The 288,358-nt window shown below is 43.4% G+C and overlaps 6 protein-coding genes across 22 annotated transcripts in view; 4 read left to right on the top strand and 2 right to left on the bottom strand.

Moving 5' to 3' along the window:
- The window catches only part of LOC124010601 (transmembrane protein 211-like), a 171,713-nt gene extending 127,818 nt beyond the window's left edge, over positions 1 to 43,895 (top strand). The window contains exon 3 of the mRNA XM_046323257.1: positions 40,950 to 43,895. Within this exon, the coding sequence (XP_046179213.1) occupies positions 40,950 to 41,176 (227 nt within the window). The 3' untranslated portion in view covers positions 41,177 to 43,895. The remainder of the gene's footprint in view (positions 1 to 40,949) is intronic.
- Positions 43,896 to 46,067: 2,172 nt separating this feature from the next.
- Positions 46,068 to 49,776, bottom strand: LOC123994563 (spermatogenesis-associated protein 22). Of its 6 annotated transcripts, none has more exons than XM_046297337.1 (8): positions 49,178 to 49,776; positions 48,801 to 48,866; positions 48,585 to 48,738; positions 48,182 to 48,374; positions 47,537 to 47,963; positions 47,144 to 47,270; positions 46,946 to 47,043; positions 46,068 to 46,555 (listed from the first exon to the last, which is right to left on the bottom strand). In XM_046297337.1, the coding sequence occupies exons 2-8, from the start codon at positions 48,828 to 48,830 to the stop codon at positions 46,364 to 46,366; spliced, it is 1,221 nt and encodes a 406-aa protein (XP_046153293.1). In that variant the 5' UTR covers positions 48,831 to 48,866; positions 49,178 to 49,776; the 3' UTR covers positions 46,068 to 46,363. The 6 variants fall into 6 exon arrangements, with proteins under 6 accessions (XP_046153293.1, XP_046153269.1, XP_046153277.1 ...); XM_046297313.1 differs by having other exon boundaries at positions 47,528 to 47,963; positions 49,178 to 49,771; XM_046297321.1 differs by having other exon boundaries at positions 47,528 to 47,963; positions 48,585 to 48,722; positions 49,178 to 49,769.
- A 15,367-nt stretch (positions 49,777 to 65,143) lies between these two features.
- Positions 65,144 to 113,486, top strand: LOC124010579 (clathrin heavy chain 1-like). Of its 7 annotated transcripts, XM_046323188.1 has the most exons (33): positions 65,144 to 65,455; positions 80,888 to 81,095; positions 81,607 to 81,609; positions 85,047 to 85,315; positions 86,445 to 86,606; positions 86,864 to 86,977; positions 90,027 to 90,200; positions 93,735 to 93,932; positions 94,576 to 94,776; positions 95,336 to 95,488; positions 95,801 to 95,923; positions 96,686 to 96,823; positions 96,971 to 97,135; positions 97,975 to 98,155; positions 98,646 to 98,809; positions 100,780 to 100,905; positions 101,077 to 101,219; positions 101,413 to 101,647; positions 101,888 to 102,010; positions 102,238 to 102,383; positions 102,728 to 102,911; positions 103,103 to 103,295; positions 103,538 to 103,695; positions 103,879 to 104,151; positions 104,363 to 104,680; positions 104,882 to 105,013; positions 105,182 to 105,292; positions 105,505 to 105,675; positions 106,156 to 106,377; positions 110,028 to 110,048; positions 112,151 to 112,226; positions 112,543 to 112,563; positions 113,028 to 113,486. In XM_046323188.1, exons 1-33 carry the CDS (start codon positions 65,414 to 65,416, stop codon positions 113,162 to 113,164), a joined length of 5,085 nt encoding a protein of 1,694 aa, XP_046179144.1. In that variant the 5' UTR covers positions 65,144 to 65,413; the 3' UTR covers positions 113,165 to 113,486. The 7 variants fall into 7 exon arrangements, with proteins under 7 accessions (XP_046179144.1, XP_046179154.1, XP_046179163.1 ...); XM_046323198.1 differs by lacking the exon at positions 81,607 to 81,609; XM_046323207.1 differs by lacking the exon at positions 110,028 to 110,048.
- A 2,468-nt stretch (positions 113,487 to 115,954) lies between these two features.
- LOC124010561 (vacuole membrane protein 1-like) lies at positions 115,955 to 233,685 on the top strand. Of its 5 annotated transcripts, none has more exons than XM_046323148.1 (12): positions 115,955 to 116,778; positions 128,508 to 128,617; positions 128,855 to 128,990; positions 138,783 to 138,873; positions 140,271 to 140,381; positions 183,434 to 183,667; positions 189,423 to 189,554; positions 198,034 to 198,114; positions 198,577 to 198,693; positions 201,459 to 201,520; positions 229,321 to 229,423; positions 230,767 to 233,685. In XM_046323148.1, the coding sequence occupies exons 2-12, from the start codon at positions 128,539 to 128,541 to the stop codon at positions 230,908 to 230,910; spliced, it is 1,290 nt and encodes a 429-aa protein (XP_046179104.1). In that variant the 5' UTR covers positions 115,955 to 116,778; positions 128,508 to 128,538; the 3' UTR covers positions 230,911 to 233,685. The 5 variants fall into 5 exon arrangements, with proteins under 5 accessions (XP_046179104.1, XP_046179113.1, XP_046179123.1 ...); XM_046323157.1 differs by lacking the exon at positions 115,955 to 116,778 and adding an exon at positions 126,285 to 126,412; XM_046323167.1 differs by lacking the exon at positions 115,955 to 116,778 and adding an exon at positions 126,651 to 126,830.
- Positions 233,686 to 244,159: 10,474 nt separating this feature from the next.
- On the top strand, positions 244,160 to 265,401 carry LOC124010554 (ribosomal protein S6 kinase beta-1-like). The gene is made up of 14 exons (XM_046323130.1): positions 244,160 to 245,571; positions 248,985 to 249,028; positions 249,399 to 249,519; positions 249,642 to 249,710; positions 253,732 to 253,879; positions 254,005 to 254,062; positions 259,259 to 259,450; positions 259,641 to 259,731; positions 259,891 to 259,998; positions 260,956 to 261,018; positions 261,141 to 261,218; positions 261,338 to 261,445; positions 261,750 to 261,862; positions 262,091 to 265,401. The coding sequence occupies exons 1-14, from the start codon at positions 245,431 to 245,433 to the stop codon at positions 262,344 to 262,346; spliced, it is 1,590 nt and encodes a 529-aa protein (XP_046179086.1). The 5' UTR covers positions 244,160 to 245,430; the 3' UTR covers positions 262,347 to 265,401.
- An 889-nt stretch (positions 265,402 to 266,290) lies between these two features.
- On the bottom strand, positions 266,291 to 273,550 carry LOC123994554 (E3 ubiquitin-protein ligase RNFT1-like). Of its 2 annotated transcripts, XM_046297291.1 has the most exons (10): positions 273,343 to 273,550; positions 273,101 to 273,192; positions 272,145 to 272,608; positions 271,968 to 272,044; positions 271,778 to 271,878; positions 270,617 to 270,770; positions 268,708 to 268,866; positions 268,492 to 268,557; positions 268,212 to 268,313; positions 266,291 to 267,855 (listed from the first exon to the last, which is right to left on the bottom strand). In XM_046297291.1, the coding sequence occupies exons 2-10, from the start codon at positions 273,127 to 273,129 to the stop codon at positions 267,721 to 267,723; spliced, it is 1,287 nt and encodes a 428-aa protein (XP_046153247.1). In that variant the 5' UTR covers positions 273,130 to 273,192; positions 273,343 to 273,550; the 3' UTR covers positions 266,291 to 267,720. The 2 variants fall into 2 exon arrangements, with proteins under 2 accessions (XP_046153247.1, XP_046153255.1); XM_046297299.1 differs by lacking the exon at positions 273,101 to 273,192.
- Between the last annotated feature and the right edge of the window lie 14,808 nt (positions 273,551 to 288,358).

Genomic DNA, 288,358 nt, shown 5'->3' with positions numbered 1-288,358 from the left:
GACAGATGAAGGAAAGGAGGGTCAGAAAGGAGAGAGGAGAGGAAAGGAGGGCAGAAAGGAGAGAGGAGAGGAAAGGAGAGAGGAGAGGAAAGGAGGGGAGAAAGGAAATAAGAGTGTTTCCCTATTCACATAGAGCCTTCATTTAATCTCCTACTGTTTGCTCTGAGATTAGACAAGGTCATTTGCATTTGCAGTCTGATTATTTTACACACTGTTGCCAAGCCCACAGAGGGAAGGCAGAAGGAGATGCAGACGAGCAATTGAGCTTTAAATGAGAAAATGTGTGTGTGTGTGTGTGGGGGGGGGGCACCAATTTTTCAACCCTTGTACTGGTTAGCCTGTTGCGTGCTTTGGTGTGTGTGTTTCCAAACAAGGACCAGTTGCGCTCTGAGGAGGCTGATGTTGGTGGGATTTGAAGGATGATGGAGGCAAGAGGGGAAAGAGCCTCAGATCCACAAAGTCCCTTCCACCAGGTGGCTGATGAGATATGTTGGCACGACTGCCATATTGCATCTCCATCCCAAAGCCCTTGCTTGGAAGTGTACTTCACCAGACTGCCAAGAACCTTGCCCTCATCCAGGCCAAGGTGGCGAGACACGGTAGTGATGACACCATAGTCTTCACGCTTTATGATGTGTTTCAGAACTGCAGTTTCCTCTGCTTGGAGCAACAGTGAAATAGGCAGGGCAGTATGGAGCCTGAACATCAGACAGGATGACATTGTCTCCCTCAATCCGTGCAATGGCTACTGCTATAGGTTTCAGGCTGCTTACCACTCTTTCCCAAACTACATCATCCACGAGGATCCTCTTGATGGGTCTGTCCATGTCGGCAGACTGATCCTTACCCTCCAGGAGACTGTCAAACATGGTGACAACACTACCCAACGGGTGTTGCTGGGCAGCTTCTTTGTGATGCTCTTATTCTTCTCACTTTGCTTGGTGAGGTAGATTGCTGCTATATCTTGATGACTCTTCACATACCTAACCATTTCCTTAGTTCTCTTTTAGAGTACACCCATTGTTTTCATTGCTATGATGTCCTTGAGGAGCAGATTCAATGCACGAGCAGCACAGCCAATGGGTGTGATGTGAGGGTAGGACTCCTCCACTTTAGGACTCCTCCTCCACTTTAAACCAAGCAGCCTTCATGTTCGCAGCGTTGTCTGTCACTAGTGCAAATACCTTCTGTGGTCCAAGGTCATTGACTGCCTTCAGCTCATCTGCAATGTAGAGACCGGTGTGTCTGTTGTCCCTTGTGTCTGTGCTCTTGTGGAATAGTGGTTGAGATGATGTAGTTAATTATTCCTTGCCCATGAACATTCGACCACCCATCAGAGATGATTGCGATACAGTCTACTTTCTCTATGATTTGCTTGACTTTCACTTGAACTCTATTGAACTCTGCATCCAGCAAATGAGTAGATTAAGCATGTCTGGTTGGAGGGGTGTATGCGGGGTGAAGAACATTTAGAAATCTCTTCCAATACACATTGCTGTGATCATCAGAGGTAAACCAGTTGCAAACACAGCTCGAGCAGGACATTCATCAGCATTTCTCTGACTACGTTCCTTCACTGAGTCAAAAAAACGTCTTAAGGACCAGGAGGACCATGAGCTGTTGCTGTCGATAAGGTGTCTGATTCATCATTTTCACCTCAAATAGAAGTAGAGGGACTTTTGTCAGAGTTTGCTTGGTGTGAGTGCTGAGAGAACTTTATGCACTCAGCCAGATTATTCTGCATCTTTGTTTCATTCTTCAGATATGATTCACCACAATATTTGCAAATGTACATAGATTTTCCTTAATCATTAGCTGCAGTGAAATGTCTCCACACATAAGGTGATGCCCATGGCATTTTCCTTTAAAGATGAGAAAAAAATGAGTAAAAAAACCCAAATACAAATCCATGTACAGATAAATAACCAGTTAGATTAAACAACTCCTTTGTAAGATAAATGTTTTACAATGAAACATGTATGAAAACAGGGTAATTAACACTCAGTTAACAGGCTCAATCAAGCTAAAAACCGACATTGTAGCAAAAACTAACTAACTAACTAACTAGCAGAAATTGTTAACAAGTTATAAATGATTTAAACACACTTTGCTGTTTACTAGTTAACAAAAAATAATGTAAGTCATATAAAATATATTCACTCCACCCAGTATTGTAATCAAAACTTACCAGAAAGCATGTAGTCCTTGGCTCAGACAGTGTAGTAGTGTGGGCTCAATAGCACATCATGTGCCCTGGACACCATTTGTGAATTGATTGCCCCCCATCTAGCTTCAGAGTTTGTTCTGTTAGGTGACCTAAACTGGGATATGCTTAACACCCCGGCAGTCCTACAATCTAAGCTAGATGCCCTCAATCTCCAAATACACCTTCGCTGTCTTCAACCAGGATCTCAGCGACCACTGCCTCATTGCCTGTATCCGCTACGGTGCCGCAGTCAAACGACCACCCCTCATCACTGTCAAACGCTCCCTAAAACACTTCTGTGAGCAGGCCTTTCTAATCGACCTGGCCCGGGTATCCTGGAAGGACATTGACCTCATCCCGTCAGTTGAGGATGCCTGGTCATTCTTTAAGAGTAACTTCCTCACCATTTTAGATAAGCATGCTCCGTTCAATAAATGCAGAACTAAGAACAGATACAGCCCTTGGTTCACTCCAGACCTGACTGCCCTCGACCAGCACAAAAACATCCTGTGGCAGACTGCAATAGCGTCGAACATTCCCCGCGATATGCAACTGTTCAGGGAAATCAGGAACCAATACACGCAGTCAGTCAGGAAAACTAAGGCCAGCTTCTTCAGGCAGAAGTTTGCATCCTGTAGCTCCAACTCCAAAAAGTTCTGGGACACTGTGAAGTCCATGGAGAACAAGAGCACCTCCTCCCAGCTGCCCACTGCACTGAGGCTAGGGAACACGGTCACCACCGACAAATCCATGATTATCGAAAACTTCAACAAGCATTTCTCAACGGCTGGCCATGCCTTCCGCCTGGCCACTCCTACCTCGGCCAACAGCTCCGGCCCCCCGCAGCTCCTCGCCCAAGCCTCTCCAGGTTCTTCTTTACCCAAATCCAGATAACAGATGTTCTGAAAGAGCTGCAAACCCTGGACCCGTATAAATCAGCTGTGCTTGACAATCTGGACCCTCTATTTCTGAAACTATCCACTGCCATTGTCGCAACCCCTATTACCAGCCTGTTCAACCTCTCTTTCATATCGTCTGAGATCCCCAAGGATTGGAAAGCTGCTGCAGTCATCCCCCTCTTCAAAGGGGGAGACACCCTGGACCCAAACTGTTACAGACCTATATCCATTCTGCCCTGCCTATCTAAGGTCTTCGAAAGCCAAGTCAACAAACAGGTCACTGACCATCTCGAATCCCACCGTACCTTCTCCGCTATGCAATCTGGTTTCCGAGCCGGTCACGGGTGCACCTCAGCCACACTCAAGGTACTAAACAACATCATAACCGCCATCGATAAAAGACAGTACTGTGCAGCCGTCTTCATCGACCTTGCCAAGGCTTTCGACTCTGTCAATCACCAGATTCTTATCGGCAGACTCAGTAGCCTCGGTTTTTCGGATGACTGCCTTGCATGGTTCACCAATTACTTTGCAGACAGAGTTCAGTGTGTCAAATCGGAGGGCATGCTGTCCGGTCCTCTGGCAGTCTCTATGGGGGTGCCACAGGGTTCAATTCTCGGGCCGACTCTTTTCTCTGTATATATCAAAGATGTTGGTCTTGCTGCGGGCGATTCCCTGATCCACCTCTACTTTCGGCCCGTCATTGGACACTGTGCTATCTAACCTCCAAACAAGCTTCAATGCCATACAACACTCCTTCCGTGGCCTCCAACTGCTCTTAAACGCTAGTAAAACCAAATGCATGCTTTTCAACCAATCGCTGCCTGCACCCGCATGCCCGACTAGCATCACCACACTGGATGGTTCCGACCTTGAATATGTGGACACCTATAAGTACCTAGGTGTCTGGCTAGACTGCAAACTCTCCTTCCAGACCCATATCAAACATCTCCAATTGAAAATCAAATCAATAGTTGGCTTTCTATTCCGCAACAAAGCCTCCTTCACTCACGCTGCCAAGCTTACCCTAGTAAAACTGACTATCCTACCGATCCTCGACTTCGGCGATGTCATCTACAAAATCGCTTCCAGCACTCTACTCAGCAAACTGGATGCAGTTTATCACAGTGCCATCCGTTTTGTCACTAAAGCACCTTATACTACCCACCACTGCAACTTGTATACTCTAATCGGCTGGCCCTCGCTACATATTCGTCGCCAGACCCACTGGCTCCAGGTCATCTACAAGGCCATGCTAGGTAAAGCTCCGCCTTATCTCAGTTCACTGGTCACGATGGCAACACTCATCCGTAGCACGCGCTCCAGCAGGTGTATCTCACTGATCATCCCTAAAGCCAACACCTCATTCGGCTGCCTTTCGTTCCAGTACTCTGCTGCCTGTGACTGGAACGAATTGCAAAAATCGCTGAAGTTGGAGACTTTTATCTCCCTCACCAACTTCAAACATCAGCTATCTGAGCAGCTAACCGATCGCTGCAGCTGTACATAATCTATTGGTAAATAGCCCACCCATTTTCACCTACCTCATCCCCACAGTTTTATTTATTTACTTTTCTGCTCTTTTGCACACCAATATCTCTACCTGTACATGATCATCTGATCATTTATCACTCCAGTGTTAATCTGCAATATTGTAATTATTTGCCTACCTCCTCATGCCTTTTGCACACATTGTATATAGACTCCCCTTTTTTTCTACTGTGTTATTGACTTGTTAATTGTTTACTCCATGTGTAACTCTGTGTTGTCTGTTCACACTGCTATGCTTTATATTGGCCAGGTCGCAGTTGCAAATGAGAACTTGTTCTCAACTAGCCTACCTGGTTAAATAAAGGTGAAATAAAATAAATAAATAAATAAAATCATTAGTGTGCAAGATCTTGAGAATCAGCTGTACATGTGATGGAAGAGTGCACTGTTTATGCAGAGGGTTGCAATTCCATTGAATTTAAGATAGTTTAACCAAAATATGCCACAATACCTAGAATTGCATTATTGTATCACACAAAAAAAGGTTCACAGTTATAAGCTAACTTTTTAATGAGTTTAAGGAAAATTCCCAAAATTCCCAGGCTTAACCTCCCACGGAAAATTTCCGGAAAAATTCCAGAAATGTTCCGGAAAGTTTCCGTCCTTTTGCTACCCTAGTAGATACTACAGTAATGTTCCCTAAATACTACCGTCCGCAAAAACAGTTTGCAAAAACACTACAGTGAATACTATAGTATTCCTACCATAGAATACTGTACACTATAATATTTTTTAATGTGGCTGTTAAATGTATGTGTGTGACCATATATCGGTCTGTATTTGTGTGTGTTTGCATATATTTCCTTCAGGGGTGTAGGAGTGTAAAAGTGAGCAGGCAATTGCCATTTAAAGAAACTCTCCTGCCAGTCCTCTCAGTGTGATTGGCTGGGTGGGTGGAATCGATGGGCCTTGGCCTGCAGGCCAGGAGCATGCACGTCTGCACGCACACACACCTGTCTGCAGACCAGGTACTAAAATCCATATGGAGCGTGGTGAGACAGGACACATATACACACACACACTGAGATGGGACGAGAGCAGGGAGCGAGGGGAGGAGAGAGGGGAGCAGGGAGCGTAGCAGGGACCGAGGAGAGGGGGAGCAGGGAGCGTAGCAGGGACCGAGGAGAGGGGGGAGCGGAGAAGGGAGCAGGGAGGAGTGAGGAGAGGAGAGGAGAGGAGAGGAGAGGAGAGGAGAGGAGAGGAGAGGAGAGGAGAGGAGAGGAGAGGAGAGGAGAGGAGAGGAGAGGAGAGGAGAGGAGAGGAGAGGAGAGGAAGAGAGAAGTGTAGAGCAGGCAGCGGGCTGTCTGTTTGATACTGCCTCTACTCCATGGGGAACAGAGCATCTCCCCACTGTTTAAGGCCCCATCAAGCAAGAATTGCTCACTAACAGGGGGAAGGAGGAGTTCATCAGTCCAGTGGTATAGGATAGTACTGCCAGCGGACTGCAGCATCTGGAGCGCCCCCCTTTGGCTCTGAATTGGAGTGGTGGTCTGGTGGGCATGGTTGGAGGTTGGTGATAACATGATGGGGATGTTCAGTATGCAGTCACAGCAGCATAGTGTGTTTTTAGTGCATGGTGTTCAGACCTACACACCACCAGAGTACATGTATCTCTTTATTAGATTCATCAGAGACAAGGGAAGTGTTTCTTTCACCACCAGTACTGGAACACATTTGTCTACTACTGGTCCTACTAACACACACTCAATACACACTATTTTATTTTACAGTTGACCTTTATTTAACTAGGCAAGTCAGTTAAGAACAAATTGTTATTTACAATGACGGCCAACCAAAAGGCAAAAGGCCTCATGCAGGGACGGGGCCTGGGATTAAAACAAATAAATAAATACAATATAAATATAGTACAAAATACACATCACAACAAGAGAGACAACACACCATAAAGAGTCAACAACATAGCAAGGCAGCAACACAACATTTATTTTATCAGGAAAGTCAGTTAAGAACAAATTCTTATTTTCAATGATGGACTAGGAACAGTGGGTTAAACTGCCTTGTTCATGGGCAGAATAACTGATTTTTACCTTGTCAGCTCAGAGATTTGATCTTGCAACCTCTCAGTTACTAGTCCAACGCTCTAAACACTAGGCTACCTGTCCCCCCCAACATAACAACAATATAGTAGCAAGACAACATGATAGCAGCACAAAACATGGTACTAACATTATTGGGCACAGACAACAGCACAAAGGCCAAGAAGGTAGAGACAACAATACATCACACAAAGCAGCCACAACTGTCAGTAAGAGTGTCCATGATTGAGTCTTTGAATGAAGAGATTGATATTAAACTGTCCAGTTTGAGTGTTTGTTGCAGCTCGTTCCAGTTGCTAGCTGCAGCGAACTGAAAAGAGGAGCGACCCAGGAATGTATGTGCTTTGGGGACCTTTAACAGAATGTGACTGGCAGAACCGGTGTTGTATGTGGAGGATGAAGGCTGCAGTAGATTTCTCAGATAGGGGGGAGTGAGGCCTAAGAGGGTTTTATAAATAAGCATCAACTAGTGGTCAACTAGAGTATACGGAGATGACCAGTTTACAGAGGAGTATATAGAATAAATCCTCCTCCTCACAGATGTCCATGTCCCTTAACTTTTTATTGAAGGGGGTTTATTCTGAAATTCAGATGAATGATGTGCCCAAAGTAGTTGCCTGTTACTCAAGCCCAGAAGGATAAGCATATATTTGGTAGCATTGGATAGAAAACACTCTGAAGTTTCTAAAACTGTCAAAATAATGTCTGTGAATATAACAGAACTGATATGGCAGGCGAAAACCCGTAGAAAATCCATCCAGGAAGTGGGATGTTTTTGATGTGAGTGGTTTTCCATTGAATGCCTATTGATTATGTAATTGGTTTGGGCCCAGATCACAGTTCCTATGACTTCCACTAGATGTCAACCATCTTTAGACATGGTTTCAGGCTTGTTTTCTGAAAAAGGAAGAAGAAAAATACCTTTGGGGAAGCATGCAGTACTGGTTTGCACGCGTGACTGTGTGCGCGCCATTCGTACTTTTCCCTTTCTATTGAATACGCTATTGTCCGGTTGAAATATTATCGATTATTTAGATAATTGACACCCTGAGGATTAGTTATAAACATTGTTTGACATGTTTTGACAAACTTTACCGGTACTATTAGGATGTATTCGTCTGCATGTTGTGACCGCCTTTGAGCCAGTGGATAACTGAACAAAACGTGCCAACAAAACTGAGTTTTTGGGATATAAAAAAGGACTATAAACAAAACAACCATTTATTGTGTTCCTGGGACCCTTGTGATTGCAACCAGATGAAGATCTTCAAAGGTAAGTGATTTATTTTATTGCTATTTCTGACTTTCGTGACTCCTCTACTTGGTTGGAAAATGTTTGTATGCTTTTGTGTGCGGGGAGCTGTCCTCAGATAATGGCATGGTATGCTTTCCCATAAAGCCTTTTTGAAATCTAACAAAGTGGCTGGATTAACAAGAAGTTAATATTTTAACCGATGTATAACATTTGTATTTTCATGAGTGTTTATTATTACTATTTCTGTCATTTGAATTTGGCGCTCTGCAATTTCACCAGATGTTGTCGAGGTGGGTCGCTAGCGGTACGCCTGCGCCAAAGAAGTTTTAAAGTTGATGATGTGGTTGTTACTGATAAGAAGCGCATGGCTGAGCTCTTTAATCACCACTTCATTAAGTCAGGATTCCAATTTGACACAACCATGCCTCCTTGCCTGTCCAACATTTCCTCATCTCCCACCCCTTCTAATGCGACTATCCCCGATGCTTCTCCCTCTTTTTCCCCTGTCCACCCTACAAAGTTTCTCCCTCCAGGCAGTCACTGAGTCCGAGGTGCTAAAGGAGCTCCTTAAACTTGACCCCAAAAAACATCTGGGTCAGATGGTTTAGACCCTTTCTTCTTTAAGGTTGCTGCCCCTATCATCGTCAAGCCTATCTCCAACTTTTTAAAATGATTTTTAACCCGTCTCTGCTTTCTGGGGAGGTTCCCATTGCTTGGAAGGCAGCCACGGTCCATCCTTTATTTAAAGGGGGACAAATCCGTAACCTGAGTGAAAACCAGATTGCATACCCGAGAGAATACTATAGACATAAAGAAAGCCAGTCAGTTGATTATTGACAAGTTTTTCCAACACTTTTGATAAGGGACATGGGCAGCTGTGATGAGAAGGGTTTATTCCTCAGGTCTTTAACCGTTTTCCAGAACTTCTTGGGGTTAGACCCACAGAGAGAGAACTGCCTGAGTGCATGTATTTCTAATTTTCCTGATCGATCGTCAGCCTCAGCCTAAACACACACTCAATACATACTAAACACACACTCAATACAGACTAAACACACACTCAATACAGACAAAACACCCACTCAATACAGACTAAACACACACTCGATACAGACTAAACACACACTCGATACAAACTAAACACCCACTCGATACAGACTAAACACCCACTCAATACAGACTAAACACCCACTCAATACAGACTAAACACACACTCAATACATACTAAACACACACTCAATACAGACTAAACACACACTCAATACAGACAAAACACCCACTCAATACAGACTAAACACACACTCGATACAGACTAAACACCCACTCAATACAGACTAAACACCCACTCAATACAGACTAAACACACACTCAATACATACTAAACACACACTCAATACAGACTAAACACACACTCAATACAGACTAAACACACACTCAATACAGACAAAACACCCACTCAATACAGACTAAACGCCCACTCAATACAGACTAAACACCCACTCAATACAGACTAAACACCCACTCAATACAGACTAAACACACACTCAATACATACTAAACACACACTCAATACAGACTAAACACACACTCAATACAGACAAAACACCCACTCAATACAGACTAAACACACACTCGATACAGACTAAACACACACTTGATACAGACTAAACACCCACTCGATACAGACTAAACACCCACTCAATACAGACTAAACACCCACTCAATACAAACTAAACACACACTCAATACATACTAAACACACACTCAATACAGACTAAACACACACTCAATACAGACAAAACACCCACTCAATACAGACTAAACGCCCACTCAATACAGACTAAACACCCACTCAATACAGACTAAACACCCACTCAATACAGACTAAACACACACTCAATACATACTAAACACACACTCAATACAGACTAAACACACACTCAATACAGACAAAACACCCACTCAATACAGACTAAACACACACTCGATACAGACTAAACACACACTCGATACAGACTAAACACCCACTCAATACAGACTAAACACACACTCGATACAGACTAAACACCCACTCAATACAGACTAAACACCCACTCAATACAGACTAAACACACACTCGATACAGACTAAACACACACTCGATACAGACTAAACACCCACTCAATACAGACTAAACACCCACTCAATACAGACTAAACACACACTCAATACATACTAAACACACACTCAATACAGACTAAACACACACTCGATACAGACAAAACACCCACTCGATATAAGCCAAACACAGACATCAATACACACCAAATCCTGTCATCAACTTTAAAACCCCCACTCGTACGCAAGCATGCACACCAAACACACACACACAAACATACACATGCACACACACACATACACACCCACCCATCAGTTGAACTGTGTGTGATTGTGAGTGATGAATATGACATAGGCTAATGAGTTTGTTGTGTTGTCTTTATAAATCAGCCCAGCCTGGTTCGCACATGCTCAGTCTCAGCGCTTTACCCCTCATCATCAACACCCAAAGATCAAGACCAAATTGAGCTGCTACTTAACCTATAATCATCATGACATGACAGAGACAATCACAAATGACACATGACACCAATGACCATAATCCACATTCCCTTATAGATGTGTATGAGCAATAGCCTATTAATCAATAGCCTATTATCTGTGGATCCCTTAAAGACAAATCCCCTGTAGAAATGAATGTCTGTTGGATAGCAGAGCAGAGAGAAGATAGTAACAGCCCATGCTAAGGCTAATTAGGCTCCTTATGCTTGGAGCTGAATGGCTAATATCATCATTACATGTTGCACAGTGCTCTCTGAGTGTCTGCATTAAGGTGAAGAGAGGAAGCACTTATACAGCACAAAGTGGAAGTCCCTACTCCTCTCCCCTATAATATGGGGGGGGGGGTGTAGATCAGCATTAATATTGCATATAGATTGTGGCTTCATTGTTATCTTAGTCTTTGCTGTGTACACTCACCCAGGGACTCTTCACCCTTCAAGTCTTCACTGTATTTATGCCCCCCACTAAAGTGTTGTTTAAATTGAGGCTTGGCTAGATCTCCTCTCAGATAAGGTTCCAGTGACCCCAGCACTCCATCACCTCAGTGCTGATTTATTCATCTCTCTCATTAGTACTCCTTTAAGTGCCAGTATCTGAGACCACAAGTGTGAGGGAGTGGGCAGGTTTGTAATCAATAACCTCTGTGCACTCTGCATGTATGTGTTTAGATTTTATGCCTAATACCTATGCAGTTCTATCAGTTGTTTGTCATTTGTAAGTCGCTCTGGATAAGAGCGTCTGCTAAATGACTTAAATGTAAATGTAATTGACAAGCTGTGTGTGTGTGTGTGTGTGTGTGTGTGTGTGTGTGTGTGTGTGTGTGTGTGTGTGTGTGTGTGTGTGTGTGTGTGTGTGTGTGTGTGTGTGTGTGTGTGTGTGTGTGTGTGTGTGTGTGTGTGTGTGTGTGTGTGTGTGTGTGTGTGTGTGTGTGTGTGTGTGTGTGTACTGCTGAAACCTGCAACAACTCTCGGGGAGATAACAGCCACATTTAGCCCTGCCTTCCCCTCCACCTCCCTCTCTGCTGATTCTTAGCTCTGAGTCCCCTGGTAGCTAGACACTCTGCTCTGCGCTGCACCACTAGCCAGGCCAGAGTGGGCCAGGGGCCAGTGAGAGCACAGCTGTTTGTGCTCCGACCACAAGCAGGGAAAACTACCAATGTATATTCGCCAATTTATGCCAGGTCACGGTCAGATAGATCCAGCCTGCACTTTTTTCTCTTTTTAGTTTAGTTTAGTAATTGGACCATTTAAAATAAACAAGCACACATACAGTGGGGCAAAAAAGTATTTAGTCAGCCACCAATTGTGCAAGTTCTCCCACTAAAAAATTTTCATCATTAGGTACACTTCAACTATGACAGACAAAATGAGAAAAAAATCCAGAAAATCACATTGTAGGATTTTTAATGAATTTATTTGCAAATTATGGTGGAAAATAAGTATTTCTTCCCCACTGTAAAACATGAAAGAGCCATACATGCACATGAGTTAAATCATGGATAACACACAATAAAGTCTGGGACTTATTTCCATTGTGATCCTCTTGAAACAAGATGACTAGGCAAGATCCAACACAGTTGAACACAGTATGACAGTGAGATAGTAAAACATAAAAACAAAGAAGAAGTACATCTATCTCATCATTGCGTTATCTAGAACCTGAAAGGGTTCTTCGGGTGTCCCCATAGGAGAAACATTTTTGGTTCCAGGTAGAACACTTTAGTCATTTAGCAAATACTGATATCCAGAGTGACTAATAGGAGCAATTAGTCACATCGACAGATTTGCTCAAAGGCACATCGGCAGATTTTTTTCACCTAGTTGGCTCAGGGATTCGAACCAGCGACCTTTTGGTTACCTACCACCCTAAAAAAAGAGAAAGCTTTTTGAAGTCTATGTAGAACCCTTTACAGAGAGGGTTCTTCATGGAACCCAAAGAACCCTTTTGGAACCCTTTTTTTTAAAGATTGTGGAACATTGACATTGACTGCTGAGAAAATGCCCCTTTGGGCTCGCTTCGTTCTCCAGGAAATGGAGTGTGTTTTTTCTGTTTTCCTCACCATTACCCCCATGTTACTCCCTTATCCCCCCATCCACACACCTCACCTCTCTGACCTCATCTCCCTGGGCTGGAGGGGTATTTTTCTCTCCTTGTGACAAATCACTCATTTTAGGAGGATCCTCAAGGAGAGAGGGGATGATGGGACATGATCAAATATAAGCTGTCTCCTACACACACCACACCACCATGGATACTAAAGATATAGAGATGATTATATGGCAGCGCTGATCTTCTACATACAGTATAGCTTCCACAATCATCCCATCACCAAAACCACTGTTTTAGAATGCCATGGCTGTGAAAAGAGAGCATGCTTTCAGGCCCTCCCAGGTCCTTCCCAGTGTTGTTGTTCTTGAGTGATCTGTCTCCACTGCCGTAGAACTGTGATTTCAGTGATTAAGGCAGAATCAATGAGCAGGGAATTCAATCAGGACCCAACCCAGTCGAACCACTGTGCACAGGCTGTCAGTGTGGCTGTAATGGATGAAGAAATGGAGGGACACATTTAAACACATCACTGTGTTTCATTAAAGGGTCAGTTTCCCACTGTGAATGGACAGAGTTCAACCTAAGCTGTCCTGGGTGTTGGTCAGTGTGGGTGGAAGGGGACATAGCTATATTGGGGCCAGTCCCTGGTTATAAAGAGGTCGTTACCAAGGAGGGGTCAGAGGTTGGAGGTCATCATGCCACACAGTGTGTGAGAACCACCTGATTAGACCTGATCAGAGCTGATCTCATGTCAGCAGCTAACAGGTCACAGGTCGTAGCTTTCATCCATGGCGATGTTAACAGGGAACGAGGCTACTCTGATTATTTGATTATTTAATTCATTTTTGTCTCAATAGACCTCAATAGCTTCCTTTCTTTCATTGCGCTCTCTTGATCAGGTCGTTCTTGTAAAAGAGAATGTGTTCTCATTCTCAATGTCTTTCCTGGTTAAATAAAGGCAATTTATTTTCCTCTCCTCCCCTTCATTATCACTGATCTGAAAGAACATGGCAGGTGAAAGCCAAATGCTGGTAACCTATCCAGAAAAAGAAAGGAGCCATGTCATAGTATTGAGACATACTGTAGCCTAGGTCTTTGTTTCAGGGGGGCTCATTAAAAACATCCCTTTACACTCCCCACATCCCGCTCTCCTTCCACCACAAAGGAAGATTCCATTTTCCGGGCTCAACTTCTGGAGGGGGAGTAATGAGGGTTGGGGAGGAATGGGGGGGTCTCTTTAATGTTCTATTGTTGCCGCAGATGACCAGGTGTCTGTCGCTATGTCAGGGTTCTCATCGACCTGTTTGTCCAATGACAGGAGAGGGTGAAGGCGGGAGGGAGTCCCTTGAGACTCCATTAGCGCAGGCAGCCCTTAAGAGCTGTCATTAGACCCAGGTGTGTGTCCGTGTCTGTGTGTGCACGCGTGTGCGTGTGTGTGTCACCATGCTCATCAGAGCACAGGCCACCATATGCAGAGGTGGTGGGCAGGTGATGGAAGGAGGAGAGAGGAGGAGGAGGGGAGGAAGAGGAAGAGGAGGAGGGGAGGAGGGGAGAACCGCTCATCAAAACCATACCATTTCTCCTGTTCACTTACAGCTGTGGTTAACCAGGGGAGAAGAAGAGAGCCAGAGAGGAGGATGTCTGCAGGGATGATCTCTCTCTGTCTTTAGTATAGTTGAAGCCATTGCACCTGTCTGTATTATGAGATTTGACTGAAACCAGAGATGTAGTGGTTAAGTGAACACAATCCAGGGTGTGTCCAATTTGTGAGACCAGTGAACAGGAGCAGGGAGGAGAGGTACTGTATCTGTCTATATGTCCTCCTTTATGAACATACTGTAGCTTTTAGAACCTCTTATACACTGAATCAAGTCAGAAGTCTCCTTTTGTTCACTTTCTCCATATAAACGGTGTATAAAGAATTCTGAACAATGGCCTTGTATTCCCTCATAGTCCTTCTGTGTAGAAAATGATACAAAGCAGACCACAGAGAAGGCTGTGTGTGTACACACACACACACACACACACACACACACACACACACACACACACACACACACACACACACACACACACACACACACACACACACACACACACACACACACACACACACACACACACACACACACACACACACCAGAGAAGTGGAGCTTGTTTACTCTGTTGGAAACCTAGAACAAAGGAAGATGCTCCACTCTTGTCCACAGCATGCATAAATGTGGAGAGGAGGCATTATGACACAATGTCTACACACACACAACACACACACACACACTTTTATGTAAAAAGCCTGTTTGGATCTCAGAGGGGTTTTAAAGTCCTCATCCGAAACGTGACAGAGAGGAAACATCAAATCTCCTCAAAAATTCCCACTTCTCTGGTTTCCATAGCAGCGTGTGTGTCTCTGTGTGTGTGCATGTTTAGCTTAGTTTAGTTTATTTGGATACCCATTAACTGTGAATAAGCCACAGCTATTCTTCCTGGGGTCCACAAGTGTGTTTTGTGCATGCAGTGTCTGCAGCGTGGCTGTCAGTGACCTGTCATTTTTATTTTTTATTATTGGCATTTTTTTACTCCCTTTTTCTCCCTAATTTTGATCTTGTCTCATCGCTGCAACTCCAATGGGCTTGGGAGGTGAAGGTTGAGTCTTGTGCCCACGAAACATGATCCGCCTAACCACGCTTCTTAACACCCGTCCACTTAAAATGGAAGCCAGCCGCACCAATGTATCGGAGGAAACATCGTTCAACTGACGACCGCAGTCAGCTTGCAGGCGTGTGGCCCACCAAAAGGAGTCACTAGAGCACGATGAGCCAAGTAAAGCCTCCCTGGCCAAACCCTGGCCAAACCCGGACAACACTGGGCAAATTGTGCGAGGCCCTATGGGACTCCTGATCATGACAGGTTGTGATACAGCCCTGGATCAAACCCGGGTCTGTAGTGACACCTCTAGCACTGCGGTGCTTTAGACCTCCCATTTGGGAGGCCGGGAGATGTTATTTTTGTTGGGTTTAGCTTAATGTTACTGCTCCAGACCCTGCCCCCCTCCGCAGATGCTTAGCTCTTAATAGTGAGTCCCCTGGTAGCTAGACACTCCGCTCTGCGCTGCACCACTAGCCAGGCCAGAGTGGGGCAGGGGCCAGTGAGAGCACAGCTGTTTGTGCTCCGACCACAAACGGGGAAAACTAACAATGTATATTCGCCAATTTATGCCAGGTCACGGTCAGATAGATCCAGCCTTGCAAGCACACATAAAATGTTAAAGAGCCATACATGCACATGAGTTAAATCATGGATAGCACACAATAAAGTCTGGGACTTATTTCCATTGTGATCCTCTTGAAACAAGATGACTAGGCAAGATCCAACACAGTTGAACACAGTATGACAGTGAGATAGTAAAACATAAAAACAAAGAAGAAGTACATCTATCTCATCATTGCGTTATCTAGAACCTGAAAGGGTTCTTCGGGTGTCCCCATAGGAGAAACATTTTTGGTTCCAGGTAGAACACTTTAGTCATTTAGCAGATACTGATATCCAGAGTGACTAACAGGAGCAATTAGTCACATCGACAGATTTGCTCAAAGGCACATTTTTATTTCACCTAGTTGGCTCAGGGATTCAAACCAGCGACATTTTGGTTACTGGCCCAATGGCTTTTAAGCACTAGGCTACCTACCGCCTTAAAAAAAGGGGGGGGGGTTCTTCAAGGAACCCAAATTAGTTCTACCTGGAACCAAAAGGGTTCGTTTTTTCCCCGTTTTCTTCTAAGAGTGTGGAACATTGACATTGACTGCTGAGAAAACGCCCTTTTGGGCTCGCCTCGTTCTCCAGGAAATGGAGGGTGTTTTTTCTGTTTTCCTCACCATTACCCCCATGTTACCCCCTTATCCCCCATCCACCCACCTCACCTCTCTGACCTCATCTCCCTGGGCTGGAGGGGTATTTTTCTCCCCTTGTGACAAATCACTCATTTTAGGAGGATCCTCAAGGAGAGAGGGGATGATGGGACATGATCAAATATAAGCTGTCTCCTACACACACCACACCACCATGGATACTAAAGATATAGAGATGATTATATGGCAGCGCTGATCTTCTACATACAGTATAGCTTCCACAATCATCCCATCACCAAAACCACTGTTTTAGAATGCCATGGCTGTGAAAAGAGAGCATGCTTTCAGGCCCTCCCAGGTCCTTCCCAGTGTTGTTGTTCTTGAGTGATCTGTCTCCACTGGAGGGAAACAATGTTACAGCTCCAACACCCTCAACTCCCCTCCCCCTCCAGCCCCCATCCTTCCCCTTATCAAACCCCCTTCCAGCACCCCAGGCCCCCTTCCAGCCCTCCTTCCTTCCCCTTATCAAACCCCCTTCCAGCACCCCCTCCAGCCCCCTTCCTTCCCCTTATCAAACCCCCTTCCAGCACCCCAGGCCCCACCTCTAGGCGTGGTGGTGAGGTGAAGGCTGAAGGGAATGTTTTTTATTTCACTTTAATGCCAGCAGGTCAGGAGTCACCTCGGGTCCCTGCTTCATTACAGCAGCGCAGTGGGGCCCCGTGTCTCCTAGGGGGAATTTATTACACTGCCCCCGGCTAGGGCTACATTCTGGATACTACATACTATCACATACACACATGTAGGCACACACACACACACACAGGCGCACACACATACACACACACAGACGCACACACATACACACACACAGATGCACACAGACGCACGCACACACACACACACACACACACACACACACACACACACACACACACACACACACACACACACACACACACACACACACACACACACACACACACACACACACACACACACACACACACACACACACACTTCTTGCAGCAGACTGATTAATGGGAGCTCACAACTAGTTACTGCGCTCAGGTGCCTCTCCTGATCTTTCTCTTTTGTCTCCCTCTGCTGCTAAGAGCAGCCAATAGGACAATAGGAAACAGCTGCTTTGTTCTTCACAACTTAATACAGGGTGGGATGTAATACTGGGACCTTTGTTCTTCACACCTTAATACAGGGTGGGATGTAATACTGGGACCTTTGTTCTTCACACCTTAATACAGGGTGGGATGTAATACTGGGACCTTTGTTCTTCACACCTTAATACAGGGTGGGATGTAATACTGGGACCTTTGTTCTTCACACCTTAATACAGGGTGGGATGTAATACTGGGACCTTTGTTCTTCACACCTTAATACAGGGTGGGATGTAAACTGGGACCTTTGTTCTTCACCACAGGGTGGGAGTAATACTGGGACTTTGTTCTTCACACCTTAAAAAGACCCCAGCCACCACAGTCATAGACTGTTCTCTCTACTACCGCATGGCAAGCGGTACCGGAGTGCCAAGCTTCTCAACAGTTTTTACCCCCAAGCCATAAGACTCCTGGACAGGTAACCAAATGGTTACCCGGACTATTTGCATTGTGCCCCCCCCCCAAACCCCTATTTTACGCTGCTGCTACTCTCTGTTTATCTTATATGCATAGTCACTTTAACTATACATTCATGTACTGTCACGCCCTGACCTTAGAGAGCTTTTTATGTCTCTATTTTGGTTTGGTCAGGGTGTGATTTGGGTGGGCATTCTATGTTCTGTATTCTATGTTCTTTAGTTCTTTGTTTTGGCCGGGTATGGTTCTCAATCAGGGACAGCTGTCTATCATTGTCTCTGATTGGGAATCATACTTAAGTAGCCTTATTTCCCTGTTGCTTTGTGGGTAGTTAACTTTGTTAGAGGCGTCATAGCGCTGTTAAGCTTCACGGTCGTTTCATTGGCTACATTTTCTACAAATAAAAAGGAATATGTACGCTGCACCTTGGTCCACTTCTTACGACGGCCGTGACAGAACTACCCACCACCAAAGGACCAAGCAGTCAGGAGGAGAGGACACGACGGAAACCTGAGAGGCAGCCGCAGATGACTTGGGCGTCGGTGCTGAGGGGTGAGTCCTAGACCGAGGAGGAATTCTTGGACCGTTTGAGCGAGGAGTGGTTGGCAGTGGAGAGGGACGAAAGAGTTTGGAGGGGTTGGAGTCTGGAGCAAGACAGTCGCTTTGAGGAGCGTGTGACCCTTCAGACACCATGCTTTGCAGTTACATGTACTGTGTTGCCGGTGCGCATCCACAGCCCAGTGCGTCCTGTGCCAGCGCCCCACAGTTGCCGGGCTAGGGTGAGCATCCAGCCAGGATGGGTTGTGCCAGCTCTGCGCTCCAGACCTCCAGTGCGTCTCCACTGCCCAGTAAGCCCTGTGCCAGCTCTACGCACTAGGCCTCCATTGCATCTCCCCAGCCCGTTAAGCCCTGTGCCAACTGTACGCACCAGGCCTCCAGTGCGTCTCTTCAGCCCGGTGCGTCCTGTGCCAGCTCTACACACCCGGCCTCCAGTGAGGATCCATGGCCCGAAGACTCCAGTGGCGATCCATGGCACTAAGCCTCCAGTGATGATCCATGGCAAGAAGCCTCCAGTGATGATCCATGGCAAGAAGCCTCCAGTGATGATGCATGGCAAGAAGCCTCCAGTGATGATGCATGGCAAGAAGCCTCCAGTAATGATGCATGGCAAGAAGCCTCCAGTGATGATCCATGGCACGAAGCCTCCAGTGATGATCCATGGCACGAAGCCTCCAGTGATGATCCATGGCGAGAAGCCTCCAGTGATGATGCATGGCGAGAAGCCTCCAGTGATGATCCATGGCACGAAGCCTCCAGTGAGGATCCATGGCACGAAGCCTCCAGTGAGGGTCCATGGCACGAAGACTCCAGCGACCGTTTCCAGTCAGGAGCCTCCAGTGACAGCCTCCAGTACGGAACCTCCAGCGACGGCCTCCAGTCCGGAGCCTCCAGCGATGGCCTCCAGTCCTGGGCCCGCAACGAGGTTGCCCAGTCCGGAGCCCGCAGTGAGGGTGTCCCCAGTCCGGGGTCGGCGACGAGGGTCCTGGACCCTGGAGGCTCCTGACTGGAGACGGTCGCTGGAGGCTTCGTGCCATGGACCCTCACTGGAGGCTTTGTGCCATGGATCATCACTGGAGGCTTCGTTCACCAGAGGCGCTACCAAAGTGGGGTGAGCCAGAGGTGGCGCGGGGTCTACATCCCGCACCAGAGCCGCCACCACGGATAGATGCCCACCCAGACCCTCCCCATATGGATTCTGGTTTTGGGTCCGTAGTCCGCACCTTTGGGGAGGGGGGTGGGGGGGTGGTATTGTCATGCCCTGACCTTAAAGAGCTTTTTATGTCTCTATTTTGGTTTGCTCAGGGTGTGATTTGGGTGGGCATTCTATGTTCTGTATTCTATGTTCTTTAGTTCTATGTTTTCGCCGGGTATGGTTCTCAATCAGGGACAGCTGTCTATCGTTGTCTCTGATTGGGAATCATACTTAGGCAGCCTTCTTTCCCTGTTGTTTTGTGGGTAGTTAACTTTGTTAGAGGCATCATAGCTCTGTTAAGCTTCACGGTCGTTTCCTTGTTTCCTTGGCTACATTTTCTATAAATAAAAAGGAATACGCTGCACCTTGGTCCACTTCTTACGACGGCCGTGACATGTACATACTACCTCAATTTGCCCGACCAACCAGTGCTCCCGCACATTGGCTAACCGGGCTATCTGCATTGTGTACCACCACCCGCCATCCCTTCTTTTTACGCTACTGCTACTCTCTGTTTATCATAGTCACTTTAACCATACCCACATGTGCATACAACCTCAATAAGCCTAACTAACAGGTGTCTGTATATAGCCTTGCTACTCTTATTTTCAAATGTCTTTTTACTGTTGTTTTATTTCTTTACTTACCTACACAGACACACTTTTTTTTGGTTAGAGCCTGTAAGTAAGCATTTCACTGTAAGTTTGTATTTTGCGCACGTGACAAATAAACTTTGATTTGAGGATGGGATGTAATACTGGGATTCCTGATGATATTCAATCCCACATTTTCTATAGAGCTTTTTCATACAGTTTTAAATTGAGCCAGTGAATAATACTGAAAGTCTATTTGAAAATATATTTTTTGCTATCAAGAATGTATACTCTATACCAGTTCCATAGTGCCAACAGGGAATAGCAGGAGGTCCATAAGTGCAGATAAACACATTTGATGAAACAAAAGCAGACACCTGTTTTGGCCCTGTGCCATAACAAAATTCTGCTCACAATATGAGCATGTTTCATGTTGAGTGCCTGACAGTCTGGCACAGTGAGTTTACCTCACATTGAGTTTACCTGTGAAGAGCCAGGGTATGGCTGAGTGCATATGCAGTTTAGCATGACTGTTTTGTGAATGGGGGAGGGGAAGCGATGTGATGTCCTGTTCACATCTGACACATTCTTCACACTCACGTCCCCCTGGGAACACAGGAGACCCACTAAGCCCAGGCGACAGCTACCATGATTGTTCAGCCTCAAGACCAACCAGGTCCCCAAAGACACACTGTCACTGTCACATTGGTAGGCTACACACGCCCGCACATGCACGCACACACTGTCACTGGGCACAAATCCCTCCTAATGCAGCCATGCAAACCAACACAGACAAAGGCTCAGTTCTGAACATATCTGGCCACCTTCTCAGATTATGCTCAGCTGGGGTGAAGTCCAGAGTACACAGTAGAACTCTTAAATTAGGAATGTGAAGTCCACAATGTGGATTTCAAGGGAAAATATGGGTCAGGGGGAAAACATGTATTCCGTTTTTCATCTCGGTTTCTTCTCATGTACACTGCATTTTGTCATTGATTTGTATACTATGCAAATTCAATCTAGCAAGTAGGCTACGTGGGATAGATGGATTTATTGACTCATTCATTTGGGTTTTGGTGAACGTCGCTATCTGTAACATTGAGCTAAACCTTCACGTGTTTTCAAGGACAACCAATTCGTCGGATAATTAAATTAATTTGTGACATTAAAACATGAATAGAGATATAGAAATGAAAGTAATTAAGATGATAGATTGGTTGCGGCACAGAGATTCACATGTCTTCAGTAGGACATGACTAAGACAGAGATTCATGTGTCTTCGGTAGGACATGACTAAGACAGAGATTCACATGTCTTCGGTAGGACATGACTAAGACAGAGATTCATGTGTCTTCGGTAGGACATGACTAAGACAGAGATTCATGTGTCTTCGGTAGGACATGACTAAGACAGAGATTCATGTGTCTTCGGTAGGACATGACTAAGACAGAGATTCACATGTCTTCGGTAGGACATGACTAAGACAGAGATTCACATGTCTTTGGTAGGACATGACTAAAACAGAGATTCACGTGTCTTCGGTAGGACATGACTAAGACAGAGATCCACGTGTCTTCAGTAGGACATGACTAAGACAGATTCACGTGTCTTCGGTAGGACATGACTAAGACAGATTCACGTGTCTTCGGTAGGACAAGACTAAGACAGATTCTCGTGTCTTCGGTAGGACATGACTAAGACAGATTCTCGTGTCTTCGGTAGGACAAGACTAAGACAGATTCACGTGTCTTCGGTAGGACATGACTAAGACAGATTCTCATGTCTTCGGTAGGACATGACTAAGACAGATTCTCGTGTCGTCGGTAGGACATGACTAAGACAGATTCTCGTGTCTTCGGTAGGACATGACTAAGACAGATTCTCATGTCTTCGGTAGGACATGACTAAGACAGATTCTCGTGTCTTCGGTAGGACATGACTAAGACAGAGATTCCGTAAACTTCTTCTTTGGAAGTGCAGTACAAGCATGCACATGTAGTACACTGAAAGATTGTAATTATTTGTCCTTTCTTTGTGTCTTTCATTTATAGGATGTAGGTTAAGTTTTGTCTATAAGCACTCTATACCATCATCCTTATTGTCCTGGAGCCTTCCCGGAACATATGTTAATAGCATTGTAATCTTCTTTATTTCATTCTTACTTTCTTTCTTCCTTCATTTCTTCTTATATCTCTCTTTTTCTTTCTTCCCCCTTTCTTTCTCAATCCTTTCTCATTTGTTCATGAGGTAGAAGAGGCACTGGTACAAGTCTGACGTGTGTCACGGTTGTCTTGACCACATTCAAGCTGAACTAATCACGGTGATAACACAGGGCTATTAGTCCATGGTTCTCTGCTCTCTGATTGACCACTGCTGTTGTGCCCCAGATTGCCATGCCCACTCTGTAGATGGGTAGTGATTCTACTGGGCAATTTTATAGCCCTTCTAATCTCTTCCCTCTCAATGTATTTTCAAGTGCTCCCTTTCCCTCTTTCATGCCTTCCCTTTTCTCCTCTATTATTTTCTCTCTCTCTGTTACACCTCTCTATCTCTCTTACTCTTTTGCCTCCCAAGGTCAACAGGTTTTTCCCATTTCAGAGAAAGAGAGAGAGAGAGAAGCAATCCATAGAATCACCTGTGTGATCACCCTTTTTGCCAACCTATTTCATACAGTCTTAGACATGCAATTTCATCCAGTTAAACGCATATTTGATCCATTCCGAGCACGCTTCCGTTCTCTGTGTAACCTCTTTGTGCTGCTTAAACAGCAGGACAAATGGATTTTTTTCTGAAATCGTATTTAATCTTTTGGATCTTTTCAGTGAATAGTTGTTTCGCTCGGTCTCATTGAATCAGAATTCTAGTACTGTCCTCTCATCTACTTTCTAAGTCACCACTCCTGACTCTCCTCTTTCTATCTTTTTCTTTCTTTCCTTTTCTTTCTCTCCATCCATTCTCACTCTCCCTCCCATCTCTCTCAATGTGATGACATTGAATCAACGTGGAAAACTGATTGGGTTTGCAAAATGTCATCAACATGAGGGAATTTGGTCTCTTTTTCACCCAACTTTTAACCTCAATCCATTGACATTGTCATTTTCTGCTGTTGATTTGACATTGAATTCGTGTTAGTTGACAACGCAACCAAATGTAAATCCAAACTAGACCCACTGGCTCCAGGTCATCTATAAGTCTATGTTAGGTAAAGTTCTGCCTTATCTCAGTTCACTGGTCACGATAACAACACCCACCCGTAGCACATGTTCCAGCAGGTATATCTCACGGATCATTCCCAAAGCCAACACCTCATTTGGCCACCTTTCCTTCCAGTTCTCTGCTGCCAGTGACTGGAACAAATTGCAAAAATCGCTGAAGTTGGAGACTTTTATTTCCCTCACCAACTTTAAACATCAGCTATCTGAGCAGCTAACCGATTGCTGCAGCTGTACATAGTCCATCGGTATATAGCCCACCCAATTTACCTACCTCATCCCCATACTGTTTTTATTTTATTTACTTTTCTGCTCTTTTGCACACCTGTATCTCTACTTGCACATCATCATCTGCTCATTTATCACTCCAGTGTTAATCTGCTAAATTGTAATTATTCGCTCCAATGGCCTATTTATTGCCTACTTCCTCATGCCTTTTGCACACAATGTATATAGATTATTTTCTTTCTACTGTGTCATTGACTTGTTTAGTGTGTTATTAGCTTGTTTATTGTTTATTCCATGTGTAACTCTGTGTTGTTGTCTGTGTCACACTGCTTTGCTTTATCTTGGCCAGGTCGCAGTTGTAAATGAGAACTTGTTCTCAACTAGCCTACCTGGTTAAATAAAGGTGAAATAAAAAAAGTACAAAATTGAACTGACATCTGTGCCCAGTGGGTTCTGTGTGGTACCAGAGATTTCCTGCTATTGTTTTCTCTCTAACGAGCCTCGGCCTAAAAACATATTTATCTCTCTTCCCTTTTGGTGTGTGTGTGTGTGTGTGTGTGTGTGTGTGTGTGTGTGTGTGTGTGTGTGTGTGTGTGTGTGTGTGTGTGTGTGTGTGTGTGTGTGTGTGTGTGTGTGTGTGTGTGTGTGTGTGTGTGTGTGTGTGTGTGTGTGTGTGTGTGTGTGTGTGTGTGTGTGTGTGTGTGTGTGCACATGGGTGTGTGTTCTTGGTTGCATGATCACCTCCAGCCAAATGTGTATAGGTACTAAGGTGATTCAAGAAGAAGCAACCGTTAGCATAATTTCCCAGAGGCACACTGTGCTTAATTATCATCATGGCTTGTGCAGACTGCTGCTATTGCACAGCTCATCACATTAAGATGTGATCCCTCCCTGCTGTTTTATACCCCACTACCCCACTATGTTCCACTCTTAGCTACAGTCCCATTTGAATACCTGAAACACACCATACCACATCCTATAGGTGTAGGATCTTAATTTGATCACTTGTTTTTTTCTGAGAATTTTATTGCGCTGCAGGAAATGCAGATAAGCTTTGATTTACATAAATTCTTTGAAAACGTTCACTAACACACAGGTAGGTATATTAACAGTATCACACTTTTTATGTAGCCTACTTTTGTTCAGCTAATAGCCTAACCACCGATCAAGCAACATTATGGACTAAACAATTGAATATGTCACGCCCTGACCTGAGAGAGCCTTTTTATTTCTCTATTTGGTTAGGTCAGGGTTTGATTTGGGTGAGCATTCTAGTTTGTCTATTTCTTTGTTGGCCGGGTATGGTTCCCAATCAGAGGCAGCTGTCTGTCATTGTCTCTGATTGGGAATCATACTTAGGCAGCTTGTTTTACACCCTAGGTTGTGGGATCTTGCCTTTGTATAGTTGCTGTTTAGTGCCACAGAGCTTTACGTTTGTTTCGTGTTTTGTTGTTTTTTGGTGTCATTTGAAAATAAAGTAAAATGTGCACCTACCACGCTGCACCTTGGTCTTCATCTATCAACGAGCGTAACAGAATACTGTTGCTGCATGATTATTTTGCTCCAACAATACTGGTCAAATTAAGATCCTACATCTGTAGCTGCAAGCAATGAAGTTTAATCTTCATTCCAGAATATGTATCTTCTTGAGCACCTTGTGACATGTTTATAGAGGAATATAGATGTGGATAAAAACAGGTGATTCTTTCTTGGATCAGTAGGCATATCTGCAACACATATTACTTTAAACTTTTCCTCACTCCATGCAATCGAGATTAGTACATTTTGCCATGTTATTTGATATCCACATCACCTTGCCTCTATCTGTGGCACCCCAGTAGCACATAGACATATTCATGGTAGATTGGCATATGAGATGAGAATCCTCCTGTCGTCTCCACAGTCCCTGTTTAATTCCCTGCATGGTCAGACTCAGACAGCATGGTCCGACATGCCTGTAGCTTTAATGTGATGGTGGGCCGTCAGGAACACTCTCCTCTCCTCCATCTCCTTCAGACCAGGGGGAGAGGAGAGGTCGCCTATACCTATCATCTACCTGCCTGGAAAAGAAGACGGAAATGGAAATAGGTTCCGCATGCGAGCGATGAAAAGCAATTTCCAAGAGACACCCGTATCCCAACTACCACCCCTTCTGCTTTGATTATAAAGCTTTATGGTAGGAAATGATAGGAAATGACTTGACTGAAACACACACACAACCACACTCGCACATACAACACACAAACACAGCCACACTCACAGCACACAAACACAACCACACTCACACATGCAGCACACACACACACACACACACACACACACACACACACACACACACACACACACACACACACACACACACACACACACACACACACACACACACACACACACACACACACACACACACACACACACACACACATTGATTTAAGAACAAATCATAAACCGCAAACTTATTTCGTTTATAAAAATAGATACATAGATCTAACAACTGTCAACACTAAATTTTTTGCCACAGAACGGCAGTTGCAGTTCTATTGGTGAAAAAATAGATATGCAAATAGTAGGCAGGATCAAAACACCTGTCCTGTTGTGTATGTGAAGCATCTGTTAATCAAATCCAGGGGAAAGGTAGACAGCAGGAAAAATAATGACTAGAAGGAAAGCACGTCAGAAAAACTGGTTTGATGTATGGCTATGAGGCTGCAACTGTAATTAAACAATATTTCTTGGTATTTCCAGGGCCTACAGCATATGTTTCATGTCACAGAGTTTCATCACTGACAAACAGCGCTTGGCAACACAAACAAATGAGTGCTGTGCTGGCAAATAAAGATGTATTATACGTCGTTCTTTTTACACACGCTCCCAAATATTTGCAAGGAAACACTGCAAGAAGACATCTCTGACAGAGGAGTGAAAATAACAATGTGTTTCTCATTGTAAAGAGGAACAGTCTTTGTTTAGTTACTGTGACACTAGCGCTCAGATACGTGGTTAGGTAAGGTAAGTTCAGGTAACATATGTTTATATCATGGAGAGAACAACATATTGTTCTGTATGTGGGTGACTGTACTGCCCCTAGTTGTTTCAGTGCACAGTAGCAGACAGGTAGAATCCCAATTGGGACAGCTGCCAAATGGAAAGTTCCTTTCAGGACTGAGAGCAGTCACCTGTGGAAAGACACTCTGTAGCATCCTGTACCTGGTCTCTGTGGTTGTTATCTGGGCCTGTGGTGACTGACTTGTTCCAGTCAGGGCTCCAGCTGTGGCTGGTCTCTCCCAGGGCTGGGAGTGTCACAGATGTGCTTGTGGGTCATAGGAGATAAGCGGCCCACGGGACAACATTAGCCCTCATATTCATCGACCATATTTGCTGCAAGGCTGGAATGCAGATATAGGAGTGGAGGGGACGAGGAGAAGAGGAGCCACTCTCAATCCATTAAATCTCCTCTCTCACTGTCTAAAGGATTATCATACTTACTCTGTGGTCTTGTAACTTGTCAAGTCAAGTGTCAAAGCTCCTCCTCCTGAATAAGTGACTTGAGAGTTGCTGTCAACGTTCTCTGTTGTTCCCTTGACCTTAGCTTACCCTCAGATTCACACCAGTGTTTCTAACCATGGGGTAAAACTCTATTGTAGAGATTTGTGTGTTCAGCCATTTGTGCTACTGACACAGTTGAACCCAGATCTGTTACTGAGTGACAGTAATCAGTGCGGGGCGGTAGTTGTAGTCGTTAACAAACAGAGCCAGTGGGAACAGACAGAACAGACAAATGACTGCCTCCAGCCAGGCAGGCCTGGCTACCACCAAACCAGAGGATTAGACATGGGTTACGTCCCAAATGGCAGGCACTAGTAGTGCACTACATAGAGAATAGGGTGCCATTTGGGATGTATCCATGGACATACAGGCCAGGACCGGGAGGGAGCCATCCCATCAATCTCTAATTCAATCCCACGGGCAACTGTCCTCAGTGCTAACTGAGTTAACACAGTCAGTGTTGGGAGGTAATAAAGTTTGATCCAAAGTAGAAATCTTAGCGTTATAATGAATGGCCCTCAAGGCCCACAGCAGCAGCAGGAGAATGGCTTGTAATTAAGCCCTCTGATGGTACGTGGAAGAAATGCAGGATGACCAACAAAGAAATAGAATTACTAGCATGGGTACACTCAACTTGTGTAAGTACAGTCGACATAATGCCCATTCAAGTCATCCATTTCTATGATAACCACATCATCCTCTAAGACTGGGCCACACTCCACCTCACTACTCACTGGTAGAGAGAGATCACTGTATAACCCTCAGCCCCACAGGGCATTGGACTGACTAGACAACTAAAAGGTCATGTGTCACAACCTAACGTTTTCATTTAATGATTCAGCAACAGTGAACAATTTCATTTGAATATGCCAAAAGTATTTGTGCTAATAGATTAGTACTATAGAGAGTGTAAGGTTCACAGTGTTTTATTTTAATGGGTGATGTTTGATGTTGGATGATCCACATCACTAACCTACAGTATCAGAGTGAATGCACACACCAGCCAAAGATATTGGTATGAAGTCTGTACCGTACTGTATCCATGAGATAGTGGTATCATATACTCTCAGTAAGACCTCCCAGTCCCTGTGTATAGCCCTCCAGAGCCTGACCCAGAGAGAGTGAATCAGGACCTCAGTCCATCCTGTGTGATTGGTACTATACAGGTACCCAGCCGAGAGTTAATGCACTGTCACGCGTGGACGCTACCTCATCACACACCTCACTCCGGGGACAGGTCAAGAAGCCAAGAAGTTCTCCTCAAATACCTTCATGAAATGTACTCAATATTTTTCTCATTCTCACAGCTGTGCAATTCAGTATCATCTTCAAGGGCGATGTGGCATGTCTCACTAGTTCATTGAGAAGGGTGAGCAGTCAAGGGATGAGAGAGAGAGAGAGAGAGAGAGAGAGAGAGAGAGAGAGAGAGAGAGAGAGAGAGAGAGAGAGAGAGAGAGAGAGAGAGAGAGAGAGAGAGTTTATAAAACCTTTATTTTTTACTCAAGTGTTAACATAAAAAAATTGACACACTGCCTTTTTAGAAATGAAACAACAAATGTAATTCCTAAACAAAAATAAATACATAACATATACATTCAACTTATTTCATCAGCAAAAAATAATTTCCCCTCTTCTACAAAACAAAGCGCTCTTTCGTAGGCCCACTTCTCCTCAAATAATAGGAGATCTTTTACAGCTGAAAAGAACTCAAAATCTACTTTTATTCTTGCTTTCACTAATCCTTTAAAAACACATCTTACATCCTTCCCATATCCCGTTTCTATCTTATGTTTTCTACTCTTCTACACCTTAGCTTGTCCCAAAATAAAATTTAACATTTGACATTTTCTTTTCTGTTGTTTACTATATTGAAAACCCAAAATAAAAACAGTGTTATTGAAAAATTCCCCTACAGCTTTAAACAAAGATTCCAGCACTTCCAATAGAGGTTTTATCCTCTCACACTCCATAAAACAGTGAAAAATGGTTTCTCTTATATTACAAAAAGGACATCCATCTCTAACATCTGAATTAATAACAGATACAAAAGCATTAACTGCAATGATGCCATGTAAAACCCTCCATTGCATATCACCCAGTACCCTTTTGTAACGGTGGTTTGTACAGTGCCCTCCATGCTGGCTTTACCCTATCATCAATACCCAATTTTACCCTCCATGGAGTGTCTTTTCTATTTTTCAATTTATCTTTATTCAACACCTTGACACATCCCCTATACAGGTCCTTCCCATTCACCTCATCCAAACCCACCTCCTCCAACCCTCTCAAATCCAGCAATAACGCCTTTCTTTCTGGCTCTGGGATATTTGGTGTAATCCCTAGTCTTGGAAATGAGACGTCTTCATCTTGTACCTTCTTCTTGTGGCTACTAATCATACCCCATTCTTCCGCTGACAGAGCCTTCCTACAGCTCCCCAGCATTTGTCCGACAATCCTTTCCGACCTCATCCCCAAATGTTCTGCCACCCGTCTTCCATCCATTAAGGCGGGCCCAGCCATGGCCATTAACTGTCTTAAGGTGATGATTTTCCCCTTCACCAGAATCTTGGAGAAATGTGGAACAGCTGCAGTTGTACAATCCAGTCTTGCCCCATACAGAGGTTCCTCCAACAGCCAATGCACTGACTCCGCTGGAGTTCTTCTGGTCACCTTCATTATGCTCCACACTCTGAGAAGTCCTCTGTAAAACGGAGGTACTCCCTCCCTAGAAATCTGGCTACTATCAACCAGGAATAAATCCTTCTTTAAACCTAATCCTCCAACCCGCTGTAATATAAGACCTGCCAACCCTCTCCACACCACATTTTCCGGTCCATAAAGCAACCTTTGAATAAACTGAAACCGGAAAGCAGCAGCCCTACTAGCAAGATGTACAAGACCTTGTCCCCCCTCTTCTTTTGACAAATACAAAACACTTTGTGGAACCCAGTGATATTTATCCCAAAAGAAATCCACAATAATTGCCTGTATCTTAGCCAAAGGCCAGATGGTGGTTCTAAAACTGACAACCGATGCCACAGTGCAGATGCAATCACATTGTTAACTATAATAGTGCGCCCCCTATATGACATACGAGGTAATAACCAACGCCATCTCCTCATCCTCCCTTCCACCATTTCAACCACCCCACTCCAATTTTTTTCCATAGTCCCCTCATCTCCTAGGTACACTCCCAGATACTTAAAACCTCCCTTACACCATTCTAGCCCCCCTGGCAAAGCCATGATCCCTCCAGACCATTCTCCAACGCACAACTCTTTTCCCAATTTACCTTTGCAGATGATATTCCCCTAAAACGATCAACCATTAGACTCAAGCTATCCACCTCCGCTTGATTTTTCACTAGCACAACTACATCATCAGCATAGGCTGAGAGACGAATAGGAGGAATATCCTCTGAAAGGCACACCCCTGCAATGCGACTTCTAATGCTATTTAGTAGTGGCTCTATAGCAATGGCATATAACATCCCTGCCTAATGCCTCTACACACTTTAAAAGGAGCACTCAAACCACCGTTAACTTTCAATACACTTTCAATGTCACCATATATCACCTTTATCATGGCAATAAAACCAGAGCTGAACCCAAACGCCTCAAACGTGTGCCATAAATATTGATGTTCAACTCGGTCAAATGCCTTTTCCTGATCAATTGAAATTAGACCAGCATTCAACCCAATAGCCCTAGAGACGGCCAAAAAATCACGAATCAGAGAAATGTTATCCCCTATCTGCCTGCCAGGAACACAGTAGGACTGATCCGTATGTATGATTTGCCCCATCACCTCCCTCAGCCTGTTGGACAAAGCTTTTGACAATATCTTATAATCAGTGCACAATAAAGCCACCGGCCTCCAGTTCTTCACCTCCCTCGGGTCACCCTTTTTGGGCAGTAGGGTGAGGACAGCCCTTCTGCAGCTTATTGGTAGTAACCCTCCGGTTAAACTATCATTAGCTACTTCTAACCAATCCTCTCCCAACATAGCCCCAAAAAGACTTTAAAAAGTCAACGGGAAGCCCATCAATGCCTGGTGCCCTTCCATTTCCCATGCCTTTTAACGCAGTGTATAAATCCTGCAAAGACAATGGTTGCTCAAGCTCAACCTGAGCTTCTGCAGCCACCTTTGGGAGCCCATCAAAGAACTGCTGTGTCACTGTTTTATTCTCTTTGTACTCACACTTGTAGAGCTCAGCATAGAACTCTACTGCCCTCTTTCTAATTTCACTAGGGCTAGTGAGCTCTTGTCCAACAGCTGATTTCAGACAATTAATAATTTTTCTTTGTCCATTCTTTTTCTCCAAACCAAAGAAAAATTTGGATGAGGCATCCATTTCAGATATTCCCTGAAATTTACTTCTCACCAGTGCCCCCTGTGCTCTGATACCCAGCTGGTCTGCCAATGCAGTTTTTCTCCTCTTGAGGGCCTGAGTATGGCCTCGATCTCCTGTGGTCTCGACCAACGTCATGAGTTCCACTATTTCAATCTCTAGGGCTTTCATTGATCTGGTGATATCTTTGGTGACATTCCTCGTGTATTGATTACAAAATTGTTGAATCTGGATTTTCCCTATATCCCACCACTGTTGAATGGATACAAAACTGGCCTTTTGAGACCTCCACCTCTTCCAAAAAAACTGAAACAGTTCCTGAAGTGAGCATCACTCAATAAAGTTCTATTAAAATGCCAGTATGCACTTTTGGGTTTTACATGGTTAATGAACACCACCTCTGTTATTAAACAATGATCAGAAAATCCCACTGGAGTTATCACACTTGATTTACAGACCTGAGATTGATGCTCAAAAACATAAAACCTATCTAACCTGGCCATAGAGATGATGTTCTCTCTCACATGCGCCCAGGTGTACTGCCTTGTTCCTCCATGTTGACTCCGCCACATATCACACAATTCATTTGTTACAATGAGGCGTTTTAAAAACATCCTTGAGGCTATATGGGGTTCTTAGTTATTTCTATCTAAATCACTAACTGTGCAGTTAAAATCCCCAGCAATAAACAAATAATCTTCTTTGTTACATTTCTCAATGGTATTTGATAGTGTCTCTAAAAAAACATACCCTCTCAACTGTCACCACTGGGGCATATACATTTATCAGACACATAGTGATGTTTTCATACCTTGCTCTAACTTTTAATAACCTCCCCTCAACTACCTCTTCAACCTCATATGACAACGGCAAAAAACCCTTTGAGAACAAGATAACCACACCCCCACTTTTAGAGTTTTTATGACTACACACCACTTTCCCCCCACTCCTGTTGCCACATAACTTCATTTTCCAAATTACTGTGCGTTTCTTGTAGAAAAATTGTCACTTCCCTTTCCCTAATTAACTCATACACCATGGCTCTTTTTTAACATCTCTTGCCCCATTTACGTTTAAAGAAGAAATCTTAAAACTGCTCATGGATTAAAAAAATATACAGAGGAAGATCCAGCCACCACATCTCTTTACAGAGTTAAGACTGCAACTGAACTCTTTCATTTTCTTTAGAATTTACATCACTTATCACTCTTGTGACCACTTTCTTGAGTCTAGCAATTTCAGGGCTTTTCAAACCTCCCCCTGTAATTTTTGACATCAGAAACTTTGCTGATTCAATAAACAATTCACGTTCAGGGGAAAAAAATCAGTTACATTGTAATCCTGCATATATTTCTTCCCTTTTGTCAACTTCAAAAAATTACGTATCCTCTCGATCCCATACCTCCCTTCCACCCCATTTATCTCACTATATTGTTGTGACGCGTCAGATGACTCACTCTCACAATCTTCCCCAAAAGAATACTCCACCATCTCTATACCTTGTTCATCTTCAATTGATTTATCAAACTCTACCTTTCTCTTAGCATTAGACCCTTCACCACCCCTTAAATTCTTCCTTTTACTCCTCGGTATTTTGAAAACATCAGCTTCCTTTTCCATTATTTCAATCTCCTCTTGACTCCTAATTTCATTTTCCAGCACCACCTCAGCGACGGCAGTCGCAATCTCAACTACTGTTTCCTCTCCCTCTTTGTTCTGATCTACCACAATTGCCCCCGTATCCACACTGCCTCCCTCTCCTGCTTTTCCAACCACATCTGCCCACCTTCTCTCTTCTCCTGTACCCTTAGCATGTTCATCCCTTCGCGGTGGTGCGTTAGTTTCACCCGCACTAAATCTACTACCAGGCTCAGCGCGCTCATTTTCGGGACAATTACGCACCAAATGCCCCTCTCTTCCACATCCAAAGCATTTATTCGATTCAAGACATAATCAAATCCATCAATCTTAAAGCTAAATGCTAAATTCAGTTCATCTCCTTCCTTTAAAAAAATCATATGCACTTGTCTCCTATGAGACACAACATGTTTCAACAACGGAGATTTGCATCCAAAAGGAACCTTCTTTATTGTAGATACTATTTGACCATGGCGAGATAACTCTCGCTCTAACACTTCATCTCTAACAAATGGTGGCACGTTAGAAAGCACGACTTTCTTCTCCGGATTCATAAGCGGAAATACCGGCGTCTGTGTCTCCCGCAACACAACACCCATCTCAACTATTTGATTCACCTTTTCAATTGAATCTAAGAATATCACTACAGCGCTATTCATCCTTGAGGCTGATTTGATGCTATCATACCCAATGATAGCACCCACAGCCAAGCTACATTCTTCCACTGAACACCCTGTCGCAGCAGGAATCTTTACTCCATGCCTCCGACTAAGTTTTTCAAACTCTCCATTTTCACGAGTGGCCATAACAACCAGCCCCACCCGCTGGTTGTGCCCTCGCGAAAAACCAACCTCAAAGATCCCACCACCCCTATACGTACTTAATGATAGTTTAAACAAGATACCCTTAAAACAACTAAACTAATCAATTTATATATATATATATACATATAACAACCCGATAGAGTGAAAAAGAAATTCCATTCGCTCTCACAATCACCCCTGCTTGACGACTCACTCCCAGCATGCACTCCGACGAGAGAGAGAGTGAATCAAGGCTGAGCTATCCTATCTTCTCCTCTCCTTCTAACACTGCTTCTTTCCTGTCATATTTTCAATGAAGAGTCCAGGGAAAAGACAGAGGAGAGTCAAGGCTGCAGTACACCTCGACTGAGCTTTGCCAGTCTTCTCATCACATCTCCTCTCTTCTTCTCTTCTCCTTTCCTCTCTTCTCTTCCTGAATCTGATTGAAGAATAAACACACTCTTACAGAAGTATTGATGTTTATTTTAGAGGTTTAACTACGCTAAAGGTTCAGTGATAATCACAGACCCTTGGCCTGCTGACTTCCACAGCTACCTGTGGAAATTAACAATGAAACAAAGTGCTTCTGCACTTGTCAACAACATCTGGAGAGCATGATGTTACCATCTGCAGAGCATTTCTCTGCATCTCTCTCACAAGTTGTTCTCCACAAGCAATTATCCCCATTGCGAAACATTCCCCCAAAAAATCCATGATTTTAAACTTCAAGGATAACCCTGCCAGTGGTGTAACCACAGAGGACGGATGAGCCTGAGCAATAACAAGACAAAACCATATGGATAAACTCATAGAATATTCCCAAGCAGCATATGTTGCTGAAAAGAGAGGCAGGCATCTGTTTTGGCTGGTGATTTACTATCATTAGCATCACGTCGGCTCTGCTGTTGTATTCAGACAGACAGGCTGCAGTAAAGAAGCATTAGCAGTGATGTGGGTGCTGCAATGTCTCTTCACCATTTGTCTGTGTTAGGCCTCCAAGTGATCCCAATTACTGTATCTATGTTTAGGGGCTGCAGGGAAAGCATCATCAGTGATTCTTTACTGTTTCTACATGCTCATTTCTCACTTGCTCTGCTGTACATTTTCATCAGGATCTAGAGTGACACGTGTTGTTATAACAATACAGGTGGAGTTCAGCAGGTGATGGTAGTCATCTCCATAGGTGTCACTGCTCCATAGGAAGTGTCCGTCTGTGTGTGTATCTGCATGTCTGTATGGGAGTGGGGTGTATATGCAAATGAGACACATTCCCCATTGTTAGCCCCTGTGTGACCTACACTATCCTTTCCCCATTGTTACCTCTGTCTGTCTCTTCCCCATTGTTACCTCTGTCTGTCTCTTCCCCATTGTTACCTCTGTCTGTCTCTTCCCCATTGTTACCTCTGTCTGTCTCTTCCCCATTGTTACCTCTGTCTGTCTCTTCCCCATTGTTACCTCTCTCTGTCTCTTCCCCATTGTTACCTCTGTCTGTCTCTTCCCCATTGTTTGTTCTGATGGACTCCGTCGATCCTTCCTTCCCTCCCTGCAGTCCCACCTGATTGCCATTGGATAATCTCCCTCTCTCTCCACATCATGCCATTGGATAATCTCCCTCTCTCTCCACATCATGCCATTGGATAATCTCCCTCTCTCTCCACATCATGCCATTGGATAATCTCCCTCTCTCTCCACATCATGCCATTGGATAATCTCCCTCTCTCTCCACATCATGCCATTGGATAATCTCCCTCTCTCCACATCATGCCATTGGATAATCTCCCCTCTCTCTCCACATCATGCCATTGGATAATCTCCCTCTCTCTCCACATCATGCCATTGGATAATCTCCCTCTCTCTCCACATCATGCCATTGGATAATCTCCCTCTCTCTCCACATCATGCCATTGGATAATCTCCCTCTCTCTCCACATCATGCCATTGGATAATCTCCCTCTCTCTCCACATCATGCCATTGGATAATCTCCCTCTCTCTCCACATCATGCCATTGGATAACTCTCTCCACATCATGCCCCTCCACATCATGTCCACATCATGCCATTGGATAATCTCCCTCTCTCTCCACATCATGCCATTGGATAATCTCCCTCTTCTCCACATCATGCCATTGGATAATCTCCCTCTCTCTCCACATCATGCCATTGGATAATCTCCTCTCTCTCCACATCATGCCATTGGATAATCTCCCTCTCTCTCCACATCATGCCATTGGATAATCTCCCTCTCTCTCCACATCATGCCATTGGATAATCTCCCTCTCTCTCCACATCATGCCATTGCCAGCAACCTCCCCATCTCCCAGAATGTACATGGTATGTGTGTGTGTGTTTGTGTGTGTGAGTGCATATGTGCACATGGGTGTGCTGTGTGTGTGTAAATGGTGCAGGAAGCACAGTAAACGGTACCTAATAGGAACAGGAAGGAAGAAGAAGCTGCATGTTTGAGTGCTGTGCTGAATGCTTTTTACTGCTCTGCAGCTATTGAGGAGATGGCTCTTTAAACTCCTGTAATTACATTTTAACGGCCCTTCCTCATGGCTAACTGCCTTCATTACTGCTGTACCTGCCGCCCAACTGGCCAAGTGGACCTTTAAGAATCCCCCGCCCACTCCCGATGGATACTCAATGTGTGTGTGACCAGTTCCGAGACGCCCATCCAAATGACCACTGTTGTTTTAGGATTTAGATCACGCTTGGTGCTCTATGTGCAGTTTACAGTCTATAAGTCAGTTCAACGGTTGCTACATTGTTGACTTTTTATGCTGTGAGGTTACCATGAGCAGTTTCACAGTATCGCATCATTTTACACCGCTCCCTTCGTCTCTGTACGTCCCCATAGGATTATACCAGTGGAGGCTGCTGAACGGCTCATAATAATGGCCGGAACAGAGCAAATGGAATGGCATCAAACACCTGACATCCATGTGTTTGATGTATTTGATACCATTCCAATGATTCTTCTACAGTCAATAACACAAGCCCCTTCTCCCCAATTAAGGTGCCACCAACATCCTGTGGATTACACTGCTATGGAAGCTTCTATCGTCATGAGATTGAGTTTCCATTGTGGGCTGCTACCATGTGCTCTCCAATTCAGTTTTCACCTTTTACTCGAGATTGAACACGAGTCAAATCAGGAAATGTTATGTATATGCATGTATGCATACAGTACATCCTCAACAGCTAATCCATCATATATACAGTATATAGGTGTATCATATCATAGACTACACGTTTGAATCATTGCCATGCAAGAAGAATCAAAGGCAAATGATTTAGTTGAATATCTCCAGTAGTCCCATACAATAACACAGTTGCTAGTCTCTAAACTGAATCCAGGTGGAGTGTGTGTGCAGCAGCCCTCAGCTCCCGATACTGAGTCCAGGGTCATCAGGCTTGTACGTCTGTTCCATTAACAGAGCTATGCAGCCTGGAGAGACCATATCGACCTGAGGCACAGGGCTTATCTGATGCAGCTTATCTGATTGCTCCCTCCCTCCGCATACCCATACTCTGTCGATGAAATCCAATGATGCTCAAGGCTCTCGTGCCACTTGGTTCAAGTCTGTGGGGTTTGATTTCATTCCTGCATCGATTATTTGGCGAGTTTCTTCATTATTTATTTGGATTTTGGTGGCTGGGGTGCAGGCAGGCTGTGTGTGACTGCTGTCATATCTCTGTGTGGGAGGGAACAGCGAGGGAAGGGCCTTGAAAAGGAAACCCTGCCTGTCTTTGTTCACTTTCCACAAAGCCAATGAGAGAGAAGGCCCTTAAAGTGTTATTAGCTGGGCTGCTTTGAGGAGCCAGGTACCGACAGATAAACAGGTGGCCATTCTGAGCAGGACAGAGACAGAACTCTGGGTGGGTTGGGGGATATTTAGCAGCCTCAGCTTCCACTCTGGGTTGGGGCTCCAGCAGCCTCATCCTCCACCTCAGAGATAAATGTAACGAGCTGACGCTGGGACATAGTGCCCCCACTACCCACTCACACAACCTTCTCCCCATTCCTTTTGTCTTTCTCCCTTTCCCCCCTCCATCTCTCTCTTTCTCTTCCTTACCAGCATGATCCTCAGCAGTCACTCTCAGGGGGCTTTTTTATTTATCTAACTACTCTCTGAGATATGCATGGGAATTTTCTAAATGTACAGCCCCCCTTACCAAAAAATCCATCTACACTACCGTTCAAAAGTTTGGGGTCACTTAGAAATGTCCTTGATTTCCATAAAAAAAAACATAAATGAAATGAGTTGCAAAATAAATAGGAAATATAATCAAGGCGTTGACAAGGTTATAAATAATGATTTTGATTTGAAATAATAATTGTGTCCTTCAAACTTTGCTTTCGTCAAATAATCCTCCATTTACAGCAATTACAGCCTTGCAGACCTTTGTCATTCTAGTTGTCAATTTGTTGAGGTAATCTGAAGAGATTTCACCCCATACCTCCCAGAAGTTGGATTGGCTTGATGGGCGCTTCTTACGTGCCATACGGTAAAGCTGCTCCCACAACAGCTCAATAGGGTTGAGATCCAGTGACTGTGCTGGCCACTCCATTATAGACAGAAATCCAGCTGACTGCTTCTTCCCTAAATAGTTATTGCAGAGTTTGGAGCTGTGCTTTGGGTCATTGTCCTGTTGTAAGTAGGAAATTGCCTCCAATTAAGATCCGTCCACAGGGTATGGCATGGCTTTGCAAAATGGAGTGATAGCCTTCCTTCTTCAAGATCCCTTTTACCCTGTACAAATCTCCCACTTTACCACCACCAAAGCACCCCCAGACCATCACATTGCCTCCACCATGCTTGACAGATGGCATCAAGCACTCCTCCAGCATCTTTTCATTTTTTTCTGCGTCTCGCAAATGTTCTTCTTTGTGATCCGAACACCTCAAACTTTGTCTGTCCATAACACTTTTTTTCCCAATCTTCCTCTGTCCAGTGTCTGTGTTATTTTGCCCATCTTAATCTTCTATTTTTATTGGCCAGTCTGAGATATGGCTTTTTCTTTGCAACTCTGCCTAGAAGGCCAGCATCCCGGAGTCGCCTCTTCACTGTTGACGTTGAGACTGGTGTTTTGCAGGTACTATTTAATGAAGCTGCTAGTTGACTTGTGAGGTGTCTGTTTCTCAAACTAGACACTCTAATGTACTTGTCCTCTTCCTCAGTTGTGCACCGAGGCCTCCCACGATGCACAACACAGCATTTTACGAGATCTTCAGTTTCTTGGCAATTTCTCACGTGGAATGGCCTTCATTTCTCAGAACAAGAATAGACTGATTCTTTGTTTCTGGCCATTTTGAGCCTGTATAATTGAAGTCACAAATGCTGATGCTCCAGATACTCAACTAGTCTAAAGAAGGCCAGTTTTATTGCTTCTTTAAACAGAACAACAGTTTTCAGCTGTGCTAACATAATTGAAAAAGTGTTTTCTAATGATCAATTAGCTTTTCAAAATGATACAACGTGCCACTGGAACACAGGAGTGATGGTTGCTGATAATGGGCCTCTGTACGCCTATGTAGATATTCCGTTAAAAAAATCTGCCGTTTCCTGCCACAATAGTCATTTACAACATTAACAATGTCTACACTGTATTTCTGATCAATTTTATGTTATTTCAATGGACAAGAAATGTGCTTTTCTTTCAAAAACAAGGACATTTCTTAGTGACCCCAAACTTTTGAACGGTAGTGTACATTACAGCACAAAACTATTTCATATTTGACATCCCCATTACCTTCTCTCATGAATTCCCTATTACACTCCCATCAACCCTGCTGCATCACTGTCCTTGAAGATCTGAAATCAATACATGAACAAAAGATGATACGTGTTTAATGTGTTCTATAGACAGACAGTTACAGATAACTGCTTATTGTCCAAATCCATACTCTATTTATTATCTCCTTTTATCTTAAAAGACACACAATGACATTCCAATATAATGGAAATCTAACCTTTTGTGTTTTTCCTGAAATGAGTAGTAATGATGATACTCAGCAGTCGATAGATGCTTCTTGGCAGCACTGGCTGGCAGACCTGACTCCATTTTTAAACTGAGCCACTCTCTCGCCATCGCTACATCGAGCACGGAGGATGTGATACTGTCTGTGAAAGTTGATCGATGTGTATTAAAGTGCTGGGCTCTTTTCTTGTGGCCGTCAGTTTGGCATGAGAAGTGCTAATGGATTTTGGGAGACATGATTCACTTTTCATTAGCCAGACCTGTCAATCAAGAACCATCAGGGGTCTTTTTTAATATATAAAAGCCCCATACACCCTCTCCTCTATCAGTCCTTCCTCCATCACTCCCTGGCTGAGTTGACAGACTCAATCTCAATAGTGATTTATATTCCTACTGGGGCTATTCAGGGTACAATAAGGCAGATGGTGAAGCTCCTACATTACACTGTTGACCGTATCTGTGGGCTGTCTTTGCGCTGTCAACTCATAATGCAGAACCTCTAGTTCCACCAAGTGGCCAGGAGTCAGCATTACCAGGATGTTCCAGGAACACTTCCCAATCTCAAAGTAATGAGCCAGGATGGACACTTTTACAGCTGGATTTAGTTCAGTTGGAGAAAGAGGGACATTAGAAATGTTTTTTGGAAGCTGAACAAGAAGGGATGTTCAGTGCTCTCTCAAGATATACTCAACAATGAAATCCATGACCAAACACAACACTATGACATGTCTTACATATTTGAGTGTATCCCTGGTTGTAACCAAAGCCTCTTTCATCCCTCCTCTCTCTTCCAGTGTTCATCATGGGGTCTGGGCTGCTGGTCTATCCCTTTGGGCTGAACTCCACCCTGGTGAGGTCCTTTTGCGGGGACTCAGACATCTACTATGCCGGGGACTGCCAGATCGGCTGGGGATACATGCTGGCCATCGTCGCCGTCATGCTCACACTCTTCCTACCCTTCTTCGCCAAATACGCACCAAAGGAGCATCTGTCCCCAACCCCACTGCCCACTCTCTTATAGGACAACAACTGGCCCCACCTTCCCCAACCTCATCCAGTCAGTTTGCTACAGTACTTCCTACTTCCCTGTATGATGGAGATGGGAGAAACCCCTGCATCCACTTCTTCAGTAGGATGCCATTTTAAAAAGCCCTGCCTCTGACATACAACTAGGCTATACCCAACTGTGAACAACATTTATGTACTGTCTTCCTTCATACAAAAACTATTTCTTTGACCTAATGATTGACCTAATTGAATGGAACTGTGTTCTGTTAAAAAAAATTCTCCCAATAATGTCAAACGTTAACTCATATTGTTATGACTATTAATTCACATTTACTGTCAATTTGTGACTGCATTTCTGGTTAGACTTATTTCATATTCAGTATCTTTTCTGGGAAAAAAATACATTTGAAAGAAACACAAGGATTGACAACAAATCCCTCTGTTCAGATGGACAGAAGTATACAGCGTATAAACATTCATATCATGTTATACATACAACGTTGGTTTAATATCACTGTAACCGGACAGAGGGTGATGGTCAGGACTAGAACCATAATATGAATCTATGGTGACATTAAGTGGGCAATAAGAGTGGTCATTAAATATATCATTCCAGAATAATCAGGGAGTTGTTTCCAAAAAGAGAACGTGTGAAAATAAGGAGAATCTTAATGAGAAGGTAAAGTATGGCCTGAGATTAACAGACAATATGAGACATTTCTACAGTTATCAAAAAACATGGACATGCTTCTATCTCCAATGGATCAATGCGGATTTGGCAAACAGTAAAGACAATGAGAGACCCGTTTGACATCAAGACAAAGCGAGGATTAGAAAGGATATGAACACGGACTCAGGTCTCAACACAGTGAGCGCATCAAGGATTCTGTCCAGTGGAGTTTGAGGAGAGTGGATTGTATAAAGGTTTAGATCCAGATGCTGTTTTTATCAAGCATTGAACACTGACTGAAGGGATGTCATAAGATGGACATGTAACACAGTGAAAAATGACCCTTGGGGACTCACCATCTGACTTAGCCTACATCTTCAACATGGTTTTAAATTGACTATTGGACAGTAAAAATTCTAAAGAAAGAGTTGAATAAATATGTTTCAGTGAAGGAGCTGTACCAAACAATATAGAAGCGTCTGACCTGCCTTTAAGACAAATTCATATAGATAGGTGTGCATAGTAATAATATAATACTTGTCTGATAGTTAACTTTTGAAGACATATGAAAAGCATTTGTTATACATTTTATGTTGGGATGACATGACATCCTTCTACCAACCTTTTCCCAGAGTTCCTAGTGTTAATATGGTTGTCTTGTTAACCCAAGTCATTATTGTTTCAGTTTTTACACCACACAATACCAGGGTTGGGGTTAATTCAACCAATTCTAATTAAATTCCCTTTCCCTGTAAATTATATTTAATTAAATTTAAAGTCCAGGTCGTTAATTCCAGTCCTTGAATTTAGAGAATTCAATTCCTTTCAATTCCAATGTTAATTATTAAATTCCCTATCCAATACGATCCTCAACAATTCCACAAATTCTAATTCAATTCCCTCAGGCTGATCATGTCACAGTTCAGACCGCCCAGCTAAACTGGAAATATAGAAATACAAGTTGAAATGATTTAAAACAAATAATGCAGTCAATGTTTGATACTATGTGCATTCATTCCATTAACTGGGAAATGTACAAATATTGAATTCCAATTTAATTAAATTCCAAAGATTAAATGTTTTTACAATTTGAATTCAATTACAATTCAAGCAGTCCAACAGTCTAATTCAAATTCCATAACTTGAAGATAGTTGAAATTCAAATTAAATTCAATGTAAATTCTCCACTTCATGAGTGAATTCAAGAACTGAAATCGAATTTCACATTAAATTGGAATTGACCCCAACACTACACAATATTAGCTATACCCTATAATTCAGGACTACATTAAATCAGGCTAAAGGCAATTAGATAAAACAGCATTGTCTAGAAATGATTGACTAGAGTGCAGATGAAGTTGTGGTTAGTTAATAGTAAAACAGTTTATCTAGATTAGATGATCTGCTCTGACCATACCAACGTGTGCCTTTATAACAGAACCAAGACAAGTTACTTCAATACTATTAATATCAGGTTACCAGGTTGCTTAAACTGTGGATATTGTAGTGTAAAATAGTTGTAATTTTGTTATTTTCTCTGTGTGCTGTACTTGTCCTGTATGTGTTTCAAGATGTGCTTCTGAACATTAAAATATTCTCTAGAAGAAAAGAAACGTATGTCTTCTAAAATCTTGAAGGTAATGACAGATAGAACAAACTGTACTTGTGTTGAATTATGCTGCTGACACTTTGCCAGTTTATTCACAAGAGGTAAATAACTTTAATCACTAAATTAAAAGGTTGCGACATATATGTAGGATTTTTGATTAATTTATTTGCAAATTAGAGTGGTAGAGCTTGAGAGCTATACAAATTTAACTTAGCTCAAAGTTATCAGTGTTCAATTGACACATTAACCACGTAATATGTGAAGCACGACTTAAAATAATTACATTCTGAGATAAGGTAATGGACTAGTGTTTTTGCCATCCCATTCCTCCTAATATAATGATTTTATTCTAGTCATGTTTCAAGGACAAATTGTATAATTTCCTCCACTACACAGCCAATGTAACAAATATTTTACATACATACTGTATTCTAAAGTGTGTGTGTGTGTGTGTGTGTGTGTGTGTGTGTGCATAATGCTGGTGTGAACTTTGGAAATTGCCAAATTACTTACAAAGAGGGAAAAGTCTTGATTTAAAAAATTGTACTTGTGTTGCCATGTTTTGAAAAGAAGACCAGGAAAGAAATGTTGGTATTTATATAGGACCTCGTACTGTGCTTGATATTGGGAAAGACTGGGATTCACTTGCTGCACAGGATTTGTTACCCGATATGTTGAAACATTGTGTGTCAAGTCTCAGCACTGGTGAAAGTGTTTTTTTGTAGAGAGTAGTATTGGGTTTTCCATTGTGATATTGTATGTTGATTGTAAATAAACTAATAACTGTATGTGGGTTCACTTTTCATCCAAAACAGCCCCCCATTTTTGAAATACATATTTTGAGATATTACTTCATCAATGTGTTTGTTTAACCTGAAACTAGTCTCTTGACAAAGTTTGCTGTTCTGTGAATATTCTTTATAATAAAATGTTTCATAAATGAGGAAGAGAAAGGGTTTTTATTTGTGTCCCAAAACTGAATGACACATATGAAACATTGGAAATATGTGTATAAGACTATATAAAAATGGGAAGAAAAATAATTAAATATATAATCTGCTAATATATAGATGCAATTATATAATTTAACATTGTGAAATTAATAAACACAATCTTAATTTGTTGTCATAAACAGATAACAAGCAGATGAGTTCTGACTATTCTTTCAAAATAATGGGGAATCATGTGCTACTCATCCCTGGAAGAATCTTCCAACATGTCAAGTATCAACAGTGCCTTCGGATAGTATTCAGACCCTTTGACTTTTTCCACATTTTGTTCCGTTACAGCCTTATTCTAAAATGGAATAAATTATTTCTTGTTTTTATAAATCACATAATGCCCTACAAAGCGAAAACATGTTTTTAGAAATGTTTGCAAATTAAAAACAGAAATACCTTATTTACACAAGTAGTCAGACCGTTTGCTGTGAGATTCAAAATTGAGCTCAAGGTGCATCCTGTTTCCATTGATCATCCTTGAGATGTTTCTACAACTTCATTGGAGTCCACCTGTGGTAAATTCAATTGATTGGACATGGAAAGGCACACACCTGTCTATATAAGGTCCCACATTTGACAGTGCATGTCAGACAAAAACCAAGCCATGAGGTCGAAGGAACTGTCCATAGTGCTCAGAGACAGGATTGGGTCAAGGCACAAAAAAAAAAATCAGCATTGAAGGTCCCCAAGAACACAGTGGCCTCCATCATTCTTAAAATGAAAGAAATTTGGAATCACCAAGACTCTTCCTAGAGCTGGCCGCCTGGTCAAACTGAGCTATTGGGGGAGAAGGGCCTTGGTCAGGGAGGTGACCAAGAACCAGATGGAGCTCTAGAATTCCTCTGTGGCGATGGGAGAACCTTCCAGAAGGACAACCATCTCTGCAGCACTCCACCAATCAGGCCTTTATGGTAGAGTGGTCTCAGTAAAAGGCACATGACAGCCCACTTGGAGTTTGCCAAAAGGCACCTAAAGGACTCTCAGACAATGAGAAACAAGATTATTTGGTGTGAAGAAACCAAGATTGAACTCTTTGGCCTGAATGGCAAGCGTCACGTCTGGCACCATCCCTGCATGGTGGTGGCAGCATCATGCTGTGGGGATGTTTTTCAGCGGCAAGGACTGGGAGACTAGTCAGGATCTAAGCAAAAATGAACAGAGCAAAGTACAGACAGATCCTTGATGAAAACCTTCTCCAGAGCGCTAAGGTCCTAGGACTGAGTGACGGTTCACCTTCCAACAGGACAACAACCCTAAGCACACAGCCAAGACAACACAGGAGTGGCTTCGGGAACAAGTCTCTGAATGTCCTTGAGTGGCCCAGCCTGAGCCCGGACTTGGAACCTGAACAAACATCTCTGGGGAGACCTGAAACTAGCTGTGCAACAAGGCCCCCCCCCCCCCCAACCTGACAGAGCTTGAGGTTCTGCAGAGAAGACTGGGAGAAACTCTCCAAATACAGGTGTGCCAAGCTTGTAGTGTCAAACCCAAGAAGACTTGATGCTGTAATCGCTGCCAAGGGCGCTTCAACAAATACTGAGTAAAAGGTCTGAATAATATTTCAGTTTTTTATAAATTAGCAAACATTTCTAAAAACCTGTTTTTGCTTAGTCATTATGGGGTATTGTGTATGTAGATTGACGAGTGGGGAAACTATTTAATCAATTTTAGAATAAGGCGAACGTAACAATTTAGAAAAGGTCAAGGGGTCTGAATACTTTTCGAAGGCACTGTATATACAGCAGGACATTATATAGGATCCTTCAGTTTCTAATAAAGATGACAACGCTTGAAATATAGGATCCCGCAGTTTCTAATGAAAAGGAGAACACTTGCCATATAGTGATATTCACAAGGAACCATGGACAAAAACAATTGTATTGCCCTTGAATTGCCCTTCACGTGTTTCTGTGCCTCTGATCAGACTTCACTGAGTGATTTCACCAGGCCCCTCATCTCAGCATCCGATGCTTTGACAGACTCCTGTGCATTCATCTGCTCGGAGTGCAGGGCAGCCCTGACAGACATGCAGGTGAGTGTGTCCCTGGTGCGGTCGTAGTTTCCCACACAGCGGTGCACCTGTCCTCTGATCAGCCTGGGAAGGTCCAGCTCCTGGTGGGGATGGAGCAGAGATGGGTCAGACACAAAGGGTATACATCCTCCACAACACTGTAAATGTAACATAATGGGTATCCACCCTGGAGATACAGTATGATTTGAGAATCCATATCCTCCAGTCAAAACAAACTACTGCTTTATAATGCTGATGATCAGTAGCAGCTGGTAAGAATCCTGTGGAAAGAAAATTCTAATCTACAAAGTTCTTTATGTTTAAAATAGCTGCCTTTTTAAGATTACATTTTTTATCGCCTTAAAAAACACTCAAATTCATTTGGTGAACATGAAGTAATATAATGTTGTCCTCTGACTAACTCTACAGCCCTTGGCCTGCTATTGTATGTCTCCCTTTCCTATTAAAGAGGAAGTGTTTTTCTTACTCACATTTTCATAGAAGACACACTGCACCACCTCTTTCCCATCTCTCATGAGGAAGTTCTTAGCTCCATGAGACCCGGCGGTGACTGCAGAGTCAAGAGTAGCTGTGGGACGAACATAGAGTAGAATAAAATACAAACATTTTGTAAATACAGTACAGGTAATGGTAAATACAATGTTAGTGAAGAGAAACTGAAAACTAACCGAAAATCTCAAATAGGTACGGAGCACTGTCCTTGAACTGGCTCCAGTGTCTCATGCCATCGATGACAGCAGTCAGGATCCTCAAAGAGTTCTCAGTTGCTGGTTTGATCTGGAACACAGGTGGTGTCTTCCCAACATAGGAAACATGAATGCTTTAATACCTGCCCTAGCATTGAATAACAACATTTACAAGGCTCGCATAATAAAATATATTAAGGATGCAATGTTACTGTATGAGCTGTCATTTTTAACTAGATTAAAGATTTCCAATTGGGTTAAATATGAAAGCTATATCAAAGTTATTTTATGGTAAGTAATCAATGAAAACCTGAGTTTTCCTGCAGTATGTTACACTATAAGTTACAATTAGCACAGATTACTTACATGTTGTACCTGAGACTGAGAGGTATTTTGAGATTGAAATATGTCTCTACTGTCCATCAGCTGTTTCTGTAGCACAGTGTTGGTGGTCATTTTAAACTTCCAGGATGTGTCCTGCTTCTGCTGCTGTGGTCCAGGTCTAGGAGTTGGTCTGTTTGGAGGGCCAGGAGTTGGTCTGTTTGGAGGGCCAGGAGTTGGTCTGCTTGTTGTGGTAATGGGTGTAGACTGCTGGGAGCAGAAAGGAGGCTCTGGTGGGTTGGCCTGTCCCTGTCTGTAGCCAGACTGCTGCTGCTGACCCATATGAGAGTAGCTACCTGGGGGTACTGGCTTGCTCTGTGTGTTCCCACTGCTGCAAGGGCCGTTGTAGTTGCTCTGTCTGGGGTTTATAGGGGCTCTGGAGTCCTGCCTCACTGGTGGCTGTTGCTGTCCTATCTGCGGACTGAACATATGCAATATAAGTAATACGACTGGTTTATGTGTTGCATAACCACCAGACAACCCCAAAAAAACATCTCTAAAACTGTACTTACTATACAATATATAGACCCTGTTTATCTGCAGGTTAACTTTTAAATGTGCACTGCAAACATTTTTTAATTATGCATCTATAATAACTGCCTCTACAGAGAGCTACAGAGACCTATCAACTGACCATACCCTGTATTCACAGCTTTATATGGGTGTGGTAGAGGTGCAAAGTTTCTTCTCACGGGTTCAGGTGCAAGTCGACTGTTTGGATACTGAAACTGTGGTTGAGACTGATGCTGGTTGCCTTGTCTGTTCCACTGACTGTTCTGAGCAGCAGGTGCAGGACAGCTTGGGTCTTGATCTTGGAAATATTCTGTGTTACCTGAGCAGAGGTAGAAAGTATTATAAAAAATGTTATATTAAAGCATTGATATGAACAGCAAAATTGCATTTTTCCTCACGTAGTGCCATCAAGTGACTTGGATATCTCTTTCGCTTTGAAAATCCAGAATAAATTGATAACAGCCACATTTATGAATCGCACATGATTATAGCTAATACTGAAAAACACGAAGTAGCCTATTTATCTTACCAGATATGTTGTTGGATGAAACAGCGCTGTGTGTGGACATGTAGTCATTGCTGGAGCAGAATTCATTCTCAGAGGGATTGGATGTCAAAGGCAGCCTGCTCCTTTTCTTCTGGGTAAACAGAGGCACAGAGAGGCAGCCTGGAAAGGAAACAACCTATACCTGACAATCAGTTTATTTCATGAATGCAGCCCAACTCTCATTTCAATTTCACAAACCTGCAGTAGGTCTGGCCTGCTGCATTTCATATCTTCTCATCTTATTGCAGTGTCCACTCAAAGAATCTAATGAATTCATAAAATGTAAAATAGTTAGAACTAGCTTGCCAGCCACCTGTAGCCACAACATCAGACCACTTCTTGCTAATGTTAGCTAAGGTTAACAGGGCCTAACTTAGCTAGCTAACGTTACTGACCTTAGCTAAAGCAATTGTTATCAATAGCTATTTCAGTTTTAGTAGCTAACTTAGCTAGCTAGATAAGCAACAACTAAAGCATCGTCCTCAAACAATAATTAGTTTTAATGAAGTTACATTAAATTAAATTATGTATTTTCAGTGTACACCTGTGGTTGCTGTTCCAATGTAACTAAATACCTGACTAGCTGGTGAGCCAGGTCTCCTCCTAGCCAGTCAGATGGTCACGCGCAAATGCCCGCGATTTCTCTGGTAATGACGTCTTGGCTAGATAGAACACTTACCTAGCTACTAGTGCAGTGCACCAGGACAGGGAGGCTGCACATTAGCTATATAAATATGGTAGAAAGAGAATGTGGCCTTTTCTGTAGCTTACAGGCTGGAGATAAAATGTAATGAGAGGGACACTTTTTACAATCAAATAGCCTAACCTAAATGACGCTCAATCAAAACAAAAAAAGGCCTGTTATGTTAACAAACCACATATCCTAAAAACAGCACATGTCAAATTAAAATGGACAATATGGAATGGACGATAACGACTGTTGTCCAGGAATTTCACCCCATTGTCATGATCAGTGGTTTGTATCCTTCAATTTTTTGACAAGCCGATTAATTGGGGCGGCAGGTAGCCTAGTGGTTAGAGCGTTGGACTCGAATCCCCGAGCTGACAAGGTAAAAAATATGTCGTTTTACCCCTGAACAAGGCAGTTGATCCGCTGTCATTGAAAATAAGGATCTCTTCTTAAATGCCTTGCCTAGTTCAAATTCTGAATTTCCCACTGTGTAAACACATTGCAAATAGGCTCGCGAATACTGCTGATAAAATTGGGTAGCCTAATGGATTATTCACAGGAATCAGGACTGATAATGCCATGCCCTGTTTTACAGACGATGGGCATTCATTCATAAAATTCCATTGTGGTCTACACTACAGTAAGCACAAGCACGTCTTTTTTGGTCCTTTCCGGGTGTCGTTTTTTGGTGGTAATGTAGGCTTACCACATATAATTCAATTTCAGGTAATACTGTTAGGATACACCTCAATAAGCATGGATCGATGCCTACGCCTTTTGTATGTGTTTGTTTTTGTATGTGAAGTTCCGGACCGGCCTTGATTTCCACGTCCACATTGGTTTTTGGTCCGGACCAAATCTGAACGCATCATAGACGTCTATGTTTGGTTCAGATTTAGTGCAGTCCAGACCGGCCTTGCTTCCATTCAGCCACAACAGCATTATTAGTGAGGTAGGGCATTTATGCCTGGCTCGCAGTCGGCGTTTCAATTCATCCCAAAGGCGTTTGATGGGGTTGAGGTCCGGCTCAATGCGATACGCAACATCCAGGACTATCATTAGCCTGGTAGTGGGAAATGGTGTTTCATAATGAACATATGGATATTTCCCCGTGTTTTTCACCTTCTCTTCATTAAATCGAGTTAAGGAGGACATCAACGCCTTTGCTGCCTGAATTGAGAATGTTATGTATGAACTTGCATAAACAATTCATGTTACTCCTCTTGTGTGTATGTGCAGGTAATATGAAACACTTTGATTCATTTGCCCTCCTATGTGAAACAGCGCTTGCCACAGATCTACTAGCTGAGAACCGGCTCATCTCACATTTCATCAGGACCTTTCTGTTACATTTTATTTTATTTTATTAGTCAACACAGCTCCATCCTGTCCATTTCCCAAGCACTGTAGTAGTACCTCTTCTGACACAATGACAAACCAGCTGCTTACTCAGCTAAATCTTGAGATGTGAATGTATTGTTCATTGTAAATAAGTAGGGGGGAAATTACCCGTTTTTAAGTGGTTGAATGGTTTCTACCAAGAGTATTTGCACAATTGATCATCCAACTCAATAACAATCCAAATTCTCTTGGATCCTGGATCAATATGTTTGTCTACTGATGTCCTTATCATAACATACTGCTTTGTAAATGGTGGACTAAACATCCAAGTGACCATTTCCTCTTTTACGTGGCCACAATCTGCATAGTAACTGGGTTTAGTAGGCTATAATTGCACAATAAAATAACTAGGGTTAGGAAAGATTTCCTTGGAACTTGAGTGTGAAGCGAACCTTTTAGCAGTGCTGCCATTTCATCAGGAAGATGCTGCAGGCCAGGCAGCTGAGCCTGCAGGAATGGATCAGTCTGCAGAATAAATTGAGGAGGCAGATGCTGGCTAACTAATTAGTGCTCAGGAATAAGATAATGGAAAAAAATATATAAGTTTATTAAAGAAGTTGAATCGGTTATAATTAATTTCACAATATATCCTACCGATCCCTGACTTTGGCGATGTCATTTACAAATTAGCCTCCAACACTCTACTCAGCAAATTGGATGCAGTCTATCACAGTGCCATCTGTTTTGTCACCAAAGCCCCATATGCTACCCACCACTGTGACCTGTATGCTCTCGTAGGCTGGTCCACGCTACATATTCGTCGCCAAACCCACTGGCTCCAGTTCATCTATAAGTCTTTGCTAGGTATATCTCCGCCTTATCTCAGCTCACTGGTCGCCATAGCAGCACTCACCTGTAGCACGCTCCAGCAGGTATAGTTCACTGGTCACCTCCAAAGCCAATTCCCCCTTTGTCCGCCTTTCCTTCCAGTTCTCTGCAGCCAATGACTGGAGCGTGACTGGAACGAGTTAGTGAGGGAGTCATATCTCCCTCACTAACTTTAAGGTCAGCTGTCAGAGCAGCTTATAGCTGCTGTATAGCTGATCGCTGCAACTATACACAGCCCATCTGTAAATAGCCCATCCAACCAACTACCTACCTCATCCCCGTTTTTGTTTTTGTGCTCTTTTGCACACCATTATTTCTACTTGCACATCCTCATCTGCACATATATCACTCCAGTGTAAATTGCTAAATTGTAACTACTTCGCCACTATTGGCCTATTTATTGCCTTTACCTCCTTACTGCACACACTGTATAGAGATGTTTTCTTTTTTGTTATTGACTGTATGTTTGTTTATCCCATGTGTGCCCCTGTGTTGTTGTTTTTGTCGCAGTGCTTTGCTTTATCTTGGCCAGGTTGCAGTTGTAAATGAGAACTTGTTCTCAATTGGCCTACCTAGTTAAATACAGTGGTGCAAAAAAGTATTTATTTAGTCAGCCACCAATTGTGCAAGTTCTCCCACTTAAAAAGATGAGAGAGGCCTGTAATTTTCATCATAGGTACACTTCAACTATGACAGACAAAATGAGAGAGAAAAACCCCAGAAAATCACATTGTAGGATTTTTTTATTTTTTTATTTGCAAATTATGGTGGAAAATAAGTATTTGGTCAATAACAAAAGTTTATCTCAATACTTTGTTACAGACCCTTTGTTGGCAATGACAGAGGTCAAAAGTTTTCTGTAAGTCTTCACAAGGTTTTCACACACTGTTGCTGGTATTTTGGCCCTATGATGAAAATTACAGGCCTCTCTCATCATTTTAAGTGGGAGAACTTGCACAATTGGTGGCTGACTAAATACTTTTTTGCCCCACTGTATATTGTTTGGATCCACCAGTAGGCAGTTAGAGTTTGTACTTCAGAAGAGTTGTTTACAACTGGCCAGTTAACTGCAGATGTCTGGCAGGAAGTGCCTGGTGTCACCTGCTTTGACTCTAAAGAGCATGAGAGGTGTCTCTGAGGCTTAAAAGTTGTGTTCCAGCAGCACTGAAAATACTGATCTCATTTCAGCAAAGTGTTTGCAGCACAACTGGTCCAACACATCTGGAAATCCACTGCCTGACACAGGCCTCTTTCAGCCGTGTTCTCACAGAACAAGCCATTATAATTTACAGTTCTTTCCCATAAGGCTTAAACCCAATGCAAACCCATGCAAGGGCTGTTTCCTGACTGAAGCTGCAAACACATGTAACACAAAAGAAACTTATTGCAAATCATGGAATTGAAAACTATGTAAAATGTAAGTGAATGACTCATGCAATAATTTGGCCCCAATGCATAAGCCAGTGTCAGTACAGCAGAAAACTCTCTCTCCCTTCATGAGTTTTATTGACTCTTACGATAATGGACGCCATGGAAATGCAAATGAAACTTTACTTTCAACTTTATTGGTATGAATACACAATGTGACACTCTTGCTCTGAGCCTGATGTGTTGTGATATAGAATTCATGTACGGTCTCCTTTGCACAAAACATTCTGCTAAACTTTATGGAAGAAAATTATCAAAGTCAAGTTGAGAAAATGACAGGAAGTCATAGGTAATAAATGGACAAGAATTCAGTATGTTTATTACCTTACAATGGTCTTATCTCTAAAGCAGCTTACCCTGCACATGGACATCCTCAATAATAGAGCTGTAAAAAAATATAAATATTAAATGACATGCAGAATAGCGTGATCAAAATCCTAAAGCTAATTGAAGTGTATTTTTACAACTGTATTTACTTGAAGATGTCTCATTGTAATTCGTATTTACTGCATGTTAGTATGGCCCTCATCATCTTCACATACACATTCATAAGACTTTTATAACTGCTCTCTAACAAGCACCGCTAGAACAATGCAACTATTATGAGTGCAAACAATTAAATGTCCTTCATTGTATAGTGCCGTTGCAATGTTGCTATTATTTCATGAATATCTTTCTGTATTTATAGTACCACAGAAAAATGGTGTGATTCATTGGGTTGATGATATTTCTTGTCAGAGATAACAATGGTGGTGCATTTCTCATACCAAGTGGTGATGGAGCCAGTCAAGATGCTCTCGATGGTGCAGCCGTAGAACTTTTCGAGGATCCGAGGGCCCATGTCAAATCTTTTCAGGGGGGAAGAGGGGTCCTCATCACGACTGTGCGGACCATTTTAAGTCCATAGGGATGTGGACGCTAAGACAGTAGAAGCTCTCAACCTGCTCCACTACAGCGATGTGGATGGGGGTGTACTTTCCCATCTTTCTCCTGTTGTCCACAAACAGATCCTTGGTCTTATTGACATTGAGGCAGAGGTTCTTGTCATGGCACAACAGTGCCAAGTCTCTGACCTCATCCCTGTAGGCTGTCTCATCGCCGTCGGTGATCAGGCCTACCACTCTAGTGTCGTCAGCAAACTTGATGATGGTGTTGGAGTCGTGTGTGGTCATGCAGTCGTGGGTGAACAGGATGGGACTAAAAACACACCCTTTGAGGGGCCCCAGTGTTGAGGGTTGGCGTGGCAGAGTTGATGTTGCCTACCCTCACCAGCTGGGGCTGTTGCGTCAAGAAGTCCAAGATCCAGCTACAGAGGGAGGTGTTCAATCCCGGGGTCTCCAGCTTGGTGATGAGTTTGGAGGGGACTATGGTGTTGAATGCTGAGCTATTGTCTATGAAAAGCATTCTCTCACAGTTATTTCCCCTCTTGTCCAGGTGGGAGAGGGCAGTGTGAAGTGCATTTGAGATTGTGCCATATGTGGATCTGTTGGGGCAGTATGCAAATTGGAGTTGGTGCAGGGTGTCTGGGATGATGTTGATGTGTGTCAGGATGACCAGCCTTTCAAAGCACTTCATCATTACAGACAGTGGCGACCCGTCATTCAAGGTTGTGATTCCCACCTTTCTAGCTAAAAAAATTAATATATACCTTTTAAAATATTTTTTTTGTTTTTGTTTTGGGATTCCTGTTTTGCATGTTATTTTGGCATTAATACCTGTCACATATTAATTTGCAAACAATGTCAAAAAATAATAATCTGTGAGTTAATAAAGTTGCATACAAACATGGTCTCTTTTTTTGTTTTCTTGAGGAAGGCAGCTCCAAAATGCAGGTGTTACAGCCTAACTCATTGTTTTATGTGGTGATGGGCAAGGAAGCAGAAAATACGGAGCGTAGGGGTCGGTAATGTTCTCTAGTTGCGCTGTGATTAGCTCAGTGTTCTGTCACTCATTGGGACACTACGTCACTGCCAAATCTACGTGGAGAGCTCGAAAATTCAAGCTTTTTTGGTGCTGCCATAGAGTTACATTAGAAGTGCCCTGATCACGTCAACATCATACTTTCAAAATCTTAGTTAGCACTCTAGCAGTCATCATCATAATGAATAAAGTCGCCAATCTACTGGAAAATCCTTTTTATTTCTTGTCATATAAGGAGAAATAATGAAGAGAAATTATAGATATAATGTATAGGTGCTCATCGGCCATGGACATAAACATTACACAACAAGTTGAAAATCGTAAATTCAACAATGAGTGGTTTGGAAGGAATCAGTGGCTAACTGCAAGCATCGCAAAGCAATCACTAGCCTGCTATTCAGTGGAGTGGATATGTGGGTTTAAGGGTCTCTTTTCCAGGCTTAAAAGGATAAACATTCAACATTGGCCATGATTTCAATCCAGCATGACTTCTGCTGCACTCAAAACAACTGGAAACTCAGAACTGGGAAATCTGATTTCAGTGATCCAAATCAGAGTTGCAAGTCTGGAACTCTGGTCTCTTTCTAGAGCTCTGACCTGAATGAAGTTCACTGACATCATCATGATTCAACCTTGTTTTTTCCATTTCCCAGTTGTCTTGAAAGCACCATACATCCAGAGAATGCCAGACTTTGATGACAAAGTTTGATGTCAAAGACCACCGCACCACCTTCCTGTTCAAGTGAGCACAGCACAACAAGGTGAGTCCAAAAATGTCTTCTATGCTGCTGCATCAATGATGTGATATGCCAGGGAGATATGTATACTGTAGTTAAGAAAGTAATACAAAGTGTATGTTGTGTATAGTGTTGCACATTTTGGGGAATATTCAGAGATGGAACATTTCCGTGGGGGTTAACGGGAATATATGGGAATTAAAAGAAATATATGCAAATTAATATTAATACCATTTAAAATTAGATGTTTTTTGCATCGGATATATTTGCCATATTATATGGAGACAGAAACATAAACCTTTTACCTCAAGCTTGTTGAGGATGGCTCGTTGTCAGGCTCAAAAAGCCTCAAATTTGCCCGGATGGCCACCAATTATTCAACCCTTGTATTGGTAAGCCTGTTGCGTGCTTTGGTGTGTGTGTTCCCAAACAAGGACCAGTTGCACTCTGCGGCGGCTGTTGGTGGGATTTGGATTTGAAGGATGATGGAGGCAACAGGGGAAAGAGCCTCAGATCCACAAAGTCCCTTCCACCAGGTGGTTGATGAGATTTGTTGGCACGACTGCCATATTGCATCTCCATCCCAAAGCCCTTGCTTGGAAGTGTACTTCGCCAGACTGCCATGAACCTTGCCCTCATCCAGGCCAAAGTGGAAAGACACGGTAGTGATGACACCATAGGCGTTGTTGATCTCTGCACCGGGTGCTCTTGCCAACATACTTGGGGTCCAACATGTACGCTGCGGCGTGTATGGGCTTCAGGCAGAAGTCTTCACGCTTTTTAATGTATTTCAGAACTGCAGTTTCCTCAGCTTTGAGAAACAGTGAAGTGGGCAGGGCAGTACGGATTTCTTCTCTTACATCGGGAAGCAGAGTCTGAACATCAGACAGGATGGCAACGTCTCCCTCAATCCGTGCAATGGCTACTGCTATAGGTTTCAGGAGTTTCAGGCTGCTTACCACTCTCTCCCAAAATACATCATCCAGGAGGATCCACTTGATGGGGCTGTCCATATCGGCAGACTGTGATATGGCCATTTCTTGGAGAGACTCCTTCCCCTCCAGGAGATTGTCAAACATGATGACACCACCACCCCAATGGGTGTTGCTGGGCAGCTTCATTGTGGTGCTCTTATTCTTCTCACTTTGCTTGGTGAGGTAGATTGCTGCTATAACTTGATGACTCTTCACATACCTAACCATTTCCTTGGCTCTCTTGTAGAGTGTATCCATTGTTTTCAGTGCCTTGATTTGTCCTGACTCCCAAGAGCTACGATGGAGACCTCGGAGCTTGCCGAGCATTTTTAGTACAATGTTCACTAGTATTTGAGCAACAGCCCTACTCTTATGTTAGAGAACTGGCCAAGATTTCCTTCCTGATTGGCTGCCTCCGTGGAGCAGTGCTTACCTGGGCCACGGCGGTATGGGAGAGACAGTCCCCCATCTGCTTCTTCTACTCCCGATTCACGGAGGAGATGAGGAATGTCTTTGACCACCCGGTCTGTGGTAAGGATGCCACTAAATGACTCCTGTCCCTCCGTCAAGGCCCCCATAGTGTTGTTGAGGTGGCATGTGAGTTTCGCACCCTCGCCGCTGAGAGCATTCCAGAACGCGCTCACTGAGACTATTAAGGACAAGTTGGTGTCCAGCGATGAGCCTGATGGACTCGCTAAACACATCTCTCTCGCCATCCACATTGACAACTGTCTCCATGAACGTCGGAGGGTAGGGTTGCATGCGCCATAACATCAGATTCCGCGCCTTGTCCTCCTCCTGCATCCCTCTCTTCCTGATCCTGAACCATTGCAGCTCGGCCGGACCCGTCTCTATCCAGAGGCGAGGCAGCGGCGAATTGGCGCTAGGAGCTGCCTTTACTGTGGCCAGGTTGGTCACTTTGTCTCCAATTGTTCCCTACGTCCAGCAAAAGAGGAGGCTCGGCAGTAGTGGGTTGATATACTGTTGAGCCAAATCGCCTGCCCATCTTCCCCAGACCCCTGCTTGAAGGCAACCTTGTGTGGCAGAGCCAGGGTTTTCCTGTCTGCTCTCATCGATTCGGACGCCAATGAAAGCTTCCAGGACGGAGGTGTCGTTACCCAGTTGGGCCTGGACACTGTCCAACTTGATTCACCCCTCAATGCCAACGCTCTCAACGGACAGCTCCTCGCCCGTGTCTGTGGAAAAAAACGCCCCTGTTTCTCTGGAAACCACCAGGAAAAGATCAGTTTCCACATAATCGACTGTCCTTACTCACCCCGGTTCTTGGCCATCCATGTATAAAGCTACACAACCCATAGATTGACTGGACCGCCGGAAAGGTAACCACTTGGAGATAATTTTGTCACTCATTGTCTACATTCTGCCCTTTCCCCTGCCTTTTCTGAACCGCCGCACCTGTCATCAGTTCCTCCAGAGTATCACAACCTAAAGCCTGTCTTCAGCAAGCACCTGCCGCCTCTCCCCCAGTACTCCCCCCCCCTCTCTCTGTGTGATTGTGTGGGCGGAGACAGGTGTGCTGGAGTCAGAGTAGATCCCCACCAGCTGCAACCTGTTTCTTAATCAAGACCTCTACAAATACTCAGCCCTGCCACTTCCACACTGCCAGATCGTAATCTCTGCTCAGACAGTATGGTTCTAGCTGTTTTTTACTATTCAGATCCTTTGTGCCGGTTTTTCTTGCCTAACGCTCTTTTCCCCTCCGCTACAGTTCCGCCAGCTCGGACTCTGGTCCCTGTCTCCAGTCCCACGTCTCGTCATCCTGCTACTGTCCTGGATTCCACTCTACTACTCCCTTGGATTCCCCTCCGGACCTGCTTACCCTGTCCCAACCCCTCTCGCTCCAGCCTCAGCCTCCTAACATGGTTTCCTGCAACCCGCCCGAGCTTCCCCTGACCTGCACTCCATCTCCCCCTGTGTTGCAATAAATAACTTGGTTACTTCATCCCAGTTTCCTCATCTGAGTCTGCTCTTGAGTTCCACTCCGCGTAACACATATACCACAATTGATGCAGTCTGAATCAGCTATATGAATAGTAGGCTACACATAATGCATTTCCAATGCCATGACTAGAGCATCACTGATTTTCAAGGGTTTTTGTATGTTTTTGCCAGGCTGATGTTTTCAGGTGACGTTATAGACAGCATACTGATATCCACCTACTGCAGCCTCCCTCAGAGTTATTTCAACAACTGTGTCCGCTGCCCTTTAATTCTTTAATGGGAGGGACAGGGGGCAAAGAACATCTACATTGACATATCCCCACAGTCAATTGGTGACTTCCGCTCAGCTCCAGACCATAGGGTGCATGTTACTGCAGAGCAAACAATGGGACACTTAAAATTGGTATAACATTAAGAAACAGAGACTGTGCCGAAGTAGATTAGATTGGTGTGTTCTGTAATGTAATTCAGAGGAGATAATTTTGGGGGGGCCTGTTTCCAATCACTTAGCTGCCAGTGAAGGGTGCTTGACATGCTGGTAATCAGACAAGGGGAAGGATTGTTATGCCAAATACATTATTTTTGATGGGGCTGTCACTGCATTCTAATTTTATAAATAAAAGGTGATGATGCTTTTGGATCACAAATGGTCAAATTGATTAAGGTTAGGGTTAAAGAGGTATATTATTGTCCCTTGTTCATCCGGGATAGAACAGCTGTAGTGGGATCTGCACATAATGGAGCACTTGACTGAAGTGAAGTGACACTGACAGTCTCACATGGTCACAATCAAGCGATCAAGGGTGGAGCTCCAGGAGTATGAGATGACTATATTATATTACAAGCTGGGCTATTATCTTAGGAGGGGGTTATTTGTTAATGTACTATATCAAGGTGGGACAAACAGTGTATGAAGGGTGTAGTGCCAGGTCATGGCCAATAGTAGGCATACACATGAATTATTCACAGTGGATTAAATGCCAGAGTGAAGGAGAGAGAGAGAGAGAGAGAGAGAGAGAGAGAGAGAGAGAGAGAGAGAGAGAGAGAGAGAGAGAGAGAGAGAGAGAGAGAGAGAGAGAGAGAGAGAGAGAATGTCAGTGAATGTGTGTGTGTGAGCATGCGTGTTCATATTCCTGCATTAATTTGTGTGTGTTTGTGAGAGCATCTGTACGTACGTGTGTGTGTGTGTGTGTGTGTGTGTGTGTGTGTGTGTGTGTGTGTGTGTGTGTGTGTGTGTGTGTGTGTGTGTGTGTGTGTGTGTGTGTGTGTGTGTGTGTGTGTGTGTGTGTGTGTGTGTGTGTGTGTGTGTGTGTGTGTGTGTGCATGCGTGGGCAATCAAATCAAATTCATTTATATAGCCCTTCGTACATCAGCTGATATCTCAAAGTGCTGTACAGAAACCCAGCCTAAAACCCCAAACAGCAAGCAATGCAGGTGTAGAAGCACGGTGGCTAGGAAAAACTCCTTAGAAAGGAGTGGCAATGAGCCATAGACCCTCTATAGGACTTACTGTGCGAGCTCCAGCTCCCTGCACCGGATCCTAGTGTCAGTCCAGTCCATTCTTTATAACTGGGGGAATCCTTCAGCCCATTAATCTAGCCACAGAAGGACACAGAGCTCACATCTGCTGCTAGAGCCCTGCCAAAGAGCCAACGGTTACTCTTACATAATGTCTGTGTAAGACCAGAGAGACGGCTATTTTTCTGTTTAGATCTTTTCTTCAGCACATATTCCTTACAATTTTAGGAAGGCTTAGATGTTTAGAGAATCAATGGCAAAAATCTAAGCGGTGGATCTGAGCCTCTTTGGATCCCTTACTCTGCACTGGAATAGGAGGCATTGTCATGTGCATGGTAGTGGTGTAGTGAAAATAAGAAATGACCAGGGTCAGGGCTGTGTGCGTGTGTGTGCGTGCGTGCGTGCGTGCATGCATGCGTGTGTTTGCTCTGCAGAATCATGCACCCAGTGTTTCTCTAGATTAGCTCTGGGCCAGAGGGTAATCGCTGACTCCTCAGTGTACCTGGGACATACCCACAGTGAGTCCGAAGGCCATGCTTTTATGACACACATGGCTTCTCTATATGAGCGTCTGTGTCTCGTGTTTCCAGGGTCCCTGCCTCTATGGCAACGGAGATTTGCATTTTTTTTCAGTGGCGACCCGTCATTCAGGGCAGGTGGGGCAGAGCCCCAACTGTTTAGCTAAAAAGATATATGGAGACATTTTTACGTATATGTTGTTTTTTTCCCGGTTTTGCAGGTTGTTTTGGATTAATACATGTCACATATCAGTTTGCAAACTGCATAAAGCTGCATACAAACATGGTCTCTTTTTGCTTTCTTGAGGAAGGCAGCTCCAAAATGCAGGTGTTTCAGCCTAGCTCAGTGCTTTCTGTGGTGGTGGGGAAGCCAGCGGAAAATAGTAGGGGTTGGTAATACTCTCTTGTTGCTCCGTGATTGGCTCTGCGTTCTGTCACTTATTGGGACACAACGTCAACGCAAAATCTATGGGGAGAGCTCGAAAATTCAAGCCCCTTGGGTGCCACCATAGAGTTACATTAGAAGTGCCCATCCAAGAAAGCTCAAGGTTATTGGCCACAGATCAAATTGCGTCAAATCACCTTATATCTATAGTATCATTGATTGGACTGGTCATATCAATATCATATTTCCAAAACCTTAGCTAGAAAGCTACATGTAGCAGTCATCATCATGAATCAAGTCGACAATCTCCTGGCAAATCCTTTACAATCCTTGTCATAGGAAGATAAATGATGAAGACATATTATAGATAAAACGTATCGGTGCTCATCAGGCATTGGACATAAACATTACACAACGAGTTGGAAATCGCAAATTCAACAATGAGTGGTTTGGAAGGAATCAGTGGCTAACTGCAAGCGTTGCAAAGCAATCACTAGCCTACTATTCAGTGGAGTGGATGTGTGGTCCAAGTCTGCTGTCAATCCAGCATGACTACTGTCACTTTCAAAACAACTGGAAACACGGAATTGGGAAATCTCAGACTTCATTGAGTTTAAGACAACTGGGACCTCGGAAAAAAACAAGCTCCGACTGAGAATTTTTAAAATATTTATTATTTATTTCACCTTTATTTAACCAGGTAGACTAGTTGAGAACAAGTTCTCATTTACAACTGCGACCTGGCCAAGATAAAGCATAAAACAACAACACAGTAGAAAAAAAGAGAGTCTATATACATTGTGTGCAAAAGGCATGAGGAGGTAGGCGAATAATTACAATTTTGCAGATTAACACTGGAGTGATAAATGAGCAGATGATGATGTGCAAGTAGAGATACAGGTGTGTAAAAGAGCAGAAAAGTAAATAAAATAAAAACAGTATGGGGATGAGGTAGGTAAAATTGGGTGGGCATGGGCTACTGGACCGAAGGGCGCTTCTGGATCGAAGGGCGCCTCTGGACTGAAGGGCGCCTCTGGACTCTCCAGACTGAAGGGCACCTCTGGACACTCCGGACTGGAGGGCGTCACTGGAAGCTCCTGACTGGAGGGTGACACTGGAGGCTCTGGACTGGAGGGCGTCACTGGAAGCTCCTGACTTGAGGGCGACTTTGGAGGGAGGAGACGCAGAGACAGCCCGGTGCGTGGGGCTGCCACAGGGCCCACCAGGCTGGGGAGACCTACAGGAGGCCTGGTGCGTGGAGGAGGCACCGGATTAACCGGGCTGTGGGGGAGCACTGGAGCTCTGGTGCGCAGCCTTGGCACCACTCCTCCAGGCTGAATGCCCACTTTAGCCCTGCCCCTCCAGAGTGCAGGCACATGTCGAACCGGGCTGTGGGGGAGCACTGGAGATCTGGTGCTTAACACTTGCACCTCTCCCTTAGGCTCAATGCCCACTTTCACAGGCATAGGGAGAACTGAACCCTCCCAGCGCCCCAGAGACACAGTACGCAGAGCCGGCGCAGGATATGTTCGGCTGAAACGGCACACCGGAGACCAAACGTGCTGAGCTGGCACAATCCACCCTGGCTGGATGCCCACTCTTGCATGGCACTTGCGGGGGCTGGCATGTAGCGCTCCGGGCTATGAGCGCGCACTGGAGACACCGTGCGCTTCACCCCATAACACGGTGCCTGACCAGGACCACGCTGCTTCCGGTAAGCACAGGGAGTTGGCTCTCTCTTCTGACTCCGCAAATGTGTGTGCCCCCCAAAATGTTTTTGGGGTTGTCTCTCGTGCCTGTTGCGCTGCCTTGCCTCATATCGCCACCTCTCAGCTTTAGCTGCCTCCAGGTCTTCTTGCGGGCGGCGATATTTCCCAGCCTGTCTCCAGGGTCCCTGTCCATCGAATATCTCCTCCCATGCCCTGCTCCCTGTTACCACGCTGCTTGGTCCATTTGTGGTGTGTAGTTCTGTAACGATTTTCGTTGTCAGATGAGGAAGAGTAGTCGGACCAAAGCGCAGCGTGGTAAGTGTTCATGTTTATTTATTGAACTGAACACTAATACAAAATAACAATAACAAGTCATAGTCGGCCGCCTAATGAGCGGGCCGGCCATGGTATGTATGAACCGGTCCATGGGAACTATAGCTGTGTTACGTAACTAAGAGTGGTGGGGGCGGAGTCAGGTGCAGAGAGCAGAGGTTTAAGGAAAACCATATTTATTCCGGTGAGAAAAGGTCATGCCAAAACAACAGGCGAATAAATAACCGGCCCAAAACAGGACACAAACAGTCCGTAAAAATACAAACAATAGCATCTACAAAACAGAACAGAGAAACAAGCCCGCACAAAAGCAGGCGGGCATAACAGGCTTAAATAGCCCTAAACCAAACCCCAAACGAGAAACAGGTGAAACCAATAAGACATAACCAACAGAAAAGGAAAAGGGAATCGGTGGCAGCTAGTAGACCGGTGACAATGACCACCGAGCGACGCCCGAACAGGAAGGGAAGCCACCTTCGGTGGAAGTCATGACAAGCTGTTTTTAAACTGGGTGGTTCGAGCACTGAATGCTTATTGGCTGACAGCTGTGGTATATCAGACCATATACCACGGGTATGACAAAACATGTATTTTTACTGCTCTAATTACGTTGGTAACCAGTTTCTAATAGCAATAAGGTACCATGAGGTTTGTGGTAGATCAAATAAAATAAAATTTGATTAGTCACATGGGCCGAACAGGTGTAGACCTTACAGTGAAATGCTTACTTATGTGCCCCTAACCAACAATGCAGTTAAAAAAAATATATGAGTAAGAATAAGAAATAAAAGTAACAAGTAATTAAAGAGCTGCAGTAAAATAACAATAGCAAGACTATACACAGGGGGGTACCGGTACGAGTCAATGTACGGGGGCACCGTTTAGTTGCGGTAATATGTGCATGTAGGCAGAGTTATTAAAGTGACTATGCACGTGCCTAAGAACAGCCCTTAGCCGTGGTATATTGGCCATATGCCACACCTCCTTGTACCTTATTGGTTAAGTATAGCCAGCTGCATAGATTCCCTTTGGACTGTAAAATTAAATAACTCAATATCGCCATCTTCCGACATTTGGGCTAGCATCAAGTCTAGTTGAGGAATAAAGTCTAGTTATAGAAAGTGAGTGGTTTGAAGATAAAGCAAATACACACAACATCGACCAGATAAACAAGTGAATTCAAGAGGCATACAAAACTGTAATATCATGCTTTTATTATAAGGGCTACAACCCTTTCAAAGCCTTCAACGGTGGGGAACCGGCAGTGGTGGCAAAAGTACCCAATTGTCATACTTGAGTAAAAGTAAAGATACCTTAATAGAAAATGACAAGTAAAAGTGAACGTTACCCAGTAAAACACTACTTTTGTAAAGGTCTAAAAGTATTTGGTTTAAAATATACCTAAGTATCAGAAGTAAATGTAATTGCAAAAATATACTTAAGCATCAAAAGTATAAATAATTTAAAATTAAGCAAACCAGACGGCACAATTTTCTAGTCCCCCCCCCCCCCCAATTTACGGATAGCCAGGGACACTCTCAAACACTAAGACATAATTTACAAATGAAGCATTTGTGTTTCGTGAATCCTCCAGATCAGAGTCGGGGGATGACCAGGGATGTTCTCTTGATAAGTGCATGAATTGGACCATTTTCCTGTCCTGTTTGAGCATTCAAAATGTAATTACTTATTTTGGGTGTCAGGGAAAATGTATAGAGTAAAAAGTACATCATTTTGTTTAGGAATGTAGTGAAGTAAAAGTAAAAGAAGTCAATATGAATAGTAAAGTACAAATACCCCCCAAAACGATTTAAGTATAACTTGAAAGTATTTTTACTTAAGTACTTTACGCCACTGGGAACCGTAGCACGCAAGTAGGAACTGACGTTCATTCACGAGGACAAATGATGTGGCAAAAATCAAAGGGCGAATCGCAAAGAAATAGTACCAATGTATCCTTAATCGCCCAAATTGTATGCGCCCTTTGCACTACATTTTAGTAATTTTTCTTGGATTGTATAAAAATGAATAGTTTTAAATTGTGAATATTATACATAAAATGCTAATCGTGATTGGAAATTACACTTTTTGAAACATAAATATGTGTATTCGTCCGCCCCACTGAAGTACACTGCCATTTCCGGATTGTTTCTCTCCCGAGCAGCCTCCACCACCGCCATTGAAGGTCCAGTGTGTTCAGTGCAGCGGTATCAGACCGTCATCACTGGGGAAGCAAGTAAACAGCAAAAGGACAATTACAATCACCAGTATATTGACAACACATTGTCATACAAGTCTAACCAATTGGACTTTAAACGAGCCTTTTCCTGGCTGTCCGGCTAGGATCTGAGAAGAAGCCGTAGTGTGTTAGCATTAGGAGAATCGGGAGGAGAGCAAAGGAACCGCCATGGCTCAGATCCTGCCTATTCGCTTTCAGGAGCACCTGCAGGTAACGTTATGTTGAATGAATGGTGATATTTCTGAAAAATTATAATGTATTACTTTCCTCATTCATTGTTCATTAGGATACTAACATAACCGACGAGTAACAAGCATCGCTTATCTCTGAATGAAAATGACCTCAACATAATGTTGGCTGAGTTAGCTAGGTAGCTAATCATGACATCGCCGCCCAGCTCGGTGGGACGCTGACGATGGATGACATTAGTTAACTAGATACAGTAACTATATAGATATAGTTTCTAACTAGCGAGCAAGTTGTCTTACCCATTGGTATGGACGGCGAAGTCGTTAGTAGGCCAATAACTTATTGTTATAGTTGGCTAACGTTAGCTACAATATAGATAGTTTGCCAACTAACCAGTATGAGACCAGCTAACGTTAGCTTAGCCTAAATCTACTAGCCAGCTGCTCACAAATGTGTTGTAGCTAGCTAACTACATGAAGGAAATACATTCATACCAATTCAGCAATAAACCATCTGTCGTTAATTAGAGCTATCGAAATGTGATGACCACTTAACCCGGATCACATATTAGTAAGCTAAAGTTAGCCAGCCACCTATAGTAGCTAGTTTAGCTAACATTCTTACTGTCACAGATCTGAACTATCAGGCGAGTTGAGTTACATTTCTATTTACACCTGTACTTGCCTTAGTTTTGAATAAGCAGGTCTAGCTCAGCCGGCGGTGTGAGTTCACTAGTTAACACCAAGCCTGATAGTCATTTCCCTCAATGTCAGTACTGAAGAATAGGCAACGTTTCATTCTTTTTCCTTCCCTAAGAGTATCATGAATATCCTTTCATTCATGCAGATTAGGTTAAGTGGGCTGCCTGCCTCATGATTCTTAATTGACTTTCCTAGTTAAATAAAGCATGTCATCAGCAGGTGTATAACACATCTTCACACATAATTAGATAAGGCTATTTCATGTACTTTTGTATGAATGCACACTGACTAATGATTTTCCATCACAGATAAGTTTGATTACTGTTCTGTTAATGAAATGAGTTTAAACTCTTGGGCAGTTTGGGTGTAGTTTATTTTCAGTGAACAATGTATTTAGTTTAACCTTTATTTAACTAGGAAAGTCAATTAAGAACATTCTTATTTACAATGAAGGCCAAACCCGGACGACGCTGGGCCAATTGTGTGCTCCTCTCTGGGACTTTCAATCACGGCCGGTTGTGATACAGCCTGGATTTGAACCAGGGTCTCTGTAGAGATGCCTCAAGCACTGAGATGCAGTACCTTAGACCGCTGTAGCTCTTGAGTGCTCAAAACATTTACCTCAAGCACTAAAAAGCTACACAAATGACATCTGACCAATGAAAAAGTCTTCCTCTATTAGGCAATATATGTGACTGGGAGTGTTTGGTTTTGAATGACCACACCTTAGCCTGACATAGGCTACATCACGTCATGGTGACTATTAAACTCACAGTAGGTCAAGTTGAGGAAGTGGAAAACATTTATGCTCCTTGGAGTGCATGTATTGTGTCAAGACTGCTGGCTTGAAAGATCTCTAAGTGAGCTAGCTAATGAATAAATCAGTCTCTGGTCTTTTTGTGGAGCCTCAGATTCAGAACGAGACATGCGATCTGCCTACATCTTGGTTTCTGAAAAATAATTGGTTTTACATTGTGTTGCTAGACACGATGCAAAGTTGGTTTGTTTTAAAGCATGACTCATAAACAACTGTTAGGAGAGGTGGAAATATGTAGTATTTATTTTTCAGTCAGAATAATAGCTTTACTACAATACTTATAGACAAAGCGCTGCATGTGACTGAGATTCACTTTTGCTGTTAAATTGTGCAGTTTTGCCTCTACATCTGGAGTAGTGCTGTTTTTGCTATTACATTGATTCTAGTTTTTCTTCTCTTTTCTCATGGATATTGTATGGTGTCTGAGGGGAATTGCAACTGTAATTTCTCAGTATTTCAATCTGTGGTGTAAAATGATAGGATATTCTCCAGAGGATTATGGCTAACCACAGATGTTGGAGAGGTGAAGGGATGTCACTGAGCCAATGTTGTTGGACTGTCCTCTTTTCTTTCTTTTTTTTCTGCAGACGGGAATGGTGATAACACAAATTAGCCCTGCAGGCGTAGTCCCCAAACACTAGACCTAGTATCCACTCCAGCCTTTACTGCTGCACAGTGCATTCACAGCAATAGCCCTTAGTGCCAGGATGATATCAGTATCGCTAGATTTTTTTTCCATGGCTAAAATGAAAACACAAAGCAGACCAAACTCTTTGGTCCTTTAAAAACCTGCTGTATGTAAAATATGATACAATCAATTGTGACTCTGGATGACAACATAATGATGTTTGTTTCCAACGTTGGGGCTGTTTTCCTAAAGAAGTTAAATCCGTTTTTTTTTTCTTTGCCACGATACTAACAATTATCAAGATATTGGTAGCGACCCGGCCCTAATAGCACTCCATATCACTAATGTACCTGTACTGAAGATAAAGTTGACTAATCAAATTAATCTAAATATAGCTTTAGTTATTCATACATCACGTCTGAGGTTGACAAGCCCTTGTAAAGTCCTTTAGTTTGTGGAATTATAATCTACAGTTTATGGTGAGTTTTATGCCCTTGAAGGGTCTCTAATTGCAGGAGTGGGTGTTTCAGAAGATAGAGGAAGGTGGGACTGTTTAGATAATGCACTGGCTATTCTGTGAATTGAGATTGAGCTAAGCTGGCACTGTAGTTTGTAGCTGTAGGGTGTGAGGCAGGGGTGTTGTGCACCACATCCACCATCTTTCTCCTGCATCTTGAGTGAGACTTAATACTAGTACTCTGTCTATGAATTACCAACACTGTGTGTAGAATTCACATTGACCTCTGGTGCATGCTCCTGTTTCTTAAGGCTGTGTCAAGTTATTCTAGACATGAAAGCATTTTCAGCGCAAAGCTAGAGAAGGATATTGTGCTCTCACTATGCATTGCATTTATTTACTAGTTTCTGTTGCCTAACAGCGCCCGCAGCTCACAAATTTAGTGTAATAAGTATCCTCTGATTTCTGTGTCATTGGCACGTCCGTCATTGTATGTGACCGATATATACCCTGGGAAGTCCAGCTGCCATCACTAATGCTTTACTTGCATATGCTGTTTCATGCGTGTTTCACGGATGGTATAGAGCGAGGTATGAGCAGTGGATCATGCAGAATATTTCCCACACATTGTCCTTCAACTGGGCCATTCATGGTGTGCTGTAATTGGAAATGAAGACCCAAAGGTTCAACGTATAGGCCCAGTGGTGCAGCTCACCATGAGGTTCCCTCAGCCTCTGGGGTCAGTCTGGGTGAACATAAGTGTGCTTTAAAGCACCCATTTACACATTTAGGTCACCCATTTACATGATGAAATGCAAAGCAGAGGCTTATGGGGCGACAGGTAGGCTAGTGGTTAGTGTTGGGCCAGTAACCGAAAGGTTGCTGGATCAAATCCTCGAGCTGACAGGGTAAAAATCTGTTATTCCCCCCTGAGCGAGGCAGTTAGCCCACTGTTCTCCAGCCGCCGAAGACGTGGATGTTGATTTAAGGCAGCCACCCGCACTTCTCTGATTCAGAGGGGTTGGGTTAAATGCGGAAGACACATTTCAGTTGAAGGTATTCAGTTGTACAACTAAGTATCCCCCTTTCCTTTCTATTGTGATCATCTGTCATCCTCCCTGTTGGGTTTATGTCCACACTCCCTCTGGAGTGTCTTCATAAATCTCTGCTGGGCTGTCAGGTATCTGGGCCGGTAGGTATACGGCTCCATACACACAGGAGAGCTAACAAGCTCCCAGGAAACTACCAGGGCCTCACTTTGAGCCAATTGTTGCAGTATGGTCACATGATGTGAGTCAGTCACTGACTCCTTTAAGGTTCGCCTCTCGTATCTGCTTCTGTGACATCACGGTGCTCCAGTAGGCAGGCGATGGATGTTTTCTCACACACATATACAGCCCAGTACTGCTGTTCTAATACAGTACAGAGACTGAGCCAGCCAAACTCAGTCAGGTCCATTACTTTTTATTTTATATTTAACAAGGCAAGTCGGTTAAGAACAAATTCTTATTTACAAAGACGGCCTACACCAGATAAACGCTATTTGTTCAGCCAGTAGCAGCAGTCCGATCTGCTTTAAAGCACACTTATGTTCACCCAGACTGACCCCAGAGGCTGAGAGAACCTCATGGTGAGCTGCACCACTGGACCTATACATTGAAGCCTCCCATCCACTTTATTTGCTCTCCCTCTGACGGTGTCCTCTGTCCTCACTCATCCGAGGCTACTTGCATAGCTTGCATTTTTATAAATCAGCCATTTATACAGCTGGCTGTATAGAACTGGACTTTTCCTCTCTCGGAGGTACAAGGGCCCTGACTGTTTTTCCAGGCATTGTTTTTTTACTCACCACACACACTTGGTTTTCCTGGGAGTTGGAGCTAGTGTCTTGAACATAATGCATGTTGGACTCCTATTCACTGAGTGAAGACATTGTTCCTGGCCCTGTGTTGACAAAGGTTTCCCTTGCTATTAGTATTCTGTAACAGAGGGTGTGAGGAGTCAAGTGCCAAATGTTTGTTTATATTGAGAGGTTAAACTGGATATGTCAATAAATATCTTAGTGCTTATCAATATCATATCTCGGCAAAGTTTCACTTCAATAAGGCCACTCACTATCTTTATATTCCTTCCCACTTTATTCAAGAGATGGCTAGTTGTCTCTTGATAAAATGTTTTTGATTACATGGCAGATGGTCCTGGGAGCATCTGTAAGAACATCTATCTGCTTGATGTGACTCTACATGTAGTCATCTAGTATTATCCTACTAGGGCTGCTAGCAGAGAACAGAACATGCATCTCATTCTCTCCATTTATGCAGCTTGAACAAGTTACAACAATGTAACCAGTTCAGCTGAAAATTAGATGCCCTACTCAAGGTCACATACTGTACATTTCTCCTCCTACATGACTCTGCTCACTGCTTGAAAGTCTTTATTTATTTTACCACAGCAATAACTGTTGTCGAATGGCATTTAAATGGAAGACATTACATTTTACCCCACCACTAAACTCTGTTTATTGCGTAATAGGTGTTAAGAAACTTTATGCCTGCGTTCTTTAAAACCTCACCTTCAAAGGTTTGTGTGGGGAACTTTGAACTCTCACCTGGTAAGCAGCTGATATCTCGTGACATGCTTGTGAGGATATGGATTTGCTTAACACTTGACATTCCTCAGTGTAGGACACCTGAACATACAATAAAGCAGCAAAGCATTTCACAAAAAGGAAAAGCCACTAAACTATCTGGAATCCAACCCTCAGTCAGCAGAACTGGCTTGACCAGTGGCTGGACTCTTTTTATCTCTCCTTTTCCTCCCCTCTTCCCTTATATCTGTCAGACCAGAGGACCCGTCTTCCTTACCCCTGGGTTGGTGCTGGTCACATGTCCCCCAACCCGTGGTCAATCTGTGAGACAATGGGCTCCTGCTTCCTGTTGTGGAGTAATAGAGCAGTTTGGAGCTGGGACCCCCTGCAAGCCTCAGCACATTCTGTCCTTCCTTGAATCCCTGCAGGACGCAGGGGCTTTTGTGCTGAGCAAGGTGCCCTTGTTCCCTTGAAGGAAGAGAGGAAAAGCAAACCTCTTAAATCAGCAGATGGATGCATGGGTCTGCGGCTTGCTCAGGTTGAGAACGCTTCACATGGGGTTCGAGGGAAGTGTCTGATTTGCATTTTAGCCTATTCATCTTAACATAAGCTTTGATTCTAGCCAGAGACAGAGAGTACAGTTGCATCTTTCCTTGGAATGTCATTCGTTCCACACAGTGTATCACTACTGAACTACTTTCTGCCAGTGAGGCTGTAGTGTATTGGGTATCCATTTGATCCAGCCACTCCAGTGCACCTGGAACCAGGAGCTGCTAATCTATTATAGAGCTGCATCTAGATTTCCTGTCTGCTTCCCAGTGTTACGTAACAGAAGTATGCAGAGCATACTCCACTGTTGTGCCATTTTAAGATCTAGTTCGGGGGTTTCTTGTGATTTGTGACAATGATAAGAGAGACATGGTTTGTAAAGGTAGTGGTGATGGTAATGGATGATGAGAGGTCTGATGGCTGAGGAGTGACTCACTGTGGCCTTTGTCTGTTTCTTCCCACAGCACAGAGTCAATTTCCGTGGCTGGTTTCATTACTCCTTTTAGGAGGGTAGACTATCATGCTCCCTCCACCCTTCACTCTGTAAAACTCTTATCCTTATTTTTGTATCCCCAATCTCGCACTCTTTCTCGCTCTGTTCCCTCTCTCCTTTCTCTCATCGTGCTGCCGTGGCAAAGTGAATTCGGACGAGAACACCCGTCAGATAAATAAGCGCAACACTTTGCGGCAGCCTTGGCGCTGACAATCATTCCCTTTTACATCTCTTCTGTCAAGTGTTGCTCGTGCTCCCCTGCTGTCAGTTTACATGTCATAGTTAACCTCTAGCGACGAGCAATCCCGTATCCGGGAGCGTAATCATAGCCTCAAGCGCATTACCATAACGCAATGTTTCCTATTCATGAAAATCGCAAATTAAATGAAATAAATATATTCAAACACAAGCTTAGCCTTTTGTTAACACTGTCCTCTCAGATTTTCAAAATATGAGTTACAGCCAACGCTAGACAAGCATTTGTGTAAGTTTAGCATGGCATAATGCTATGCTAGGCTGTGCTGGCAGCAGGCAACATTTTCACAAAAATAAGAAAAGCAACCAAATTAAATCATTTACCTTTGAAGAACTTCAGATGCTTTCACTCAGGAGACTCCCAGTTAGATAGCAAATGTTCCTTTTTTCCAAAAATAATATTTTTGTAGGCGAAAAACGTCACGTCACGTTTGTTCATCCTGCTTGGCTGAGAAATCGACCGAAAATACTTCAACGATAACGCCAAACTTTTGTCAAAATTTGCTCCATAATATTGACAAACACGGCAAATGTTGTTTAGGATCCATCCTCAAGGTGTTTTTAACATATGTATTATATAATATATCAGTGGAGGCAGTTGGGTTTCTCATAAGAAACGATTGGAAAAATGGCTACCTCAGTATTTTACGCAAGGTTTTCTCCGGGTGACACTATGCGTCCACTCGCCCTATATGGTCTCTTACAGCCATTCTCCAATGGAAATGCCTAAAAAGACGTCACAATGCTGCAGACACCTTGGGGAAAACGTAAGCTGACTCCTAGCTCCTTCACAGCCATATAAGGATTCATTGGCATGAGGCGATTTTTAAAAAATGCGGCACTTCCTGATTGGATTTTTACCTGGGTTTCGCCTGTAACATCAGTTCTGTGGCACTCACAGACAATATCTTTGCAGTTTTGGAAACATCAGTGTTTTCTTTCCAAAGCTGTCAATTATATGCATAGTCGAGCATCTTTTCATGACACAATATCTTGTTTAAAACGGGAACGTTTTTCCTCCAAAAAATTAAAATAGCGCCCCCTATATGCAAGAAGTTAATGCAGTGTTTCAAAAGCATCTGGAATAAAAGGCCTTGAGCTGGAATGTGCCCAAACCCACCAGTCCAGCTATTGCCATGGGGTAGTTAACTCAACACCAGGTCTGTGAGGGCAGAGGACACAACCTCATGACTAAATTAGTGAGTTTCCAGCCTCCTCCATGTTGGTGTGTATGGTGTAAATTTGACTTGGTTTCTCACACATTCCTTCTCAGTGATGTCATGCATGCCTATGTGGGGCGGCTATGTTAGTGCCTGCTTAGTGTGTGCTCATAATGTTAGCCAAGGAAATTCGTTGTGGACAGACAAATCATTTTGCTCTAGTTCAACATCTGTCTCTGAACTGAATTATTTGTGTTCCGGTCAGTGTAACACATTCATTGTGCAGTGGAGATGGAGGGCGCACTGGGGGCATGCCTGCTGGACTTTAAGTTCCTGTTTTATGGCTGTTTTCATGTTGAATCAAAAGCTTTTCCTCCAGCCGCCAGCATAGAGAGACCTCATGGATGATGAAGAGCATGTAAATCTGTCTAGACCATTGTGGAATGACTGTTATAGGACAGAAGGACACTCCCATTGAGGGATTTCTGTCCACTGTCCACTCAGTAACATCGGTCAGATATACAACTTCCTCAAATGCTTTGGCATAGGCATCATGTCTAGAGGTTCCAATGTCAATCCAGTATACATACATTCCCTTTGATTTGTCAGCCATGAGTTTATTTTTTGTAGAGTGATATGCACTGTTCATTTTGAAGAACATTGGTGAACTTCTCCAGGGCCTTGTCTGACAAGGCATCAGTGTGTCTTCATTTTTACAAATATCACTACAAATGTCACCATAAATGTCCAAGCCTCCAACCAGGTTTGTTTCAAACACAAATCATTATAGTCCTGTCATCAGTGGGATCTCTTCAATAATGGCCTTGCATATCTTGAAAAGTAGTGGTAGTATGTGTTCTGTTCTGGGCTTGGATAAGGCCAAGCTTATCTTTAGGGAGATAGTAACATTTGTAGTGGGTTTTTGTGTGAGTCACCCACAGTGGCCAGGCAGCTCTAAATGTAACGGAGTGTCTTTCCTGAGTGATGGATCGTGTTTGGCTGTAGGGCTGCTTCTGCAGCAGAGCTCCATTGTTTACTGTTCAATTCAGTTGTGGGTCGTTACTTCTTACGCACTGCCTACAGAGTTCCCTTCCACCAACCAATAGCAGCAAGGTCAGGGCATCCCTCCAGCCAATGAGTGATGGTTATGCTGCAGTGATGTCATCAGTGCTATACTAAATGCCGCCCTAAACTGGAGTGTACAGCTATCTGTGTAATAGAATAGAATTGCGACCATATAATTAGATGGGTAGCTAGCTCTCTTTTTTGTCACTTCTGTAATAATGATACAGGAGAGTTCCTGCTTATTAACTCCAATAGCCCTTTTAACGTCTTTGGGATATGTGGGACACTAGCGTCCCACCTAACCAGCAGCCAGTGCAATTGCAGGGCGCCAAATTCAAAACAACAGAAATCTCATAATTAAAAGTCACAAACATACAGCCATTTTCCAAAGAAGGAGAGGTGTCACAACTGAGAAATAGCGTTATAAATATTCACTTACCTTTGTTCTTTGTCAGAATGCACTCCCAGGAATCCCAGTTCCACAATAAATGTTTGTTTTGTTCGATAAAGTTCATAATTTTTGTTCAAATACCTCCTTTTTGTTCGCGTTTAGCCCAGTAATCCAAATGCATAGTGCGTGAGCAATTAGTTCAGACAAATTCAAAGTTATATTACAGTTCGTAGAAACATGTCAAACAATGTATAGAATCAATCCTTTAGATCGTTTTTAACATAAATCTTCAATAATGTTTCAACTGGACAATTCCTTTTGTCTTTTGAAATGAGAAGGAACGCAGCTAGCTCACGGTCGTGCGCCTGACTGAGCTCATGGCATTCTGCCAGACTGCTGACTCAAATAGCTCTTATTCTCTCCCTCTTCACAGTAGAAGCCTCAAACAAGGTTCTAAAGACTTGACATCTAGTGGAAGCCTTGGGAAGTGCAATATAACCCCACAGACACTCTATATTGGATAGGCAAAGACTTAAACTACAAATCTCAGATTTCTCACTTCCTGGTTGGATTTTTTTTCTCAGGTTTTGTTAAATGAATAATGAATGAATAACTGTAGGCTATTACATTTCTGTGTGTGCAGTGGTTCTTCCTTTTAAAAATTGAGCTGGTTTGTGACAGATTGTGGTAAATTGCATCATTCTGTCATTGCGCCACACTATCACAAGGGGGAGATATATCAGCATTCTATCGGTAGTATAAACGGTGCACAAGTTGACTATCTTTTCATAAATTAAATGGAGGTGTGAATGTTTCAGTTCGAGAGTCTCTTCTCTGGCACTAGAGTCCTGCATCAGGCAACAACAAGAACAGTTTCTGGCGGTGTTCCTGGAATTTTTAGAGAACTTCGGTAAATACAATGCCGAATTACACTTGACATATGGACTGACGATTTTGGGAAAAATAGGCACGGTGGGCTTTTGCTTTCTCTCCCTCTAAAAACCAAAATAAATAATTGTAAATAACAAACGGTCTTTGTTTACCACAGTGTGAAAGGGTGATAGCTCCTCTATAGAAAGTGAGCATAAAGCTGAGTGACTCACTCATTTGTGGCTTTGGATCAAAAATAAATAAGTACCAACATTCTTTGATGGTCAAAACATTTATTAACGACGAAGTTAATCTGCTCATGTGTGCAATTATTTGTGACATTGTGGTTACAATGAAGAATGTAAATTAAAATAAATCCTGTTCATAATGAATAATCAAATGTGTTGCAAGCTTGTCATTGTTCCCTATTTTATAAGATTTTATTTGATATCTTTAGGCCATACAAAATATACAAACAACTACTACACACCTGCCCAGACCCACCTGCTCACACCCCCATCTAACTCTCCGCCTCAAACTGCACCGTTTTGTTTCTCTCCATTGCCCACACTCACTTTCAACATTTGGATAATAAAGCATTTAAAGGCTGACATTTGGTTTATTTTTAATACTTCTGACAGCCAAATGTCTAACTCCTCATGTAACTTTTGGACTTTTTTAACATTCCCACAAGGCTTTGATTATTATAACATAATGAAAATGTACCAGGTAATTTAAATTACTGCAGACCTATGGGTTTAACCTTCTGAATAAAGGATTATATTGAAGAAGGACTGAAACATAAACACCCCCATTAATTTACAAAAGGATAGTCTAATAGCTTGGCTAGATGTGACAAATTCCCCAATTTGTACCACAGTTTAGACTACTGATAAATGCTGCAGTCAGAGTGGAGTCCTTTTGTAAAGTGTAGCCTAATGGCCAAAAATGGCAAACTTACAATGTATTCGATGCTTAAATCTAAAGTTGTACAGTATTTGTTCATCAACATCTTTTATGCTTTTGTTAATAAAATAATGATAAACATCTGCATTTTGAAAGTCTTTTTCAGCTACTGTACATCTCAGTTCAATTTTAGTTGCGCTTCCACCCCCAGCTCCACGACCATGGGTAAAACCTTGCTGAGATGGCCTCCCGAGTGGCGCAGCGGTCTAAGGCACTGCAGTGCGTGAGGTGTCGTTACACACCCGGGCTGTGTCGTAGCCGGCTGCGACGGGGAGAGGCAACGCACAATTGACCCAGCGTCGTCCGGCCCATGTGTCTTACTAGTGAACCTCTGAGTCTTCATTAATACTGTGTCTCAGAGGTTTCTGTCCGTGACCGACGCAACCTGAAAAGCGTTAATTAAAGACCAAGTTAATGTGTACTTGAGGTCACTGAGAAAGTCTGGTCATGTCCTGCTCTCCCTTGTGTGAGGAATTAGGCACTTTACTATGTAGGCTACAGAAAACATTGTCCTGTTGCTTTTTGTCAGACTGCACAGTAGCCTAATAAACACATACGTTTACAAAAAAAATCCAATTCAATAATACAGTATATTTGCACCACTGCAGATGCTGTGTATTTATTTTTATAATACTGTTATCGGTTTACAGTAGTGATGGACAGTTGGAGGCATTTTGAAAATAACATTTTAAAACACTTGTTTTTCACAAGTGTAGCAGGTTGAACTCTGCAAACAATGTTTTCACTTTGAGAATGGCAAATCACTAATGAATACATTCAATACATTGGAATACAAAAGAATCCATCCACCCATGATGGACTAACAGGACAATACTCTTGCCAAGAAGGACATCAAGTAGGAGGACCATTGTATTAAAAGACACTGCACAGTATCCTAATAAACATGCGTTTACATTTTCTTTCTTCGAAATCAATCATTTCAAATCGTCACATGCGCTGAATACAAGTGTAGATCTTACTGTGAAATTCTTACTTACAAGCCCTTAATCGACAGTGCAGTTCAAGAAAGAGTTTATTTGGTAAATATTTTCTTAACTAAAGTAAAAGAGATTTAAAAAATAACGAGGCTATATACAGGGGGCACCAAGTAAAATGCATTTGAATTTTTCTTGGAATAGAAACACCATAAATCCCATAGTCTTAACAAAAAAATGTTTTTAAAGTCTCCTAGTAAAGCCAATATTATACTGTCAAATGCATTCTTGAATTAAATCGCTTTAGCCGACATGTTGCGGTTTATTCATTGTTTAATTGTTCAAGGCTCCCTTTTGTTGTTTTGTTTTTATAACAAATGATTGACTGTATTTAAAGACATGGATGACTTGTTTGCTTTGCCAATAGGAAAGTTAAACACCTACAGCAAGCAGGACTCTTAGGCCTACAGCTCCATGTCATTTCAATAACTTAGCTTCTCAAATATGCCCCCTGGTGGTCAAACTAGCACTAAATAGCATGAATTGCAACAATGGCTGACAGTTAAATAACTTAAGAAGTCTGCGGCACTCCGCAAGCCGTTCTGCAGTATGACACAACTTTTAAAGGAAGAACCACTCTGTCATTGAAAGGCACCTAGGCTGCTACACATGAGTGAAAGAATGCGGTGCTGGCCGGTTGGGGTTGTGGAGGGTGTGTCTCACCATTGATAAAGATGTGGGACCTTCCTGGAAATGTGGTTTGTGTTAGCTGATTAGCAGTGGGCCCAAGTGTTTCAAATTGTCTGGCCTAGGCTACATTGTTTGAGTAGGCTACATGAATTAAATCAAGTTAAAAAAATAAAAAATCAAAAAATCAAATGTTATGCATTTTGGCCAGTAACCTGTAAAGCAGGCCACTGGTTTTGATTTAACCTGCACTTTTATAGAATCAATGGCATTATCAGGCCACTGGTTTTCCAAGATTTGAATGACGTGTCCTCCAAGATTTTACGTGTCTCGTGTCCTGTTTGAAGCTTCATCATGTGCACAAGATTTTTATAGAATCAATGGCATTTTATCTCCAAGATTTGGAAACGTGTTCCAAGATTTGGAATGACGTGTCCTCCAAGATTTGGAATGACATGTCCTCCAAGATTTGGAATGACATGTCCTCCAAGATTTGGAATGACGTGTCCTCCAAGATTTGGAATGACGTGTCCTCCAAGATTTGGAATGACGTGTCCTCCAAGATTTGGAATGACGTGTCCTCCAAGATTTGGAATGACGTGTCCTCCAAGATTTGGAATGACGTGTCCTCCAAGATTTGGAATGACGTGTCCTCCAAGATTTGGAATGACGTGTCCTCCAAGATTTGGAATGACGTGTCCTCCAAGATTTGCTTTGTGAGGAGGAATAAAATACAATCTGCTTACATTCCCAAATTCTATGTTTGGCCTTTGTGTAATACAGATTTATTTAAAGAAACTAAGGAATATGCCATCTGATATTAGTTGAAATGTCTTAATGTGGTGAGGCATGAGGGGTTGTGCCAAACAGCTGCGTACAGAATAGTTCTGTAGCAGTGTGTTTAAGCTTGGGGCAGCAATTAAAACTCTTCAACCCCTACCCTGTCCCTCTCTCTGTCAGACTCTATTCCTGTCACTTGCCACCTCTTCTCCTGCAGCTGGTATGGTAGCTCAGCCCTGTGTCTGTCTTGAGGGCAGTCCCTGTTTTTTATCTTCAGTTTAAATTCAACTCCCCTCAGTGTCATGTATGTGATCTGAAAGCAAACTCAGTTTTGGCTGCATTTCAAGTCTGAGGAGCTAGATAGATCGATAGATGGATGGAGGATTCTCCCTCAGCCCCTAGTAGCTGTGGAGGGAGAAGGAGCTCCCTGGCCTGCATCATTAATGAGCCTCAGCCTAAACAAATACCTGCAGGTTGTAGTCTAGCTATTACTCTCATAATCACAGACACGTTATGCCTGGCAGCCCTAATCCAGTAAACACATGTACAGCCCCACATTACACAACTAGAATATGGTGAGAAAGTAAAACGAGGAAAAACCTGTCCGACTTATCCTCAGAAACGCAGTGCCACCAAATGTTACCATGACCCTTCTCAGTGATAAATGGGTCCATGGGCACAGTATGCAGCACTTCCCTGCAGACAGCAGGTTGTTGCTGTGTCAGGGTTTGAGAGTCAGTATGAGTTTGAGGCTGGTCTATAGGTACTGTGCTGGCCAGGCCTGGCAGACAGACTGGGTGACAGAGTGGTGCTGTTAATCTAGCGTCCCACAGGTCTTTATTGGAACACCAGTTAACCCCTTGTGTTCCTCCTCATGCAGGTTGACTATACAGTCTCTGTGTGTGTTGTCATTGTGAGTTCAACAACCGGTCAGAACAGGATAGGGAGTCTACAGAATTCCGGTGCTTTTAGGGTGGTATAGTCTGTTCCCCTGCGGGAACTTTCTGGAACATCTATTTAAAGCGTCCCAGAAATGGGGTGTGTTAGCATCACCACAATGCCTTGTCATTGCATAACTTAGTGGAATTAAATTGGTGCATGTGTATTTGATTTGTTACACACGCACAGTGTGCAGAGTCTAGTTTGAGGAGCGGAATAGTCTGCGAGAGCACCTCGAAGCTGGTACTGGAGTGAAACAAAACAATTCTAAATGCAATCGTTTGTTAAACTGTTTTGATGGCCACGATTCAAAAGAGCTACAACACTGAACAAAAATATTAACGCAACATGTAAAGTGTTGGTCCCATGTTTCATGAGATGAAATAAAAGATCCCAGAAATGTTCCATTCACACAAAGCTTATTTCTCTCAAATTGTGTACAAATTTGTTTATATCCCTGTTAGTGAGCATTTCTCCTTGACCAGGATAATCCATCCACCTGACAGGTGTGGCATATCAAGAAGCTGATTAAACAGCATGATAATTACACACTTTGCTATGTTTTACTTTGGCCAAAGATCACCTCCCAGCCCCTCTCCCTTCTCCGGGTCTCCCCCCCACCCCAGTCCAAGAAACCATGCAGCTCTGCTCTGGTCCATCTCTCTGGAGTGCTACTCAGTGTCAAGCTCAATGACATCACCAGTCAGTCACACAGCAGCATACTCCTGAGCTGATGTTAAACCCCTGACATAACACTAGTTTAGCCATAGCCTTTCATTCATCCCATCTAATGGTGCAGATAGGCCTACTGTACAACCTGCAGTTTTGTCAACCTTATTACCTTCTTGTAACTAAGTTACAAAATGTAGAAGTTATGACCCATTGACAAATGTGTCAGTGTGTTGTATTTTTTCAATTGAATTGACCCTTTTCCCATGTTCTCTTCCCACCTGTCATTCTGTCTGGCACCAGTTGTTGGTGAAGTCCAATAAAAATGTTGATCTTCCTATAATAGCAGTTTGAGAGAGAGGCCTACTAAGGGTTTGACCTTATTGCTATTTATTGGCTTATTTTCGAGCCCCTCAAAGTGTTTCTGTTTCAGCTGGTTTCTTCTACTTCCCAGGTTATTGAACGCTAAATAGCACCCAACTTTTCTCCTCTCCCTTCTCTCAGCTCCAGAACTTGGGCATTAACCCAGCCAACATTGGGTTCAGCACCCTGACGATGGAGTCTGATAAGTTCATCTGTATCCGGGAGAAGGTGGGGGAGCAGGCACAGGTGGTGATCATCGACATGGCCGACCCCAACACTCCCATCCGCAGACCAATCTCTGCAGACAGCGCCATCATGAACCCTGCCTCCAAAGTCATTGCACTTAAAGGTACGCCAATTGGAACTGACAGCCTGAATTTTGTTTAGCCTTCATTAAACCAGGATAAAATCCCTTTGAGGTTAACCTCTGCAGGGAGTTATTTGTACGTACAAGAGTTATCATACGTAGGCTTACATTCCATCCGCTTAAGGTTGTGTTGATGTTTTTATGGATGGAGTATAGCCGCATTTAACCCTTAATGGGCTTGCCTATCTTCATGATTCAGTTTTTACATGTTTGTGTAATGTAGCCAGCAGATTTGTCAACATTCAACATCCATTCAGTGTAGTCAACATCTGTTTTAAGTCCACATACAGCTATTTATATTTAGTTTTGTAAAGTCATTTAGCTCCGGCCTAGCCGGAGTCTTGCCAGACATTTGGTTTACTGATCTGTGACCCAACAGAAGTGTGATTCTTTTTTTTACGTTCTTGTTCAGCAGCCATAATTGCTTTGTCTGTTTTTGTTTTGTTTTTGTTTCTCTGTTTTGTTTGTTTACTGCTTTCTTATGTGTACGCAGACGGTGAGTTACAATTTCAGTACACCTGAGTTGTGCAAGTTTTAAATCCTGTTTTTAAATCCGGATATTAGGGTCAATAGAAAACACCCACACCAGTCTCTTCTTTCATATTAGATGCATAACCAAGCTCTTAGCACCATGTTATCCTCCAGCTGGAGACTGATTCCCATTGTGCCAGTCCCATTGTACTTTATTTTCCAAACCCTGTCTGCATATAGTTGAACATCAATTTGGCAAAATACACTGATTTTAATATGGAATCAGGACAAATCCATACACATTTTTAAAAAATACATATTATATTTTGTACACGTATGTCTAACTATTAGGCCATCTAAACAGGATTTGGCTTTCACAACCATCTAGCTTGAATGTTGGCATTACATCAATCATTTTCTTAGAAGTACCAGTGATTTAGTATCTGTTTTGGGGGTGGAAATATTGTGAGTCAAATTATGATTTTAGCTACATTTCTATTTACACAAATTTGTATGCCATTCGGATTCCCTGCCCCAGTTCCTCTGTGTTCAAGAGTAATGTTGGCCAACCCCATGGTTGCCTACAGGTTTCACTATCGTTGACATAAGAGCTGTGTAATTTTCATTGCTCTAAGCTTAGGTTATTTAATCCTGAAACAAGACTACATAAGATTGAGGTAAAGCAGTAAATAGACATGAGCTAGGTTACTTGGGATGTTTCATCTTTTATTAAAACGTTTAGAATTCCTTCATAGCTAGCCAACTCATGGTAGATCCAAAGTTGTAGGCAGTGAACGTGCCCTGGGTGACGTTGAATCAGTGTTCATACTCTGATGGTTGCTCTGCTCCTATACTACTATTGATTAGATGATACACAGTGCATTCTGAAAGTATTCAGACCTTTTGACTTATTCCACATTGTTACATTACTGCCTTATTCTAAAATTAATTAAATAGTCCCCCCCTCACCTAAAAAAACATCACATTTACATTGGCAGTGAATACACCCTCCAGTGTTCTTGGGTATGACACTACAAGCTTGGCACGCATGTATTTGGGATGTTTCTCCCATTCTTCCCTGAAGATCCTTTTAAGCTCTGTCAGGTTGGATGGTGAGTGTCGCTGCACAGCTATTTACAGAAATGTTAGATCGGGTTCAAGTCCAGGCTCTGGCTGGGCCACTCAAGGACATTGAGACTTGTCCCGAAGCCACTCCTGCATTCTCTTGGCTGTGTGCTTAGTGTCATTGTCCTGTTGGAAGGTGAACATTCGCCTCAGTTTGAGAACCACCTCCTGAACGCTCAGGACGTCATCAAGGATCTCTACATTGCTCCGTTAATCTTTCCCTCGATCCTGACTAGTCTCCCATTACCTTCCGCTGAAAAACATCCCAACAGCATGATGCTGCCACCATCATGCTTCACCGTAGGGATGGTGCCAGGTTTCCTCCAGACATGACACTTGACATTCAGGCAGAAGATAATCTAGTTGTTTTTCATGATCTGAGAGTCTAGGTGTCTTTTGGCAAACTCCAAGCGGGCTGTCATGCCTTTTACTGAGGAGTGGCTTTTGTCTGGCCACTCTACAATAAAGACCTGATTGGTGGAGTGTTGCAGAGATGGTTGTCTTTCTGGATGGTTCTCCCATCTCTAGAGGAGCTCTGTCAGTGACCATCGGGTTCTTGGTCACCTCCTCGACCAAGGCCCTTCTCCCCCGATTGCTTAGTTTGGCCGGGCAGCCAGTTCTAGGAAGAGTCTTGGTGGTTCTACACTTCCATTTAAGGTTGACTGAGGCCACTGTGTTATTGGGGACCTTCAATGCTGCAAAAACATTTTGGTGCCCTTCCCCAGATCTGTGCCTTGACGCAATCCTGTCTGAGCTTTACAGACAATACCTTTGACCTCATGGCTTGGTTTGGAGCTCTACGAACAATTCCTTCGTCAAGTCTTGGTTTTTGCTCTGACTTGCACTGTCACCTGTGGGACCTTATATAGACAGGTGTGTGCCTTTCCAAATCATGTCCGATCAATTGAATTTACCACAGGTGGACTCGAATCAAGTTGTAGGAACATCTCAAGAATGATCAATGGAAACCGGATGCACCTGAGCTCAATTTCGAGTCCCATAGCAAAGAGGTTTGAATAATTTTGTAAATAATTTTTTAAATATTTTTAATACATTTGCAAACAATTCTTAACCTGTTTTGTCATTATGGTGGTATTTGTGTGTTGATTGAGAAACATTTTAGAATAAGGCTGTAATTTAACAAAATGTGGAACGAGTTAAGGGTTCTGAATGCTTTCCAAGTGCACTGTACGTGTTCAGTAAGACTATCCTATCAGATGGTAGTGGCTGTAGTAAGTGAACATTTCAGGCCAGGAGTATAGAGATGTTGAATAGGGCCATCATGACTTTTGTCATTCCCAATCATCTGTGTTATAGCTACTGTTGGACAGAACTAGTGGGAAACGCAGGGCCGTGGTCACTAGCATCGTAGCATTGCTAGACACCTTCTTCCTATTCCCTAATATGGATTCAGACAGGGCCTCCCCTCCCTCTCAACCACTATGCTAAGTCTGTCATGTGACGGTTTAGTCACCCTGTGGGATGGGAACATCAGAATACACACTGTGTGTGCAGATTCTCACCATGCACACTTTCAATTGCTTAATCTGTTCCAATCAAAATTCACCTTGTTGAATTTAAAATTTGGCTGCCTATGCTATTATTGGTCCACTGCAAACTGGTCTGATGCTGTGATTATGAATCAGCGGCTGTCACTAACACGGCAAAAATAATTCTGCAGCTTTTGGAAGTTAATTGCTTTTTGTGATTTACAGTTAGCTTTCGATGTGGTAAATGAACAGGAAATGCATGAAGGCTTTAGCTTACCTAGTTAATGTTTAATCACCCAAAAATAATCAAACAAAACACAGGTGAGTAGCCTTTTCTAACCTATCATTGATATATTAACACTATTAAATAACATGTAGCAACGCACAGTCTTAATCACTATTGAGAACCCCTCTTCTCCATTAGTTTAAGTGGTTTTATTTGCCAGTCCCCAAACATTCTGCAACACTCTTTCCTCTCCCTTTAATACTGTCCATAAGTATTCATTACTCCTCTCCTCTTATATTTGACCTTGATGCAGATATGTAAGATTTGTGGTTCTGTAAACATTTTGCTTTTCATTTCTTAAACTCTGACTGGTGTTTTAGTAAGTCATGGTGACCTCCTTGCCTGATGCTCTCTGAGCCATGACTACCAACATTTCGATCTTGACTCTCGTTATTCAAGTGGAATTTGGTATTTACCTTTCCCTCAGTCCGGTGTGTGTGTGTATGTGTGTGTGCCTCTCTAGAACTCTGACCTGTGTGTGTTGATTTAGCTCTCAGATTAGCCACAACGGGTTGTTCTCCCATGCGATGCCCCTCTCTCTCCTCCCTCTGCCCCTCTCAGCCGCCAAAACCCTTCAGATCTTTAACATTGAGATGAAGAGCAAGATGAAGGCCCACACCATGACTGATGACGTCACCTTCTGGAAGTGGATCTCCCTGAACACAGTGGCACTTGTGACTGACAATGCTGTCTACCATTGGAGCATGGAGGGGGACTCCCAGCCAATCAAAGTCTTTGACCGGCACTCCAGCCTGGCGGGCTGTCAAATCATCAACTACCGCACTGACGCCAAGCAGAGATGGCTGCTGCTCATTGGCATCTCCGCACAGGTTACTGTCTTAAACACACACTCATGCATATTCATGCGAGCGCACTCACTATATTATGGTTGTAAATGTGGGGAAGAGGTCTGTCGGTGATAGAGATGCTCTGATTTTTTTGACGCCACACTCCACAAAGCAAGCTAGTTTGCAGGGACTTGTGCTCTTGCATGATGTCTACTTTGATGCTAGGTAGCATTTTTGGATCTGAGAATAGAGCCAAATATAATAAGTCATCTTGTCTGAGAGATTTACATGGTTATCAAAACGTCATGCCAGGGTAAGCCTTCACAAAACACAGCCCTTATTTGAAGTGTTTCTAAAATTCCCTATGGTGAAAAATGAATGGTGGAATAATGTTTGGAACCATTTCCCTATTTGTCTGCTAGGTTTTATAGGTATTATGATCTGCTTTATGGTCTGGTGCTGCTTTGAAGGACCTAGTTAAGCTGCAGCAGGCCCAGAACACAATGGCACATCTTGCTCTTCACTGTAATCAGAGGGCTAATATCAATACTATGCATTCTAGTATCTCTTAGCTAAGAGTTGAGGAGAGACTGAATGCATCACTTATTTTTATAAGAAACAATGTTGAAAATCCCATTGTTTTCATAGTCAACTTGCACACAGCTCTGACACACGCCCACCCACCAGACTTGCCACCAGGGATCTTTTCACAGTCCCCAAATCCAGCACAAATTCAAGTTGACATCCAGTATTATATAGAGCCATTATTGCATTTAACTCCCTTCATCTCAAGTTGTTGAAATTAACAACAAACCTGGTTTGAAAAAACACTGCACAACGCCTGTCCCCTTTTTGACCTAGATATTGTGTGTATGTACTGATATGTAGACTGACATTTTAAGTATATGAAGGTCAGGCCTTGAGCTGTTGTCTATTAATGTCCTGTATTATGTCATGTTTTGTGTGGACCCCAGGAAGAGTAGCTGTTGCTTTCGCAACAGCTAATGGGGATCCTAATCAAATACAAAACCTCCATGATAGTGAATATCCCTGATCACACACGTGGCGTGGCCTTAGTATGCATCATCAAACTCCATCGACTGACTGCCAAGCAGAACATTGCATACCCTGTTGCTCTGTAGTTAACGGGTTTCTGTTTTCTCTGCTGCAGCAAAACCGTGTGGTGGGTGCCATGCAGCTGTACTCTGTGGACAGGAAGGTGTCACAGCCCATCGAGGGCCATGCCGCAGGCTTCGCACAGTTCAAGATGGAGGGCAACACAGAGGAGTCCACACTGTTCTGCTTTGCTGTGAGAGGACAGGCTGGGGGAAAGGTAGGACAGGGGAGGAGAAGAGAAGAGGGAGACAGGGCTGGCAGGTTAAAGTCTATTGTGGTTGGTAGATATATTGTTTTCACTTGACAATACTCAGCGCACAAATCTGGTTTTAAATAACGTAATTATAACCAGATTACGACTAAGTGGTTGAAATCTGGTTGTACTGATGTCATTGCAACCAGTTTTGCCCGTTGGCTAAGCACTTTGTAGATGACCGTAAATGACATTGCTCTCAATGATCCTCTCTAATGTAGTTGCACATCATTGAGGTGGGCACCCCAGCCACAGGGAACCAGCCTTTTCCAAAGAAAGCAGTGGATGTGTTCTTCCCTCCAGAGGCTCAGAATGACTTCCCAGTGGCCATGCAGGTACATAATAGCTATGTATTGTACGTATAACTGTTATACCCATTTCACACTACTGAGCCATGCCAAGCTGTGCTGCAGTGGCCTGGTTACGGATTCACCATAATTGCATGCTAGAAAGGAGAATGTGAAAAAATATCAGACTCGGCACAATATTGTGAAAAGGGCATTCGTGATGGCAGTCAGGAACCATGGACTGTACTTTTCACTGTTTGCCCCTGTTAGACCAGGGCAGCCTGACATTGTGACTCTGACTGCACATAGTGAAGAGGGGCCTGGACATCGCTGATGACCTGAAATGGTCCATTTACACAGTGTGGTGAAGGTGCAAAAAGTGCCACTTCAACCTCAGGAGGCTGAAGAAATTTGGCTTGACCCCTCTACAGATGCACTATTGAGAGTATCTTGTCAGGCTGTATCACTGCCTGGTGCAGCAATTGCACCGTTTGCAACCGCAGGGCTCTCCAGAGGTTGGTGGGGTCAGCCCAGTGCATCATTGGGGGCACACTTCCTGCCCTCCAGGACATTTACAGCAACTGGTGTCACAGGAAGGCCAAGAAGATAATCATGGACCTCAGCCACTGCATGTACACCCCACTACCATCTAGAAGGCCAAGACTGTATAGGTGCATCAAAGCTGGGACCTAGAGAATAAAAAAACAGCTTCTATCTCCAGGCCATGAGACTGTTAGTCGCCACTCGCTGGCCTCCGCTCAGTACCCTGCCCTGAACTTTGGTGACTGTTACTAGCCGGCTACCACCCGGTAATATACCCTGCACCTTAGAGACTGCTGCCCTATGTACATAGTCATTGAACACTAATTGTATTAATGTTTATGTGCTGTTTTAGCCACTTCATATGTACAGTGCCTTTGGGAAAGTTTTCAGACCCCTTGAATTTTTCCGCATTTTGTTACGTTACAGCCTTATTCTAATATTCATTAATAAAAACAATTCCTCAGCAATCTACACACAATTCCCCATAATGACATAGCAAAAACAACAGGTTTTTAGACATTTAAAAACAAAAACTAGTGGATATCACATTTACATAAGTATTCAGACTCTACTCAGTACCTTTGTTGAAGCAGCTTTGGCAGCGATTACAGCCTCGAGTCTTCTTGGTTATGACGTTACAAGCTTGGCACGCCTGTATTTGGGGAGTTTTTCCCATTCTTCTCTGCACAGCTATTTTCAGGTCTCTCCAGACATGTTCAATCAGGTTCAAGTCCGGGCTCTGCCTGGGCCACTCAAGAACATTCGGAGACGTGTCCCGAAGCCACTCCTGTGTTGTCTTGGCTGTGTGCTCGTTGTCCTGTTGGAAGGTGAACCTTCGCCCCAGTCTGAGGTCCAGTGCTCTGGAGCAGGTTTTCATCTGCTCCGTTCATCTTTCACTCAAACCTTACTAGTCTCCCAGTCCCTGCCTCGGAAAAACATCCTGACATCATGATGCTGCCACCACCATGCAGGGATGGTGCCTGGTTTCCTCCAGACGTGACGCTTGGCATTCAGGCCAAATGGTTCAATCTTGGTTTCATCAGAGTATCTTGTTTCTCATGGCTCTGAAAGTCCATCAGGTGCCTTTTGGCAAATTCCAAGCGGGCTGTCATGTGCCTTTTACTGAGGAGTGGCCTTTGTCTGGCCACTCTACCATAAAGGCCTGGTTGGTGGAGTGCTGTAGAGATGGTTGAATTCTGGAAGGTTCTCCCATCTCCACAGAGGAACTCTAGAGCTCTTCCAGAGTGTCTATTGGTTTCTTGGTTACCTCCCTGACCAAGGCCCTTCTCCCCTGATTGCTCAGCTTGGCCAGGTGACCAGATCTAGGAAGAGTCTTGGTGGTTCCAAACTTCTTCCATATAAGAATGGAGGCCACTGTGTTATTGGACCTTCAATGCTACAGAAGTTTTTTTGATACCCTCTACCAGATCTGCGCCTTGACGCAATCCTGTCTTGGAGCTCTACGAACAATTCCTTCGTCAAGTCTTGGTTTTTGCTCTGACATGCACTGTCAACTGTGGGACCTTTATATAGACAGGTGTGTGCCTTTCCAAATCATGTCCAATCAATTGAATTTACCACAGGTGGACTCCAATCATGTTGTAGAAACATCTCAAAGATCAATGGTAACAGGATGCACCTGAGCTCAATTTCAAGTCTCATAGCAAAAGGTGTGAATACTTAAACCATAAGTACCTTATTTACATTTGTTTAATACATTTGCAAAAATGTCTAAACCTGTTTTTACCTTGGTATTGTGTGTAGATTGAGGAGTTTATTTAATCACTTTTAGAATGAGGCTTAAACGTAATAAAATGTGGAATAAGGGAATGGGTGTAAATACTTGAATGCACTGTATATCCACTTAGTACAAAACGTCTATCAATGACATACACTGACCAGGTGAATCCAGTTGAACACTATGATGCCTTACTGATAATCCACTTCAGTCAGTGTAGATGAAGGGGAGGAGACCTGTTAGAGAATGTTTTTTAAGCCGTGTGACATGGAATGTGTATGTGTGCCATTTGGAGGGTGAATGGGCAATGTGAAGATGTAAGTGCCCTCGAACGGGGTATGGTAGTAGGTGCCAGGCGCACCGGTTTGTGTCAAGAACAATGCTGTTTTTTTCACACCGAACAGTTTCCTGTGTGTATCAAGATTGGTCCACCACCCAATGGACATCCAGCCAACTTGACACAACTGTGGGAAGCATTGGAGTCAACATGGGCCAGCATCCCTGTGGAATGCTTTCAACACCTTGTAGAGTCACCTTGTGTATTACTTAACTGTTGAAACTAGAAACACTAATTTCGCTTCACTTGCGATAAACGTCTAAAAATGTGTACGTAACTGTTTTTTTTGTTTTTTTTGTCTGTTGATTAGGACAGGGATATATTGGCACAGGAAGAGGAGTGCTCTATATATCCTTTCTTTCATTCATCAATGAATGATAGAAACCTGTACAGCCCTTGGAGGATTCTTTTTTTCAACCTTTGAGAATACTTGGCTTTTACATTTTTATACATTTGGTTTTTCCACCTTTTCCTCTCAGATAAGCTCCAAGCAGGATGTGGTGTTCCTCATCACCAAATATGGCTACATCCACCTGTATGATCTGGAGACTGGCACCTGCATCTACATGAACAGGATCAGCGGGGAGACCATCTTTGTTACGGCCCCTCACGAAGCCACTGCCGGCATCATTGGGGTCAACAGGAAAGGACAGGTACAGATACCACCTCTCCCACCCTCCTCTATTCCAAACCTACTTCCTTTATCCACACCTCTACCCCCAGTGGTCTGAAGTAGAAATATGGCCTGATTGAACGATTGACTTCACAATGTTTGAGTTTCGAGTTGAACAATGTAAAGAGAACCTTCACCTCATCCTCCAATAATGATTAGATTATTTTCCACCACCTCTACTGTGTATCATGTAATATATAGCCTAATACATTGAAATCCATTCAGCTAGTTGAAACCCTAGTGGTATTTCTGTTGATGTGCTCCACTGTAACCCAACCCAGTGTGTTTCGTCCTCATTACTGTACCACTGCTGGGCTGATACTGCTCTGCATTCCATACATTATACAGCCTATGGTACCGCTGATTACTCAAGCAGTACCATGGAACATGCCACCCACCACCACCGCATCTAACACCCAATAAGACAATCACCACATTACACCCTCTTTCATATTTAATCATGTTTTAATGAGCAACACAGGGAAGTGGATCAATGTTAGGTGGACGAGTGGCGTTGAGCGAACAGGATAAATAAACAATTCTCCTGGCCTGCCGTTGTCAGGGGGCTCAATCTAAGCCAGGAGCTGTGCGTTCATTATTAATAATCCAAGGTGTCACAGGTGAACCAGCGAGAGAGCCCCCCCCCCCCCCCTCCAACACACACCCTCCACTGTGAAGGTATTACAGCAGGATAATGGGATCCATCTAGCTGATGAATGTTCCAGCCAGGCCACAGACCCCATGAATTATTGAGTGGAGGAGGGAAAGTTGATCTGAGAGACACACAAACTGGAGCACACAGCATTAGACATTGACTGGGGGTTGCCATAGAGCAGTGAGCACAGACTGGCTGTGGTTTGTGTAGATAATGGCAGAGACACTGGCAGGGTGTGGCTTCTAAACAGTACAGTGGTTGGGCTACAGCCTCCACTTGACTAGGGCTCAGGTGAATGAATGGCATTGGATGTATTTAGGCCTAATCCTCTTGTCAGTGGAATGTTTGATAAGTGAATGAATTTGCTTCCCGTTGGCTGCTGAAGATGTAGCCAAGCTAACTGGAGTTGTAATGGAGCAACAGTAGTCTTGTGTAGTTTGATTGCTCATTAGTTGGAGTGTCTTAGGAGCATAATGCTTTGGTAATAGGGATGCCTGCTGGTTAAGCAGGTCCCTACAGTGCATTTCTTCTCCATCGAGTCCCACACAGGGAGCTGTAGGGCTCACATCTTCTCTTCTGTGTGTGTGTGTAGCGTGCGCCGTCCGTGTCCAAGATGCTGCGTCTGCAGCCTGGCACTGGCTGACCGTGATGGAGGAGGCACTGCAAAAAGCTGCACAAAGCTGCCCTTCATAAATTGGAGAGATAAAATAGTAAAGTGAGAGCGAAAGAAGGAGAAAAAAAGCCACTACCCCTCTCAGCAGGACATGATGTTGAGTGGGAGGCACCAATCCTCTTACTGCTAACTGGGAGGAGAGGCTCTGTCAGCCAATCACAGCCCCTAGAGTCACCCTGCATCACAGGACTCTGTCATCTTTGTCGTCAGTCACAACTGTGTGTGTTGATTCAAGGCCACTGTAACACCGATACTACGGCTCGTCTCATTGGCAGCGCAGTGTCTGAGCTCTATTTTTTAGATGTGGTTGTCCTAATGATATAAAAAAAGGTTTTCTTGGTTGAGGGCCAAGATGTGATGACTTCCACTCTGTCAGAACCAGTTGTGGATGATGTCAGAGCTCTCTGTAGTCTAAGGGTTTGACTCACCGCTCATCCCCTCCTGCCCCTGGGTCGCTTTCTCTGCAGCCTCTCCCTCCTCCCCTACACACACACATGCCCTCTCTACCATAGAGAGAGAGTGTGTATCTACACTAAGAGCTCCACTGTATGTTTTCTTTCCCTCCATCCCACCCACCCTTTATTGGCCCACCCATATTATTTGGGGATGTGGTCTCTGACCCCTCTGAGTGAAGGGGAGAATGGGGTGCAGTCATGCCTGTTAACAGCTGTGGCCTGCTGGGCTTATCGCAAGGCCCCTCTCCTCTCCCCTAGTCAAATCAAATCAAATTTATTTATATAGCCCTTCGTACATCAGCTGATATCTCAAAGTGCTGTACAGAAACCCAGCCTAAAACCCCAAACAGCAAACAATGCAGGTGTAAAAGCACGGTGGCTAGGAAAAACTCCCTAGAAAGGCCAAAACCTACGAAGAAACCTAGAGAGGAACCGGGCTATGTGGGGTGGCCAGTCCTCTTCTGGCTGTCCCGGGTAGAGATTATAACAGAACATGACCAAGATGTTCAAATGTTCATAAATGACCAGCATGGTCAAATAATAATAAGGCAGAACAGTTGAAACTGGAGCAGCAGCACAGTCAGGTAGACTGGGGACAGCAAGGAGCCATCATGTCAGGTAGTCCTGGGGCACGGTCCTAGTCCCCCCTATAGAGCCTCTCCCACCAGAGGCACACCATACACTGACACACTAATGATGTATTTATTACCATACCAGCCCCTACCCACAACCTGGCTCAATGCCACCGCAACAAATTATAGTGTTTAGCCCAATATGCCCAGATTGCCCTCGACGTATTTCAATTCTGTTTTATCTCCATGCTCAAAGAAGTTCAAACGGTGTGTGCTTCACTGCTTGCCGGAATATATATGCGACGCAGCGGAGTCTATGGTGCACTATGCAGTGTCCGTTATAGATGGTTGTCACGGAGTGCACTCACGCTGTAATGCTGATGGCGTTTGACAGGCCCTAAATCGTCTGCCTGTTAGTGAGACTACTACAGACTGAGGCCATTTTAAAGTGGTCCATTCAGGGCTCTTGTTATATATTTGCCCCCCACCTCCCCCCTCTGACCTCACTGTCCCTCTCCCCTCTGATTGGTTGCTTGTCATTTAGAGTATTCTTTGAACAATGTGGCCAGCTGGTGCCTAACTGGGTTGGTGCAGGAGAAGTACAAAAAGTGAACAAATTAACGTTCCCCTCCACATGTCTGTGTCCTTTGTTTACTTGTGAAGTTGTAGCTTGGATTACCTCTGGCCTGCCATTCACTGTCCTGTCTGTCAGTTACCTGATCTGGAGTCTATACTTTCATCTCAACATGTCTGTCAATGGGAACCGTGTGTAAGAACAGAGGCCATTGTAGCTAGATAGTAGATACAGCCCCCTGTCAACAAGTTAGAGCAGTAAACACTAGTGAGATGGTAGAGTGCAATGTTGTTGTTTTTAAATTTCTCCAGTCATGTGATAGTAGTTCTTAAGTTGCATGTTTAAGTAGTTCTCAAGCTTTTTTGTGACCCTATAAATACTTCAGATTTTTCCTTAATTCAACAAAGGCCACAATCCACTCTTAATCTGCAACCCACAAGTAGAGACTTGCTATGACCCACAGATCCAACCTACCATTTGAAAAATGATACTAAGCAATACCTTTGACATCTGTGAAATGTTCCCCCTGTGCTGTGTCTAGGATAATGTCCAGAGACTCTTCTCTCTGTGTGTCTCTGTCTCCAGGTTCTGTCAGTGTGTGTGGAGGAGGAGAACATCATCCCTTACATCACCAATGTGCTGCAGAACCCAGACCTTGCCCTGCGCATGGCCGTCCGTAACAACCTGGCCGGGGCCGAGGAGCTGTTCGCGCGCAAGTTCAACAACCTGTTTGCCGGCGGAAACTACTCTGAAGCTGCCAAGGTGGCCGCCAACGCACCAAAGGTAACGGACACATCAACGGTACAAGGCCTCCCTCCAGGGGTGAGCTGATCACATCATTGTGATGTCATTTAAGTCAAAGTAACTGTCTAGTTTTTCCTGACTACTATGAATATGACCCTTAATTAATCACATTATGAGTGAAATGGTTTTCCTTCCAATAAATATTAATGACAAGTAAACAGCTGCTCAGCCAATGAGCCAGCGTGACGTCACATGAGGTAGTGGCAAGCCTTTTTGAAACGGTCTGTTTGAGATACAAGTTTGAGGTGGGTTTTTGAAGTGTTTTATAAAAATGTAAAAAATGCTTTGGCCACATGAGTATATTTTAAAAGTTAACTTTAAACTGTCCAGTGAAAATCTTTATCTACATCTTTACAACCAGAGTGCATTTCCTTCCGTTTGTTCTTGTCTTGTAATGTCAATACACTACAAAAGTGAATAATGGGTCATTTGATCACTGGAGTCCATAGTGTAGATATGCAAATCAGACGTGTCCCCCAGCATGTACAATATGTCACTATGTGCAGTATGTTTTTTAGCAAAACCTTCTCCAAAACATATCAGCAGTATCTCAGTCTGTGTGTATAAACTGCAGCTGACCCCTCCACACGTCTTGTTGTGCCGTCTCTGCTCTCTTCTCCAGGGCATCCTGCGTACTCCAGACACCATCCGTAAGTTCCAGAGTGTGCCAGCCCAGCCGGGCCAGACCTCTCCCCTGCTGCAGTACTTTGGCATCCTGCTGGACCAGGGCCAGCTCAATAAGTTTGAGTCTCTGGAGCTGTGCAGGCCCGTCCTACAGCAGGGACGCAAGCAGCTGCTGGAGAAGTGGCTCAAAGAGGACAAGGTGTGACTGTGTGTCAGACAAAGGGGGGAGAGATGGGTATCTGACCTTCTATAGGAAGAGGTCTTTCCTAAGCTGTGTGTCTGTCCATGTTGATAACAACCCAGATGACTGGGAAGATAATCCTTTCAAAATGAGCCAAATCTGTTTGTTTTGCTGAGCATTTAAATATTTTTTTGCCCCTCCAAAGCATGCTTGGTGATATTAGCATCTCCTTTGTCAGTCGCAATGTTTCCCCCCAGAGCTTTCTGCTTCACACTAATTGTGAATATTAAAATGTGTTAACCCAACACCTGATGGTAATTACGCACATTCCAAACATAACGTTTCAGCAGTGTTTTCTCATTAGGGTCATTTACCTGTCGGGCACAGGAGGTTGGTGGCACCTTAATTGGGGAGGACGGGCTTGTGGTAATGGCTGGAGCAGAATATGTGGAATGATATTAAACATGGTTTGATGCCATTCCATTGACTCTGTTCCAGCCATTATGAGCCGTCCTCCCCTCAGGAGCCTCCACTGCTCTAGGGTAGTTGTGGTGAAACCTACTTTGTCCCTTATTAGCTGGAGTGTTCTGAGGAGCTGGGGGACCTGGTGAAGTCAGTGGACCCCACCCTGGCTCTCTCCGTCTACCTGAGGGCCAATGTACCCAACAAGGTCATCCAGTGCTTCGCTGAGACCGGACAGTTCCCCAAGATAGTCCTGTACGCCAAGAAGGTAGGTTGTCACTCTGAGACAGAGCTTCGTTGCTGTTCTTGTTTCCTTTCCTTCGTTTGGTTTCCTCATGACACAGTTGAGGAAGTGGATGAGCTGTGTCTTAGTATCCAGAGGGGTGCTTTAGAATGGGTCTGGGGCCAAATGGGGTTTGCAAGGAGGGTTTTTGCTTTTGTTAGCTAGATGTGTGAATGAAAAGTGTCACATTGACAATTACATTTTTTTTTGTGGGGGTATGTAATATTACAAATATGCACGTTGAGGAGCGGGATGGTGTATTGGTGGTTGTAACTGTTGCTCTTCCTGTGTCTGTAGGTGGGCTACACTCCAGACTGGATCTTCCTGCTGAGGAACGTGATGAGGATCAGTCCAGAACAGGGCCTGCAGTTCTCCCAGATGCTGGTCCAGGACGAGGAGCCTTTGGCTGACATCACACAGGTTGGTAGGAGGGATGGATGGAGAGGGAGGAGGAACAGGGGAGGGAGAGATGAGAGGTGGAGGAAGGTTTAGGATAGAGGGGATGAGGCCCCTCGACTAGAGCATGCTATCTCTCTCATCTGTCATTTACGCTCCACTATTATGTTCCTCCTGTCTGGACTTGACAGGACTGTCTGCTCTGAACTCTCATTGCTCTGAGAGTTCAGTTTGCCTGGTACAATGGAACCAATCGATTAGTCCCAATATTGCAAACACAAAGCTCAACCACACGTGTTTCTAAATACCGGGGTCACGTTAATACAGAGTTTCACGCAGAAAAATAAGATGGAACACATAAGAGATATCTTGCTGCGTTTTGTAAAGCAGATCTAACCTGCCAGGTAATGTCATTTCTGCTTGATATCAGCATACAGCGCTCTGACTCTGTAGCTTTTCTCCGGTACTTTTCCCAGTGTTTTTCCTGTAAAATGCAAGATTAACTTCAAGCAAAACATTAGGTAATGCAGCTCGGCTACATTCTTCCTATGATAAACATTAGAAATGTGATGGCCATGCACTGTTTTTGCAAAAATGCATTGCTTTTTTTCATTCTGAGCTCATTAACTAGCGTTGCATAGAAAACACAGGTGAAATGGTTTAAAACGCAGATATTTAACGTTTTGAAAAGGCAGATTTCTGAACTGTAATGCAACCCCTGAACACTGTGTAGTGGCTGTCTTATGTTGACCGTTGTTCCTTTCTCTCTGGCCCCTGTCTGTTTAGATCGTGGATGTCTTTATGGAGTATAACCTGATCCAGCAGTGTACCTCCTTCCTATTGGACGCCCTGAAAAACAACAGGCCTTCTGAGGGGCCGCTGCAGACATGCCTTCTGGAGATGAACCTCATGCACGCCCCACAGGTTCTCTCTCTCTCACACACACACACACAGAGGGAGCGCTTACATTTTGAGAATATGCCAATTTAATATTTGTTTGCGCTCAAAGCAAACGTGACTGTAAGTGACATTCACACGTTAACACTGTTCTATTCTTATCCTTCTCTGTAGGTTGCTGATGCCATCCTGGGCAACCAGATGTTCACCAACTACGACCGTGCCCACATAGCCCAGCTGTGTGAGAAGGCTGGTCTGCTGCAGAGAGCTTTAGAGCACTACACTGACTTGTACGACATCAAACGGGCCGTGGTGCACACACACCTTCTCAACCCAGAGGTAGTAACCCTACAAATTCTAGAGGCACCCCCCCCTCAAAGCCCTCTATGACAGTAGTACTCAGGCCACTCCCCTCTCATATGTGCCAGCTTGTGTGTGAAAAAACAACCAGATTACATTCGTTTCAATTAAATTCTAAATCATTCATTTGATTTAGACATTTAGGACCCTTGTATGTATAAATAAAAAAATCTGTATAAATGTATTTGATGAAGGATTGAATTTGGCCTTACCTGCTAAAAAAATGTATAAAAAGGAGGCATGTTTGAAAGTGTCCTATATCTGAAGCTCTGGAAATTATCATTTTTGTTACCCATATTTAACCCCTTTTTTGAGGGGCACTTAAGTATTTCCATATACTGTACTTCCATAAAATATTTTAACTGGTACTGGCCTACCTTCAGATGAGTCCTGTGCTGCTCGTGTGGGTCGTAGAGCAGAACTGATTAAAAGTGGGGTCATTATTAGTTTGTAGGCCAAACCATTCAGACCGTTCTGAACTCTGGCTAGATGAACATGACTGTCATGTATTTCCTCATGACATTATCTAGCTCTGCTGCTGCTTCTACCTCTGTGCCCCCTGTCTTTCTCCTGTCTTTCTTTCCTCTCTTAATTCAAAGTGGCTTTGTTTTTGATTAGCCAGTAATCAGACTTTACCAGTTAACATTAAATACACTAAAGTTTTAAAAGAATAACATGTTATATTATAAACGTTTAAAATGTTATGTAACGATTATAATGTTTTATAATTAGCTGTGTACAAGGTTGTGACAACGTGCAAATAGTAGAAGGTGGGAATGGCTATTAGGAAAATAAATTATCTTTCTCTTTCTCCTTAGTGGCTGGTGAACTTCTTTGGCTCCCTCTCAGTGGAGGACTCTCTGGAGTGCCTGAGGGCCATGTTGTCTGCCAACATCCGTCAGAACCTGCAGATCTGTGTCCAGGTGGCTTCCAAGTACCACGAGCAGCTCTCCACCAACTCTCTAACGGAGCTCTTCGAGTCCTTCAAGAGTTTTGAGGGTGAGACACACAGCCACACTATTTCACACGTATGCTTCATAGATCACTCTCTCTTCCAGCAATCACCTAAGTAGGCCTGAGGCAACAGTCTGTCCATAGGCTCTGTAGAATGTCCTGGAGTGGAGGGGTGGCCACTAGGACAGGCTGCTGGACCTCTTTAAGCCCAGGGTAGACTAGATGGTACAGCTCAATAAACTAGATGAGAGAGACGCTGTTCTCAATTGTCCAAATAACTTTGCAAACAAACACGGAGCCTGAAGTGTGGTGTACATTTAATTAAACCAGGGGTGATGAGATGGCAACAGTAGCCATCCGCTCCGGTCTCTTGGGGTATAGTTGCCAGCCACCTTACTGTAATCACTGTTCTATATTCCAGCCAATGGCTCACAATTGAATTTGACTGGATGTCCTGACATGCCAGACTGGCATGGTGTCTGGTACTGTATTTCCTCTTGACTGACATTGTCTCCATGGTGATGCTTTGTCCCAGGTCTGTTCTACTTCCTGGGTTCCATTGTTAACTTCAGCCAGGACCTAGAGGTCCACTTCAAGTACATCCAGGCAGCCTGCAAGACGGGACAGATCAAAGAGGTGGAGAGGATCTGCAGAGAGAGCAACTGCTACGACCCCGAACGAGTCAAGAACTTCCTCAAGGTAAAAGATGGAGGGAGAAGGTATCTAGAGGGAGATGAAATGCAATGGACTAAACATACTCTTTGTTTTTTAAAATCCTATCTTTAGTTTAACTTTATTCTATTCTCTTTCATTCTCACACTATTTTCTGTCCTTATCATTTATTTTGAAATTGTATTGAATTTAAATGACAAAATCTGACCTTCTGTCCATCCTATGAATACGTAGATGTGCCTGCTAACACTAGCATTCGTGAAACTCTTTCATTTATCCTTCATTGGTAAGAAGTTCCTGATGGCAGTTATCTCTTGTGCTTTTCCCTGTTGTCTGTGGAATGGCAGGACATGTACCAGGTAAATCTATCCCCGAGTACAGGACTCCCTCCTTATTTTAGTTTCACTGCCACCCCTGACTTACTTGTAGAGATGCAGGATTAAACCTGGGATTTGTATGACTAGTACAATGACACAACCCGTTAATGTACCCACAAACCATTCATCCATGATGGGGTGCACCAAACTCTGTCTGTCCAAAACCTGCAGTTTTACAGTTCGCTGAACTACTAGCAACAGGGTGTTGTGAGTGTACTTCTGTTTTGGATTCGTAACTGTGCATATACAGTGGGGCGGCAGGTAGCCTGGTGGTTAGAGCTTTGGACTTGTAACCGAAGGTTGCAAGATCGAATCCCTGAGCTGACACGGTAAAAATGTGTCGTTCTGCCCCTGAACAGGCAGTTAACCCACTGTTCCTAGGCCGTCATTGAAAATAAGAATTTGTTCTTGACGGACTTGCCTAGTTAAATAAAGGTAAAATAAAAATATATATATACCTAGCTGTTATCTGAGCTGAAGTCAAGTTAGGTTTTGGTGTTACAGTTCTGTTATCCGTATGTAAGGTCTAGCCAGCACAAATGAACTCAAGTAAGCATGGCTATTGTGGTGCATTTAAATTTGTTTTCCTATGTGAATGGATTCAGAAACTAATTTAACGTCATCCAGATAACCTGGTATGCCCACATACTGTAACAGTCTTCCTGGCTGTGCAAGAGGAGTCAATGGGCCTCTTCATATACTGAGTCCCAAATAGCACCTCATGCCCTATATAGTGCATGGGCCCTGGTCAACAGTAGTGCACTCTGTAGGGAATAGGGTGACATTTGGGATTGAACCATATAGTTTCAACAACATGCTAAAGCTAGATGTCTTTTTGGTGGCAGACCCTTGGAGTGCTCTACAGGGCTGTGAGGTACTCAATCCCAGTGTATTTATCCTGTAGGAGTGTTGATGGCAGTCAGCCAGTGATCACACACAACACGCACAGGAAACACAACCGCAAAATACGCACTGTGTTGAGGGTCTACTGTTGTGGGCTCCAGTAGTGGGAGTGTGTGGCAGTACCTCAATAGTACCTGCAGAGGGAGACCTACGTCGGTGTACATGTGTGAGTGAGCTGTGAGTGAGCTGTACTGTACTAGATCATTTTCTTGTTTCTTTCCTTTTTTGCTTCTTTCTCTGTCCATACTAGTAAACAATGTTTTCAATACCTAACCATCTTCTAATCTCTCAAAACGTGACTCCTTCCATTTGTCGTCGTAGTTGAAACATTTTTGTTTACTTTTTTCCTTGATTGTGACATTTTTCAAATCACATGAGCAGGATCATTTTAAACTGGAAAATGAAATCCCAATTTCATATTCAGTGATTCGAATATTTATTTTGTCATTGTACATTAGTGGTTGTATGAGCCCAACAAGATTACAGTCAAACCTCTAGCTTTTTTTAAACTACTTGCTTAATTTTGAACAACTTTCTTAAACGTCTACACATTCAGGTAGTAACAACAAAAAAACACTCAACTTTGCCATTACGATCCGTGGTTAAACCCAACCCTTACATGTCAGGTTTGGCTGTGGTCATTGGTGGGCTCTGATCAGATGTTCCGTCTCATAACCATGTCGTGCTAACCTTGGCCCCTGCTCTGTGATTGGACAGGAGGCCAAGCTGACTGACCAGCTCCCACTCATCATTGTGTGTGACCGCTTCGACTTTGTCCATGACCTGGTCCTCTACCTGTACCGTAACAACCTGCAGAAATACATTGAGATCTATGTGCAGAAAGTAAGTGAACGTGGTCACACACTTTTGCTCAAACACACACACTGTCATGCATCCTAGTTGTCAAAATGTAGATATCACTAAGTTTCATGTTCACCTAAACTAGTACAGGCTCAAGATATTTGCCCCACAGTGAAAATGCACAGTGTCCAAGAATATTGACGTGTGTGTTAGGTGAACCCCAGCCGTCTACCAGTGGTGATTGGAGGGCTTCTGGACGTGGACTGTTCTGAGGACGTCATTAAGAGTCTGATCCTGGTGGTCAGAGGACAGTTCTCCACTGATGAACTGGTGGCTGAGGTGGAGAAGAGGAACCGGTACAGCGCAACTCTTTTTCATCAGATGGCAGAAAGAAACTACTAGTTAGAAGGGTTAATTGTAGCTGTTATAGCACCCCAACCTATTTAAACACTGTGGTATCATGAAATAAAGTATTACTTAGTCTTTTTTTAATACTAGCTGTGATATCAGCATCCGTAGTTGTCAGCAGGCTCATCTCCCTCTCCACAGACTGAAGCTTCTCCTCCCCTGGCTGGAGGCCCGTATCCATGAGGGCTGTGAGGAGCCCGCTACCCACAATGCCCTGGCCAAGATCTACATTGACAGCAACAACAACCCCGAGCGCTTCCTGCGTGAGAACCCCTACTACGACAGCCGCGTGGTGGGCAAGTACTGCGAGAAGAGGGACCCTCACCTGGCCTGCGTTGCCTACGAGAGAGGACAGTGTGACCAGGAACTCATCAACGTCAGTAGCTTCTCCCTTCCTCTTCTTATAGGAAGTAGTTTCATATAGGTTAGAATGTAGATCTAACTAAAAACATATGAGTGTACATTTTAATTCTCTGCATTGCTATGCATTAATATTAACTGACATTCCTTGTTTACAACAGCAATACTGGGAATAGCCTACATATGAAAGTACTGTTTCAGAATGTGAGGTGAGAGCCTAGTGGACGAACAGTGTGTGCGCTCTGTTTCCCGTCAGGTGTGCAATGAGAACTCCCTATTCAAGAGTCTGTCTCGCTACCTGGTCCGTCGCAGAGACCCGGACCTGTGGGCCAGCGTGCTGCTGGAGAGCAACCCCTTCAGAAGACCACTCATTGACCAGGTAGGTAGTCCCCATACACATCAGTCTGGACCAGCTCTGAACCAGTATTGGGATCAACTCCATTCTCAATTCAGTCAATCTTCAATAAAGGTTTTTCAATTTAAGAACAAACTCGTTGAGCTACTGGAGAAGATCGTACTGTATAACTCAGCCTTCAGTGAACCTTCTGAATTGACCCAAACATCTACTCATGACCATATCGAAATCTATTTCCCCCTCCCTGTCAGGTGGTGCAGACAGCCCTGTCTGAGACCCAGGACCCAGAGGAGGTGTCAGTCACAGTAAAGGCCTTCATGACTGCAGACTTGCCCAACGAACTCATTGAGCTGTTGGAGAAGATCGTACTGGATAACTCTGTCTTCAGTGAACACAGGTAACAGAGCTACTAGAGCTCTGATACCTGTGCTCACTGTAGGCTGGGCTGTCCATTGTGTGTTTTCTCTCTAGTTCACTTCCGCCATCTTTTTTATACTTTTCCAAATCAATCAAATCAAACTTTATTGAAAATGCATTTAAAATCGCAACACACTCTACAGTAAATGTAAAGTGAACTTTACAAGATCGTAACTTGACACATACAATTGTAAACTTAACAAAGCTTTACATATACAATTGCTCTACATATACAATTGCTCAACTTTACAGCTTGATTTCCGGGATGATTTGTGATTATTTGGTGTTTTAAGTATTGATTCTGGGGGTTGTTTATTTATTCAGAAACCTGCAGAACCTGCTGATCCTGACGGCCATCAAGGCAGACCGGACCCGTGTGATGGAGTACATCAACCGCCTGGACAACTATGACGCCCCAGACATTGCCAACATTGCCATCAGCAACGAGCTCTTCGAGGAGGCATTTGCTATCTTCAGGAAGTTTGACGTCAACACCTCTGCTGTGCAGGTGAGATGAACCCTGACCCACCCCCAACACCATGTGGTATTCATATCACCCTAACACCATTTCAATCTCTTGAATAGGGAGGTCTCAATGCCAGTAGACTTGTAGAGCTTCCATTCCCTTTCTCCTTACCTTCAACATGATTGATAGTGTCTGACTTCCTGTCATGGTATAATGTTGTCTCTTCTCCCCAGGTTCTCATTGAGCACATTGGGAACCTGGATCGAGCCTATGAGTTTGCCGAGCGCTGCAACGAGCCAGCTGTGTGGAGCCAGCTGGCCAAGGCTCAGCTGCAGAAGGGCCTGGTCAAGGAGGCTATCGACTCCTACATCAAGGCTGACGACCCTTCTGCCTACATGGAGGTGGTACAGGCCGCCGACCAGAGTGGTAAAGATGGTGGGGCCGGCTTTAGCCGGGATAGGGGGTGGCAGGATGGGCTGATGGGCATTATAATGTGTAAAATCTCCCAATGTCAGCGAATATATGTCCTCAGTGTGGGATTTGTCCAGCTGTTTTTGGTGACTTTCTGTAATCATCAGCGGCTCACTGACTGACCTCAGGATTTAAAGTCGTGTAACCTCCCAGCTGCTCTTAGCTGACTGTAATGGTTGTTCTGGTGTGTGTGTCAGGTAACTGGGAGGACCTGGTGAAGTTCCTTCAGATGGCCCGTAAGAAGGCCCGGGAGTCCTACGTGGAGACAGAGCTCATCTTCGCCCTGGCCAAGACCAACCGCCTGGCTGAGCTGGAGGAGTTCATCAATGGACCCAACAACGCCCACATCCAACAGGTACTGTTACTGTAGTCCAGACTGATGTATTAAACAGTACAGGTTATTGTATTCCAAGTCAATGAGAAATAAACAGTGATGTTCTGTGCTAGTTCACCAGGAACTGATTTTCTATGTTGTCGCAAACAACTCCCTATGTAAGACATTGATTGACATTCATACTCTTTCCTGCTCACAACGAAGGTCGGCGACCGCTGTTACGACGAGAAAATGTACGACGCGGCCAAGTTACTGTACAACAACGTGTCCAACTTTGGCCGTCTGGCGTCCACCCTGGTGCACCTCGGGGAGTACCAGGCGGCTGTGGACGGGGCCCGCAAGGCCAACAGCACTAGGACCTGGAAGGAGGTGTGCTTTGCCTGCGTGGATGGAAAGGAGTTCCGCCTGGCACAGATGTGTGGCCTCCACATCGTGGTGCATGCTGACGAACTGGAGGAGCTTATCAACTACTACCAGGTAAGACTCACACACAGCCCACTTTGTCTCGGTGTACCTTATCCTCCTTGCTGCTAGATGCTGGCACAGTTTGTATGAAATTTGTATTTTCTCTAGTCAACATGAAAAGTTGTTATTTAGTCCACCTCTCTACACACTCTCTTGATTGACAATCACATTTGGTGCTTTGGAACCCCTCAATGCTGTACCCTCTCGCTCTCTCTGTGTTCAGGACCGTGCTTACTTTGAGGAGCTGATCACCATGCTGGAGGCAGCCCTGGGGCTGGAACGGGCTCACATGGGCATGTTCACTGAGCTGGCCATCCTCTACTCCAAATTCAAACCCCAGAAGATGAGGGAGCACCTGGAGCTCTTCTGGTCCAGAGTCAACATTCCAAAGGTTCTGCGGGCGGCGGAGGAGGCCCACCTGTGGGCGGAGCTGGTGTTTCTGTACGATAAGTACGAGGAGTTTGACAATGCCATCATCACCATGATGAACCACCCCACCGACGCCTGGAAGGAGGGCCAGTTCAAAGACATCATCACCAAGGTAACCCAATCAGTAATGTTTGTCTATAATGACATCATCAAGGTAGCAGTCATTGCTGTATATGATCTATTATGACAAAGCTCAATTTGATGTGATATTGGTAAGTGTATATTTTAAAGTGCATTGAAACATCTCAATACACTTTACAATTGTAATACATGACAATATATCTCCTTTTATGCCTTTCCTGTGACTGTGTAGGTGGCCAACGTGGAGCTGTATTACAAAGCAACTCAGTTCTATTTGGAGTTCAAGCCGTTGTTACTGAATGACCTGCTCATAGTGCTGTCCCCCAGACTGGACCACTCCCGTGCTGTCAACTTCTTCAGCAAGGTAAGACGAGCTCTGTCCCCTCTGATCTGCCAACACAGGAAATTGAAGCTGTGTGACACCTGTTGTAGTTGTTAATCAAAGACTGTGACGTGTATTTCTATGTACAGTGCACTCTGCTTATAGTGAATGCAGTTCTAGTAATCAACGGTGTGTGTGTGTGTGGTCCAGGTGAAACAGCTGCCCCTGGTCAAGCCCTACCTGCGCTCTGTACAGAACCACAACAACAAGTCTGTCAATGAAGCACTTACCAACCTCTTCATCACAGAGGAGGACTATCAGGTTTGTGGTCAATTTTGGTTGGTTGTTACATTGTCAAACAATGAAGACAGGCACCTTTGTTTTACCCTGACTGGGTTTAATATGGGTTTGGGAAGCTGGCCCTATGACAGTTCTAGTACCTTGTTTACTTGAAAGTTGTTTTTTTACACCTCATTGAACAACAGTTACTCATCCACCCATCCTTTCTTCCTTCCCTCTCTCTGTGGACTCAGGCTCTGAGGACCTCTATAGATGCCTATGACAACTTTGACAACATCTCGCTTGCCCAGCGCTTGGAGAAACACGAGCTGATTGAGTTCAGGAGGATCGCTGCCTACCTCTTCAAGGGAAACAACCGCTGGAAACAGAGTGTGGAGCTCTGCAAGAAGGACAAACTCTACAAGGTATTCATTCTCTTCTCCTTATTCAGGCCTGTTTCTCCTCTGACTGTCATTATATTGTCATTGAACCTATTTGGTTAGTAGAGAGAGGAGGATAATGGGAAATGTTTTGTCTGATTAAGATTAGTGTTTATGGGTGGGGTTAGTGGTCAAAATCCCATTGTGGAGTGAAGGTTTTCTCCCATGACCAAGATACGGCAGGGTAGCCTAGTGGGGCGGCAGGGTAGCCTAGTGGTTAGAGTTGTACTAGTAACCGAAAGGTTGCAAGTTCATATCCCCGAACTGACAAGGTACAAATCTGTCGTTCTGCCCCTGAACAGGCAGTTAACCCACTGTTCCTAGGCTGTCATTGAAAATAAGAATTTGTTCTTAACTGAATTTGCCCAGTTAAATAAAGTTCAAATTAAAATAAACATACCAGACAGTGGCTTGGTGCCAAGTTCCTAACAAACAAACCTCCATCTTGTTTCCATCTTCCTCCAGGATGCCATGCAGTACGCGTCAGAGTCCAAGGATACAGAGTTGGCTGAGGAGCTACTGGGCTGGTTCCTGACCGAGGACAAAAAGGAGTGCTTTGCCGCCTGCCTCTTCACCTGTTATGACCTGCTGAGGCCAGACGTGGTGCTGGAGACGGCCTGGAAGCACAACATCATGGACTTCTCCATGCCCTACTTCATCCAGGTCATGAGAGAGTATCTCTTCAAGGTGGGTTGGCTGTCTGGACATGGCTATGTCATGTTGAGTGGGCTAAACCAAGCATGGTGGTTCTATTCTACACGTCCAAGGATGTTGTTCATTAGGGCATCCAACAGAATTTCAGTTGTGGCTAATGAACACAACCCAGGTCTGCTTTCAGTGGGAGTAGGGTGAACTCTCCCCTAGACATTGATCTAGGGTCAGTTTGACATTTCTAGCTCCAAATGGTTAAGATTGGGTGAAAGTAATCTCATCCTAAATGCCACTTTTACACAAAGCCCTTTCCAAACATGTTGTGCAGTGATCTTCTGTTGCTCAGTCAAATGCTTTTTGCAGTTAGCCACTTTTGAAAAGGCATTTAACTATTCAGTAGCACAATGCCTTATTTTTATATGGCAAGTTGCTACCAGAGATTCATCAATGATTATATTATAACTCAGTCCAGCAGTATTGACTTTGCAGCAGAGTGTGGCATCATATAAATAGATTTACTGGAATCAGTATAATAGAATAATTGTATTTCTATGTGGAGTGCCAATAGTCCTCATACTCTATACAGAAAGACAGTTATTTGTTTTTTGTTTTTCTATCCACCTTTTCTTTTTAGTGCCTTGTTTCTTCGGTGTCTGAGTTTGATAGAAGCTAAACAAACCTCTCAGCTGCTTTTCCTTATATTCATGTCATTTGTTTGTTTCCCCTCTTTTGTTCACCATTTTACAGCTTTTTGTTAACCTTTTTCCATATAAAAGACAGTAATTGCTCTTTTGTTTAATGCTCTGACTAAATGTTACTGTACTCAACAGATTACAGACAATGGGTACAGTACAAGTGTTGTGTTAATGCATTGTTTCAAGATGGTGGACCCTCTGAATATCAATGACAAGAAAACAAACTATTGGACTCTATAGAGAGGAACTCAAGATCTTTAGTTCCTCTCTCTAGTGTCCAGTAGTTTGTTTTCTTGTCATTGATATTCAGTGCCAAGTAAGTGGAGCTCGTCATTGTATGCTGCGTGACTGCATGTGGGACTGCTGTGACTGAACCAGAGTCAGCATGTCTGGTCTGCTCTGCACACCTCACATACATACATACATACATACATACATACATTTTTTTTCACCTTTATTTGACCAGGTAGGCAAGTTGAGAACAAGTTCATACATACATACGAATGAAAATTACATATATGGATGTTGCCAAAACAAATGATTGGTAAATGTTGAATTAATGTGGAAATGACTAAAAGTAACTCTACTACATGTAACGGTTACACACACACACACACACACACACACACACACACACACACACACACACACACACACACACACACACACACACACACACACACACACACACACACACACACACACATATATATACATACATGCATACACATACATACAGTTGAAGTCAGAGGTTTACATACACCTTAGCCAACTACATTTAAACTCCGTTTTTCACAATTCCTGACATTTAATCCTAGTTAAAATTCCCTGTCTTAGATCAGTTAGGATCACCTTTATTTTAAGAATGTGAAATGTCAGAAAAATAGCAGAGAATGATTTCTTTGAGCTTTTATTTCTTTCATCACATTTCCAGTGGGTCAGAAGTTTACATGCGCTCACTTATTATTTTGGTAGCATTGCCTTTAAATGATTTAACTTGGGTCAAACGTTTCAGGTAGCCTTCCACAAGCTTCCCACAATAAGTTGGGTGAATTTTGGCCCATTCCTCCTGACAGAGCTGGTGTAACTGAGTCAGGTTTGTAGGCCTCCTTGCTCGCACACGCTTTCTCAGTTCTGCCCACAAATGTTACGGGATTGAGGTCAGGGCTTTGTGATGGCCACTCCAATACCTTGACTTTGTTGTCCTTAAGCCATTTTGCCACAACTTTAGATGTATGCTTGGTGTCATTGTCCATTTGGAAGACCCATTTGCGACCAAGCTTTAACTTCCTGCCTGACTGATGTCTTGATATGTTGCCTCAATAGATCCACATAATTTTCCTTCCTAATGATGCAATCTATTTTGTGAAGTGCACCAATCCCTCATGCAGCTAAGCACCCCCACAACATGATGCTGCCACCACCATGCTTCACAGTAGGGATGGTGTTCTTTGGCTTGCAAGCATCCCCCTTTTTCCTCCAAACATAACGATGGCCATTATGGCCAAACAGTTCAATTTATATTTAATCAGACCAGAGAACATTTCTCCAAAATGTACAATCTTTGTCCCCATGTGCAGTTGCAACCCGTAGTCTGGCTTTTTATGGCGGTTTTGGAGCAGTGGCTTTCTTCCTTGCTGAGCGGCCTTTCAGGTTATGTCGATATAGATATTTTGTACCTGTTTCCTCTAGCATCTTCACAAGGTCCTTTGCTGTTGTTCTGTGATTGATTTACACTTCGCATCAAAGTACGTTCATCTCTAGGAGACAGAACGTGTCTCCTTCCTGAGCGGTATGACGGCTACGTGGTCCCATGGTGTTTATACTTGCGTACTATTGTTTGTACATATGAACGTGGTACCTTCAGGCATTTAGTTTATCCTTGGAAGCAATTTCCAGATTTGTGGAGGTCGACACTTTTTTTTCTCAGGTCTTGGCTGATTTCTTTTGATTTTCCCATGATGTCAAGCAAAGAGGTACTGAGTTTGAAGGTAGGCCTTGAAATACATCCACAGGTACACCTCCGATAGGCTAATTGACATAATTTCAGAAGCTTCTAAAGCCATGACATTATTTTCTGGAATTTTCCAAGCTGTTTAAAGGCACAGTCAACTTAGTGTATGTAAACTTCTGACCCACTGGAATTGTGATTAAATGAAATCTGTCTGTGAATAATTACTTGTCATGCACAATGTAGATGTCCTAACCAACTTGCCAAAACTGTAGTTTGTTTACAAGAAATGTGTGGAGTGGTTGAAAAATGAGGTTTAATGACTCCAACCTAAATGTATGTAAACTTCCGACTTCAACTATACATGCATGCATGCATGCATGCATACATACATACATACATACACACATACATACACACACACACACATACATATACACACACACACACACACACACACACACACACACACACACACACACACACACACACACACACACACACACACACACACACACACACACACATATTATATGGCTTTGAATGGAATAGTAGTCCAGCAGCTCTCTAGTCTAGTCAATGACATAGAGAACACAAGTTCTACCATATGTCTATCAATAGATCAGGACTAATGCAGTCTATACTGCTCTGCTCTCTAGTAGTGTAGTAACTTAGAGTTGAGTTGACTGGAACCTATAGCCTACTAAATGGAAAACAGTTCAATATTTTACTAGCAGCTGTATTTTTATGCATGCAAATGTGGTAGGTTAATCATTGTAGCGAGACCTCGCTATCTTCAAAACAATGTTTCTTAGGATAGAAACAATAAAACTAGAGAAATTCAAGGCATTTCAGAGGAATGCCAGACTACCTTTTTGACAGGAGTGTGTTAGTCTTTTCTTTAAAAAAAGTTTATTCTACTGTGTGGATATTTGGTTGCCCATCTTTGTATGCTGTCTCAGCCTGCTCTCTCTTGGTCTCTGCACTATGGTAAACTGATTTCTTATTTTCTAAGCTGCGCTTCTTGAATTCCCTTCCAGGTTGATGCAATTAAGGAAAAGGTGAAAGTCTATTCCTATATTCCATCTCTATCTTGCTGTTTTTGTTTGTTAATTTAGCCTGGAGCACTGCTACCTCAGGAATCTGCATGAGTTTTATTTTACTTCTCCCATATGTCAGTTACACTGCTGCTTTTACACACACACACACACACACACACACACACACACACACACACACACACACACACACACACACACACACACACACACACACACACACACACACACACACACACACACACACACACACACACACACACACACAGTAGTGCCTTCTCAACTGGACTCTCTCTGACTGGACAGCAGAGCACTTTAGTAGATCTGTAGTTACTCACCAATGACAACCCTTAGTCTGAGGAAGTCTGTCAATGATGCCAGTCTGCCATTGGTTCCCAGTCCTGACCCTTGAACCCACAATGACATTAATGTGCTTTTGATGTCCCAAGAGTGTTAATTTTGTAGAATAAATAACACTCATTAATGAACTCAATCTTGAAGCTTCTGATTGCTGGCATATAGCTAAGACCCCCTCTCAAAACAGACTGCAAACCAGTTGTAGACTGCATTTAACCATAGTACTAAAACTGTAAGCCAAGAAATGCATTGTATGATCAAAGTTTGTGAAGCGAATGCACTTTAAGTTGGAAAGTAGCATAGTGGTTAGAGCATTTGGCCACGCCGACAAGGTGAGAAATTAAATATGTCTGCCCTTGAACAAGGCACTTAACGTAATTCTTTTCAGGGGCACCGTACTACTATGGCTGCACCTATAGGCTGGGGGGTTTTCTTCTCCACAAAGGTTTCAGTAGTGATGCCATTTTGTAGTGATGAAATTCTATATTTCTCATGACTGACTTCATTCTCATATTGAAGTCTTGACAGTGAAATACAACTTGTGCTGCAGCACTAGAGGCAGAGAAAATAAAATCTGTCTTTATTAATTCATATTGAAGTTAGTAAATTTGCACGGGCAGTAGCTGAAAAGTGCATTCCTTCACAGACCTTTACACTGTATCCGAGAGAGTATGTATGAAAAACAGGTAATGGTACCTGCACTTTGGGAAATGTTCTCTGGTTTTAATATATGCACGTGATTGAGCACCTGCCAATGAGAATCTAGCGTCACTGCGAGCCTCTAGGAGACATTGATGTTGTCGGCTGTGCCTTGCTGTTGGTTGATGGGCCTTGAGTGGCTGGACTACGAATCATCCCGGGCTTTGACTCCCTCTGCGCTTCAGTACTTTTGCCTCTTTTTCATGCACATTATTTTAACCAATTGTAACACCACTACTGTAGCATGTTCTCCTTTTAATGACGCCTCTGTTTGTTGGAAGAGATTTACTCATTATTTTTAATGTTCTTTACAAGAGGTACGGAGGGAACTGAACCCACTTTCAGCACTGAGAAGCACAGAAAGATAGTGAACAAAATTATGAAAAGTAGTTTTTTACTAGCATCTTGCCTCTTACTGCAACTTTTAAACACAATTACGTTTTCTTCCTAACAACTTTTGGAAATCTGCTTCTGCTACGCTTAAGGTCACTCATTGGAGTTACAGTAGACTGATATTGCTGAGCTAAAACTAAGCATGTTTGATTTAAGGGAAAGGGTGAATAGGTCCTAGATAAATCCTAGAAAAAATACCGCCTGGCAGTTAACATCGCTACATTAAAATAGCTCAGATGACAAAGGTCAAGTGTTGATCATGAGATTTTGTACTCCTGTTGCATACTTGATATGGGTTTGGTTCTCTGCATACATAGCAATGTTAATATATACTGAAAACATCACTTCAAGAGTGGCTGAATGGAGGGACCAAATTTCATTAAGTATTTTTCCTCACATCTTAATGGTCATCTCTCATATTTCTTCACTAGTTTTAAATGTGTGGCGAAGGGGCAGCTCACAGCAGCCTTGTATGTGTTGCAAAGAATAATCACCTAGAATGCGCACACTTCACACACCTGGAACAGTCCTATCCATCAATCACTTAACATATTCAATGACTAAAGGAAAGAAGAGTTAATGAAGGCTTTTCCAGCATGTCTTCTCTGGCCTGCCTGCTTGTAGCTGTTTATCATGTTCTTTCTGACCTCTTCCAGGTGGACAAGCTGGAGACCTCTGAGTCCCTAAGGAAAGAGGAGGAGCAGGCGACAGAGACACAACCCATCGTCTATGGTAAGTGCCTCATGCATCATTCACAGCCAAGAATCTGACACGGCCAATGAGAACAGACATTCACACCAACTCACTCAAACGGTGAAGATGACTCTCGTAACCCAGCCTTTTGTGCTCTAAGTAGTAAAGATAGGATATAAGATGTAGAGTAAAGAGATTGATAAACTGTAAAGGTTTTTAATAGTGACAAGTTTGACATTGGTGACATGCATGTGGCTGTCCCTGTTTTGATATTCGTTTCAGATGTCATTTCTAACGAATATTCGTATAGTCTGCTGTACCTGTGCCAAAACTCTGGTATTTCTCATCCTAATAGGTCCTGATAACTTAGTAAATGGTGAGCAAACATGTTTTCAGCACTTATGTCCATAACTGATCAACACTCGCTTTCTCGTGGCTCTCTTGTCCCTCTGCAGCAGACAGGCTGTAGTCTTGTGAACAATGCATCTAGGCTTCCGTGTGTGCCAGTGGCTACTGCCTCTGACCTTGGAACACTTATGGCCGTCAGCATGGGTTTGAATCCGGCCGGCTGCCCTTTGACTTAATCTCCTCAACCTGTCTTCACTCTGCAGTCTGCTGTTCAAAAGAAAAATCATTCAAATAAAAATTAAGTTGAGCTTCCTTGGCACTCTGGAATGTTAGAGTTGAGCTGTGGCTTGTGTTCCATGTTAAGATAAGTTTAAAGTTTAAATATTCAAATCAATCGGCATCAAATGATTTGAATCAGTAAATTAATCGAATCCGAATAGATTCTAATCTTTGGTGTCAGCCCAACATGTGAAATGCCTCTCTTTCCTCCAGGCACACCCCAGCTTATGCTGACTGCTGGCCCAAGCGTGCCCGTGCCCCCCCAGCAGGCCTATGGCTACGGTTACCAGGCTCCTGCAGGCTACCCCCAGGCACCTCAGGCCCAACCAGGCTTTGGCTACGGCATGTAAAGGTCTCCTGGCAAGCCCTGGAGCCCATCCATCTCTCTCAGCTCAGTCCTTCACTAGGCTTTTACCATCTTCTCACAACATTTAGTGGATTCAAACAAGCAGTTTTTTTTTATGTTTTTGTTTTCCTTAAAAAAAAAAAACCTCATGAAGGACATTTTTCTGTTATCAAAGAAAAAGATTGGCTCACAATTATTATAATTTTTCACATTCCATTATATTTACTAGATGTCATTTTTTTAAAATGGGGAATGGTTTATGTACAATGAGGGGGCTTGTGGGAAGAGTGAGTCCTCTTCTTAATTAAAAGGTATGTTGTGAAGCATCTGATTTGCACTCTGTAGTGAAGAAACTAATGTAGAATCTCTTCATTTTGATATGTGTGAGCAGCTTGTTCTATCAGTCTGTAAAATGCATTTAATTATTGTATATTCAGAAAGGGAAAAAAGCTACAATGTTCTTTTATATTTGAACATGACTGCCACTTCCATGACCCACAAACTAGTAACACTATGTACAAATACCAGTAATGACCTACACAGGGTTAAAGGGGTTGTGTAGCTCTAGAGAGATTATTTTAAGATCCATTCAGACATGATTTCCAGACGTGAGTTTCATCCTTCCCAAGCCTATGCAGGCTCTCCAGTTAGTCATTGAGTGAGACCGTCTTTGCGTCTCACTCAGCTGCGTGTAAGACACTTTCCTTTCCTCATGCTGTAAAGTGCTCTTGTGGGACTATTCTATTTGGAGGGATTGATTAGGAGAATTAAAGAAGCTCTGTTCTTCAGTTTAGTCAGATGTGTGTTACACTTTTCCCCCCTCCCCTCGTGCTGCGGTTGGTTGGTAATATGCTGGATATGTGGTGTTCTAGGTCACTGTTCTTGATTGTACAGAAGAGGATATAAAACCTAATAGCCTTGACGTCCTGCCAGGTTTTCTTTGTGGCCAAAATGGTACCCTATTCCCTATATAGTGCACTACTTTTGACCAGGGCCCATAAAAATTGTACTGCACTATGCAGGAAATAGGGTGCCATTTGGGACTCAGGACCTATATTTGTCTGATCTAATTGAAGAGACTGGTAATTGTGTTTTTATCAAAGGCTTGTGTGTGTTATACAAAGAAAATCATTAACTCTCCCTATACTCCCAAAACAAATGACTAGATTTAAGCGTGCACTCATAGTTGATTGTGCAGGATCTGGATCATGATGATGAATGAAACAGCAGTTTTCTTTACCACATAAAATAAAGGCTTCTTGTTTGTCAAGAAAAGTCTGGTCAGGTCTGTTGTTCCCTTCTCAACCTTGTTTTGTCATCATGTTTGTAAGGATGATAGACTAACACGTCGGCCATGCACAGGTGTCAATGATTTGTGGCGATTCAACTTTTAATGGCCAGGGAATTCATTGCAAATGACAGCAGTCCTATTGCGTCGGCTGTGCACGGCCAACGTTTGTTCGTCTACCTTCACTCTTATGAACCTTTTATCAAGGCATCCTTTAGGGAAAATCCATATCACTATGGATTTTTGCCTGTCAAATGAGGGATGTATTAGTGTTTTAATCGCAGGCTCAGGTGGATTTGGGGTAGTTTAAGTACAAGTGCACATTCTAAATACAAAAAGATGTAGGTCTATTGGGTCTCTGGGTATCAGTTCTGCTAGGATGACATGGTTTTTAATGTACACTGCTCAAAAAAATAAAGGGAACACTTAAACAACACAATATAATGCCAAGTCGATCACACTTCTGTGAAATCAAACTGTCCACTTAGGAAGCAACACTGATTGACAATAAATTTCACATGCTGTTGTGCAAATGGACACCCCCAATAAAGGAGTGGTTCTGCAGGTGGTGACCACAGACCACTTCTCAGTTCCTATGCTTCTTGGCTGATGTTTGTCACTTTTGAATGCTGGCGGTGCTTTCACTCTAGTGGTAGCATGAAACGGAGTCTACAACCCACACAAGTGGCTCAGGTAGTGCAGCTCATCCAGGATGGCACATCAATGCGAGCTGTGGCAAGAAGGTTTGCTGTGTCTGTCAGTGTAGTGTCCAGAGCATGGAGGCGCTACCAGGAGACAGGCCAGTACATCAGGAGACGTTCTGCTGCCAGCAACATCCTCCAGCATGACCGGTTTGGCGGTGGGTCAGTCATGGTGTGGGGTGGCATTTCTTTGGGGTGCTGCACAGCCCTCCATGTGCTTGCCAGAGGTAGCCTGACTGCCATTAGGTACCGAGATGAGATCCTCAGACCCCTTGTGAGACCATATGCTGGTGCGGTTGGCCCGGGGTTCCTCCTAATGCAAGACAATGCTAGACCTCATGTGGCTGGAGTATGTCAGCAGTTCCTGCAAGATGAAGGCATTGATGCTATGGAATGGCCCGCCCGTTCCCCAGACCTGAATCCAATTGAGCACATCTGGGACATCATGTCTCGCTCCATCCACCAATGCCGCGTTTCACCACAAACTGTCCAGGAGTTGGCGGATGCTTTAGTCCAGGTCTGGGAGGAGATCCCTCGGGAGACCATCTGCCACCTCATCAGGATTATGCCCAGGCGTTGTAGGGAGGTCATACAGGCACTGAGCCTCATTTTGACTTGTTTTAAGGACATTACATCAAAGTTGGATCAGCCTGTAGTGTGGTTTTCCACTTTTAATTTTGAGTGTGACTTCAAATCCAGACCTCCATGGGTTGATAAATTTGATTTACATTGATAATTTGTGTGATTTTGTTGTCAGCACATTCAACTATGTAAAGAAAAGTATTTAATAAGAATATTTAATTCAGATCTAGGATGTGTTCTTTTAGTGTTCCCTTTATGTTTTTGAGCAGTGTATATACATAGTTCCCAGATGACCACTTCTCTGAACCAGGATTATCCTACTTCCAATACAGTTAAGTGTCCACGAGTAAGGGACCCTGGTGCTATCTGTGTCCTCCCTGCATCTTGGAGCAGAAAGACCTACTTTGGCATGGGTTAGCGGTTCTATCAGACTGTCCTCATACGGGGCTTTAACAACTATTTCGGCTGTCCACAGTACTCCCATTGCATCAGTAGCTCGGGGTTTCTGCGCTGGACCTGCTTGTAGGCTGACAGCGGCGTGTGAGCACTTGGCTGCCACTTTCCCCATACCCATTTTCAGCTCTGATCGGGACCACCAGAATCATTTTGAACTCTCCCATGAAGCTGGCTTCTGCTTCGCCCCAACTGCCGTTCCCCATCGCTGCTCCGATCCCGTAAGTGCCTGCCTAGGCGAAGTCCACAGCCCACTCCTTCCAATATTCAAATGTCTACCTGGCCGTACATGGAATACATTTTGATACTAGTCAAACCATTACTTAGAAAAACCCGTCGATAGTCACTTATTATTAGTGAATATCGACGGAGTATTTTGAGTTGTGCCGTTTCACGCGTATCTACCCTCTCATTGGCTAGAATGGTCCCACCTGATCTGGCTTCCATCTTTAAAGGACATGTCTTTCCCCTGTTAGAGAGGTCACTCGACCATCTTGTCAATATAATAAATAATCTTTGATCAAATAAAATACAGGTCTGTTTCCTGTGCGTCAGGCTGCGGCTTTTGACAGTTCGAGAGTGAAAAAGGAGAAGGTAAGGGGACTATTTGTTCGGTTGATGTCTGTTCATTGCCGTGGTGTTTATAACAGTAGTAGCATAATATTAGGCCAAATAGTCTATCCACATTTGACATTAGGCTATCCTCTATCAGCATGTATTTGTAAAATGCTAGTTTACTGACGCGTGCCAGGTTTTGTCAAGCATATAATAAGGTTGATCATATTGCTATAACCTAATATTTTATTTTGAGCCTCTGTAATTTTGACCGAGTCCTTGATGAATGAAAATGGTCTAGTGTCTGGTGGAAAAACATGCTTTCGTAACAGTAGGATCTAATTAATTAATGCTATCGTGTATGAATGAAGCTAGGTTAGTGTGAATTAAAGGTGATGTGGATTTGATGGTTTGGGGAAAACAAAACAAACGAATCTATTCTATTGCATATTTGTTATTCTTTATAATCCACCTTGCATCTACTTACTGGTCTGTTTTGTTCAGGGTCAATTTGTTAACTTCTTGACTTTTCATTGAGGATCTTTTGCTGGATATCTGAATCATTTATTCTCAAGAGGTGCTAGCTGCCAAATAAAAAGTGATCTATGGTGCGATTGAGGCTATAAAAATGTACTCTTTAAAAAGGGGTAGCAACTCCTGTCCTGACAGAATGTTGGGTTCTAGCTTGAGAGCAAGGTCACATTCTTGGTGCTTTGAAAAAACGTTTATCAAGCTTCAGTCATACAACAGGTCATTGATATTTTCACACAATTATTTTTGTCCTACTATACAGAGCTTGTCTGACAGCTGCTCTCAATTCAGAGTAACATTCAATATCTTTAGAGCTCAATGGGTGTCATGCTTTACAAAGTTAACATTTGCCATTTGATTTAGATTTTGGATGTAGGCCTATTACAATAGCATGCAATGTATTGCATTATAATGCAACTGTAGAAACCCCCTGCCTTATATCACTTATTGGGTGCCTCACTCCTACATGTCTTCCCTTTAGTCATTATATGGTTAATTTGTTCATAAATCTATATTAAACAAAACGCTACATTAAGTGAGAAGTAAGCTTTGGTCTGAAGCTGAAAAATAAAATCCACATGAGCATCAAAATGCCTACTTCACCCATATGCTCTGCCAAGGTTTTCCAGCACACAGCTTTTACATACTACAGAAGCTGTTTAGGATTCAAATCTTCACAAACAGCCTAATTCATACTTAGAGGTGCTGCTCCCACAATGTGATTTGTACTGCATACAAGGTAAAGTATTGGATTCTTTACAGAATACACTAAGACATTATCCCTTTCCATGCTCTTTTTAATTGTATGAAAGCATACTTAGTTTTTATACTTACAAGACCACCGGCTTGATTGAGTGAACTGGTTTGTCTTGTAGTAATGTGGTGCCTGCCTGTATTTCCTTAAACCTTTATTTTAGCTATACATGTCATTGTGACATGTATAGAGCTGGTCTGTGTTCCCGATTTCTGTAACCGTTAGCTTACCCGTGTACAATTTAAATAAGCTTAGAACCACTTGTTTTGCAAACAGTCCTGATTAATCAATTGCTGTGCTGATCAATGGACAGTTCATTACATTCATTTGACAGAGGTTGTCTAAAGTTATGTTTGTATTTATTTTGGCAATAAAGATGTTGACGCTACAATAATATACATGTACAATAGGCTGGGCATGGAAGTGAGCGCACCCATAACCACCAGGACCAGCAGACACACTGCTCACAGCCTGAAACTACCCATAACCACCAGGACCAGCAGACACACTGCTCACAGCCTGAAACTGCCCATAACCACCAGGACCAGCAGACACACTGCTCATAGCCTGAAACTACCCATAACCACCAGGACCAGCAGACACACCGCTCATAGCCTGAAACTACCCATAACCACCAGGACCAGCAGACACACCGCTCACAGCCTGAAACTACCCATAACCACCAGGACCAGCAGACACACCGCTCACAGCCTGAAACTACCCATAACCACTAGGACCAGCAGACACACCGATCACAGCCTGAAACTACCCATAACCAGCAGACACACTGCTCACAGCCTGAAACTACCCATAACCACCAGGACCAGCAGACACACTGCTCACAGCCTGAAACTACCCATAACCACCAGGACCAGCAGACACACTGCTCACAGCCTGAAACTGCCCATAACCACCAGGACCAGCAGACACACTGCTCATAGCCTGAAACTACCCATAACCACCAGGACCAGCAGACACACCGCTCATAGCCTGAAACTACCCATAACCACCAGGACCAGCAGACACACCGCTCACAGCCTGAAACTACCCATAACCACCAGGACCAGCAGACACACCGCTCACAGCCTGAAACTACCCATAACCACTAGGACCAGCAGACACACCGATCACAGCCTGAAACTACCCATAACCAGCAGACACACTGCTCACAGCCTGAAACTACCCATAACCACCAGGACCAGCAGACACACCGCTCACAGCCTGAAACTACCCATAACCACCAGGACCAGCAGACACACAGCTCATAGCCTGAAACTACCCATAACCACCAGGACCAGCAGACACACCGCTCACAGCCTGAAACTACCCATAACCACCAGGACCAGCAGACACACTGAACACAGCCTGAAACTACCCATAACCACCAGGACCAGCAGACACACACTGCTCACAGCCTGAAACTACCCATGAACACCAGGACCAGCAGACACACACACTGCTCACAGCCTGAAACTACCCATAACCACCAGGTCTAGCAGACACACTGCTCACAGCCTGAAACTACCCATAACCACCAGGACCAGCAGACACACACACTGCTCACAGCCTGAAACTACCCATAACCAGCAGACACACTGCTCACAGCCTGAAACTACCCATAACCACCAGGACTAGCAGACACACCGCACACAACATAAATAACTAAACACAAAACATACAATAATCACATTCCCATCCTCCCCCCTGATTGGATGACCTCAAACGTGTGTATGTATATGTGTTATATATACACACACACACACACACACACACACACACACACACACACACACACACACACACACACACACACCCTTCAGACAGCCACAGATCAACCCATTCCTCCATTCTACCATGGCGTCTCACTAGGGGGCTTGCACCTTCCCATCTGCAACATTGCCCCTGGACCTTCAAATCCCCCAACGATACAGTTTGCAGAGCCAATATAATTGATTTATTTAGCTAGACAAGTCAGTTAAGAACATATTCTTATTTACAAAGACGGCCTAGGAACAGTGGGTTAGAACAGGGATTGGATCTGGTTACTGGCCCAACGCTCTAACCACTGGGCTACCTGCTGGTTACTGGCCCAACGCTCTAACCACTAGGCTACCTGCTGGTTACTGGCCCAATGCTCTAACCACTAGGCTACCTGCTGGTTACTGGCCCAATGCTCTAACCACTAGGCTACCTGCTGGTTACTGGCCCAATGCTCTAACCACTAGGCTACCTGCTGGTTACTGGCCCAATGCTCTAACCACTAGGCTACCTGCTGGTTACTGGCCCAACGCTCTTACCACTAGGCTACCTGCTGGTTACTGGCCCAACGCTCTAACCACTAGGCTACCTGCTGGTTACTGGCCCAACGCTCTAACCACTAGGCTACCTGCTGGTTACTGGCCCAACGCTCTAACCACTAGGCTACCTGCCGCCTCTATTATGACAACCATTCCTGGACCTGACTCCAAAAACCTGGCACCGATGGACAGTACCAAAAGAGATGCCCTAATGAGTCGGTTTCCGCATGGCAGTCTGCAGAGGTCTGACTGTCCAATGCCCCACATACTGAGCATTCTTTTTGTAGCAAGAATTTAATATAATAGATTTAATTGAAAGTGACAGACTGATGTGTCAATTGTGGTTTTGTATAGCAGTTCATGAAAATCTGTTCCTAACTATCTTGAATTGTACACGGTTGTCAACCCTCTTGACTGCAAGTGAAACTGATACATTTTAACAATTTAGAATGGCTCATTGGAAGCTATTTCTGATTTTTAATTGGTGGCAGACAAAATAACTTATTCCTTTCATTTAAGTAATTTCCTGTTCCATTTTTGTGGCAAGAGGTGCAATGAGTTGGTTATAATTTTTTTTATAGAGAATACATCTCAATACAATTTGATTAATTGCTTGTGTGACAATTTTACCATCGTTGTTTGCAATGTCATTCATAAACATAAAATAAACTTCCTTATACATTATCTCCAATAAAAGTGGTGTATCCTCTATCAGTACATTGGAGTTTAAACATTATTTGTAATAAATGTTCTTCCTCTTCTGGAGGAAGAGTGGGTTACAAATTGGAATTGTAGCCCACTCAGTATGGCTTTATTTAAAAAGACAGGGTTTTATTGTCAATCCACCAGAAATGTATCGTTTTAGTCTGTATAACAGCAAAGAGGCCCCTTTCAAACAGATGTGTCCTACTGGAAAAACAGTTACTAGATACAGTTTTGGCATTGAACCTTTAAGTCAGTTAAGAACAAATTCTTATTTATAATGATGGCCTAGGAACAGCGGGTTAACTGCCTTGTTCAGGGACAGAACGACATTTTTACCTTGTCAGCTCGGGGATTCGATCTAGCAACCTTTCGGTTACTGGCCCAACACTAACCACTAGGCTACCTGCCGCCCCAGGGATAATATAAGCTTTAATATAGGTTTAATGCCTTGATATGTAATAGTTTTATCCCTCTACACTTATATTGATTATATAAATATACCCTTTTAACTTCCTGTTTTATTACAAATAAAATATTGTTTGCTCACGTGACTTATTAAAATATTTTCCTGGAGTGGGTAGAGCCATGAATAGATATGTAAACTGTGATATCATTAGAGAATTAATCAGTGTAATTTACTCAGAGGTTTCCCTTTCCAAGGTTTCAAAATCCTATCAAAATGTATATTTGCAAGATCATTAAACTTATGGGGTTGGTCCCCCTTTGCTGCTATAACAACCTCCACTCTTCTGGCAAGGTTTTTCATTAGGAACATTGCTGCGGGTACTTGCATCCATTCAGGCACAAGAGCATTAGTGAGGTCAGGCACTGATGTTTGGCGCTTAGGCCTGGCTCGCAGTCGGCGTTCCAATTCATCCAAAAAGGTGTTCGATGGGGTTGAGGTCAGGGCTCTGGGCAGGCCAGTCAAGTTCTTCCACACAGATCTCAACAAACCATTTTTGTATGGCCTCGCCTTGTGTACGGGGGCATTGTCATGCTGAAACAGGAAAGGGCCTTCCCTAATCTGTTGCCACAAAGTTGGAAGCACAAAATCATCTAGAATGTCATTAGATGCTGTAGCTTTAAGATTTTTCTTCACTGGAACTAAGGAGCCTAGCCAGTAGCATAGAAAACAGCCTTAGACCATTATTCCTCCTCCACCAAACTTTTACAGTTTGTACTATACATTGGGGTAGGTAGTGTTCTCTTGGCATCCGCGAAACCCAGATTTGTCAATCGGACTGCCAGATGGTGAAGCGTGATTCATTTACATTTACATTTACATTTAAGTCATTTAGCAGACGCTCTTATCCAGAGCGACTTACAAATTGGTGCATTCACCTTATGACATCCAGTGGAACAGTCACTTTACAATAGTGCATCTAAATCTTAAAGGGGGGGGGGGGGTGAGAGGGATTACTTATCCTATCCTAGGTATTCCTTAAAGAGGTGGGGTTTCAGGTGTCTCCGGAAGGTGGTGATTGACTCCGCTGTCCTGGCGTCGTGAGGGAGTTTGTTCCACCATTGGGGGGGCCAGAGCAGCGAACAGTTTTGACTGGGCTGAGCGGGAGCTGTACTTCCTCAGTGGTAGGGAGGCGAGCAGGCCAGAGGTGGATGAACGCAGTGCCCTTGTTTGGGTGTAGGGCCTGATCAGAGCCTGGAGGTACTGAGGTGCCGTTCCCCTCACAGCTCCGTAGGCAAGCACCATGGTCTTGTAGCGGATGCGAGCTTCAACTGGAAGCCAGTGGAGAGAGCGGAGGAGCGGGGTGACGTGAGAGAACTTGGGAAGGTTGAACACCAGACGGGCTGCGGCGTTCTGGATGAGTTGTAGGGGTTTAATGGCACAGGCAGGGAGCCCAGCCAACAGCGAGTTGCAGTAATCCAGACGGGAGATGACAAGTGCCTGGATTAGGACCTGCGCTGCTTCCTGTGTGAGGCAGGGTCGTACTCTGCGGATGTTGTAGAGCATGAACCTACAGGAACGGGCCACCGCCTTGATGTTAGTTGAGAACGACAGGGTGTTGTCCAGGATCACGCCAAGGTTCTTAGCGCTCTGGGAGGAGGACACAATGGAGTTGTCAACCGTGATGGCGAGATCATGGAACGGGCAGTCCTTCCCCGGGAGGAAGAGCAGCTCCGTCTTGCCGAGGTTCAGCTTGAGGTGGTGATCCGTCATCCACACTGATATGTCTGCCAGACATGCAGAGATGCGATTCGCCACCTGGTCATCGGAAGGGGGAAAGGAGAAGATTAATTGTGTGTCGTCTGCATAGCAATGATAGGAGAGACCATGTGAGGTTATGACAGAGCCAAGTGACTTGGTGTATAGCGAGAATAGGAGAGGGCCTAGAACAGAGCCCTGGGGGACACCAGTGGTGAGAGCGCGTGGTGAGGAGACAGATTCTCGCCACACCACCTGGTAGGACGCAATCCAAGCATGGGCCGCGCCGGAGATGCCCAACTCTGAGAGGGTGGAGAGGAGGATCTGATGGTTCACAGTATCGAAGGCAGCCGATAGATCTAGAAGGATGAGAGCAGAGGAGAGAGAGAGTTAGCTTTAGCTAACTCCAGAGAACCCGTTTCCAATAGCGGCACACTACACAACTCCAGCCAATGCTTGGCTGTGCACATGGTGATCCTAGGCTTGTGTGCGGCTGCTCGGCCATGGAAACCCATTTCATGATGCTCCCGATAAACAGTTATTGTGCTGACGTCTTCAGAGGCAGTTTGGAACTTGGTAGTGAGTGTTGTAATCTAGGACAGATGATTGTTACGCGCTCATGCGCTTCAGCAGTCCCGTTCTGTGTGTGAAGTGGCCTACCACGTCGCAGCTGAGCCGTTGTTGCTCCTAGACGTTTCCACTTCACAATAACAGCACTTACAGTTGACTGGGGCAGCTCTACAAGGGCAGAAATTTGACGAACTGATATGTTGGAAAGGTGGCATCCTATGACGGTGCCACATTTAAAGTCACTCAGTGCTTCAGTAAGGCCATTCTACTGCCAATGTTTGTCAATTGAGATTGTATGGTTGTGTGCTCAATTTTATACACCTGTCAGCAACAGGTGTGGCTGAAATAGCCGAATCCTCTAAGACCTCTCCATCACGGTTGACAACTCCACAGTGTCAGCCTCCCAGAATGCAAAAAGCCTTGGCGTGACCCTGGACAACACCCTGTCGTTCTCTGCAAACATCAAAGCAGTGACCTGCTCTTGCAGGTTCATGCACAACATCCGTAGAGTACGACCCCACATCAAATCAAATTTTATTTGTCACATACACATGGTTAGCAGATGTTAATGCGAGTGTAGCGAAATGCTTGTGCTTCTAGTTCCGACAATGCAGTGATAACCAACAAGTAATCTAACTAACAATTCCAAAACTACTGTCTTATACACAGTGTAAGGGGATAAGGAATATGTACATAAGGATATATGAATGAGTGATGGTACAGAGCAGCATACAGTAGATGGTATCGAGTACAGTATATACATATGAGATGAGTGTGTAGACAAAGTAAACAAAGTGGCATAGTTAAAGTGGCTAGTGATACATGTATTACATAAGGATGCAGTCGATGATGTAGAGTACAGTATATACATATGCATATGAGATGAATAATGTAGGGTAAGTAACATTATATAAGGTAGCATTGTTTAAAGTGGCTAGTGATATATTTACATAATTTCCCATCAATTCCCATTATTAAAATGGCTGGAGTTGGGTCAGTGTCAATGCCAGTGTGTTGGCAGCAGCCACTCAATGTTAGTGGTGGTTGTTTAACAGTCTGATGGCCTTGAGATAGAAGCTGTTTTTCAGTCTCTCGGTCCCAGCTTTGATGCACCTGTACTGACCTCGCCTTCTGGATGATAGCGGGGTGAACAGGCAGTGGTTCGGGTGGTTGATGTCCTTGATGATCTTTATGGCCTTCCTGTAACAACGGGTGGTGTAGGTGTCCTGGAGGGCAGGAAGTTTGCCCCCGGTGATGTGTTGTGCAGTCCTCACTACCCTCTGGAGAGCCTTACGGTTGAGGGCGGAGCAGTTGCCGTACCAGGCGGTGATACAGCCCGCCAGGATGCTCTCGATTGTGCATCTGTAGAAGTTTGTGAGTGCTTTTGGTGACAAGCCGAATTTCTTCAGCCTCCTGAGGTTGAATAGGCGCTACTGCGCCTTCTTCACGACGCTGTCAGTGTGAGTGGACCAATTCAGTTTGTCTGTGATGTGTATGCCGAGGAACTTAAAACTAGCTACCCTCTCCACTACTGTTCCATCTGTGGATAGGGGGGAGTTCCCTCTGCTGTTTCCTGAAGTCCACAATCATCTCCTTAGTTTTGTTGACGTTGAGTGTGAGGTTATTTTCCTGACACCACACTCCGAGGGCCCTCACCTCCTCCCTGTAGGCCGTCTCGTCGTTGTTGGTAATCAAGCCTACCACTGTTGTGTCGTCCGCAAACTTGATGATTGAGTTGGAGGCGTGCGTGGCCACGCAGTCGTGGGTGAACAGGGAGTACAGGAGAGGGCTCAGAACGCACCCTTGTGGGGCCCCCGTGTTGAGGATCAGCGGGGAGGAGATGTTGTTGCCTACCATCACCACCTGGGGGCTCAAATCCAGGCACTTGTCCTCTCCCATCTGTATTACTGCAACTCGCTGTTGGCAGGGCTCCCCACTTGTGCCATTAAACCCCTGCAACTTATCCAGAATGCAGTAACCCATATCTGGTTTTCAACCTTCCCAAGTTCTCTCATGTCACCCCAATGCTCCACTGACTTCCAGTTGAAGCTCACATCCACTACAAGACCATGGTGCTTACCTACAGAACAGTAAGAGGAACTGCCCTTCCCTACCGTCAGGCTATGCTCAAACCCTACACCCCAACCCGAGAACTCCATTCTGCCACCTCAGGTCTCTTGGTCCTCCAACACCCATGGGAGGGCAGCTCCCGCTCAGCCCAGTCCAATCTCTTCTCTGGCACCCCAACGGTGGAACCAGCTTCCACCTGAAGCTAGGACAGGAGTCCCTGCCCATCTTCTCGAAAACCCTGCCTCTTCCAACAGTATCTTAAATAATCATCCTCCCCCGCCCTACTAATAATATATATATAACTAAATTGTACTTGTGTTCCAGGAAAGTGATCTGAATATATTTTTGGAGCTTTAAATTCGTTTTTAACTCTTGGGATAGTTACTGCAAATGGTGAAATGTCTCATTTACTTGCCACCACCCCCTCCGCTGCCCCCGACTATCCTTCTAGTGCGTTATCCCTTTCTGTGCCCCCACCACACCCCGCACTAGACTATAGTCGTGTAGGTTGTATAATTATATTGCCACCGGAGCTTGAAACGGTGGTTTTTGGCATATTGCTAGCACTCAAGACATCTCAGTATGGTAAGTTGCTCTGCCTGCCTCGAACATTGTGCATTACTTATTGCGTACCAAGAGATTCATGACTTTTTGGTACTGTTGATAGGCTACTTTAAAAACCAGTGCGCACTGCGTGGAGAGGGAGTGATGCTAGAACTGCTTGTCAAAAATAAATCCCATTTAATTCGACGCGATTGTTTAACATGTTACTTGAATTATAATTTATCCCCTGGTGAAGTTTCACAACCATAGTTTTGCTTTCGAAGCGTAACGGCACAAGTGGGTTCACAATAGGTCTCAAACACGCAGTCTGTTTATTGAAGGAAGTTATTGCGCAATCGAGTCCTTGGCTCTGTGCGCGCTGCTGGATCTAGGACACGCGCTGTTTTGTTCTTTTCTGGCATCAGCCTTGAATTTGCGGATTGTGAGATCAACATTACAGGTAAATCAAAGATTCTGCTCTTTAAATGATGAAGCGTAGTGGGGGTTCCAACTCCCGTGTACTGACAAGCTGTGATGCTACTTATTTGTCAACGTTTTGCACCAAGTTACGTCACACAGCCAAACAACAGTCTTGTTGATGCACGAGAGTAGACCAGACAATATATTAAAGGGTCAATCCGGAGTTCAAACAATAACAAAAAGGTACACCCTGCCTCTTGTTTTGGTAAACAGCTGAGGGATGGGGCTTGAGAAATATGAACACTCAAATTCCTAGAGCTGTGGCTGCAAGGACTGACCATCCATGAGATCAAAATGGTAATGTTAACCATGTTTTGAACCTATACAGTGTTTGTTTACATGGTTTACAAACATAGGAGTAAAACAAGCTTATTTTGTGGGATCTTATGGGATATGACATTAACTCATGAAGCATTTACAAAAGTTATTTTCTTCAAGAATCAATGGCTATTAATTTAACTGACCAAAAATGTATGTAGCAATTCCAGATTGGCCCTTTAAAGGTGCTTGACTAGCTCTGCAATGCAGCTGGTTTTGATGCATGATGCTTATTGCTCTCCTTTTTGGACAGCTGTCAATACACCGTATATCCAAGCTGTTTTGTCTCAGCCAAAGTGACTTCTCTCACAGAAAACATTCATGGTATGATTAGAGGCAGCAGTTGAAGTCGATATGGGGCATCCAATACCTTTACTCCCCCTAAACTTTACACGACTAGCTTAACTGGTAGGTGTAGGAACCAGTCTGTGAACCAGGACACTGCATTATTGAGCATGTAGGTGTAGTAGGCTATTATCTCCTACTACACTGAATATTATAGCCTAAACTCAACACTGACTGAGTGATGATTTTAATGCTACAGTATTTTCAGCCCAATAAATAACATTTTCCCAACCCTTTTCTATCTCAGTATTTGTATTAGAAGGAACAGGTAACTTTTTGTAAAACATCTGTTTGGCTACTTTTTTGTAGTGTTGATTGTAAATAACTTGCTCATTCACTTACTAGGAGGTTTGAATGAGCAGTGATGAACCTCTGGATTTAGACCTATGAGCCACCTTATACCGTTCAGTAGTAGGTTGTCACTGTCCATGTGTGTTCCAGAGGCTCGCAGCTATTATTTCTCACAACAAAAACAACCCTACTCGGGCCTCAGTCAGCATGTGTCCATAGAATTCCTATCTATAATAGAAAAGAGCCATCATGGGCCCCTGTAAAATCCAACGCTGTACTGTGTCTGCAGTCTGTCAGCCCAGTTAATGTGTACATTTGTAAACTGAATACAGGGGCCCTCCTGTAGCAGAGCCAAGGGTGCTGGATAGAGGGATTATCAGGCTGTGTGACACTGACACTTCCACCAGAGCTGAGCAGCCTGCGTGCCTGTATGTCAGAGTCCCAACTCGCAGCTCTAAGCTGTCTCTCACACACTGTTCTGTGTCCTGCAGATTAGTGGTAACCCGATAAAGCCCTATGTATGACCTAATGATACCATCACCTTCTGCACTCTGATCATCACTCTGCCATGACTAGACCTGCCAACACTACACAGTCTGTCCAATATCTTGCTGCACTTTCCTCAACACTCAGTCGGGGCCGACAGTCCCCTAGGTCTGCTCTAACCAGTCTGTCCTCTCTGTTTTTTGTCATTCCTCTTCAGGTGTCCCCCGGTCCAACCACTACTCAATGAGATGGCAAACAATGGGGCAGACTGCGAGCTACCTCAGAGGCGCCTATCAGCCAGAGAAAAGCACAACGGCCAGTCTGCAGGTAGGGACCGCTGAATGAACCACAACATGACCATGACCAGTTAATGAAGTTAATGATTGTTAGTGTTGACGTAACATACGGTGATGTAGGCCAAAGTATTTGTTCACTGAAGAAAAATAAAAACCAGCACAGTATCATTTGAGTTGATTTGAGCTACAGCCTAGTAGTTCACATTGACTGACATGTCTTTAGAGGTGGTAATGGTAAAACCCACTGTGTGTGTGTGTGTTTTTGAAGACTCCTTGTCGCTGAGTGAGAGGAAGCAGAGGGACCGCGAGGAGCGTGTGTCTCTGGTGTTATGGAAGAAACCGCTCGTCACGCTACACTACTTCCTGCGGGAGCTGCTCACAACCCTGAAGGACTGGATGTGGAGGTGAGACACACACTTCAGTCCTCATCTCCTCCATCTTGGAAGTGTTGAATATAAAAAGTGTTGACTAAAGTGTTAAAATATAAAGTATTTCTGTTTCTCAGTGTGGAAACAGAGGTTATGTATTCATGAATCTCCCCAATACTGCGATCCATTGCACTATGACAGACTAAGCAAGTATACAGTCGAGCTGGTGGTGTGGAATAAGACAAAGGTCTGAGCCCACACACACACTCCCTACTGCTGTGGCCATGTTATGGCAGCCCAGCCACAGACCGACGTGGAGGCAGCAGGGTCAGAGTCTACAGTAGAAGATAGAGGCTCTTTCTCAATTCGTCTTTCCTCTATTCCTCGCTGCCTCTGTCCTCACCTCCTTCTCTAACTACATTGGGGGAGAAGAGCCAATGTCCTTCTCCTTCAAAGTGTTTTGAGAAGGATGCGAGGAGAAAGGACGTGCAGACAGGAGACCTTGAAACTCTACCTGCTGCCCTCCTGGCTCGCTCCCCTGTAATTCATCCTGTGTGCCTGGCTCTACAGTCAGACCAAACAAACACAGGACCATTTATTAAAACAACTACGTAAGCAGGGAGTCGTTTTTGCCATTAATCTTCATTGATTTTGCTATGAAGGATGCTAATTAGATGCACTGCCCAAATTATATTTTTACCAGCCCAGTTTAAAAAGTGTTTAGAAAATGTTTATTATGTGTTCAGTTGAATAATACTCCCACACACTCCGTATCATTGCAGGCTCAATGTTGATGGTAATATAGAACCGGTTTCTGATATGAATAACCTTGTCTCAAGGGTGATCCCCATGATGTTTTCCCTGTTTTTAGTCACCTAATTGTCTGTTGACATGTACATGATGACATGAAGTCAATGTGCACATTGAGCCTCTTGTGGTTGTGCATGAGGACATAATGTTTATTTTCTAAATGACAAGAGGATGTGGTAAACCACAAGACAAGTAGCTTGCTGCCAGAGTAAGAGGCTGCTTAGTTCAGGATAGCACAAGTTGTTTTCATAGGCTCCTGAATGGCGCAGCGGTCTAAGGTACTGCCTCTCAGTGCTTGAGGCGTCACTACAGACACCCTGGTTCGATTCCCGGCCGTGATTGGGAGTCCCATAGGGCGGCGCACAATTGGCCCAGCATCGTTTGGGTTTGGCCGGTGTAGGCCGTCATTGTAAATAAGATTTTGTTCTTATTTGACTTGCCTAGTTAAATAAAATGTAAATGGTGAGAGAGAAGTGTGTGTGTGTATATGTATATATATATAAAACAGCTAGTGTGATAAGTTATAGTACAGATAATTATTTGTAGTATCAAAAGCTTTATAAGCAGACATGTGGACATGAAGCTAGGTGTAGGAATATGGTTAGGGTTGAGCTAACATGTGGACATGAAGTTAGTGTTAGGGTAATGGTTAGGGTTGAGCTAACATGTGGACATGAAGCTAGGTGTAGGAATATGGTTAGGGTTGAGCTAACATGTGGACATGAAGTTAGTGTTAGGGTAATGGTTAGGGTTGAGCTAACATGTGGACATGAAGCTAGGTGTAGGAATATGGTTAGGGTTGAGCTAACATGTGGACATGAAGCTAGGTGTAGGAATATGGTTAGGGTTGAGCTAACATGTGGACATGAAGCTAGTGTTAGGGTAATGGTTAGGGTTGAGCTAACATGTGGACATGAAGCTAGGTGTAGGAATATGGTTAGGGTTGAGCTAACATGTGGACATGAAGTTAGTGTTAGGGTAATGGTTAGGGTTGAGCTAACATGTGGACATGAAGCTAGGTGTAGGAATATGGTTAGGGTTGAGCTAACATGTGGACATGAAGCTAGTGTTAGGGTAATGGTTAGGGTTGAGCTAACATGTGGACATGAAGCTAGGTGTAGGAATATGGTTAGGGTTGAGCTAACATGTGGACATGAAGCTAGTGTTAGGGTAATGGTTAGGGTTGAGCTAACATGTGGACATGAAGCTAGGTGTAGGAATATGGTTAGGGTTGAGCTAACATGTGGACATGAAGCTAGTGTTAGGGTAATGGTTAGGGTTGAGCTAACATGTGGACATGAAGCTAGGTGTAGGAATATGGTTAGGGTTGAGTCCGCATGTTGACATGAACTCAGGGCTACTGTTAGGGTTTGCTTTATAATCTCATATCTGATTGAATTGACTTTCAAATTATTAACAGAAAACCCTCAATAGGGTCGAAAGTAGTGCACTATGTAGAGAATAAGGTGCCATTTGGAAAGCAAATGGCACCTTCCTGCAATGCAGGAAATTTAACTTGTGAATTTCCACTTTGAAATTTCAGACTTCATTCTTTTTATTAATCAACCCCTACAAAAGCCATTATCCACATTTCCTATGGCTGCAGGATTATTTTCCTGCTGTAGCAAACTGTCTCAAATTAAGATATCTGTAATATCCTGTGACACAGATTAATAAGTGGGTGAAGACAGGAGAGGAAGTGAGTATAAGTCCTTTAATAAGGTTACCAAGGATCAGGGCCTTAAGTCCTCCAACAGACCTCAGCCTCAGATGCCCACTTAAACACATTGGGATGGGATCAGGGGGGGGGGGGCTGTTTAGAAGCCTTTTGGACCTAGACTTGGCTCTCCGGTACCGCTTGCCGTGCGGTAGCAGAGAGAAGTCTATAACTTGGGTGGCTGGAGTCTTTGACAATTTTTAGTTCCTTTCTCTGACTCCACCTAGTATATAGGTCCTGGATAGCAGGACGCTTGGCCCCAGTGATGTAACATGTGTAAATATTTGTATGAACATAACAAGATTCAACAGACAAACTGAACAAGTTCCACAGACATGTGACGAACAGAAATGGAATAATGTGTCCCTGAACAAAGAGGGGGTCAAAATCAAAAGTAACAGTCAGTATCTGGTGTGGCCACCAGCTGCATTAAGTACTGTAGTGCATCTCCTCCTCATGGACTGCACCAGATTTGCCAGTTCTTGCTGTGAGATGTTACCCCTCTCTTCCACCAAGGCACCTGCAAGTTCCCGGACATTTCTGGGGGGAATGGCCCTAGCCATCACCCTCCGATCCAACAGGTCCCAGACGTGCTCAATGGGATTGAGATCCGGGCTTTTTGCTGGCCATGGCAAAACACTGACATTCCTGTCTTGCAGGAAATCATGCACAGAACGAGCAGTATGGTCCCCTTCCTGCAGGCACATCCTGACATGACCCTCCAGCATGACAATGCCAGACAATGATGTCTTCCCTGTAACTCCGCCCCAGACCATGACGGACCCTCCACCTCCAAATCGATCCCTCTCCAGAGTACAGGCCTCGGTGTAACGGTCATTCCTTTGACGATAAGCGCGAATCCGACCATCACCCCTGGTGAGACAAAACCGCGACTCGTCAGTGAAGAGCACTTTTTGCCAGTCCTGTCTGGTCCAGTGACAGTGGGTTTGTGCCCATAGGCGACATTGTTGCCGGTGATGTCTGGCGAGGACCTGCCTTACAACAGGCCTACAAGCCCTCAGTCCAGCCTCATTCAGCCTATTGCGGAGAGTCTGAGCACTGATGGAGGGATTGTGCGTTCCTGGTGTAACTCGGGCAGTTGTTGTTGCCATCCTGTACCTGTCCCGCAGGTGTGATGTACCGATCCTGTGCAGGTGTTGTTACATGTGGTCTGCCACTGCGAGGACGATCAGCTGTCAGTCCTGCCTCCCTGTAACGCTGTCTTAGGCGTCTCACAGTACGGACATTACAATTTATTGCCCTGGCCACATCTGCAGTCCTCATGCCTAAGACGCGTTCAAGCAGATGAGCAGGGACCTTGGGCATCTTTCTTTTGGTGTTTTTCCAGAGTCAGTGGAAAGGCCTCTTTAGTTTCCTAAGTTTTCATAACTGTAACCTTAATTCATTGCCGACCGTCTGTAAGATGTTAGTGTCTTAACAACCGTTCCACAGGTGCATGTTCATTAATTTATGGTTCATTAACAAGCAAGGGAAACAGTGTTTAAACCCTTTACAATGAAGATCTGTGAATTTATTTGGATTTTTACAATTTAAGATATTTTTACTATTATCTTTGAAAGACAGGGTCCTGAAAAAGGGACGTTTCTTTTTTCGCTGAGTTTATAATCTGCATTCACTTCATGCTCAACCCCAGAGAGACAGGCTCCATTGAAATCCATACACAAAACATTCCATTCAAAAATCTTAAAGGCACAAAGCACACTTTTCTGCAGACACAATTTTATAAAGTAATAATTTTGACTCTTACCGACGTCACCTCACCCATGATATTCCTTGTGATTTCAAACAGATCCCCCTGGTAACATTGAGCCAAAACCCTCACTCAGACTATAAAATAATCTAGGGATTTCTTAGCTTCCATCACAACTTTACTTCTTTTGTTTCCTTTCTTTTACAGAACTGTAGCCCACTAACTCTCTCATCACCCAACATCAGCTTCAAATAGAAAATATGTTTCCTCCATCTTTTCCACACTTGCTTCAAGGAGCGGTCTTCCTTCCACTCCAAACATTCTGGCACACCCATTTTAAAATGCCAGGTGACCTAGTTACTGAGCTGAAACACCTGCGTCAATTAACCACTTAATTAGCTGGACCTATGGAAAACAAGAAATGCTTGATAATGAACACCAGTCTGCAATTGGTTGAAAATTAGGGGACAGGTCTAGAAACTGAAATGTTTGGTAAACCCACATACTATGTGGGTTTACAGGCAGTTAACCCACATGTTCCTAGGCCGTCATTGAAAATAAGAATTTGTTCTTAACTGACTTGCCTGGTTAAATAAAGGTTAAAATAAAACATTTAAAAAAAGATTCATGTGTAGTGCTTTATAATTTTGTAATATAATGGAAATACCATACTACACACTAGTATCCCCCTTAATCATGTAGTGCTTACGATAGAATTTCGTAAGTATACTGGAAAATACCATACTACACACTGTAGTATCCCTTGATCATGTAGTGCTTACTTTAGAATGTTGTAGAATACTATACTACATACCCATTGTAGCATTCCTTGATCACGTAGTGCTTACTTTAGAATTGTCTGATCGATTGGACTCCTAGCTGGCTTTGTCGATGCTGTCCTTGGGGAGCTCATGCAGGGGATCTCCTCTGAGTTTCCCTCTTGATCGTGTAGTGCTTAGTATAGAACGTTGTAGAATACTATACTCCATACTGTAGTATCCCTTGATTGATTTTATATGACTATATGAAAACAATAAAAACACAAATGTGGATACAATGCATTTAGAAATTTGTCGATAACACAAAAAAAGTTACACGTATTTCCTTTGTGGTCCAAGTTCAAACATGTTACACATTGACAGCTAACCCATATGAAAATACTATAGTATACTATGTTCTAAATAAATGACTACACTCACTGTATTGTTTTTTCCAGACTTTACTGTAGCATACTGCAGTATTAACTGTAGTGTTTTTGCAGTATGCTGCACCTCTCTGATTCAGAGGGGCTGGATTAAATGCAGAAGATGCATTCCGTTGTACAACTGACTAGGTATCCCCCTTTCCCTAAAGTGTTTTTGCCGACATGACTGTAGTATATTGTAGTAACGCCTGCCGACTATGGTTAGCTAAAATGGCACAACTACTGTTTAATGAGGAGAACACCTCAACCAGAACATAACACATACACACGTTCGTGACAGGCCACCTATTGAGTTGGTTCTACATTTCTGAGCAATGAGCGGATCAGACAACAGCAGAAATATACATGTTTTATTACAATTGTAACATCTAAACATTAGACAGGTTCTAGGCCGATTTAAAGGGAAACCGTACAAAAGCAGATAAAGAGCAAGCAAAGTATTAAAGCTTAGAGGATTAGGTTTGCTTGTTTGACACAGATAACACATTAAGAAGAGTACACCAAAATGACTTGCATCTGTTACCTCCACTAGATAGCTTTCTGAAATACATCAGTGCTTTCAGAGATTCAGCTGACCAAGTTCACAAGATGACAAACCATACTGCACTTCTGATGGTAGAAACCAAACAGTTTGTTTACATAATCAATAGATATTTCTGAAATACTACTTTACTTATTGGAGGGTGCTGCCAATAAACTGCCACCTCCACCTCGGTGTTTAAATTCCCAAAGGATGGGACATGTTGCTGATGTGTGCAAAGGGAAAATGAGCTGTGCAAGGTGTGGTGGGGATCATGAGTACGGAAAATGTGGACCTGATACTAAAGTTAAGTGTTGCAACTGTGATGGTGAGCATAGTGGAGCATATGGGGGATGTGAAGTAACAAAACAAGCCATGGAAACGCAGAGGTACAAGGTAACGAATAATGCATCCTATGCAGAGGCTGTTTGTGAAATGAACAAGCCTTGTGATTGAAATGCTGGCTCCAATACATCAGTGGTGGCTGCGTCTAGGATGACTGTAGCCCATGGCGCCTCAGCCTGGTGCAATGTGATATGCAAGCAATAATGTTTGGTTACAGAGAAATCGCACAGAGAAATTGTAAATCGTATAGACTTCATAGCGTTCTTGTGTAGAGCAATCGATATGGGTCAGAAGAGGAGCAGGACTGCACGAGCAATGGAAGTAGTGAAGAATTGCAGCTCAAGAATTACTGAACATTACTTAAGCTTCAGTACCATTGATACATCAGATGTTGAATCATAATCCGGATGATGACCAGAATAAGTTTGATGTATTATACTTTTTTAGCATCCTTTAATGGAAACTAGAAGCCTTATTGCAAATGGTCAAGAGTTTAAGAAACATGTGATTGATTTAGAGATTAGAGAGACGTGGCTTAGACCACATGTTGATTTTTTTTATTCCTGTTTATTGTTCAGTCAGATCGGACAGAACAGCTGATCAGGGTGGAGGATGCGCTACGTTCACAAAGGAAGGGCTTGCATATCGTAGCATTTCTGTTCCACCTGAATATAAATGTGATGGTTGAAATCTACGGTAGGGCTAGTAATATTAAGCTGTCGAAGTTGTACAATTCTTGTCGTGAACTATCTGTCGTGATGTTTGATGAAATATCAGGAGAATTGGGCTCTAGGGAGATGGTACAGCGACTTTAATACACATAATAGTTTATGGGGAAGCACACATACTGATGCTAATGGTATGATTGTCAAGGACATGATGGAAGCAACAGCATTAGTATATCTTAATGATGGATGTGGTACAAGAGTTGATGATGTTAGAGGAGTGACATCCTGCCCGGACCTCACAATGGCTTCTAATGCTGTTGCAGCCATGTGTGAATGGAAGGTAATGGATGATTCTGCTATTTGGAGTGATCATTTCCCAATTGCCAGTTTCTCCCATTCTTCTCTGGAGATCCACTTAAGTTATGTCAGGTTGGATGGGGAGCGTCGCTGCACAGCTATTTTCAGGTCTTACCAGAGACGTTCGATCGGGTTCAAGTCCAGGCTCTGACTGTGCCACTCAAGGACATTCAGAGACTTGTCCCGAAGCCACTCCTGCATTGTCTTGCTTAGGGTCGTTGTCCTGTTGGAAGGTGAACCTTCACCCCAGTCTGAGGTCCTGAGTGCTCTGGAACTGGTTTTCATCAAGGATCTCTCTGTACTTTGCTCCGTTTATCTTTCTCTTGATCCTGACTAGTCTCACAGTCCCTGCCTCAGAAAAACATCCCCACAGAATGATGCTGGCACCACCATGATTCACCATAGGGATGGTGCCAGGTTTCCCCTAGACGTGACGCTTGGCATTCAGGCTAAATAGTTCAGTCTTGGTTATCATCAGACCAGAGAATCTTGTTTCTCATGGTCTGAGTCCTTTAGGTGTCTTTTGGCAAACTCAATGCGGGCTGTCTTGTGCCTTTTACTTACGAGTGGCTTCCGTCTGGCCACTCTACCATAAAGGCCTGTTTGGTGGAGTGCTGCAGAGATGGTTATCCTTCTGGAAGTTTCTCCCATCTCCACAAAGGAACTCTGGAGCTCTTTCAGAGTGACCAGCAGGTTCTTGGTCACCTCCCTGACCAAGGCCCTTCTCCATCCGATTGCTCAGTTAGGCCGGGTGGCCAGCTCTAGGAAAAGACTTGATGGTTCCAAACTTCTTCCATTTAAGAATGATGGAGGCCACTGTTCTTGGGGAACTTCCATGCTGCAGACATGTTTTGGTAAAATTCTGTCTCGGAGCTCAACAGATAATTCCTTTGACTTCATGGCTTGGTTTTTGCTCTGACATTCACTGTCAACTGTGGAACCTTTATATAGACAAGGTGTGTGCCTTTCCAAATCATGTCCAATCAATTGAATTTACCACAGGTGGACTAATCAAGTTGTAGAAACATCTCAAGGAGTGGCGTAGTGGTCTATGGCACTGAATCGCAGTGCTAGAGGCGTCACTACAGACCCTGCTTCTATCCCTGGCTGTATCACAACCGGCCGTGATCGGGAGTCCCATAGGGCGGCGCACAATTGGCCCAGCATCGCCCGAGTTAGGGGAGGGTTTGGCCGGGGTAGGCCGCCATTGTAAATAATAATTTGTTCTTAACTGTCTTGTCTAGTTAGATAAAGGTTAAATAAAAAATTATAATGGAAACAGGATGCACCTTAGCTCAGTTTCAAGTCTCATAGCAAAGGGTCTGAATACTTAGGTAAGTAAATTCTTTCTGTTTTTTATTTTTAATACATTTGCAAACCTTTCTAAAAACCTGTTTTCGCTTTGTCATTATGGGGTATTATTAGAATAAGGCTGTAACCTAACAAAATGTGGAAAAAGTCCAGGGGTCTGAATACTTTCTGAACGCACTGCCCCAAGTTATGATAAATTGTGTTATCAGGCAGATGCTTAAACATTGCATGAGGTCATAAATATTATCCAGGGTTTATTTACACAAACCAAAAATATAAATGCAACATGCAACAATTTCAACAATTTCACTGAGTTACAGTTCATATAAGGAAATCCGTAAATGTAAATAAATTCATTAAGCCCTAATCTATGGATGTCACATGACTAGGCAGGGGCGGAGCCATGGCCCACCCACTTTGGAGCCAGGTCCATCCGCTGGGCAGCCAGGCCCAGCAAATCAGAATGAGTTTTTCCCCCAAAAAGCACTTCATTACAGACACAAATACTCTTCAGTTTCATCAACTGTCCGGGTGGTTGGTCTCAGACGATCCCGCAGGTGAAGAAGCTGGATAGGAAGGTCCTGGGCTGCCATAGTTACACATGGTCTGCGGTTGTGAGTCCGGTTGGACGTACTGCCAAATTCTCCAAAACAACGTTGGAGGCAATTTATGGTAGAGAAATTAACATTAAAATCTTTGGCAACAAAGATCTGTGGCATTGTGTTGTGACAAAACTGCACATTTTAGTGGCATTTTATTGTCCCCAGCACAAGGTGCACCTTTAAACAGCATGATCATTACAATCAGCTTCTTGACATGCCGCATCTTTCAGGTGGATTATCTTGGCAAAGGAGAAATGCTCACTAACAGGGATGTAAACAAATTTACAGGGATGTAAACACATGTTGTGTTTATATTGTTGTTTAGTATAGATAACACAAAAAAAACAAAAGCAGGCGTAGAGGCTTTTGCCCACCTCTCTCTCACAGATTGACGATCATCACTTGGCCCCACCTGTGTGCTTATCAAGGCTTCACAAGGCTTTTCTGGCAGAGCATTTGGCTTGCTGCTGCCCTCTGGGGATGGAGTGTAGAAGTGGTAGTGTAGTATCTACTAATGCTCCTAAGACCTAAACTACCTAACCTATTCTAAAACACTTCTTTCACTCCTCTCTTCTTCCCTCAGGTTATGGCGGCAGAGACATTCAGTCTTGTCTCTGCTGGTGCTGGTCACCCTCTTCTCCATCGCCTACTCTGTTAAAGGAACACATCAGAAGGTGATGTGTGTGTGTGTGTGTGTGTGTGTGTGTGTGTGTGTGTGTGTGTGTGTGTGTGTGTGTGTGTGTGTGTGTGTGTGTGTGTGTGTGTGTGTGTGTGTGTGTGTGTGTGTGTGTGTGTGTGTGTGTGTGTGTGTGTGTGTGTGTGTGTGTGTGTGTGTGTGAGCAGCCCTGTCCACACATCATCAGGGGTTGCTAATTAACATCCCTAAGACTTTATAAAGCTGTTGTCTCCCAAGACCACAAGCTGAAAAAGAGTATTAAACTTAACACTCACTTACCTTCACCTGACCTATTTACCACATCATGTCCACATGCCCTATTTAATCAGTACATTAGCTGTACCACATGAACAGCTAATATGCTGAGTGCAAACACACACGTGCGCCCTGTACCAAGTTAACAACTAATGTACCACAGCAAAAGTGACTCAAGAGATCCAAACAGAATTGCTTTAAAGCTGCAGCAATAACCATATTATTTACCATATTAGACTCTTAAGCTCTAGTCCTAAGGTGTTGGACATGGCTGGCACTTCCCACCCAGGCTTTTTACTAGGTGATGAGAGACACTGCTGCTGCTGCTGTTTTCCCGAGTTCACAGGGGTTTGCTGGGAAATAGAGTTCCGTGCCAAAAAAACCTCCAGTGTTCCCATAATCTACACCATCACTGGCCCTTCCAGAAAACAACCTGCCTGTCCATGCTTGAGGAGGAGGTGTTGCTCCATATATGATGGAGGGAGAGATGGGCAGCAGAAGATGACGGGAGAAAGGGAGAGGGAGAAAGGGAGAGAGAGAGGGATAAATGGAGAGAGGGAGAGAGAGAGGGATAAAGGAATAGAGCAAGAGAGAGAGAGATGATGAAGAGTAGGGGAAATAAACTGGGTAAGAACTGGCTTCCTTGAAGAAGAAGAATGATTCTGTTCTTCTCTGTTTGTGTTGTTCTGAATCTGAACATTCCTACCCTACGGCCCTGTCCTCTAAACTCTCAACAACAGACACCAGCTTATATTCTCTATCTTATATTCCCACTCCCTCTCTCTCTATCACTTGCCCTCTCTCACCCGACACCCTCTGCTCCTTCTCTTTCTCTCTCTCTATAACTTGCCCTCTCTCACCCCCTCTGCCCCCCCCCCTTTCTCTCTCACTTGCTTTCGTTCCCCCTCTCACCACTGCTCCCCCTCCACTCTCTTTCTGTGGTGCACTTTGACTTTCTGCCTCTCACGCTTGGCACTGCCTCCTATTTCTAGGGTAGGGTGCACACACCCACCCTCCCTCCCTCCTAGTGTCTCTCCTACTTACATTTATTTCACTTTGCCTGAGTCTCTCATGGCTGACAGTCTCTCTGTCTCTGTTTGTCCTGATGTGAAGCTGACACTGTCTGTTCCCTGTGTACAGTATGTGCAACACATGGAGAAGAGGTTCCTGTGGTGTGCCTACTGGGTAGGCTTGGGTATCCTGTCATCTGTGGGACTGGGGACTGGCCTGCACACCTTCCTCCTCTACCTGGTAAGAACTCTCTAATTTACCATGCAAATACATGCATCTACCATCTGTGCAATACATGATAATGCATAATTTGAGACTCTAAGAACATGTGTATATATACCCTACAAATGCATGTTCATATTTAAATAGCATAAGAGCACCTAAGAATGTTTCATATACCATGCAAAATCTATTCATACTCGAGTTGAAATATCCCCCATGGCTGTTTTTAAGTATATTTATATATTTTTTGTTTCTTACTTTTGAACCCTGCATTGTTGGATAAGGGCTTGTAATTAAGCATTTCCCGGTAAAGTCTACACCTGTTGTATTCGGTGCAAGTGACAAATAAAATGTGATTTGATTTGACGTTACTCAAGACATTCACACTGTGTATGATGCCCATCTCAAACTCAGTGTTGATGTTTTGTGAGTTGCTGCTAAGAGACGAGAGTCTGTAATAGGCTGTAATAGGAGGTTGGAACATGGCTGAACGTTCAAGGAGATTCCCTGTGTCTCAGAAGAGAGTGTGTGTGTTTGTGTATGTATGCGTGTGTGAACGTTTGTGCGTGCATGCGTAATGTGTGTGTATGTACGCTAGTGTGTGTAGAACATTGTGGTGTTAAGATCTCCCCAGTGAAAAGGCACACACTGCGGCGGGGCGGGCGGGTAGCAGTAGAGTTTTGACAGGCAGTCCAAAAAAGAACGAGCGCACTCAGTGACCCCACTGACTGAGTGCATGTGAGGCTAGCCAACCTTTCTCTCCTCCCTCCCTTTATTTCTTTTTCTTCTCTCTCTCTCTGCTTCTCTGTCTCTCTCCACCCCTCCCTCTCCCTGTTTTGAGTGGCAGTGTGGAGCAGAGGAACAGGGTCTGGCTGGCTGTGCTGCAGATCTGGGTTCCCAAACATCTGGTAGTCTTTACCACTCTGAGAACACTATTAACACTGAGCCACCCATCTGTCATTTGAGAGCAGCATAGTCACAGTCCCATTGCATAGCCAGTGGAGCTGAACTGGAAACTGTTAAGTGTGTCCTCCATTCTGTGTTTTTGAAAGCCAACTCTCTCTGTGCTCCCATATGTAATTTGAGAAGTTTTTATTTTGTTATTGTTTTGGGTGACCTGATTTACTTTCCTAGAGGCCAGTCTGTTTTAAAGGAGGATGTCGCCATCTAATGGTATTTTGTGGTAATGGATCAGCAGTTTTTCAGTGCGGTTTGAGGAATCAGTTAGAGTTGCCTGCTTTAGAATGTGAAGCTGATTCACGCTGCTGTATTTATGGTGGCTATAGACGGGTGGGTTGTTCAGCAACACGTCTGATCCGTGCGCAACTTTGGGGCAAAACAGAGGGGTTGGCTCATGCTTACATTCAAAATTCATTATTTGACAACATGTAAACTATATTTAATTTCCAAATGTTTATTGACAACATAAATACAAATGCATCGTTACAGTTGTTGGTTAGCTAGCTAGGGAATTTTAGCCATATAGGATAAACGTGACCTAAGTCGAAACACCTCAAAACAAGACATGGTATCAAGAACAAGATACAACTAGCTGAAATGAGCCACTAACTATTCCCCACATGGCAGCTTATTGTCATTGTTGCTATGTGATGTTCAGAATCATAAAACACACAGCAGTATTTCCCCCTGTATTCATTTAACAGCGGCGCACCGTCAGAAATTCCTTTTCGGGGTGGAAAAACGCTGTGTGTGTAAACTTAAATGACTAAAATTGCTTTTAAACTTCAACATTTTCTGTCAGCTCCATGACAAAATGTGTACAGTCGTGGCCAAACGTTTTGAGAATGACACAAATATTAATTTTCACAAAGTCTGCTGCCTCAGTTTGTATGATGGCAATTTGCATGTACTCCAGAATGTTATGTAGAGCGATCAGATGAATTGCAATTAATTGCAAAGTCCCTCTTTGCCATGCAAATGAACTGAATCCCCCCAAAACATTTCCACTGCATTTCAACCCTGCCACAAAAGGACCAGCTGACATCATGTCAGTGATTCACTCATTAACACAGGTGACGAGGACAAGGCTGGAGATCACTCTGTCATTCTGATTGAGTTCGAATAACAGACTGGAAGCTTCAAAAGGAGGGTGGTGCTTGGAATCATTGTTCTTCCTCTGTCAACCATGGTTACCTGCAAGGAAACACGTGCCATCATCATTGCTTTGCACAAAAAGGGCTTCACAGGCGAGGATATTGCTGCCAGTAAGATTGCACCTAAATCAACCATTTATCGGATCTTCAAGGAGAACGGTTCAATTGTTGTGAAGAAGGCTTCAGGGCGCCCAAGAAAGTCCAGCAAGCGCCAGGACCATCTCCTAAAGTTGATTCAGCTGCAGGATCGGAGCACCACCAGTACAGAGCTTGCTTAGGAATGGCAGCAGGCAGGTGTGAGTGCATTTGCACGCACAGTAAGGCAAAGTTTTGGAGGATGGCCTGGTATCAAGAAGGGCAGCAAAGAAGGCACTTCTCTCCAGGAAAAACATCAGGGACAGACTGATATTCTGCAAAAGGTACAGGGATTGGACTGCTGAGGACTGGGGTAAAGTCATTTTCTCTGATAAATCCCCTTTCTGATTGTTTGGGGCATCTGGAAAAAAGCTTGTCCGGAGAAGACAGGGTGAGCGCGCTACCATCAGTCCTGTGTCATGCCAACAGTAAAGCATCCTGAGACCATTCATGTGTGGTGTTGCTTCTCAGCCAAGGGAGTGGGCTCACTCAGAATTTTGCATAAGAACACAGCCATGAATAAAGAATGGTACCAACACATCCTCCGAGAGCAACTTCTCCCAACCATCCAGGAACAGTTTGGTGACGAACAATTCCTTTTCCAGCATGATGGAGAACCTTGCAAAAGGGGAAAGTGATAACTAAGTGGCTCGGGGAACAAAACATTGATATTTTGGGGCCATGGCCAGGAAACTCCCTAGACCTTAATCCCATTGAGAACTTGTGGTCAATCCTCAAGAGGCAGGTGGACAAACATAAACCCACAAATTCTGACAAACTCCAAGCATTGATTATGCGAGAATGGGCTGCCATCAATCAGGATGTGGCCCAGAAGTTAATTGACAGCATGCCAGGGGGGATTGCAGAGGTCTTGAAAAAGAAGGGTCAAGACTGCAAATATTGACTCTTTGCATCAACTTCATGTAATTGTCAATAAAAGCCTTTGACACTTATTAAATGCTTTTATTTATAGTTCAGTATCCATAGTAACATCTGACAAAAATATCTAAAGACACTGAAACAGCAAACTTTGTGTAAATTAATATTTGTGTCCTCAACTTTTGGCCACGACTGTACAATTCCCAAAAACTGTTTTAAAATTGCAACATTTCCTCTCAGCTCCATGGAAAAATGTATAGAATTGCAGTTAAGTAGCTTCTTTTTGAGGCATAAAAAAGCTTTCTTATTGCTAAAAGCACACCTGCCTGATAATATGGTATGGTGCCACAGGCAATGGTAAAACATTTTTTTACAAATATGTTATTAGGCAAATTTCTTGGGTGGTTTTATAGATTGATGGTATCGGCAACATTTGATTTTAACAAATGTTTTAGTTAACCCTTTTACGCTACCCAAACAACTACCTCTTTCCCAACTGTATTTAATTTATTTATTTATTTTGCTCCTTTGCACCCCATTATTTTTATGTCTACTTTGCACATTCTTCCATTGCAAATCTACCATTCCAGTGTTTTACTTGCTATATTGTATTTACTCTGCCACCATGGCCTTTTTTGCCTTTACCTCCCTTCTCACCTCATTTGCTCACATCGTATATAGACTTGTTTCTACTGTATTATTGACTGTATGTTTGTTTTACTCCATGTGTAACTCTGTGCCGTTGTATGTGTCGAACTGCTTTGCTTTATCTTGGCCAGGTCGCAATTATAAATGAGAACTTGTTCTCAACTTGCCTACCTGGTTAAATAAAGGTGAAATAAAATAAATAAATAAAAAACGCTTTGAATCAGCCTATAGGTATTATTTGAAATGTTTCTTATTGAAGAAATATTAAATGCATAACCGTGGTAACAATTGGAAGGGATCAGTTTTGAGATTATGGCAAAATTATTAGACCAAAGGTGAGGACACAACAGTTCACCAGACTGAATCCAAACATTACACTGTTGATTTAATGTGAATTTTATAGCTACTGTACTTTTGACCTCATTTGTTTACAACAAAATCTGAAAATTCTCTGATGATAAGAATATTCCTGTACAATGTGGGGTAGTTGGTGCAACATAAGGCAATAACAAGGGTTTGAGTGAGAGGACTAACTGGTGTCTCCAAGTGACTGCACACCTCTCTAAAGTGTACACTTATTAAGTAATTTCAATGCACTTTTATGACTCAGAGGTCTTCAACTATAAGGTGTTTTGTTGAGCTCTCCTAGCTTTGCCAATGAGGAACTGAAGCAGGCACACTTGTAGTTGTTTTATTTGGAAAACAACCGCACATCCCCTCCCCCACACAATTAATGTTGTTGTTTACGCAATCCAAAAACGGTCCGTTATAAATTACAATCTGGGTCAGGTGGGCATCATTTGAAATTCTGTTCTATTGCTAACCTAACTAGCTAAGTTATAAAATACAATATTACAGTGTTAGGCTTTCACAATGCAGTTCAGGGATACAGATCATCATTTTGGTGCACATAGAAAGGAGTCATGATTGCATTCAGGTGCTTGTGCCGTGACTAATTTTCTTCACAGTAGACAAACAGGCTCATTCTGTTTCAGAACTACCAAGGGTATGACGCCATGTCATCTGGAAATGTGATATGGAAGTGGGAAGTGCACATTTGGACTCATAGATGTTTTGTTTGCTTGTATGACATCAATGGGTATTTATTATAATCCTCAATGTCTTCTCTTTCAAAATTCATAGACTCCTCTTAATTTACAGCGTTTCCCTCACTCAGACATCAAAGAAGTTGCCCAATTAGAGGGAGGAATGGGGCAACTGCTTGTCACGTAAGGTGCTCAAGTTCAGAACAGCTGTCAGTCAAAACACATACAGCAGTGTGAAGCGCAGAGGCAGAGCTCTGACATCATGTAAAGCATGTTACTGTACAGACACTGCGTTTCAATGTAGGAATTATGCCAGTCTTATAATTGTTTTGTTTTTAAAGCCCCTGTGACACCCCCTTCCGTGACCTTTGCCACTGCTGCAACAACAATAAATCTATGAGAAACACTGCATAGCCTTTTTCCTATTTGCGTGCATCATTTTTGTGATATTGCGTCGGAAGATTTGAATCATTGTGGGTTTGTGCTCTCCTACTCACAGATGCCTTGGTAGAACCATAGACTTATGGTTAGAACACTTTTTCTTATCTGATCAATCTTGTTCTGACTACTACAGAAAATGTTCACTACTACAGGAAATCATATGTATGTCGGTTATGAGTTTTGCAATGTTCGCAATGTTTGATGGTTGCATTGACTTATTTCCCCTTTCTAGATAGTGTCTTCTACTTCACAATGGTTGATGCATCTTTCCTGCTTGGGTTCACAGGGTTCACTGTAAACCCACGTTTGTGAGCAGTAGTGGGCACCATTTGTCTGTGAATGTGAATAAGATGCTGTATGCAGTGCATGTAGAGCAGGGATGGACAACCCTTTCGTAGGCCTGCAGACCAACTAATTAAAAAATATATACAGTGGGGCAAAAAAGTATTTAGTCAGTCACCAATTGTGCAAGTTCTCCCACTTAAAAATATGAGAGAGGCCTGTAATTTATCATAAGTACACTTCAACTATGACAGACAAAATGAGAAAAAAAAATCCAGAATATCACATTGTTAGATTTTGAATGAATTTATTTTCAAATTATGGTGGAAAATAAGTATTTGGTCAATAACAAAAGTTTATCTCAATACTTTGTTATATACAGTGCCTTGCGAAAGTATTCGGCCCCCTTGAACTTTGCGACCTTTTGCCACATTTCAGGCTTCAAACATAAAGATATAAAACTGTATTGTTTTGTGAAGAATCAACAACAAGTGGGACACAATCATGAAGTGGAACAACATTTATTGGATATTTCAAACTTTTTTAACAAATCAAAAACTGAAAAATTGGGCGTGCAGAATTATTCAGCCCCTTTACTTTCAGTGCAGCAAACTCTCTCCAGAAGTTCAGTGAGGATCTCTGAATGATCCAATGTTGACCTAAATGACTAATGATGATAAATACAATCCACCTGTGTAATCAAGTCTCCGTATAAATGCACCTGCACTGTGATAGTCTCAGAGGTCCGTTAAAAGCGCAGAGAGCATCATGAAGAACAAGGAACACACCAGGCAGGTCCGAGATACTGTTGTGAAGAAGTTTAAAGCCGGATTTGGATACAAAAACATTTCCCAAGCTTTAAACATCCCAAGGAGCACTGTGCAAGCGATAATATTGAAATGGAAGGAGTATCAGACCACTGCAAGTCTACCAAGACCTGGCCGTCCCTCTAAACTTTCAGCTCATACAAGGAGAAGACTGATCAGAGATGCAGCCAAGAGGCCCATGATCACTCTGGATGAACTGCAGAGATCTACAGCTGAGGTGGGAGACTCTGTCCATAGGACAACAATCAGTCGTATATTGCACAAATCTGGCCTTTATGGAAGAGTGGCAAGAAGAAAGCCATTTCTTAAAGATATCCATAAAAAGTGTTGTTTAAAGTTTGCCACAAGCCACCTGGGAGACACACCAAACATGTGGAAGAAGGTGCTCTGGTCAGATGAAACCAAAATTGAACTTTTTGGCAACAATGCAAAACATTATGTTTGGCGTAAAAGCAACCCAGCTTATCACCCTGAACACACCATCCCCGCTGTCAAACATGGTGGTGGCAGCATCATGGTTTGGGCCTGCTTTTCTTCAGTAGGGACAGGGAAGATGGTTAAAATTGATGGGAAGATGGATGGAGCCAAAAACAGGACCATTCTGGAAGAAAACCTGATGGAGTCTGCAAAAGACCTGAGACTGGGATGGAGATTTGTCTTCCAACAAGACAATGATCCAAAACATAAAGCAAAATCTACAATGGAATGGTTAAAAAATAAACATATCCAGGTGTTAGTATGGCCAAGTCAAAGTCCAGTCCTGAATCCAATCGAGAATCTGTGGAAAGAACTGAAAACTGCTGTTCACAAATGCTCTCCACCCAACCTCCTTGAGCTCGAGCTGTTTTGCAAGGAGGAATGGGAAAATATTTCAGTCTCTCGATGTGCAAAACTGATAGAGACATACCCCAAGCGACTTACAGCTGTAATCGCAGCAAAAGGTGGCGCTACAAAGTATTAACTTAAGGGGGCTGAATAATTTTGCACGCCCAATTTTCAGTTTTTGATTTGTTAAATTTTTTTGAAATATCCAATAAATGTTGTTCCACTTCATGATTGTGTCCCACTTGTTGTTGATTCTTCACAAAAAAATACAGTTTTATATCTTTGTTTGAAGCCTGAAATGTGGCAAAAGGTTGCAAAGTTCAAGGGGGCCGAATACTTTCGCAAGGCACTGTACCCTTTGTTGGCAATGACAGAGGTCAAATGTTTTCTGTAAGTCTTCACAAGGTTTTCAAATTAAATCAAATCAAATGTATTTATATAGCCCTTCGTACATCAGCTGATATCTCAAAGTGCTGTACAGAAACCCAGCCTAAAACCCCAAACAGCAAACAATGCAGGTGTAAAAGCATATTATATATTATATATATAATATATATAATATATATATGTCGGTCGTTTGGACACCTACTCATTCCAGGGTTTTTCTTTATACAAATTTCTATTTCTACATTGTAGAAAGTAGTGAAGACATCAAAAATATGAAATAATACATATGGAATAATGTAGTAACCAAAAAAGTGTTAAATAATTCAAAATATTTTATTTTTTAGATTCATCTAATTTTTTATTGAACTTTTATTTAACTAGGCAAGTCAGTTAAGAACCAAATTTGTATTCACAATGACTGCCTACTGCAGGGACGGAGGGCTGGCATTCAAAATAAAAAATAAATTAAAGAAAGTAGAGACAACAATACATCACGCAAAGCAGCCACAACTGTCAGTAAGAGTGTCCATGATTGAGTCTTTGAAGGAAGTGATTGAAATAAAATTGTCCAGTTTGAGTGTTTGTTGCAGTTCGTTCCAGTCGCTAGCTGTTATGTCACAGTTATGAAAACTTAGGACACTAAAGAGGCCTTTCTACTGACTCTAACACCAAAGGAAAGATGCCCATCTGCGTGAACGTGCCTTAGGCATGCTGCAAGGACACATGAGGACTGCAGATGTGGCCAGAGCAGTAAATTGCAATGTCTGTACTGTGAGACGCCTAAGACAGCGCTACAGGGAGACAGGACGGACAGCTGATTGTCCTCCTGTAACAACACCTGCACAGGATCGGTACATCCGAACATCACACTTGCGGGACAGATACAGGATGGCAACAACAACTGCCCGAGTTACACCAGGAACGCACAATCCCTCCATCAGTGCTCAGACTGTCCGCAATAGGCTGAGAGAGGCTGGACTGAGGGCTTGTAGGCCTGTTGTAAGGCAGGTCCTCACCAGCCTTCACCGGCAACAACGTCGCCTATGGGCACAAACCCACCGTCGCTGGACCAGACAGGACTGGCAAAAAAGTGCTCTTCATTGACGAGTCGCGGTTTTGTCTCACCAGGGGTGATGGTTGGATTCGCGTTTGTCGTCGAAGGAATGAGCGTTACACAGAGGCCTGTTACACCGAGGCCTCTACTCTGGATTGATTTGGAGTTGCAGGGTCCATCATGGTCTGGGGTGATGTGTCACAGTATCATCGGACTGAGCTTGTTGTCATTGCTGGCAATCTCAACGCTGTGCGTTACAGGGAAGACATCCTCCTCCCTCATGTGGTACCCTTCCTGCAGACTTATCCTGACATGACCCTCCAGTATGGCAATGCCACCAGCCATACTGCTCGTATGACAGGAATGTCAGTGTTCTGCCATGGCCAGCAAGAGCCCGGATCTAAATCCCATTGGGCACGTCTGGGACCTGTTGGATTGGAGGGTGAGGGCTAGGGCCATTCCCCCCAGAAATGTCAGAGAACTTGCAGGTGCCTTGGTGGGAGAGTGGGGTAACATCTCCCAGCAAGATCTGGCAAATCTGGTGCAGTCTATGAGGAGGAGATGCACTGCAGTACTTAATGCAGCTGGTGGCCACACCAGATACTGACTTTCTTTTGATTTTGACCCCGCCTTTGTTCAAGGACACATTATTCAATTTCTGTTTAGTCACATATCTGTGGAACTTGTTCAGTTTATGTCTCAGTTGTTGAATCTTGTTATGTTCATACAAATATTTACACGTGTTAAATTTGCTGAAAATGAACGCAGTTGGCAGTGAGAGGACGTTTCTTTTTTTGCTGAGTTATATATATATATATATATATATATATATATATATATATATATATATTTTACTCTGGGGTCGCAACTTACTGTTTACAGTTAGAGTGCAATTTCAAAATTTGGTGGGCATCAGCCATCACTAAATTAGCGCATATAGGCCAATTGGGAAGTTAGTCTAGTGAGCCACTCATGATGAGTTCTGTTTTTTTTGTGGGCCCCACCACCATCAAAGTTGCCCATTTCTGATGTAGTGGTACTCTCTCCTTTAGGAGGTAACACCATTGGACTCAGTTATAGCAGTCCTATAGGAAGAGTCACTGAGAGGTCATGATGTCACAGGGATTCCTATCAAAGCCAGAGCTTCCTGTGGACATTGTACAAAATAAGATGCTTCCTAAGGACATAAAGGGCTCTGCTTATGAGGTGTCTTGTGACTTGAGTGTCATCATGTGACTCTCACTTCCTGTGTTTGATATAGTGGCATGAGATGAGACAGAGGCCTCTGTTCTAAAAGGCAATGTCTTTTCTATTCATTTATGTCTGAAATGTACAGGATGTGGTGCTCTCCTGATCACAGTGGGGATTCTGTATAATATCCCAATAGTGTGTTGTACCATCAGCACTCGGCAGAGGGAGATAGAGTCCGTTCTGAAGTTGTCCTGATACTGACTCACTCAGACAGTGAAGAGGAGGATCTCCTTCTGCACTTGTCTCCTTTGTGTTTGTGTCCCAGTGAGACTGTGAGCTATTGAGTATATATGGACAAGAATGGCTATTGGATTAACACACACATGCCTCCTCTGGGGGAGGAAGGAAGGGGGGAGGCGCTGTGACTTGCTGAGGCGTGGTTCTCCACTAACTGGATCTCTGACACAACAGTCTCCACTCCCAGGGGGTTTAGGTCCCAGAACACATCCTACACACACTTCTACGTCGTTGTCCTATACCTGAGCCCATCAGCAACTATGATGAAAGTGGTGAGGATGATGATGATGAGGATGATGATGAGGACTATGAGTGATTACCCTCTTGTCACAGCATCTAGAGTTGTTTTGTTTGTCTGTATCATGTGTTTTCTAATGTCAAACACAACTGATGTGTCAGTATACCATATGAATCCAGTTTTAATGGGCCTGGGTGATGGATGACTGGGACTTGGGGAAATCTAGGCAAAGCTGTAAATAGTTTTGACGAGAGCTCATTTGAGTCAGCCACCATTAAGTTGCATTAAAAAATGGCTGTTGTCATTAAGTAATTATGGGAAGCTTAGAAAATTCCTGCGATTAACAGTAAATCAACAGCAACAAAGTATTAAAAAAACATTATATTCGAAGTCGAACAAATTTGTGTTTGGATAAAAGAAATCATGTGCCCCAGGGCCCCGACCTCCAGCCCCCGCCCCCCAGATAGCATATGAACATGTCATAAGCAAAGGCAATGTGGAGAATAGCTGGAAATTAGCTTTAAAACTGCAAAGGTTTCTCTTATGACATGTGAAGAATAGCATGAGATGAGCTATAAAATAGCACATTTTTCTCAGCACCAAAGGCAAAATGTGCAGAATTGCAGGAAATGTGCTTTAAAATGGCAAAATGTTCTCTAAGCCTCATGAAATAAATGTGTAGAATAGAATGATAAAACTGCACATTTTTCTCTGCGAACAGAGGTATGGTAGGGGCCCCAGGGCCCCAAATGCAGTAGTTTAGCCATGTGTGTGTTTTATGACTATCACTATAATGTCAGTTAAACCTCCACAAAACGCTAGCTGTTCTTGGGGATATAAAAAGACTATAGTGTTTGTCTAAGCAGTGTGATTTACCATGTCTTGCCTTTCAGAAATATCCCAGAGGATTAGATAAATAAAAGAGACGTTCTGTAGTTTCGATATCCAGACTTGTAGGATTGTCTAAATTACACGTTGTAGAATGGTTTGCATAGCTTAAACACATTTTCCCCAGAAAAGCGCCTGAAATGAAGTTTTACTGTTGACCAACACAGCTCAAATTAACGACAACACTGTCTAAGAGCGTGCCAACCAACATCTGTCGTATCTTTCCATTCAGTCATATCAGTGCTGGACTATTGTCTAGTTAGAAATCTAGATGACTATCACATTCCGAGTCATGCAGACACCTACACAGTACAAAGCCATTTAAATTAATCCAGAGAAACAAATGAACAAACTCCATTACACCCACGCTGACACTCACATTTCCTCTGAAACACACGCAAGCACGTACGCATGCACACACACAGACACTTTTCACACTCTCAAACAAGCACCCTCACACGAACACACACACACACACACACACACACACACACACACACACACACACACACACACACACACACACACACACACACACACACACACACACACACACACACACACACACACACACACACACACACACACACACACACACACACACACACACACACACACACACTAGAGGTTGACATGGAAACAGGACTCCCGTTGGTCTTACAGGATTCTGTCAGGAATGGGAGTCCATTTCTAGAGTGAAGTTCGGGACAGGATAGGACTGGATCAACAGTCTACAGGAATGGGAGTCCATTTCTAGAGTCAAGTTCGGGACAGGATAGGACTGGATCAACAGTCTACAGGAATGGGAGTTCATTTCTAGAGTCAAGTTCGGGACAGGATAGGACTGGATCAACAGTCTACAGGAATGGGAGTCCATTTCTAGAGTCAAGTTCGGGACAGGATAGGACTGGATCAACAGTCTACAGGAATGGGAGTCCATTTCTAGAGTCAAGTTCGGGACAGGATAGGACTGGATCAACAGTCTACAGGAATGGGCATAACAGGAATAGTTGTAAACTGAGTTTTCTGGGTGGAAATATGTCATGTGTGGAGCATTTCATGAAATCAACAACCGTGTAGGCTAGGCTATATAATGTTTTACTTAAAAAAAAAAAAAGAAATTGTATTGGTCACATAGACATATTTAGCTGATGTTACGTGGGTGTAGTGAAATGCTTGTGTTCCAACAGTGTAGTAGTATCTAACAGTTCACAACAATCCACACTAATCTAAACAAATGGAATTAAGAAATGTATAAATATTAGATTGAGCAATGTCGGAGTGGCATTGACTAAACTACAGTAGGATAGGATACAGTATAACATATGAGATGAGTAAAGCAGTATGTAAACATTATTTAAACATTATTAAAGTGGCCAGTGATTCCAAGTCTATGTATATTGGGCAGCAGCCTCTAAGGTGCAGGGTTATGTAACCGGGTGGAAGCCGGAGAGTGGTGGCAATTTAACAGTCTGATGGCCTTGAGATAGAAGCTGTATTTCAGTCTCTCGGTCCCAGCTTTGATGCACCTTTACTGACCTCGCCTTCTGGATGATAGCGGTGTGAACAGGCCGTTGCTCGGGTGGTTGATGTCCTTGATGATCTTTTTGGGCTTCCTGTGGCATCTGGTGCTGTAGGTGTCCTGGAGGGCAAGTCGTTTGCCCCCGGTGATGTGTTGTGCAGACCGCACCACCCTCTGGAGAGCCCTATGGTTGCGGGCGTTGCAGTTGCTGTACCAAGCGATGATACAGCCACGACAGGATGATCTTACCTGTTTCAATACGCAGAGGCAATATCCTTGATCTGACCTGTTTCAATATGCAGAGGCAATATCCCTGATCTGACCTGTTTCAATACGCAGAGACAATATCCCTGATCTGACCTGTTTCAATATGCAGAGACAATATCCCTGATCTGACCTGTTTCAATACGTAGAGACAATATCCCTGATCTGACCTGTTTCAATACGTAGAGACAATATCCCTGATCTGACCTGTTTCAATACGTAGAGGCAATATCCCTGATCTGACCTGTTTCAATACGCAGAGACAATATCCCTGATCTGACCTGTTTCAATATGCAGAGGTAATATCCCTGATCTGACCTGTTTCAATACGTAGAGACAATATCCCTGATCTTACCTGTTTCAATATGCAGAGACAATATCCCTGATCTGACCTGTTTCAATACGTAGAGACAATATCCCTGATCTGACCTGTTTCAATACGTAGAGACAATATCCCTGATCTGACCTGTTTCAATATGCAGAGGTAATATCCCTGATCTGACCTGTTTCAATACGTAGAGACAATATCCCTGATCTTACCTGTTTCAATACGCAGAGACAATATCCCTGATCTGACCTGTTTCAATATGCAGAGGTAATATCCCTGATCTGACCTGTTTCAATACGCAGAACAATATCCCTGATCTGACCTGTTTCAATACGCAGAGACAATATCCCTGATCTTACCTGTTTCAATACGTAGAGACAATATCCCTGATCTTACCTGTTTCAATACGTAGAGACAATATCCCTGATCTTACCTGTTTCAATACGCAGAGACAATATCCCTGATCTTACCTGTTTCAATACGCAGAGACAATATCCCTGATCTGACCTGTTTCAATACGTAGAGACAATATCCCTGATCTTACCTGTTTCAATACGCAGAGACAATATCCCTGATCTGACCTGTTTCAATACGCAGAGACAATATCCCTGATCTGACCTGTTTCAATACGTAGAGGTAATATCCCTGATCTGACCTGTTTCAATACGTAGAGACAATATCCCTGATCTTACCTGTTTCAATACGCAGAGACAATATCCCTGATCTGACCTGTTTCAATACGTAGAGACAATATCCCTGATCTTACCTGTTTCAATACGCAGAGACAATATCCCTGATCTGACCTGTTTCAATATGCAGAGGTAATATCCCTGATCTGACCTGTTTCAATACGTAGAGACAATATCCCTGATCTTACCTGTTTCAATACGCAGAGGTAATATCCCTGATCTGACCTGTTTCAATACGTAGAGACAATATCCCTGATCTTACCTGTTTCAATATGCAGAGACAATATCCCTGATCTTACCTGTGCAAACAGCAATCTCTTGTTTTTAGATAGGTTATACATAATATGTCTCTCACACACAAATTCATCCTTAATCAAACAAAAGGTTCTCAATTTGGATTTATGATTAATCTCCGCCACCCATTTTTTGCATCAACAGTTTTTAAAAATCATATCTATGTCTCCCTTCATTTTTTTTTCTTCATACAAATGTTCACAGTCAGACTGTTGAAAAAGGTCAGACATTTCAGTTGCCCAGGCTACCTCTATGGATAGATCCCATTGAAAAACATTACTAGCTATTCTGGCAGTTGGCATATCCAACAACCTATTCTATAGTCTCACCGTACACACCTTCCATCTCACCTCACAGGGTTTCCACCCCATATCCCCAGTTATTGCATGTATAGGTGCAAACATGTGGGCACCTAAAAAGTAAAGTACTGCTCTGTTATGGACATGTACGTTTTTGAGATACCTTTTAGCACCCCACACTCCTGCTGAGTCGTCCAGAACAGGACACAATCATGTCTGATACAGTTTGGAATACGTAGCATAACCAGTATCTTGGAGTGTTTTTACCCTAGAACTCCCCCAAGAGCTCTACTTGCTGAGTCAGCCAGGGCAGATGTTGCATATAGAAAGGTCATATGTTCATCAACAAAAATACGCAAATATTTATGAACGCTAGTAAACTCAAGAATGTCTTCACCAAAACAAAACTGAAAAACACTTCTCTTAGTAGCTTGTTTTCTAAAATGCATTATCTGTGTTTTTGTCTGGTTAATCATGAGTCTCCATCTTTTACACCAATTGACTGCACATAATAACATGTTCTGCAGGTCTTGTTCAGTTTCTGCCATCTAAATACGTCTGGTTGTTAGCTGGCAGAATGGGTGAGTGAATATTGTTTCCTGTCATAATGTGCCCTGTCATTTGCCACAGGCAGCCCTTGGCAGGTATAGAACAGAGTGGAATATTCAAGAAGACAAGAGTGACAAATCTATGGCGGTGGATATGTGTTCCATGCTTATCCAATAGAGGAACACACTGGCTCTTTATCCAGTAGAGGAACACACTGGCTCTTTATCCAGTAGAGGAACACACTGGCTCTTTATCCAGTAGAGGAACACACTGGCTCTTTATCCAGTAGAGGAACACACTGGCTCTTTATCCAGTAGAGGAACACACTGGCTCTTTATCCAGTAGAGGAACACACTGGCTCTTTATCCAGTAGAGGAACACACTGGCTCTTTATCCAGTAGAGGAACACACTGGCTCTTTATCCAATAGAGGAACACACTGGCTCTTTATCCAATAGAGGGACACACTGGCTCTTTATCCAATAGAGGAACACACTGGCTCTTTATCCGGTAGAGGAACACACTGGCTCTTTATCCGGTAGAGGGACACACTGGCTCTTTATCCGGTAGAGGAACACACTGGCTCTTTATCCGGTAGAGGAACACACTGGCTCTTTATCCGGTAGAGGGACACACTGGCTCTTTATCCGGTAGAGGGACACACTGGCTCTTTATCCGGTAGAGGGACACACCGGCTCTTTATCCGGTAGAGGGACACACCGGCTCTTTATCCGGTAGAGGGACACACCGGCTCTTTATCCGGTAGAGGGACACACCGGCTCTTTATCCGGTAGAGGGACACACCGGCTCTTTATCCGGTAGAGGGACACACCGGCTCTTTATCCGGTAGAGGGACACACCGGCTCTTTATCCGGTAGAGGGACACACCGGCTCTTTATCCGGTAGAGGGACACACCGGCTCTTTATCCGGTAGAGGGACACACCGGCTCTTTATCCGGTAGAGGGACACACCGGCTCTTTATCCGGTAGAGGGACACACCGGCTCTTTATCCGGTAGAGGGACACACCGGCTCTTTATCCGGTAGAGGGACACACCGGCTCTTTATCCGGTAGAGGGACACACCGGCTCTTTATCCGGTAGAGGGACACACCGGCTCTTTATCCGGTAGAGGGACACACCGGCTCTTTATCCGGGAGAGGGACACACCGGCTCTTTATCCGGGAGAGGGACACACCGGCTCTTTATCCGGGAGAGGGACACACCGGCTCTTTATCCGGGAGAGGGACACACCGGCTCTTTATCCGGGAGAGGGACACACCGGCTCTTTATCCGGGAGAGGGACACACCGGCTCTTTATCCGGGAGAGGGACACACCGGCTCTTTATCCGGGAGAGGGACACACCGGCTCTTTATCCGGGAGAGGGACACACCGGCTCTTTATCCGGGAGAGGGACACACCGGCTCTTTATCCGGGAGAGGGACACACCGGCTCTTTATCCGGTAGAGGGACACACCGGCTCTTTATCCGGTAGAGGAAGCAAGCAGCGAAGCTGGGTGAAACCCTATTGTATTAGTTGCCATTATTAGTCCAGCCCTCTGCAGATTTGGTTAAAAAAAATGCTAATTTCTGTGAGATGGTAAGGCCTAGTAGAACGCAACTTGGCATAATGGTAAAGGCTGATGGGCCAAACCCTCTCCTGCAGATGGTGGCACTATAACATGCAATTGAAAATGCTAAGAAAGGTTACCCCTCTCACCCCATTTGACCTAGAGTCATGAAATCTGGTACATGGGTCCCTCTCCTCTCAAGGAACAAATTTGCTTCAAATACCCATAAGAGCCGTCATGATGGGTTGTACGCCATTTAGAATTTTGTGAAAAACACTTCAAACACTGCTCCTCTGGCTATCTATTGACTATCTGCGCGAAACTTGATATATAGCATCTATGGACCAAGGTCTCTCAAAGCAATATTTTCCAGACTAGTATCTCAAACAACATGGCTGTTACTCACCAATAAACATTCCCTTGGGTGTGGTCAGGAACATAAATACAAAGAAATCCAACATGGTTATTCGAATTGTAATAAAACTTGCTATACACTACCGGTCAAAAGTTTTAGAACACTTACTCATTCCAGAGTTTTTCTTTTTTTGAATATTTTCTACATTGTAGAATAATGTTGAAGACATCACAACTATGAAATAACACATATGGAACCATGTGGTAACCAAAAAGTGTTAAACAAATCAAAATATATTTGAGATGATTCAAATACACCCGTTGCCTTGATGACAGCTTTGCGCACTCTTGGCATTCTCTCAACCAGCTTCATGAGGTAGTCACTTGGAATGCATTTCAATTAACAGGGTTGCCTTCTTAAAAGTTCATTTGTGGAATTTCTTTCCTTAATGTGTTTGAGCCAAGGTAGGGGGGTATACAGAAGATATCCCTATTTGGTAAACGACCAAGTCCATATTATGGCAAGAACAGCTCAAATAAGCAAAGAGAAACTACAATACATCATTATTTTAAGACATGGTAAGTCAATACAGAACATTTCAAGAACTTTCTTTCAAGAAGTTTCTTCAAGTGCAGTCGCAAAAACCACCAAACACTATGATGAAACTGGCTCTCATGAGGACCGCCACAGAAATGGAAGACCCAGAGTTACCTCTGCTGCACAGGATAAGGTCAGTAGAGTTACCAGCCTCAGAAATTGCAGCCCAAATAAATGCTTCACAGAGTTCAAGTAACAGACACATCTCAACATCAACTGTTCAGAGGAGACTGTTTGAATCAGACCTTCATGGTCAAATTTCTGCAAAGAAACTGCTACTAAAGGACACCAATAATAAGAAGAGACTTGCATGGGCCAAGAGACAGGAGCAATGGACATTAGACCGGTAGAAATCTGTCCTTCGGTCTGATGAGTCCAAATTTGAGATTTCTTTCACCGCCATGTCTTTGTGAGATGTGGTGTGGGTGAACGGATAATCTCTGCATGTGTATTTCCCACTGTAAAGCATGGAGGAGGAGGTGTTATAGTGTGGGGGTGCTTTGCTGCTGACACGTGTGATTTATTTCGAATTCAAGGCACATTTAACCAGCATGACTACCACAGCATTCTGCAACGATTGCCATCCCTTCTGGTTTGTGCTTAGTGTGACTATCATTTGTTTTTCAGCAGGACAATGACCCAACCCACCTCCAGGCTGTGTAAAGGCTATTTTACCAATAATTAGAGTGATGGAGTGCTGCATCAGATTACCTGGCATCCACAATCCCCTGATCTCAACCAAATTGAGATGGTTTTGGATGAGTCGGACAGCAGAGTGAAGGAAAAGCAGCCAACAAGTGCTCAGCATATGTGGGAACTCATTCAAGACTGTTGGAAAAGCATTCTGGCTTAAGCTGGTTGAGAGAATGCCAAGAGTGTGCAAAGCTGTCATCAAGGCAAAGGGTGGCTAATTGAAGAATCTCAAATATAAAATATATTTTGATTTGTTTAACACTTTTTGGTTACTACATGGTACCAGATGTGTTATTTCCAGGGGTGTAAAGTACTTAAGTGAAAATACTTTAAAGTACTACTTAAGGAGTTTTTGGGGGTATCTGTACTTTACTATTTATATTTTTGCCAACTTTTACTTTTGCTTCATTGCATTCCTAAAGAAAATGAGGTACTTTTTACTCCATACATTTTCCCTGACACCCAAAAGTACTTGTTACATTTTGACAGGAAAATGGTCCAATTCACACACCTATCAAGAGAACATCCTTGGTCATCCATACTGCCTCTGATCAAGCGGACTCACTAAAAACAAATGCTTCATTTGTAAATGATGTTTGAGTGCTGGAATGTGCCCCTGGCTATCCGTCAATTTAAAAAATAAAAGAATAATTGTGCCGTATGGTTTGCTTAACCCTCCTGCTGTGTTCCGGTCGAATTAGACCAATTTACAAGTTTTCTTTCTGAAAAAATGTAGTTAATTTAATCTGGTTGTCATAAGGCTCCATGACTGTCCACACAGGGCATCTGAACACACAAAATACATTTAGATGATTTTCATGACCTTTTGGGTGTTTTATTTAACTTGTGGTGTTCCCGGTAACAAATGACCGGTCATTAGAAATGAATGGGTGAGACTACAATTAGTGTATAAAATTGAGTTCAGGCACATACCCATTCATCAGATGGACACACTTCCTCTCTCAGACCCCCACATGCATGTGTGTTTGAATGAACACACACACACCTCACTCCCCTTCTTGACTTCCATGTAAACCACAACAGGAACCTTTTCCCAATAGAATCTTTCCCCCATGGGAACCACACCTGTTGTCATTCTCACAAACAATTGCAACATTGTTTCAATAATATATATATATAGAACTTTTGTTGCAGCTCTGGTATATAAATATTTTTTGAGGCCTTGCTCACAATTCATTCTGCGGCAGCCCAATGAACAAACTATATACTGTATGTGAGGCTCTTGATCATATATTTGATCATGATACTATTGAGGAGGAAAGAGTCCTTGTTAAACTTTGACACAATGTAGTCTGTGATACATAACATGATATGTTTCATCTGAGTATTTGTTATAGTCAAAATAATCCATACATTAGGCTTTTTTTTACTCAAAAACAAGTTGTATGAGCTCAGGTCAATGAGGCCTACAGGCCATAAATGGCAAATAAAGTTCAAAACTTGTAATGTTCACAAGAACTTAAGTTGATAAAAAGATCTAACACAACATTAGGGGATAATATATGGATTATTATGGATTTATAATCAGCTAAAATGAGGCGGTCATTTTGGACCGGGAACACAGGATTAATTAACTTGAAACGAACACAACAGGAGGGTTAATATAAGGAATTTGAAATGGTTTATACTTTTACTTTTGATACTTAAGTACATTTTAGAAGTTCCATTTGCTTTTGATACTTAAGTACATTTAAAACCAAATACTTTTAGACTTTACTCAAGTAGTATTTTGCTAGATGACTTTCACTTTTACTTGAGTCACTTTCTATTAAGATATCTTTACTTTTACTCAAGTATAACAAATGAGTACTTTTTCCAGCACTGGTCATTTGATATTTTTGAGGTCTTCGCTATTATTCTACAATGTAGAAAATAGTCCAAATAAAGAAAAACCCTTGAATGAGTAGGTGTTCAAAAACGTTTTACTGGCAGTGTACATGTTCAAGCACATTAAGATTGACCCCACGGTGGCCCTATAATGGGCACATATTTATACATCTTGTTCTGTTTGACTCAGAGTCATGGAATTTGGAACACATGCTCAGGGAGGTGAGGCTAGCTAATCTGTAGAGTATGGTTCTGTTTGGCCGCAATCTCATTTGCTTATAGCAGCCATATTCTTTGAGCTAGTCCTAGGGCTATGTGTACAATTTGTCCTGATGGTGGCACTGTGGGACCATAGATTGAACACCTTCATGGCTGCTTGTAGCTATCTATATCTGTTGGGTTTTATGTGTGTTTCCTCGTGTAAATTCATTTCAGACTTCATAGGCATTCATTCCATTGGAAGAGTCATGAGTAGAGTGACAGATTTACCCCCTAGTCATGAAGTATTATGCCACTGCCAGTCAAATCCTAACTGTAGATCTCCCTTTAGTCCTAAGCCTCTTTCTTTGTGTTTGTGTTCTGTTCACGCTTCCAGTATCCTCTCTTACCTAACTGATGTGGAGAAGCTATAGAGGCTGCTAGCTGCCTGTTTAGGGTTGGGCTCCGGATTAGCTGTGACTCAGCAGGACATGAGAAGACTTGGTGGTGTGTATTTGTTTGTGTGTGTGTAGGTGTGTGTGTGTGATATGAGAAGCAGTGACACAGCGCTCTGTGTGTGTGGGAGACGGGAACAGGCATGCATACAGTACATGCAAGTCTCTCCTGCCACTCTCTGCCGTGTGTGTGAGTGTGTGTGTGCATCCGTGTGTTTGTTTGTTTAGTAAACACACCTGAGAGCCAGAGAAATTAAGTGTTGGCCAGACACAGAGACAGGCAGTCCACTCTGTTGTAGTGGGAGTCTGTGTGTTGGGCAGTGTGTTTTAACCAGCTCCTGCCAAGAGGCATGGAGTCTAACTAGAGGATGTGAGGAGTAGGCTAACCTTAGACTAGGTCAGGCATGGGAGTTTCCTGTGTTATGTTTTGGGGTCAGGAAATGTGTTCTTTCCCCCTCTTTCAGGGAAATTGTGTTGATTTGTGAGTCATATTTTCAGGGATGATTGTGAATCCATGTTCTCGAGGAAAATGATAAAGCCACGTCAGAAGTGTTCCCACTCAGTCAACATCTTAGATAAGTGATCTAGTATTGAGTCTTGCAGGGAAGTGCACCTGCCCCAGAGAAGACCTCAGTGAGAACGTTTCACACACACTCTCTCCTTACAGGCTGTTGATTTACTGCTCTATCCTGGCTGTCCTGGTTCCTGGCCCCACCCTAATGTACTCAGAAAGGGAGGAGACCAAAACAAAGACAAAGTCTTCTCATTCTTTGTTTATTAAAAAAAAAAGCTTTCGACTCAATTTGGCATGAGGATCTGCTTTACAAATTGATGGAAAGTGGTGTTGGGGTAAAACATACGACATTATAAAATCCATGTACACAAACAACAAGTGTGCGGTTAAAATTGGCAGAAACCACACATTTCTCTCTACAGGGCCGGGGGCTGAGACAGGATGCAGCTTAAACCTCACCCTCTTCATCATATATATATCAACGAATTGGAAAGGGCTCTAGAACAGTCTGCAGCACCCGGCCTCACCCGACTACAATCTGAAGTCTACTGTTTGCTGATGATCTGATAATCTGGTGCTTCTGTCACCAACCAAGGAGGGCCTACAGCAGCACCTAGACCTTCTGCACAGATTCTGTCAGACCTGGGCATGACAGTAAATCTCAGTAAGACAAAAATAATGTTGTTCCAAAAAAGGTCAAGTTGGGTCTGCTCAACAACCAGGAATTCACAAAATGGGACAAACACCAAATTGAGACTGCATATACAGAATTATGCAAAAATATCCATATCAAAATTCAGAAAAGAGCCATTAAATTCTACAACCACCTAAAAGTAAGAGATTCCCAAACCTTCCATAATATAGCCATCACCTACAGAGAAATTAACTGGAGAAGAGTCCCCTAAGCAAGCTGATCCTTGGGCTCTGTTCACAAACAGACCGCACAGAGCCCAAGGACAGCAACACAATTAGACCCAACCAAATCATGAGAAAACAAAAAGATAATTACTTGACACATTGGAAAGAATTAACAAAAAAACAGAGCATACTAGAATGCTATTTGGCCCTAAACAGAGAGTACACAGACCATTGTGACTGACCCAAAATTAAGGAAAGCTTTGACTTTGTACAGACTCAGTGAGCATAGCCTTGCTATTGAGAAAGGCCACCGAAGGCAGACCTGGCTCTCAAGAGAAGACAGGCTATGTGCACACTGCCAACAAAATTAGGTAGAAACTGATCTGCACTTCCTAACCACCTGCCAAATGTATGACCATATTAGAGACACATATTTCCCTCAGAATACACAGACCCACAATGAATTTGAAAACAAATCAATTTTTGATAAACTCCCATATCTATTGGGTGGATTACCACAGTGTGCCACCATAGCCGCAAGATGTGTGACCTGTTGCCACAAGTAAAGGGCAACCAGTGAAGAACAAACACCATTGTAAATACAACCTATATTTATGTTTATTTATATTCCCTTTTGCACATCATTACAACACTGTATATAGACATAATATGATGTTTGAAATGTCTTTATTCCTTTGGATTTTTGTGAGTAATGTTTACTGTACATTTCTTGTTTATTTCACATTAGTTTATTATCTATTTTACTTGCTTTGGCAATGTAAACATATGTTTTCTATGCCTATAAAGCCCCTTAAATTGAAATAGATTCATTTTTTATTTAACCTTTATATAACTAGGCAAGTCAGTTAAGAACAAATTCTTATTTGTGATACATCCTGGAATCGAACCAGGGTGTCTGTAGTGACGCCTCTAGCACTGAGATGCAGTGTCTTAGACCGATGCGCCACTTGGGAGAGAGCGCGAGACTGTTTTGGCGTAATATTGCATAATAACCGACTGCCCTTTGACTGAGTAGAGTAGAACCTCCTACACAGTGCCTTTGGGAAGTATTAAGACCCCTTGACTTTTTATACATTTTGTTACGTTACAACCTTATTCTAAGATGGATTAAATAAATGAAAATATTCAGCAATCTGCCTTCAACAGCCCATAATGAAAAAGCAAAAACAGGTTTTTAGAAGTTTTTGCAAATGTATTAAAGCTAAAAAACAGAAACAACTTTGCTATGAGACTCTAAATTGAGCCCACTAGCATCATGTTTCCATTGATCATCCTTGAGATGTTTCTACAACTTGATTGGAGTCCACCTTTGGTAAATTCAATTGATTGGACATAATTTGGAAAGGCACACACCTGACTAAATGTATATAAGGTCCCACAGTTGACAGTGCATGAGGTCGAAGGAATTATCCGTAGAGCCCCGAGACAGATCTGGGGAAGGGTACCAAAAAAATGTCTGCAGCATTGAAGGTCCCAAAGAACACAGTGTCCTCCATCATTCTTAAATGGAAGAAGTTTGGAACCACCAGATTCTTCCTAGAGCTGGCCACCTGGCCAAACTGAACAGTCGGGGGGAGAAGGGCCTTGGTCAAGGAGGTGACCAAGAACCAGGTCACTCTGACAGAGCTCTAGAGGTCCTCTGTGGAGATGGGAGAACCTTCCAGAAGGACAACCATCTCTGCAGCACTCCACCAATCCGGCCTTTATTGGTAGAGTGGCCAGGCTAAATCCACTCCTCAGTAAAATTCACACAAAAAAAACAGGCTTGCCTGTTTTGCATGTTATTTTGACATTAATACACGTTACATGGAGGTTCATCAGTTTGCAAACAATGTAAAAAAAAAAACATATTTATAATTGAATTAATAAAGCTGCATACAAACATGGTCTCTTTTTTGTTTTCTTGAGTAAGGCAGCTCCAAAATGCAGGTGTTTTAGCCTAACTCAGTGCCTACTGCGGTGGTGGGGCAAGCCAGCAGAAAATGTGGAGTGTTGCACCGTGATTGGCTCATTGTTCTGTCACTCATGGGGACACTAGTTCACCGCCAAGTCTAAGGGTAGACTATTCTAGCCCCTTGGGTGCTGCCATAGTTACATTAGAAGTGCCTATCCAAGAAGGCTCAAGATCATTGGCCACAGATCAAGTAATGTCATATCACGTTATATGAACAGTAGCTTTGATTGGACTGATCATGTCAACATCATACATTCAAAATCTTAGCAGGCTAGCAGTCATCATGAATGAAGTCGACATTCTACTGGCAAATCCTTTTCAACCCTTATCATATGAAGAGAAATAATGAAGATGAATTATAGATAAAAACCTATCAGTGCTCATCGGCCATAGGACATAAACATTACACAACAAGTTGGAATTCGCAAATTCAACAATGAGAGATTTGGAAGGAGTCAGTGACAGTGGCTGTGTGGTAACAAATCTAGGATTAAGGGGCTCTTTTCCAAGTTTAAAATGCTAAACATTCAACATTGGCCTTGCTGTCAATGAAGCATGAATTGTGTCTCGCTCAAAACACCTGTTAACTGGGAACTGCAAAGTCTTGAACTCACTGAAGTCAAGTTAACTGGGAAGTCGGGAATAAAGGAGGTCCGACTGGGAAAATATGTTTTGAACGGTCATCCAACTGGGAATTGTAAATCCGGCCTCTTTCCAGAGCTACGACCTGAAGATATAACGACACAAGATGAGATCCAGATGCAGACACAGGAGGCAGATGGTTTGAGCTCTGGTATTTATTATAATCCAAGGGATCGACAAAAGGTAGGTCGGGGCCAGAGTCCAAAACGGTACAGGACGGCAGGCAGGCTCAGGTTCAGGGGCAGGCAGAGTGGTCAGGCAGGCAGGGCTCAGAGTCAGGACAGGCAAGGGTCAAAACCAGGAGGGAGAGAAAAAGAGAGACTGGGAAAAAACAGGAGCTGAGAGAAAAACACTGGTTGACTTGGCAAACAAGACGAACTGGCACAGACAGACAGAAACACAGGTGTAAATTCCCAGGGGATAATGGGGAAGATGGGTGACACCTGGAGGGGGGTGGAGACAGGTACAAGGACAGTTGAAACAGATCAGGGTGTGACAGAAGATCAATGACATCATCATGATTCAACCTTGTTTTTTTTTCGTGTTCACAATTGTTTTGAAAGCACCATAAAGGGGCGGCAGGGTATCCTAGTGGTTAGAGCGTTAGACCAGTAACCGCAAGGTTACAAGTTCAAACCCCCGAGCTGACAAGGTACAAATCTGTCGTTCTGCCCCTGAACAGGCAGTTAACCCACTGTTCCTAGGCCGTCATTGAAAATAAGAATTTGTTCTTAACTGACTTGCCTAGTTAAATAAAGGTAAAAAAATATATTTAAAAAATCCAGAGAATACCAAACTATGATGACAAAAAATTCATGAAGGACCGCCGCGCCACCTTCCTGTTCAAAACTGTATTGTATGCTGCTGCATTTCGCCTACTGTTCAGACTTGGTGGTGCACATGTAGCCTATAACCTATTTTAGAGAAATGTAATCATCAAATATTGTAAGAGCTTTCATTGTCTTCTTATATCCCCCTTTTATTTATCCTACCGTTCTGACTTACAGGGAGAACACTCTAAGAACGGCCCATGTTCTGAATTCTGTCGCTGTACATTTCAAAAGTGCTGAACAAATAGTTATATTGACTACGTCTGTCCTAGCTCGCTCATTAATGTCTTAATCGAAATTACAGATTGCCTCTTATCCGCTTGTCGTCCCCTTATGCCATAGTTTGTACATCTCAATTGTCATTAGAAACCACATTTGTTTAAGCAAGTCAGCCATATCAGCTATGTTTTTTAAAGGCAGTAAATGAGGCTGAATGAACTGTTTCGCTGACAGACATGGCTCAGCTGATAGCCAGGTGTAGCAGTGGTAAGATGCTGGGACTGCTGTTGGGACATCTTTATTTAGGCCCTAACAGTTTGTGGACATTGTTTGTCACCGTTATAGTTCAATTCATGTTTTGTTTAGTGTTGTGTTGTGTAGTGACTTTGCTGCCATGCATCCCACTTTTATTTTTGGCCCACCGAGATTTACATGCTAAAATCGCCACTGACTTAGTGGGGCAAAAAAGTATTTAGTCAGCCACCAATTGTGCATGTTCTCCCACTTAAAAAGATGAGAGAGGCCTGTAATTTTCATCATAGGTACACTTCAACTATGACATACAAAATGAGAAGAAAAAAATCCTGAAAATCACATTGTAGGATTTTAATGAATTTATTTGCAAATTATGATGGAAAATAAGTATTTGGTCACCTACAAACAAGCAAGATTTCTGGCTCTCACAGACTTCTTCTTTAAGTGGCTCCTCTGTCCTCCACTAATTAACTGTATTAATGGCACCTGTTTGAACTTGTTATCAGTATAAAAGACACCTGTCCACAACCTCAAACAGTCACACTCCAAACTCCACTATGGCCAAGACCAAAGAGATGTCAAAGGACACCAGAAACAAAATTGTAGACCTGCACCAGGCTGGGAAGACTGAATCTGCAATAGGGAGCAATTATTAGGAAATGGAAGACATACAAGACCACTGATAATCTCCCTTGATCGGGGGCTCCACGCAAGATCTCACCCCGTGGGGTCAAAATGATCACAAGAATGGTGAGCCTAGCGGCCTCCAACACATTGGTGCGGCTGGCTTCCGGGTTGGATGCGCGCTGTGTTAAGAAGCAGTGCGGCTTGGTTGGGTTGTGTATCGGAGGACGCATGACTTTCAACCTTCGTCTCTCCCGAGCCCGTACGGGAGTTGTAGCGATGAGACAAGATAGTAACTACTAACAATTGGATACCACGAAATTGGGGAGAAAAGGAGGTAAAATTCCCAAAAAAAGAGATACTGGGGTGCAAAGGAGCAAAAAATATAAAATAAATAACAGTATGGGGATGAGGTAGTTGGATGGGCTATTTACAAATGGGCTATGTACAGGTGCAGTGATCTGTGAGCTGCTCTGACAGCTGGTGCTTAAAATTAGTGAGGGAGATATGAGTCTCCAGCTTCAGTGATTTTTGCAGTTCGTTCCAGTCATTGGCAGCAAAGAACTGGAAGGAAAGGCGGCCAATGAGGAATTGGCTTTGGGGGTGACCAGTGAAATATACCTGCTGGAGCGCGTGCTACAGGTGGGTGCTGCTATGGTGACCAGCTGAGATAAGGCGGGGCTTTACCTAGCAAAGACTTATAGATGACCTTGAGCCAGTGGGTTTGGCGACGAATATGAAGCGAGGACCAGCCAACGAGAGCATACAGGTCGCAGTGGTGGGTAGTATATGGGGCTTTGGCGACAAAATGGATGGTACTGTGATAGACTGCATCCAATTTGCTGAGTAGAGTGTGGAGGCTATTTTGTAAATGACATCGCCAAAGTCGAGGGTCGGTAGGATAGTCAGTTTTACGAGGGTATGTTTGGCAGCATGAGTGAAGGATGCTTTGTTGTGAAATAGGATGCCGATTCTAGATTTAATTTTGGATTGGAGATTCATGTGAGTCTGGAAGGAGAATTTACAGTCTAACCAGACACCTAGGTATTTGTAGTTGTCCACATATTGTAATTCAGAACCGTCCAGAGTAGTGATGCTGGAAGGGCGGGCAGGTGTGGGCAGTAATCGGTTGAATAGCTTGCATTTAGTTTTACTTGCATTTAGGAGCAGTTGGAGGCCACGGAAGGAGAGTTGTATGGCATTGAAACTCGTCTGGAGGTTAGTTAACACAATGTCCAAAGAAGGGCCAGAAGTATACAGAATGGTGTTGTCTGCGTAGAGGTGGATCAGAGAATCACCCACAGCAAGAGTGACATCACTGATGTATACAGAGAAAAGAGTGCCAAGCATCACGTCTGGAGGAAGCCTGGCACAATCCCCATGGTGAAGCATGGTGGTGGCAGCATCATGCTGTGGGGATGTTTTTCAGCAGCAGGGACTGGGAGACTAGTCAGGATTGAGGGAAAGATGAATGGAACAAAGTACAGAGAGATCACCTTCCAACAGGACAGAGACCCTAAGCATACAGCCAAGATGACGAAGGAGTGGCTTCGGGAGAAGTCTCTGAATGTCCTTGAGTGGCCTGGACTTGAACCCGATCGAACATTCTGGAGAGACCTCAAAATAGCAGTGCAGCAACGCTCCCCATCCAACCTGACAGAGCTTGACAGGATCTGCGGAGATGAATGGGAGAAACTCCCCAAATACAGGTGCAGCATCATACCTAAGAAGACTCAATGCTGTAATCGCTGCCGAAGGTGCTTCAACAAAGTACTGAATAAAAAATAAAACAGTTTTTGCTTTGTCATTATGGGGTATTTATTGTGTGTAGATTGATGAGGAGCGGAAATAAATAATTAAGACATTTTAGAATAAGGCTGTACTGTAACAAAATGTGGAAAAAGTCAAGGAGTCTGAATACTTTCCGAAGGCACTGTATGTCCTCACAAACACAGATATGCACGCACACTGGCACACTCTTCAGAACTACCCATGTTTATAAATGTGAACCTCTTAAGGATCCGCACCTTTTTTTCAATTTTCGCCTGAAATGATATACTCAAATCTAACTGCCTGTAGCCCAGGGCCTGAAACAAGGATATGCATGTTCTTGGTACCATTTGAAAGGAAACACTTTGAAGTTTGTGGAAATATGAAAGGAATGCAGGAGATCTGGTAAAAAGGCACGGTTGTTTTTCTTTGTATTATTGTTTTGCACCATTGTCTTTGAAATGCAAGAGAAAGGCCATAATATATGATTCCAGCCCAGGTGCAATATACATTTTTGCCACTAGATGGCAGCAGTATATGTGCAAAGTTTTAGACTGGTCCAATGAACCATTGTATTTCTGTACAAAAATGTCTAAAAAGACTGCCCAAATATGCCTAATTTGCTTGTTAATAACTTTTTCTGTTCAACATTTTGCACTCTTCTCAAACAATAGCATGGTAAGCTTTCACTGTAATAGCTACTGTAAATTGGACAGTGTAGTTAGCTTAAATTCTTGTTAATCTTTCAGTCAGTATGTCTGTGTCCTGGGAAATGTTCTTGTTACTTCCAACCTCATGCTAATCACATTAGCCTACGTTAGCTCAACCGTCCCATGGAAAGGACACTGATCGTGAAGGTCAGTTTTATGGGTACTTTATGAAATACCCTGTTTTCACATTTGCTAGTTTCTCAGTATTCTTTTTGGACATGTCTGTTTCTTGTGTAAAAAGTGTGTGCTTTCGTTCATGGGTCTCGAAGTGTGTGTATGTGTCTACGGTATGTGTTTGTGTGGTCTAGGAGTCTCTTTTTTTGGCAGTGGTGATTTTGAGAGCCATCTTGTCTGATCTTGTCGAGGGAGCATTAGCTCTGTTAGTCTGCTCAACCAAACTTTCACCAGTGCCACCACACATCAAAGAGACACACTACTCTTATCCACCCTCCTCTCCCCTCCTCTCCCTCCATTCTCTGACTGGAAGCATATTTAAAAGAGTAAATAAACAACAAGCAAGAATGTAAACAGGACGACACGATGTCAAAGACACTCCTCAGAGCAGAGGCACGCTGGGCTCATGCACCTGCCTATCAGTAACCAGTCAACTCTGTCTCTCTGACGGACTGCTGCTTTCACAGATACACACACTTCACAGATACATGTTTCACAGATACACACACTTCACGGATACATGTTTCACAGATACACACTTCACAGATACACATGCTTCTCAGATACACACACTTCTCAGATACACACGCTTTACAGATACACACGCTTCACAGATACACACTTTACAGATACACACGCTTCACAGATACACACTTTACAGATACACACACTTTACAGATACACACACTTTACATATACACACACTTTACAGATACACACGCTTTACAGATACAAACTTTACAGATACACACTTTACAGATACACACTTTACAGATACACACTCTTCTCAGATACACGCTTTACAGATACACACGCTTCTCATATACACACTTTACAGATACACACACTTTACAGATACACACGCTTCTCAGATACACACTTTACAGATCCACACGCTTCACAGATACAAACTTTACAGATACAAACTTTACAGATACACACTTTACAGATACACACTCTTCAAAGATACAAACTTTACAGATACACACGCTTTACAGATACACACGCTTCACAGATACACACGCTTCTCAGATACACACTTTACAGATACACACACTTCACAGATACATGTTTCACATATACACACTTCACAGATACACACGCTTCTCAGATACACACTTTACAGATATACACGCTTCACAGATACACACTTTACAGATACACATGCTTCTCAGATACACACACTTTTCAGATACACACGCGTAACAGATACACATTTCACAGATACACACGCTTCACAGATACACACTTTACAGATACACACGCTTCTCAGATACACGCTTCACAGATGCACACTTTACAGATACACACGCTTCTCAGATACACACTTTACAGATACACACGCTTCTCAGATACACGCGTAACAGATACATATTTCACAGATACACACGCTTCACAGATACACACTTTACAGATACACACGCTTCTCAGATACACGCTTCACAGATACACACTTTACAGATACACACTTCACAGATACACCTGCTTCACAGATACACACATTTCACTTACACACTTTACAGATACACACTTCACAGATACACACTTTACAGATACATGCTTCACAGATACACACACTTCACAGATACACACATTTCACTTACACACTTCACAGATACACACTTCTCAGATACACACATTTCACTTACACGCTTCACAGATACACACATTTCACTTACACGCTTCACAGATACACACGCTTCACAGATACACACTTTACAGATACACACACTACAGATACACACACTTTACAGATACACACTTTACAGATACACACTCTTCAAAGATACAAACTTTACAGATACACACGCTTTACAGATACACACGCATCACAGATACACACGCTTCTCAGATACACACTTTACAGATACACACACTTTACAGATACACACACTTTACAGATACACACACTTTACAGATACACACGCTTCTCAGATACACACTTTACAGATCCACACGCTTCACAGATACAAACTTTACAGATACAAACTTTACAGATGCACACTTTACAGATACACACTCTTACATTTACATTACATTTAAGTCATTTAGCAGACGCTCTTATCCAGAGCGACTTACAAATTGGTGCATTCACCTTATGACATCCAGTGGGACAGTCACTTAACAATAGTGCATCTAAAACTTAGGGGGGGTGGGGTGAGAGGGATTACTTAACCTATCCTAGGTATTCCTTAAAGAGGTGGGGTTTCAGGTGTCTCCGGAAGGTGGTGATTGACTCCGCTGTCCTGGCGTCGTGAGGGAGTTTGTTCCACCATTGGGGGGCCAGGGCAGCGAACAGTTTTGACTGGGCTGAGCGGGAGCTGTACTTCCTCAGTGGTAGGGAGGCGAGCAGGCCAGAGGTGGATGAACGCAGTGCCCTTGTTTGGGTGTAGGGCCTGATCAGAGCCTGGAGGTACTGAGGTGCCGTTCCCCTCACAGCTCCGTAGGCAAGCACCATGGTCTTGTAGCGGATGCGAGCTTCAACTGGAAGCCAGTGGAGAGAACGGAGGAGCGGGGTGACGTGAGAGAACTTGGGAAGGTTGAACACCAGACGGGCTGCGGCGTTCTGGATGAGTTGAAGGGTTTAATGGCACAGGCAGGGAGCCCAGCCAACAGCGAGTTGCAGTAATCCAGACGGGAGATGACAAGTGCCTGGATTAGGACCTGCGCCGCTTCCTGTGTGAGGCAGGGTCGTACTCTGCGGATGTTGTAGAGCATGAACCTACAGGAACGGGCCACCGCCTTGATGTTAGTTGAGAACGACAGGGTGTTGTCCAGGATCACACCAAGGTTCTTGGCGCTCTGGGAGGAGGACACAGTGGAGTTGTCAACCGTGATGGCGAGATCATGGAACGGGCAGTCCTTCCCCGGGAGGAAGAGCAGCTCCGTCTTGCCGAGGTTCAGCTTGAGGTGGTGATCCGTCATCCACACTGATATGTCTGCCAGACATGCAGAGATGCGATTCGCCACCTGGTCATCAGAAGGGGGAAAGGAGAAGATTAATTGTGTGTCGTCTGCATAGCAATGATAAGAGAGACCATGTGAGGTTATGACAGAGCCAAGTGACTTGGTGTATAGCGAGAATAGGAGAGGGCCAAGAACAGAGCCCTGGGGGACACCAGTGGTGAGAGCGCGTGGTGAGGAGACAGATTCTCGCCACGCCACCTGGTAGGAGCGACCTGTCAGGTAGGACGCAATCCAAGCGTGGGCCGCGCCGGAGATGCCCAACTCGGAGAGGGTGGAGAGGAGGATCTGATGGTTCACAGTATCGAAGGCAGCCGATAGATCTAGAAGGATGAGAGCAGAGGAGAGAGAGTTAGCTTTAGCAGTGCGGAGCGCCTCCGTGATACAGAGGAGAGCAGTCTCAGTTGAATGACTAGTCTTGAAACCTGACTGATTTGGATCAAGAAGGTCATTCAGAGAGAGAAAGCGGGAGAGCTGGCCAAGGACGGCACGTTCAAGAGTTTTGGAGAGAAAAGAAAGAAGGGATACTGGTCTGTAATTGTTGACATCGGAGGGATCGAGTGTAGGTTTTTTCAGAAGGGGTGCAACTCTCGCTCTCTTGAAGACGGAAGGGACGTAGCCAACGGTCAGGGATGAGTTGATGAGCGAGGTGAGGTAAGGGAGAAGGTCTCCGGAAATGGTCTGGAGAAGAGAGGAGGGGATAGGGTCAAGCGGGCAGGTTGTTGGGCGGCCGGCCGTCACAAGACGCGAGATTTCATCTGGAGAGAGAGGGGAGAAAGAGGTCAGAGCATAGGGTAGGGCAGTGTGAGCAGAACCAGCGGTGTCGTTTGACTTAGCAAACGAGGATCGGATGTCGTCGACCTTCTTTTCAAAATGGTTGACGAAGTCATCTGCAGAGAGGGAGGAGGGGGGAGGGGGCGGAGGATTCAGGAGGGAGGAGAAGGTGGCAAAGAGCTTCCTAGGGTTAGAGGCAGAAGCTTGGAATTTAGCGTGGTAGAAAGTGGCTTTAGCAGCAGAGACAGAGGAGGAAAATGTAGAGAGGAGGGAGTGAAAGGATGCCAGGTCCGCAGGGAGGCGAGTTTTCCTCCATTTCCGCTCGGCTGCCCGGAGCCCTGTTCTGTGAGCTCGCAATGAGTCATCGAGCCACGGAGCGGGAGGGGAGGACCGAGCCGGCCTGGAGGATAGGGGACATAGAGAGTCAAGGGATGCAGAGAGGGAGGAGAGGAGGGTTGAGGAGGCAGAATCAGGAGATAGGTGGGAGAAGGTTTGAGCGGAGGGAAGAGATGATAGGATGGAAGAGGAGAGAGTAGCGGGGGAGAGAGAGCGAAGGTTGGGACGGCGCGATACCATCCGAGTAGGGGCAGTGTGGGAGGTGTTGGATGAGAGCGAGAGGGAAAAGGATACAAGGCAGTGGTCGGAGACTTGGAGGGGAGTTGCAATGAGGTTAGTGGAAGAACAGCATCTAGTAAAGATGAGGTCGAGCGTATTGCCTGCCTTGTGAGTAGGGGGAAGGTGAGAGGGTGAGGTCAAAAGAGGAGAGGAGTGGAAAGAAGGAGGCAGAGAGGAAAGAGTCAAAGGTAGACGTGGGGAGGTTAAAGTCGCCCAGAACTGTGAGAGGTGAGCCGTCCTCAGGAAAGGAGCTTATCAAGGCATCAAGCTCATTGATGAACTCTCCGAGGGAACCTGGAGGGCGATAAATGATAAGGATGTTAAGCTTGAAAGGGCTAGTGACTGTGACAGCATGGAATTCAAAGGAGGCGATAGACAGATGGGTAAGGGGAGAAAGAGAGAATGACCACTTGGGAGAGATGAGGATCCCGGTGCCACCACCCCGCTGACCAGACGCTCTCGGGGTGTGCGAGAACACGTGGGCGGACGAAGAGAGAGCAGTAGGAGTAGCAGTGTTGTCTGTGGTGATCCATGTTTCCGTCAGGGCCAAGAAGTCGAGGGACTGGAGGGAGGCATGGGCTGAGATGAACTCTGCCTTGTTGACCGCAGATTGGCAGTTCCAGAGGCTACCGGAGACCTGGAACTCCACGTGGGTCGTGCGCGCTGGGACCACCAGAGTAGGGTGGCCGCGGCCACGCGGTGAGGAGCGTTTGTATGGTCTGTGCAGAGAGGAGAGAACAGGGATAAACCGACACATAGTTGACAGGCTACAGAAGAGGCTACGCTAATGCAAAGGAGATTGGAATGACAAGTGGACTACACGTCTCGAATGTTCAGAAAGTTAAGCTACGTAGCAAGAATCTTATTGACTAAAATGATTAAAATGATACAGTACTGCTGAAGTAGGCCAGCTGGCAGTGGGTGCGTTGTTGACACTACACTAATCAAGTCGTTCCGTTGAGTGTAATAGTTTCTGCAGTGTTGCTATTCGGGGCTAGCAGGCTAGCTAGCAGTGTTGTTTACGTTACGTTGCGTTAAAAGAACGACAATAGATGGCTAGCGAACCTAGAAAATCGCTCTAGACTACACAATTATCTTTGATACAAAGACGGCTATGTAGCTAGCTAAGTAGCTAGCTACGATCAAACAAATCAAACCGTTGTACTGTAATGAAAATGAAGTGAAAATGTGATACAACCTGTGAATGCGACCGGGTAGTTGAGTTCTATACAGAAGACGTTGGCTAGCGTTGGCTAGCTGTTGGCTAGCTAGCAGAGTCACCTACGTTAAGGACGACAAATAGCTGGCTAGCTAACCTCGGTAAATTAAGATAATCACTCTAAGACTACACACTCTAAACCTAAACAACACAATTATCTTGGATACGATGATACGATGATACGAAGACAGCAAAGACAGCTATGTAGCTAGCTGACACTAAACTAATCAAGTCGTTCAGTTGAGTGTAACAGTTTCTCCAGTGCAGCTAATCAGTGGACGTTAGCTAGCTGGCTAGTGAAGACTAGTGAAGACTACGTTAGGACGGCGAAATACGATAATTACGCAATTATCTTTTGATACAAAGACGGCTATGTAGCTAGCTGAGAAGAAATTGCTAAGATAAGACAAATCAAACCGTTGTAATATAATGAAATATAATGAAAAAGTTATACTACCCGTTGGAGCGACGTGCAGATGCGACCACTCGCTCCAACCGGAACCGGAACCGGAACACACTGTTTCTACTTCAAAGATACAAACTTTACAGATACACACGCTTTACAGATACACACGCTTCACAGATACACACGCTTCTCAGATACACGCTTTACAGATACACACACTTTACAGATACACACGCTTCTCATATACACACTTTACAGATACACACACTTTACAGATACACACACTTTACAGATACACACGCTTTACAGATACACACGCTTCTCAGATACACACTTTACAGATACACACTTTACAGATACACACTTTACAGATACACACTCTTCAAAGATACAAACTTTACAGATACACACGCTTTACAGATACACACGCTTCACAGATACACACGCTTCTCAGATACACACTTTACAGATACACACGCTTTACAGATATATACACTTTACAGATACACACGCTTCTCAGATACACACTTTACAGATACACACACTTTACAGATACACACGCTTCACAGATACACACTTTACAGATACACACGCTTCACAGATACACACTTTACAGATACACACACTTTACAGATACACACACTTTACATATACACACACTTTACAGATACACACGCTTTACAGATACAAACTTTACAGATACACACTTTACAGATACACACTTTACAGATACACACTCTTCAAAGATACAAACTTTACAGATACACACGCTTTACAGATACACACGCTTCACAGATACACATGCTTCTCAGATACACGCTTTACAGATACACACACTTTACAGATACACACGCTTTACAGATACACACGCTTTACAGATACACACGCTTTACAGATACACACACTTTACAGATACACACGCTTTACAGATACACACGCTTTACAGATACACACGCTTCTCAGATACACACTTTACAGATCCACACGCTTCACAGATACAAACTTTACAGATACAAACTTTACAGATACACACTTTACAGATACACACTCTTCAAAGATACAAACTTTACAGATACACACACTTTACAGATACACACGCTTTACAGATACACACGCTTCTCAGATACACACTTTACAGATACACACGCTTTACAGATACACACTATACAGATACACACGCTTCACAGATACACACTTTACAGATACACACGCTTCACAGATACACACTATACAGATACACACGCTTCACAGATACACACTTTACAGATACACACGCTTCTCAGATACACACTTTACAGATACACATGCTTCACAGATACACACGCTTCACAGATACACACGCTTCACAGATACACACTTTACAGATACACACGCTTCTCAGATACACACTTTACAGATACACACGCTTCTCAGATACACACTTTACAGATACACACTTGACAGATATACACTTTACAGATACACACTTTACAGATACACACGCTTTACAGATATACACTTTACAGATACACACTTTACAGATACACACTCTTAACAGATACACATTTCACAGATACACACGCTTAACAGATACACACTTCACAGATACACACTTTACAGATACACACTTTACAGATACACACTCTTCAAAGATACAAACTTTACAGATACACACGCTTTACAGATACACACGCTTCACAGATACACACGCTTCTCAGATACACGCTTTACAGATACACACGCTTCTCATATACACACTTTACAGATACACACACTTTACAGATACACACACTTTACATATACACACACTTTACAGATACACACGCTTCTCAGATACACACTTTACAGATCCACACGCTTCACAGATACAAACTTTACAGATACAAACTTTACAGATACACACTTTACAGATACACACTCTTCAAAGATACAAACTTTACAGATACACACGCTTTACAGATACACACGCTTCACAGATACACACGCTTCTCAGATACACACTTTACAGATACACACACTTCACAGATACATGTTTCACATATACACACTTCACAGATACACACGCTTCTCAGATACACACTTTACAGATATACACGCTTTACAGATACACACTTTACAGATACACATGCTTCTCAGATACACACTCTTTTCAGATACACACGTGTAACAGATACACATTTCACAGATACACACGCTTCACAGATACACACTTTACAGATACACACGCTTCTCAGATACACGCTTCACAGATGCACACTTTACAGATACACACGCTTCTCAGATACACACTTTACAGATACACACGCTTCTCAGATACACGCGTAACAGATACATATTTCACAGATACACACGCTTCACAGATACACACTTTACAGATACACACGCTTCTCAGATACACGCTTCACAGATACACACTTTACAGATACACACTTCACAGATACACCTGCTTCACAGATACACACATTTCACTTACACACTTTACAGATACACACTTCACAGATACACACTTTACAGATACATGCTTCACAGATACACACACTTCACAGATACACACATTTCACTTACACACTTCACAGATACACACTTCTCAGATACACACATTTCAACTTACACGCTTCACAGATACACACATTTCACTTACACGCTTCACAGATACACACACTTCACAGATACACACTTTACAGATACACACACTACAGATACACACACTTTACAGATACACACTTTACAGATACACACTCTTCAAAGATACAAACTTTACAGATACACACGCTTTACAGATACACACGCTTCACAGATACACACGCTTCTCAGATACACACTTTACAGATACACACACTTTACAGATACACACACTTTACAGATACACACGCTTCTCAGATACACACTTTACAGATCCACACGCTTCACAGATACAAACTTTACAGATACAAACTTTACAGATACACACTTTACAGATACACACTCTTCAAAGATACAAACTTTACAGATACACACGCTTTACAGATACACACGCTTCACAGATACACACACTTCTCAGATACACGCTTTACAGATACACACACTTTACAGATACACACGCTTCTCATATACACACTTTACAGATATACACACTTTACAGATACACACACTTTACAGATACACACACTTTACAGATACACACGCTTTACAGATACACACGCTTCTCAGATACACATTTTACAGATACAAACTTTACAGATACACACTTTACAGATACACACTCTTCAAAGATACAAACTTTACAGATACACACACTTTACAGATACACACGCTTCACAGATACACACGCTTCTCAGATACACACTTTACAGATACACACGCTTTACAGATAAACACGATTCACAGATACACACTTTACAGATACACACGCTTCACAGATACACACTTTACAGATACACACACTTTACAAATACACACACTTTACATATACACACACTTTACAGATACACACGCTTTACAGATACACACGCTTTACAGATACACACGCTTCTCAGATACACACTTTACAGATCCACACGCTTCACAGATACAAACTTTACAGATACAAACCTTACAGATACACACTTTACAGATACACACTCTTCAAAGATACAAACTTTACAGATACACACACTTTACAGATACACACGCTTCACAGATACACACGCTTCTCAGATACACACTTTACAGATACACACGCTTTACAGATACACACACTTTACAGATACACACGCTTCACAGATACACACTTTACAGATACACACGCTTCTCAGATACACACTTTACAGATACACATGCTTCACAGATACACACGCTTCACAGATACACACGCTTCACAGATACACGCTTTACAGATACACACGCTTCTCAGCTACACACTTTACAGATATACACTTTACAGATACACACTTTACAGATACACACGCTTTACAGATATACACTTTACAGATACACACTTTTCAGATACACACTCTTAACAGATACACATTTCACAGATACACACGCTTAACAGATACACACTTCACAGATACACACTCTTCAAAGATACAAACTTTACAGATACACACGCTTTACAGATACACACGCTTCACAGATACACACGCTTCTCAGATACACACTTTACAGATACACACACTTCACAGATACATGTTTCACATATACACACTTCACAGATACACACTCTTCTCAGATACACACTTTACAGATATACATGCTTCACAGATACACACTTTACAGATACACATGCTTCTCAGATACACACACTTTTCAGATACACACGTGTAACAGATACACATTTCACAGATACACACGCTTCACAGATACACACTTTACAGATACACACGCTTCTCAGATACACGCTTCACAGATGCACACTTTACAGATACACACGCTTCTCAGATACACACTTTACAGATACACACGCTTCTCAGATACACGCGTAACAGATACATATTTCACAGATACACACGCTTCACAGATACACACTTTACAGATACACACGCTTCTCAGATACACGCTTCACAGATACACACTTTACAGATACACACTTCACAGATACACCTGCTTCACAGATACACACATTTCACTTACACACTTTACAGATACACACTTCACAGATACACACTTTACAGATACATGCTTCACAGATACACACACTTCACAGATACACACATTTCACTTACACACTTCACAGATACACACTTCTCAGATACACACATTTCACTTACACGCTTCACAGATACACACATTTCACTTACACGCTTCACAGATACACACGCTTCACAGATACACACTTTACAGATACACACACTACAGATACACACACTTTACAGATACACACTTTACAGATACACACTCTTCAAAGATACAAACTTTACAGATACACACGCTTTACAGATACACACGCTTCACAGATACACACGCTTCTCAGATACACACTTTACAGATACACACACTTTACAGATACACACACTTTACAGATACACACGCTTCTCAGATACACACTTTACAGATCCACACGCTTCACAGATACAAACTTTACAGATACAAACTTTACAGATACACACTTTACAGATACACACTCTTCAAAGATACAAACTTTACAGATACACACGCTTTACAGATACACACGCTTCACAGATACACACGCTTCTCAGATACACGCTTTACAGATACACACACTTTACAGATACACACGCTTCTCATATACACACTTTACAGATACACACACTTTACAGATACACACGCTTTACAGATACACACGCTTCTCAGATACACACTTTACAGATACAAACTTTACAGATACACACTTTACAGATACACACTCTTCAAAGATACAAACTTTACAGATACACACGCTTTACAGATACACACGCTTCACAGATACACACGCTTCTCAGATACACACTTTACAGATACACACGCTTTACAGATACACACGCTTCACAGATACACACTTTACAGATACACACACTTTACAGATACACACGCTTTACAGATACAAACTTTACAGATACACACTTTACAGATACACACTTTACAGATACACACTCTTCAAAGATACAAACTTTACAGATACACACGCTTTACAGATACACACGCTTCACAGATACACATGCTTCTCAGATACACACTTTACAGATCCACATGCTTCACAGATACAAACTTTACAGATACAAACTTTACAGATACACACTTTACAGATACACACTCTTCAAAGATACAAACTTTACAGATACACACACTTTACAGATACACACGCTTCACAGATACACACGCTTCTCAGATACACACTTTACAGATACACACGCTTTACAGATACACACACTTTACAGATACACACGCTTCTCAGATACACACTTTACAGATACACACGCTTCACAGATACACACTATACAGATACACACGCTTCACAGATACACACTTTACAGATACACACGCTTCTCAGATACACACTTTACAGATACACATGCTTCACAGATACACACGCTTCACAGATACACACGCTTCACAGATACACACTTTACAGATACACACGCTTCTCAGATACACACTTTACAGATACACACGCTTCTCAGATACACACTTTACAGATACACACTTGACAGATATACACTTTACAGATACACACTTTACAGATACACACGCTTTACAGATATACACTTTACAGATACACACTTTACAGATACACACTCTTAACAGATACACATTTCACAGATACACACGCTTAACAGATACACACTTCACAGATACACAGACTTCACAGATACACACACTTTACAGATACACACGCTTCTCAGATACACACACTTTACAGATACACACGCTTCTCAGATACACACACTTTACAGATACACACACTTTACAGATACACACACTTTACAGATACACACACTTTACAGATATACACTTTACAGATACACACGCTTTACAGATATACACTTTACAGATACACGCTTCTCAGATACACACGCTTAACAGATACACATTTCACAGATACACACACTTTACAGATACACACGCTTCTCAGATACACACACTTTACAGATACACACGCTTCTCAGATACACACACTTTTCAGATACACACACTTTACAGATACACATTTCACAGATATACACTTCACATATACTCGCGCTTCTCAGATACTCACGCTTCTCAGATAAACTTTTCACAAATACACACTTGACAGATTCACACACTTGCCAGATTCACACACTTCACAGATACATGTTTCACAGGTACACGCGCTAGACAGATACACAATTCAGATATATGTTTTTTACAGTAACACTTACTAGATCTGTATATTCCGCCCCATATGGGTCAACCGACTGACGCTTCGTTGCTGCTGTCACGTCATTTCAGTATTAGTTCTATGAGTGTAGTGTCACCCAAGGGGCCATGGGGAGGAGATGTTTTCAGACTGCACTGTGAATGGAAAGCACTACAGAGGTTTTCTGAAGTCTCCAAGTTCTTTATTTTTGGCGCACTTTGTCACAGGTGCAGCTCTCTCTCTCTGTGTGTGTGTGTGTGTGTGTGTGTGTGTGTGTGTGTGTGTGTGTGTGTGTGTGTGTGTGTGTGTGTGTGTGTGTGTGTGTGTGTGTGTGTGTGTGTGTGTGTGTGTGTGTGTGTGTGTGTGTGTGTGTGTGTGTGTGTAACGGTTTCTTGTCCCCAGCTTTCGTTTCGGGTTCTTTGATGTTTCAGTAGGGGAGTTTTGACCCACCTTTTGGCTCTAGGCCTCAACCCCTTTGTCCAGGGCCTCTCCCTGTTTTACCACAACATGCAGGAGGTTTCTCTGTAGTCTCTCGCCCCTTATCCCTTATAACTCACAACTCATTAGTAAATCCCCCTATCTGAATCATATTGAAGGAATGGCAGGAAGGTAAAGGCAATGCAAATGACGTTTCAATCTTACAGAGAAAGACAGAGGAGTTGCCATAACCATTCATATAAGTACTTTTAAGCAAAGGCTTATACCATGGTTTTATATATGATCTATTTCCATAAGAGTTCTTCCCTCTTAATGCAAATGTTGCCAGGGCTCTCCCTGAAAGCTTCCGTTGAGTCATAAATTCCAACAACTGACCTCCCACTCGTCTCTCTCTCTCTCTCTCCGTCTCTCTCTCAGGGTCCACACATAGCATCAGTGACCCTGGCAGCATATGAATGTGGTTCGGTGGATTTCCCGGAACCCCCCTACCCCGAGCAGATCATCTGCCCCCAGGAAGAGGTGTTGTTGGGGGGGACAGAGGCCGTGGCCCAAGCGGGTGTGGAGGGCTTGGCGGGGGTGGCAGCAGCTGTACAGGGAAGCATTTCCCTCTGGACCATTGTCTCCAAGGTCCGCTTAGAGGCCTGCATGTGGGTGAGTCTATTCTACATACAGTCTGTACACAGTCAACACACAGTCAACTGCACAGCCCATGACACATAGTCGAGACATGCAATCTATAAACAGTCAACGCACGCAGACGACATGCACAGTCTCCTACAAAGTAGTTTACACAGTCTTTTACACACAGTGCATATGCCCCTCAACTGGGGTTTAACTATCAGTATTGGTACATGTCAGGTTCACTGGCACAAATGCTTTATGATCAGTAAGCCTCAAAGAGTTCGAAGTAAAATAACATTGACTGTAGGTCAAGATAATTTCCTAAAACATGTGATTGCTAAGTGAGATTTCATTGACAATTCAGTACAATAATACCCACTGATGGTTTGGAAAACCCCAGCCTTTTACGGTGAATTTCCCCTTAACACTGCTGGTGGTTTCACACCTCTAACCAAACATAGCCATGTGGTTAGGTACTGAGGACATGATACTGACAGTTTGTAATCCTTCACCGCTGTCACGCACACACACCACTGTCACACCACTATCACACACAGTTCTGTAGCTAGAGCCAGCCCTGGCACAGGTAGACGTTAACCCTTCACCAGATACTTTGGTTTCATTCTGACTCTGGTGGCTATGGTAACCACTACAATGACTCAGCCATGACATAGAGTTGTCATGCTACTACCACCACCATGCTCTGCGTCAAAAGCCTATCAACCCTCACACCTCTTATTTATTTGAACCTTTATTTAGGCAAGTCAGTTAAGAACAAATTCTTACTTACAATGACGGCCAACCCCGGCCAAACCCTAACGACGCTGGGCCAATTGTGCGCCTCCCTATGGCACTCCCAATCACGGACGGTTGTGATACAGCCTGGAATCTAACCAGGGTCTGTAGTGACCCCACTAGCACTGAGATGCAGTGCCTTGGACCGCTGCGTCACTCGGGAGCCCACCTCTAACTGGTAACTGCCTGTATCAGCTTCCCAATGAAGACCAGCACTTCTCTTCCTGGATTCTCAGCATTCACAGCTCTTTTACAGAGAGTCTGCAGTGTCAGGCCCTTTTCTCAGAGCTTCCCTCTCAGTGTGAAACTGTCTCTACTGATAAACACAGATGGTTAACAGAGAAGTCTGAGAAGAGAGAACTCATCTCTATGACCTGTGGTGAACTTGGGATTTTTATGTTCCTCTAAAGTGACCGAAAATGAGAAGTGGGGGATGTTATCTCACTCTTGTTTATTCACATTTCACATGCTACTGGCTGTGGGGAACAGAGTACCTCTACTTCTACTACTTTAGTACTGCTGCTGCTGGGGCCCTTTCCCTGGAACAGAGTGAGTGAGTGAGTGAGTGAGTGAGTGAGTGAGTGAGTGAGTGAGTGAGTGAGTGAGTGAGTGAGTGAGTGAGTGAGTGAGTGAGGGAGTGAGGGAGTGAGGGAGTGTGGGGGGGAAGGAGTGAAGGACGGAGAGAGGGAGGGAGTGTAGGTCAGGTGTATTCTACCACCATAGTTTTAGTTACACCAGGATATGTGCGATTTTCCCATTCCTTTTCTATTTTACCAGGGACTCTGATTTCAGTGGAGCAGATTCAAGGTTTCTTTAGCTGGCATGTCGTGCCCATACCAAAGAGTAATTATGTGGTAAGGGCGGAGCTGTGTGTGTGTCAGCTAGGGGTATGCCATACGATCCCCTGGCCTCGCCCCCAGATGCTGGCACAGCCCATAATGCTGCAACACCTGCTGTGCCCACTTGATGCTCACGGCATTAAAGCCCCAAAAAGCTACACCATTCACCCCACCCTTCTCTGGCACCAGTAGCCCTTCTTATGATATTACCCCCTCGCTCTGCCCTCTGGCCCTCCCCTCTCCCTCTCCCTCTCTCCTCTGGCCCTCCCCTCTCCCTCTCCCTCTCTCCTCTGGCCCTCCCCTCTCCCTCTCCCCACTGGCCCTCCCCTCTCCTTCTCCCCTCTGGCCATCCCCTCTCCTTCTCCCCTCTGGCCCTCCCCTCTCCCTCTCCCCTCTGGCACTCCCCTCTCTCCTCTGGCCCTCCCCTCTCCCCTCTGGCCCTCCCCTCTTCCCTCTGGGCCTCCCCTCTTTCCTCTGGTCCTCCCCTCTTTCCTCTGGCCCTCCCCTTTCTCCTCTGGCCCTCCCCTCTGGCCCTCCCCTCTCCATCTCCCCTCTGGCCCTCCCCTCTCCCTCTCCCCTCTGGCCCTCCCCTCTGGCCCTCCCCTCTCCCTCTGTCCTCTGGCCCTCCCCTCTCCCTCTCCCCTCTGGCCCTCCTCCCCTCTCCCTCTGTCCTCTGGCCCTCCCCTTTCCCTCTGTCCTCTGGCCCTCCCCTCTCCCTCTGTCCTCTGGCCCTCCCCTCTCCCTCTGTCCTCTGGCCCTCCCCTCTCCCTCTGTCCTCTGGCCCTCCCCTCTCCCTCTGTCCTCTGGCCCTCCCTCTCCCTCTGTCCTCTGGCCCTCCCCTCTCCCTCTCCCCTCTGGGCCTCCCCTCTGGCCCTCCCCTCTCCCTCTGTCCTCTGGCCCTCCCCTCTCCCTCTGTCCTCTGGCCCTCCCCTCTCCCTCTGTCCTCTGGCCCTCCCCTCTCCCTCTCCCCTCTGGCCCTCCCCTCTGGCCCTCCCCTCTCCCTCTGTCCTCTGGCCCTCCCCTCTCCCTCTGTCCTCTGGCCCTCCCCTCTCCCTCTGTCCTCTGGCCCTCCCCTCTACCTCTCTCCTCTGGCCCTCCCCTCTCCCTTTCTCCTCTGGCCCTCCCCTCTGGCCCTCCCCTCTCCCTCTCCCCTCTGGCCCTCCCCTCTGGCCCTCCCTCTCCCTCTGTCCTCTGGCCCTCCCCTCTCCCTCTATCCTCTGGCCCTCCCTTCTCCCTCTCCCCTCTGGCCCTCCCCTCTGGCCTTCCCCTCTCCCTCTCTCCTCTGGCCCCCCTCTCCCTCTCTCCTCTGGCTCTCCCCTCTGGCCCTCCCCTCTCTCCTCTGGCCCTCCCCTCTCCCTCTCCTCTCTGGCCCTCCCCTCTCTCCTCTGGCCCTCCCCTCTCCCCTCTACCCCCCCTCTCCCCTCTCTCCTCTGGCCCTCCCCTCTCTCCTCTGGCCCTCCCCTCTCTCCTCTGGTCCTCCCCTCTTCCCTCTGGCCCTCACCTCTCTCCTCTGGCCCTCCCCTCTTTCCTCTGGCCCTCCCCTCTTTCCTCTGGCCCTCCCCTCTCTCCTCTGGCCCTCCCCTCTGGCCCTCCCCTCTCCATCTCCCCTCTGGCCCTCCCCTCTCCCTCTGTCCTCTGGCCCTCCCCTTTCCCTCTGTCCTCTGGCCCTCCCCTCTCCCTCTCCCCTCTGGCCCTCCCCTCTCCCTCTCCCCTCTGGCCCTCCCCTCTGGCCCTCCCCTCTCCCTCTGTCCTCTGGCCCTCCCCTCTCCCTCTGTCCTCTGGCCCTCCCCTCTCCCTCTGTCCTCTGGCCCTCCCTCTCCCTCTCCCCTCTGGCCCTCCCCTCTCCATCTCCCCTCTGGCCCTCCCCTCTCCCTCTGTCCTCTGGCCCTCCCCTCTCCCTCTGTCCTCTGGCCCTCCCCTCTCCCCTCTGGCCCTCCCCTCTCCCTCTGTCCTCTGGCCCTCCCCTCTCCCTCTATCCTCTGGCCCTCCCCTCTCCCTCTCCCCTCTGGCCCTCCCCTCTGGCCCTCCCCTCTCCCTCTGTCCTCTGGCCCTCCCTCTCCCTCTGTCCTCTGGCCCTCCCCTCTCCCTCTGTCCTCTGGCCCTCCCCTCTACCTCTCTCCTCTGGCCCTCCCCTCTCCCTCTCCCCTCTGGCCCTCCCCTCTGGCCCTCCCCTCTCCCTCTGTCCTCTGGCCCTCCCCTCTCCCTCGGTCCTCTGGCCCTCCCCTCCCTCTCTCCTCTGGCCCTCCCCTCTCCTCTGGCCCTCCCCTCTGGCCCTCCCCTCTGGCCCTCCCCTCTGGCCCTCCCCTCTGTCCTCTGGCCCTCCCTCTCCCTCTCTCCTCTGGCCCTCCCCTCTCCCTCTCTCCTCTGGCCCTCCCCTCTGGCCCTCCCCTCTGGCCCTCCCCTCTCTCCTCTGGCCCTCCCCTCTGGCCCTCCCCTCTCTCCTCTGGCCCTCCCCTCTTCCTCTCTCCTCTGGCCCTCCCCTCTCCCTCCCCTCTCCCTCTCCCCTCTGGCCCTCCCCTCTCCCTCTGTCCTCTGGCCCTCCCTCTCCCTCTGTCCTCTGGCCCTCCCCTCTCCCTCTCTCCTCTGGCCCTCCCCTCTCCCTCTCTCCTCTGGCCCTCCCCTCTGGCCCTTCCCTCTGGCCCTCCCCTCTGGCCCCCTCCCCTCTGTCCTCTGGCCCTCCCCTCTCCCTCTCTCCTCTGGCCCTCCCCTCTCCCTTTCTCCTCTGGCCCTCCCCTCTGGCCCTCCCCTCTGGCCCTCCCCTCTCTCCTCTGGCCCTCCCCTCTGGCCCTCCCCTCTGGCCCTCCCCTCTCTCCTCTGGCCCTCCCCTCTCCCTCTCTCCTCTGGCCCTCCCTCTCCCTCTCCCCTCTCCCTCTCCCCTCCTGCCCTCCCCTCTCCCTCTCCCCTCTGGCCCTCTCCTCTGGCCCTCTATCTGGCCCTCTCCTCTGGCCCTCTCCTCTGGCCCTCTCCCTCTCTCCTCTGGCCCTCCCCTCTCCCTCTCCCCTCTCCCTCTCCCCTCCTGCCCTCCCCTCTCCCTCTCCCCTCTGGCCTTCCCCTCTCCCTCTCCCCTCTGGCCCTCTCCTCTGGCCCTCTCCTCTGGCCCTCTCCTCTGGCCCTCCCCTCTCGCCCTTCCCTCTCTGTGTCACCCCGTCCACCGCTGCAGGGTCTAAGTGGTCCACTTCAAAAAACATGGCGCAGGTGGCTGCAGTCTGGCACACACGCAAACACACACATCCAATCAGACACACACAAACACACACCCACACAAACACACACCCACACAAACACACACACACACGCAACCACACACATGCAAACACACACACACAAACACACACCCACACAAACACACACACACACACACACAATAGTGCAGTGAATAGAACAGCTGCCCTGGGGATTAGGGCACGTCTGCATTATGAGCAAACTGGCAGGTTTCATCAAAGACTGCTGTGTTGACATGGAACAGGATGTCCAGCTTAAGTATCCCATCACCCCTCCCTCCCCCATCCATCCCCTCTCTCCCTCCCTCACCCTAACCCTCCCTTCTCCTACCTCCCTCCCTCACCCACCCCCTCCCTCCCTCACCCTAACCCTCCCTTCTCCTACCTCCCTCCCTCACCCACCCCCCTCCCTCCCTCACCCTAACCCTCCCTTCTCCCACCTCCCTCACCCACCTCACTGCATAACCTCCCTCCTTTCCTCACCCCACCCCTTCTTACAACTTTTTCTGTGCCTGAAAACACTACCATAATGAGCTATGAGCAATTCCAAAGCACTCGTTTTCTCTGCAGGTTTTTCATTGTGTTAATTAAGTCTGTTGCTCTGCGCTCCCTCCTCATCCTCGTGTTCCTGGAGGAATGAACCCGCTGAACCTGCCTGGGATGAGGATTTGTTTCACTCAAATCTCTTCCGTCTTTCTTCACAATTCGGCGAGTGATACCGTCTTATAATTGAAAGCTATTTAGGATGTTGGATATTGATATAGTTTGATCCAAACTAATAACACCCTAATTGACCCGACAAATTGAAAATATGTGTATTTTATTATATTTGTATTGTGAAAGGTTGTGTGTGTGTGTGTGTGTGTGTGTGTGTGTGTGTGTGTGTGTGTGTGTGTGTGTGTGTGTGTGTGTGTGTGTGTGTGTGTGTAGGGAGCAGGCACAGCTATCGGGGAGCTGCCCCCCTACTTCATGGCACGGGCAGCGAGGCTGTCTGGAGAAGAGCCTGATGATGAAGACTATGAAGAGTTTGGAGAGTTGCTGGAGCAGGCAGAGACTCCACAGGTAAGCCTCTATCTCTCTCCTTTTTCTCTATCACTCCTCTCTCTCTATCTCATCCCCCCCTCACTCTCTTCTCTGACAGAGACAGGTGGCACACAGCCTTTCCATCTCTCCTCCTGACTTCCCTCTCCAACTCTGCTTTCTCTCCTCCCTCTTCTTCTCCTCTCTCTTCTCACTACTCATTCTCTACCTGTCACTACTGTCCTCCGGGTCTCACTCTGTTTTCCTCTGCTTTCTCTCCTCCCTCTTCTTCTCCTCTCTCTTCTCACTACTCATTCTCTACCTGTCACTACTGTCCTCCGGGTCTCACTCTGTTTTCCTCTGCTTTCTCTCCTCCCTCTTCTTCTCCTCTCTCTTCTCACTACTCATTCTCTACCTGTCACTACTGTCCTCCGGGTCTCACTCTGTTTTCCTCTGCTTTCTCTCCTCCCTCTTCTTCTCCTCTCTCTTCTCACTACTCATTCTCTACCTGTCACTACTGTCCTCCGGGTCTCACTCTGTTTTCCTCTGCTTTCTCTCCTCCCTCTTCTTCTCCTCTCTCTTCTCACTACTCATTCTCTACCTGTCACTACTGTCCTCCGGGTCTCACTCTGTTTTCCTCTGCTTTCTCTCCTCCCTCTTCTTCTCCTCTCTCTTCTCACTACTCATTCTCTACCTGTCACTACTGTCCTCCGGGTCTCACTCTGTTTTCCTCTGCTTTCTCTCCTCCCTCTTCTTCTCCTCTCTCTTCTCACTACTCATTCTCTACCTGTCACTACTGTCCTCCGGGTCTCACTCTGTTTTCCTCTGCTTTCTCTCGCTCCTCATCTAGCAACCTTTTGTGCAACTTTGTTGAAACAAACCAGTCACAGTGTATCCATGTGTCATACCAGCGGAAACCTCTTGGATGTGTATGCGCACGCACAAACACACACACAGAGCGGAGTCAGTTGAGCCCTGACGGAGAGATGGCTAAAGTTCATCTCATTCATTCCCCACAAGCCCGTTCCCTTATCTCTCGCTCTCTCTCACACACACATGCACACACACGCCTTAGCTAACCCATTCCCAGTTCCCTACCTCTGAAGCAGACTGAAGCAGTCATGTGTTTCTGCCTTTTACAATGCTCTGCTCGGTCTAAGTGCCATCAAGGGCAAAGCCATTGTTTTCAAGGTGCCTGCATTGGCTTTTGTAATACCATGACAAACAGTATTTTCAGTTCTACATCGGCTCGACAAGTACTTTGACCATGACAACTCATAGTAAATATTATTTTCCTCCGTGAATGAAAGAATAGACAAGATGTCAGTTGCTTTTTCCCTCCACAATCTTAGCCTTCTCTGAGTGCACTTTAATCCGAAGGAATGTATTTCACAATGTCATTCAATGTCATGAGCATTCCAGCACAATACAGGTCAAACAATGGGGGCAGGCAGGAAAACGGTTTGGAGAAGCTAGTGCCGAAAAATGACCCGATTCTCCTTCATGTTTGAAAATAGACTAGCCAAAGGTTTGTTTTATTCCAATTTAAATCAGACATTTGGGTCAACTAGTGGTTGACATGACTTGAGGGGCTTTAACGGTTGATTACGTAGTGATTTAATGAGTCGTTATACTGTGAGCTATTGATAGTACTCTGAGCACTGTCTGCTCTTAATAGATAGACTCACACTATAAGCTCACACTCTGTACAAAACTGTACATGAATTACTTTCTGATATAACCAAAAAAGACATTGGCGTTCAACATCAGGCACATTGACATATGTGTTTTCATCTGGTGGGTCAGCAGGGTGTGACTGGTGGTTTGATAGTGGGTGAGTGCTCCCTTCCCGTAGTGATGGGGGTACCTACTGTCATGATTAGTTTATCACTCATACCATGGGCATCTGCAGATGGCACAGTCTCCAGCCTCCCTTGGCCCTCAGACCACGTGTGAGTCTGGAGCTCTAACATCATTCGACACACTGATAAAGTCCCGCTCGGCTCTCCACCAAAACGAACAAACGAAGACGGAGAGAGAGGGAGCGGGAGAGAGCAGAGGAAAAGAGAGAGGACGTGTGAGAGAAAGACAGATGCCCCGATGTGGAGAGTCATATTTTGTCCATCGACCCATTAATCTTGTCCGCTCTTCGTTATCGTTGTTTCTTCTTCTTTTTCTCCGCTGTAACTTTGACGTGTCCGAGGCATCAGGGCTTGTTGGTTGTTTGTTTCGCATCCTCAGAAAGGTTGAACAAGTGTCACCGACCACAGAGCTGCTGGGTCTGAATTAGTTAGTGCTCTGAGGCTCTTTCACTCTCCCTCTACTGCTCTCTCTCTTTATCTCTGTCACACACTCTCTATTTCTGTTGATATCCCTCCCTCCCTCCCTCTCTCTCTCTCTCTCTCTCTCTCTCTCTCTCTCTCTCTCTCTCTCTCTGTCTCTCTCTCTCTCTCTCTGTCTCTCTCTGTCTCTCTCTGTCTCTCTCTGTCTCTCTCTCTCTCTCTCTCTCTCTCTCTCTCTCTCTCTCTCTCTCTCTCTCTCTCTCTCTCTCTCTCTCTCTCTCTCTCTCTCTGTCTCTCCCTCTCTCTCTCTCTCTCTCTCTCTCTCTCTCTCTCTCTCTCTCTCTCTCTCTCTCTCTCTCTCTCTCTCTCTCTCTCTCTCTCTCTCTGTCTCTGTCTCTCTCTCTCTCTCTCTCTCTCCTTGTTCTGTCTCTTTCTGTTGACATCTTTACAGTGTGGTCTGGTCACCGGGTGTGTGTGTGGACAGCATCTGGCAGTAGGTTGCTCACACCAGGAGAGTTTGCTGAGCTACAGGAGTCGGAAGCCTTATTTTCCTTTCTTCTCTCTCCTTCTGTCACCTACAACGAGGGTGGATTGTTTCACTGGCCGAGAGAGAGACCGCTTATTGCATTGCATGCTTGTTATACTGTACATTCTTAAAGGAAGACATCGAAGCGATTATGGACATCTCGTTGCCGTGGATTTATATTGCATCGTTATTGTCTGTTATTTTAACCAAGATTAGAAAAGTGATTATAGAAAATAGAGATGGGATTGAATAGTAACATGGGAGAGTTTGTGATCGGATATGTCTTTGGGCTCCACGGCAGGTTGGAGATGCTGACTCTCTTCTCTCTTACTCTGAGATTATAGGGGTGTCAATGTGCCAGGAGCTTGACGTAAACCCAGTGGCATTTCTCAGAACGCGCACGTGCCAACTTCCTGCCACAAGCAGGCGCACATGAGTGACGGCAGGAGAACACAGCCCCCCTTCAAGACCTTATTCAAGAATGATAGTCATGACTTTACTAAGCAGGTCCAGATGCTGATGTCATGAAAATGTGCGTTTTTAAAACATTTGTTTGAACATTTGGATGATACTTATGTTCTGAAAATGAATCCTGGAATCCTCTCTAGATGAACAACGTCCAAAACGTGGCATTGTGATTCAGTGGTTTCCCTCAAGTGCTTTATGTTTTTGGCCGGCATGGAAGTAGTTAACCAGCACTGTGAATTGTTGATTGCCAACTCCCAGGATTGTATCTCCTGTATCCTGAATAAGAGCCGTCTGCGCTGCGCTGCGCTGCGCTGCGCTGGGCTGGGCGTGTGCCCTCCCCCTGCCTCCCCCTGGCCTACTACACTCCACTCAAAGGCTTTCTGTGCTGTGGTTTGCCCAGCCCCGTCACATGACTTCTCTGAAAGTGCCCTCTCCCTCCTCCTCCCCTTTATTTCCAGTAAACTGTTTGAAAGGAGGGGGTGAGTCAGAGTAAAACCAGCTTCCCTTCAACCACAGCTTGTTAAAGAATTTGTCAACGTGGACTCGGGGGCACTTTTTTTGTCTCGATAGATTTGAATTTTGTAGAAGGGACTATGGGGCTGGGGTTGGGTTGCGTCAGGAGCCTTAACCACTCTGCTTCCTGTGTGTGTGTGTGTGTGTGTGTGTCTCTGTGTGTGTGTGAGAGAAGGGAACGGGCTTGTGGGGGAGTTAATGAGATGAACTTTAGCCATCTCTCCGTCAGGGCTCAACCCGCGCCGCTCCGCTCTGGAGATGTGTCCTCCTTCCTGTGTGTGTGAACGAGTTTCATTCAGGAAAAAGAGAGAGAAAAAAACAGTGGATGGATGTTGATTTTTCCTTCACTGACACTTACCTCTTCCAGATGCACATTGCTTTGTCGTCTGCCTATTCTGGATGGTTTTCAACTCCTTACTTCCACCACATCTATTAAAGTCTGTAGAATAGCACAATTATTCATTATCCAACCACCCACATGTTTAAACCTTTCAGCTCATCAGAAAGCATACATTTATGTTCTAGAGTATAATGAGTATAATTCATCAGTATAATGAGTCATGCATAAATTGTATGAATTGATATCTGGGCAAGTTGTTATCATAAACATGGAGTGGCCTGGTTTGTTTATATAAACTGTTTTTCAGAGTAGGGTTGCTATATCATTACATGTGAGGAGGGAAACGGTCAACTATTTCACTTTTTTCCCACTGCCTGTTTGCGTCAACCTTCGTCATCTCTCTGGCAACAGTAACCATTGCTATTCAAACTATTATGCTAAACATGGTGCTCATTGGTGCCCTTTGTGTGGAAATGTTGTGGAACAGTGAATATAGAATGTGTTCAGATAGGCTCTGATAATGTAATATCCTTGTAAAAAATCTTACAACCTGGATTCCCTTGTAATCACCATGGTGATTGATATTGTTTCATTACTAAGAAGTCCCCGACAGTCACTCAACCTTGCGAGACCTGTTGTACCTTCAGACATTACCATAACGAGGTCTAATATTCCATGTTTATTTGCATAACTTTAGTTGGCAAAATAAGAAGCAAACTCCACAGCAGGTGATGGGGCCACTAACTGTAATAGACTTAACATATAAATGATAGATCAGACGTTTTACTTCACGTTGGAGGCATCATCTTGATGTGGGGGAATATTGGGTACAGAGTGCTGAGTAAAGAGATGGAGAGCCAAAAGCTGGAGCCATGCCCCCATGGTTTTAATGACACTGCACCCTTGACAAGATCTCCAAAATGTAATTGCTGGTAAGCCCTGCCCTGGGGGATAACGCGCTGCGCGGGGGATGGGGACGGGAGGGAGGCAGCCGTGGGTGGAAGCCTGGCCAAGATGGTGATTTTCCATGAACTGCGTACAACACACATTGTGTGGTGTCTGGATTTCTGAACACTGGTCATGTAAGATGGACAATTTTGTGGTACAGAAGATACATACAGGAGGAGAAAAGGGGAGAGTCCCGCTAGTGAATGACAATGTCACGTGTAAACACCCGATATTCCCCCCCACTGGGACCTTCATTTAATTCAGTGGTGAGGTAGCTATTTTCCTTTCACTCATCTATACCAGTCAAGTGAGTGGAAATCCAGAACTCCACTAACTTTGTAAACTATACCAATGCAAATATCATATTTAATCTAATAAATGTGATTCATTGACTAATCTATGCTGATTTCCCTAACAGTTATTAGTTATTGAAGCATAAATCCCCTATTCTAGTCCTGTGGTTGTTAGGTGTTTGTGGTCAACAGACGGTCCAGAGTCGTTCAGCTGTAAACCATACACATTCCTTCCCCCAGACAACCAGCTCCGTCTCCAAGATTTAGAAAGGGGGGAGGGGGGGGGAACGGTGAAAAAAAGAACAAAAAACAGAATAAAGAATTTGGAACAGAAGGCTAGAATTAGAGAAGCAGGATTATCCTTGTGGAAAGCTCCTGTGATTGGATAGAATCTGATGGAGAAATTCAAAATGTGAGCCAATCAGAGTGGATGTCAGTTGGGCCCCCCTCTTTTAGTCTACTCCCTATGTCTCCAAAATTTCCTGTGGGCCGGCTCCTGCTCTTGAAGCAATGCCACCATTACTCTACTGCTTTGTTGACCATATTAGGCATGATCTTGTCTTAATACCCTAACCTCATTCTCCCCCCAGTCAAGTTAAACTCTCAAGTTTCAATTGACCGGTATGTGTGTGAAACAATGGTGAAAGTCCTATAAATAAAATGTTCACCCATAAAAGTAGATATTTTATGGGTGATGGTCATTGTCAATAAGCAATTTTCATCATGCATTGATGTTTAATCAATTTCTTGTAGAACATAATGATCTGGATGAGTATATTACTAATTCTGTGGGGCACGTCCTATCTGATTTGAAGTTGCAGTTTCATTTTGCAAATAATTATAGCAATTGAACATATTAAATGTGAACTACCATTAACTAGTAATACTATGGTATAGTCATTTGAAAGCCTGCAGTTTGAGGTCTGGCCAGTTCAGAGTTGTTTATGCATCATATCAGATCTAGCCTGAGAGATGACCTAAAGGTTAGTCTACAAGTTAGTGGATGATTCCAGTCAATCCTCTAAAAGGAATGACTTGGTGCTATACAACACATTCTTTGTGCCATGCAACACATTCTTTGTGCCATACAACACATTCTTTGTGCCATACAACACATTCTTTGTGCCATACAACACATTCTTTGTGCCATACCTCACATTCTTTGTGCCATACACATTGTTTGGAGAAGTAAAACATGCTCCTACAGCTCACAAGTCAAATGTATTTGACATGTTAAATATCAAAGGAAAGATGTGTTGATGTCATCTAATGTCATTACCATTGATTAGAACATGAAAGGGATAGTGTGTTAGATGTGCACTTAAACACACACATATTTAAACACATCAAGACTTCATATCAAACCTTCAGTCATGGAGCAATCAATATCTACACAATAGATTTTTGGAGTCCAGTCAATAAAAGTCTTTATATACATTTTGCAATATTAAATACAAATCTATACATATAAATAGACAATACCCTCAGCATGATTTCACAAATTAGCCCCAGTCTGTTTTTAGATTGAATTTACATGACATTTTTTATTCCCCTTAAATTGATATACCAACCTTACAGCTTTGCCATAGTTAAATATCTGTAAAACATAATAATTTGCCTAAAATCAAGACAAAATAAACACATCAGCACATGCATACAATTTGTAGTGCTATCTCTAGTGGCATTCTAATACAATCATCAGAAGTAGGACCAATTTACCATAATCATTCCAGGATAATTCCGCCATCCTTCCGTCACAGTTCCCAGAAATATGTTTTAACTACATCAACTAGAGTTTAACCCTCATCTTCCCAGCATAGGTATATTGAGGAAAAATCCATGTCATTGCTTTGAAAAGAGCCTTTTGTTGAGTTGTCAGGAGAGATGGCGGGGAAAGGCTGCAGAATTACGAAGAATCTGTGAGTCATTGGAATGACCAGGAAGTCTAGTCTTGCCCTCACATTCCCAATGATATTGGATTGAAAACGGCCAGTTGGTGGATGTGAATATATAATATCCCAGTATAAAAGGTGTTTGGAGGAGTTTTGCAGAGAGTGATTGTTCCAATTAGACAACTGACAGGACAATTGACTGTGTGCAGCACTTTTGCAGGGCTTAGAACACCTTTTGGTAAAAGAAATGTTGATATATGAAGGAAAATAAATATCTAGATAATAGTGACTTGGAAAAATCTGTAAAGCATGTCACAATATTCTTTTAAATAAATAGAAAGATGCCATGTTGCCACAATTCAATATGTTAATTGTACATTTACTTCTTAGAGAAATAGGTTTACTTGATATACACCATATTATTCGTTAATCAATAATCTGCTCTCTGATATATTTGTACATATAAAATGCCAGCATCCTTCTTTTCTTTATATTCATGGTCAGTGTGTTAAAAATACAAAATATAAATGAGAAGAGATGATAAAAAAGACACCTGTTTGTCCTAAACCTACAGTAAGTATATTTTCTATAGTCTTAAAATCTTGCTCCATAATCTCACATTTTACTATACTAATAGTAATGTCAAGTCTCAAATCTCCACGAGCCTGTTTTCGTCTAATGCATTTATCATTTCAAATACAGAAATGCGTTACAACTCACAAATGACTTTCAGCACACACCACAACGGTATTTCCTTAGAGAGGATCAATTATATATAACGCCATTTTTTAAATAATGGAATTCCTTAGACTGTAACTCAATAGTTTTTATTGGATCACTTTGATTTGTATTGATTTTGCAAGGATCATCTCTCTTCGCGTCTTGTCGACAAGCCTCAAACAATTTTGAAACCTTTTTCCTAATGATACAAGTTCCCAGATAAATTATAGAATGAACAATGTTTTGGAAGTATTTTTAGTAATGTTACTACTATGTGTTCATCTGTGAGATATTAAAAATGGGTCGGAGATCATCCTTCTATCTTTAATCACCATAGATTATTGAAAAGGTTATTGATTGCATAAATAGCTTTAGGTCTTCACTGCTGAGAAATAATTTAATTCTGCTCAAATGAACATAATACGTTACTCATTTAAAGATTCATACATTACATTTCTATGATGAAATGCGAATAAGAATTACATGGTCTGTATAGAATGATCAGTTAAATATTTGCCATTATTTTTGCTCCTTTTCAGGACTTTGCCACCAGAGCAAAACTAGCAGTGCAGATAATGGTTCAGAGGGTTGGATTCTTTGGAATTCTCGCCTGTGCCTCTGTAAGTGAAATCATATATTAACTGTATTCTGTTGAAACATTTTAATCACCCCAATTAATGTCTGAAAATACTAGAAAGTGACTTCAAGTTTAAATTCAAGCCTTAAAAGAGAAATTCTAGGCATCATGAAACTGTCTGTCTATTTAAAGTGAACTGCTGATTCTCAAACCAGAAGACAGAACAGATTATTAATAAAGATAAATATAAATCTAAATCTAAAACTACGTATATTCTGTAGATTTCAGTCATTGTATTACTAATCTGTAAGATACCTCCAGTAAGTGCTAAACACCTCAAACATAGGAACATTGAACAAAAATGTTTGTACTGAAGCATATTGAAGTATATTGAAGTATATTGGGTCCCTGCACTTTTCTATAGAATAAAGTTGTTTTCTCTATAATTGTTGTCAGTTGTTCATATTCATTTCTTATATTTAATACATATTCTCTGTTTCTCCAGATCCCAAATCCATTGTTTGACCTGGCAGGTATAACATGTGGTCATTTCCTTGTTCCCTTTTGGACCTTTTTTGGAGCAACACTAATTGGGAAAGCCATAATCAAAATGCACATTCAGGTGAGTTTACTGTATACAAGCACACATTTTTACATAGATGTCTTGCACACAGAGCTCACTTTTCTTATGTATTATTTTGTTCTGTCAAAGAGGCTACTTATTAAGGTCAGTAGTTTGATATAACATTTTGACAAAGCCACCTTTTTTCTTATAGAATTGATAGATCAAGGCTTCTGGTTATTTTGAATATGAATATGTCAGACATGATAGTAAAACCATGAAGAGGATGAGGAGGGATCCTCCTGTACTGTACTCAACTGAGAGTGTAAGGAGGCCATTTTGGCCAGTGAAAGCAAGAGTCGGTCGTCCATTTTGTGAAAGAAGATTCTGCGCACAGAGATGCGTACTTTAGTAGGGAGAAGATATTTGAATCACTTGAGTTTTTTCTGTACTGAAAGGTGAATCTGTACTGTAAAGAAGTATACCGTGATGGTTATTGTGTCAAAGTTGAATCAGTTTTCCCTGCATGCAAGGATTAAGGACTTAATCCACTTTGTGCCATGGTAGTGTCTGTATGCTTAATGGATTAGACTTTCTAACTCTTCTATAAAGTATTTTATAAAAATGAATTTAAACACCAATGGAGTAAGCTGATTTATTAGGATTTGTTATCTTACTAGTAATGTTAAGTTCACTTTCTGTCGATGCGCAAGCAGTGAGGTGTGGGGTGGTGTCCATAGATCAAACCCTATTGTAGATAAACACTGTCTGTGATGATACAGAGAGTGGCGTGGGCAGCAGCATCATAGAGTCAATTAGGCCTAGTGTCCCTTGGGCCGATGACTGTGGCTCCACATCCAGGCAGAATCAGAGGTGTGTCACTGTCCCCTACCTGCCTGACACGGCCAGGGCAAGCTTTACAATGACACACCAAATTGACTGGAAATGGAACCAGGCTCACCATCATAACTGGCTGGGGTCAGCCTGGGATGTATTCAGTGAAATGAAACGTCCTGTGTTGCAGATAGAAATGTAATGAATATAGCTGACACAATGCTCTATACCTGACAGATCATGTCCTCTGTAAACAATACAGTTCAATCTGAACATTCTGAACAAACCCCTGTTCTCTCAGCTTCTCCTGTTCTTTCCCCCCATTGTGTTAAGTCTGGAAAGAATGCAGAAAATGATATTCTATTAGATGGCACTTCTTTGTAGTTTTATGTTGACAGTATATTGTACTGTACTGTGAGTCACAGAGATGTATAGTTGTTGAACTTGTCATGAAAGAGAGGGAATGAAGGGGCAATATGATAGACTGTAATGGGGAACAGGTGAACATTCTCCCTTGTGTGCCTAAGCAGGGGAACAATGCACTAGGGGGGTTTGAGAGCTGGATAACTGGGTTGTACTGTACCTGCAGGTCAGGTGGTAAATTCAGGTTCACAATAACAATCTGTTCCTGTTAACAATGGCACATGAGTCCCCGAGGATCCAGACCTTTTCACAACGCTTGACCCTGTCATACTCTAAACTGGATCTGGTTTTCTAACGGTCCTTTATGGTGATGTTTATTAGCTAGGTTTTGATTTGATTACTGTTTTTATGCAAACTTGCAGTGTATTCAATGTTTAAAAATGGTTCTAAAGTTTGTAATTTCCACTTTAAAAAGTCAGACTGGATTGGCCCTAACTCAAATGTAACAGCCCCTACAAAAATGTCCATTAATTATAATCTATCTGTAACATTTTGAAATGGCTCCGTTAGGTTTAGCTGAGCGGAGACATGAGTAAATGTCCTTCCATTTAAGAAGTGGACAGTAAAAGCTCAGTTTCTGGTATTTTCATTTACCTTCAGTACCCGTGACACACAGTCTGGCCTAAACAATAGGAGAGAAGTCATCTCCTTTATGATAGCCTCCCTGACTTCCACATTCCTACTAGTTTAGTTATGGGCTTTGTGTTTCAAGGGGTTTCAACAGACATGCACATTGCTATTATGAGAACCCAGTCCAGTGTTGATTCCCTATATGAGTGGCACAATGGGGTAGTATCATCATGTTAAACCTGTGCACTTCCCTACCAGGTTTTCATGAGTCCGAAAAGGACAAAAACATATTTGTTAGACTTGGTCTTTGTTATGGGCAGTGGCATCCATTTTGGCCTCTCCCGGACCCAGTGCTTCCTGGTTTCCTGCTCAGTGGGTGGCTGAACAGTAACTGAACGGTAAACAGAGACGTAATGAGCCCCCTAATAGGGTCTGATTGAGCCGTAATGGCCAACCCCCCAACCCCCTGTCTCCTGTGTCCAGTCTGAGGCAATGAGTAAGCAGGAATTCGACTGGACAGGAACAAAACAAACCCCTTTACTGTTATAAACGTCTGTCTGAGAGGAGTGACACATCTCCTCCTGATCCCGCCCATCCCCTCAATACTCCTCTCCACCTCCTACTCCTCCTCCCATCCCCCTCTTCAACTGTTATCTGTATCAGCTGTAACCCCACACCCTCCCTCATCCTCACCCCCTGAAGACTGCCTGCCTGTGTAGATTCATTTCTTGTCCTGAGTGTCTGTGCGTTGGTTAAAATGTGTCATAGGGCCTCTGACTTTTGTTCCTGGCCTTGATGACAAAGGGCCACTTCATGGCTGGTTTTGGGCTGACCGCCTGTCAGGCACCTAATGTGGTGTTGGTTGACTACAGGGGGTCCAGCAGAGGAGGTATTACTGATCAAACCATGAGTGTACTGCCGTGGCTGGGCCTGTCTGTACCCCCCACGACCTCAAGACCCACAGACTGACTGATTGTCTCTCTCTTTCTTCCTCACAGAAACTGTTTGTGATCATAACCTTCAGCAGCCACATAGTGGAGCAGATGGTGTCTCTGATCGGGTGAGTAACCTAGCCACTAAGTAACATTGGACATCCTGAAGAAATGGAAATGTGTGTGTGTGTGTGCTTGCTTGCATGAGTGTTTGTGTCACAGGATGGAGGCGGACAATGACAGGGGTAGTATCCCACATTAAAGGGTTCATTTGGAACATGACGGTTGAGAGTGTGACATTTTGAGGCCGTTTTTGCCCTTTTTAGGAAAAACCCATTCTGACTTTGTTCTGAATGTAACTCAGGTCTCTTACCAAAATGTTAGCATGAATTAATCATGGGGAACTGGAACATGCTGTGTTCTTCATTTGACAGACCCTGGAAGGGTGGTGATTATACAGGAGAATGTGTATGGTATTGACGCTGCTCTTGTAAGAGATACCCCTCAGTCTGTTACCTAGTCTGGATGCTGATGATGGCCATGCTCTGCCACTTGGTGTGGGTGGCTATGAATATGGACATTCTATGTAAGATTGTTTCTCAGGTTAGGATGAACTGTCTCTGGCATGCGGTCTAGTTGAAATCTACATTCAAATCTTGGTCCTGTTATGATGTGGCACTGCTTTGCCATGGTGACCTTAAACAGACTGGTTGTGTGCTATTCATTTGGTGTCATATGGCACTCAAGCGGAACAGGGTTTGTTGATATCTACGTATAAAGACATTTCACACGGGCCTTAAAGAATGGCGCGACAACTGCCGTGTCCTTTTTCCATCCTTCGCCCACCACTGATGGCTTGGTGTCACCCTCCCAGACTGATCTGATGTCCAGTCAGACGTCACTGTCACCAGGCCTGGGACCCTGTGGTCTGGCCTTCCAACTAAGCCTGCTGCTAATAGAGGCTTCACACCCGCCCACCCTGCCTCACACTACTGATCCATGCTGCACTGACATGGTTATGTATCCACCAGAATTGTTGGAAAAGTGCTGAAAGAAACAACATAGGATCTTTCATTTGGCCAGCAGAGTAATATCTGAGCCAGCACATTACGGGTTAAGTCGACACAATAGTGTGAAAAATGTATTACCCTGGCCTGTATATGGGGCTGCCTGCTGACCAGGTATAGGGGGAAGCAACCTGTTGCCTTTGTAGAGTTGTCATGGCCAGGACCATTGTGTGTGTGTGTGTAGCAGGTAACTACCCTCTGCCAGTTGGGATGGTGTTAAATTGGCACCTGACACACACACACGTACACCCCCCCCCACACACACACACACACACTTGGCTGTGCTGAAATCAGACTGCGAGATTGCATCAGCTCTCATCCTTGCCAGCAGTTTCTTTCATCGCTCTTTTCTTTGTTTCAAGAATGAATACTTTGGTGGCTTTATTTAGAGCTGGTTTTAATAAAAGGCTTCGTTTTTTTTCTCTAATTTGTTGAAAGATTATTCCCAAATCGAGTTAACAGACAAACGGGCAATTTTAGTTAAAGCTGTTTGGTCATTCACAAGGGTTCAGAGAGTTTTATCATTCATGAACGGTTTTCAGCATTGTTGTTCACATGCTTTTCAAATTAATGTATTTGAATATAGGCTATTCATTTCATCATCATATGAATCATATGAACATTTTATAGCCATTTGTGTGTGTGTGTGTGTGTGTGTGTGTGTGTGTGTGTGTGTGTGTGTGTGTGTGTGTGTGTGTGTGTGTGTGTGTGTGTGTGTGTGTGTGTGTGTGTGTGTGTGTGTGTGTGTGTGTGTGTGTGTGTGTGTGTGTGTGTGTGTGTTTATAATGATGGATAGATAGCGTTGTGAGGGTTTGAGGAGTTTTCAGCATTGCTGTTCATATCCTTTTCAAATTCATTTATTTCAATATAGGCTATTCATTTAATTATCGTATGAATCATATAAACATTTTATAGTTGTGTGTGTGTGTGTTTGTGTGTGTGTAATGATGGATAGATAGCGTTATGATAGTTTCAGTCCATGGGGGGCTGATCGTCATTGAGCCACAGAAATACAGAGTGACACATCAGAGGTGAATGGAAAGTTTCACTGCAAGTCACAAACTCACTGTTTCCCCCTTTTTACAACCTGTTAACCGTCAACTTCCTTCCTGACTGAGGCCCATCCACCTTGAGAGTTGCCTGATAGTGAGGCTTTCACACAGAAACTGCCATCCAGCAATGGCTCTGTCACATTTCCACCTCACACACCTTCACTATTATTAACCCTTTACTGGACTAACCACACCTTCACTATTATTAACCCTTTACTGGACTAACCACACCTTCACTATTATTAACCCTTTACCGGACTAACCACACCTTCACTATTATTAACCCTTTACCAGACTTACCACACCTTCACTATTATTAACCCTTTACCAGACTAACCACACCTTCACTATTATTAACCCTTTACCAGACTAACCACACCTTCACTATTATTAACCCTTTACCGGACTAACCACACCTTCACTATTATTAACCCTTTACCGGACTAACCACACCTTCACTATTATTAACCCTTTACTGGACTAACCACACCTTCACTATTATTAACCCTTTACCGGACTAACCAAACCTTCACCATTATTAACCCTTTACTGGACTAACCACGCCTTCACTATTATTAACCCTTTACCGGACTAACCACACCTTCACTATTATTAACCCTTTACCGGACAAACCACACCTTTACTTGTAACCCTTTAATATTAACTCTTTAACTACCTACCCATGCCCATTGCCACTTTTACTTAACCCCTTTGCTGCCTGTCCACATTTCCATTCATGAACCTTTTCATTGCTTGTTTTGGCCTATTTATTGTCCACCAGAGTTCCTTTTCTCTTTCCATTTTCTTAAATTTATTTTTTTACACTTGCAATCAATGCTAAATCATCTTCTTTTTGAAGTGGATTTTTTCAGTTTTATATGTATTGAATAACATTCTTTCAGTGACAATGCTCAGATTTTCTTATGTTGGTTGGTCGCAGTAAGCAGTGGTACAGTTAAGGACTGTAGAATTATGGTAGTTATAATCTCCTGTAAAAGTGTTGTTTGTGTTGTCGGTAATCATTTTTTAAACCTATAAGACTGTTATGGTTTTAATGATGTTCAGACACAGGAATGGAAGATGATATCTGGTGATATCTTTGTTCTCCCTGTGGGTGTATCACAACCACCGTTTCTCACATATTTATCTATACACAGCTCATAAAAAGAGACCTCTTAGTAAATTATGTTTTAATATTTACTCTAGTTTCTGTTAAAATTATTGAGAAAACTGCTCTTACAGGCCCCAACGGCTTTCCTGTATAGCCAGTTTTATAGTACAAGGTTCATAACTTGACTGTTAACGTTGTTGTGACATGTTTTTTTAACCTTTAGTATTCATATTGTATATTCTTCAGAGACATGTTTTTTGAACCTTTAGTAGTCATATTGTATATTTTTCAGACAGACATGTTTTTACCCTTTAGTATTCATATTGTATATTCTTCAGACAGACATGTTTTTAACCTTTAGTAGTCATATTGTATATTCTTCAGAGAGATGTTTTTTAACCTTTAGTATTCATATTGTATATTCTTCAGACAGACATGTTTTTAACCTTTAGTATTCATATTGTATATTCTTCAGACAGACATGTTTTTAACCTTTAGTAGTCATATTGTATATTCTTCAGACAGACATGTTTTTAACCTTTAGTATTCATATTGTATATTCTTCAGACAGACATGTTTTTAACCTTTAGTAGTCATATTGTATATTCTTCAGAGAGATGTTTTTTAACCTTTAGTATTCATATTGTATATTCTTCAGACAGACATGTTTTTAACCTTTAGTATTCATATTGTATATTCTTCAGACACACATGTTTTTAACCTTTAGTAGTCATATTGTATATTCTTCAGACACACATGTTTTTAACCTTTAGTAGTCATATTGTATATTCTTCAGACAGATATTCTCTGTGCAGCTCTGTTGATAGCTGTCAATATTTAACAAATTGTTTTTCATTTACTCAAACAAACAAATATTGACTGTGTTGCGTCATTGCAAATTATTGCTGTGCTTACAAATCTTATTTGAAATTCTTTAAAAACACTTTTCAAAATGTACAGTATATGTTGGAGTGGGGTGAAATAACAGACGACTTTTCAAGTTTTATTAGATCAAAATTGTTCTAGTTTTATTCTTATTGAAAGTTCTGAAATAAATCAAAGCCATTATTTGTTTATTGAAATTGTTTCATTTAACGATCCCACCATATTTACACCATCTTTTCCTCTCTTTTCCTCAGTTTCCTCATTGTTGTTATATTGTTTTGTTTCATCTGCCTTCTGTTACAATGTAATTGCAAGAAGATGACTATACCATGTCTGTCTCAAATGGAAAGAGGAGTGAAAGCGTAAAGTCATGGCATTCCTTGAATTAATTGACCTTTGGACTTGCGATGATTTCACTCTCACATGATATGAGAGAGTAGATTAATTTCCCTCTTCTTGTCAGTCAGTCAGGTTAGCCATTTATGATAACTTCACAGATACATTTAAGTCAATGCCCTTTTAACCTCACTTAGAGAAAGATGTTGAACAATTACAGCACTGGGAAAGAGCTATATAAAAGCAAATGTTGAAGCACATGTTGTTGGACTATTCTCAACTTGTAAAGATCCATTTCTCTGTTGTTCAGTCCGTTCACATGTCAATGTATCAGAAAGATGTTGTATAAATCTTATTGGCACTAGAATAGCCTAAACTGTGTGGCTCAGAGTCAGACAGATAGTTTTGCCCAGTAGATTTGAGGATGTGCCCTTTTCATTTGAGTCCATCTGAACATCTGCTGAACAATAGGCAGCTATTGAGCACAGAGGAGGAACTTCTGGCACACAACTTTAAAATAACCATAATATGCTGTAAATTCCCCTATCACAAGTCATAGATTGACCTTTTATGAGACACAGTATCATTTCTCACCAACACAATTTATATTCCCTGGACCTTTAGGTCATTTTGAAAACATATACTTAACCAATATTTGAAATTATAAGAAAATACAAGTTTTTGGTCAAGATGTCAGATATGAAACCCAGTTGAAAGGAGATGTAAATCAAATCAAACTTTATTTGTCACATGCGCCGAATATAACAGGATTGTGAAATGCTGACTTACAAACCAACAATACAGTTCAAGAAAGAGTTAAGAAAATATTTACCAAATCAACTAAAGTGAAAAATAATCAAAAGTAACACAATAAAATATCAATAACGAGGCTATATACAGGGGGTACCGGTACCAAGTCAATGTGCGGGGGTACAGGTTAGTCAAGGTAATTTACACATGTAGGCAGGGGTAAAGTGACTTGCATAGATAATAAACAGAGAGTAGCAGCAGTGTAAAAACAAATGGTGGGGGGGGTCAATATAAATAGTCCAGGTGGCCATTTGATTAGTTGTTCAGCAGTCTTATGGCTTGGGGGTAGAAGCTGTTAAGGAGCCTTTTGGTCCAAGACTTGGTGCTCCAGTACCGCTTGCCGTGCGGGAGCAGAGAGAACAGTCTATGACTTGGGTGACTGGAGTCTTTGACAATATTTTGGGCCTTCCTCTGACACCGCCTAGTATATAGGTTCTGGATGGCAGGAAGCTTGGCCGCAGTGATGTACTGGGCCGTACGCACTACTCTCTGTAGCGACTTACTGTCAGATGCTGAGCAGTTGCCACACCAGGCGGTGATACAATCGGTCAGGATGCTCTCGATGGTGCAGCTGTAGAAACTTTGGAGGATCTGCCCATGCCAAATCTTTTCAGTCTCCTGAGGGAGAAGAGGTGTTGTCATGCCTTCTTCATGACTGTGTTGGTGTGTTTGGACCATGATAGTTAGTTGGTGATGTGAACACCAAGTAACTTCAAATTCTCAACCCGCTCCACTACAGCCCCGTTGATGTAAATCCACGATCAGGTCCTTTGTCTTGCTCACATTGAGGTAGAGGTTGTTGTCCTGGCACCACACTGCCAGGTCTCTGACCTCTTCCCAATAGGCTGTCTCATTGTTTTTGGTAATCAGGTAATCAGACACTGTTGTGTCGTCAGCAAACTTAACGATCATGTTGGAGTCGTGTTTGGCCACGCAGTCGTGGGTGAACAGGGAATACAGGAGGGGAATAAGCGCACACCCCTGAGGGGCCCAAGTGTTGAGGATCAGTGTGGCAGATGTGTTGTTGCGTACCCTTACCACCTGGGGGCGGCCTGTCAGGAAGTCCAGGATCCAGTTGCAGAGGGAGGTCTTTAGTCCCAGGGTCCTTAGCTTAGTGATGAGCTTTGTGGGCACTATGGCGTTGAACGCTGAGCTGTAGTCAATGAACAGCATTCTCATATAAGTGTTCATTTTGGCAAGGTGGGAAATGGCTGTGTGGAGTGTAATTGAGATTGAGTCATCTGTGGATGTGTTTGGGCAATATTCAAATTGCAGTGGGTCTAAGGTATCCAGGATGATGCTGGTGAAGTGAGACATGACCAGCCTTTCAAAGCACTTCATGCTACCGACGTGAATGCTATGGGGCGGTAATCATTTAGGCAGGTTACCTTCGCTACCTTGGGCACAGGGACTATGATGGTCTGCTTGAAACACGTAGGTAATACAGACTCGGTCAGGGAGAGGTTGAAAATGTCAGTGAAGACACTTGCCAGTTGGTCCGCGCATACTTTGAGTACACGTCATGGTAATCTGTCTGGGCCCGCGGCGTTGTGAATGTTGGCCATTATTACACAGTCGTTCGGAACAGCTGGTGATCTGATGCATGCTTCAGTGCTGCTTGCCTCGATGCGGGCATAAAAGGCATTTCGCTCGTCTGGTATGCTCGCGTCACCGGGTAGCTCACGGTTGGGTTTCCCTTTGTAGTCCGTAATAGTTTTCAAGCTTTTACACATCTGTCGAGCGTGTAGTAGGATTCAATCTTAATCCTATATTGACGCTTTGCCTGTTTGATGGTTCGTCTGAGGGCGTAGCGGGGTTTCTCATAAGCGTCCGGATTAGTGTCCCGCTCCTTGAAAGCAGCAGCTCTAGACTTTAGCTCGATGCAGATGTTGCCTGTCATCCCTGGCTTCTGGTTGGGATATGTATGTATGGTCACTGTGGAGACGACGTCATCGATGCACTTATTGATGAAGCCAGTGACTGAGGTGGTATACTCCTCAAAGCCATTGGATGAATCCTGGGAACATATTCAAATCAAATTTTAGTGGACTCATACACGTGATTAGTAGATGTTATTGCGAGTGCAGCAAAATACTTGTGCTTCCAGCTCCGACGGTGCAGTAATACTGAGAAGTAATATCTAACCAATTACACAACATATACCCAATACACACAAATCTAAGTAGGAATGAATTAAGACTATATACATATGGATGAGCTATGTCAGAGCGGAATGGACTAAAGTACAGTAGAATAGTATGGAATACAGTATATACAGTTGAAGTCGGAAGTTTACATACACCTTAGCCAATACATTTAAACTCAGTGTTTCACAATTCCTGACATTTATTCCTAGTAAAAATTCCCTGTCTTAGGTCAGTTGGGATCACCACTTTATTTTAAGAATGTGAAATGTCAGAATAATAGTAGAGAGAATGATTTATTTCAGTTTTTATTTCTTTCATCACATTCCCAGTGGGTCAGAAGTTTACATACACTCAATTAGTATTTGGTAGTATTGCCTTTAAATTCTTTAACTTGGGCGAAACGTTTCAGATAGCCTTCCACAAGCTTCCCGCAATGAGTTGGGTGAATTTTGGCCCATTCCTCCTGACAGAGCTGGTGTAACTGAGTCAGGTTTGAGGCCCCCTTGCTCACACACGCTTTTTCAGTTCCGCCCACAAATTTTCTAAGGGATTGAGGTCAGGGTTTTATGATGGCCACTCCAATACCTTGACTTTGTTGTCCTTAAGCCATTTTGCCACAACTTTGGAAGTATGCTTGGGGTCATTGTCCATTTGGAAGACCCATTTGCGACCAAGCTTGAACTTCCTGACTGATGTCTTGAGATGTTGCTTCAATATATCCACCTAAATTTCCTACCTCATGATGCCATCGATTTTGTGAAGTGCACCAGTCCCTCCTGCGGCAAAGCACCCCCACAACATGACGCTGCCACCCCTGTGCTTCACGGTTGGGATGGTGTTCTTTGGCTTGCAAGCCTCCCCTTTTTCCTCTAAACATAACAATGGTCATTATGGCCAAACAATTATATTTTTGTTACATCAGACCAGAGGACATTTCTCCAAAAAGTACAATCTTTGTCCCCATGTGCAGTTACAAACTGTAGTCTGGGTTTTTTAAGGTGGTTTTGGAGCAGTGGCTTCTTCCTTGCTGAGCAGCCTTTCAGGTTATGTCGATATAGGACTCGTTTTACTGTGGATGTATATACTTTTGTACCTGTCTCCTCCAGCTTCTTCACAAGGTCCTTAGCTGTTGTTCTGGGATTGATTCGCACCAAAGTACGTTCTTCTCTAGGAGACAGAATGTGTCTCCTTCCTGAGCGGTATGACGGCTGCGTGGTCCCATGGTGTTTACTATTGTTTGTACAGATGAACGTGGTACCTTCAGGCATTTGGAAATTGCTCCCAAGGATGAACCAGACTTGTGGACTTCTACAATTTTTGTCTGAGGTCTTTAAAAAAAATGTTCCCATGATGTCAAGCAAAGAGGCACTGAGTTTGAAGGTAGGCCTTGAAATACATCCACAGGTACACCTCTGATTGACTCAAATTATGTCAATTAGCCTATCAGAAGCTGCTAAAGCCATGACATAATTTTCTGGAATTTTCCAAGCTGTTTAAAGGCACAGTCAACTTAATGTATGTAAACATCTGGCCCACTGGAATTGTGATACAGTGAATTACAAGTGAAATAAGTTTTAATGACTCCAACCTAAGTGTGTAAACTTCCGACTTCAACTGTACTTATGAGATGAGTATTGCAAGATATGTAAACATTATTAAGTGAATGAGATACCACAGAATAGTATAGAAAACAGTATATACATATGAGATGAGTAATTCCAGATATGTAAACATTAAGTGACTAAGATACTGTAGAATAGTATATCAAATCAAATCAAATGTATTTATATAGCCCTTTGTACATCAGCTGATATCTAAAAGTGCTGTACAGAAACCCAGCCTAAAACCCCAAACAGCAAGCAATGCAGGTGTAGAAGCACGATGGCTAGGAAAAACTCCCTAGAAAGGCCAAAACCTAGGAAGAAACCTTGAGAGGAACCAGGTTATGTGGGGTTGCCAGTCCTCTTCTGGCTGTGCCAGGTGGAGGTTATAACAAAACATGGCCAAGATGTTCAAATGTTCAAAAATGACCAGCATGGTCAAATAATAATAATCACAGGCAGAACAGTTTAAACTGGAGCAGCAGCACAGCCAGGTGGACTGGGGACCGCAAGGAGTCATCATGTCAGGTAGTCCTGAGGCATGGTCCGAGGGCTCAGGTCCTCCGAGAGAGAGAGAGAAAGAGAAAATTAGAGAGAGCATACTTCAAATTCACACAGGACACCGGATAGGACAGGAGAAGTACTCCAGATATAACAAACTGACCCTAGCCCCCCGACACATAAACTACTGCAGCATAAATACTGGAGCCTGAGACAGGAGGGGTCAGGAGACACTGCCATCCGATGACACCCCCGGACAGGGCCAAACAAGAAGGATATACCCCCACACCACTAGAGGGATATCCTCAACCACCAACTTACCATCCTGAGACAAGGCCGAGTATAGCCCACAAAGATCTCCGCCACGGCACAACCCAGGGGGGGCACCATCCCAGACAGGAAGATCACATCAGTGACTCAACCCACTCAAGTGACACACCCGTTCTAGGGACGGTATGAAAGAGCCCTAGTAAGCCAGTGACTCAGCCCCTGTAATAGGGTTAGAGGCAGAGAATCCCAATGGAAAGAGGGGAACCGGCCAGGCAGAGACAGCAAGGGTGGTTCGTTGCTCTAGAGCCTTTCCGTTCACCTTCACACTCCTGGGCCAGACTACACTAAATCATATGACCCACTGAAGAGATGAGTCTTCAGTAAAGACTTAAAAGTTGAGACCGAGTTTGCGTCTCTCACATGCGTAGGCAGACCATTCCATAAAAATGGAGCTCTATAGGAGAAAGCCGTGCCTCCAGCTGTTTGCTTAGAAATTCTAGGGACAATTAGGAGGCCTGCGTCCTGTGACCGTAGCGTACGTGTAGGTATGTACGGCAGGACCATATCAGAGAGATTGGTAGGAGCATGTAATGCTTTGTAGGTTAGCAGTAAAACCTTGAAATCAGCCCTTGCCTTGACAGGAAGCCAGTGTAGGAAGGCTAGCACTGGAGTAATATGATCAAATGTTTTGGTTCTAGTCAGGATTCTAGCAGCCGTATTTAGCACTAACTGAAGTTTATTTAGTGCTTTATCCAGGTAGCCGGAAAGTAGAGCATTGCAGTAGTCTAACCTAGAAGTGACAAAAGCATGGATTAATTTTTCTGCATCTTTTTTTGGACAGAAAGTTTCTCATTTTTGCAATGTTACGTAGATGGAAAAAAGCTGTCCTTGAAACAGTCTTGATATGTTCTTCAAAAGAGAGATCAGGGTCCAGAGTAACGCCGAGGTCCTTCACAGTTTTATTTGAGACGACTGTACAACCATTAAGATGAATTGTAAGATTCAACAGAAGATCTCTTTGTTTCTTGGTACCTAGAACAAGCATCTCTGTTTTGTCCGAGTTCAAAAGTAGAAAGTTTGCAGCCATCCACTTCCTTATGTCTGAAACACATGCTTCTAGTGAGGGCAATTTTGGGGCTTCACAATGTTTCATTGAAATGTACAGCTGTGTGTCATCCGCATAGCAGTGAAAGTTAACATTATGTTTTCGAATGACATCCCCAAGAGGTAAAATATATAGTGAAAACAATAGTGGTCCTACATCGGGAAACCTTGAGGAACACCGAAATTTACAGTTGAATTGTCAGAGGACAAACCATTCACAGAGACAAACTGATATCTTTCCGACAGATAAGATCTAAACCAGGCCAGAACTTGTCCGTGTAGACCAATTTGAGTTTCCAATCTCCAAAAGAATATGGTGATCGATGGTATCAAAAGCAGCACTAAGGTCTAGGAGCACGAGGACAGATGCTGACCCTCGGTCTGATGCCATTAAAAGGCCATTGACCACCTTCAAGAGTGCAGTCTCAGTGCTATGATGGGGTCTAAAACCAGACTGAAGCATTTCGTATACATTGTTTCTTTACTTTTATATAGAATACAGTACATACATATGAGATGAGTAATGCAAGATATGTCTTCCAGTCTGTGCTAGCAAAACAGTCCTGTAGCGTAGCATCCGTGTGATCTGGCCACTTCTCTATTGAGCAAGTCACTGGTACTTCCTGCCAGTGGTGGAAAAATAACTAATTTGTCATACTTGAGTAAAAGTAAAGATACCTTTTAATAGGAAATGACTCAAGTAAAAGTGAAAGTCACCCAGTAAAATACTACTTGAGTTAAAAAAAAAGTTAACATTTTTGGTTTTAAATGTACTTAAGTATCAAAAGTAAATGGAAACTTCTAATATGTACTTACGTATGAAAATCAAATGTATAAACCATTTCAAATTCCGTATATTAAGCGCATATATATATATATTTTTTTTTGAAGGATAGCCAGGGGCACATTCCAACACTCAGACATCATTTACAAACAAATCATTTGTGTTTAGTGAGTCTGCCAGATCAGAGGCAATAGGGATGACCAGGGATGTTCTCTTGATAAGTGTGTGAATTGGACCATTTTCCTATCAAAATGTAATGAGTACTTTTGGGTGTCAGGGAAAATGAATGGAGTAAAAAGTACATTATTTTCTTTAGTGAAGTAAAAGTTGGCAAAAATATAAATAGTAAAGTACAGATGTCCCAAAAACTACTTAAGTAGTACTAAAGTATTTTTACTTAAGTACTTTACACCATTGCTTCCTGCTTTAGTTTTTCCTTTAAGCAGGATTTCTGAGGATAAAATTATGGTCAGATTTGCCAAATGGTGGGAGAGGTTTGTACGCGTCTCTGTGTGTGGAGTAAAGGTGGTCTAGATTTTTTCCCCTCTGGTTGCACATAGCATGCTGGTAAAACTGATTTAAATTTGCCTGCATTAAAGTCCCCGGCCACTAGGTGCGCCGCTTCTGGATGAGCATTTTCTTGTTTGCTTTTGGATATATAGCTGGTTGAGTGCGGTCTTAGTGCCAGCGACGATTTGTGATGGTAAATAGGCCGCTACGCATAATATAGATGAGAACTCTCTTGGTAGTGTGGTCTACAGCTTATCATAAGGTACTCTACCTCAGGCGAGCAATACCTCGAGACTTCTTTAATATTAGACATCGCTCACCCGCTGTTATTGACAAATAGACACACAACCCCGCCCCTCGTCTCACCAGACGTAGCTTCTCTGTGCTGCCAATGCATGGAAAATCCCGCCAGCTCTATATTATCCGTGTCGTTGTTCATCCAAAATTCGGTGAAACATAAGATGTCGCCATTTTTAATGCCCTGTTGGTAGGATAGTCTTGATCGTATATCATCCATTTTGTTTTCAGAACTTGCTCTTGGCATACAACACATCTCAATATTTGTTGAATGTATTGTTAAATCATAATAGAAAGCTTTTATATGATGTGGTGGTCCTGATAAGACTGAAGCCACCGGTATATTATATTTGATGACTTATGAGGATGTCTCCTCATCAAAAGAGAATGCTTTTCCTGTCATGGTTGTCATGGTGGATCAGAATGTGCCCCTCTCTCATCTCATTTAGCTTCTGATTGAAGTCTAGAGCAATCATAAATAAAGACGAACATTTTTGATCTCTTGGTAAGAGTGCCAGCACACCACAACCATAAATAATCTTTCATCACATCCGATCCCTGTTTAGTGTTGCCAAACCATTCATATAAGAATCACAGTGGATAGAGCTTATCATGCTACTTCCTGTATGATATGATGTCCCACAGCTGCTTGGCACACCAGACTCATCATGACACCCCCCAAGTCACAATGACTCTGCTGGTGTAATCAGATCATCAGCACGTTTCTTTGTTTACCATCCCCCTTTACTTCCCTCTCTTGTTATCTCTGATAAAAGACTAGTCAGTGTGGTTGGGATTCCAGAGGAAAACTCACATCATTGTAAGTTATTTATTGGAACTGGAGAGGTTGGATGGTTTCCTGTGTTAATCATGCTTGATGAGCGTCAGTAATGAGAGCTCAGTGATTAGATACTGTATAAATTCCACCCCAGTTCCAGCCTAAAGGGATGTTTGGTGTCTGCAGTAATAATGATAATAACTTTATTTGTATAAAGCTTTTCAATATAAGTAACAAAGTGCTTCACATCAAAATAAAAGTACTATCAAAGACAGGAGGAAGGGGAAATGGAGAGGAAAGAGAAGGAGCAAACTGGTCTCCAGCCTAGAATGGTCCACAGCGCCCTTCCAGAGGATCTCCGGCTGCATCCTGGCTCGTAGGGAGATAAAGGATCTGAGATATAGGATGGCTTTAAACCAAGCCAAGCCATAAACGTCATTCATAAAATGTATTCTAAAAGTGACTTGTAGCCAGTGTGGAGAAGCTGAAATAAGCTGAGAAGCTGGTCCTGTGTAGCTCAGTTGGTAGAGCATGGCGCTTGTAACGCCAGGGTAGTGGGTTCGATCCCCGGGACCACCCATACGTAGAATGTATGCACACATGACTGTAAGTCGCTTTGGATAAAAGCGTCTGCTAAATGGCATATATTATATATTATTATTAAATAGGTGTCATGGTTACATTTTCGGGTGCCTGTTAAAAGCCGAGCTGCAGCCTTTTGAACTAACTGTAGATGGAGTGGTTTCTGACTGAGGCATGTATACAAAGAATTACAGTAATATAGGCGTTAGGAAATAAAGCATGTATAACTTTCTCCAGATCAGTGACTGAAGTAAAATACTTGACTTTAACTAGAATTCTTAGATGAGCAGGACTGGACAACCTTCTTCACATGCAGCTCGAGGTTTAGGTCAGGGAAAAAGAAAACGCCAAGGCTTATGAACTTTACATTGGTGGACAGATTACCAAGGTTATCTACAATCTGGGTTCTAGCAAGGTGGGGGCCAAATAGAACATCCTCTGATTTCCTATCATTGAGCTGGAGAAATTTGTGTCACATCCAACATTTGATCTCAGCAAGACATGTGTGAAGGGTAGCTACCTTAGCTTGGTCCCTGGGTCTGATTGGTAAATAGAGCTGTGTGTCATCCGCCTAGCAGTACGGCTGTGCGTTTAAGATGGAGTAGTGGTGAGACTGGTGGGTTATGCCAGCTATTCAACACAACAGCCAGATCACATGAGATGACATGTGGGAATGAAAGGGTTCTTGATGATGATGATTATATTGTATAGTTTCAGACACTGATTCAGTGTCTGCAAGACTAAGGCATTTCTGGTCTAAGTCTGAGTTGTCCATATGGTTTGAGTCATTGTGGCTATGGCCTTGAGAAAGCTTATGTGGTTCACTTCACAGTAAAAAAAAACATTTGTGTGTGTGCATGTGTGTGTGTGTGTGTGTTATTTCGTAGCATTTTTACCCACTTACTGTAACTATACTGTACTTGCTGTTTTTAGATCTTGAAAGCAGCATGGGAATTCCCTGGATGATAATCAATCACTTTGATTGAAGCCCAGCTACTACAGTCAATCAGCCACTGTAACATGTAGTGTATTGTAATTCAGTAATCTCTCAGATTGTGTGTCAATGGAGGGAATTATTGGTGAGAGGTCCATTGAGATGCAGGGGCTGGGGCTGGTGTGGAGAAAAACCAGGCTGACTGGGGGTCTCCCTATGAATGGCAGGGATAGAGAATGGGGAAAAAGGGATCCTCTCCATGAGAAGGTATTAATTTCCATGTGAGTCCATCTCTTAGTATGGAGCACATTATCAGCACAATGTCCATGCAGATGGCCTTTTCTGCTCTGAAACACAGTCGGATTTCTCATTTAGGAGGACAGGAGAAAGGGGTCAGAGTGGAGGAGAGAGTGATGGAGGGCCAGATTGGGGTTGGCGGTTTTTATAACAGAGTCGTTAAGTTTAATGCAAGTCACAACGGGGAGCCTCTTTACTCAACTCCTCTTCTTATGATTACTGCACTTGGCTCCCTCAAGAAATAGATTTCTCTCAATCGGAGAGGGTTTGAGAAATACATAAGGACTTGGAGAGCTTGCTCAGTCTGTCCAGAATCCAGGTGGTCTTCACTAAGTACATAAAATATTATGACTTATTAAATGACAGTTATAAGTGATATTTGTATTTATTTAACTTTTATTTAACTAGTAAAGACACTTGAGGTTAGAAAACCTCTTTTGCAAGGTCGACTTGGCAAGAGGTCAGTAGGAAGGTATGATATAGGTGATATGTAAGAGGTCATATCAGGTATGATATAGGTGATATGGGTGATATAGGTGATATGTATACAGTGCCAGTCAAAAGTTTGGACACACCTACTCATTCCAGGGCTTTTGTTTACTTTTACTATTTTTTACATTGTATAATAATAGTGAAGACATCAAAACTATGAAATGACACATATGGAATCATGTAGTAACCAAAAACTTGTTAAACAAATCAAAATATATTTCATATTTTCGATTCTTCAAAGTAGCCATCCTTTGCCTTGTGGAAAATAGTCAAAATAAAGAATAACCCTTGAATTAGTAGGTGTGCCCAAACTTTTGACTGGTACTGTATGTGGTCATTATCACATTGAAGGCCTGTGAAGGGGTTGGTACTCTGTGTTTTGTTCTCTGTGTGTGTTTAAGGTACAGATAAGTAAGAGTGGGGGAGATGTGGGTGAAGTAGGTGGTCAGATCAATGCACTGGGTCCGGTGTCATGTGTCGTTGCCCTTAAGTTTGGCGTGATCATCATTGCACGGCACGCTACTTCCTGCTTTATTCATCCCTGATTCATTTGTTTTTGTCTCCTGTTCCCCCAAGTATTTTTCATTTGTACAACATCATTGATTAAATTAGCAACAAACAACAAATCTATTATGACTTGATAAAACGACATAATTCCTGTCTGATTTTAGTCAACATGATGTGAGTGTTTTGGATAGGTTAGTATCAGCCTGTGGTCTGTTGTTGTGTACAGTGATGCTCTGTCTGTATGATGCTGATGATGCTATATGGAGTGCTGTATGAGCACCTCTCCCCAGAGATGGAGGACAAGTCATCAAAGAGCCGTCCAGTCCACCTCTGTTCACCCTGTGTCCTGAGTCACAGGCCTGCTTTACAGCGCTGTCTGTCTGTTACCAGAACACACGGCAGGGCAGGATGTTGCTCCAAGGCAACTCATTCAACATGAACACAAACAGAGCAGTGATATCAGAACAATGACGGTCAAGCTAATAAGTCAAAGGGTGTGTTTTAGTGTAGGGGTTTGTATCTAAATAGGGATTATTTACAGCTAATTTCTCCATACAAAGAGACTGAATAACAACTGTTTACTCTTGTACCTCTAACACCCTTTTATCAATTTGTGTTTGAAGAGATCGGTGATATACTTGATTAGACTTGTTTTAAATGATTGGAAGAATGTTTAACTTGATAGTACTAATAGGTGATTTTGCAATTATCAGAGCTTCACATACATTTTTATCCATGGTCTTCATCTAATGGTTTTAAATCGTTTTTTTTAAAGGAACATGTGAGGTTATTTATATTGAGAATCAAAATGTAGTTACTCTTTTTTCATGTTTTGATTGACCACACAGAGCCTTCAGAAAGTATTCATACGCCTTGACTTATTCCACATTTTGTTTTGATTACATTTTTTCTCCCCCATCTACACACAATACTCAATAATGGAAAAGTGAAAACATGTTTCTAGAAATGTTTGCAAATGGATTGAAAATGAAATACAGAAGTATTCACACCCCTGAGTCATTCATGTTAGAATCACCTTTGGCAGCAATTACCACTGTGAGTGTTTCTGGGTAAGTCTCTAAGAGCTTTGCATACCTGGATTGTACAGTATTTGCACATCATTCTTCAAGCTCTGTCAAGTTGGTTGTTGATCATTGCTAGACAGACATTTCCATGTCTTGCCATAGATTTGCAAGCCAATTTAAGTCAAAACTGTAACTACGGCGCTCAGAAACATTCAGTGTCGTTTTGGTAAGCAACTCCAGTGTATATTTGGCCTTGTGCTTTAGGTAATTGTCCTTATAAAAGGTGAATTTGTCTCCCAGTGTCTGTTGGATAGCAGACTGAACCAGGTTTTCCTCTAGGATTTTGCCTGTGCTTCGGTTCATTACGTTTCCTTTTCTCCTAAAATACTCCCTAGTCCTTGCCGATGACAGGTATTCATGCAGCCACCACCATGCTTGAAAATATATAGTGGGGCCTCCCGGGTGGCGCAGTGGTTAAGGGCGCTGTACTGCAGCGCCAGCTGTGCCATCAGAGTCCCTGGGTTTGCGCCCAGGCTCTGTCGTAACCGGCCGCGACCGGGAGGTCCGTGGGGCGACGCACAATTGGCCTAGCGTCGCCCGGGTTAGGGAGGGCTTGGTCGGTAGGGGTGTCCTTGTCTCATCGCACACCAGCGACTCCTGTGGTGGGCTGGGCGCAGTGTGCGCTAGCCAAGGTGGCCAGGTGCACGGTGTTTCCTCCGGCGCATTGGTGTTGAGAAGCAGTGCAGCTTGGTTGGGTTGTGTATCGGAGGACGCATGACTTTCGACCTTCGTCTCTCCCGAGCCCGTACGGGAGTTGTAGCGATGAGACAAGATAGTAGCTACTACAACAATTGGATACCACGAAATTGGGGAGAAAAAGGGGTAAAAATTCTAAAAATAAAATAAATAAAATAAAAAATATATTGTGGTACTTAGTGATGTGTTGTGCTGGATTTGCCCCAAACATATCTTTATTCATCACAAAAATGACCATTTCTGTGCCACATTTTTTGCAGTTGCCTTATTGCAAACAGGATGCATTTGATTCTCTACAGGCTTCCTTCTTTCCACTCTGTTATTTAGGTTGGTGTTGTGGAGTAACTACAATGTTGTTGATCCGTCCTCAGTTTTCACCTTGTCACAGCCATTAAACGCTAACTGTTTTAAAGTCACCATCATGGTGAAATTCTTAAACTGTTTCCTTCCTCTCCGACAATGGAGTTAGGAAGGACGCCTGTACCTCTGTAGTGACTGGGTGTATTGATACGCCATCCAAAGTGTAATTAATAACTTCACCATCCTCTAAGGGATATTCAGTGTCTGCTTTTATTTTTATTTTGGAACATCTACCAATAGGTGCGCTTCTTTGTGAGGCATTGGAAAACCTCCATGGTCTTTGTGGTAGAATCTGTTTGAAATGAACAGCTCGAATGAGGGACCTTACAGATAATTGTATGTGTGGGGTACAGAGATGAGGTAGTCATTCAAAAATCATGTTAAACACCATTATTATTAAACACAACTTCTGTGACTTGTTAAGCATATTTTTACTCCTGAACGTATTTATGCTTGCCATAACAAAAGGCTTGAATACTTATTGACTCAAAACATTTCAGCTTTTCACTTCTAATTTGTAAAAATATATATTTTGAACATAATTCCACTTTGACATTATAGGGTAGAGTGTGTAGGCCAGTGACACACACTCTCAATGTAATCCATTTTAAATTGAGGCTGTAACACAACAAAATGTGGGAAAAGTCAAGGGTTCTGAATATTTTCTGAAGACACTGTAGATACTTTTTCATCTTTGGTAATAACAGTGGTTGTAAAGCACTGGAACTAGCAATAGACAATTGCTATTTTGTATCGTTGTGGTGTTAGGAAGGGGCAAGGTCAATAAAGTAGGTCATGAGCAGTACTTTCACTGGCTGTCTGTACATTAGACAGACAGACAGACACATCCTGCCCAAAGCGTATGCACAACCTAGCCACAAACCTGAGACTATTACTGTGCTCAAAGGGGAGACTGAAAAACTCCTCATGATTCACCGCTGAACCACGTTCTCTCCCTTGTTCCGAAGTCTGACAATAAAAATATTACAATTGAGTAAGAATAATATATTTATCTTAAATGGTTGCTATTTGTTAATGTGTTGTTATTTTTTATGCATGTAATGAAAGTAGAACATATTGTACACAATTTTAGAGCGAAAGACTGACTTGCAGCCTGTGGGTTTCTCCAGCTCCATAGTAACCTATGTGTTGATCTGTGGAATGTCAAAGCAGATGATCAACAAGGTGAATGTATTATATGAGCCGCACTTACACAGCCACCCATTATTCACTGCATACTCTATAAGCCAGACATTCTGCATTGGTCAGTCATAGATTTGTTACTTACATAATTCGTTTCTTAACCGTTTTTTTTTGCAACAATAAATATAGCATGGGAGATGTTCAACCGAGGTGGTGGAGTGTCTCTGACTCAGTAGTGTGGCCATCGATACCTGGTTAAATAAAGGTAAAATAAAACGTCTTTTTAAAAAATGGATCAATGGGATCAGATCTGCCCAGGCAGACTCTGGTTCTAGCTTTCTCCCATACCCCCCGCTCCCCTGCCTCCCTCCCCTCCTCTTGGCCTCTCCTGCGTTCCAACTGGGAATCCTGGCCAGGCTAGTCATGGCTGTCTCTATCCCTCTGAGTCAGTCAACCATGCCACTACCCACACCCTACCTCTGGAAAGGCCAGCACAGTCACTGAGTGACACAGACCTCTCACCTCATCACACCTCCTCAGCCACTCATAGGCCCAGACCCGGGTGGTTGTTGGTGGGTTGTTGGGGGCTGTTTTATAGGACTATGTGAGGTGACAGGAATAAGAGAGTGCTATATATAATTGGTGCTCTTTGTTTCCTGGCAGTGGGCACCCCTGGGGGCAGACGGTGTGTTTAGCTGGCAGCCCCTCCCTGCAGACCCGTGCTGATAAGTCATTTCCAAAAAATAAATGATCTCATCCCTTCTTCCCTCCCTCCCTTCATTGTTTAGTGCTCCCTCCTTTCTGTGAATTTGTCTGAGAGTATGTCTGTGAAAGAGATTGTATGTGTGTGTGTGTGTGTGTGTGTGTGTGTGTGTGTGTGTGTGTGTGTGTGTGTGTGTGTGTGTGTGTGTGTGTGTGTGTGTGTGTGTGTGTGTGTGTGTGTGTGTGTGTGTGTGTGTGTGTGTGTGTGTGTGTGTGTGTGTGTGTGTGTGTGTGTGTATTTGTGTGTGTGTGTGTGTGTGTGTGTGTGTATTTGTGCGTGTGTGTGTATTTGTGTGTGTGTGTGTGCCACAAATAGATGAGAAGGAAGCAGGCATAGCTGTGATAAACACACTGGCTGGGTAGTACTAGGGGAATCTTCATCCAGGAGTGGGCTCCATGCCTTAGTGATGAAGTCATTGGGAAAGAGCCGGATTCAACGGGACCAGATCAGACTGACACAGTGAGACATGGAGTCACACATGCATTTTTTCACCGTATTTTTCACCGTAACTTTTTTTACACTCTTCACAAATCATTATCAGGGATTATTGCTTCCCTACATGGGCCATTATTACATGCTGGCATATGCACATGTCGAGTCCTAGTTGTGCTGGATCACCTGCCCTTTTGATTGGTGGTGTTTTTTAAAACAAATTACAAATGTGTTCTCTCTTTTTTCTCTTATAACTGTAAATGCAACAAATTGTCTATCAAAGGAGATAATCTTGAAAAAAAAGTCCCCTGCGAGCTCGGTGGTGCGTTGCTGCATGAAGTCCCCTGCGAGCACGGTGGTGCGTTGCTACATGAAGTCCCCTGCGAGCTCGGTGGTGCATTGCCGCATGAAGTCCCCTGCGAGCACGGTGGTGCATTGCTACATGAAGTCCCCTGCGAGCTCGGTGGTGCGTTGCCGCATGAAGTCCCCTGCGAGCACGGTGGTGCGTTGCTACATGAAGTCCCCTGCGAGCTCGGTGGTGCCTTGCCGCATGAAGTCCCCTGCGAGCACGGTGGTGCGTTGCTACATGAAGTCCCCTGCGAGCTCGGTGGTGCGTTGCCGCATGAAGTCCCCTGCGAGCTCGGTGGTGCGTTGCTGCATGAAGTCCCCTGCGAGCTCGGTGGTGTGTTGCTACATGAAGTCCCCTGCGAGCTCGGTGGTGCGTTGCTACATGAAGTCCCCTGCGGGCTCGGTGGTGCGTTGCTGCATGAAGTCCCCTGCAAGCACGGTGGTGCGTTGCTACATGATGTCCCCTGCGAGCTCGGTGGTGCGTTGCTGCATGAAGTCCCCTGCGAGCTCGGTGGTGCTTTGCTAAATGAAGTCCCCTGCGAGCTCGGTGGTGCATTGCTACATGAAGTCCCCTGCGAGCTCGGTGGTGCTTTGCTACATGACGTCCCCTGCGAGCTCGGTGGTGCGTTGCTGCATGAAGTCCCCTGCGAGCATGGTGGTGCGTTGCTACATGAAGTCCCCTGCGAGCTCGATGGTGCGTTGCTACATGAAGTCCCCTGCGAGCTCGGTGGTGCGTTGCTACATGAAGTCCCCTGCGAGCTCGGTGGTGCGTTGCTGCATGAAGTCCCCTGCGAGATCGGTGGTGCGTTGCCGCATGAAGTCCCCTGCGAGCTCGGTGGTGCGTTGCTGCATGAAGTCTCCTGCGAGCTCGGTGGTGCGTTGCTACATGAAGTCCCCACCGGCGCCGAGCGGAGAAATGAATACCGCCAGTAGAAGGTTACTTTGGAATTGTTAGCGTTTGTTGTCTCATGGTCAGGCACAGGGGTGAAGGGGCCAACTGCAGAAAAGACTAGCTTGTTTTGACAGCCTAGCCTAGCTAACTAGCTGATTCATCTAGTCTAGTAGTGGTTGTAGCAGAGATACTTAACTAACTCCCTTTCATCTCTGGTTCTCCCTGGCTTAGCCTACAATGTGTGATGAGTCCGTGTGTTTTTGTAGAAAATAAAGTCCTGTAAAACACAGCATGGACAATTTGGCTAGAAAAGTATGAGCACCTGCCCTGATTAGATATGCCATTATTACCAGATAACAACAATTATACAGTTTGTGTTACATCTTCAACAAACTGTACATTGAAATATTATAATTGTAAAATTAGATGGAAACCTTTTAGATGAGTGGTTTAATCATAGATATTCATAGTTGTGACAAAGACTTCCAGGTTTCATTGTCTCAGGTCAGACAGACACAATACCTTAACACCAAGCCTGAGTTTCTGGCTGTATCTGGTTGTAATGGCAGAAGTGTTATGTTTGATGTGAACTTGGCGGTGTTGTGTTGTGTTGAGTAACACTAACAGTTGCCTAAGCTCTTTGTTGTGATGTTGTAACCAGTTGGACCTGGCCAGGGGTTAGCTAGCTGTGCTCGCTTTCATGTGAGAATTGTTCTCTATCGCTGTCATGTCCTGCCCCTGGGTTGGGTGTGTGGGTATTTATGATTGTGCCACTAGTTTTCATGTGTGTATTGTGGCTGCTTGTGGTCATGTGTGTGTGTGTGTGTGAGAGAGAGAAAGTTGTGTGTGTGTGTGTGTGTGTGTGTGTGTGTGTGTGTGTGTGTGTGTGTGTGTGTGTGTGTGTGTGTGTGTGTGTGTGTGTGTGTGTGTGTGTGTGTGTGTGTGTGTGTGTGTGTGTGTGTGTGTGTGTGTGTGTGTGTGTGTGTGTGTATGTCAGGCAGCTTTACAAGGGGCCAGGGGTCATAGGTTACCTCTGAATCAAGTTCTGTAGAATTTGGTTTCAAGGAAATGAACGCACCAAAAAGAATGGGAATATAATATACGCAACAGAAGGAAATGATAGCTCATTAAAAAATGGCCCGTTGTTGACGGTCACAAATGAACTCTAATTTTTTGTCCTCTATGTAGGAGGAGGATGTATTGGTGGTGGTTTTGTTAAGGAAGCAAGTCTCCTTGTGAGATGTTAAGAACATGGCTCAGCACCTGAACATTCTACACCTCCCTGGTTATTTATCAATAAGTAGACATTTTCCTCCTTGATGTGACTTGGCTGTGAGTGGGTAGGCAACTAGACCTTCACAGCCAGACAGGGAGCCAGACAGGGAGCCAGACAGGGAGCCAGACAGGGAGCCAGACAGGGAGCCAGACAGGGAGCCAGACAGGGAGCCAGACAGGGGCGAAATGAAACCATGGTTATCTGATTTGGCACGACTCCTTTCTTACATATCATGATGCATTAGGTACTAGTCATTTCCATTCTTCTAAGTATGGCCTAGGCCCTATCTCTTACCTGTCCGCATGTGGATGTCCACAGGTCCCCCCAGTCAATCATGCTGGCAGGACTTTAGTCACAGCCTCTCGTCTCCCCCATCACTGTCGATTTGACCGTTTGACCGTCAGCGTATTGTGTGTGTGTGTGTGTGTGTGTGTGTGTGTGTGTGTGTGTGTGTGTGTGTGTGTGTGTGTGTGTGTGTGTGTGTGTGTGTGTGTGTGTGTGTGTGTGTGTGTGTGTGTGTGTGTGTGTGTGTGTGTGTGTGTGTGTGTGTGTCTGTCACTGTGTGTGCATGCATGTTTGCTTCAGTTGTTGTATATTTCAGTGTGTGTGTCAGTGTGTGTGATGATACCTATACCTCCCATAGATCTGTCAGTCCTCAGTTCCCATCACTGACCTGAGATGTGAGCTCACAGGGTGAGGAGAAATGAGACTAATCAACTGCTTGATAAGGTCATCCCTGCATGAATCTATGCATCACTTCATTTAAATGGATCAATACAGGCTTCATAAAGTTAACAAGAGAGTTAGTACACCCAAATGTGGCACAGCAGCTGATCTAGTATATCAATGTAAAAAGGAAGGTGATTTGTTTGGTCAGTGATGCATTACAAGTCTTCAAGTCACCCCCTGTGTCCTACCTGGCATCATCAAATAGCTGTTGCTCCCATGTTATGTCCAGATAGTTTTTTTTTAGCGTGGGCTCTGTAGTCCAAACATACCACCTCTTCTGATCAATGACGCCATATATTTGCCCTCAACGTTGCATATTGATTAAATCTAACCTTAAATATAACAGCAACAACATTGATTGATTTATCTTAGCTCTGAAGGCTTTTGGTAACTTTTGATCGCATATAATTTGGCTTTATTATGCATTTGTAGATTATTGGAGGACTTTATATGTAGCTTCAGTTTTAATCTTTTTGTCAGATGTAGTTATGTAGGCTCTGGTATATTGTGAGTCACTGAATGAAGACCTGTCTGATCTAGTACATGTTTGAGTTTTCTTAATTCAATAATAGTAAAAATGATCTGAAAGAATTTGGAGACAAAATGTATGCTACGTTTGGTGTTTGATGTTGACATGTTTTTAACTGCACATTTGAATCGTTTTGTCCCCCCTTCAGAAAAATTGCAATGTTTTCTCTCTCGTTGGATTACATAATATTACTGCAATTTGGACTACCTTGTTATGGTTTATTGAAAATAGAATTATCTCATTCAATGTGAAAAATTACATTTGGAATTAAATGTAGCATTTGTTCAGCAATAGTTAAATCAGTAGCATCTCTTCACCAACATGCAAAAACAAACTGATTTTAGAAATTGGTGAATATGTCATACACTTATGTGTAAAAATATATTTTATAGGGATTTTATAGAAACAAAATGTTCATAAAAGTATTATTTTGCAAAGGTTCCAGATACTGTATCACAAAATCACAAAGATAGTCCTGAAGTACTAAAATCATGTTTTTGACCATTGGTTTTAGAGTTTTCTAAAGGTAGAAGGCAGTCAAGAAATAGACTACTATTGATTGTAGAATCTGTGGTTGATTTTATACTTTGCTTAGGTTAATTTCCTTAGTTATTTGTATTAGATTCATGCTTTTAATAGATTTAGGGTTATAGAGTAAATGCATGACATGATTCAAATCTATCATTTAAATGTGTGATATGTTTTAGTTCCGCTGCTTGATATTTATGTCTGCTTGTTGTTCATTTAGAGAGACATTTTATTCTGAAATCGAGTGGCGTTATTTTAGCTAGAATCTATATGGATCAATTGTGACTGATTATGAGAAGTAGATAAGCCATATTCCTCTTTAATAGGGAAATCCTCTTTTTATATTTGATTGTTAGGTTCATTCTAAGTGTCCATTTGGTTTTCTCTGTTTTTCTTGTTTGCATTGAATTATAATTATTCTCCACCCACACTGTTGCTCTATAGTAAATATCTTTATTTTATAGTATTGTAAACCACATGATTTCAACAAACATGGTGGTTACAAGGTTTGTTCAGTAGCTGTTAAGCAAATAACAGGAATGTATTGTTTACTTAATAGCACTATTTTATTAGACTTTTACTGAAATACGGCTACTGCCACATTCTCCCGCTTATGATTAAAGAGCCAGCAAACTCAGGGTGTGGTTACAAAAATCATTGAAGAGAAAACATTTAATTTAAAAACACATTTTTTCAATTGTTTAATCACAGATATTTTAATGCATACCTTCTGAAATTCTATATTTTCCAGATTCCACATACTCACATTGTCAGAATGTAACATTTACAATTCCCCTTGTACAAAAATATATTACAATCACTGTCTGTTCCTCTTACAAAAATATATTACAATCACTGTCTGTGCCTCTTACAAAAATATATTACAATCACTGTCTGTGCTCCTTACAAAAATACAGCACAATATATGGTTTGAAACATACTTACAGGTATATAGTACAACACAAGTCCAGAAGTTTCACAAAGCATTGGTCTGTAGAATGTTCTAGAATGTTTGTAATAGTTCCAAAAGCTCAAAACAGGCGGTTTTATGTACGTAAAGACACACAGATACAGCCCTGAGGTATTAAAACATATTTGTGACTGTTAGGTTTGAGTTTGTGTCAACTTGTTAAGTTTTAGTGTCAGGCTCATGACTCAGTGTTGCTCATCGTACAGGACATGAATTGAGCCCGCCATTTCTCAAACCCTGACTTGCTCTCTTTGTTCTTGTCAGTTTATGTTTCAGTCAGTCGGAAATTGAATATCTGATCTGATTTTGAATTTATTTATTTGTCTTAGAGTTAAGTTATTACCAGAATTGTTGTACTATTTAGCATTTAAGAAGCGGTTTGGTTTCTATGTGTGTAAAAAGTGCTGTAGAATGTGTAGGATGAATGGTGGAGGGGATGAATCTTTAATCCACTCATCTTCCTCTGGATCTTCTTTTGTGCATTCTCTATTGGGTCAGTTGAGCATGATCCATCTCTAGGATTTTCTTTGTCACTTAGTCTTTTTATTCTGTCTATTCATGACAAGGATATCCGTAACTCTGTGTTTGGTTAATGATTAAAATAAACTTAACTGTTGTAAACTCATGAAAATGCTTGCTGTGACAACTCTTGTTTTCTCACACAATGAGTGGGAAGAGTGTGTGTGTGTGTGTGTGTGTGTGTGTGTGTGTGTGTGTGTGTGTGTGTGTGTGTGTGTGTGTGTGTGTGTGTGTGTGTGTGTGTGTGTGTGTGTGTGTGTGTGTGTGTGTGTGTGTGTGTGTGTGAACACGCACACGTGTGTGGGAAGTGCGTAAATTAAAGAGTTTGAAAGAGAAACTTATCGGTCCTATGAAGTCAACAGCCTTTGTGAACATACGGTTTGCACTTTGAGTTGTGTTTGAGATGTAGAATTTTCACCTTTATAATCAGGAGTTGGAATGCTTTTAACAATGTTGGTAATGGGTTATAATTGACAAAGTTGTGCCACTAAATAGTGTAAGGTCTTTAGTATGTATTTGTTTAGTGATTAATCACTAACTCCTGACTAGGGATGGGCCAGCATTCTCTCTCTCTCTCTGCCACTCTCTCTATCTGTCTCTCTCTGTCTGTTCCTCTTCCTTCTTCTTTGTGTGTGTGTGTGTGTGTGTGTGTGTGTGTGTGTGTGTGTGTGTGTGTGTGTGTGTGTGTGTGTGTGTGTGTGTGTGTGTGTGTGTGTGTGTGTGTGTGTGTGTGTGTGTGTGTGTGTGTGTGTGTGTGTGTGTGTGTGTGTGAGAGAGAGGTGGGGGGTGGTAGTGTGCTTGTAGTTGGTGGCTGAATCTTGTAAAGGGTTTTCCTAATATGGGCTGTCTTACAGCAGCCTCCTCATCCTATGGCTGGTAGAGGGCAGGGCCTTCCCCCTCTCTCAGCCAGTGATGACACAGGCACGACTCACTTCCTCATTAATTGGCTGGAACCAGTTCTTACAGGAACCGCTGGTGATAAATGTGAGAGTTCTGAGAAGTCATTCATTTCTCCTCGCTCGCTGCAGCAGAGAGGAGAGGAGCACTGCAGGGGAGTTGAACGGGTTTGCGGATGTGTGCGTGTATGTGTGCCAGAGTGTGTGTGTGGTTTCCAGAGCCGGAGTATGTGTGTGTGTGTGTGGTTTCCAGAGCCGGAGTGTGTGTGTGTGTGTCTGTGGACTTAGAGGACAAGCCAACTTTTTCCCCTTTTCTTTTTATTCTCTCTTTTTGTTCTTAAACAAGCTGAAGTGTTAGGATATGTAGCTCTCAGTACATCCTGTACTTTTTCACTGTTTCTTTTTTTTGTTGGTCTGTTCTGAATTCCTGTCTGTGGGGATGAGCTGTATGAATGCACAGTCTCTCTCGCTCTCTGTGTGGAAGAGGGAAGCAGGGAGAGAGGAAGGGAGCAGGAAGGCAGGACAGCATGTCTCCCTTTGTTGCTGCCCTTGACTTGGTGGTGAGTAACAATGATGTGACGTGTTCTGTGTTCCCCTCCTCCCTCCCCTCTGTCTCTCTCCTTGCCTCCATCCCACCCACCCTCCCTCCTTCCCTCCCTCCCCTTCTTTTTCCCTCTATCTGTTGGCTGTGTGGCAGTGCTGTCCCAGTGCTGGGCTCCTCTCTACAGAAGCCCTTTAGGGAGTACTTGCAGGCCCAGAGAGCCAAGATGCACCACCACGCGGGAGAGGGGACCTCAGCCGTAAGTACCTCATCCAGGGGCCCATCCTCTACTATAATCTACTGCCTTCCTCTATTCACTACCTCCCTCATTGAGAGGCCCTCTCTCTAAAGAATGTTTCCCTCACTTTCTTTCTCTCATTCTCTTAGACTCCCTCCACTTTTCTTTCTTTATCTTCTCTCTATCTCGCTCTCTCTTTTTTGTCTCCCTCTCTTTCAGTAATTTACTTTTTTTATTATTCGCTTTCCTTTCAATCTCATTTTCTTCTTCTTTTTAACTTTTATTTCATATTTAATTTTCTCAGATTTGTAATCCTCCCATCTCTCCCTGACTCTTTCTATTACAGTAGTGGGATGAATATATACAGTGGAGATGATACTGTAGTCCAGCAGTAGCAATGTAATAGTACTGTACCTCTCAGGGCCTCTGGGCAGCGTTTAGAGTGACAGAGAGAGGGTTCATTGGGTGCATGGTGGGCTGGGCAGGCTGAGGACAGGCTAGGAGGGGGCTGGGGCTAAGGGAGAGGGGGCCAGTGTAGGGTCTGGCTATAGCACTATTAGCAGTGTAGCACTATTAGCACTTAACAGTGTTAGCAGTAGGTGTGCTGAGTCATGCTTAGTCTGAGTGGAGGGGAGTGTGTGAGTGTTCAGTCACTTCTCCTTGTCACAGAGTGCCCCGCCTGAACTCACTGCTAGTGATGACTGGGGGGCGGGCGGGGCCCCCCTGCCCTGCATTGACAATCCATAAAAAAAAAATCTGTCTGGAACAAAAAGAGCCAGTTGTAGCTGGAGCCGTATCTCTTTGAAACCTTTAAAAAAAATATCTCCCTCTCTTTTTCTCTCTCTTTCTCGCTCTGTATCCCTCTCCCGCTCCTTCTGCCTCTCTCTTGCTTTCTCTCTCCCACTCCCTCTCTCTCGAAATGATTAATTGAAAACATTTTTCTTTTTTTCCTCCTCATCCGATGTGCGAGCAAGTGAGAAAGAGAGAGAAAGGGAAAGGAGAGACTTTGAGTTGCACAACGAGAGATTAAGGCTGTTTCTAGAAGAATGTTCCTTTTTTTATTGTAACTTGAACCTCCTGCAGTTACAGGAGAAAAGCGAGGCAATTTACCTTTGGGGAAACGGAGGCTGCCAGTTGGGGTCACCGGGGGCGAGGGAGGAGGTTTGGCGGGTTTGCTTTTTACTACCACTGATCTCTCTGTGTCCTGCACATGGATGGATGTGGGAGCAGATCTCATCCCACTCAGATAGAACATAGGTTCTAGTTTAGCATCAGAGACTGTAGATGCTAGGGACTATGTGGGGAAGGCTGACTCCATAGTGACCAGGGTCTCGCCCCTTCTGTTTCTGTTCCGTTACTTGCAGGATGAAAACTGGCTGTCGTGGGTCTTTGAGAAGGTGATCGTGGTCATGGTTTGTTTCTTTGTCTGCTCCATCGTCAACTCCATGGCCCAGAGCTATGCCAAGCGCCAGCAGCAGCAGATGTACTCTGAGGGGAAGACCAAGTGAAGGCAACACTAAGAAGTGAGAAGAGCAGCTAGCCTAGTACACATTCTGGGCTCTCGGTCAAAAAACCCTCAGCACAAACCTGCTGTATCCTCCTCTTCTTTCTCTGTCTCCAATAATCTCCAATGAGACACAAATCGCCATAATCCGAAGTATGGGCGTCCATGTTATCGATCGATGGATATCCATCCGTATGAAGTAACCGTTTTCTTTGTTTCTGTAGTGATACTGAAGGTTATCCGTTTACATGGAACTTGGACTTAATTTATTTGCTTCCCAGGATTTTTTGATAGAGATGATGGCCCATAGTTCTTTGCTTCCTCAGTGGTTGTTCACTATAAGGTAGGTGCATGGCCATGTGGTGTGGTGTTGTATGGATAGGACATCCATTTCATTGAGCAGCTCTACAGTGACTGTGTGTGGGTGGGTCAGCAGCTACTGGCACTGATTCTCCTCTGCGAGGCCTTAAGTACTCTTTGGTCCAGCTTCCACGACTAGAACTGATTGATAGTCTTATCATAGAGCCTGTTTATTTAAATGATTATGTTTGGCTTGGATCGGTTTTATTTTTCTTAAATGATTTGGTGTGTGCACTGTAATGCCGGGACTGATGTTCTATATTATTTTAGTTGTGTAAGGCCTAATCTGTATTCCCAGTTCATTTATTAGGGTTTGTGTTTGTTGTTGTTGTTTCAACTGAAATGGGATAGACATGGAATGTACATCTTGTAAATATAGCTATGATCATATAGGATTTTCATAACTTCACTTCTACAAATCTGATGTAGATAGATCTGAATAAATCAAAACAAGGAGTTAAATCACTTGATTTTTATCTGTACCTATACTACTATTGATGTCATTTCTATGCTGTAAAATTCCACAGAGTGAGCACCTTTGGATCAGACTTCATAAATCGTCCATGAATCATTCTGCTGGTCCCTTTGTCTGGAGTTATTTTCTACTTCCAATAAGAGAGCACATGAGTCAGACCTGGGGCTGCTCAACCAACCAGATGCACTGATGGATTGAATCAGATCTGTGTTTGTGCCACTTCTGGAACTCTCTTCCTTATAGAGCCTTTCATTCGGATCACAAGTTGTGTTTGGTGGTATCTGTTTAGTTTATATGATCTTTTAAGGGTTGTGCCTGGTTTGAAGCTTGTGGTAAGTGATTCCTTTGTCTTCAGTGCCTGGCTATGGAGGGAGTTTCAGACAGTGTGTGTGTTAATGCAGCAGAGTCCTCTGCACTCTCTCAACTCCCATGTAAACCTTGAATGCTCCGCAAGCTCATGTTCACAATTCCTCTGGGAGGAAGGGCAGCACTTAAAATTATGTTATGTCATCAATATGTTACTTTTTTCTGTCTTATGCTTGTTGGATAACGTCAGCTGGCTTGTGATCCAAGATTCCTATTTTTCGTAATTGCTTGTGAATTATTTGTGTATTATTTTGTACTGTTGCCCTGGTATGTTGGTTTGGGAGCTCCGGGCGGACAGGCAGGAAAGGGGGGGAGCGAGTGGAGAGAAAAAGAGAGCGAGCGCAGTGAAACGGGTCTGTGGCGTTACCTCCAGTGAACCCTCCTATGAACTCGCTGCACTGCCCCAGTGACGGAGCCAGGAGACAAATCAGTCGAGTAGATTCAAAACAGAGAGGCACTGTTGAACGCACAGAGACTCAGCCTCCCTCCAGTCTGCTGCAGCTCTGCTAATCACCCAATTCAAATACAGCCTCTCTCTCTCAGGGTAAGTAATGGAAGGATTTTTTCCCCTCCTCTTTCCTCGTGTTACGTGTGTTTGTGTCTCAGGCATGTCCGTCACTCTCTCGGCCTGTCAGATAGCTTATCAGACTGGTGTTGGCTGTTACATTGCAAGGCGACAACAGTCTGTAGGCTGTCTGACATTTCGGGCTCTTTCATCTGACCAGCATCCTGTTTTCTCTTTGTCCGTCTGTGGTTGTTGTCATTGTTGAAGCATCGGTTCCCATTTTGAGCTGTGTGGTCTGATGTTATTGTTCCTTTGTTGCAAAATATTTTAGACATAAGTTTGGTTTATTCGCTCTCTTATTGATGTATTCTTTGTTGACTTCTTTTAAAGTGGTTATATATGTATATCTGTTTGTAAATTAAAATGTATTGCCGTTAATTTGTCCGATCGGTGTGTGTGTGTGTATGTATGTGTGCATGTATCATTGCCTATCTGTTAAAAGGGATTGTGTGTGTTTCTGGAGTTTGTCTCAATCCCCTTGAATTTCCAGAGAATCAGGAAAGCACACACCTTATTGCAACACTCCATTGTGACAGCCAGCCAGTATTTGCTATGGTACACACAGTCCTCACCTCAGATAGTTCCTCCTTCCACTTTACACTTCTCTCTTTTCTCTCACACACTTCTTTCCATTTTCCACTATTGCTCAATAGCTGATTTCTTTTTGTCTAACGTTGCATTTTATTAGTACAGCTTTTTTTTCTTGTTTTTGCTTCAGGGTTTGTATTTAGAAGTAGCTGAATTCATGGCTTGACCAGTACATGTTCTTTTTGTGGTCATAAATTTGCTGAGCCAAGATGACTTAGCTTTTGAGAAATGACTTATGTTTTCCTTTGCAGTTTTGGAACATCTTGTTCCATACGGGAGCCCCATTTTTGCGTGTGTTTGTCTTTCTCTGTGTGTTTACGTTTCTATGTGTAAATGTCTGTGTAATGGTAAGTGTCTGTACTTCGGAATTCTTTTCGATGTATGTATGTCCTGTTTTATCTTTAAATAAAGTGGACTGAAATAAAGTCACTGGGTTTTGTTCATTATTTTTGAATCATGTGATATGCCGTGACTGTAGCCACACAACCCATTAGGACTGGGCCCTAGAGTCCTCAGACATATTCACATATCAGCCTTGGGGAGGGACAGGGAGTATATTGACTTCTCTCTCACATTTCATCTACTTATGTTTCACATTCAATGGTTATCACGTTACAGAGCGTCTCTTTTCCTTAAACATTTACATCATATCACTTTCAGATTGCAAATCATGTCAGCGCTGTGAGGTTACAGTAACAAATCTGATTGATTATGGTTAATGAAAAATGACTATTCCAAATCAAATCCATTTTTATTTGTCACATGCGCCGAATACAACAGGTGTAGACTTTACCCTTATCCAACAATGTTGTTTTAAGAAAATGGAGTTAAGAAAATATTTACTAAATAAACTAAAGTAAAAAATGTAAGAAAAAGTAACAAAATAAAATAATAATAACGAGGCTATATTCCGGGGGTACCGGTACCGAGTCAATGTGCAGGGGTACAGGTTAGTCGAGGTCATTTGTAGATGTAGGTAGGGGTAAAGTGACTATGCATAGATAATAAACAGTGAGCAGCAGCAGTGTACAAAGCAGCAGTGTAAAAACAAAGGGGGTGTCAATGTAAATAGTCCGAGTGGCCATTTGATTAGTTGTTCAGCAGTCTTATGGCTTGGGGGTAGAAGCTGTTAACCTCTTAGCGCACGGATCCCGCTGGCTTGGCCCCAGTGATGTACTTGGCCGTACGCACTACCCGCTGTTGCGCCTTACGGTCGGATGCCAAGCAGTTGCCATACCAGGCGGTGATGCAACCGGTCAGGATGCTCTCAATGGTGCAGCTATAGAACTTTCTGAGTATCTGGGGACCCATGCCAGATCTTTTCAGTCTCCTGAGGGGACTGAAAAGAAGAGCGATGTCACACTCACTGTGCCCCAGTCCCCCAACTTTTCTGACCGTTTCCGCATGTAATGGCTGAGGTAAATATTTTGTGTGTATATATCTCTGTGCTCCGTTTAGTTAGTCTGCCCTTTTAATTAGGCCAACCACTGTTGTGTCGTCAGCAAACTTAATGATGGTGTTGGAGTCGTGCTTGGCCACACAGTCATGGGTGAACAGAGATTACAGGATGGGACTAAGCACGCACCCCTGAGGGGCCCCCGTGTTAAGGATCAGCATGGCAGATGTGTTCTGCCTACCCTTACCACCTGGGGGCAGCCCGTCAGGAAGTCCAGGATCCAGTTGCAGAGGGAGGTGTTTAGTCCCAGGGTCCTTAGCTTAGTGATGAGCTTTGTGGGCACTATGGTGTTGAACGCGGAGCTGTAGTAAATGAGCAGCATTCTCACATAGGTGTTCCTTTTGCCCAGGTAGAAAATGGCAGTGTGATTGAGATTGCGTCATCTGTGGATCTATTGGGGAGATATCTGAATTCGAGTGGGTCTTGGGTTTCCAGGATGATGGTGTTGATGTGAGCCATGACCGACCTTTGAAAGCACTTAATGGCTACAGGGCGGTAGTCTTTTATGCAGGTTACCTTCACTTTCTTGGGCACAGTGACTATGGTGGTCTGCTTGAAACATGTAGTTAATATAGATTCGGTCAGGAAGACACTTGCCAGTTGGTCCGCGCATGCTCTGAGTCTACTAGGGGAAGAGGCAGATTGGTCCTGAGTCTGAGGGTGCTTCTCTTACGTCTTGGTTGTCCTGTAGCCTACCCATATGCTCAGTACCTACTTCCTGTGTTAGTTAATCAGACGTCGTATGGGTTTTGAAAGCTGAGTACACAGATTGGGGAAATGAGTTGGCACTGGTTTTGTCAGGCACTCATTGGACTGCAAATTGAACCAGGGTTGACCATCTAAATGTTAGTTTGCAACCACTTGCATGATGAGGCAGTAATATTAACAAGTGTTGCTTATTTGCAAGTCATTATCAGTGATTTGTATGTAATTGTGGGAAAAAGTGAGAGGAAAATCTTCTTCTGCTCCATTCTGCACAAACCACATTCATTAATGCAAGTCACCAGTCTCTGTTTGTCTTCTGAATATGCATATGGTTTCATTTCTGAGTAAGAAACCCCTCACCTGTTCCAAACGAACCATAGTAAAGCTATTGGGTTCCTCTGAAAACACACACACCACCCACTGGGCATAAACATCAGTTCAACATCTAGTTTTGATTTACATTTAGTTGAGTTGTCAACTAACGTGAATTCACCTTAAAATCAACCAAACATTTCACCCTGTCATTCAATTTAGGTGAAAAAAATGTTTTTGCAAATCCAATCAGTTTTCCACATTTATTTAACGTCCTCACTCTTCACATTACATTTTTTTGGTTTAAATGAGTTTGAAACAATGTTGATTTAACCAGTTTTCGCCCAGTGGGCACTTCCAAACGGTCTATTGTGCCGTTACAGTGTCTTTCCACTAAAATCACACGTGCACACAGGCTCACACAATAACCACTTCTGAACAAAGGAAACTACAAATGTATTTCACAGCTATGGCATAAATCATTATTTTATTGTGATGTTATAGGCTACAACAATCTAATTAATCAACTGCTTCAAACAACATGTTCTCATGTTGTTATAACTCAGTTAATCTGAGTGTGTAGTCATAGTGGCATTCATGTTAATTGATATGCTGTTTCGGAATGACTGTAGCTGCGTGACTGAAACAGCTTACTGAGAGGTTTTAAAGCCAGTAAAATTGGTGTTACTGATGGTAATTGTAGACCAAAAGTGGTAAATTCCGGCTCCTCTGCACCACACCATTGTCAATATGGCAGAATGCTTCACCCTTAACCTAACTGGCAATGCCAGCAGGATACAGAGTGTGTGTGTGTGTGTGTGTGCGAACTGTGAGAATACAGAAGAGAACAGACACACCCTGGTAATCACCAGGCTGGCACAACCTGTTCTGTCCCGCTGTACAAATCTCACCAGATTCCATTGACTCCAATTCAACATTTGCATAACTGTAATCATGACATTTTTGGTGGTTGTTGTGTCACTGACTAATACATAACAAAAGAGCACCCTTGAATCCTTGTGGTGCATATCCTTTAGAAAGAGCACCATCATGATTTTGTAATGATTCTTTTAGTGAAGAACCTGACAACATGTAATGTAAGTTAATGTCCAACTTTTCCCCCCTCCATCTTCTTTGAATCCATTTTGGAAATTCCCTTTCGCAATAATTGTTAAATAAATGTTTTCTCTGTCTTTCAACACGTATCAACACCAGAAAGCCCCCGTTTAAATCTCGAGAGAATGGAGCCGATAGAAGGGTGCCATTTGTTACTGACAGACAACGCTTGTTTCTACCTGGCATGGTCATCTACAGCAGTGGAAGCTGCTGAGGGGAGGGAGACTCTTAATAATGGCTGGAAAGGAGCTAATGGAATGGCGTCAAACGCATGGGTTGATACCATTTATTCTGCTCCAGCCATTTACCACGAGCCTGACCTCTACAATTAAGATGCCACCAACCTCCTGTGATCTAGTCACCTCTACAGCATATACACCCACAGTCTCTCTATGGCCATGAAATACAACCAATATTGTCTATTGATTTGAACACGTTTGTCTGCCTCTTTCTCTCTCATTTCCTCTCTTCTACTAACCCATTTTAATATTTTCGTTCTCTCTTCCCCTCACCAACAACCTGGTCAAAGGATGCACATCACTCAGTCGTGTCTCAGACAGTTACTCACTGGAACAGACCACTAATAAATCAAACATCCTAACATCCTAATGTGCATGCCAAGACATGCCCACTATACGTGCATACACACACACACACTCACACTCACACTCACTCTCTCACATTCTCTCTCTCTCTCTCACACACACACACACACACACACACACACAGCCCCTTAATCAACCATCTGAAGAACGCATGCAAGTCCTCTTCCCCACTGACTGAATAAGTGTGTGTGTGTGTGTGTGTGTGTGTGTGTGTGTGTGTGTGTGTGTGTGTGTGTGTGTGTGTGTGTGTGTGTGTGTGTGTGTGTGTGTGTGTGTGTGTCTGTGTGTGTCTGTGTGTGTGTGTGTCTGTGTCTGTGTGTCTGTGTGTGTGTGTTGTAACAAATACTCCCAGGTATGTCGGTCATCATCACAGGCATGAAGGTGAAGCTATAAGTGCAACATAAAATCATAATATATTTCACACCTCCTCAACCCAAGGTGACTGTGTACATTTATGTGGGTTATTCTACAACAGGAAGACAAGTGGACCTGAATCAGGCTGAGGCAAACTGTAACACTACCGAATACGGTTTAGCTACACAAATCTTTGGTAACACCATATGGGCGCCCCCTGTTGACACTTTAAGATCACTGCAATACTCAATACTCAAGGTTCAAAGAAGGATTCCTTTGTTCTCACTGCCATCTTTTGCTGACAAAGGGAAACTGCACAGAAACACTTATTCTGGTTACAGTTTAGCGTGATTACAAAACACAATATGATCAGAATCAATCATGTGATGATACAGAAAAAGGCTGTGAACATTTTTCGACAGTGCAATCACACTTGTTTTTGGAAGGAAGATGCCAGTCCATTCGTGCCTGTGACTGACTGACTACAGTATCACCATCATGACTAACTCCTGAGCCATACCACACACATCCCTTTGTGCCTGATGAAGGATAAGATAACTAAGAAAATGCCAAATATAAGATGGCAAAATGGCAAAATCTCCATAAAAAGAAAATACACAAATGGGGCATCATGGACATTCAGCTACTATAATAATACCGAAGATTGTATAGTAGGTTTACAAACTCTGTGATAATACCAAAGATTTGTATCATTGTTCTACTAAAGATATTTATAACTAACCCAAGTTAGTTAATCTGTGTTGTTTTCAATGGGAGCAAATGAAGCATAGTGGGCAGAACAAGCAAGGTGGGCAGAGCCAAGCAATAGTTAGAGAGATCCTATTGGAGCATTCTAGCATGTATTTGCATATTATAAAACGATGGGGTCTAATCCTGAATGCTGATTGGTTAAAACCGCATTCCAGCCTGTGTCTATTCCACAAGTTACCACCTGCTAAATCTATGACATTAAAATGCCTACTTACTCTGTTCCATCTGACTGCGCAATCCACTGTCTCATCAGCCCAGCCAGGCAGTTTATAAACTTGATCTCCACTATAAAAAGCATCCTGACATTATCTCACATTTCTTTTAGACTAACATTTAGTTTTCAACAGCAGATATTTGTATAGACATTACCATCTGCCTTGCCGACATTTGCAACATTATTTAAATGTATCCAGCTGACCAATATTATTGAATGTGTTGGGAGTAAAAAGGCAAAACGAAACGAAGTGCAGCTAGTTTGCAGTCTTTCCAGCTTCAGTTTGAAGTGATTGTGTTATCTGTGTTGTTTACTAGCTCCTCTGAAGTGTCGTGACGAGTGAGCACGTGTTCTATGCCAGCCGAAATCGGACCTCATTAGCTCGTTGTTATGGATGTACCCAAATAAATAACACTAGATAACAGCTTAAACAAATGCAGCTACTTTGCTGTTATTCTGGATGCACATTTTGACATGACTGTAAGTTAGCCGTAGTTGGATACCTAGCAAGCAAGGGATAAGAACTTTGCCAGCCAGTATGGCAATGGAATATTCAGAACGAATGACTGGGTCACGTCTATATATACAAAACAAAAAACCTGAAAGACTGGGTCACGTCTATATATACAAAACAAAAAGCCTGAACGACTGGGTCACGTCTATATATACAAAACAAAAAGCCTGAACGACTGGGTCACGTCTATATATACAAAACAAAAAGCCTGAACGACTGGGTCACGTCTATATATACAAAACAAAAAGCCTGAACGACTGGGTCACGTCTATATATACAAAACAAAAAGCCTGAACGACTGGGTCACGTCTATATATACAAAACAAAAAGCCTGAACGACTGGGTCACGTCTATATATACAAAACAAAAAGCCTGAACGACTGGGTCACGTCTATATATACAAAACAAAAAGACTGAACGACTGGGTCACGTCTATATATACAAAACAAAAAGCCTGAAGACTGGGTCACGTCTATATGTACAAAACAAAAAGCCTGAACGACTGGGTCACGTCTATATATACAAAACAAAAAGCCTGAACGACTGGGTCACGTCTATATATACAAAACAAAAAGACTGAAGACTGGGTCACGTCTATATATACAACTATATATACAAAACAAAAAGTCTGAAGACTGGGTCACGTCTATATGTACAAAACAAAAAGCCTGAACGACTGGGTCACGTCTATATATACAACTATATATACAAAACAAAAAGCCTGAACGACTGGGTCACGTCTATATATACAAAACAAAAAGCCTGAAGACTGGGTCACGTCTATATGTACAAAACAAAAAGCCTGAACGACTGGGTCACGTCTATATATACAAAACAAAAAGCCTGAACGACTGGGTCACGTCTATATATACAAAACAAAAAGCCTGAACGACTGGGTCACGTCTATATATACAAAACAAAAAGCCTGAACGACTGGGTCACGTCTATATATACAAAACAAAAAGCCTGAACGACTGGGTCACGTCTATATATACAAAACAAAAAGACTGAACGACTGGGTCACGTCTATATATACAAAACAAAAAGCCTGAAGACTGGGTCACGTCTATATGTACAAAACAAAAAGCCTGAACGACTGGGTCACGTCTATATATACAAAACAAAAAGACTGAACGACTGGGTCACGTCTATATATACAAAACAAAAAGACTGAAGACTGGGTCACGTCTATATATACAAAACAAAAAGACTGAACGACTGGGTCACGTCTATATATACAAAACAAAAAGACTGAAGACTGGGTCACGTCTATATATACAACTATATATACAAAACAAAAAGTCTGAAGACTTTACATTGATTGGCATTACATTGATGTCGGAAGTGATCAGACCTTGCATCCTCGCATTACATTGATGTCGGAAGTGATCGGACCTTGCATCCACGCATTACATTGGTGTCGGAAGTGATCGGACCTTGCATCCTCGCATTACATTGGTGTCAGAAGTGATCAGACCTTGCATCCTCGCATTACATTGGTGTCAGAAGTGATCAGACCTTGCATCCTCGCATTACATTGGTGTCAGAAGTGATCAGACCTTGCATCCTCGCATTACATTGGTGTCAGAAGTGATCAGACCTTGCATCCTCGCATTACATTGGTGTCAGAAGTGATCAGACCTTGCATCCTCGCATTACATTGGTGTCAGAAGTGATCAGACCTTGCATCCACGCATTACATTGGTGTCGGAAGTGATCGGACCTTGCATCCACGCATTACATTGGTGTCGGAAGTGATCGGACCTTGCATCCACGCATTAGATTGGTGTCGGAAGTGATCGGACCTTGCATCCTCGCATTACATTGGTGTCAGAAGTGATCAGACCTTGCATCCTCGCATTACATTGATGTCGGAAGTGATCGGACCTTGCATCCACGCATTACATTGGTGTCGGAAGTGATCGGACCTTGCATCCTCGCATTACATTGGTGTCAGAAGTGATCAGACCTTGCATCCTCGCATTACATTGGTGTCAGAAGTGATCAGACCTTGCATCCTCGCATTACATTGGTGTCAGAAGTGATCAGACCTTGCATCCTCGCATTACATTGGTGTCAGAAGTGATCAGACCTTGCATCCTCGCATTACATTGGTGTCAGAAGTGATCAGACCTTGCATCCTCGCATTACATTGGTGTCAGAAGTGATCAGACCTTGCATCCTCGCATTACATTGGTGTCAGAAGTGATCAGACCTTGCATCCTTGCATTACATTGGTGTCAGAAGTGATCGAACCTTGCATCCACGACAGTGCGTGTGCTTGGCCGGTGAGCGCATTCCTATAAGATGTTGAGTCGCAAGCTAGTGCTCTTTGAAAGGAGGGAGTAGTGCAGTGTTGCCAACTCCTCAGTAAGGAAAGTAGCTATTGGCTGTCCTAAAAGTCGCTAAATGACGCCATCGCCTAATTTGCATAATTGGCCATGTGCATGTTAATTGTGATGGACGCTGTAGGAGAGAGGAATAATATCATGGGAGAGACAAAAAGTGATTTAAAAACACCCTAAATATATTTAGAACTACAAATTAACTTTCCTCTGTCGATTCTTGTTTTTTTTATGTCACAATTCCAACTCTCCTCCTTTATCCGGGCTTGGGACCGGCAAAAGTGACCCAAAAGAGACACTTAGTTTTTGACATTTACATCCAGCGCTGAATGTAAGCCTCATGCGCAGAGGTGAACATCTCCTGCTCTGACTGCAGCGCGAGGACTGGGCCGCCTGTGACCTAAAGATTTTGCAATTGTTTTAGATGCCATTCCCTTAGGTGTTGCTATGTTATTCAGGAACATGTCAAGACCTGACCCTCAGAGCCTACCTTCTATTGACCCTGTTGACTCATCAGTAGGAAAGATTTGTTTCTCTTTTGGTCCATTCAACAACAGAGCGATACGATCCTTGTTTCAGCAGGACCTTATGTCATGCCTTATTGGAATAGATTTATTGATAATATCTGTTGGAAAAAAGTTTGGATGTTGCCACACACATACCTACTTGTTAACAAAATTAAGGAAGTTTCCTTTAAAATTATTCATGAATATTATCCTGCCAACCACTATATGAAGAAGTTTAAGGAAAACATCAAATCAAATTGCTCCTTTTGTAATGACCACCCAGAAACAGTTGTGCATCTTTTTTGGCATTGTATGCATGTAAGAAAACTGGCAAGACATCAGTAGGTTTATAATTGAACACATTTATGAAGATTTTACACTATTGTGGAGAGATGTACTGTTTGGATTCTTTACATACAATAGAAATAAGCGGAATCATTTTTATGTAATTAATTTCATTATTCTTTTAGCCAAATTTCATATACACAAATGTAAATTTACAAACAGAAAACCACATTTTCGTACCCTACAAAAAGAAATTGAACTGTATTTTAAGACGGTTAAATGCTCTACTAACAAAAAAGCTGTTAGAATTGTAAGTATATACATGTCCCTTAAGGTCCTTGTGTAATTGTAATGTGATATTGTACCCCCTAGCTCGATTGTCCATTGTTTTTGGAATCTGTGTATGCTTGTGTTCCCTCATGTGCTTTATGTATTGATTTGTTGTTAATAAAAAAAATATTTAAAAAAGACTGGGCCGCCTGTGAGTGCTTTGGGACTGGCCCACGGCAGCACCTGCTGCTCGTTGAGAATAGTAAGACCAATACGTGCTTTCACGCCAGAGTCTCCAAAAGTATACAATAACACCAGAAAAAGTCGCCAGATATGTCGCAAGAGGGCTCTGAATACTAGCTAGACTTCGGGCTAAAAGATCGAGGGTTCGAGGCCTGCTCCCTGCCTGTTTCACTACAGTAGTATAAATAAAATAATCAAAGTAACGTTTTTAATCAGCATATTTCAATCACTATTTGAATATGTTTGTAAACCGTTGTATAAAAGTGATAATGCCCTCGAAGCTGGTGTATGGAGGACATATTGGCAGTTTGCCGGCCCTTCACTTATCGGGCCTAACAAAACACCGTATTTTTTCAGCATTATCACTTAATTACCGTTAAGGAATGCCTTCTCTGTGAAGTGCAGGTGTGCAATAACTAAATTCGCACTTGTAAACAACGCAATTTTTAGGAACTTTGGCAAATGGTCAAGTCTAGAACACTTGGTGCACTCTGTTCGTAACAGATTTTTAGTTTTGGGAACAGGAAACATGATTGAGATCGGGCTTTTCTTAGATTTGAAAATCAGCAGAATTTCGGCCCAGTTCCATCTCGCGCCATACTCTCCCGCTTCCGGCCACTGGGCATCCTCTCCTCACAATATTTGGTGGGGAGTGGAAATTGCTTCGTATTTATACATAAAGTGAAATATCTTACTCCTTGTTCTGTGATAATACCAAATATGTTTTATAAATAAACAAAGACAGACCACAGCCTGTCGTTTCCAATGTGGAACAAATTAGCCATAGTCTGCAGAAGAAGCCGGAGGGGGGCAGGCAGAGCCAAGCACGAGCTCGCGAGATCCAATTGGCGCGTTCTAGCATCGTCTGCATATTTCCGTAAGGGAATTGCTACCCTGTGAGGTGCGTGTGTACAATAACTCAATTCGCCTTTGCGCTCCTTCTAAACACCGGTTTAAATTTGGTTTACAACAGTAGTCCACTCTGTTGGAACAGAGAACTGTAATTCAGATCAAATGTTTAATCGAATGTCGGCCAAAATCTATCTCGTTCCATCCTCTCCCACTGTTCGCCAGTGGGCTTTCTCTAACTACCATATTTGGTAGTGAGTGGAAACGACTAGCGGATGCTTCACATTTAAACATCCAGTGAAATATCTGTCCCATTGTTCTATCTGTGATAATACTGTGTCATTTCAGCAGTGCGCATGCTCGCTCACCGTCGTAGGGCACATTACTGCGCAAGTGTATTATTGCACCAGTAGGGAGGGAAAAGTTCCCGACCAGACAAACGAAAGCGGATGAAGAAGTGGAATCTGAAAACAATGGCGGTAGAATCAAGGAGAATTTGAGAATTGTCCAAAATAATGAAAAACAGAGTAAACTAGTGTACAGTGATGAGAATGACCATTCGTATCTAGTAGGTGTACGGTTTGTTAAATGAGGAGCAGTTGAGCATAGTACCAATCTTGAAGAAACCAGTTGAGTTATCCAAACTGTTGTTTCGATTTTTGTTGTTGTGATTCTTTGGATCAGAAGGGACGTGCGTTGTGTCCTAACCGATTTGATAAGTTTGAAGTCTCGTGTGTGTCTCTTCGGAACAGGGCATCCCTCAAATGGTTATATCTGGCGTCTCGTGGGAAGTCAATTTTGAGGAGGTATTTCTTGCTTGATAGAAGCACGTCGGATGAATCGTGTGGTGAATGGTGAAACAGTGAAGAGTAACGTTATCTGTTCTTATATCTTTTGATATGGAGTCTCTCCCTACTCAGGTGCAGTTAGGGTATATTAACTACAGAGTCAGAGCATTTATCCCAATACCAATGCAGTGTGATCACTGTAAAGCTTTTGGTTATGTAGCAAGTGTTTGCAGATGGAAGATGCCGACATGTCCTAGTTGTGGACAAATGCCCCACGAGGGTGAAAGAGAATGAGGTGGTCAGGGTTGTACAGAGCATTTCATATGCAGCAGCTGTGAAAAGGTTTTGAATGGTAGTGGATAGGCCTAGGCTGCAGGGGTTGCCTTTCATCAGATCCTGATATGTTATAGGTTAAGAAGGTGGATTTTGTGGCATTTATAGCTATGGTAATTAATGGCACTGCCAAGGTGGAGAGAAGGTCCAGGAAGATAGAAATAACAGTGATTGCGGCAGAGCGGTTCCTGGGGCTGAAAGATTTATATGGAATATATTGGCACTTACCACACTCTCAGGAAGATAAAGATAACTGGGGGAAAAATTAAGTTTTGGCAATGTAGTATTTTATTAGGGTGGATTAAGTTAGTTTCACTATTACGTATGGATTCATTTATTTAATTTTATTTGGTTTCAAACCGTCCAGTTGGTGGCGGCAGTACACCTTTTGGGGTGTAGTCCGCCATAAAACCCACAGAAGAAGTGCGCATGCTCAACACTTGAACTTGGTTTTGATTTTGGTCGGCAGCATGGTTTCCACTGTAGCCGGTATGGCGGCGATGTATGTTGTTCCATGAGGCAGTGAAGAAGAGCCTTTCATTCGCACTGAGTGAGAGGGAACAAGCAAAGGCCATGGCAGGAGTATTCGACATTGATTTGGATCAGCAGGACGAAAATGTGTCTGAGGACGAACTCGAGGATGGAGTGAGTTACCAAGCAAAACATAAGCTAGCTAGGTTCTATCGTTATGTTACTTAGAGCTAGTGAAGTAGGGAGGTGCAAACTAACTCGCGCTAGCTAGCCATTAGCTAGCGGAACCCAAGGCGGTCTTGACGTTGGTGGCTAGATGGTTAGCTAACCAACTAAAACAGATCTGCTATGTCTTCTCAAGAAACTATCCATGTTTCGCTTGATGTATTGTCTAATAGTTACCTTCTTTCCCTTTGCTGTTGTCTTTGCACCATGTTGTGTTGCTAATATGCTGTGTTGTCATGTTGCTGCTATGTTATTGTCTCAGATCTCAATGTAGGGTTATGTGTTTTGTCCTATATTTTTAATTCCCGTCCCCGCGTGAGACCTTTTTGTAGGCCTTCATTGTAAATACGAATGTTCTTAACTGACTTGCCAAGTTAAATAAAATGAGACACGCATTGATGGATTCGTTTAACAACCATAATATTTTTTGAAGTGCATCAGCTAATAATTGTCTCGATTAAAAAAAAACACGTGAAACCACCTGACCTCTGTCATGCGCATAATAATCAGATTTCTGCATTAAGTGAAACAAGTGGTTGTACTCTTTCAAACGATTTATTTTGGCGTCATTAGCTTGTTTTTCTTCAGCAGTCTGCCACTTGACTGAGGTGCAGTCAGTCCCTTATGAATAAACAGTAGCAAATAGTTTAATTTCTGAGATGCAAAAGTATTTTATTTGTGTACATTAACCTGGTAATTGATTGTGATATGATTAAGGGGGGTCTGTGCTAGGGTGTGGTGCCTGGCCTTAACAGGACACCTGTTCCATTACCATATCGCTATCAACTGAGTACCAGTTGCATGTAGATGCAAATAAAATATATATTTTTTTGTTTGCAATTTTGCCTGAAATATTTTATTAAAATATGCAAATGATGCAATCTTATTAAATATGAACATATTTGAAAAGAGATTCTGGACACTGGATGATGTCAGTCTAAATCTTTTGGTTTTATTTTAAGACACTCCAGGCCTGGACTTGTCCAGAGCAGTGTGTATATATACGCTTCATCTATCTTCAAAATGCTAAAGATGTAAAATGCATTTATGGAGAAAATAATATTTTTTTAGAATAAAATGCATAGTCAACAATTCCCTCTGGGCAAGTTGGGAGAATATATCTAAGGATAACCACACAACATTTGGGAAATGCAAATGCTTCTGAAGCTGAGAATTTTTTTGGGGGGGGGAGTGTGTGAAGTCTGACTTTCAGGAAGTTACAGTTAAAGACAAGTACACTGAGTTAAAACTACCAAAAGCCTATTTAGACCCAATCACCATCTCTTCATAGTAAATTACTTAGGGTGCGTTTGTAAATTTAGTCAGGCTATCTACTCTCGTGTGAGTGTGCCAGAGCACAGAATAACTAGGAATTTATGAACACTCAACACCTGTTGAATATGGCTGGTGTCAGTCAGTACATGTCTGCAAAAAAAGCTTAATTAAATTCATGCCAGCTGCAGAGTTAGTCACAAATGCTCTGGATAACATGAAAACAGCCTAACCAGCTGTGCTCAGGTGAGTAAAATGGTCAGTGAGGTGTTCTCTCATTTGTGTCTGGAAGTACCTAGCTAGCCAACGTTAGCCAGTTAACTTGGGTGCTTGACTGCTGTTGTGTGGTCAGAATGCTCAGATCAACCCTACTTCTCAGCCAGAGCGTCTAGTGTGCGCGCTGAACGCTCCGAGAGCGAAACGATCTGAATTAACGATCTGATTTTACGAACTGACAATCTGACAACGCTCTGTATTTACAAACCGCGCACTTCGGCACTCCAGATTGAATTTACGAACACACCCTAAATGTCATCCAGTTTGTAGCATTCTCTATGAAATGGGCTTGGAAATTATGTAATTCAATGTATTGAGCTTTAAGATTGTTGACGATAGTCGGATAAACTAAAGAAAATATACATTGAATTGTAAAAAATATATATCTTCCTCAATCTACACACAACTCCACAATGACAAAGTAAAACAGGTTTCTAAAATGTTCAGAGACTTGTCCCATTCGTCCACCCCTGCATTGTCTTGTTGGAAAGTGAATCTTTTCTCCAGTCTGAGATCCTGCTCCAGAGCACTCAGGAGTTCATCAAGGATCTCTCTGTACTTCTTCCGTTCATCTTTCCCTCGATCCTGACTAGACTCCCAGTCCCTGCCGCTGTAAAACATCCCCACAGCATGATGAAGCCACCACCATGCTTCACCATAGGGATGGTGCCAGGTTTCCTCCAGACATGACGCTTGACATTCAGGCCAGAGATTTCAATTGTGATTTCATCAGTCCAGAGAATCTTGTTCTTGTGGTCAGAGTCCTTTAGGTGCCTTTTGGCAAGCTCTAAGCGGACTCTCATGTGCCTTTTACTAAGGAGTGGCTTTTGTCTGGCCACTCTACCATAAAGGCCTGCTTGGTGGAGTGCTGCAGAGATGGTTGTCCTTCTGGAAGGTTCTCCCTTCTCCACAGAGGAACTCTGGACCTCTGTCCGTGACCATCGTTTTCTTGGTCACCTCCCTGACCAAGGCCCTTCTCCATTGATTGCTCAGTTTGGCTGGGCGGCCAGCTCTAATCAAAATCAAATTTTGTCACATGCGCCAAATACAGTGGGTTTCTTCACCTTACAGTGAAATGCTTACTTACAAGCCCCTAACCAACAACGCAGTTAAGAAAATTCCTTTAAAAAAAAGGAGATAAGAATAACAATATAAGAGCAGCAGTAAATAACAATAGCTATATATACTACAGGAAGAGTCTTGATGATTCTAAACTTTTTCCATTTAAGAATGATGGAGACCACTGTGTACATGGGGACCTTCAATGCTGCAGAAACTTTATCATTCACCAGATCTGTGACCCGACACAATCCTCTCTCGGAGCTCTATGGACAATTCCTTTTACCTCCAGTCTTGTTTTTTGCTCCGACATGCATTGTCAGCTGTGGGACCTTTTTATATAGACAGGTGTGTTCCTTTCCTAATCATGTCAAATCAATTAAATAACCACATGTGGACTCCAAGTTGTAGAAACATCTCAAGGATGATCAATGGAAACAGGATGCACCTGAGTTCAATTTTGAGTCTCATAGCAAAGGGTTTGAATAGTTATGTAAATAATAGATTTAGACTTATTTTTTTTATATACATTTGCAAACGTTTCTAAAAAACAGTTTTTGCTTTGTTGTAATGGGATATTGTGTGTAGATTGAGGACACTTTAAAAAACAATGTGTATGTATGTGAATGAGTAAAGCTGTAATGTAACAAATTGTGGAAAAAGGAAGGGGGTCTGAATAGTTTCTGAATGCACTGTAGATGCAAAAAAAATAATTTCAGCCTTTGGGGCCTGGCCTTCTTTTTTATTGTTGCTAGATCCAAATGAGCGAATATGGGCGACAATGCAGCGGATTTGAATTGTGAGTATTTACAAGAGTTTCAGACTGTATTTTGGCACTCAAGCTTTATGTAGCACACTTGCCACAACATGTTTGACAACACAGTTCTTCTTTGTCGTGTTATCCTGTTTTGTCTTAGTTGTCAATATATTTGCCCTACAGCCATCAGTGTAATCTGATCTTTGTCAATTACAGGAACACCTTTGATCACTTTTATGATGTATGCTTTGATGAACAGATACGGGACAATTGTGATGTTAGTCCAGAGATGATAGAACTCCTTGTGCAGAACTTGTCATTCAGGTCCATTCAACATTGACTCACTGCAATGGTGATGTGTATTTGACATGTATGATTTATGTTTCAACGGTTGTCTTTTTTATTTTTCAAGTAACATGGATGACTGTGAAAAGTTTGAAATCTCTGAAGACAGCGTCAACAAAGGAACGGAGCAGATTCGTCCGGAATGCTTTGAGTTGCTCCGAGTTTTAGGAAAAGGAGGCTATGGAAAGGTGAGCTATCCCTAATCGCCCTATGCCTGGATCAAGTATTCTCATGTCTTCCCCTTAGATTAGATGGTGTCAATTCAGTGAAATTCATGTTTTTTTTCTTCTTTCCCCCCAATCACATTCAGGTTTTTCAAGTTCGCAAGATGTCGGGTGCCACTTCGGGAAAGATCTTCGCTATGAAGGTCTTGAAGAAGGTGGGCTGTTTGGGTTATCAGGCTGAGATGCTTGTCTAGTCTGCCCCTAAGGAACTGCACACTTCTGTAATATTTATTCTAGAGTTATTCTCTAAGTATTCCCATTGACATGACAATGAGCACAGATTGAACACTGACCCTCTTGTTACAGTAGTATAAAGAATGCACCGGTGCAGTCATTCAGACACGCACTCAGAAGTGAAGCTGCCGAACACACAACTTTAAAAAATTTGACTGAACAACTTACCATGAAACCTCAGGGCTGTTCGTTCTCCCCATTTTCTTTCCAACAGCTTTGCCTCCTTTCTGTAATTGACGACCGCCTGTCTGGTTTGCATCTTGGCCCAAGAACCCACCTCTGTTTCCCAGAAACCTTACAGGTTTTGGTAATAGGGGTTCTGTTTATAGTTTGTATGTGTCTTTATTTACTGTTGCTACCATGCAGGAGCTAAGAGCTCAGATTCCTATTCTACCTCTGTTACTGAGGATGAAGGTGTTTAAACAGGCAACCAGCAGCCATCATCACTGCCAAATGAAACCCAAGGGTCCCGCCTCTTTCCCTCACGTCTTGGAAACACTCTCGCTGATTAGCTGATCTTTGTCCATCACCATCTAGCATAACCTTCAGAACCACCCCTTTGGATTTCATAGTGCAAGCAGCACAAGTGATTTAGGCTAAACAAGGAAGTGAGTGCGAGAAATCGTAAAGTATGAGTCTTAGAAATAGTTTTCACTAACTTTATATGCGCTAACTCCGAATCAATTGGGTTTTGAATGATATGGTCACTGTGATGGAACATTTATTTTGATTGCCGATTTTGATTATTCATATATATTTAAAAAAATGTGAATTTTTCAAAGTTCCATCTAATAGGCCTAAAGCTGTAGCGGGCTTTCCTGCCTTGATATCACAACACTCTTTTCAAGTCCCACTTTGTTGCAGTGTTTCCAGGTTCTACAGTGGGGCAAAAAAGTATTTAGTCAGCCACCAATTGTGCAGGTTCTCCCACTTAAAAAGATGAGAGGCCTGTAATTTTCATCATAGGTACACTTCAACTATGACAGACAAAATGAGAAGACAAAAATCCAGAAAATCTCATTGTAGGATTATTAATGAATTTATTTGCAAATTATGGTGGAAAATAAGTATTTGGTCAAAAACAAAAGATTATCTCAATACTTTGTTATATACCCTTTGTTGGCAATGACAGAGGTCAAATGTTTTCTGTAAATCTTCACAAGGTTTTCACACACACTTGCTGGTATTTTGGCCCATTCCTCCATGCAGATCTCCTCTACAGCAGTGATGTTTTGAGGCTGTTGCTGGGCAACAGACTTTCAACTCCCTCCAAAGATTTTCTATGGGGTTGAGATCTGGAGACTGGCTAGGCCACTCCGGGACCTTGAAATGCTTCTTACGAAGCCACTCCTTCGTTGCCCGGGCGGTGTGTTTGGGATCATTGTCATGCTGAATGACCCAGCCACGTTTCATCCTCAATGCCCTTGCTGATGGAAGGAGGTTTTCACTCGAAATCTCACGATACATGGCCCCATTCATTCTTTCCTTTACACGGATCAGTCGTCCTGGTCCCTTTGCAGAAAAACAGCCCCAAAGCATGATTTTTTTCCCCACCCCCATGCTTCACAGTAGGTATGGTGTTCTTTGGATGCAACTCAGCATTCTTTGTCCTCCAAACACGACGAGTTGAGTTTTTACCAAAAAGTTCAATTTTGGTATCATCTGACCATATGACATTCTCCCAATCTTCTTCTGGATCATCCAAATGCTCTTGAGCCAACTTCAGACGGGCCTGGACATGTACTGGCTTAAGCAGGGGGACACGTCTGGCACTGCAGGATTTGAGTCCCTGGTGGCGTAGTGTGTTACTAATGGTAGGCTTTGTTACTTTGATCCCAGCTCTCTGCAGGTCATTCGCTAAGTCCCCCCGTGTGGTTCTTGTGATCATTTTGCCCCCACAGGGTGAGATCTTGCGTGGAGCCCCAGATCGAGGGAGATTAATCAGTGGTCTTGTATGTCTTCCATTTCCTAATAGTTGATTTCTTCAAATCAAGCTGCTTACCTATTGCAGATTCAGTCTTCCCAGCCTGGTGCAGGTCTACAATTTTGTTTCTGGTGTCCTTTCACAGCTCTTTGCTCTTGGCCATAGTGGAGTTTGGAGTGTGACTGTTTGAGGTTGTGGACAGGTGTCTTTTATACTGATAACAAGTTCAAACAGGTGCCATTAATACAGGTAACGAGTGGAGGGCAGAGGAGCCTCTTAAAGAAGAAGTTACAGGTCTGTGAGAGCCAGAAATCTTGCTTGTTTGTAGGTGAACAAATACTTATTTTCCACCATAATTTGCAAATAAATTCATTAAAATCCTACAATGTGTTTTTCTGGATTTTTTTTCTCTCATTTTGTCTGTCATAGTTGAAGTCTACCTATGATAAATTACAGGTCTCCTCTTTTTAAGTGGGAGAACTTGCACAATTGGTGGCTGACTAAATACTTTTTTGCCCCACTGTATATGCGGTAGCAATTGAGCCTGGGATGAGGTTATGGAAACTCCTATGTGTGCAGCAGACATTTTCCAGCATTGGTGTTTAGCATGGTTGACTTAATCTGCCGTGTCAGAACCCAGCACTGGGCATGTAAGTGGCTATGTAGCACAGTAGGCACAGAACCTCACACAAATGACTGACCATGCTCTGCTCTTGTGCTCTGGCTTCTAGTTCTGCCACAGGGCTCCGGCTTAATCCAACTGAAACGGATCTACTATTGGACCCGACGGCTGAAATACAGTATACTGATATAAATGCAACATGCAGCAATTTCAAAGATTTTACTGAGTTACAGTTCATATAAGGAAATCGGTCAATTTAAATCAATTCATTAGGCCCTTATCTATGAGTTTTTTAGGACTGGGCAGGGTGGGCAGCCATGGGTGGGCCTGGAAGGGCATAGGCCCACCCACTTGGGAGGCAGGCCCAGCCAATCAGAAAGGACTTTATTATAGACAAATACTCCTCAGCACCCCCCCACACCTCCTCAGACTATCCTGCCAGGTGTGGAGGTCCAGGGATGGTGTGGTTACATGTGGTTGTGAAGCCGGATGGATGTATTGCCAAATTCTCTAAAATGACATTGAAGGCAGCTTATGGTAGAGAAATGATCATTTAATTCTCTGTCAACCACTTTGGTGGACATGCCTGCAGTCATCATGCCAATTGCGCGCTGCATCAACTTGAGACATCTGTGGCATTGTTGTGTGACAAAACTGCACGTTTTAGTGGCCTTTTATTGTCCCCAGTACAAGGTGCACCTGTGTAATGATCATGCTGTTTAGGCAGCTTCTTGATATGCCACACCTGTCAGGTGGATGGATTATCTTCTCTGGATAAGAGCGTCTGCTAAATGACTTAAATGTAAATGTAAGTAGAAATGCTCACAAACAGGGATGTAAAACATTTGTGCACAAGCTTTGAGCCAAAGGTTTTTGTGCGCCTGGAAAATTCCTGTGATTTATTTTTATATCAGCTCATGAAACATGGGACCAACACTTCATATGTTGTTTATATTTTTGTCCAGAGTGGTTTGAATGTTTTGGATTCCTTTTGAGCCAACAAGATTTGCAAGTGATCTGAACCTGAGGGCGAAGATAACTACATTAATGACATGGCTCAGAGCAGAGAGGTTCCCTCCCTTTACTAAGGTTGGGCTGGGGAAAAAGGGAGAGCAGGGAAATAATCATCTAAACCAGATACCAAATGATGATTTCCTTCATGCTGTCATGTCTTCAGAGCGTCCGGATCCGTTAGTCAGTTACCTACCATAGTGTCCTTTTCAAATGCATATCATACCTCAGTTTCTATCTGTAAGAAATGTTTCATTTGGGCTGACTAACTTACCATACTATTACCAGGTTATTACCACTTTGTTCTCTGCTGTGAATGTAAAGTGCTACCTTTGTTATGATACTGACAATGCTTGACAATCCAAGCCTTGTTTGATCCCTCCAGGCCATGATAGTGCGTAACGCTAAGGACACTGCTCACACCAAGGCAGAGAGGAACATCCTGGAGGAGGTGAAGCACCCATTCATAGTGGACCTCATCTATGCCTTCCAGACAGGGGGCAAGTTGTACCTCATCCTGGAGTACCTTTCTGGTGAGTGGCTGAGGCATGGTGTGTGTGCATACACACAAACCACACAACACAGCGTAGTGTACATCTACATGCATTATTCGCTCACACATTGGCAAATAATTAAATGCTGTATTTGTTATTTGTAGGTGGGGAGCTGTTTATGCAATTGGAAAGGGAGGGGATCTTTATGGAGGACACAGCGTGGTAAGTGATCAGTTATGCTGGAGATGTGTATCTTTAGTGTGTAGAACAGATGAGTTTCTGGACCCTGCAGTCCTCACTCCCATGTGTCAACAGATGGCAGATGAAGGTAGTGATTACATAGCATAAGGTTGAACCATTTCTAGAAGCAGACAAATGTTTCCTGTTCGAATCTAGCGATAGAAAGTTTTTTTTTTTTTTTACTCTTACCTTTAAAAATTCGGAGTTAATGCCTGAACTTAACCTTAAATACTTTGAAATTTGACATTTGGAACCACTTTGAAATTTTATGTTTGAGAAACATGGATGAATGTCTAATCCTGACAGAGCTTTTTGGACATATTCCATGTTTTGTTGTTTCAGCCTGATTTCAAAATGGATTAAATGTATATATTTTCTCACTCATCTACATGCATTACCCCATAATGACAAAGTGAACATGTTTTTAGAAATTAACAAATTTATTGAAAATGTAAATGCTTAATTATCTAATTTACATAAGTATTCACACCCCTGGGTCAATACTTTGTAGAAGCACCTTTGGCAACGATTACAGATCTGAATCTTTCTGGAAAGGTCTTTAATAGCTTACCACACCCGTATTGTCCAACATTTCTATTGTTTATTATTTATTTGTTCAAGTAGATTTAGTCAACTGTAACTTGGCCACTCAGGAACACATTCACTGTCTTCTTGTTATGCAGCTCCAGTGTAGATTTGGCCTTGTGTTTTAGGTTATTGTCCTGCTGAAAGGTGAATTAATCTCCCAGTGTCTGGTGGTAAACAGACTGAACCAAGTTTTCCTCTAGGATTTTTGCCTGTGCTTAGCTCTGTTTCTATTTTATCTTTAAACTCCCCAGTCCTTAAAGATACAATATAATGCAACCACCACTCTGCTTGAAAATATGGAGTGTTATTCAGTAATGTGTTGTATTGGATTTTCCCCAAACATAATACTTTGTATTCAGGACAAAACGTTAATGGCTTTCCCACATTTGTTTTGCAGTATTCAGTGCCTTATTACAGGATGCATGTTTTGGAATATTTTTATTCTGTGCAGGCTTCCATCTTTTCACTCTGTCAATTATGTTAGTATTGTTGAGTAACTATAATGTTGTTGATCCATCCTCAGTTTTCTCCTATCACAGTCATTACTACTCTAACTGTTTTAAATTCACCATTGGCCTCATGGTGAAATCCCTGCTGGTTTCCTCCCTCTCCAGCAACTGAGTTAGGAATGACACCTGTATTTTTGTAGTGACTGGGTGTATTGATGCACCATCCAAAGTGTAATTAAGAACTTCACCAAGCTCAAAAGGGATATTCAATGTCTGTTTTTATTTAATTTTTTAGGCCAGCCATAACAAAGTGGTTGAATACTTATTGACTCGAGACATTTCAGCTTTTACATTTGTCAAATGTCAAACACAATTCCACTTTGACTTTATGGGGTATTGTGTGTAGGCCAGTGACAAAACAATCTAAATGCAATCCATTTTAAATTCAGGCTGTAACACCACAAAATGTGGAAAAGGGCAAGTGGTGTGAATACTTTCTGAAGGCACTGTAGATGTCATATTTGCTGAGGCACACTGAATGTACAGTTGAAGTCGGAAGTTTACATACACTTAGGTTGGAGTCATTAACTCGTTTTTCAACCACTCCACAAATTTCTTGTTAACAAACTAGTTTTGGCAAGTCTGTTAGGACATCTACTTTGTGCAGGACACAAGTAATTTTCCCAGCAATTGTTTACAGACAAATTATTTCACTTATAACTCACTATCACAATTCCCGTGGGTCAGAGGTTTACATACACTAAGTTGACTGTGCCTTTAAACGGCTTGGAATATTCCAGAAAATGTCATGGCTTTAGAAGATTCTCAGTCTTGACATCATTTGAGTCAATTGGAGGTGTACCTGTGGATGCATTTCAAGGCACCTTCAAACTCAGTGTCTCTTTGCTTGACATCATAGGAAAATCAAAAGAAATCAGCCAAGACCTCAGAAAAAAAAATTGTAGACCTCCACAGGTCTGGTTCATCCTTGGGAGCAATTACCAAATGCCTGAAGGTACCACGTTCATCGGTACAAACAATAGTAAGCAAGTAGAAACACCATGGGACCACGCAGCTGTCATACCGCTCCGGAAGGAGACACGTTCTGTCTCCTAGAGATTAACTTACTTTGCGAAAAGTGCAAATCAATCCCAGAACAACAGCAAAGGACCTTGTGAAGATGCTGGAGGAAACATGAACAAAAGTATCTATATCTACAGTAAAACGAGTCCTAAACCGACATAACCTGACTCTGTTACCCCAGCTCTGTCAGGAGGTATGGGCCAAAATTCACCCAACTTATTGTGGGACGCTTGTGGAAGGCTACCCAAAACATTTGACCCAGGTTAAACAATTTAAAGGCAATGCTACCAAATACTAATTGAGTGTATGTAAACTTCTGACCCACTGGGAATGTGATGAAAGAAATAAAAGCTGAAATAAATCATTCTCTCTACTCTTAATCTGGCATTTCACATTCTTAAAATAAAGTGATCCTAACTGACCTAAAACAGGGAATTTTTACTAGGATTAAATGTCAGGAATTGTGAAACACATAGTTTAAATGTGTTTGGCTAAGGTGTATGTAAACTAGAGGTCGACCGACTATGATTTTTCAACGCCGATACCGATTATTAGAGGACCAAAAAAAGCCGGTTCCTATTAATCGGGCAATTTAATTAATTTATTTTATTTGTAATAATGACAATTACAACAATACTGAATAAACACCTATTTTAACTTAATATAATACATCAATGAAATCAATTTAGCCTCAAATAAATAATGAAACATGTTCAATTTGGTTTACATAATGCAATAACAAAGTGTTGGAGAAGAAAGTAAAAGTTCAATATGTGCCACGTAAGAAAGCTAATGTTTAAGTTCTTTGCTCAGAACATGTTAACATATGAAAGCTGGTGGTTCCTTTTAACATGAGTCTTAAATATTCCCAAGGAAGAAGTTTTAGGTTGTAGTTATTATAGGAATTATAGGACTATTTCTCTCTCTACCATTTGTATTTCATTAACCTTTGACTATTGGATATTATTATAGGCACTTTAGTATTGCCAGTGTAACAGTATAGCTTACGTCCCTATCCTCGCTCCTACCTGGGCTCGAACCAGGAACACAACGAGGACAGCCACCCCCGAAGCAGCGTTACCCATGCAGAGCAAAGGGAACAACTACAAGTCTCAGAGCGAGTGACGTTTGAAATGTTATTAGGCTTGAAGTCATAAACAGCTCAATGCTTCATTGCGAGGAGCTGCTGGCAGAATGCACGAAAGTGCTGTTTGAATGAATGCTTACGAGCCTGCTGGTACCTTTCATCGCTCAGACTGCTCTATCAAATCAGACTTAATTATAACATAACACACATATACGAGCCTTGGGTCATTAATATGGTCGAATCCGGAAACTATCATCTCAAACAAAATGTTTATTCATTCAGTGAAATATGGAACCGTTCTGTATTTTATCTAACGGGTGGCATCCCTAAGTCTAAATATTCCTGTTACATTGCACAACCTTCAAAGTTAAATGTAAATGTAATGTCATAATTATGTAAATTTCTGGCAAATTAGGTGGCCCAAACTGTTGCATATACACTGACTCTGCGTGCAATGAACGCAAGAGAAGTGACACAATTTCACCTGGTTAATATTGCCTGCTATCTAGAAGAAAAAGAAAAGCACACCTATTAAGATGAGGTGCTGGGTAGCGGAGTAGAAACTTGAAAATAAAAGAGAGCCGCACACACTAGGAGCGCAGATGCAAAAATTGATACCAACGTTTCGACAGCCAAGCTTTCTTCATCTGGGTATAATCACAAACACTGCGTTACGTGCGCCACTAAGGCAGTTATTTATCTTATAACTTGTCCTTGTGGTAAAAATCATGTAGGTAAAACAAAGCGCAAATTAAAAGTACGTATCTCAGAGCATCGTAGCACCATTAGGTGTAAAAACTTTACTTATCCAGTTGCGGCCCACTTCTTGGAGGCAGGCCACTCTATATCGTCTTTGCGTAATATTGCCATCGAACATGTCACCCTCCCTAGGAGAGGGGGTAACCTTTATAATTTATTGTTAAAACGAGAGGCTGCCTGGATCTTTAATTTAAAGACCCTTGCGCCCTTCGGTCTTAACGTAGACTTTGATCTGAAGCCATTCTTGTGATTATTGTGACTTTGCCATTGTAATTGTGTGTGAACTTGTATAGTCAAATTAATCTATGATTGTATGCTATCCATTTGTTTGTATGCTGTTCTTTGGTTAATAATCAAATATTAAAATGTTATACAATGATATTAGGCCACTCCTGGCCATGATTACAGACACCTGTGTCTTTTGACACTATATAAACGAGTCATCCTGCAGTGTTTGTGATTATACCCTGATGAAGACAACTTGGCTGTCAACGTTGGTATTAAAAATTTTGCATCTGAGCTCCTAGAGTGTGCGGCTCTCTTTTATTTTCTAATATTGCCTGCTAACCTGGATTTTTGTTTTAGCTAAATATGCAGGTTTAAAAAATATATACTTCTGTGTATTGTTTTTAAGAAAGGCATTTATGTTTATGGTTAGGTACACATTGGAGAAACGATACTCACAGCATCGATTATATGCAACGCAGGACACGCTAGATAAACTAGTAATATCATCAACCATGTGTAGTTAACTAGTGATTATGATTGATTGTTTTTTATAAGATAAGGTTAATGCTAGCTAGCAACTTACCTTTGCTTACTGCATTCACGTAACAGGCTGTCTCCTCGTGGAGTGCAATGTAATCAGGTGGTTAGAGCATTGGACTAGTTAACTGTAAGGTTGCAAGATTGAATCCACCGAGCTGACAAGGTAAAAATCTGTTGTTCTTCCCCTGAACAGGCAGTTAACGCATCGTTCCTAGGCCGTCATTGAAAATAAGAATGCGTTCTTAACTGACTTGCCTAGTTAAATAAAGGTGTTAAAAAAAAAGAGAAAATGGCCAAATCGGTGTCCCAAAATAACGATTTCTGATTGTTATAACTTGAAATCATCCCTAATTAATCGGCCATTCCGATTAATCGGTCGACCTCTAATGTAAACTTCCGACTTCAACTGTACTTGATGTAAAAGTTCTGTTTTCTGTTCTGCAGCTTCTATCTGGCAGAGATTTCCATGGCTTTGGGACACCTGCATCTGAAAGGCATCATCTACAGAGACCTGAAGCCAGAAAACATCATGCTCAGCAACAACGGTCACGTCAAGCTCACAGATTTTGGCCTGTGTAAAGAATCAATCCATGACGGCACTGTTACTCACACCTTCTGTGGCACCATAGAATACATGCAAGTTATGGTCCTAATCATTAAACAACGAAAAGTTAATGTCAGCCTCCTAGTCTGTTGTAAACGTCCCATCTCCTCAGAGCAATACTTTACGTGCTCTTTTGTTTGAGGAAATTTGTGTTTGGTTGCACATTGTATAGGCTTACCTGACTGTCCTCCTCACCAACTCCCCTCCCATCTGTCACTCCAGGGCCCCAGAGATCCTGATGAGGAGTGGACACAACCGGGCTGTAGACTGGTGGAGCCTGGGAGCTCTCATGTACGACATGCTGACAGGAGCAGTGAGTACAACTCTTCCAAGAGAAACATTGATTTTCTTCAAAACGTATGTACTCTGTACAAGACAACATCAACATTTAATTGATAAATATTTATGTTTAACCTCAGCTGGACACAATGTCAGTATTGTAGTTGGATATACCTGTTATTTTACTCCACAGCCACCATTCACTGGGGAAAACAGGAAGAAGACCATTGACAAAATCTTAAAGTGCAAACTGAACCTGCCACCTTACCTCACACAAGAAGCTAGGGACCTTCTAAAAAAGGTACGGGTGTTAGATGTTCTAATAATAGTGTGTTGATGGCATTTCAGGTAGGCTCTGCCTTCTGAATGTTTAATGCTGGGCTCTCCAACCCTGTTCCTGAAGAGCTACCGTCCTGTAGTGCTGAGCGATTTGAGGTCTGTTCGATAATTAAAAAATAATCACATTTCTTTTATTTGTTTCGATAATTTTAAAACATTAAATGTATTACAATTTTAAAACATTAAATGTATTATGTGGGTTGAATGCTGTAACACAGAATTAAAACAATTAAAGTTCCATGATGGTAGTGACTGTCCATTACTGCTCATCACTTATTAACCATAATTTATTGACATTAACTTACTTTAATAAAATTTATTGATTTGATAGCTTTATTTCATTCCAAGTCATCTCATCTCCATAGAACTGCTGTCTGACAAAATCACTATTTTGTAGTTCTTCAAAGTAAATAAGGCAACCTTGTTTTATGAAGGTCTCTTTCGTAGCAGGCATAAAAGAAACACAGACCGGACAAGTAGATGCGCAATGGATTATGGTCATCGTAGTTAATTACCACATTTTTATGCACTAAACTATGTAGAATATTGGCCTGTTGGAAACTACAACTCCCTACTACATAGCACAGTTCAGGCTGGATCTGATTTATCTCAAGAGAAACTGTTTAATGTGTGCATTGAGCTCACAGAGGGGGGGGGGGGGGTAATGAAATGGAATTCAAATAATTGAACCTACTATAATTTATAGTTTTCGCTCCAACCCTAATCTAGCACACCTGATTCTAGTAATTAGCTGGTTGATATGCTAAATCAGGTTAGTTACAACTGGGTTTGGAGCGCACCTACAGGAGGCTAGCTATTCAGGAACTGTGTTGGAGGACCCTGGTTTAATGTAACACAAGTCAGATCAGATGACAACTGAGGAGCAGACTTGCATTACCTGTCACTCCCTCTGTTCCAGCTGCTGAAACGCAATGCATCGTTACGGCTGGGGGCAGGCCCAGGAGACTCCTCAGAAATTCAGGTATTACAGTTTAAACAGACCTGTTGTAGGATCAATAGAACGTTGGTGGTGGTAAAAAGAGCAACCTTCATGTGTTGTGGCTTTCTCTGGGAAAAGTAAAGTTATTCTGTCCGCTTCTCCAGAGCCACCCATTCTTCAGGCATATTAATTGGGATGATCTTCTCGCTCACAAAGTGGAGCCTCCATTCAAGCCTTTTCTGGTGAGCCGTTATTCCTTATTCATAGCATTTCCATTGTGAACAGCACCTGTGCCTAACAAGTCCTCCTTGACCCACAGAGACTAGAGGTTAACCGGTTTCCTTCTTTCCTTCCGTTGCAGCAATCAGCTGATGATGTGAGCCAGTTTGACTCAAAGTTCACTAGCCAGACTCCCGTGGACAGCCCTGATGACTCCACGCTCAGTGAAAGTGCCAATCAAGTCTTCCTGGTAGGCTGTCTACTGCTTACTCTGCACATTCCGTTTGGTCTCGTGTTTGTGTGCCTGTCTTTTACTGTGTGCACGGCTGCACATAAACGGTTAGGCAGAAGCTACACTCTTTGTTCTCTTTTTGAGAGAGAAGAGAAAAAAAATAGTTGGTTAATGCATTGCATCTGTTATTAAAAATTTAAAAATGAAACCAATATAGTTTAATGAGTGTTTCATTGCACATCTCCTCTGGCCTATGTTGTTTTGGTTGTGATTGACCATGAGGAGAATGGCTGTAATCTTCCCTGTGACAACCTCCCCACAGGGTTTTACGTATGTAGCCCCCTCCGTCCTCGAAAACATCAAGGAGAAATTCCCCTTTGAGCCAAAAGTCAGCTCACCAAGAAGGTTTCTGGGAAGCCCAAGAACACCAGTGAGGTAAGCTTTTTATTTCTGTCTAATTTTCCTCTAGATTTGTGTAGAAATTGAATTTTCCCATGAAGTTGTCCTGCCAACCAGTGGTTGAATCCAGTGTCATTCTGGTACTCTGTTCTACTGGGATTTATTCTCACTGTTAAAATGTCACCATTCTGTCTGCCCTCCCCCAGTCAGTACTATAGTGTACTATTCTAACCTTCCCTGTATCCTCTTCTCTTGGCCCCCCAGCCCAGTGAGGTTCGCTGTGGGGGACTGCTGGCCCCGGGCCCCCACCCAGGCTGGGACCTCGTCCCTTGGGGGTTTTGGGTCTGGAGACCAGCCCATGGAGGTTGGTGTGGAGCAGATGGCCATTTCCTCCGAGGTGTCTGCCCCCCTGCCTATCAGAAAGCCCTCTGGCAACACCACCACAGGCGGCCCCTTCAAGAAGCAGGCCTACCCCTACCCCATCTCCAAGCGGCCCAAGCACCTCCAGATGAATCTATGACACTGCTCCATCTAGAACTTCTTTCCTAAATCCTCCATTCACTTATTTTTTTTATTTTAAGAGACTTATAGAAATTAAATAAATGACTGACGGACCGTCGGCACCATTCACCAGCTCCTTCAGACGCACCTTCCATCCCTGCCTCCCTCCTTTCCTTCCATCCCTGCCTGTCCCCCTCTCCCTGGTTGGGCAGCTTGGCAGCCACACAGGGCTTTCTACCCTAGCAGATATGACAAACTATAGGAGCCTCCTGTTAGGGAGAGGAGGAACTAATGAGAGAACTCCCTCCCACCAATTAGAGCTTTAGTCAGACAGCAAGAGATCTTGACTACTTCCTTCAGCCCTGTATAGTATATCTAGAGGAAGAGATGAGAGCAGTGCTGCTAGATGCTGCTGTCAAATTCTGGTGTGCTCCACTGGGCTGGCTTCTCATGACACGCTGGTGCTTTGTACTTTAGGGGAGTGGGGACAGTGTGTTACTCCTGATGCAGGAGTGAGACATTATTGATCAATGAAACTGGGTAATAGACTTTTAAAGCCTGAGGGTGGAGATGATTCCCCCTTAAATGCCTCTACTTCATTTTTAGAACTTGCTGACGAGGGGTTAAAGGATCCATTGTAGCTGAATACAGTAGATGGAGTCAATCACGGTGACACAATGTACACTGAACACAATATTCACTGTAGACTCAGTTATCCTGCTATATATAGTGTATTACATTGTTCAATTTATAAAAAATATGGAATCAACAATTCCTTTTTCTGCTTTGTCACTTGAACATCCCATCAGGATAAATCTTGTAGAACATGTCTGGGCCGTGTTCTGTATGTAGAAAACGTATTGGCACTGAGTGAAACAGGAAGGTACAACCTGAACTCGTCCAATGAGAACACCGATTTCCCTGATCCCTACTTAACATGACCCTGAGCCACGTTCAGTTGCTAAGCATTGTTGTACGTTGCCGATAGAAATGGCATGAATAGAGCTGACATGATTCCTTGGTCTACATCTCACATTTAGACCTAAACGTTGTGTCCTTCTGAACACGCCCCACGTGTGGTGTCATTGATGGAGGGGTAGCTAAAAACACGACGTGTACTATTTCAGCTGAATGCATCACCACTTATCCTTCAATACCAAATGCTGACACTGCTTTACCAGTCTGACTGGATCTCTAGGTAGATAGAAAACCATTTATGTATGTAGTACGTTTTTGCGTTGAATGTAAACTGACTCGATGCCTTTTCGAGTGTCACTTACTCAGATGACCCACATAAGTTCTCCACGATTATGATGCATGCAGATTTATTATAATATTATGGACCTATTCTTTTTGGGCGTCTGCCAATTTGTGATTGTCAGAGATCAACCGAGAGCTTGTCCTTTTTTAATTGAAAGAAGCAAAGCATTGAGGCCAAATTCTCGTCACCACTGCCTTTTTAGTGTTTAGCTAATCGTCAGGTTGCATTTTTCTAATAGTGTACCTGGCTAGGTGCTTCATGGATGCTTCCCTCAGTCTTTAAGCAGCCTTGGTGATATCAGTAGGGCTAGTACCTCTGATTCCATTTTATCTAGGGATGGTTTGAAATATGGTGTGACTTGAAGCTTATGTATGCATATATGTGGTCTTTAACTGTCTTAGCCTCTGGAGAAAAGCCATTTGATCCTCCTCTTCCCCAAACAGGAACATTTGTCACAATAATAATCCAATCATACGGTTCTGTCTAGAGGAAGGCATCTTGCTTCCTGAGACCTGAACTTGAAATGATTCCTTTCTGCCTGGAGATGTAACAATATTTGCCCCAGTGAGTTTAGATACTGTAGTTTCCCCCCACCGTGGAGCTATCAGATTCACATGACCAAGATAACGATCATGTATAAGTGTGTGTGTCTGTGATTTGATAAACTTGAAAATATGCCTCATTCAATAAGCAAACAATTGTACTATTCTGTATATTTTGGAACCAGGCAGTTTTATTTGGGTCGTTCTCTGGAATCTGTTAGGCCTACGTCATGACTGATAGGTTTGTAGAGGGACACACACAAGTCATTTCAATACAATTGAATGTGTATCCTGACAAAGATTTCCTATTCCAAGACAGGTTTATTCAAGTATACATTTAGCTTGTCAGTGAAGGAATGGACAAATTGCTTTGGTTTCAGGTTCCATTGGAGAGGATGTTTGGTGTGCTTCAGAGCAACTTTCACCCCCACAGTGACCATGGCTTACCTTTTTTGAATATATTTCTATAATCCAACTTCTGTTTTATTTTTTATAAGTGCCATTATATATTTTCTCCACTGCATCAGTCACACTATGCAACCTATGTATTTATGTATTTTGCATTATGTTTAAAAAATGTCTTTTAAGTATATGTTTTTTCCAATGAATCTGTTTTGAGAAACCTCAAAATGCAGCAGTTCTTTAATTTGGAATAAAGAATGTCTTAATATGTAAGGTGCAAAATAGAATCCTATTGTATGAGGGACAAGTTCAGAAAGTCAGGTGAAAAATAGAATCCTATTGAAGTTCAGAAAGTAACTTTGATCATCTTGTGCCGGCTTCTTTAATTCTGAAAAGTGATATTTAATGAGATGCCTGCAGCGTGTTGAAACATGGGCAGTTTAGGTGTGTGAGATGAAAAATATTCACTGATGCAAAAATGAATGGGGGGGGTTGGGGATGTGCCTTTCTTGAAGAAATTGCATATATTTTCAGATGTGTATGGAATGTTAGTTACTGAGGAAGATGACTAGACCATATGTTTCTATCTCTAGTGGTATAGGGTCTTTGAAGTGGTTTTCTGTGCTGCTCTAACCTGTTGATACTGAAATTATCTGAATGATACTGATCTGAGTGATTTCAGAGCTTGAGGACCATTTTATGAGTGAGTGTTTGGGAACATAAATCATATTCATCTTCTCATTAGAAGACTGCTGCAAACAGTTAATCAGTCAATATTTCACCCCTATATTTATTCCTAGACATTTCAGAGGGTTTAGATGTTGATATGTAAGTGGATGGATGTGAACAAAATAAAAAGCATAACTGAGTTGAAGACTGAAAGTGATTTATAGTGCAACCTGGATGGAATACGCAACCCCAAAGTTACTGCTCAACTCCTAACAGCATTTGCACAGGAATGGCCAAAAGGAACACTGACTTATGGTAAGTGGTGATTGTGGCCATCTAGTTGTCTGACAATTTTCTTCAGTGAAAGTTGTAATTGTCATAGAAAATCCTGAATAAATAGCCTGAAATTCTTCATTTACATTGCACTGCAATGTCAGCTGAATTGGAAATTACCTTCAGATGTCAACCATGCTTCAACATGGATCTTCTGTGGTACAGATTGAATCCTGTCCCTAGGTTGCCTTGACCCAAGACTAGTTATTGGCTCCAGTGCCTCAAAGAGCTAAGCACAGGAAACATGGTTAAGAACCAAACTAAAATGACTGTCACTACCTGAATAGATGTGAACTCACCCAACTGTTGAATAAATGCCAAATGCAAAAATATCAACACTTTTACTTAAGTTACTGTTCATATAAGGAAATCAGTCAACTGAAATCAATTAATTAGGTCCTAATCTATGGGTTTATGGTTGGGCTGGAGTGCAGCCATGTGTGAGCCTGGGAGGGCATAGAACCAGCCAATCAGAAAGGGCTTTATTACAGACAGAAATACTCATCAGTTTCATCACCTGTATGGGTGGCTGGTCTCAGATGATCCCACATGTGAAGAAACTGGATGTGGAGGTCCTAGGATGCGTGGTTACATGTGGTCTGGTTGTGAGGCCGGTTGGAGGTACTGCCAAATTCTAAAAAACGACGTTGGAGGCCGCTTATGGAAGAGAAATGAACACTAAATTCTCTGGCAACAGCTTTGGTAGTTATTCCTGCAGTCAGCATACTCTCAACTTGAGACATCTGTGGCATTGTGTTGTGACAAAACAGCACATTTTATTGTCCCCAGCACAGGGTGCATCTGTGTCATGAACATTCTGTTTCATCTGCATGTTGATATGACACCTGTCAGGTGGATGGATTATTTTGGTAAAGGAGAAATGCTCACTAACAAGGATGTTAACAAATTTGTGCACATAATTTGAGAGAAACAAGCTTTTTGTGTGTTTGGAACATTTCTGGGATCTTTTATTTCAGCTCATGAAACATGAGACCAACACCAGGTTGTGTTTATGTGCCTTCAGTTCACTTCTATGGCAGGCCTAATGGAACATTAGATAATATGGTACATATGTTTCATGTTACTGTGAATTCCTCCTGAGAACAGTATGTGAACAGGGACAGGCTAGATTGATGCTTTTCTGTGTGTCCCTCAGACCTCTGCACACTTCATTTTAATGATGAATGGATTGTAAATAACTGAAAGACAAAGTTGGTTCATAACAAGCTTAAACATTGTGTGTATTAGAGTAAATGTAAACGCCCAGAGCCAATTTGCATCTAGGCTATAATTGAAAAGAAAATGAATTATATATTTCATTTCATTTGTTGATTGAACAACTTTAAGAAAAAAAGGGAAAAAATCACTACATAGTTAAATATGATAAAATAAATGGATTCTCCCAGTCTTTGGTTTTCAAAAAGGATGTAACCGTCATTGTTTTAGAAAAATATTTTAAGGATCGAACCAAATCTCATTTGTCATCTGGAAAACACATGTAAAAAATCTGACTTCATTTGAAAATAATAAATCCCCAAAATGAAGAACTTCTTAAATAGCAACCTTGGTGTTTGTTATTGTTTCCCAATGTGTTGAGTACATTTTGTTCTTTAACCACTACTAGTCTGAGTGCCTGTATCAGACACAGAATGGCATCCCCTTTGCAACACGCTGTCAGTTTGTGCTGTCTTGCCAACTCCTATGGTCAATGGCAAACACAGATGTGGTAACGGGCTATTCCCTGACAACTGGCCTAATAAAGAGGCTGTCTGGTCTGTTTTTTTAGGCTGGCTGTGAAAACAAAAAAACATGAATATTTCCACATCATGATAAAATCTAAACATTTGAAAAGAAAAGGAACTAAAAACAGCACTAGAGGGCATGCAGAGAGAGAACTACCGTCAGTCAGTCGTGTAGAAAAGTGACAGTCGGAGAAGGAGTTACAGTTGCAGCAGTAACAGTAACATGCCAAGGTGCTGAATGCATCCTAATCCTATTGCAAATATTATGCGCCCTTACTGACGTTGGCCAGTAGTAGGCACAGCCCTTAATGAATGGAGGAACAGTGTGGTCATCAGCTTCACAAGCCAATGATGAGTGGAGTATTGCTGTTAATACAACTGTCATTCACACATCGCAAACAGTGTCTAAGAGTCTCCACTTCTTTCCTCCATTGTCTCCTTCTCTCAGTAGATTTGGAGGTAAGGTGACGTGGCCCCGTCCCTCCACTTGTGGACCTTGTCTGTGATGGCCGTGCAGCAGAGTGGACACATCTTCTCCCGGTTGAACCAGAGAGCAATGCACTCGTCACAAAAAATGTGCTGTTGTTGAGAGAGAATAAACAGGCATTCTTTATCCAACCATGTGCAGAATCAAAAGGAACACAATGAGTATCCCCTTGTGTGGCTGGAATATTGAAATCAAACTATGTGTAACTACACAGTAGGAGTAAAGAAAAGTCAGTAATATTCGTGTTTTCCATCTATAATAATAATAATAATAATATATGCCATTTAGCAGACGCTTTTATCCAAAGCGACTTACAGTCATGTGTGCATACATTCTACGTATGGGTGGTCCCGGGGATCGAACCCACTACCCTGGCGTTACAAGCGCCATGCTCTACCAACTGAGCTACAGAAGGACCACGGATGACCACGGATGAGTGGTGTCTCACCTGACACAGGAGGGCCCTTGGGTCTCTGTACTCTGCCTGACAGATAGGACAGATGTCCCCAGCCTCACTGCACTGGCTCCTGGTGGCTGCTGCCCCCGTGTGCTGAGGAGGAACAACGCATATTTACAACCCACAAAGTCCTCCAAACTCCTTACAAGTGTCGCAATTATACCCACATGATACACATGAGCCAGACTGTTTAAGACAGTAGTCACTTGTCAGTCAACCCACATACCACCACTAAGGAAACAGTAAACATGATGTATTTAAAGTACTGTACCTCGCCACTGAGAAATATCCTCACAGTTCTCTGGAAAGACCCCCACTGTCCATACAATCCTAAAAGCTACATTTAAAAAGTAAGAGTTTAGTACATTTAAACAAAAGGTGAAAAAACATACAATTTAGCCGTTTTCAGAATTTCCACTACTAAGGAGCCACTTCAAAGCATACATCTTTGATAAATGCAGTTTGATGCAGTCATAAGGTCAGTCACCTTGAGTATGAAGTAGACCAAAGCCAGCAGAACTCCCAGGGTGAGGCCAGTATTTCCATCCACTTTCTGGTAGGTGACCAGGTAGCGGAACCATAGGGGGCTGGGAGCCACAGCCTGGTACACCTGGCCCACCTCTTCAGTCAGCATGTACCACCGTCCCTGGGGACAGACAAAGGCATAGATGAATGCTTTCTCTCCTTAACGTTTGGGCCCCCAAAATGCTGGTAGAACCTACAGTTAATTCAGAAAGTATTCAGACCCCTTGACTTTTTCCGCATTTTGCTATGTTACAGCCTTATTCTAAAAATGGATGAATCCCCCCCCTCCCCTTATTTACACACAATAACCCATAAAGGAAAAAGTTATTTTTTAAAATTCTAGCCAAAAATCTGAAATATCACATTTACATAAGTATTCAGACTCTTTACTCAGTACATCATTGAAGCACCTTTGGCAGCGATTACAGTCTTGAGTCTTCTTGGGTATGACGCTACAAGCTTAGCACACCGGTATTTTGGGAGTTTCTCCCATTCTTCTCTGCAGATCCTCTCAAGCTCGGTCAGGATGAATGGGAGCGTCGCTGCACAGCTATTTTCAGGTCTCTCCAGAGATGTTCAAATCGGGTTCAAGTCCGGGCTATGGCTGGGCCACTCAAGGACATTCAGAGACTTGTCCCGAAGCCACTCCTGCGTTGTCTTGGATGTGTGCTTAGGGTTGTTGTCCTGTTGGAAGGTGAAACTTCACCCCAGTCAGAGGTCTGGAGCAGGTTTTCATCAAGGATCTCTCTAGCTCTCTGTACTTTGCTCCAGTCATCGTCTCCCAGTCTCTGCCTCTGAAAAACATCCCTACAGCATGATGCTGCCACCACCATGCTTCACTGTAGGGATGGTGCCAGGTTTCTTCCAGACATGACACTTGGCATTCAGGCCAAAGAGTTCAATCTTGGTTTCATCAGACTAGAGAATCTTGTTTCTCATGGACAGAGTCCTTTAGGTGCCTTTTGTCAAAATCCAAGTGGGCTGTTATGCCTTTTACTGAGAAGTGGCTTCAGTCTGGCCACTCTACCATAAAGGCCTGTTTGGTGGAGTGCTGCAGAGATGGTTGTTCTTCTGGAAGGTTCCCCCATCTCCACAGAGGAACTCTGATCACTCTGACAGAGTTCCATCGGGTTCTTGGTCACCTCCCTGACCAAGGCCCTTCTCCCCTGACTGCTCAGTTTGGCCGGACGGCCAGCTCTAGGATGAGTCTTGGTGGTTCCAAACTTCTTCCATGTAAGAATGATGGAGGCCACTGTGTTCTTGGGGACCTTCAATGCTCCAGAATTGTTTTGGTACCCTTCCCCAGATCTGTACCTTGACAGAATCCTGTCTCGGCGCTCCAAGGATAATTCCTTCGACCTCATGGCTTGGTTTTTGCTCTGACATGCACTTTCAACTGTGGAACCTTATATAGACAGGTGTGTGCCTTCCCAAATCATGTCCAATCAATTGAATTTACCAAACGTGGACTCAAATCAAGTTGTAGAAACATCAAGGATGATCAATGGAACAGGATGCACCAGAGTTCAATTTCAAGCCTCATATTAAAGGGTCTGAATATTTATGTAAATAAGGTATAAAAAAAAAAAGTTTTTGCTTTGTCATTATGGGATATTGTGTGTAGATTGATGAGGGAAATGTTTCATTTAATCCATTTTAGAATTAAGCTGTAATGTAACAATTTGTGCTGCAATTTCTATTTCAGTTCTTCACAGTAGAGACTAGAGCAATCTGTCACCTGTATCTGGCAAGAGCGAATGAGCATAGCCTACTTGTAGTCACACAACTGGAGAGAGCATCCTTCCATCTGTGACAGAAAAATTTACAATTGTATAGTGGATCAATAAAGCTGTATTGTATTTCTTCGTTACCTGGGCTCTGTAGGTCACCAGGTTAGAGGGCAGCAGTAGGATAAGGCACTTAAACCCCATGATGAGGAACTTGAGTGTGAAGTTGGTGATTCCCACCACCCATAGGACCTCCCAGAAACCTAGGGGCTCAACAGCTGGGTTTAGGAAGATGAGGCTGAGAACGAGGGAAAGATGTGGATTACATATTATGCTCCTGATGATTTTAATGTTGGTTTATTTTGTGTATTATGTCACTATGTCAACCGCAAATGTTCACAATAAGGTTTTCCTATTCTATTGTATTCGGTTTTCTGCTCTGGGCCCGGTTTCCTAAAAGCATCTTAAGGCTAAGTTCATCGTTAGAACTTCAGTAGCAGCATTGTTAAATCCCTGAGCTGTTTCCCAAAATAATTGTTACTAAAGTTGCACTTGACAAATCTTGTTATAGAACAGCTGTGCTTCGTTAGATGAGTTTTTTCCTTACCATGTCACTGTATACACAGAAGACCTCCACTAAACATAGAATCAATATGTTTATCTGTCTCTCTGTGACCACTGATAACTTCACAACAAAGTTGTCTACAAATACAAAGTTGCCAATGTCGAAGGATATAAAGATGATTCAAATGAAAACAGATGATTGGATTAAAAGTTGAATAGCTTACAGTATATGCTACAGGCCTATATCATTTAAAATGTTTAAATCAATTTCATGTTCATTCAACTGAGTTCTATTTAGCTAATTGGAGGCTAATGTTAAATTTTTGACTCATTTCATGAGGTGTAACAACATGTGCACATTGTGGTGGAAAATCTTGATTTAGTGCATTATTGTAGGGTAAGCATTAGAATAAGCCGCCTCAATATCGGCAGTAAAAGGTGATATCTTTCTAGGAGCTGCTCCATCATCAGTATTGTGGAAAAACTTGAATGTGAAGGTAAGATTTGAATGGATAAAGCTGATCCAAGAGCAGCTCTGCCTTTCATTCGGTCCTATCAGTATCGACACAGGCCTCAACGACGTATTTAGTGAACGTTCTCGGAAATCCCGTTACATCTTTGGCCTTTGTAGGAAAGACACATCACTTAAAAAACACTTGTAAAGAATATTCCATTGCTATCGGCAAGTTGGGCCCAGGTCTGCTCTGGTAAGGGAAGTAAGGGGAAACGGAAGTGTCTCACCAATAGTAAAGTGTCTCAGTGAGAAAAGTGTAGTACAGCAGGAGTGTGGAGGACAACAGGAAGAGGAGCAGCCAGACGCACTCTATCTTTGACCGACGATCCTGAGGAGATACATGAAGGATCATATTCAGAGCTTTGAAACACTGATGTAGAAATGAATGAAGAAAGAGTGTTACTGTTAGTGACTTACCTGAAGAAAGACTTGGGTTTGAATGTTCTTATTCACATAAAGAAAAGTTGTAAATAAGCCAACTCCAACAGCTAGACCTGCAACAATGTCATGAATGATATTTCTTTCAAACTAACTTGAGATAAATAAAAAGTTGTTCCTGACTGTATATCTATGTTATTGTTGCCCGACACTTACCTAGGGCATGTTGGATGACCAGTTTAGCACAAAGGATGATGATGAAAGGAAGACTCTTCTGAACCCAGCGGAAGAGGTAGCGGAGCTCCAAGAATGAGGTGCTGGGCTCCCCTGACTCCAGATCAGCTTCATCCGGGTCCACCTCACTGGGCTCACTGTGGGAGTGCTGGTGTCCCCCACCATGTGAATGAGAGTGGCTGTGGGAACTGGTTCTGGAACTGGCTCTGGACCTACGGGATGACGCCCCTCCTCTACATGACTCCCAGGACCCACTGGAGAGGATAGGTACCCGGACCGCTCCACTAGTCTCCGGGACAGCAGAGCCCCCTGAAGTCCCTGCTGGTGTCCTGGTCAGTAGCGTCAGAGACAAACCATGTCCTGCCTGATGGACACCCAGCTCACTGGAGTTAGGCTGCATCACAGTTGGGGATACCCTCGATTTCAACGTTCTTTTGGAATCACTCCTTCGACAAATAAATTGTTAGAGGTTAAGGAGGAAAGACAAGATACCGTGTGGTTATAAAATGTGCAGATGCTAGCTAACAATCTAGCGGACTTTTTCAAGCTATGTTCGCTAGCTAGGCATAGCTACAGTAACGTACAGGTTGTTGACAGCATAAACAAATATTGTGATGCAGCCTAGTAATGTTACTTTGGCTGGGTAAATGACAGTCAGATTCAGGACGGTGTGTTCATCAATATATATCAATACACACTTTTGTATTTGGTCTATCTAGCAACTGTTTTCTCTTTTGTTTACATGTAGGGAGTGATAGTTAGCTAGCTAACGTAAATGAGTAGCTAGCGAAACAGCTAGCTAACATTAACTGTGTCGTTAATTGTGGCAAGCTGTCAGATCAACATTACAATTGACAGCTTTTTGACAAATATAAATATCATGAAGAGGTTGTTGACCGTGTTGGCACTGATTACATGATTTTAAAAAGGACCCTTACTTCACCAAGTAAGTCGACAGAAAACACATATTTACAGCAACGACCTGGGGAATAGGTTCTGCATGGGAGAGGAGGGGGGATGAATGAGCCACCTGGAACATGATAGAGATGGCAGTTAGCTAACTACTGTACTGTTAGATTTCGGGTGATAGATCTTTGCCAAACGGCTAACGTTAGCAGCTAGCTAGGCTACTGTTGTTATAACGTTTCTTTAGCAATGCAAGCAGAAAGGTTTAAAATACCTGTCATACTGAGTCTAGAGTTTCATGACAAGCCAACGTTCTCCATCGAATAATCTGTCCAAAACCCCAAATTGAACGAAAATAAAAGAAACAACCTAAAAGAAAACTAATTCGCAAGTTAAACCATAATCCTATCATTTGGGAGCATAGAGCTAGATAGAGGACTCATCCTTATATCTGTGCCATTATTCGCCTTATGTAGCCCCGCCCACTTGACCCAGTTCCATGCTGATTCGATTTTGTTTCCGTTTCACAACTTCCGTCAACGCTAGCTAATAATATAAAACCGCACATCATTAACACGTCTTAACAAATAAACAAAAACATGGCTCATATTTGGGAACACACACACATGGCTATATGGAGGTCGGATGATAACCATAGACCCTCCTTCCACGATTAATTGATAAAATTGCCTGAAATTACGTATGGGTACATTTTAATTAAGTCGTGCTCACCTTGGGAGTGGATGGTTCCACTATGAAAAATTACAAGAATACAGACGCCTATCAGTACCTCCACAGTGGGAATGTGAGCCGAGTTCTTATTCACCAGGATGGGAAAAGGATTGATATTTTTGAAGGCAGATGTTCAGGCCAGCCAATCAAGCAGCTCTTACCACACTGCTTGGGTACCTTTCCAACAACAGTTCAGTAGAGACGGCTGGATGCGGTGCATCTCTGACATTGGAAACTCAAATAATATTGGAAAGACAAATAATTTCACAGCCAGTAGCACCCCGGTAAAATTGGACTGAAATGAATATTTATTTGTGGCTCTACCATTTTAATATATTTAAACTGATGTGTGTCTCTTCTGTTCAATGCTATCTAACTTCATATAACAACTTATATAGATTCTCTACTCTTTCCCAGTCACATGGAGAGCATGTCAATTACAACTGCCAGAAGTGCCTGTCCTTCTACAATGAAATTGTCAAACTTAACCCAACCCATTCGACTGCTTTGGAACAGATCACAACGGAGCAGAGTGCCTCACACTTGTGGCAGGACTTAAGGAAGCTTTGAGTTACTGCAAGCTCAGCCACGGAGGTCCCTGTCAGGGAATCCACCAACCCTGGTAAGTTTCTCCAGGAGCATCTGTATCCCAGGTTCCAAGGGAATGTAGCCACACGGTACAGGAAAGATAACGAGCTGTTGGCCTCCCAGTGTCTGGAAGACTGTGAATACTCTGTGGACCACAGAGCCACTGTTGTCAGTGTTGAGCTCTGGTGCATCCTGTTTCCATTGATTATCTTTGAGATGTTTCTACAACTTGATTGGAGTCCACTTGTGGTAAATTAAGAGAGCAAAAACCAAGCCATGAGGTCGAAGGAATTGTCCATAGACATCCGAAACAGGAAGCCACTCCTCAGTAAAAGGCACATGACAGCAAAAGACACCCAAAGGACCCATGAGCAACATGATTCTGTGGTCTGATAAACCAAGATTGACTTCTTTGGTCTGAATGCCAAGCTTAATGCCTGGAGGAAGCCTGGCACCATCCCTATGAGGAAGCATGGTGGTGGCAGCAACATGCTGGTGGGATGTTTTTCAGCAGCAGTGACTGGGAGACTAGTCAGGATTGAGGCAAAGATGAATGGAGCAAAGTACAGACAGATCCTTGATGAAAACCTGCTCCAGAACGCTCAGGACCTCAGATTGGGGTGATGGTTCACCTTTCAATAGGAAATCGACCCTAAGCACACAGCCAAGACAACGCAGGAATGGCATCGGGACAAGTCTCTGAATGTCCTTGAGTGGCCCAGCCATAGCCCGGACATGAACCCGATCGAACATCTCAGGAGAAGTCAGTCTTCTACTGGCTGTTCCAGGTGGAGATTATAAGAGTACATGGCCATTAAGGGTAGATCCTTCTTCAAGATGTCCAAACGTTCGTAGATGATCAGCAGGGTATTTTTCTTTATTTCTTTATTTTCGATTGAGGCTGAATATTGTGCTGCTAATTAGTAGGTTGTCATGTCTTCCTGCATTATGAAGGACAGCTTCATTGTGTGGGAATATGGGTTGCTTTGAACTGGTATGAAAGCCATTTCGGATTTGTAATATCGGTGCAGGGTTCAAAATTTCACCCGCATAGCTGGGTTGCTATGAATATACTTAATTGGTGATTCAATTAACATGCAAGGAACAAAGAGCATTGGGAAATGTCTCTGTATGAACAGTGTATTGTTTTTTCTTGATTATGCAGTACTGTATGTTTGCTCTATGCTTCTGCAGTGGATCAAACCCCTTCACTGTTTTTTATTTATTTACCAGAGGAAACAAGCCCATCCCATCTGAACATGAACAGGCTGTTAGTCTTCCTCTATGGCCCGTCTGTCCTGAGCTGCCAGAGTTGCCGGTCTGTCCTGAGCTGCCAGAGTCGCCGGTCTGTCCTGAGCTGCCAGAGTCGCCGGTCTGTCCTGAGCTGCCAGAGTCGCCGGTCTGTCCTGAGCTGCCAGAGTCGCCGGTCTGTCCTGAGCTGCCAGAGTCGCCGGTCTGTCCTGAGCTGCCAGAGTCGCCGGTCTGTCCTGAGCTGCCAGAGTCGCCGGTCTGTCCTGAGCTGCCAGAGTCGCCGGTCTGTCCTGAGCTGCCAGAGTCGCCCGTCTGTCCTGAGCTGCCAGAGTCGCCCGTCTGTCCTGAGCTGCCAGAGTCGCCCGTCTGTCCTGAGCTGCCAGAGTCGCCCGTCTGTCCTGAGCTGCCAGAGTCGCCCGTCTGTCCTGAGCTGCCAGAGTCGCCCGTCTGTCAGGAGCTGCCAGAGCCGCCGGTCAGTCAGGAGCTGCCAGAGCCGCCGGTCAGTCAGGAGCTGCCAGAGCCGCCGGTCAGTCAGGGGCTGCCAGAGCCGCCGGTCAGTCAGGAGCTGCCAGAGCCATCCGTTACTCCGGTGTTGCTGATATTGCCCTTCACTCCGGCGCTGCCGGAATCGCCCGTCCATTCGGGACCCCTTGCTAGGGTCCCCAGTCCGAGGTCGGCGGCGAGGGTCGCCGCGTTAAAGAGGCAACGGAGGCGGGTTAAAAGGCGGACAAAGACTGTGGTGGAGTGGGGTCCACGTCCCACGCCTGAGCCACCACCGAGGACAGGCACCCACCCAGACCCTCCCCTATAGGTTCAGGTTTTGCGGCCGGAGTCCGCACCTTTGGGGGGGTACTGTCACGTTCTGACCTTAGTTCTTTTGTTATATCTTTGTTTTGGTATGGTCAGGGCGTGAGTTGGGTGGGTTGTCTATGTTAGTTTTTCTATGATTTGGGATTTCTGTGTTTGGTCTGGTATGGTTCTCAATCAGAGGCAGCTGTCAATTGGTGTCCCTGATTGAGAACCATACTTAGGTAGCCAGGTTTCACTTTTGAGTTGTGGGTGCTTATTTCCTGTTTAGTGTTTTTTGTCTTTCACCTTACGGGACTGTTTGTTTGTTATTTATTGTTTTGGTCAGTGTTCAGTATTTCTTATCAAAACAAGATGAACACTTACCACGCTGCACCTTGGTCCTCCTGTCTTTCTCCCAACGACGAACGTTACACATGATCTTAACATTCTGTTTGTAGTCATACACATTCTGGTCATAGTCATACACATTCTGGTCGTAGTCATACACATTCTGATCATAGTCATACACATTCTGGTCGTAGTCATACACATTCTGTATAATGTATGAAACATGAAAAAACATGAATCTCTACAAATACTGCATGTGAGGGATGATATACTCCTCTGTAACCCCTCTCTAACTTAATTTCTCTGAGAGGTTTTCTTTAATCTATGTCTCTGGGGTTGCCTCTATAGTGCAGCAGGGACTAATATGAGCTGCAGTGTTTTGTGATCTGGTCAGCAGCGTTGGGTAGTTAGCTGTACCCAGTCATCATCCTGAGAGGAGGTTAATGTTGTGTGTCTATGAGCTACTTCCAGTTCCCCTGCCTCTCCTCCGCCTGCCTGCCTCCTCACCGCCCTGTAATTGTGTTATTACGTCGTAGGATTGTCAGAGGACTCCTGGGTCCCAGTGAAGACGTCTGAGCACTGAGCAGCAATGCCTATGGAGGTTAACTTGACATATAAATTGCTATCTGACTGCCGGGAAAGAGAGAAATTGAGCTCGCCAGAGAACCGATGCAGGGAGCAGTGACCTGACATCGCTTTTGACAGACTCTCCGTCGATTCTTGCTATCTTCCCTGCTTGTTCTTTCTTTCTCTCTTGCTCACTCACTTTCTCTCTGTTTACTTTGTCAGTTGCTGCTCCTTGCTTTGATATCTTTACTAGTAGAGTTGCTAGAGACAGAACAGCAACACGGGTTCCATTGGCTTGGTGGGCTGGGTAGGCCTACTAGTGCATTCTCACACTGTTTGGGGCCGGGGACCACTTTTGTGATAGCAACTTAATCAGGGACCCCTTCATAATCAGAACACAACTCAAGTTGTAACCTGTACCATACCATAAAATATATTTTTTGTTGTAACTTTTAAAGCTAATATCCTGCAATTCTACACATTTTGCCATGAGGCTTTGTTTTAAAACTTAAATTACAATGCATTTATGTTTTTTTTGGGGGGGGGGGGAATACAAGAAGTATTGATTAAAAAATTGGTGGAGTACTGAGGATATCAATATCCCTGTGAGCCTCCCAGGCCCATGATGCCCAGGGTTAAGAACATAAATTGTAGATGAATCATCTTAAATTTGTCACGCCTTGGTCATTGTATTTTGTGTTTTTTTATATGTTTGGGTAGGCCAGGGTGTGACAGGGGTTTATATGTTGTTTTTCGTATTGGGGTTTTTCGTATTTGGGATCGCGGCTGATTAGGGGTGTTGTATAGGCTTGGCTGCCTGAGGCGATTCTCAATCAGTCAGGTGATTCTCGTTGTCTCTGATTGGGAACCGTATTTAGGCAGCCTGAGTTTCGCTTTGTATTTCGTGGGTGATTGTTCCTGTCTTTGTGTAGTTTCACCAGATAGGCTGTAATAGGTTCACGTTCCGTTTGTTGTTTTCGTCTTTCAGTTATTTCATGTACCTCATTTTCATTCATTAAAGTCATGAGTAACCAACACGCTGCATTTCGGTCCGACTCTCTTCTTTCAACAGACGAACGCCGTTACAGAATCACCCACCACAATCGGACCGAGCAGTGTGTAAACTGGCAGCGACAGCTTCAGCAGCGAAAGGAGGACGTTATGGATAGCAGTGGCATGAAGTATACGACGTGGGAAGCAATCGACAGGTGGGCGGCCGACCCAGAGAGAGTGCAGGAGCCCGCCTGGGATTCGCTGCAGCAATGCGAAGAGGACTATAGGCGAATGGAGTCAAAGAAAAGGACACGCCGTCTAAAACGGAGAGGCGCTGGTATAAACAGGCAGCGACAGCTGGAGCAGCAAAAGGAGGATGAATTATTCGGAGAATAGACATGGGAAGACGTGTTGGATGGTAAAGGTTGTTACAGTTGGGAGGAGATATTGGCCGGAAGAGATTGCCTCCCATGGGAACAGGTGGAGGCACTAAGGAGAGCAGAGGCAGCCGGAGATAGGAGCCGACGATACGAGGGAACACGGTTGGCAAGGAAACCCGAAAAGCAGCCCAAAAAAATTATTGGGGGGGGGCTAGAAGGGAGTATGGTTATGCCAGGTAGGAGACCTGCGCAAACTCCCTGTGCTCATCGGTGGGCTAGAGAGACCGGGCAGGCACCGTGTTATACTATGGAGCGCACTGTGTTTTCAGTGCGGGAGCATAGCCCGGTGCGGCACATACCAGCCCTTCCTATTGGCCGGGCTAGAGTGGGCATCGAGCCAGGTAAGCTTGGGCAGGCTCGGTGCTCAAGAGCTCCAGTGCGCCTGCACGGTCCGGTCTATCCAGAGCCACCTCCACACACCAGTCCTCCGGTAGCAGCTCCCCGCACCAGGCTTCCTGTGCGTGTCCTCGATCCAGTACCACCAGTTCCTGCACCACTCACCAGGCCTCCAGTGCGCCTTGCCTGTTCAGCGCAGCCAGCTCTTTTCTCCTCTCCTGCGCTGTCGGAGTCTCCCGCTTGTTTAGCGCAGCCAGAGCCTTTCTCCTCTCCTGCGCTGCAGGAGTCTCCCGTCTGCCCAGCGCCGCCAGCGCCGCCAGTCTGCCCAGCGCCGCCAGTGCTCCCAGTCTGCCCAGCGCCGCCAGTCTGCCCAGCGCCGCCAGTCTGCCCAGCGCCGCCAGTGCTCCCAGTCTGCCCAGCGCCGCCAGTCTGCCCAGCGCCGCCAGTGCTCCCAGTCTTCCCAGCGCCGCCAGTGCCGCCAGTCAGCCCAGCGCCGCCAGACAACCAGTCTCTTCCAGATCTGCCAGACAACCAGTCTCTTCCAGATCTGCCAGACAACCAGTCTCTTCCAGATCTGCCAGACAACCAGTCTCTTCCAGATCTGCCAGACAACCAGTCTCTTCTAGATCTGCCAGACAACCAGTCTCTTCTAGATCTGCCAGACAACCAGTCTCTTCCAGATCTGCCCGACAACCAGTCTCTTCCAGATCTGCCAGACAACCAGTCTCTTCCAGATCTGCTTGTCAACCTGAATCTTCCAGTTCCGCCAGCCAGCCAGGATTTACCGGAGCCTACTACCTGCCTGAGCTTCATCTCAGTACTGGGCTTCCTCTCAGTACTGGGCTTCCTCTCAGTACCCCTCTGTCCCGAGCTGCCCCTCTGTCCCGAGCTGCCCCTCTGTCCCGAGCTCCCCTCTGTCCCGAGCTGCCCCTCTGTCCCGAGCTGCCCCTCTGTCCCGAGATGCCCCTCAGTCACGAGCTGCTTCTCAGTTATGTGGGGATCTGGGTGAGGACTATTAGGCCATGGTCGGCGGAGAGGGTGGATTATCCCAGGACGCGAAGGGGAGGAACAAGGACATTAATGGAGTGGGGTCCACGTCCCGAGCTGGAACCGCCACCATGGACAGACGCCCACCCGGACCCTCCCTATGCTTTTGAGGTGCGTCCGGGAGTCCGCACCTTAGGGGGGGGGGGGGGTTCTGTCACGCCTTGGTCATTGTATTTTGTGTTTTTGTTATATGTTTGGGTAGGCCAGGGTGTGACATGGGTTTATATGTTGTTTTTCGTATTGGGGTTTGTAGTATTTGGGATCGCGGCTGATTAGGGGTGTTGTATAGGCTTGGCTGCCTGAGGCGATTCTCAATCAGTCAGGTGATTCTTGTTGTCTTTGATTGGGAACCGTATTTAGGCAGCCTGAGTTTCGCTTTGTATTTCGTGGGTGATTGTTCCCGTCTTTGTGTAGTTTCACCAGATAGGCTGTAATAGGTTCACGTTCCGTTTGTTGTTTTCGTCTTTCAGTTATTTCATGTACCGCATTTTCATTCATTAAAGTCATGACCGATTTCGGTCCGACTCTCTTGAACGCTGCATTTCGGTCCGACTCTCTCCTTTAACCAGACGAAAGCCGTTACAAAATTGTATTGCATTACACCCTCTACACTTATTTTACGGATCCCTTTGCCAAAATTGGTTTAATCTGTTGTTGTTAATAATACTAATTTAAAAAAAGAATATACAAAATGTAAAATACTTTGAGATCTAGCCGTGGACCCCTGTAGTAACTCCACTTTGAGAATCCGTGTCCTAGTATGTAGTTGTACAGACAGGTTGGGGACAGGTTGGTTATACTGTACATGATGGTGGTCAATGACTCATGGCCCTAGGGTCAGAGGTCAGGTCACTAAGGCAGCATTTTCACAGGCAGCCTAATTCTGATCTTTTACCCAATTATTAGAAAAATACCTGATCTGATTGGTCAAAACACTAGTTGAAAAAGATCAGAATTGGTCTGCCTGTGTAAAAGCAGCCTAAGGTCATTGAAAGAGATGATAATATTTAGGTCAAATGAATGTTGTTTTATTGCCCAGATGATTAGCACTGACCTCACAGTTAGAAAAGGAACCATCATCTTACAGTTATGTTTCCCAAGAGGATGTGTTTCAAACTCAATATGTTGTTAAGGAAACATCTGCTACTTTTATCTATCTTCATACAGTGATACAGCTGATCATGCTGCACATTACACTTCTAGTTATTGTGCTCAGTTTGAAGCAGCAAAACAGAGTCTGTGCCTACATGCTCCAGCTCTTACAGTAGCCATTACCATCCAGCTTTGTTTGTTTGTGCAGTTGAGGAGACAAAAGTGTTAATGATTTATATCATGTTAGATTGTGGAGATGTTGTAATGCTGTGTGTGTGTGTGTGTGTGTGTGTGTGTGTGTGTGTGTGTGTGTGTGTGTGTGTGTGTGTGTGTGTGTGTGTGTGTGTGTGTGTGTGTGTGTGTGTGTGTGTGTGTGTGTGTGTGTGTGTGTGTGTGTGTGTGTGTGAATGCTCTCACCAGTCTGGAGACCCTCCAGTTGGCAGAGCATTGTGTACATGAGCAGCACATCTGTTATTTTGGAGTGTGGTGCTGGACTGGGCAAGGGAGGAAAAACAGGGGAGAATGGAGGACGAGGGTTGGGGGATTGGAGCCTCGCACAAGGACACCAAGATAATGAAATAATGTATTTTACTGCACATGGATACAGTCTCTCTCTCTCTCTCTCTCTCTCTCTCTCTCTCTCTCTCTCTCTCTCTCTCTCTCACACACACACACTTTCTGCAGGCACTTTCTTTTAAGGGTTCGTAATAAACTATTGGCAATGCATTATACATTGTGTGTGTGTATACCATTTATTAATCATTACTCCCACATTTATAAACCATTCACTAATCATTTAATAATCAAGTCTTTTTGTAGTCCCTAATCTAAATTGAGTGCTATTTAATACTTAAAAATACTTTCTAAATGTTTTCAATGATGGTGTTATTTCCCACAAAAGATAGGCATGACATTGGTAGACATTCCTGCAGTACCTGGTAAAAGAATAAGCACACAACACAGGATATTTGAGAAAATCCATGTTGCATTTATACTTTTGTTCAGTATATAAGTGACGTGCCAGGGAATGTTACCACCACACCACGGCTCTGCACACCACCATTGTTATGAACAGAGTGGCTGCGGATCCAACTTTTTTGGACCATTCTTCCTGACAGGTCCCAAAGCTTCTGTGCATGTGCCGTATTCTCAACTTTATGCACAGTCTCTGCTCTGCGCTAATACAGGACTAGTAAAGACCCAGTGCACTATTTTAGTGAAGATCCCCCCTCAACACTTCCCTCTGCTATGTTCAAGTGCATATCCCATGAAACTGATTTGAGATCAGTGGTTGGTATGCAGATGCTGCATGGACCCGTAAAACATGGAGAATTATCATTCAAGATTGACAGTGAGAAATGTAAAGGGAGGGTGACCCCCTTTAAAAATGTGAATTCGCAGAACATGGTTCCGGTCTTCAGCTCTGGGGTAAAGAAATCCAGGGGGGCAGGAAGGGGCGGTTACCTACGCTTCCACAGCCTCGGCCTACAGCCTAAATTACAGGACATGAGAGGAGTGGAATTAGCTATGTTCTCATCACAGGACTGGTAATAGAAATGGAAGGCATTTTTCTACGCCAAATCAGTTTTGTGATGTTGAATTGATTTTGGAAATACTGAATTATCACCTGGTCCTCGTGTGAATAGAAAGGGGTACACTCCGTGTGGCTGGCAAGCCCAGAAGCCATGCAGTGCTTCGGTTGTGTAATGTACATCGTGGATCATGTGGATGGGGTGTGGAGGTATACATCCTCGAGGCGGCATGACTACCAAGGTGAACAAAACCGTTCCACAGTGACATTTGCTTGCACACCGTGTGTGTGAGCTCACCAGTCACAGTCCATGCTCTCTTATTATCACTGTGCACGATGTGTGTGCAATGGTTATCTGGGACATTGCATTACTTGGGATTGGTGGGTGCAGGGTCAGTGGATACTACTGTAGCTTCCACTCCTCCCCATCGTTTCTTACTGTTGTGATGGATTGACTGTGTTGTTGCTCTCCACACAGGATAGAGGAGACTGGGGACAACTGTAACACAACTGACCCATGTTACATTTGGCCCTACTCTCCACTACAAATTCTTAGCAGTATCCCCTTGAATATTCAATGTCCATTATTAATTAACCTTCATTTGCATTCTGTGTTGTTTTTCTCTCTAGTGGTGCAATGTCAATGTGTGTATTGGAACAGCCTAGTCGAGGTGTTCTGAAAAACACTGTAAACAACAAGGCTTATGAAAGAGCCTTAGGATGTGTTCCAATATTCACACTAGAATGCATGCCCAGTACATTGCTTCATTGTAAGTGGTATGCTAGTATTGGAACAGAGCCTTAATGTAAGCAAATGGTATCACTATCCAGTTTGCCGCCCACTACATTATGTAGTGGTGATAGATTACAGTAGTATATCCCAGCAGAGGTCCTCCTAACTCCACTGCTTTTCTGTGCTCCTCTCCCAGAGGCTCCTCTCTAACCGGCTGGGCCCATATTCAGAAATCTTTGAAGAGTGCTGATCTAAGATCATGTCCTCACTGTCTATATACACTTAGTGTACAAAAATATTGAGTTGCCCTCAGAACAGACTCAATTTGTCGGGGCATGTACCTTACAAGGTGTCAAAAGCATTCCACAGGGATGTTGGCCGACGTTGACTCCAGTGCTTCCCACAGTTGTCAAATTGGCTATTTGGATGGTGGACCATTCTCCATACACACGGGAAAGTGTTGTGGGAAAGTGTTGTGCATTAAAACCCAAGCAACGTTGGAGTTCTTGACACACCCAAACCGATACACCTACACCCATACCCTGTTCAAAGGCACGTTTATCTTTTGTCTTGCCCATTCACCCTCTGAATGGCACATATACACAATCCGTCTTAATTGTCTCCTCCCCTTCATCTTCACTGATTGAAGAGGATTTAACAAGTGACATAATTAAGGGATCATAGCTATTTTTTAACCTTTATTTAACTAGGCAAGTCAGTTAAGAACAAATTCTTATTTTCATTTACGGCCTAGGAACAGTGGGTTAACTGCCTATACTTAGATTCACCTGGTCAGTTTATGTCATGGACAGAGCAGGTGTTCCTAATGTTCTCTACACTCAGTGTAATTCTTATTCAGTATGATTTAAAAGGCCAAACTGATCCTGTATCAGCAGCACTGGAACACCATGCCAATCCTAATAAATACTGGTCGGAGTGTCAAGACTTTACCACCGCGGTAAAGGAGATGCAGCGATTTTTAGGGTATGCCAATTACTACCGGAGATTTATCCGGGGTTTTGGCCAGGCGGCTGCTCCCATTACCTCACTGTTGAAGGGGGGTCCTGTACGTCTGCAGTGGTCGGCTGAGGCGGACTTTTGGGCAGCTGAGAGCTCTGTTTACCTTGTCTCCCGTGCTGGCCCATCCGAATCCCTCTTTGGCATTCATAGTGGAGGTGGGTGCATCAGAGACTGGGATAGGAGCCATGCTCTCTCAGCGCTCGGGCACGCCACCGAAGCTCCGGCCCTGTGCTTTCTTCTCGAAGAAGCTCAGCCCGGCTGAGCTATGGTTAAGGCATTGAAAGCATGGAGACATTGGCTTGAGGGTCTAAACACCCTTTCCTTATCTGGACTGACCACCGCAACCTGGAGTACATCCGGGCAGCGAGGAGACTGAATCCTCGTCAGGCAAGGTAGGCCATGTTCTTTATCCGTTTTGTGTTTACCCTGTCCTACAGACCAGGTTCCCAGAATACGAAGGCAGACGCACTGTCCCGGCTGTATGACACAGAGGAGCGGCCCATGGATCAGACTCCCATTCTCCCGGCCTCCTGCTTGGTAGCGCCAGTCGTGTGGGAGCTGCACACGAACATTGAGCGGGCGTTGTGTAACTAAGCCCGCTCCACTCCAGTGTCCCATCGGACTTCAGTACGTTCCGTCTGCTGTCCTTGACCAGTTGATCTATTGGGCCCACACATCACCCTCCTCTGGTCATCCGCGGATCGGTCGGACGTTGCGCTGTCTGTCTGGGAAGTACTGGTGGCCCACCTTGGCTCGGGACGTGAGGGTTTATGTTTACTTCTGCTCGGTGTGCGCCCAGTGTAAGGATCCTAGACACCTGCCCAGAGGTAAGCTACATCCCTTACCTGTTCCACAACGGCCTTGGTCACACCTGTCGGTTGATTTTCTAACGGATCTTCCTCCCTCACAGGGGAACACCATGATCTTGGTTGTTGTGGATCGTTTCTCTAAGTCCTGTCGTCTCCTCCCTCTGGGGGGAGGGGGGGGGGGGTACTGTCAAGTTGGCTCCCTTCCTTGTTCGGGCGACGTTCGGCGGTCGACGTCACCGGCTTTCTAGCCATCGCCGCTCCATTTTTCATGTATCCATTTGTTTTGTCTTGTTCCCTACACACCTGGTTTTCATTTCCCAATCAATCCAAATGTATTTATTGCTCTGTTCCCCATTATATATTTGTGTAAGATTGTTTGTGTTACTTGTATTTTGGAATTGTGGATATTGTTACTTTTTGTGTTTGGGCACATTTTATGTTACTTTGTGCTGTCATTTTGGACCAGAATAAAAAGTGTGCCTGTTCACTACACTCTACTCTCCTGCACCTGACTTCGCCTCCAATGCACACTCCTAACACGGTGAGCAGCAACCCCACACACACACACACACACACACACACACACACACACACACACACACACACACACACACACACACACACACACACACACACACACACACACACACACACACACACACACACACACACACACACACACACACACACACACACACACACACACACACCTCAGCCCTACATTCCAGAACAACAAGATCTTCCCTTAATCTGCCTCAGAGTCAGAGATGGAGCAACAGTTGGTGGGCGGGATGCGGGAGAGGGCTGTTGGGAGACTACCAGAGGAGAGGAGAGCTTCCTGCTGGCAGCAGTGTGATGTTTATGTATAACGCTGGGAATGTTGGAATTGGATTGATTCTCTACTCGTAGCTCTCCAGGCAGCTCTATAACGAACCACTGACTGAAAAGCAGATTTTCGCAGTTGTGCAGCTTTTCCCAAAGATGCAGGGAAAACAGATCCTATTACGTTGTTTTTCCCATAATGTTGTGTGTGTGTATGTGTGTGTGTGTGTGTGTGTGTATTTGGTTTGTGAAAGGACGCCTGTTGAACTTGGAAATGCTTTGCAGATGTGCAGAATGTCTATAGTTGAGCCCTGTTGCCATTTGTCTGCCAATTGACTGTTGTTGGCAGAGAGATGGACATTATTCACCTTGTAAGAGGGTTTGATGGGTTGGGTTCCGGGTTCCCACCCTGTACAGATCTGGGTTATTTGTGGGGCAGATTTTGTGAATGCATTGCTGTTATCATACACATTATGCCTCTTATGTTGAGTTATTGACTGATAGTTTGATAGAGCCATGTTAATAGTAATGGCTCCAGTGGGGTTTTGCGCTGACGTGGCCCACACACAGGTAGCAGACTGAAGTGGTCTGGACTGGAATGTAGGAAGTGGCCTATGGTCACGTTTTTCTCTCTTGCTGCTTGCCGCTAGCCTCAATTGATTGCTTTAATTTGGCCTGTAATGTGCCATGACAATATATCGCTGACTATGTACCTGTCCAGGTTATCCACTTCTGATAGTGATGTTTTGAAAGCTGATAAAATGAAGTGAATTGATGCAACATTGTTGAATTTGTGACTTGGGTAGCACATGTTTTACATTTGTTTTGATACATTTATGAATCTCAACGCACCCTGAGAACACAGATGGTCTCTCCTAAGAGATTGTGGCCTGTGAATATGTTTTGGCCTCTGTTATTATTAAACCCATGTACTGTATCTGTTACGGTACAGTAAAAACCCCTGCTGACTATGATGTAATCACTCTGTTGGTATGGATTTACAGTACAGGGGTGTGTAGGGAGGAAACCCTATCCTGCAGCCTAATGACCTAGTGGCCTCATGGGTGGAATGTTATTCATACACCGAAAATCTGCTCTTTGTTTTTAAAACAGTTTAGTTATTTCAGTCTTCTGTGATGTATATAAAGTGTAATATTGAGATCCTAACTCAAAATGTAATACATTTCAACTCTATATTTGACATGGTACAGGTGTTTTCTTTTTTTAAGCGCATAACCATGTGTGTGAGGTGTATACTTTTGTTTCAAACTATATTTGTTTAAGACTACCAAGAAACACTGTGTGACCCTGATTTATCCCACTGCAGTAACATGTTAATAATGATGCCTGCTACACCCATAGAAGACCAAAAGAGGAGATGTTTAAAAAAATAAAATAATAATAATAATAAGTGACAGAAAAGAGTGTCTTGTCTGAAGTGACGCGCGTATCGGCGTGATTTGTAATTACCCAAAGATATCCCGCAAAAGGGAAAGCCCTCCAAAGTGTCCAGCTCACCACCAACTGTGTCATGCAGTGAGTATTGAGAGGAACCAACATTTTGGACAGTTAAAAAGTATGTGGACACCCCTACTAATTACTGAGTTCAGGTGTTTCAGCCACACCCATTGCTAACAGGTGCATAAAATCCAGGTACGCCTTTAGTTCCAGTGACGGGTCATCTTAATGCTACAGGATACAAAGACATTTTAGACAATTGGGTGCTTCCAACTTTGTGGAAACAGTTTGGGGAAGGACCTTTCCTGTTCCAGCATGACTGTGCCCCACAGAAACACTCCAAAATCTTGTGGAAAGCCTTCCCAGAAGAGTGGCAGCTGTTACAGCCGCAAAGGGGGGCCAACTCCATATAGATGCCCATGGTTTTGGCCCGTGGTTTTGCAATGGAATGACCAACAAGCTCATAGAGGTGTGATGTTCAGATGTCCACATACTTTTGACCATATAGTGTATTTAGAATATCATCACATTTAATTTAAAATCTGAGGTGGACAAGTACAGATCTAAAATGTTTGTCACTGTCCATGTATCTTTGGTGTTGATTGTAATAGCATATTGAATTCACATACCTGAGTTTTATCTAATCTTCTACAACTTCCTACAGGTCTACCAGCCAAAACAACAATTGGCGGAGTAGCGCTACCTGCAGCATCCAGTATGAATTGTGCATATCT

This window comes from Oncorhynchus gorbuscha, linkage group LG02 (assembly GCF_021184085.1).
Source record: "Oncorhynchus gorbuscha isolate QuinsamMale2020 ecotype Even-year linkage group LG02, OgorEven_v1.0, whole genome shotgun sequence".
NCBI lineage: Eukaryota > Metazoa > Chordata > Actinopteri > Salmoniformes > Salmonidae > Oncorhynchus > Oncorhynchus gorbuscha.
This window is presented reverse-complemented; position numbering and strand designations above follow the sequence as displayed.

What these genes read in the sequence shown, in the direction of transcription:
- LOC123994554 (XM_046297291.1), bottom strand. Translation starts at nt 273,129, where the DNA reads ATGTGTTTTCTGTCGACTTACTTGGTGAA. An exon ending in CTGTCGACTTACTTGGTGAA is followed by an intron (nt 272,609 to 273,100) that starts GTAAGGGTCCTT and finishes TATTTGTCGAAG; the next exon opens with GAGTGATTCCAAAAGAACGT. An exon ending in AAACCCAAGTCTTTCTTCAG is followed by an intron (nt 271,879 to 271,967) that starts GTAAGTCACTAA and finishes GTATCTCCTCAG; the next exon opens with GATCGTCGGTCAAAGATAGA.
- LOC124010554 (XM_046323130.1), top strand. Translation starts at nt 245,431, where the DNA reads ATGTTGTTCCATGAGGCAGTGAAGAAGAGCCTTTCATTCGCACTGAGT. An exon ending in CAATGCAGCGGATTTGAATT is followed by an intron (nt 249,029 to 249,398) that starts GTGAGTATTTAC and finishes TTATTTTTCAAG; the next exon opens with TAACATGGATGACTGTGAAA. An exon ending in CTCCATTCAAGCCTTTTCTG is followed by an intron (nt 261,219 to 261,337) that starts GTGAGCCGTTAT and finishes CTTCCGTTGCAG; the next exon opens with CAATCAGCTGATGATGTGAG.
- LOC124010561 (XM_046323140.1), top strand. An exon ending in ACACCTTCCTCCTCTACCTG is followed by an intron (nt 140,382 to 183,433) that starts GTAAGAACTCTC and finishes TCTCTCTCTCAG; the next exon opens with GGTCCACACATAGCATCAGT. An exon ending in CAGATGGTGTCTCTGATCGG is followed by an intron (nt 201,521 to 229,320) that starts GTGAGTAACCTA and finishes GCTGTGTGGCAG; the next exon opens with TGCTGTCCCAGTGCTGGGCT.
- LOC123994563 (XM_046297313.1), bottom strand. Translation starts at nt 48,830, where the DNA reads ATGAAATGCAGCAGGCCAGACCTACTGCAG. An exon ending in GCAGGCCAGACCTACTGCAG is followed by an intron (nt 48,739 to 48,800) that starts GTTTGTGAAATT and finishes TGTCAGGTATAG; the next exon opens with GTTGTTTCCTTTCCAGGCTG. An exon ending in GTACCTATTTGAGATTTTCG is followed by an intron (nt 47,044 to 47,143) that starts GTTAGTTTTCAG and finishes TTCGTCCCACAG; the next exon opens with CTACTCTTGACTCTGCAGTC.
- LOC124010579 (XM_046323188.1), top strand. Translation starts at nt 65,414, where the DNA reads ATGGCTCAGATCCTGCCTATTCGCTTTCAGGAGCACCTGCAG. An exon ending in GCTTTCAGGAGCACCTGCAG is followed by an intron (nt 65,456 to 80,887) that starts GTAACGTTATGT and finishes CCCTTCTCTCAG; the next exon opens with CTCCAGAACTTGGGCATTAA. An exon ending in GAGTCAAGAACTTCCTCAAG is followed by an intron (nt 98,810 to 100,779) that starts GTAAAAGATGGA and finishes GTGATTGGACAG; the next exon opens with GAGGCCAAGCTGACTGACCA.